The sequence below is a fragment of the Lepidochelys olivacea genome (assembly GCF_965140295.1).
Source record: "Lepidochelys olivacea isolate rLepOli2 genome assembly, chromosome: 1".
NCBI classification, from domain to species: Eukaryota; Metazoa; Chordata; order Testudines; family Cheloniidae; genus Lepidochelys; species Lepidochelys olivacea.
The window spans coordinates 53,691,658-53,980,015 of NC_140411.1; the positions used below are offsets into that span (position 1 = coordinate 53,691,658).

The window sequence follows — 288,358 nt, forward strand, 5'->3', positions numbered from 1 at the left end:
AGACGTCTTTTGTAGGTGACAAATTTGGGGAATTGTCACAGATTGAAGTATCACTAGAGGAGGTTTTGGAATTAATTGATAAACTTAACAGTAACAAGTCACCGGGACCAGATGGCATTCACCCAAGAATTCTGAAAGAACTCAAATGTGAAATTGCGGAACTATTAACTCTGGTTTGTAACCTGTTCTTTAAATCAGCTACTGCACCCAATGACTGACAGATAGCTAATGTAAAGCCAGTATTCAAGAAGGGCTCTAGAGGTGATCCTGGCAATTACAGACCGGTAAGACTAATGTCAGTACCGGGCAAATTAGTTGAAACAATAGTAAAGAATAAAATTGTCAGACACACAGAAGAACATAAATTGTTGCGCAAAAGTCAACATGGTTTCTGTAAAGGGAGATCGTGACTTACTAATCTATTAGAGTTCTTTTGAGGGGGTCAACAAACATGTGGACAAGGGGGATCCAGTGGACATAGTGTACTTAGATTTCCAGAAAGCCTTTGACAAGGTCCCTCACCAAAGGCTCTTACGTAAATTAAGTTGTCATGGGATAAGAGGGAAGATCCTTTCATGGATTGAGAACTGGTTAAAAGACAGGGAACGAAGGGTAGGAATAAATGGTAAATTTTCAGAATGGAGAGGGGTAACTAGTGGTGTTCCCCAAGGGTCAGTCCGAGGACCAAGCCTATTCAACTTATTCATAAATGATCTGGAGAAAGGGGTAAACAGTGAGGTGGCAAAGTGCAGATGATACTAAACTGCTCAAGATGGTTAAGACTAAAGCAGACTGTGAAGAACTTCAAAAAGATCTCACAAAACTAAGTGATTGGGCAACAAAATGGCAAATAAAATTTATTGTGGATAAATGCAAAGTAATGCACATTGGAAAAAATAATCCCAATTATACCTACAATATGATGAAGGCTAATTTAGCTACAACTAATCAGGAGAAAGATTTTGGAGTCATCGTGGATAGTTCTCTGAAGATGTCCACGCAGTGTGCAGCCACAGTCAAAAAAGCAAACGGGATGTTAGGAATCATTAAAAAAGGGATAGAGAATAAGACGGAGAATATCTTATTGCCCTTATATAAATCCATGGTACGCCCACATCTTGAATACTGCATACAGATGTGGTCCCCTCATCTGAAAAAAGATATACTGGCATTAGAAAAGGTTCAGCAAAGGGCAACTAAAATGATTAGGGGTTGGGAACGGGTCCCATATGAGGAGAGATTAAAGAGGCTAGGACTTTTCAGCTTGGAAAAGAGGAGTGTAAGGGGGGATATGATAGAGGGTATATAAAATCATGAGTGGTGTGGAGAAAGTGAGTAAGGAAAAGTTATTTACTTGTTCTCATAATATAAGAACTAGGGGCCACCAAATGAAATTAATGGGTAGCAGGTTTAAAACAAATAAAAGGAAGTTCTTCGTCACTCAGTGCACAGTCAACCTGTGGAACTCCTTGCCTGAGGAGGTTGTGAAGGCAAGGACTATAACAGGGTTTAAAAGAGAACTGGATAAATTCATGGAGGTTAACTTCATTAATGGCTATTAGCCAGGATGGGTAATGAATGGTTTCCCTAGCCTCTGTCTGTCAGAAGGTGGAGATGGATGGCAGGAGAGAGATCACTAGATCATTACCTGTTAGGTTCACTCCCTCTGGGGCACCTGGCATTGGCCACTGTCGGTAGACAGGATACTGGGCTGGATGGACCTTTGGTCTGACCCAGTATGGCCATTCTTATGTTCTTATATGTGCACATATTTACAGCTTAAAAAATTATTTCCTTTCGAGAAGTATTGTAATTGTTTGAGGAGGGTGAGATTATGGAAAAAAATAAAAGCATTCTCTCACACATTAATTAATGTCTTATGACGTTATAAACAGCCACTAAATGTAAAGATTGTATTCCCCAAAAAGTAATCGACATGCATAACAGCTCCATGGAGCTGGGGATTTGTTCAGCACTCTCTCTAACTGAAGGAGACGTGATTGAGAAGCTTGAGGAACCTACCAAACTGTTGGGTGTGTGAAGACTGTGTGACCCTCTATGGGAGGTCAATGAGCAGAAGTTTCTGCTGAATGGACTCTTATGGAACTCATGGCGAGTCCTGAATGCTTTAGGGCTTAACAAGTAAACTAGAATAGGGGTTACTTGCGGGGTTTTGAAGTGGGGTCTTTATAGTGCTCAAATACAGAACCTCTTCCACTTTGCTTGGTAAGTACAAGCCAAAATGTTCTGGACTTCAGTAGAGTAGTTTCTGTCTGTGGCTAGCCAGTATCCGGCTGTAAGATGCAGCGATGCTCGGTGTGGGTGTAGACTCTAGCCTTCACTCTGCATAATCATATTGGGCTGAATTGGAAGTATGAGGTGAAAGTGTGGCAGAAGAGCAAAAGGCAGAGAGACTCTGGAACATTTGTCTCTTTCTGGAAGGCTCTGAAGACCTCTGTTGGCCACAGTAGTGGAAGGAAGTCTGCCTCTGTCATAGGCCTCAGAGCTACCCTAAATGCTTTCTTCTTAGGGCTAGTGAGTCCACTTGCAGGGACTGCAGGGTGGCTTTTGAGTCCTTTAAAGTGTACAAGGCTTCATTGGTGTGCATGTTGAAAAGGTCATACCATTCAAAAGGTAGGTACTTGATGGTTGATTGTACCTCTTTTGATATCCCCACAGACTCAACCATGGAACCCTGCACACGGTGATGAGGTTCCCATAGGCTGCACTGCTGTGTCGGAGGTATTGAGAGTAGCCTGAAGAGAGGTGGGGGCTACTGGTTGCTTTAGCTCCTCCCTGTGCTCCTGTGGGATCCTTTCCACAAACTGTGACAATCGGTCTGAGGTTAGGAAGTCCTATTTAGCCAGCAGCACCTGGAGTTTGATATGCACATCTATAAGCTGGCTGAGGAATAAGCCTTCCAGACAGAGAAGTCAAACTTATTTGGAACCTTATCCTATGGTATCATTTTGCTTGGTCCCTGCTGCATAGACCTTTTGTGGTCTGCTGCAGTCACCAAAGATCCTGGGGTTGAAGCTGGGATTTGCCAAAGGTCCTTAACTGGTTCCAGCAAGCCATCATTTGTTGGCATTGCCAGTCTATGAGGGACTGAGGAATGTAGGACGTCTAACAGTTTGTGTGATTTTTTCCTGCACCCTCTCCATTGGAATTTTCAGGGTATTGGCCACTTGCCATAAAAGGTCTTGAAAAATATGGTAGTCATTTGGCTGGGTTGGGATGGCTGCAGTGAAAAGCTTTATTGGGCAAAAAGGAGGCTATCTTCATTGGGATGTGATGGTCATCTATGTCCTGCTCCTGATGTGTGATGTACCATGTATCACTGACTCTCATGAGACGGTATATGTGGAGAGGGAGACCTGACTCTAGAGGCAGGAGCAATGGAAGAACTGTAGAGGCACAGATAGGCTCCTTAAGGTGTTGATGGGGTCATTTGGTGATCCATCAGTGCTGAGGTGTCAGGAAGACCTTGAACTGCCTCCTGAGTTGGATGTACCTGGTCCCAGGGAGGGAGACCTGTCTCGGCGATCATCCTAAGTGGTGTTTTTCCTGATCCCTTTCTTCTGAAGAGGAGGGCTTAGTAACTGACTGACTCCATAGTTGACAAATGAGACTTTCTCGAGGATGAGTGAGCTCTCAAGCTTGGGGTAGACCCGCAGCTTACCAGAGCATTTGCAGAGATGGTCTGCTCGGGTTTGGTGGTATTCTTCCCATGAGGCTCAGAGGAGACCCTCAAGGAATACTCCAAGAGGAAAAAATTAAGGAGGGATTTCCTTACTGTTTGTGACCTCATAGAAAAAGAGGAACATACGGAGCATTTATTGGGGATATGTAGGAATAGCTGCCTCACAAAAGAGACAGGGTTTAAGTCCTTAAAATTTGGATTCCGCTACCTCGGGAGAGCTCTGGTACTCAGACCAACTTCTCTAAAGTTGAAGTTTCTTTCTGCCTTTGTCTTTTTTGACAATGAGCAGTAAAGCTACACTATTCTAAAGTGCACAACTTTCATAACTACAGCTAATTAACAGTAACAATGAGAACTAGAAAGAATAAGAGATGAAACAGTGTGCAGAGAAGGGAATGCTGCAGGGTTCCATTTTGCTCTCAGGGGCAACTGAAGGGCTTTTGGGGCTGTTCAGCCCTTTATGCCCTCAGGTGGGGATGTGCAAGGCTATGCAGGGCACAGGGGCAACCCCAAGAGATGCTCCAATCTAGTCTCACATGGGGTATGCATGTCAGAAGTGGAATCCACGTGGACAATTACTTGAAGCACAACCCAGATTTCTTAACTCAGTCCACTATACCACACCTGTTTCCCCTGAAATAACCTTATAGAATATAAAATCCTCAACCCAGACAAGTTTATATGTAGGCTTGGCCGACTTTGATTTTTATTTTATTTTTTTATAAATTTGACAGATAATGTCAATGCTTGTTTTTAGGCATTTTTTTTTCAATTTAAATTTTCATAGTTGTGGGAAATTATGGGGGGGAGGTGTCAGACAATAATTATTTAATGACAGCAGACACTGAGATGTAAAAATTGAAAGCTTTATAACACATTGTCAACATCACATATCAAAATACACAAAATAGCCTTAAATCAAACTCTAATAAAGTTCTCAAGCAGCATTTTTCTTCCCGTGCCTAGCTGTAAATTTCAATTATTATTGATGAAAATATTTTTTCGTCAGTCTGTGTACAGTGAAATCAATGTTTATTGACTTTTATTGATAAAAATCTAATCCTTCTAAGCATATTTATATGTAATAGGGCTTAGAATTTAGAATGAAACTCTTTGCCATTTATAAAAGCTCTAATCGCTAAAGGGGCTGTTTTTTAAGCTATCCCCTAAACACCCAAATTTTACTTACACACATCCAGTAACTGTACCACTAGAACTGCAGCTAGCCAGTGCTGCCTAAGCCCAGGTAGATGCTCTTCTGTCCCATTACTAGCATCTTTGGGCTCAAGAATAAGCCAGGACCAACTGGCATCACGGGTGGACGCTTTCCCTCCTGCTGGGCCGCTGGAATGATATGTAATACTGCTGGGACTACCAGTGGGATACATACAAGGTGTTGGAAGTGAGACCATCGGTGCCAGTGGAGATAGGACTTTTAGGAAGCTGATACTCTCTTGAAGTGAGACTGAAAGGTTTCTTAATGGCTCATGTGTTAGACCTTTGGGACTCAGATAAGTGGTTTTTTTTAGGCAGGAAAACTTGCTCTCTTTTCAGCTGTTTCTTTGTGTGGTGTGAGGGAAGGCAAAGCTGATAAAGACAGCATAGTTTCTCTGCTAATTACTCTTTAGTATAAGCTTATGCCCAAATAAATGTGTTCGTATCTAAGGTGCCACAAGTACTCCTTGTTCATTTTGCTGATACAGACTAACACGGCTGCCACTCAAACTCTTTAGTAGTATCTTTCATTCCAGGATCACCAAACACCGCATGAATGAGGTAGGTAAACGTTTTCCAGACGAGGAAACTCAGGAAGAGCACCCTCTACATGGGAATTTTTCAAAAATTTCGCACCATTGTTCACATCAGTTCAGCCTCACTATTGCTAGCAAGGTTAATAATAAAGAACTGCCAGTTACCCCTAATGCTTTAAGGAATGTGTCATCTCATCTTGCTCAGGTAAAATTTTGGAAAATAATTTTTGTTGTTACTTTAAATACCAAAAAGGCAATACATTCAGTTCACTGTGATTTTTTGTTTTAGACTCAACTACATGTAAAAACCACATGAGTTGAAGCACTAGTAACTGGATCAAGTTATATTCAAACCTCTTGGTAGAGCTAGTACTAACTGGACTGTCTGAACAATTTGCTTCAGACAGACTAGAGAACTGATGAAAAGGGGTATACTACTACTTGCTCTGCAAAGCCCCTCACAGTAATGGTCTAGCAAGGTTCCTCTGCAACTAACTTTACTGTAAGTGAGAAAAGGTGGGTGAGGTAATATCTTTTATTGGACCAACTTCTGTTAATGAGAGAAGCTTTGGAGCTTAATCAGAGCTCTTCTTCAGGTCATCTTTTGTATAGTTACTGTAAATGGTGCATCAAATATTTTTATGCACGGATACGTGCCAAAGACAAAAGTGAAACTTCCCGAATTATTAAACAACATAGGTGACTACGCCCGTTTATCTGTTTTGCATGTTGTTTCATCAGTTCAAATTTTGTCTGACGTGTTCGCTATATGGACACTGAAAGCTGAGAAAGTCATTTGGGAACCCAATGCCCAAGATTTTCAAAGTGGCTCTTAAATTCACATCAGTCCTAAACAAGTAACCTGATTTTCAAAGGTGCTGAGCATGAAGCTGCTCTCATGGTCTTCAGTGTCTGCTGCAGGGTGCTCAGCATGTTTGAAAAATAGGGTCACTCGTTAAGGTGCCTAAATAAGGAGGCTAATTTTAGACACCCATCTTTGAAAATCTGCAGATAATAATGTTAGAAAATAATAGTTATTGAACAGATTTCCCCAGAAAATTATTGGCAAAACCACCCTAAGAACAATGAAAATGTTACCAGGACTGCAATATCAAACATCTTTCAAAATATCTCTTTTGCACTGCAGCATCGTGCATTTAAAAGATGAAACGTTATTCTGATCAAGTTAATGTCTTTGGTGAGATGGGTGAGACCCCAAGTGAAGCTGAACCCACTAATGCTCCTTTAAACTGAATGGGCTACCCTATGGCAAGTATGCAGGCTTATTACTGGAACATTCACTACAGTTCATCTCTGTTTCAGGGAAATGAAACACTTGCACACTTTGGAAAAGGCAGGTATGCACTCAGCATTTATCTCATTTACAGCATGTAAATAAATGCTTATGTATGAAGTTGCTGAAAGGATTGGGAGCCTGCTAAAAATCTGGCACACTATATTGACAAGTTAAAAACGGATTTGTTCTTAGCCCCAGAAATATTACTATGGATTTGCAGAGTGCTTGAATGCAAGCACTAGGGTTTGCAGAATGCTTGAACGCAAGGGGGCTTAAAAAAATATCAGAAAAGGATAATTGTCTAAACATATCTAAATGAGCAGCTTGACAATCACATAACTCTACTTACAAATAGAAGGCAGAAATGGTTCATGGTAATAAAAATGGTGAAATGTAGAATAATGTACAGTAGAGCTATACATGTTCTATTTCCCCTTCCAGCGATCAATCTTTTAAATAGATTCACAGGTGAGGGTGGCTGCCAGGATATGATCTCAAATGTATGTTTTATTTTATATAATATTGAAAAAAAATAGCAACAGTAAGAAAGAGAGGCTGGGGCTTAATATGACAAGGTTAAACAAAGGCTAAGGGACAAATGTTAATTTTTCTTTATCCCAATGGTTATTTACTACATATATTTTATGTTCTCCCATTCTCTTGCCTGTATTTGATCTATTTGTAGATTGTAAGTTTTCTGTCTGTGAACATCTAGCACACTCTTGGGTACATGGTAAATTGATAATTATGGGTAGAAGCAATACTAGTATAGGGATTCAAGAATAGATATTGAAGGTGTGTATGCCACAGCTAAGGATGTTCTGTACTTTTCAAACATTAATTCAGTTTAAATTTGCATCGCACCTGTGTAAAAACTAGTTGTAAAACTAATCTGGGCATTTGTTTCCAGTTGGTATGGGAATGTCCTCAGATATTTGTTTTGAATTCTGCAACTGGTATATTGAATACAGTTCTGCAGAATGAACTGGAGCCATCTCCTGCCTTTCGTTGCTGACACTTCATCATTTTGTTCATTCTGCGCATTCCAAATGGATTGAAATTGCTTTATTACTTGTGCCCATGTGCACTGCCCTGAAATAATGCTGCAGTGTCATTGAGCCTATGGACTGAGAATATAGAGCTAAATTCAGGAGTTATACCAGTGATGGATTTGGCCTGTGATGTACTGTGTATCTGCAGAAAAGGTTATCTATCAAAAAAGATCAAAGTGAATCACTGTTCTTTACTGGAATAAACAAACTCCCAGGAAGTATCAGAATTATGTCATTTTATTGTCAAACACAATAAAAAGGCAGTTACTCACTTGTAATAGGCGTTCTTGGAGTCTCTTGCCTCTGCTGAGCCACATTTGGAACGGTTTAGCAATTAAATCCCTATCTCCTCTCTGCAGGAGAGCATGTAGACTTCAGACTCCACCAGGAGCTTTGTGGACTTCAGAAAATGTGTGGCACCCTCAAGACAGACCAACTGTAGTGAACAGTTTCAAAATTAACTCTCCAACTGTTCCAAAAATGCTGCATATTAACTTTTTTCAGACCAAATTTGTAATTTCCAGGTCAAGCTACTAAAAAAATTGAGAATATTTTATTAACAGAACAGAATTACTACTCAGGCTTTTTTCCTGCAGCAGTCATGTTCCAAATGTCTTGTCAGATTATATTTAAGGGGAGTGTGCTAAAAGACAACATATGGAAAATGTCAGGGAAAAGAGTTTATTGTGAAGTTGCATTACAATGTATATCTATACACATTCTTAATGATGGAGTCTCTGCTCCACCATTGCTTCATATTATCCAATAACACTGGAAGAATCCTGAGTAAAAGAATTAGATGAATTTTAGGGCTTGTCAAAATTTAACAAAGAATTTATTGTTTTCTTTTTGAAAGGCCATTTTTCTACAGAAAATGGCCAGTGAAAAAAACTTTTGATAAAGTTGACAGCTTTTTATTAAAAATTCTCTTTTGCAAAACTTTCTGCCACATTTATCAATTTTTGTCCAACGTTTTCAAAATCACTGATGTTTTTTGTTTACTGAAATCTTCATTACTGAAAACTAATTTTCAGTAAAAGAAACATTTGGATAATGATTCAAAACCTGAAGATATTGATTAAAGTTCTGCAGAAAATTTTGGAGAAATGAAAGTAGGTCAATTCTGAAAGCTGTGAAACAAATAATTTTGAAGTTTGTTTTTTGCCAGCTTCATGATGAGATCTGATTATTTAAGCCTTTCATTTTAATTTTGTTATACACAGATTTATGATCAGTGTTGCTCAAATGCATAGTAATTTCCATAATCTAATATAATGGTTTTTACCGACAAATCCTGTGATATTTAATCTGGAAGGATTCTTTTAATGCAGGTATTTTGTGTGTAGTTTCCTTGGTTTAAAGAAAAACCCAACACCTGAATTCCCCTAGCCTCTTTCTAAGAAGCTGCCAAAAATATTCAGTTGAAGTTTTCAAAATCAGACTGAGGCAGACACCTTGCATGGAAAACTGCAGCCCAAATGGTTAGTTTGAGAAAGTTATAAGCTTCTGAAAACATGATCTTATAATGGGAAACATCAAACAACCTTAACAGGTGATATTACCAGCCCTGCCTATCACATCAGTAGTGCACAGAACACTTACCACAAGTGAGCAGTTATCACTTTATTCTGGTTAATGCAGCAACCAGTCACATAACTCATTCAGCAGAAGTGACAGATCTATATGGACCAGAACACCAAAGGAAGTGAAGACTATAAAACAAAAACTGAACATGTTCATTGAGATTTTATTTCAGTACTACTTCATCCTCCAGAAAACTGAGGTAACCAAACCCTAGAAGTGTATAACAACTTGTAAAAGGAGAAAAGACAGATTCCAACTTAACATATCTGAAAGTACAACTGGTTGTACACTCCATTTTCTTTGCTTTAAACAAGCTCATGGGAACAACTTCTTAACAAAGTGTGAAACATATTACCCTTTATGGTAGGTTCAAGAAACTGGTTTACTTGTTTGGCAATCACAAATGAGTCTTTTTGACATTTGCCATTTTAAAGTTATGCTCCATGATAGGTTGAGATACTTTATTAGTAAAAAGCCCAGCCCTTAAAGCTGAAAGCTCATGACCTTCACAGCTAAAAACCAAACATCCTTAACGCACACGACCCCCAGCAACTCCAAGGTGTCAGTCTGTTAGTATCAAACTACTTTCTCTCTGGCCTCTGTACAACAGTTCTTGAGGCTCCCAGTCTAGTACATATAATATTCACCTGAATGGCCAGATTGTATCTAATTGTAAAAGAAAGCATTTTAAAATTAAATGTGCTTTCTTTTGGAAATGTTATAGTCCATGGGGAGTGAATATGAAGTAAGATCTCAGACTTAAGTGTTTTAAATTGCAGGTCAAGACAGATTACAATTGGAATTTTATGAGATTACTGAACAAGTTCTCAGGAAAATAGCGCATTCGTTGTATAACACAGTAAAATCCATTAATATCAGCCATACCATTTAAAGATTTAAAATAATAGCCTAAATCCATAGAAGTAATTTAATACCACTATTACCAATTCCAAATCACAACATATATGTGTGTTCAAATACACAGAATCAAAAAGGGCTTTGGTCATCCACAATATTGCACTTCATGGGATATGGGCTCCTTTTAATGTGCATTAACGGGAATTTCAACTGCACAGTGAGACAAAAGCAGATTTGTTTATTTAATCTGAGTGAATTTATGCAAGAACCTTTAAAGCTGCTACAGAAGAAAAGAAAAAACAGATGCTGGGATCAAAACATACGTTGTTTAAAGATGCTTTTTCTTTCAGATTATAGGAACATTTGACTATCGGCAATTTTATAAAATATACGTACATTGCAAAAATGCAGTACATAACAGCAGCAATGAAGAGTGACCTCAGATTTCTTCAACATTTTAGTTCACTTGAAATAGTTCTCATGCTCCATTATGTGTAATAATGCATTTGGAGAATGTAAATAACCTAATTAGATTTGCTTGTTTCGAGACGCCAGGCACCAGTCAAATATCTCAGTCGTATAAAAAGAAGATCCCTGCCCATCTGCAGCCAGCTCCAAAAGGGAACCAGTTTTGAACCTATGGTTAATAAAAGATACAAAAAAATCAGAGGGACAATGTTTAAACAAGTGTTCACCTTCAATAAAGTTAACATCAGTAAGATAGATTTAACCAGAGAACATCTGCATTGTTAGCTTATTCAGCACCATGATTTAGCCCTTGACTTTAATAAACATTTCCATTTGAAAAGTTAATGCTTTATAATTTAAATTATATTTGAAATTATACTGAGAGTGGGACATTCTAGGTCAGAAATAGATGGTGGCTCAACATATGCAACAGTGGCATATGTACACAAATTTACTGCTACACAATAAATCACACTTTGTTCAGGCAACTAGACTTAGAACCTGAGCAAAGGTAATTGGAAGAAAGCATGTGTTTGTTTTTCTTTCGTAAAATCACTCAAGACACAATCTTAAAAGCACTAGCACAAACCCTACAACCTATCCTGAAGGATGACCCAACACTCTCACAAATCTTGGGAGACAGGCCAGTCCTTGCCTACAGACAGCCCCCCAACCTGAAGCGAATACTCACCAGCAACCACATACCACACAACAGAACCACTAACCCAGGAACCTATCCTTGCAACAAAGCCCGTTGCCAACTGTGCCCACATATCTATTCAGGGGACACCATCACAGGGCCTAATAACATCAGCCACACTATCAGAGGCTCGTTCACCTGCACATCTACCAATGTGATCTATGCCATCATGTGCCAGCAATGCCCCTCTGCCATGTACATTGGTCAGACTGGACAGTCTCTACGTAAAAGAATAAATGGACACAAATCAGATGTCAAGAATTATAACATTCATAAACCAGTCAGAGAACACTTCAATCTCTCTGGTCACACGATTACAGACATGAAAGTTGCGATATTACAACAGAAAAACTTCAAAACCAGACTCCAGCGAGAGACTGTTGAATTGGAATTCATTTGCAAATTGGATACAATTAACTTAGGCTTGAATAGAGATTGGGAGTGGCTAAGTCATTATGCAAGGTAACCTATTTCCCCTTGTTTTTTCCTAGCCCGCCCCCTGCTCCCCTCCTTTCCTCAGACATTCTTGTTAAACCCTGGATTTGTGCTGGAAATGGCCCACCTTGATTATCATACACATTGTAAGGAGAGTGATCACTTTAGATAAGCTATTACCAGCAGGAGAGTGGGGTGGGGGGAGAGAAAACATTTTGTAGTGGTAAACACCCATTTTTTCATGGTTTGTATTTATAAGAACATCTTCTGTATTTTCCACAGTATGCATCCGATGAAGTGAGCTGTAGCTCACGAAAGCTTATGCTCAAATAAATTGGTTAGTCTCTAAGGTGCCACAAGTACTCCTTTTCTTTTTGCAAACAATTTAACTAACCCTTCTTCAATAGGGCTAGACATCATGCTAGGTAGAATATGCTCTCTCTGTATCTTATAGCAGAGTTCCCTACAAGCTAGAAAGCAAAAGGCACTGTGAGAAACCTGAAGCAAAGAGGGTGACCTAGGGGAGCCTGTACATGGGAGAGGTGAAAGTTTTGGAGCCATCACAAGAAAGGGCCGGAGAAAGGAAGTATTGGAAGTGGAGCCATCAGGGGAAGCTGGCCAGCCTTACTGCCTTCAGGTCTTTTACAACTGGATGGCTGTATGAGGAGAAGGGTCAATGCAACAGGTCCTCAAGCTTGGAAAAAAGTGTGTCACTAGAGGATGATACAAAGGTATTGCTTTCTGGACTGACACTCACGGGGATGGGAGGTGGGTAAGCAATTTACTCACCATCAATTTCAGTCCAGTTGACAGCAACCTCTGCTATTGGTATTTTCAAGAGCTGAGCTATGTAAAGAAGTTCCACATCAAATGCCCTGAAATAGAACAGGAAATAGTAAATTCATTTGTATTTATTTTCAGAAAAAAGACCACCGCAGTGTTAATTAAATCTCTGTTCTGGTGTAATTTAAGGCACTTAGTGTGGAGTTATCAAGTTTATACTGATACTCTGAAGGTCAGATTCACATGAAAGATCAATCCGTTATATAGCTGAATGACAGAAACTAGCCAGGGTACAAATTACAATACCTCATTGCACAACACATACATTAAAAGAAAGGATGAAGTGCTCGTATCAGCACTCACACTTTTCATTTGGTCACAGTCAAGATTTAGATCTTTGTAGAGCTTCCTTGCAGCACCAACCTACTACTCTAGTGTTTTCTCGGGTTTCAACTGCACCTGAAGCTCCTCCTCCCTTTCTTGATGCTGCTGTATGCTGATGTGAAACTCTCTCCTTGTTTTCTTTGAGTCAAAAACCAATGCAGAAGGGAAGTGAGGAAGCAGAGAAATGATGGGAGCTGAGGAACAGCTGGGAGTGCATATAAGAAACCATTATAGAGCCTTTTCACTCCTCAAGTCTATCATTTTTACTGGCAGGCTCTGCTCAGAAGAGATCCACTACTAGAACAGTTGGGGTAGCAGAGGTCAGGAGTAGGTGCACTGGCCAAGTTCACACAGTTTCTCATTGCACTATGTCTGGCACTAACGAACACCATAAGACCTACACTTAAGCATGAAGATTCACTCATTTCTTCACCCCACTTGTACAGCTAAAATTCCTCATATGCTCAGCATTCTTCAGGCCTGGTTTTCATAACAGCTGAGCATCCACAGCTCTCACTGAGGTCAATGGGATACATGGATGATTGCTATTAGACATAAAGGACATGATTTTCAGTAAATAGCTATCTACATATAACTTGTGCATTGCAAGGGTGACTAGAGATAAATTTAAATCTCTAGTAAGTCAGTATTTCTCTATATTTAGTTTCATATACTAAGTACTGAACCCCAAATATTCTGACTTCTTGTTCACCTGTCATTAGGTTTCTCTTTACACTTAAACATTTGTTCTTAGACAGCCATGAGTAACAGAGGTCTTTTTTGAAACAGTTCAGGAATATTAAGTGTCTTATCTGAATTAAGATAATTTTATTTCAGACTTTCATATAGGTCACTCACAAATTCCCTGTTTCTTAACTATTTCTAGGCAACGACTAATTTTAAATGCCAAACGTTTGTTAAAGAATGCGAACACTTATGCTCTAAGTCAATTGTTATTGATTTTTAGAGTGACATAAAACATTAGCACTTCCTTTTCAGCAACTGCATTGTCTAACTAATAAAAAGATATAGTTACATAAGACAATTTGTGCCTTCAACTGTCCAACCAGGATATCCATTATAGTCCTATTTGAAGTACCCTCTTGCTTTGATTTAAAAGACAACATATACATTACTATATTTCTATAAGAAGGCATTGAACCATTTCTGTTGTTAAAGGTTGGGGGAGGTTAAAAGTTTAAGTAAAGACAATTTTCAAGTTTAAAAGGTTTTCTTGGGGGCGGGGGAGGAAGAGGGTACCTGTTGAAAACTTCAGGAACTTAGTGGCCATAAGGCAGCTTTAGCTAAAGGGTGCATACCTCTTTTAACTCTCATATAACATCCAATATATTAAACTAATGAGAGGTGTTAGCTGCTAGTGACCAGGATAGATTTAAAAAAAATAATCACGATTTCAAAAACTTGTTTTCATGTTGTTAATTCTTTACTTTCTTCCTATTTTATAGCCTTAAATTGCTGAAGTGGGTGTTCTGTACCTGGTTCCTTAATTGGTTTCCTAATTATTAGTAGAATTCCAGATTTTACATAGTGTTTTTTTTTTCCACACTTAAAATGCTCATCTGTGCTGAAGAAGAAAAGTCCAGAGTCTCTAACATACCTACTGGAAGAATATCACATACACAAATACAAGATTGATAAGCAAACAGTGCCAGCTATAATTGCAACCAACACCACTTTCCTGTATATATTGAACTTCCACAAGTCAAGAAAGCTGAAATACTTTACATAATCAGGCTGTACTCCTCCATCAGGGTTTTTAGTTTGAAGTCAATGGGATTTGTGCTCCCAAGTCACATAGGTACTTTTGAAAATACTACCATTAGGTCCTCAAAATACGGCTTGACAATTTTGGCCTCTGTGCCTGAAGAGTTCACAATAACTAGATGTGACAGAATTCAATTTTTATTTTTTGATAATTTCAATGGAGAATATCAATGTTTATTTTTAAGCATTTTTTTCGATTTTCATTTATCTAAATTTTCAGTCATGGGAAATTATGGGAGAGGGGTCAGACAATTATTTAATTACAGTAGATGCAGCAATTCAAAAAGTTAAAGCTCTAACTGTTAAAACACAAATTGTCAACATCATGTCAAAATATACAAAGTAAATATTCTCAAATCAAACTCTAATTTCTCAAGCAGCATTTTTCTTACTTGGCCTATTTGTAAATTTAGATCATTATTGATGGAAATTTTTTTTTTGCAGTTTGTGTGTGTACTGTGGAAATGACATTTATCAACATTTACCAATAAAAATCTAATCTCACCAACCCTGTCACTCATTGTTAAAGTCTAAATAACTTTCATTGCTAACACTGAAGCAATTTTATTTTGATGAGACAAAGATTTTGTCCCCCTAGGAAGTGTGTAATAAAAATAAATTTTATCTGCGATGCTGCAAACACTTATGCACATGCTTAACTTTAAGCACCAGCAGTCCCACTGAAGTCAATTTGATCATTCAGGTAGACAGTTACATACCAGCTTAAGTGTTAGAAGGAGCAGAGCTTTAACTTTGTATTTTATATTTTGCCAATAGCATTTGTAAAATGTAAATAATTTTTAAACCCTTACAGCACTGACATTCAAAGAAAATAAACAATCATTTAGAATGTAGTTTGTTATACATTTTAATTTGAATTTGCCATAGCAAATTTTGAAATTAGTTTTACAAAGCCTCAGCTAGATTTTAAAAAGTTAAGCAATGCAAATCAGTCATTTAAATCACTCCCCACTGCTGCTGACTGCCTTTTTACTCCAGCCCCTTTGAAAACAACAGTTTGACTGGGGGAAATTAAAGAGTTTAAGATTTAAAAGAAACTCTTGCTTTTAAATAAAATTGTTAAATACCTATCTTGCTTCTGCCCCCTCCCCCCATCTAGGGCAAGATCCTTCCCTCTGCTCTAGACACTTTATGTTACATAAAAGTGCTGGCCAGAGAAGTGTAAAGGGGCCCATAAGTCTCATATTTGTCATGGGAAGGATTCCCCAGTGCAAGAATTGATGAATGCAGCCATAAAGCTGTCCTCCCATGATCCCTTATGTGTCCCTGTGCAGGTGGTTTTCTGAAGGTGGGAGAAGCTGCATCAGACAACACTGAAAATTCCAGGAAGCATTGCAAGTTAACCCATAGGACAGCCTAGGGAGGCTGCTGTAATTTAGAGGAATTGTCTAAATTATGCTGAGGGACTCTCCAGACCCCTTAACAGACCAGGATCAAGAGGGTGCAAAGATGTCTTAAAGCAGCTGCAGTTTCCACTCCCCTGGACTGCAAACTCTGAATCTTTCCTGTAATCTTCATGGTATTTTGACAGAGGCTATTGTAGAAAGGTGGTCAGTAGCATGCAAAAGAGACACAAGCCTCTGCAGATTGTCAGATGAGTTAGAAATGCTGCTTCCCCCATTCCACTCCAAACCACCCTCCTTTCAGACAAAACCGTACAGGACTTTAACATAATTAAAAATAATACATTACAATTAGTGAAGCAGCAAGAATATATCTCAAAATAGGTGCTAGTGCAGGAATCCAGAGAGACACCCCCATACAGTCAGATACCGCCACAGTCAAACACAAGTGATTACACATTGGCCTCCTCACTACATCACTAAAATAGGAAATTCAAACTAATGGTTTCCATGGCAACTGTAACTCAGCCATATTGCACATATATATTCAAAAAGCAGAACTATTAACATTACCCTGTACAACAATAGAAAAACGCAATAGGTGCAGAAGGCAGCCAAGTTAAGTTAGCTAGGGAACCAGAGGTTTGCAATAATCTCAAATCAAGATGACTTCAGAGTGGGAATAGGGCCCATTAGCTGCCACAAAAGCAGTTATCGAAGTAAATGAATTTGTCTGAATGTGCTGAATCTGTTCCAAGCGATGTTGCTGTTTAAAAATTGTTTAAAAAAAACCCAACAACCTACGAACAATTGAGAACTGAACACTGTTTATTAACCCTGCCTAATTACTCCAGTTTGTTCTATTGAAATTCTAGGTTTGTATTACTTGTCATTTCTGGCTGACATTTTAGATTTGTAAGCAAAGATATATTCATTTGTTATATTCACCTCTGAATAGCTGCAAACAAGCTTTTAGCTTTAATACAGTGGTCTCCAACCTTTTTACGCCCAAGATCACTTTTTGAATTTAAGGGCAGGATCTGCCCCTGCCCCGCTCACTCCATCCCCCCTCCCTCCCATGTCGCTTGCTCTCCTGCACCCTCACTCACTTTCACTGGGCTGAGGCAGGGGTTGGGGTGCAGGAGGGGGTAATGGGGTGCTGGCTCCGGGAGGGGGACACTTACCTCAGGCGGCTCCCAGTCGGCGGCGCAGCGGGGCTAAGGCAGGCTCCCTGCCTGTCCCAGCCCCACTCAGGCACATCAGCACATCCTCCCCATCATGAGCCGGGCCACCCTGCCAGCCTGTAGTGCACCATGTGGCCACACCGCTCCCGGAAGGGGACAACGGGCTTCTGCGGCCCCTGGGGGAGGCACATGGTTCCATGTGCTGCCCCCCTCTGCAGGCACTGCCCCCACAGCTCCCATTGGCCACAGCTCTCCATTCCCAGCCAATGGGAGCTGCGGGGGTGTGCTTGCAGGCAGGGGCAGCGCACGCAGACCCTTGCCTCCCCCCCCACCCCACGGGGCCTCAGGGGTTTGCTGGCCATTTCCGGGAGGGGCATGCTGGCCACGGCAGGCAGCCCTGCTGTGCCACCGTGGCTGGAGATCCCGATCGACTGGGAGAGTCTCCAGGATTGACCAGGCGTTCGACGGGTTGGTGACCACTGCTCTAATATGTTATAATTCCATAATACCCATTACATGTAGTAATTGACTAGAAATCTTAACAGGGACAGATCATTTAATTGTCCTATGTATTACACTGCACTAACTGGTCTAAAAATGCTGCTCAGCCTAGGGAACTAATGAACAGAGTTCAATCATCAGCTAAGCACTATTGTAAGTTTTACCACCTTATAGAAATTGATTAATGCAATGCCAGGACATCACTATCCTGCTGAAGTGACATTAAAAAAGAATTGTGAGCAAATTTTAGTGACCAGGAAAGTAAAGGACGAACATCCCTGGCAAGAAGGTGCTCCCTCCCCCCGACGGCATGTGATGATGAACATGTCCTAACCTTGAACCACTTCCTCCTCCCACGTTGAATGCCTAAAGGAAAAGGACTCATGGGTGGGATACTACTGGGGTACATTTCAAGGTGTATGCACATCCACTATCAGAGTTAGTGAGGAAACAGATTGCAACGTATTCAGTAACATGATGATAACTAGTTCTACATCTCGTCAGACCAGATGGTGCACTGGAATCTACTGTCTTTATGATCACAATATGAACAAGGGTGAACTAGCTGAGGCTTAATCTGGACAAGAGCAAAGTGACACTAGTGGATTTGGAGGTTGTAACCTTATTAGTTGGCAAGTGCGATATCTGCACCCAGATTAAGGGAGTGCACCTGCCATTTGCGATTCAGGTTCATAATCTTGGAGTTTTATGAGAGCCAGGACTGCTTTAGGAAGATCCAGTAGTGCACTTATTTTTAATTGTGTTCTAACACAGGTTAATGAGCACGATCTTAAATTGTAGCATAGACAAAGGAGTAAACATTTGTTCCTGGTCGTATTTAACCCTAGGAATTTGTTCCTTTACCTATGCTGCAATTTAAGATTGTTTTAGTTAACACATGTTAGAACACAATTCGAAACCGCTTGTGTGATATTCTGTACCTTGGGGCAGCGCCCTGTAACCCCCATATTCCTCATTTGTATATGACTGTGATCTTACATATGAAGCATGCCTTGTAAGGTATCAGGGAAAAGGTTATGACCTGCTGAAAGTCTTTTCTCTATCCATATATGTATATCATTAATGCATATGAAGTTATGAGAATTGTGTTCTATAGCTGTCACGAAAATAATGCTGTAAATTGGGGAATCAGCCAGATATTAGCTCACCAAAGGCAAGAGAAAGGAATGTAACCAACACCCGGGGCAGGGTATCAATCAAACCATCAACAGCCATTGTCCAGCAAAGGAGCTACAATTCAATGATTCACCTACATGAGGCCACAGCAGGGGAATTGCTCAACCTTGCCTGGAGACTCAGCAATGCCCCCAGACACGCCTGGACTTGTGGTCCCCAAGCACATGGGACTGAGGTTATAAAACAGACACAGTGACTACACGGGGGGCCTTTTCTCCTGCCCCCACCTATGCTGCAAACAACAAAGACACTGAGAAGAAGACTGAAGATTCAAACAGAGGAGACTGACCCAGATTTAAGGGACAAATCTGTATATTAAGGACTGCAATATCCAGTGGGGTGAGAAAAACTGCTTAATATACTTGCTGCCAAGTCTAATAGGGTTGAGAGTTTACATTGCAAACTTATTTTTTTTCTTTTGGCAACTGACTTTTTGCCTATCACTTAAAATCTATCTTTTATAGTCAACACATTTGCTTAAGTGTTTATCTTTACCAGTGAGTTTGTATGAGGTGTGTGGCAAATTTGCTCTGGTTTACAAAGGCTGGTGAATATCCACTTTCCACTGATGAAGTGGTGAACCAATTAATAAATTTGCACTACTCATCTTGAGCAGTACAAGACGGTATATTCCTGGGGTACAGTACTGGGAGCTGGGGGGAATTTGCTCTGATGCCTGTCTCTGTGTGATTCATGAGTGGCTCTGGGAGCATTCATGCAATATAGCTGGGTGTGGGGCTCCACATGCTGTTGTGCCGAGTGATCACAGCTCCTGGAGGGGTTTGCTGCTGATCACTAGCAAGGCTGGAGAGAGTTCAGGGGGCACAGCGGTCCCACAGTCCTAGGCTGTACCCCGGGGATCCTGTCATAGCATGCACAAGCAATCTGTATCAATTTCCAAATCAATTGTGCTCAACTTCCAGTATGTTTATCCTGCCGGCCCTGCAAACTCACCCTGGGCTCTGAAACTCCAGCCCAGCTTTTTCCTGCTCGTGCATCATCACCAGCAACAAGTGTTTTCCAGGACAAAGTTAGGCCCTTTGTTATACATGTGAGACTATCTGGAACGTAGGCCTTATCTAGATTGGCAAGGGCGTGCCGGTATAGTTATAGTGGCAAACCCATTTAGTGGAGATATAGATTATACTAGCAAGAGTTCCCCAAATGAAAAGATACACTGGCAAATTTTTGTTGGTATGCCTGCAACTACACAAGGTTGCTTCATAGAATCATAGAATATCAGGGTTGGAAGGGACCTCAGGAGGTCATCTAGTCCAACCCCCTGCTCAGTGCAGGACCAATCCCCAACTAAATCATCCCAGCCAGGGCTTTGTCAAGCCTGACCTTAAAAATATCTAAGGAAGGAGATTCCACCACCTCCCTAGGTAACGTATTCCAGTGCTTCACCATCTTCCTAGTGAAAAAAGTTTTCCCTAATATCCAACGTAAACCTCCCCCACTGCAACTTGAGACCATTACTCCTTGTTCTGTCATCAGCTACCACTGAGAACAGTCTAGATCCATCCTCTTTGGAACCTCCCTTCAGGTAGTTGAAAGCAGCTATCAAATCCCCCTTCATTCTTCTTTTCCACAGACTAAACAATCCCAGTTCCCTCAGCCTCTCCTCATAAGTCATGTGTTCCAGTCCCCTAATAATTTTTGTTGCCCTCCACTGGATGTTTTCCAATTTTTCCACATCCTTCTTGTAGTGTGGGGCCCAAAACTGGACACAGTACTCCAGATGAGGCCTCAACAATGTTGAATAGAGGGGAACGATCACGTCCCTCGATCTGCTGGCAATGCCCCTACTTATACATCCCAAAATCCCATTGGCCTTCTTGGCAACAAGGGCACACCGATGACTCATATCCAGCTTCTCGTTCACTGCCACCCCTACGTCCTTTTCTGCAGAACTGCTGCCGAGCCATTCGGTCCCTAGTCTGTAACGGTGCATGGGGTTCTTCCGTCCTAAGTGCAGGACTCTGCACTTGTCCTTGTTGAACCTCATCAGATTTCTTTTGGCCCAATCCTCTAATTTGTCTAGGGCCCTCTGTATCCTATCCCTACCCTCCAGCGTATCTACCTCTCCTCCCAGTTTAGTGTCATCTGCAAACTTGCTGAGGGTGCAATCCACACCATCCTCCAGATCATTTATGAAGATATTGAACAAAACCGGCCCGAGGACCGACCTTTGGGGCACTCCACTCGATACCGGCTGCCAACTAGACTAGTCATTGATCACTACCCGTTGAGCCCGACAATCTAGCCAACTTTCTATCCACCTTATAGTCCATTCATCCAGCCCATACTTCTTTAACTTGCTGGCAAGAATACCGTGGGAGACCGTGTCAAAAGCTTTGCTAAAGTCAAGGAACAACACGTCCACCGCTTTCCCCTCATCCACAGAGCCAGTTATCTAGTCATAGAAGGCAATTAGATTAGTCAGGCATGACTTGCCCCTGGTGAATCCATACTGACTGTTCCTGATCACTTTCCTCTCCTCTAAGTGCTTCAGAATTGATTCCTTGAGGATCTGCTCCATGATTTTTCCAGGGACTGAGGTGAGGCTGACTGGCCTGTAGTTCCCAGGATCCTCCTTCTTCCCTTTTTAAAAGATGGGCACTACATTAGCCTTTTTCCAGTCATCCGGGACTTCCCCAGATTGCCATGAGTTTTCAAAGATAATGGCCAATGGCTCTGCAATCACATCCGTCAACTCCTTTAGCACTCTCGGATGCAGCGCATCCAGCCCCATGGACTTGTGCTCATCCAGTTTTTCTAAATAGTCCCGAACCACTTCTTTCTTCACAGAGGGCTGATCGCCTCCTCCCCATGCTGTGCTGTCCAGTGCAGTAGTCTGAGAGCTGACCTTGTTCGTGAAGACAGAGGCACAAAAAGCATTGAGTACATTAGCTTTTCCTACATCCTCTGTCACTAGGTTGCCTCCCTCATTCAGTAAGGGGCCCACACTTTCCTTGGCTTTCTTCTTGTTGCTAATAAACATGAAGAAACCCTTCTTGTTACTCTTAACATCTCTTGCTAGCTGCAACTCGAGGTGTGATTTGGCCTTCCTGATTTCACTCCTGCATCCTGAGCAATATTTTTATACTATTCCCTGGTCATTTGTCCAATCTTCCACTTCTTGTAAGCTTCGTTTTTGTTTCCCCCAACCCCTTCCCCTGGTATAGCTATGTCGGTTAGGGAAGTGGTTTGTTTAGGTGTTTTTTTTTTTTTAAACCTCTCCTAGCCGACAGTTAAGTTTAGGCCAGGCCTTAGTTAACAAATAACTCTGCAGCAAATCCAACTCATTCCCTTATTTGTATTGGCTCTGCAGGACTAAGAGGAGGGACAAAACTTGTGTCACTTAAGCGAGCGGATAGCGAGCGGATACAGCAAGACTTGGATCTGTGGAATAAGGTGGTGCCATTTTACCAGTAATATTTGAGGTAAAAGTGCACACTTAGTGCTTATATTGGAGAAACAAATGAAAGTTAATTATTTTTACAATGTTCACTAGCTCAGCGTAATTTTAAGAAGAAACAGTTGGTACCACAACACGAGGCACCCTCTTCAGGCAAAATTATACAAACAAAATGTTTCTTCCCATCAATCAGCTGTGAGTTGCCTAACAAAACATAAATTTAACCTGTCACAGAGGTACAGAAAGCATCTAATTGTCAATCATTGAGAGGAATAAAAAATACACTTGGAATTTCCCTAATGTGACTAGAATCCAGTATGAGGCAGGATCCATCAAACAACACCTGGAATATTTGATTCCTTCCTGCAGGGAAAGGAATCCAAGATGCAAGGAACTTTTAAGAGATCCCTTTGGGTCAGAAAAGGACAGTATTTCTGACTTAAAATTTACTATCTGCCAGTGTAGCCATCTGATTGGCTAAACTTCCTTCAGTAGTTTATGGTTTTAAAAAAGAAAATCAAAAGAAAAAACAGATCATCTTTCAGGTTAAGATTGTAGTTGTAGAAATAGAAATATCTTCTCTTTAAATCTGGAAACAAGTAATTCCCAACTGTCTCTGTTATGCTTTTAATATAAGCCTTTTAACTTTTTTTTTTAAGTTTAAATTTAAAAAATGTGCATAATCTATTTCTGAGAAATAGATTAGTGGTTTAATCAGATTCAAAGCCTAAAACAAAGCATATGCTCTTTGTTTGGAGATTGCTCTCATTTCAGATCAATGTCAAAACTTAGCTGTATCGGAAATAAATTTCAAAAACATTTGGTTTGTACTGGTAGGTATGCAAAAGACTATCCAAAAGGCAGCTTTAAAAATAATCCCAAAAAAATCTCCCCCCTTTAATTCTAAATAGAATGCATGCATAGTAACTTATAATGCTATGAGACAAATACAATACTCCTTTATATGGCTTTGCATGTCTAGAATACCTTTTGTCTATGGATTTCAAAACACTTTACAAACAATGAAAGGAGTTTAAAAACACCCCACGCTAGTTTACCTAGGCACTTCTATGGCCCTCATCATGATAGTATCTGAGCACCTAAAGTATTTCAACTCTACCCATGTTTTCCTGTTTGTGAGCACCTATACATCAAATTCAGATATAGCAAATAAGAGTTTGTGCTCTCAGACTGCTGAAAGATTTAATATTAAGGAGAAGGAGATGCTCTGGTCAATAACTGTGAAACTGAAATAGAAAGGTGGAAGTGGTAAGACACAAAGAGATCCAATTCAAGTTAACATTTGGATCTGATTTTCAGGAGGGTTTTTTTGACATCCCATCTCTCCCCCCCCCCCCCCCCCGTCCCCATGGCATGGGATGAGAAAACAGAAACAAAAGGCTCCATTTAAAAGATGTTGGTGAAGAAACGCTGAAAATACTGTAACCATTCCTTTTTGGTGGCTTGCTAGCTACTTAAAAACAAAAGTTTTTTTTCACTCCGTCCAGTCTAGCAGCAGGACATCTACACTGTTTACATTAAGAAAAGGAGGACTTGTAGCACCTTAGAGACTAACCAATTTATTTGAGCATGAGCTTTCGTGAGCTACAGCTCACCTCATGAAAGCTTATGCTCAAATAAATTGGGTTAGTCTCTAAGGCACCACAAGTACTCCTTTCCTTTTTGCGAATACAGACTAACACGGCTGTTACTCTGAAAACTGTTTACATTGCCACATATATTGTTAGTGAAAGATATCTGGCTCACAACTGAGAGAGAATGTGCTCTCAACACTCGTTCCTTCAGTGAGGTATGTTAACAGGCTGCTGAGAGAGACAAAAATAAATCTAGCTATCTCTTGGATAACTGCTTCTCTCTTTTCAGGAGCAGCTCTGACAGGGTCCAGTGCTCCAAAAGAAGAAGCGGCACTCTCTCCTGCTGCCCTGCTAATTCAGCACTTGCTCTCTCTAGCATGCACAAAAGGCTGCTTCTCCCTTTATCTGAGGGGAGGAATTCCTGGGGCCTTGCCTGCAGGAGCAGCTGGCCTCCTCCATATATGCAAGAAGCTCAGCATGGAGTCACTTTGAACTACAAAACTGGATGTTGGTTCAGTAGTTTCTCCCCAGCCTTCACTCCTCTCAGGACTTTCTCAGCAGTTCATCTTTTTGTGTTTGATGTGACAGAAATTCAAGTTACAGTTAGAGGGGCACTTTGCAGAGTTACAGTTGGTTTGGTACTAATTGCATTAGAAATCTCAAATGTCAAAGGATTTATAAAGTATTCCGCTGTGATAGCTCACTACAGACACCAACTCAGAATACAGGTCAATAATAATGAAGTGAAGACTTCCATTTTTTTTTTTAAAAAAAGCTATTAATTTTGAATAGTGTTAAATGTTGAACGCTAACTTTTTGGAGTGAAGATTGTTCTGCTTTAAGAAGTTAGCTTTGGGCATGACATATCTCTTGATTTACTGAAGCTAAAATGTGCAACAAAGCTCCAAAAATATGGGACAAAAAATTATTCAGGCAAGAAACCTAAGATTATGTTGGTTACATTCCTTTAGTCCAAGTTACTTTCTAGAACTTTAGTTGTGATTATTTTTGATGTAAAATAATTTTCAACTCTAAATGAGAAGTCATGTTTGTGTGATGTGTAGGTAAACTGAGGAGTGAAATGAAGGGCATTTGAGAGGCACAAGAGTGATTGTGCAATGTCAGGACGCAGTCCTGCCAGATGCTGTACATCCTCCTCCTGATGTCACTGGGAGTTGGGTTAGTGCACAGGTGCTGGCCTGTGATATATAGGAAGTTGGACTAGATGATTTGGTGGTTTTAGCCTTAATTTCTCTGACTTTGACTATGACCTTGCAGGATTAGCCACTTAATGCTTTTAGAATATTGGGGGGTGGGGTGGAGGAAGGGGAGGGGAGAGTTAAAAACGGAGGAAAAACTTGAAAGTGTAAAAGATTTATTGTGTACCTGTCGTGTACGTTTTTCCAGACAAATCACTACAACACTGTTAGTTCAGGTCTTTGATAACAAAATATCTATAAAATATTATTTACCAAAAAGACATGGGATAAATACACCGTTTCCTAATTTTTAGCCTACTTAACTATTCATCTGATAGGCTAGAGCATTCTGTGAAAGAAGGGCAGAGTAGGTATTTTTTTTAAATCAATATGCAAAGCTGCAGTGAATGTTCAGGCTGGGACAACCTGACAAGAGAAAGGAAGTTCTAAGGGGAGACTGAGCCAACTTTAGTTTTATTCTCTCAAAGTGAGAGCTAAGGGCCAAATCCTGGATCCGAGTTATACAGGAGAAAAGGACGTATTTGTCCCGTCCTTCCTATGTAACTCAGCTCTACACTGTGCCAAATGATCCTGAATCCAGTCAGCCCAGCAGAGAGGGCAGGGGAGGATTCTGCAGAAGTAAAGTGCTTAAAGCTGAGTTGAGCTGATGAAGGGTGGGTAGGGAGGCCAGTGTCAGTGTCTTCAGACAGGTATGCCCCTGAAATAGGATCTTATTTGTTAGCTTTTCTAAGCACCCTGCTGCCCCTCCTCCCCCCGATCGCTATAGTATTGGAGCACTTTCCTAATTCAAAAGGGTATCATGAGGATAAATTCATTAATACTAGGGAGGTACTTTCCTCATTTTACTGATGGGGAAATAGGACACACAGAAATTAAGTAACTTGGACACATCTTGCAGGAAACCCATAGCAGAGACGGTAATACAGTGCAGATCCCAGAGTCCCTGTGCAGCATAAAGACTATCCTTCCTCTCCGACAGCAGCTTCTCTCCAGTCCCCAGTGGACAATCTCAGAATGAGATCATCAGCCAGAAGTGGTATATGAATCCATTAAGGATTCCCTGCTGCTCTGAGCCAGAGTGAACATACCCCTCCCGCACTTGCAGGGACCTTGTGGAGGCACCATGAAGACAAACTGTCTAACTAATATTGATGAGAGGCCTGCTGGGATGGAATCACTGTCTTTGTTGGGCAGCAGCAGGAAGAAGCTGGGTTTCTCCCTGTCCCCCATGTTATTTCCACTCACTCTCAGGAGATGTGTACAGCCTCCTTGGTACACAGCCAGATTGGCTGCTCAGCTCCCGCCAAGTTACACATGGCAAATGCATCAGGGCCCAGATTTATCCAAAGGGAGTCTGAGTTATTGGATTGTCAGAGTCTCACAGTTTTGTGCAGAAATTGTTTTATTTAATAATTAATGCTGTTTCTAAAGGGTGAATTATGCTTCCAAACAGCTAAATAGGGCAAATCTATTAATAAAACATGCAATGACTGGATGCAAATATACACAGTGAAACTAGAAGAGAAATTTGTTGAAAGCTACATTAGATATCAAAGGAAAAAAACTAATTATTCTTGTTTTAGACAAATTTGCCATTTTGGAATATTTGCAGAGAATCATGGAAAAATATAAGTCACTCTTTCTCCATGAGCACAGCAAGCATTCTTGATAAGGGGTTCCAAGTTTTATAAACATCAGAAAGCCTTAAGGGTATTGCTTTATGGTAATTTACAGAGTAAGCTACAGCATAAGGCTAACTTCACAGCAGTACCTCTGACTAAAGCAGGTTAGGACACCATATTGAAAAGGTCACCTGTTCCTGAAAATTTGGTATCTATTACAGTTACACACATCACCCAAAATTCCTATTTAAGTGAAGTCATATTTCTCTAGTCCCCCCCGAGTTTATTCTGCATATTTGACTGTATGGAGTATATAGTCATTTTCACTTTCTCACTCTCATTTCTCTCTTGCTGAAGAGTCACTTAAACAGTCAGAGGAGCTGCAAAATCCTCATATGTTTTTAAAAGGAATTTATATTATTTACTACATACTATTTAGAGGGTATCAGCAACTGGAGTTACTTGAAACTGATGAATTTCAAACAAAGAAGATTGATCATTTTCCCTTTAAGGACCCCTTTATTTTCTTTGAAAAAGCCAGAGAGCAACTATACTCATTGGTTTCCTCCTGCTTGCAGCACAGCTGTTGTGTCAGCCTCCTGAAGTAATAGATACTCCTTGTAGTTAAAGAGACTGTCAGAAAATAATATATTTTGAAGGAGTACACTTTAGGGCTGTGCTTATCATGGAAATTTCCTTAACATTAATGCAAGCAAATTAATAGAAATACGTCTATAAAATTTAATTACTTTTTTTCCTTAGGAACAGATGAGTAGTCTTATGCTCTAAGATTATGGGTTCTATTCTTGGCTCTGCTACAGTATTCCTTTGTGACCTTGGACAAATCACTCGCTTAGAAACTGATTTTCAGAGGTACTGAGCACCACAATTCCAATTTAATAGCAGTTGTGGGAGCTCTGTACCTCTGCAAACTGGGTCCTTAAGTTCTGCACTTTCATATCCTCATCTTTAAGAAATGAGGAGACCTCATAGCTTGCTTTCGAAGTTCTTGCAGTGTGTATTTCCCCTCTAACTCAATGTCAGATTTTTCACGTCCCCGATCTCTGAAGCACCCCACCTACCCCAGCCATTTTTGTATCTCCATCCTAGAAGCAACATGGCTTGGCAACAACTGCTGAAGATCAACCTAAAACTAAACTTACAGGCTTTTGATTAGCTCTATTAGACAAAAGTTCTCAGCACGCGCATGGATGTTGTACTCTATTCTTGTGAGCAGGCAGGTTAATGAGACACAAAAAATTTCTTTCTACGAGAGGTTTTCCTAGATGAAGACAGTTTGAAAAGACTAGATTATACTGAAACCTGGGCCTGTCAACCATGACCGTGTCCATTTAGCAAGAGAGGTGGTGCAAAAAGTCTGCAGAAACTATGACACTTACTGCGGAAACAGCATTTCAGTCTCATGAGCATGTCTACACTGCAATAAAATACTTGCAGCTGGCCCATGTCAGCTGACTCAGGCTTGCAGGGCTTGGGCTGCGAGGCTATAAAATTGCAGCGTAGATGTTCGGACTTGGGCAGGAGCCTTGGCTCTGGGACCCTCCCGCATCACATGACCTCAGGGCCTGGGCTCCAGCCTGAGCCCGAATGTCTACACTGCAATTTTCGAGCCTCAGCCTGCTAACACATGCCAGTCGTGGGTGTTTTATCAGAGTGTAGACATACCCATCATAGCTGTCCTCACAAAGCTACTCTAATAATGGACATTCCATCACCCTCTCCAATGCTAAGTTACAACGAAAGACAGCTCTAAAACAATTCAAATTGTATTAATGGTTTTTACTGCCCTTCTTCAGACTAATGAGAGCCATTTTACTGCCCACTTTTATGAAACAGAACAGCATGGACAGAGTACATCAGAAACTTCCTTTACATATTAGGCTTCTTCTAATGACACTTGGTGGTGTACTTTTCAGGTACTCATTAGGTAATGATTTGAGGGAGGGTTGGTTGATGAGTAAGGAGTTGTAAAATTGTACTAGAGAGCAACACAGGCTGATGAAGTTTCTAACTATCAGATATCTCTCATCATATCACATGCCAGAGTAAGGATAGACTGCAGGGTTCCAGACATCACCATCCATCGAGAGTCTCATCAGTGTAGCCCAAGAGCCTTCTTGTATCTTTATCGCAGACACTCCGTATAAATATTAAAATTTAGCTAACACATCTCTCCCCTCTTGCATACTGTATGCCTCAAGTATTGAGGAAGAGAAATTCTGCATCACTGCATTATTCAACCGATTTTGGGGTACGGTTTACGTGAAAGATGCTAAATTAAATAAAACTGTGTTTTCTACATGCATTTTGGACACAAGACGAACAATTTGTAAGCGCCACAGGATAATAAAGTTATAAGGAATTGACTGCATGGATCTGTCAACAACAAATCATGCCAAAACAATCTAATTTCCTTCTTTGTCAGGGTTACTGCCCTAGTAGGGGGAGGGGGGGTGAATATGATGTATCTTGATTTTAGTAAGGGGTTTGACACAGTCCTCTGTGACATTCTCATAAGCAAACCAGGGAAATGTGGTCTAAATGAAAATATAAGGTGGGCGCACAATTGGGTGAAAGACTGTGCTCAGAGTAGTTATCAATGGTTTGCTTTTAGACTGGAAAGGGGTCTCTACTGGGGACCCACAGTGGTCAGTCCTGGGTCAAATATTATTCAATACTTTTATTAATGACTTTGCTAATGGAATGGAGAGTGTGCTTTTAAAATATGCAGATGACACCATGCTGGGAGGGGTTGTAAGTACTTACAAAGTATAGGATTAGAAGTCAAAATGACCGTGACAAATAGGAGAATTGGTTTGAAATCCACAGGATAAAATTCAATAAAAATGAGTGCAAAGTACTAGATTTAGGAAGGAAAAATTAAACTCATAATCACAAAATGGGAAACACGAGTAGGGCATAGTACCACTGAAAAGGATATGGGGGTTATTGTGGATCACAGATTGAGTATGAGTCAATGTGATGCAGCTGGGAAAAAGGCTAATATCATTCTGGAGAGTATTAATAGGAGTAACATATGTAAGACAGGGGAGGAAATTGTCCCACTCTACTCTGTGCTGGTGAAGCCTCAGCTGGAGTAGCGTGTCCAATTCTGGGTGCCACACTTTAGGAAAGATGTGGACAAATTGGTGAGAGTTCAGAGAACAACAAAACTGATAAAAGGTTTAGAAAACCTGATCTATGAGAAAAAACTGGGCATGTTTAGTTTTGAGAAAAGGAGACTCAGGTGGGACCTGATAACAGTCCTCAAATATGTTGAGGGGCTGTTATAAAGAGGACTGTGGTCAGCTGTTCTCCATGTCCCCTGAAGGTAGGACAAGAAGTAATGGGCTTAATTTCAAGCAAGGGAGAGTAAGGTTAGATATTTGGATTTTTTTTTCTAGCTATAGGGGTAATTAAGCTCTGGAATAGGCTTCCAAGGAAGGCTGTGGAATCCCCAATCATTGGAGGTTTTTAAGAACTGGTTAGAGGAACACCTGCCAGGGAGGGTCCAGATTTACTTGGTCCTACCTCAGCACGTGGGCTGGACTTGACAATTTCTTGAGATCCCTTCCAGTCCTACATTTCTTTGAAGGGTAATGGAGTTAACAGAAATACATCCAAATATCCAACTATATCCTATAATGTAGTTCTTAATATAAAATTCATTGCTTTGCAAACATGTAATAGTTTAAAACAATAAGAAATGTGAAGTGCAATACAAAAAACAAGTACTAAAACTGATTAAAATGGATTGAACAGCTGTTTTTATACATGCACAAATTGTTTATTGCAGTTTCCATGTGGGAATTACATTTTCACAACCTCAACCAACTGCTATAAAAATTAAAAATAGAAAAATTAATTGAAGCTAAACGAAAGAACTTACCAGCGTTCTATATGAAGAGCTGAGAAAGTCCGGGAGGCCGCTTCTCTGGTTAACAGTTTAAACCCACATTGTGTGTCCCTAATTTCCTTGACACAGAGGAACCATACTAGGAAGTGGAATCCATACATGAGAAGAGTTCGGAAGTAAGAGCGCTGTGAACAAAAGCCAAGAAATTAGAATTTTTTTTATATGACAAAAGAAACATCTGAACTGATCTGAACAGAGGATGAAAATTCCACTTCATGACAATTTTGAGGTTAGAAATGAGTGTTTGTTCCACCTAGGAACAAAAACAAAATTGTGGTGGAGGAGAGGTGTGTCAGACAGTCACACCTAGGATCTCCCCTGGGATGTGGGAGACCCAGCTCTAAGTCCATGCTCTGCCTGATTCAGAACAGTTTTTCATCCCAGATCACGCCAAATCAGGCAGAGCAAGGACTTGAATCTGGGTGTCCCAAATCCCAGGCCAATACCCTAAACACCCATCTGTAGGGTCTCCCTCCTCCGCCACCCCAAAACAAAAGTTTTGTGGAAACGGATGTTTCATAAAAGCTGAAACATTTTGCAGAGACATCATATTTTGCTGAAATTTCATTTAGGCAAAAGTATTTCAGCCAGGTCTACATCTGAATCATTTTAGGCTCCAAATGTAACTTTACAATAATGGTGTATGTTACAGTACAGAATGGGATTCTTATTGCAACTATGTATTTTAAAGTTTTGTTTCCATGACTCAAATTTAAACAAATACACATACAGAACTTGGTATAGATCATATAAGTAGAACTACATAGACATACTAGGACATAATGTTGTACTCACATTATGATTTTTGTTTTGAACATCCAAAACCAATTTAAAAGTGTTTGTAAGCCTAGATTTTAAAAATGTAAACAAGTTTACTTAAGGTGTAAAAAAGATCCCAACCACTATTTTAATATGCAAATTAAAAGTAGCTTTATGTCAGGCCTTAAAAGAACAATAATCCCTCCCCCCACCTAAACAGTATCCTTTTATTTGCTCACTGCTGGATTTCTTTCATTCAAGATCAGTTCAGCATAAGCTAGTACTGCTTTAAGGATATATAAAGCAATGCAAGTTATAGGAAGATGTATGCCTATGTACACTGCATATATGGTGGACTGAGCAACAGTTCTCCTATGTAGCCAGTCATGAATGATATATAACAAACATCTAATATAGAAGAAGCCAACAATTGTCAGTATTGACTGATCTTGTAATTTAGTTTATGCAAATACTCTGTTTCCAGTAGATTTTTCTCCCGTTTTGCTTTAGCGGAACTTTTGTTTATTAGCAATTCTTAACCACAAAGACCAAATCGTGGTCCTAACCACAGACCCTCCCAGCTGCATGGTGAAGCCTGGTTCCACAGCTCTTGTTGTCTCTGAATCCAGAGAGGATTCCCCAGAGGCTGCTCATCCCATTCCTCCTGTGATTCTATCTCTGACTGCCATATATGGAAGCAGGGACACTTGGCAGCAGTGTCTTCCCAATGCTACTGCGGAAAAGGCAGCATCATTGCTAGCTAAGTGACACCGAGGGAGAGCGAATGGGCTGCATGATTCAAAGAGCTGAAAGATGAGGGGAGGAGGAGAGCCTGATCAGCTGAAGATTTCCTCACCACACTAACAGAGATGTAGGGGAAGGAAAGGTACACCCACCTGCAAATTTTCCCTTAGAAAGGCCCATTCCAGTTCTTCTCCCCTATCTCCTGGCAGAAATCTTGTGAGGGAAAGAGGGAGCTGGATGCACTTGAAGGGAGTTCATTTGTATATGATCCCTCAGCAGCTTATCACATGACCACAGAATCAGAGAGCCCCTCCACTCTCTATATCAGCGGTCCTTCAATTTTTCACATCACCCCTCTCCCCTTGCTCTGTCTGCATCCCCAACCTCCCGAGAGCCGGGGCTGGGAGTGGGGCTGTGGCTCTGGGGTGCAGATACGAATAAGGGGGGAGGGGGGTCGATGCGGGGCCGCAGCTGCAGGCAGGTCTGGGGCCGGGAGCGGAGCTGTGGCCAGGGACTGAGGCTGGGGGCAGGGCTAGGGCCAGGCTGGGAGTGGAGCTGTGGCAGAAGCCAGCGGCTAGGGCCATGGCCAGGTGCGGCAACGCACCCGGGAACTAGGGCCACAGCTGGGGGCCGGGCAGGGCAGGGCAGGGCAGGGCAGAGCTGGGGGTGGAGTGGGTCTGGGTGGTATTCTCTCCCTCCCCCTACCCCCTACCCCGCCCCCATGCTCCACAGTTTGGGAACCACTGCTTTAGATGCATCAGGCACAACCATCCCCAGGATTAGTTGGTCTGGTGCACAGCCAGCATATCTAGACAGTAACTGTCTTCTGTACCCATTCATGTTGTGAACACAGGGTCCAGGATTTAGTCCCATTACTGAGAGAGCTTTGGGGTTTCTTCTTAACTATGATACAAACTTTCTACTCCCTAACGCTTACAGGAACTTTACCCGTGCATTGATAGGAGAATAGATCCCTAACACTATTAGATAATCCAGAGGGAAAAGCAGTGCTTAATTTGTGCCAGGGCGGAGTCCCCAGCACCTCTAGGTTTGGCAGTTCAAAGCCCTGACACCTTTGGGCTTGGTGCACGAGTTATGAATGTAAAAAAATTGCTTGAGCCCTGGCAGCTCTTTCATTACAAATTAAGCACTGGGGAAAAGTAGAATACATACCAGGATTTGAACTCCCTGCTATCTCCTCCTGGACTTTTGCAGCTATTTCAGTATTTTGTATACATTTTAGAATGATTTTAACTATCACACGCTAGGGTAGGGGTCTCAAACTCAAATAACCACGAGGGCCACATGGGGACTAGTACATTGGCCAGAGGGCTGCACCACTGACAACCCCCTCCACCCGCTGCCCCATCCCCGTCCCCACTCTACCCCTTCTATGAGGCCCCGCCCCTGCCCCGCCTCTTCCCACCCCTTCCCTGCCCCCATTCGGGGTGCAAGAGGGGTGCGGGGTGCAGCAGGGGGCTCAGGGCAGGGGGTCAGGGTGCAGCAGGGGGCTCAGGGCAGGGGGTTCAGCTGCAGGAAGGGTTTGGGGGGCAGGTCCGGCCCATTGCACACTGAATATGAGGCTCCCTGCCTGCCCTACCCCCGCGCCACTCCAGGAAGTGGCTGGAACCTTGGGGGCGGGGGACGCTGAGGGAGGGGCGTGGCTGCTCCTCTAGGTACCTCCCCTGAAGCTCCCATTGGCTGTGGTTTCCCGTTCCCGGCTAATGGGAGCTTCGGGGGAGGTACCTGGAGGAGCAGCCAGGGCAACACACAGATCCTTGTGCCCCTGCCCCCCACCCCAGGTTCCAGCCACTTCCCGGAGCAGCGCGAGGGCAGGGTGGGCAGGCAGGGAGCCTGCCCTGCCCCTAGTGCGCACAGGGCCAGAACTGCTCTAAGTAAACGCTGGGGGCAGGGCGGGGAGCTGGCGGGCCGCAGAAAATAACCCCGCGGGCCGCGTGTTTGAGACCCCTGTGCTAGTGTAAACATAACTTGTTCTAGAGAAAATCCAGCACTAGGAGTTCATCTAATGATGTTACAGAAATTAGTCCAGCAATGTGTTTGTTGCAATATAAGTGCAATGTCTGTGCTATGTCAACTGTCTGCCAAAACATCAGTAAAACAGATGTAAGATGAGATTGTGTGCTGATGCAAGTTTGTTGCATAACAATCACATACTAAGTTGTTCTGTCCAGTGTGTATACAATACTTTATTTTCCTGCCATTTTCCTGTTCATACTGAAATTCTGCTTTCATACGGGTTACCGATATTTCCACAAAACAAACCTAGTAGTCTTCTCTCAAGGATCTTTTCAGAGGCTCTTTGCCTGGAACTCATTCAAGACTAAACACAATGCTCATTTCCTCAGTATGCATACTCCACCAGAAGAAGCAACATTCACTTGTTGTCATTTGTAGCAATTTTGGAAACGTGCAAGCTTGAGACCCATGAGGCAGTCTTGGCCTCTCCAATTTTAATCTGAGAGTCTTCCAGGGCATAACTATCGCAAGGAGCTTTAGGAAGGAACGTGCATTGCAAGTGATTCTCAATTAAAGGAGGGAAAAGAAATGCAAGTTTTCGAAATTAGCTGAGTTTGCTGGAAGTTCTGAATTCCAAATCTACACTTGCTGGGGCAAGTCTGGGTGGCGGTGAGATCTTCCCCTTCAATCATTAACATGAAATGAATTTTCATAATGTTGATTGCAAGAGAACTGTGATACCCTTTCAAACATTTTATTAGTACGAACAACAAAACATTACAACAAAACTTTTACCACTCTCAGGTTTTAAGAGTTGAAGAGTGACAAATTGTTGGACTGAAAGTAAAGTCAAGCTGTCAGTTGCTTCTCCCTGCCATCCCAGTACTAGAAGAGCCTGTGCATGTGTGTGAAGAGACTGTTCCAGCCCATGAGCTGCAAAGCCACTGTAGAACCCCAGAGCTTCCAAAGCATCTGCCTAAAGCTCTCTACACAATGATTACAGTAGATGCCCTTTTTGGTTTCATGTTGGACAAACTTGCGCACACATGCTGTCGGTTGCGTTTGGGACCAAAAGTCCCATCCTCTGCTGGAGCAACTGATTTAAATCCTTGTTATCTGAAATCTAGCTCACGCTTCCTGCTGGTGGTGTCTGAACTCTGGGAACAGAGAGCTTTTAGTAATGTTGGACTATTGCTAGGCTTATGGCAACAGCCTTCCCCACTATCAGCCTCCATTCATTTTGTGTGTCTTGATTTAATTTAAAAACTGGAATGTTAATGAAAAAAACAGCAGTTCAAAGAGACTAGTTTATACAAGGAAAGAGACACTTACCTGTGTTATTGAGTCCTGCTCCAAATGGGCTCGAGAACCACAGGCAATAGCCATCTGGTCCTGCAGAGGAACACACACACAAGAATTGGAAGCTAACTACAACACCACTAGTGTTTTCTGATTCACTGGCTTCTTCTATTCATGTTTTTATGTGAAACCTTAAAGCATTATGATGGCCTAATCTTGTCCACTGAATTTGTCAAAGAAATAGAAATTTCTGCTTTTGGCAAGTTATACAAATCTTATTGTTTGAATGTGTAGATATAATAAAGCCTTTCTACATTTTATGGATTGTAGAAAGCTTATTACATTTTGTATATGACAGGTTCAGATTGCTGCATTTTATTCAGGTCTCATTCGGGAGTAAGAATGTCTCTGAGCTTTTCAGACAGAGAATTTATTTCACAGTGCAGATAACAAAGTATCTAGGTACACTTAATATGTATGGGCATGTTTAGCCTAAGATTTGCAATAGGGAACAGAAGACTTGATTTTGCTGATATTGTAATATTTTACTTGTTTAGGAATGTCATCTCTCTCCCCCCATTAAACTGTAAGAGGCACTTCCTATGGACTGCATTAAAATTACACTCACATTACTACTTTTGACATGAAAGAATCATTTCTGGACTTTAGGAAAATTCTGAAGAACTAAGGCCTGCTGCCTTTTCAATAGCACACAGATTTAAAAGGTATGTTAATCAATTAGCGCCATCTAGTGGGGTCGGAACTTTATCTCTGACCAAATGGTTATTTTAAACATAATTCAGTGACTGCTTCGTAAGAATACCAACGGGGTAGAAATGGGGGGGGGGGGGGGGGGGAAAGCTAAGTATAGAAGTTACATATTGCTCCCTCCATTTTAGTTACAGGTTCCACATCAACTTGTCTTTAAGCACCATGTTAACTGAAAATAGGTTTCTTAAAGTCAAGCAGATCTAAGTGCCACTGTTACCCTATTCAGGAATACATTGTGATCTGACATGACCTCCAAAATAGTTTTTTTTTCCAGATAAAAACCATTATTTGGTCTTCATAGAGGACACAATCTGAATGAACTGATACTTGCAAATTAAAAGTTAGCCATCCGCTAACAGGAAACAGACCAATTAGAATAAAATAGTCATTCTCAAAATAACGTATGAGGAAATTAGGTTAAACAACATATCAAATTAATAAGGGTAGAGAAAGCAAATTTTTAAATAAGTAGGCAGCACAGTGAGCTGTGATACTGGAAAGAAAAAAGGGCTAGCAACGCAAAACACATAGATCCCACAAAAGTTTAAACCAGGGGTCAGCAACCTTTCAGAAGTGGAGTGCCAAGTCTTCATTTATTCACTTTAATTTAAGGTTTCGCGTGCCATTAATACATTTTAACATTTTTTAGAAGGTCTCTCTATAAGTCTATTATATTATATAACTAAACTATTGTCGTATGTAAAGTAAACAAGGTTTTCAAAATGTTTAAGAAGCTTCATTTAAAATTAAATTAAAATGCTGACATTATGCCACCAGCCCGCTCAGCCTGCTGCCAGCCTGGGGTTCCGTTCACCTAGGCCAGCAGCAGACTGAGCGGGGCCTGCGGCCGGGACCCCGGCTGGCAAGCGGCCGGCAGCCAGAACCCCAGACCAGCAGTGGGCTGAGTGGGACTGGTGGCCGAGACCCCAGACCGGCATTGGGCTGAGCAGCTCAGCCCGCTGCCACTTAGGGGTTCCATCCGCCAGCTCCTGCCAGCCAGGATCCTGGCTGCCGGCCCCGCTCAGCCAGCTGCCAGTCTGGGATCCTGGTCCTGCCCACATGGAGTGAGTATCTACCATCTCTCTGGTTCTTGCCCATTCTATTCCTCTCTCTCTGCACTGAGCTGAGGGTGGGAGTGCACTGAGCACAGGGCTGGGGATGAAGGATCAGGCTGGGGGTTGGGGTGCAGGGTCTGGCCAGGAGCTAGAATGAGGCAGGGGGCTCAGGGTTGGGACAGGAGGTTTGGGTGTGGAGTGCTTACCAGGGCAGCTCCCATTTGGTGCGAGTGGTGCAGGTGGGAATGTGTGTGCGTGCGCAGGAGCTCCTGTTTGGTGCTCAGGATGAGGGTGGGAATGTGGGGGGTGCAAGAGTAAGGGCATGGGGCTGTGGATGTGTGAGAAGGGTGCAGGAGTCAGGGCATGGGGTGGGAGGGGCACTGGAGTCAGGGCTGGGGTTGTGTGGGGGGCTGCAGGGGTCAGGGCAGGAGGCTGGGGTGTGTGAGGAGTGCAGGGGTCAGGGCAGAGGTCTGGGGTCGTGGAGGTGCTCCCAGCCCCCTGCCCAGAGCGGCTCACAGCAGGGGGCTGGAGGGGATATGCCCTGATTCCACCCCCCTTCCCCAAGACCCCATCCCCACCTCTTCTCCTCCTCCTCCCCGGAGCAGTGAGCATGCTGCAGCTCTGCTTCTCCCCCTCCCTCACAAGGGCCATCAGCTGACTGGCGGCAGGGAGGGAGAGGAGGAGGGGCAGGAACCCAGCATGCTGGCAGAAGAGAGGGGGGGTCTTGCCTGCCCTGTAGCAGCAGCCGGCAGGACCAAGCTTCTTCACCCTGCCCCCACGCAGGGGGTGGGGTGGGAGAAGAGTGGGCCGGGGCGGGCAGGATTTTTAATGGCACGCTGCTGCCTGCTGGAGTCCTGGCCCGCAGACCCGCTCAGCCTGCTGCCGGCCTGGGTTCAGCAGCAGGCTGAGCGGGGCTGGCGGCTGGGACTCGGCAGGCAGCAGTGTGGCATTAAAAATTGGCACGCGTACCAGAGGTTGCTGACCCCTGTTTAAAGACTCAATGCAAGAGATAGCACAAGTGTCAAAATGTGCAAATTAAGGCACCTGATCCTGCAAAAAAATATGCACATGCTTAACTTGATGCACTATAAGTAGCCCCACTTATGTCAAGTTAAAGGTAAGCATATCTTAAAGATTTATAAGATTGGGACCTAGAATTCATACTCTCAATATGTATGCAAGAAACTTGTTAATAAAGAGAAATATAACTATGAGTCCATAGACAAACTGATCAGCTAAAATGACAGAAGCTCATACTTACTGGCCATGGCTGGAGATTTCTAAGACCCTCTTCAACTTTTTCAATATCTGCAAACTTCGTGGCTCCATCTGCATCAGCCATAAGGATTTTTTCCCCTCGAGAGCTAAAGACACCCTGCAGAGGAGACACCAAATTAAAACTTGCACAAATACAAATAATTTTCATCATGATAAACTAGCTTCCAGGCCCCAGGAGTCTAAATTAAGAAAGCAAATCCCTAAAACGTTAACCTGAATAGAAATCTAGAAAGGAATTAAACTAAACAAACAGGTGAATCTGCAATTTCCTATGTTGACATTTTGTTGATAAAAAACAAGTGTTCAAGGTTATTAATTTGTATTACAGCAATGCCCAGGTGCCTCAATCACTGATCAGGGCCCCATTGTGTTATATACTGTACAAGTAACAAAATGACGGTTCCTGACTCTCAGAGCTTACAATCAAGGTATGTAAGACAAGAGACAAGTGGATACAACAAACAGATGAGGGGAGCAGAAGGAAACAAGGAGGCAATACTGGCCAGCATGATACATAGCTGTCAAAGCACATCAGCTGCCTAATCACTGTACAGTTTTTCCTTGTCACTTGATCCATGTTCCTTGGACAAGGCTTGCAGCATTGGGATAGGGTGTGGGATGCTACCTCTTAATACATCTTCAAGAGCTAAATCTCTAAAATGTATCTGAGAAAGATAAAGAACAACATAACTGCAGTTAGCTTGGGGCAACAACTGCAGCAGACCTGGAGCTTGGCTACATCATATTCTAGGTGCTACATGACACACGTGCAGATGCACAAGGGCATTTGTGCTTGTTGCCACCATACATGCTTAACTCTGTGCAAAGTGTGTTGCAGGCTCTTGAAGATACATCCAGAATATCCCCTCACTGTCCTACCCAAGAGGTTATTCACTCGAACTCAGAAAGAAAAATGGAATCTTCCATTTCAAGTAAAATTAAACAGAGGGTTTAAGTTCTTTTTTTTTAAAATATAAGAGCAGAGATTTCCTGGATTTACTGACCTTTTAATTAATTTCTAAGAGTTTCAAACCAACAGCTACATACTAAAACCAATTAAAAGCACGGCTGCAGTTCTTTCATCTATGCAAAGTGTAAAGCATAATCATCTTTCTTCCTCAATGCTGATGGAAAGTACAATGTTGATGAGAGTATATTCTCTGGTGGTCATGCAGCGTTCACGCTCTTCCTGCCTGCTACATACAGCAGTACAAACACACCTCACATATGTGCTACACAAAGAATAAACTCTCTTTCTCTCAAGCAAGTGGGCAGAGGCACTAGTGAATGAGAACATTCCATGCACTTCAGCATTAAAATATCCCACACAAAGTCATGCTCCTTCACCTGGAAGAATTGAGAAGGGAAAAAAAAAAAAAACCATTTGTGTTTTTTCAGTCCATATACTGCCTAAATACTATAATCATAGGCACCATGGATTTATATATCATAATGCCTCTATATAAATCCATGGTATGCCCACATCTTGAATATTGCATGCAGATCTGGTCACCACATCTCAAAAAAGATATATTAGAATTGGAAAAAGGTACAGAGAAAGGCAACAAAAATGATTAGGGGTATGGAAACAGCTTCTATATGAGGAGAGATGAAAGAGACTGACTTTTCAGCTTGGAAAATAGATGAGTAAGAGGGGATATGACAGAGGTCTATAAAATCTTGACTGGTATGGAGCAGTGATGCTCAACCTTTCCAGACTTCTGTAACCCTTTCAGGAGCCCCGCCCACCACTTACCCAGGGCTGAAGCATATAACTTGGCTTTGTGGGGCACCCTGTGGTGTGGGACCCCAGGCAATTGCCCTGCTTGCCCCTCCATAATGCCTGCCCTCTACTTGTGACCCCCCCCCGCCAACCCGAGAAACAGATCTAGATGAGTTGACATACCCCCGGAAGACCTCTGCATACCCCTGGTTGAAAACCACTGGTGTGGAGATAGTGAATAAGGAAATGTTATTTACTCCTTCACGTAACACAAGAACTAGGGTTAACCCAATGAAATTAATAGGCAGCAAGTATAAAACAAACAAAAGGAAGTACTTCTGCACACAACACACAGTCAACCTGTAGAATTCGTTGCCAGAGAATGTTGTGAAGGCTAAAACTATACCAGGGTTAAAACAAAACAAAACTAGATAAGTTGACAGAGGATAAGTCCATCAATGGCTATTAGCCAGAATGGTCAGGGATGCAACCCCATGCTCTTTGTGTCCCTAGCCTCTAACTGCCAGAAGCTGGGAGTAAATGACAGGGGATGGATCTCTCGATGATTGCTGTTCTGTTCATTCCTCTGAAGCACCTGGCATTGGCCACTGTTGGAAGACAGGATACTGGGCTAGATGGACCATTGGTCTGACCCACTATGGCCATTCTTACGTTCACCATATAAAAACCTTAAGACAGACAGACAAGTTATAGATGTAGCTTTAGCATAATCTTTGAAAAAAATAAATGCATGAAGAAAGACTCCAGAAATAATAAATGAAGCGTACTGACAACATGAGAGAAAAGTTTTATTTTTACTCTTTATAGTCACCTATTATCAGAATTCATGGTTCACAACCCAAGACTGACGCAGTCCTTTTAAGTCAAAAAAATAAAGTGCAATGAAGTATCATTCACTCACTCTAAACAATTACATAATCACACACGCTAATATATTTTCTCTTGTGAAGTGAAATATCTATTTGTAAGTTAATATACGAATTACACACATTATGCCTCATCAAAATCAAGCCTAGCTAACTTTAGTGGGTCTACACACATTTAAGCAAAACTTTGCAGGACCTGGGCCTTAGTTCCTCATTCAATTCAAATATCAAAGCTATCTGGAGAGGAATGTTTGTATTTACTTATCTTATTACCAGAGCTTGCTTTTCATCTTGTAACACGTTTTTTGTTTTGTTTTTTTTGCATTGAAGAGCTATTTCTAAATTAGCTAATGGATGTAGTTTGGCTTTAATTTAAATTCTCATACAAAAAAATTCTTCAGTGTTATTACTCAATGTGTTATCAAATCCTTGCAATGAGTTTATATTTTGTACATTTTTGCCTTGAAGATTTATGGAAGTATTCAATATTTTTCAAAACAGTTTTATTAATCTAAAGTCTTTAAATTAAATTAAATCCACACAAGGTCTGCTTATTTTGGCAAGACTAGAATTAGTTCAAAACAGAGAAAGAACTGAAAGTGTTCATTACCATTTTGACAGCTCCACCTTTCCCCCGATTTTTTACCAATGTTAGGACTCGTACTTTGTCACTTCCATATTTCTTGCAGTACTTCATTGCAACCTGTAAGACATATGAAAGTCAGAATAAAACAAAACTGGAACCTCAAATGAAAGATAGAGATCTTATTCTTCCATCCCTTTTTCTTCAATAGCATTGTTACCACTTCAATCTGCATAAAATGGAAATATATTGTCCAGTGCAGAATTGAAGTCTGTTTAGGAAAATAAAAAGAGTAAGAACATGAATAGCCACAAAACTGAAGAAGCAAGACGAATAAAACCAGGTAGTGGTCAGAGAGATTAGCTATGGCTGTCCTAAGCCCCTTCACCCCACCCGCCAAAGTTAAAGCTAAAAAACCATACAACACGTATTTATACCAGTGCACAAAACTAGTCTATGAAAAACATGCTTTCATTACTATTACCTGGTTCCCATTTGTTTCACTGCTATGTCTGCTTTTAAATTAAAACTACAAGTGCTTTGAGACATGAATTGCTCTTATATAGTGCTTTTCATCATATTTTTCTTCTAGCAACACTCTACAAGGCAGCACGAATGGAGGGAGAGGAGACAGCATGGCAGACAGAGAGACACACCCTGTGTGTGTGTGAGAGAGAGAGAGAGAGATGAGCATTGCTTCTTTAAGTACGCTGACCCCATTCCAAGTACATTGCCTTTTAAAGTTAATCAGCAAGCTGAGATAGCAGCTGCTGCCAGGAAGCTCCCTCCATCTTGAGCCCAGTCGTGTGTCCCCCCTGCTCTATGGAAGATAGGGTAAGCGGGCTGCAGGAGTAGGGGGGAGGGAGACACCCTGACATTAGCCCCTCTTCTTCCCCCACAGCAAGCAGGAGGCTCCAGGGAGCAGCTCGAAGGCAGAGGGCAGGAGCAGCACAGGGCAGTGAGGGGAGGGACAGCTGAACTGCCAGCAATTGATAGCCTGTTGGGTGGCTGTCGCACAGGGAATTTAGGGGAACGGGGAGCTGCTGGGGGGCCGCTTGTCCACCCTGGTTCCAAGCCCCCACCAGCTCGCTCCAACGGGCTGCTCTTCCTGCAAGCAGCGGACAAAGCAGGCGGCTGCCAAACAACGTTATAAGGGAGCATTGCACAACTTTAAACGAGCATGTTCTCTAATTGATCAGCAATGTAACAACGAAACAATGTTAACCGGGACGACTTTAAGCAAGGAGTTACTGTACTGCATAAGAGATATGATTCATCCATCATTGACACTGGCAGTAGTAAACAGGTTAGTAAGCTACTGAACAAACATGCACGAAAGGACACATAACCTTACCAGACAAGCTTGAAGGAAAAACTGAAACAGAAGCAGGCATGCTAGTGACTAACCTAAACATAAATCTAGTGTGGTATTTTCAGAAGTTGCTTAGAGCTGGCCTGACTCTGCTACCACTGAAGTCAACGGTAAAACTCCCATTAACTTCAACAGAAGCAGAAGTAGAGGAAAGCAGAACATTTTTGAAAATCCTACCCTTAATACTTCAGTATTAATGTTTCTAAACGAATACACAACTTTATGCTGTATAACAAATTCTATACAAACTATGTCAAAATACTTTACAGAATAATAAAGTGACATTTAAAATTGTGGGAGATTCAGAGGCTTAGATGGGAAAGAATTATGGTCTCAGATGAGATCTGGAAAGAGAAGGGGAGATCTGAAGAAACAGACACACACTGATGCTGTTTCAGATAACAGAAATCACACCGGAGAATGCTCTTGAGGTGAGACTGTGAAAGGAGACACACTGGATGAACAGAGGGAACTGGGGAAAGAAATTCAGGAAGTTACTATATCTGTTCAAAAGATAACTGTGCTATAAGAATATCATCCTATGAATGGCAGGGAGAAGAATGGCAGAAGGAATCTGAGAAATAAATAATTAAAAACAATGAGCAGCAGATGTGTAGAACAAAAGGTAAAGGTTTGGTACATTTTGTAAAAGCTAAAACAGTGTGATACACATCTGCTCCCTTAGACTGCCAGGTGAGAAACTTTAATATTCTCTTCTTACCTTTGTGGTCTGATCTTTACTGCCATCATCAACAACTATTACTTCATAAGTGAACGTAGGATCTCGTTTCTTAAAAATAAAAATGGAAATTGTGCATTTGGTCCAATCTCTGTCTCTTTCACACATACACACCTCTCACTCCCTTACTCAAATGGGCAAAATTTCAGCCACCGGAATGCTTTGTTGCCCCTGGAGTTTTCCTCTTCATTCATGCCATAATATACATTTATACAGACGCACCAATATCATTTTGTAAATTTGCTATGATGATAAACATCCTTAAAGCAGTATCAGTCTGCTACCAATATGTTATTCTAATGCTGCCAGATTACATGCTAACGGCACTATTTTAGGTAGCCTTATTTATTTTTAAGCTACTATAAAATGTTGAAAATCAATATTGCTATGAAATTAACTTGGAGGCTCTGAGTAGCCCTTACGTTAAAGATCAGAAAGAGTTCAAACTATGCCATATTTTCTGAAACTTGTTGCCTCATGAGCAGGTGACCAACTATAACAGTGATAGAAAATCAGGATTTTAAAAACCTTGTGGGAATAGATAAATTATATCATCAGCTAACTTTTACTCCCCTATATGTTTATCCCGGATAGGTATCATGTGGGTACAAGTCTTTTCCAAGTGCAACAGTTAATTTTTATATTTCAGTAAAAATTGCCTTCCATCATACAGTCTGAAAAGAACTCATGAAGAGATGTTGCCAGGATAGAGAGCTTATCTTTTAATTGGATAATTTTATATTGCTTCTAGGCAGATCACAAAAATCCAAACAGGCAGTTTGTTTTCATATACTTACAAGGATACTATATTTTAAATTATTTTAAATGCAAAAATGAAAGTTTCACACCTGTCTTTTTTCAAGATAGTCTAAAGCTTCATCCATCATAAGAGGCACTGGAAGGAAAAAAATATCACAAAAGCTTGTTTAAACAAAGCATCAATAAAAGCATATTTAAAATATTTTCACATCCCAAAGTAGTCAGGTCTTGAGATAAAAAAATACCACTGACTTGAAAATAGGGGAACAAAAAAACAAAATTACAGTTATAAATTTAATCCCAGCTGGACTAAAAATTAAGTTAACTATATTTTACTCCCAGCTCTACCACCAAAATCACTATGCAGTCTCTAGCGCTATGTAATTCTGTATGCCTGTTTCCCTCTTCCTGGACAGTAAATTGTTTTTACAGGTTCTGATTCTGCAAAGACTTGTGCACTTCGGAGTTACTGTGGCTACTCACAGTGTGTAATGTTAAACTCATGTTAAGTCTTTACAATATAAGGCTCCAGTTCTGTAAAGTCTTTTGGGAGGAAAGACCATTTCTTCATGAGTTTTTACGGAGCCTACCACTATGGGGCCTGTCAGGAGCCTCTGGGTGCTACTGTTAATATAAAGACTTGCTTTCTAAAGATGAAAACCACTAGTATTATAGGATTTAAATTCTGGTTTGTACTTAACACTGGGGATCATTTTTAATTATTAATAAAATGGTTACATTAAATTACAGGCACAAGGTATCTATGCAAAGAAATATGACTGGAAAAAAACAAATTAGCCGAGGCATTAGGCGGAGCACTAATTATCAGCTGGAGCCAGCCAACAGCAACTGGGTAGATAGGTAGAGCAAATTGCCTCAGCAAAAAAAGTGTTGATTTCTGCAAACAGGGTGACCATCTGCGACTCCAACCCCTGCCCTTCCCGGACAGAGAAAGAGTACAGAACATCTGGGACACTCTCCTCCCTCCCCCAGTATCAGGGGGTAGTGAAACTTCCTTTGAGGAGGGAAATCTATTACCTACCCTGAAAAAAGCAACAATCCAACCCATACTAATGAAACCACCACGCTACACTAGCGGCCTTGCAAACCATCACAGGCTGTCCAACCTTTTTTCTAAGCGAGCTAACCGAAGACAGCAAAACACAGCACGAGCACTACCTGTCTGCGGCTAGTACCCTAGAGCACTCTTAGTACGGTTTCAGGCCAGGATAGGAGACTGAGGGTATGTCTACACTGCAACTAGACACTGAGGACTGGCTCATACCAGCCAACTCAGGCTCACAGGTCTCTGGCTGCCGGGCTGTTTCATCGAAGCACAAACTTCTGGGCTTGGGCCGAAGCCTGGGTTCTAGGACCCTGAGTGGTGGAAGGGTCCCAGAGCTCAGGCTCCAGACCGAGCCAGGAAGTCTACACTGCAATGAAACAGCCCCGCAGCCCCAGCCCAAGTCGCCTGGCATGGGCCAGCCCCTGGTTTTTCACTGCAGTTTAGGCATACCCTGAGACAGCACTTACTGCTCTTGTGGCTGATCTGTTCAATGACAAGGGCATACATACATGGCATCCAGGTGGCTCTCTCTGCAGAGAGAGAGAGAGAGAGAGAGAGAGAGACAGAAAAGTCAATATGGTCTGAAGTGCCAACAGTAAGTAGACAGCATCCAGCTCCTTCACATCAAAAGCACCTTTCCATTTTAAGGTTAAATGACTTGCCCAAGATCACAAAGGAAGTGCATGGCAAAGCCAGGAATAGAACCCATATCTCCTAAATAACAAGACCATTCTTCCTTCTGCCTGATTAAAGCCACTGGTATGGGTTCCAGAGTGCAAAATTCTAAAACAATTAAACCATAAAGATACATTTTTACTCCTAACCTCCACAGTGACTTTAAGAGCCACTAAAGACCAGCTAAAAGTGGCTTTTATAATCTTTAAGCAACCTAGTTTACTTCTGGAGGGATTCTAGGCCAACAAATTAAAAATTCTGCAAAATTCTGCATATTTTATTTGTCAAAAGAATGCAATAAGATCAATATGATTGTTTTGGTAATTTGTTTAAACTATAATACAGAAAAATTTCACAATAACTACTCAGCATTTCCTAAACACATGAAAGTTAAGTTACAAACACTTGATAACTAATACCCTGCATTCCAGTTATAATCCTGGATTTTCATTTAAATTACATTACAGAACACCAAACAGAAAAAAAAAAAAAAAAAGTAGAATGTCATTTTAAATTGCTCAGACTTTCACACACGAAAGTCATACAGTTTTGCTAATCATTGTCCTGGACCTGGCTGGGTACCTTGGGAAGTGCTTGCTTCTGATTGTCCTGAATTTTATTGACTGCTTGGTAAATGTTTTATTTTCCCTTAAAGTCTTTTTTTTTTTTTAAATTGGTAAGTAAAATAAATCCTGAGCTGTAGTCTAACCCCACTGTGTCACTTTGGCACAGGAAAAGAGTGAGAAAGCACATTAAATCTTCCTAGCTGATTCTCTTACTGTCATTTATAAGGCTTTACATCACTCTGGCAATGTAGGCGCCTTAAAACTATTACAGGTTTTATGCTCCTGGGGGAATTGACTGAGAATGGGAACAGTTAATTAACAAACAATGTTAGTTAGGCAGGCTGCTACATTTCTGCCTCAGAGAATGAGATCAATTAACTAGCAGGCAGGCTGTTACATTTCTGTCTAGGGGACAGAGCCTTCCTTGTACATAAATAAAAGCCCTATCCCTCCATGCCCGGCGAGCTGCAGTAGCAAGCAAGAGGGACAGAGTCTCTCTTGCTTGTTGGCAGGCATGCACGCCCCAGCCCTGACCCACCCCCTGACAGTGATCAACACCTCCCCCACAGGCACGCACACCCAGCCCTCTTCCCCCACAGTGATTTGTGTCTCTGAGGCTCTCCAGGCACGCTGGAACAGACACACTGCTTGGGCCGCTGGGGAAGAGGTACATGTCCCTCCGCAGGTTTTTTTTTGCATTCTTCTGTGCAGGGTGGGGCACAGAAACATGCAGGCCATATAAATTCTGTGCCCCCACAGGGGAGAAGAATTATTAACTAGTATCCCTACAGAAACATCTACCTTTATTTCACAAGATTTTACTGACACAGGGTTCTTACAGAAAGTAGCTTTATTTCTGTTGCAAAAAAAAAAAAAAAATCACATGGCTAGATTCTATAGTAGCTCTATGTGCAGAACTCCCATTTACTTGACTGTGACCTGGGAACTGGGTATGCAAAACGGCTACAGAATTTGGCCTGCAATTTTATGTTGCTGACATTCACCGATAATGCAGAACTAAGTTTCACTCTTTAAAAAGAAAACAAGAAAGTATTCTTACACCTGTCTTCCTCATTGTATGAAGGCACGACAACAGAGAGCTCCTTTGTAGGATGGTCATGTATGCTTGGTATAGATTCCTTCTTCCCTTCAGCATTTATAAAGAACTTCTCTTCTTCATGTCGATGAAGATTTGGCATTTTGGTGGCAGTTATATGGGCAACAATAGTAATCTGTGATAAAAAAAACAAATAGTATTTGTGACAATGTTTCAGTAGCAAAGTCTATATTCATTGTTTGCGTAACAGGATTCTGTTTAAGACTTAAACAAACTATTCTAATTGGCTGAACAAGGGAGGATCAAATGTAGCCCACTGATACAGCCATTCCTATTACAAACATGGTGGAGTGGTCTACTGAGGAGTGCTCTTTTATCCACTGCCCAGATCAAAAAGGAACTTTACCTATCAGGACCTTTTCTCTTCATATGGCATTAAGCTGTACTATTTTATGTAGACAAGGCAAGGCCTAAGTTTCCTGGCAAGTTGCCAATGAAATTTTCAACTGGAAAAGGTTTGAGTGGCTCTGCGATAAGGCACTGGCCCACACCACCATAAACTTGCCTCAATTAACATTCTCTAGACCATGGTGCCTGCCAGGTCTAAACCTTGTAGCTATGTCCACTGTATTTATTGATAACTATTCACTAACATTCATAGAGCATAGCAAGCATTAGCAGCAACACCTATAATATTAAGCAATTCCATACAAGAAGCAAACCTTATCATATGTAAAACTAACATTAAACTATGTAATTAAGTGTAAAAACTTTCTTTTACCATTAAAAATGCCACATACTCATAAACAGAGTGGCACACACACACACACACACACGCATATCACTGCCTCTATGAACAGACTAGTAAAGAAGAGATGGGCCACCATAATCTTCAGTAACCACAAACTTCAGTAACTATAGAATGAGGTCTTAGGGCTTACAGAAGTATGACCATAACTGAATAAGGAAAGAGGAGGAAAAAAATGAATTAAATATATAGATAATAAGTTTGCATGTCTTATAAATCCTACTTCTGGGTCTCCAGTGTGTCTAAAGTCTTATTTTCACCTTCTTATTTGTAATGAATTTGGGACAGGGACTGTTGACGTCTGTGTCTTGTGCAGCACTAGACACACTGCTGGCACTAATAAGTTCTGCTGGCTTCTCCAACAGAGCTTCCAAGTTCTTTGAACAAAATAAAATACTTAAATGATTTGTGGTTTAGATTTCCTTAACATTGGAAAAGTGTGCTTTTATCCTCAAACTAAATACTGTAATGGCTCCAGGGAACGTGATCTAGATTTAAATTTAAGTTTCATTTATAGCTTAAATTCTAAATAACACCGTTTCCTTTTACAACGGGTCACAGCAAAAATGGTTCAAGTCTGAAAGTTAGCAAGGGCAGTCTTCAGTACATTGTTTGAAAGAAACTGGTTTTAATTTAACAAAATAATGATGTTTTGAAAATTGCATAGGACCTGATCCTACAGAGCATTGTGACCTCTTTCTCACTGGCTTCAGTGGGAGCTGAAGACACTTAACACCTGCATACACTACAGAAAGTTTCCTTTGATCTATAGATATGTACTTAGGCCATGTCTACTCTATGGCAACCTAGTGAAAGTGCTGTAGCTATGTCACTGTAGTGCAGATGCTTCCTACAGTCTAGTTACTTCTGCACTGGGGTTTAAGTCGCCATAGCTACAGCACTCAGCAGTGTGAATTCTTCACACACTAAGCACTGTTAGCTCTGTCAACTTAACTTTTAGGGTTTGATACCACACACTAAGGAAAGCATGCAAAACTTTGAATGGAGCACCATTGACTTAAGTTTTCAAAAATCCACTCTTGGAGGTTAGCTTGTCAGATCAGGGCCTTAAACAGAGAAACACTATTCACATGTTCGGCAGGCATTTGTCAGTTGAGAGAATATGCATAGATTCCAAGGCCAGAAGGGACCTTTGTGATCATCTGATATGACTTCCTATATAACACACAGGCCATGGAACTTCCCCAAAATTAGAGGGGAAGCTCCTAGAGTGTATCTTTTAAAAAATCCATCCATTCTTGATTTAAAAAATATCAGTGATGGAGAATCCATCACAACCCTTGGTAAATTGTTCCAGTGATTAATTATTCTATTTAAAATTTACACCTTATTTCCAGGCTAGCTTCAACTTTCAGTCACTGGATCTTGTTATACCTTTCTCTGCTAAAGAGCCCATTTTAAATATTTGTTCCCCATATAGGTACTTACAGATTATAATCAAGCCACCCCTTAACCTACTCTTTGTTAAGCTAAATTGATTGAGCGCCTTGAGTGTACCTAAGGCATGTTTCCTAATCCTTTAATCATTCTTGTGGCTCTTTTTTCAGAATGCTCTCCCATTTTTCAATATTGTTCTTCTATTGTGGACACCAGAAATGGACACAGTATTTCACCAGTGGTTGCATCAGTGCCAAATATAGAGGTAAAATAACCTCTCTGCTCCTACCCAAGATTTCTGTTTCTGCATTCAAGGATCACATTAGCTCTTTGACCACAGTGTTGCACAAGGAACTCATGTTCAGCCAATTATCCACCATGACGATCACATATTTTTCAAAAAGAAAAGGAGTACTTGTGGCACCTTAGAGACTAACCAATTTATTTGAGCATAAGCTTTTATGAGCTACAGCTCACTTCATCGGATGCATACTGTGGAAAGTGTAGAAGATCTTTTTATACACATAAAGCATGAAAAAATACCTCCTCCCACCCCACTCTCCTGCTGGTAATAGCTTATCTAAAGTGATAACTTTTAAGGAGAGTGATGAGTGGGGTGGGAGGAGGTATTTTTTCATGCTTTATGTGTATAAAAAGATCTTCTACACTTTCCACAGTATGCATCCGATGAAGTGAGCTGTAGCTCACAAAAGCTTATGCTCAAATAAATTGGTTAGTCTCTAAGGTGCCACAAGTACCCCTTTTCTTTTTGCGAATACAGACTAACATGGCTGTTACTCTGAAACATATTTTTCAGAGTCCCTGCTTCCCAGGATAGGGTCCCCTATGCTGTAAGTGTGGCCTACATTCTTTGTTTATAGATGTACACATTTACATTTATCCATATTAAAATGCATATTGTTTGCTTGCACCCAGTTTACCAAGTAATCCAGATTGCTCTGTTTTAGTGACCTGTCCTCTCCATTATTTATCAATCCTCCAATTTTTGTGTCATCTGCAAATGTTATCAGTGATGACTGTGTGTGTTGTTCCTGGTCATTACTAAAATTATTAAATATCTTAGGGCCAAAAACTGCTGCCTGCCCGATCCCTTTAGAAAAACACCTCTGCTTGATGATGATTGCCCATTTACAATTACATTCTGAGACCTAATAGCTAGCCAGCTTTTAATCAACTTTATGTGCGCCATGTTAATTTTAGATCATTCTAATTTTTTATTAAAAAATATTGTGTGGTACCAAATCAAATATCTTACAGAAGTCTAAGTATATTACATCAATACTATTACCGTTATCAGCCAAACTCGTAATTTTATAAAAAAATTTAAAGTTAGTTTGACAGGATCTATTTTCCATGAACTCATGTTGGCTGGCATTAATTACATCACCCTCCTTTAATACTTTATTGATTGAGTTCCATATCAGCCACTCCATTAACGTGCTGAAACCAATGTCAGACATTCAGGCCTATAATTACCAGGTCATCCTGTTTACCTTTTAAAATATTGGCACAATATTAGCGGTCTTCCAGTCTTCTGGAAACTCCACTGTGTTCCAAGACTTATTGAAAATCAGTGTTTAAGAGTCCAGCGAGCGCTTCAACTAGCTCTTTTAAAACTCTTGGATGCACGTTATCTAGACCTGATGATTTAAAAATGTCTAACTTATGTAGCTGCTGTCTAACATCCTCCAGAGATACTCAGGGAATGGAAAGAGAGTTACCATATGATATAACATTTTGTTTTTTCTCCAAAATACAGAACAGAATTTTTTGTTGAACACTTCTGCCTTTTCTGATGATTGATAATTCTACCATTTCTATCCATCCATAGACCAATGTCATTGGCAGGATTCTTTTTGTTCCCAATATAATTAAAAACCTCCTTATTGTCTTTAACTCTGTTGGTCATAGATTTCTCTGTGTGTCCTTTGCTTCTCTTATCAATTTTCTATGGTTTCTAGCTTCTGATTTATGTTAAGAACTATCAACTTCTATTTTCTTCCATTTGTTATACATATTTTTTTATAGATGCTTTCACTTCCCCAGGTTGGTTTTTTAACCATGTTTCTCAACTGTGGCTTTTTGGGCATCTAGTAAAGCGTTCTTAAACAACTCTCACTCACATTTTTCTGATTAAATTCTTCCATCCAGCTGATTCAGCTCATGGTCTGCTTGTGATGCCAGCAGAATTTTAAAGTGTATAAATCTATTTCCTTCATATTTTATTTAATTTCCTTTTTGTTCAACCCTCTGCCCCAGATGAACCACTAAAAAATTAAGGGGGGGAAGGAGAGGGAGAATGGATGAATGCACACAGCTAATTCAAATACTATGTTGAGGTTGCAAGTTCAAGCACTCAACATCATGAAATTTCCAAAGATAAAGTTGATCTGACAACTCTAATTTAGCCATAGTTAACCCCACAGCTCTGAGCGCCCATGGGTGGTGGTGACCCCTGGAACTCCAAGCTGGATCCCCGGCAGCTGGACCGGGGTGGAGGAGGGGGGAAGATATGCAGCTGCCAGGCCCGGAGCCATCAGTCGCCTCAGCAGGGCTCTTCGCGGAAGCTGGACGCAGCTCCCCATTTTGTCACGAATATTTTTAGTAAAAGTCACAGACAGGTCATGGGCTTCTGTGATTTTTTTTTTAATTGCCTGTGACCTGTCCGTGACTTTTACTAAAAATATCAGTGACAAAATCTTAGCCTTAGCCATAGTGCAAACCTGTAGTATTTTTTGCTCCTCTCACTTGTTAAATTTCAATTCACCACATTAATAAGAGTAATTAAGGTTTATATTTATCAACATAAATTAGTATTGCCAAATTAACTTCTGGAATTTCTCAACTTTTGTGATTGATCTTACAATCTTAATGTTATATTAGTGTTAAGGTTTAAAAAATGTTCAAAATGATTGTATGTACAGCAATATATTCAAGCAATGTATGTGATACTGTTAACTATCAGTGGTATCTGGGTTTCCACATGCTACAGACTTCCCAGTATTCTAGAAGAGAACATTATGTTTCTAAATTATTAAAAAATAAAAAAAGACAAAAACAAAATATTTTTTGTGTTATAAAAGAAAGAAATAGAACACTGTTTGCAGTTCATTTACAAAGCCAGCTGGGTTTGTTTAGTTAAATGAGGTTTTACAATTTAAAAATATTTTGGATATAAATTAGTAGTTATTCACTGTTAGAAAAGCAGAAAAATTTGAAACTTGAACCCTGATACATTTCAGCTTTGTGGTAAGGTATCTGCAGAGATCTGTGGGTATTTTATAACAGACCATAACCCATAACATATGGAGTACCTACTACAGTCCAAAAATACCTGGCACAGTTGCAGTCACAATTCTGTCCAGTTTCGTATTTTAACAAAACTGTAGTGTTTAGATTGATAAGCCTCATGTGAGAAAGCACTTCACTGAGATTAGATAATATTGTATGAGATGAAGGATGAACACCTTTGCACACCAATTTGCCAACCCAGTGGGAAAGTCTTTATACTAGGTTCAAAGGGGGCAGGTGACAAAAGATGTAGAAATAAAGAAAATGTGCCCTTACCAGAGGGCTAGATGTTTGGGATGGAATGAACAATTACAATAGGGTCATAGGAGCAGCAAGAGGTAAAAAAGTGGGAGAATCTGTTCAACATCTTAGAAGTCTATACATAAATGCAAGGAGTATGGGGAATGAACAGAAAGAATTGGAAGTATTAGTACAATAGCTAACTTATGATTTAATAGGTATCACGAAAATTGGTGGGATGAATCTCAATTGCAATATTGGTATAGAGGGGTATAGCTTGTTCAGGAAGCTAAGGCAGACAAAAAAAAAAGGGAGTAGATGTTAGATTACACACCAAGAATATATACACTTGTTCTGAGGTCCAGAAGGTGGTGAGAGGCACTCAAGTTTAAAGTCCCTGGGTGAAGATAAAAACAGAAAAACAAACAAAGAGGGGCAAAGTCATATTAGGGATCTACAATAAACCACAACATCAGAGGCAGTGGATGAGTCACTTCTAGAACAAAGAACAGAAATATCCAAAACACAAGACCTACCTGAACATCTGTTGGAAAAGTAAAGTGTCATAACACAAAGTGTCCTGTAAATTCTTGGACTGTATTGGGGACAACTTCTTGTTTCAGAAGGTAGAGGAAGTAACCAGGGAGACATTCACTTTAAACTTGATTCTCGCTAACAGGGAAGAATGAATTGCAAATCTGAAAGCTGAAGGCAATTTCAGTGAAAGTGACAATGAAATGATAAATTTCCTAATTCTAAGGAAAGGAAGGAGTGAAAGCTGCTGAATAAGGACAATGGACTTCAAAGAAGCAGACTTTATCAACCTCAGGGAATAGTAGGTAAGGTCCCATCAGAAGAAAATCTAAGGGAAAAAGGAGTTCAGGAGAGAGTTTCTCAAAGAGACAATATTAAAGGTTCAACAGCAAACTATTCCAATGCAAAGGAAAGATAGGAATAATACTAAGAGGTTAATATGGTTGCATTAGGAGCTCTTTAATGACCATTGTGAAAATTAAAAAGGAATCCTGCAAAAAGTGAAAATAAAAACAAATTGCTAAGGAGGAGTACAGAATAGCACGAGCATGTAAGGACAAAATCAGAATGGCTCAGGCACAAAATGAGTTACGCGTAGCAAAGGCAACAAGAGGCTCTATAAATACATTAGGAAAAACAGAAAGATGAAGGAAACACACTACATAGCAAAGAAGTAGAGCTAATAATAGATAACATCAAGAAGTCTGAAGTGTTTAATGACTATTTTGCTTCAGTCTTTACTAAAAAGTTTTTATGGTGACCAGATACATAACACAATATTAAGAGTAAGGAAGAAGGAACACAATCCAGAATAGGGAATGAACTGGTTAAAGAATATTGAGGTAAATTAGATATATTCAAGATGGTACAGCCTGATGAAATTAATCCTAGGGTACTTAAAGAACTAGTTGGAGCAATCCTGGAAGTGATTATCAGCCCAGAAGACCGAAGAAGGGCAAACATAGTACTTATCTTCAAAAGAGAGGGAGGGGAGAGAAAAAAGAGCCCATGAAATTATAGACCAGTCAGTCTAACTTCGATACCTGAAAAGATTTGTAAGCACCTAGAGGTTATTAAGGCAATAAGTAATAGCCAACATGGATTTGTCAAAAACAAATCATCCCAAATCCCTACTTTTCTTCTTTAACAGGGCTACCAGCCTAGTGGCTGGCGAGGGAAGTGGCAGATGTGATATATCTTGATTTTAGTAAGGCTTTTGACAGTCTCATAAGCAAACTATGGACATGTGGTCTACAGTAAATCGTTATAAAGTGAGTACATAACTGGCTGAAAGATCGTACTCAAAGAGTAGTTATCAAAGGCTCGCTGTGAGGAAATACCTAGTGAGGTCCCTCAAAGATCTGTCGTGGGTCCAGACCTATTCAAAGTTTCATTAAGAACCTGGATAATAGAATGAAGAGTATACTTATAACATTTGCAGAGGGCACCAAACTGTGAAGTGTTGTGAGCACTTTGGAGGACAAAGATAGGATTCAAAATGATCTTGACAAATTGGTCTAAAAATCAACAAAATGAAAATCAATAAAGACAAACGCAAAGTACTACACTTAGGAAGAACAAAAAAAATCAATTGCACAACTACAAAATGGGGAATAACTGGCTAGCTGATAGTACTACTGAAAGGGATCCGGGGTTTATGCGGATGACAGACTGAACATGAGCCAACAATCAGGATGCAGCTGCAAAAAAGGCTCCTGTTAACAGGAGTGTCAGATGCAAGCTGGGGGAAGTAACTGTCCTGGTCTGCTCAGCACCGGTGAGGCCTCAGCTGGAGCACCCTGCCGCGTTTTGGACACTGCACTTTAGGAAAGCTGTGGACAAACCGGATTAAGTCCAGAAAAGAGCAGCAAAAATGATAAAAAGTTTAGAAAACCTGAGCTAGGAGAACAGATTAAAAACACCGGGCTCTAGTCTTGAGAAAAGAAGACTAAGGAGGGACCAGACGAGAGTCTGCGAATACCTTTAGGGGTGTGACAAAGAGGTGCGTGGCCCTTCCCTAGGCATCAGCTCCTCCTCAGTGCCCCCCGGGGGCTCTGGGCTGCTCCCCACTAGGAAGGGATAAGCGGGCCTCGCCCAGCCAGGGGCTCCGGCTCTCAGCTCTCTCGGGGGCGGCCCTGTTTGCGGCGCGATGGCCCCGCCCGGGCCCCCTCAGGGCTAGTGGGTGCGGGGCCCCCTGGGGCTGGGGGGCTCCCTCTCCCCACGGGGGGGTCTCTCCCCACTGGCGGGGAGGGGGGGCGCGCTCGGTTCCGCACTCACCAGGCTCAGGGCTGCGGCCGCCAAGGCGGCGAGCGCCGCGGCCGCGTCACCCAGGAGCAGCTCCATGGTCCATGCCAGGCGGGGCCCTATGGGGCAGCTCCACCGATGCGGAAGCGGCTCCCGGCCGCGGCGCTGACAGCAAACTGCCTCGGCGAGAGGAGCCACTTCTCGGAGCGGCCGGGCTCCACAGCGCCCCCTGTCGGCCACTCCCGGCTAGCCTAATCCCCCCCCAGGCTGTCGCGCGGGAGAGGCTGGGGGAGCGGAAGTGCGCTCCCGACCCCGGAAGTAGATCGCGCACGGGCGGAAGTGAGACTATGGCGGCCGGATTCAAGTAAGTGACTGGGCGACGCAGCTTCTGGTCCCGGCCTGGCATTCGCCCCTCCCCCTCCCGGGGGCCGGGCTGGCTCTGAGCCGGGCTCGCCTCTGGCCCCGGGGGGGGTCGATACAGCTGCCGGGCCCGGCGCCATCAGTCTCCTCAGCGGGCTCTTCGCGGGAGCTGCGGCCCGGGGCGCTCTCAGCCCCCGACCTGGGCCGCGTGGGGAGCCGGGAACGCGGCCCGCGTCTGCCTGGAAGCTGCCCTGGGCCCAGGCCGCTGCCGAGCCCTCCGGCCCGGCGATGGCCGCAGGTGCCAGGCTGTGGGTGGGTTTAGCCTTCAGCTGGACCGACCCGCTGCCTGCTCGTAACGTGCCGTGCCCAGAGCTCTGCCAGGCCAGAGTCTGGGAACTGGCTGCTGTCAGGAGCGGCTCCCCCGCTTGGAAGTGGGGGCGGGGGAGAAACACACCGCCTAGGAAACTCCCCTCTCGCCCCTACCTTCCCCCGGCAGAGCTGATCCACTTGTTATTGGTGATCGTGGAAATCGAGCGGCTAAGGGCATGTGTCCTGCATGCACTTGGCACATGTGTAATTTTATGCATGTGAGAAATCCCAGTGAGTTCACTGGGGCTCCCCATATACAGAGTATGATGCTTGTGCAGAATTGTAATTTGTGGCCCTTACTCTCTATTAGACAATCAACATTTAATTTGTCCCTCTCAAGTTTTTTGTTGTATTTGTTTGTTGTGTATTTTTTATTCCATCCAAATTTATCTGTATTCTAAAACTAAAAGCTTAGTTCAGAGGCAGTTAAAGCTATTAAGGTTTTGGGTCAGTAATAGGAACGTGCCCTTTAACAGACAGGCAGTGTCCAGTTAAGGGGAGAGACCAGCCCCTACCTCGCTACACCCCTCTCAGATTATCCACTTTCAATGCAACGTTGCAGTCTACCAGAGAAAAGTTCCTTCTGCTTCAAGGAGTTACAGAAATACACTATTCTTCCCATGTTCATCAGCCTTGTAGCATAACTCACACCCATAACTGCTGTCTCATACTTTTGCCAAAAAGCATTTAATTCCCAGTAATATTGACCCTGGATATGAAATATTTTGGGGCGGAAGTGAGATGGCAGGTTAAGGTTTATGTTTGGCTTTATTTTTAAAGTGAGAGCTAATCTTAACCAGCTAAGGTGTTTTGAAACATGTGGATCTCTGTCTATGCCAGAGCAAAAGTCTTGGTGGAAGTCATAATAACTATAATCTCTTCCTAATCAAAACAAGGCCGAGGTATTAAAGTTGCTGGAGTGGAGGGATCCATCAGGAGACAGAGGAAAAAGAAAAGGAGTACTTGTGGAACCTTAGTGACTAGCCAATTTATTTGAGCATAAGCTTTCGTGAGCTACATCCGATGAAGTGAGCTGTAGCTCACGAAAGCTTATGCTCAGATAAATTGGTTAGTCTCTAAGGTGCCACAAGTACTCCTTTTCTTTTTGTGAATACAGACTAACACGGCTGTTACTCTGAAACCAGTTAGAGGAAAGTGGGTGTTAAGTGTAAGGACTGGTTGGACAAGGAGTCTGTTCCTAGGCATTTGGGGGAAGGTTCTTTCTGCATTGACCAAACTATCTTTTGCTTCTCCCGTGTCTCACAATCAATTAAATGGGGCATAGTAGCATTTCCTGAGACAGTGAGGAATTGCCCTTATGTCCATGCTAGTTGGGAATATCTCAAGGAACACCAACAGGGATTAACATTACCCTTGTGCTTGTAAATTGTCAGAATTATGTCAAGTTTATGTTGTCTTGGAAAACGTAATGAAAGTTCTCACTCTTAGTTATCATTTCAATGACTTTTCTCCAAAAATCTTTGTTTGAACAAAACCTGGGAAGGCCTTGTGCCAAAGATTAACTTCTCTCCTGGAAATGTCATTTTAATGTCTCTGATGTTAGTGTCATAACAGTTTGTGGCTGTGGAACATTCTGTCTTAGTTTCTGTGTTCGCTGTCTTAGCAACTCTCTGATTTGAAAAATTGTGTCATCAGAAGGGCTATGCAGAAAACAGCCTGCAGCATTAAATTCTATTTTAAAAATGCTGTTGTCGTACTACATACATTGGTGTATTTGTAATGTCTATGAAGAGAACGATTATTTATTTATGCTCCGAATAAACATAGGTAGATGTAGGATAACTTGAATTCTTTAATTTTACATTTATCTTAAATTTGGTTAAGGAAATATATTTGTGTTGTAAAGAAAGGCCCTGAGAAGCAAAGTAGAGGGAAGGCCTTGAAAATAAGAAGTGATAAGGCCAGAAGGAATAAAGTAGGGAGGATGTCTGGTTGAAAGAATAACCAATGGGATAAGGAGAAGTTTCTAAAAAGAAGATCCTCTGACCAATAGGGGTGACTGCAGATGGTTTTAAATCAAATAAAGAGAATCTATCTTAAAACGAGCCAACACAGCCCTTCACCAACCCACACACCAGCGTTAAAGCCTATGTGAACCCAGGTGCAATGGGAAAACTGTTGGACAGCAAGAAGGCGGGGAGGAAAGCCCTTGGGAAGACAGGAGGTTGTAAATTTAATCTGACTGGAAATAAGGGTGAACTGTCTCAGATTTTACTTCAGCTGAAAACCAGTAATTGGCAATGACATTTCTTTGTTAAAGGGCATAAAAATAAGCTTTTAAAGGGTTCATTGCTAATACCTACCTGACCATGTTACAGCCAACCAATATGGGTTTAAGCACTGGGGTTAGCTCATTTGTAAGTATATTGATCAAATGCTTATAAATGATTTGTTACTATTTGGATGTAGTAAATTGCTTAGTATTTAGGCTTTTTAGGCATGGTTAGACCAACTACATATTGGTCTTTGGATTTAATAAGGAATTCATGGTAAAATTGGTTTTTAATTTCCAATATTAATAATTTCAAGTATTATTAATACCAGCAGTAGAGTAATGTGTGAATCAAAAATCAGATTTCAATATGTTATACACATTTTACAATAGGGCTCTGAGAATTTAGATTGTAAGCTCTTCAGGTATCAAATAATAATACAAAGGTGACACCACACTGAAAATTTTAAAAAGTGGTAATTTTTGAAGCAGTCACGTTCTGTATGCATAAGCCAATTAATCATCAAACTAACCTGAAAAATTCAAATACTATGTACATTTTAATTTGCAACATTTCTTAAAAAATATTTAACACACCTATCTCAATCAGCTCTCTTATGCAGCCATAACTATGGTATTGCTACCAACTCCATCATAATATTAGCTTTTACAGATTCTCAGTTTTCAAGCTAAGATTTTTTATGTATGCAGTTACATTAGCTGCAGTAAAGGGTGGGTTTTGTTGTGGGATGAAAGAGTAAAGTATCTCTCTTTCTCCCATTTTCCAAACTTCACTCTTTCTAACCTTTTTTCAAAGCCCTTGCCACGAGGCAACCATCCCTCCGGAACCTATGAGTTCTGGTGTCAAAATGATCAGAAAGAACACTGTAGAGGGCTCTAGTCTTTCTGAAGTTGGCACTCACTTGGCTAATGTGCTGTCTCCACAGCATTGTCAGCCAAGGAACAAAAACAGAGCTTGACTCTGAAACACAGATGCCCACTGAGTAACGTTTGCTTTTCTTTTCTGCTAGAGTTTAGGTAGCCATTTACTTTGTAAAACAGATTATGCATATGAATTTTAAATTTTGTGTCTGTTTTAGAACTGTGGAACCTTTGGAATATTACAGGCGATTTTTGGTGAGTAAAGCATCATGTATACATCAGTTAAATAGATTTAGAATATATTTTTCTCGTACAGCTACTGTACCTCTGTTGCTATTCTCTTTAAATTACACATAAACTCCAATGGGGTTTTGTTTTTCCTTAAAGCCTTTCGTAGAAGAAAATCTTTCAGACTCTTCAGGACAGGGACTTTTTATTCTATGGCTGTGATCCTGTGAGTGCTTTTGTACATGTGACTAGTTTCACCGGCCTCAAAGGGACTGCTAAGTGCATAAAGTTAGATGTGCTTAAGTGCATACAGGATTGAGGCCTTGGTTTGTACAGTGCCTTGCACAATGGGAGACCAACCAGGGTGGTGGCTTTTAGGCGCTACCAAAATACAAATAATATCACTGACTGTGTCCTTGGAAAAGACAAATTCTGAGTCTACATTAATAATGCATATTAAACAAAAGATAATAGAAGATAATAAGATGATAAGTAACAGAAAGGATTTGTCAAGAACAAATCATGTCAAACCAACCTAATAGCTTTCTTAACAAAAAGAACAGGAGTACTTGTGGCACCTTAGAGACTAACAAATTTATTAGAACATAAGCTTTCATCGGATGCATAGAGTGGAACATATAGTAAGAAGATATATATCTATCTATATATATATACACACACACATACAGAGAAGGTGGAAGTTGCCATACAAACTGTAAGAGGCTAATTAATTAAGATGAGCTATTATCAGCAGGAGAAAAAAACTTTTGTAGTGTACTTCCTCACACCTTGTCAACTGTCTAAATGAGCCATCTTGATTATCACTACAAAAGTTTTTTTCTTCTGCTGATAATAGCTCATCTTAATTAATTAGCCTTTTACAGTTTGTATGGCAACTTCCACCTTCTCTGTATGTATATATATATCTTCTTACTATATGTTCCATTCTATGCATCTGATGAAGTGAGCTGTAGCCCACGAAAGCTTATGCTTTATTAAATTTGTTAGTCTCTAAGGTGCCACAAGTACTTCTGTTCTTTTTGCGGATACAGACTAACACGGCTGCTACTTTGAAACCTTTCTTTAACAGGGTAACAAGCCTTCTGGGAAGAGGTAGATGTGGTATATCTTGACTTTAGTAAGGCTTTTGATACTATCTCGTATGACAGGCTCATAAACAAACTAGGGAAATGCAACTAAATGGAGCTACTATAAGGTGGGTGCATAACTGCCTGGAAAACTGTTTCCAGAGAGTAGTTATCAGTGGTTCACAGTCAAGCTGCCAGGGCATATTGAGTGGGGTCCCGCAGGGATCAGTTCTGGGTCCAGTTCTGTTCAGTATCTTCATCAGTGATTTAGATAATGGCATAGAGAGTAGTCCTATAAAGTTTGCGGACAGTACCAAGCTGGGAGAAGTTGAAAGTGCTTTGGAGGAAAGGATTAAAATCCCAAATAATGTGGACAAAGTGGAGAAATGATTTGAAGTAAATAGAATGAAATTCCATAAGGACAAATGCAAAGTACTCCACTTAGGAAGGAACAATCAGTTGAGCACATGCAAAATGGGAAATGACTGCCTAGGAAGGAGTACTGCAGAAAGGGATCTGGGGGTCGTAGTAGATCATAAGCTAAACTGAGTCAACAGTGAAACACTCTTGCAAAAAAAACCAGCAAACATCATTCTGGGATGTATTAGCAGGAGTGTTGTAAGCAAGACACGAGAAGTAAGTCTTTTGCTATACTCTGTGCTGATTAGGCCTCATCTGATGTATTGTGTCCAGTTCTGGGTGCCACATTTAAGGAAAGAGGTGGACAAATTGGAGAAAGTTCAGAGAAGAGCAACAAAAATTATTAAAGATCTAGAAAACCTGACCTATGAGGGCAAATTGAAAAAAATGTATTTGTTTAGTCTGGAGAAGACTGAGAGGGGTTTACATAAAAGGTTGTTACAAGAAGGAGGGAGAAAAATTGTTCTCCTTTAAACTCTGGGGATAGGACAAGAAGCAATGGGCTTAAACTATAGAAAGGGTGGCTTAGTTGGAAAAAATTCCTAACTGTCAGGGTGGTTAATTGCCGGAATAAATTGCCTGGGGAGTTTGTGGAATCTGCATCACTGGAAATTTTTAAGAGCAGGTTAGATAAACACCTGTCAGGGATGGTCTAGATAATACTTAGTCCGGCCATGAGTGCAGGGGACTGGACTAGATGACCTCTTGAGGTTTCTTCCAGTCCTACGATTCTATGACTATATGCACCTCTGCAGCAACATCAAATAACAGGTAAGTCCAGAATGTCTGTGGTCAGTTTCAACCCCAGTAGATGTGGCTACAGAAGCAGAGTTTGGAGGCAGCATTTGTACGATAACTTGGGAATGATACTATAAACAAATACTATTAAAGTGATATATGTATTAATCAAGCCAATAATTCTTTAATTGTGAGAGGTTGTGATGAATGTGAGAATTTTGGTGGTAATCCATATGTATGCCTCAGTTTTCTTGTGTTCTTTGTGCTGCTGTACACTGAGTATAAAAGAAAAGGCATGCAGTGTTCGAAGCACATAGTTGTCTGATTGGAGACCAGATATATGAACATCATAAACTGAATAGAACTTACATATGTGACTTGTATTATTTGGAAGCAGAAGTTAGCAATTTCCCAGGAAAAACTAGTTTAGCACAGGGTGCTGATAAATACCAGGTTAAACCAGGAAACTGGGAAATATAAAATTATTATAGTATACAAATAAAAATGACTGAAAAATATTTACCATTATTGTTTGCAGCATTGTTGCACCACACAAAACAAAAGCCCAGTAGAGATTTCATGAGGCAATTATTCCTGTACACATGTTGACCACCCTCTTTCATCTAAAATACGCAGGAAAGAAATTGTCAACTGAACAAGAAGAAATTGCCAGGCTTTCTGGCATGTTTACTTGCATTTAAAGTAGAAGAAGCTCCGTATCCAAAATCAATGTTTTCATCCCATATCAAGGAAACAGCTTCCACTGTAACATGGTGGAAAAATCTGAAGAATGCTGATATTCCATCTGACCTCACAGACCTGGTGGTACAATTGCATCAGCATCCAGCAAGTCTCGCAAGCACAGAACAAACCTTTTCAACTTTGGTTACATCCATTCAAAATTGAGGAATAGATTTGGTCTATTCCCTAAGTCAAATTTGGTCTTCTGCTACAGAATGCTGTGTAGCCAAATGGACCTGGCCTGGTAGTTTGCTACTCTCTATGCTTCTGATTGCTTAATGCTTCAAACCTATAGCCTGCATGATTCATTTTCATATAATCTAATGTTTTTTACTTTTGTTTATATAATAGAGAAAACTGAAATATAAGTCATGACATGTATAACTTCCTTGAGGAAATGCTGAGCCAAAATGCATGCAGACATTCCAATGTTCAGTATTATAATTACATATGTTAGTATTATGCCCACTGCAGTTTACTTTTTATTTGTACAGCCCTAGTTAATTTTAGAATCTGCTGCCTTATGTGACCACAATTTGAATATGTAACTCAAGCTGAGTGTAATGTAGTGTGCATTAATGAAACCATTTTTAAAATAGAAAATGCCTTTAACTGGGACTAACTTGTTTTTCATGGGTAGTAAAAATCCTGACTTAATGTGGTAAAACCCACTCCTGCTAAATGCCATCCCGTAGCTGCCTGGGAGAGACAATGGGAGCCTCAATGACCGTGACATTAACACTTAATGCCTGGGAAGCCGTACAGTTGGGGCTGTGAAACAAAGGCTAGACAGGTCTGAACAAAAACAGGTCTTAAGGTTGCTACTGTGAACAGAGGACACATGGATAGAGAGAACGGAGAGGGACATCAGTATCAAGGCATAGCAAAGCTATTGCTTCAACCAGTATATACTCTGTCTTAAGCTTACTTTTCCCATGCTAACCTAAAGACTCCAGATCCTGTATTCCAGGTTACCAATAAATGTTATCTTGGTTTTGGAAATTGCGCCTTGCTTCACTGCAGTTACTCACTGTTTTGCATTGCTCCCTAAGAAGAAAAAAGCCTTTCTGGAGTCTGATCTTGGTTGGATTTGCTTTGGAGAACTTGGTGAGGAACTGGGTGCTAGAGCCTGAAGGCTCAGCGTAGGAAGTGTTCAGGCCATGTAGCCTCCCCTTGTGGAAAATTATGGGCCCCACAATAAAGGGAGCTATTTGAAGGCCTGTTCATAGCATGGACACTGTAAATCTGTAACAGATCTTCAGTATGTTCCACAGCAAGGGACAGTTTAGATGGTGAACCAGCACCCTTTCTGATCCAATTTGTGTGTTCAGTTTATGTTGAGAAACATCTGAATAACTATGGTCACCTATGCAAATTGGTGAGGATTTTTACCAAACCTTCCTCAGGAAGTGGGGTGCAAGGGTCGGGAGGATTTTGGGGGGAAAGACGTGTCCAAACTACATTTCCCAGTAAACCCAGATAAAGTTTGGTGGTGGCAGTGGAAATCCAAGGGTAAAATAATTTTGTACCTTGGGGAAGTTTTAACCTAAGCTGGTAAAAGTAAGCTTAGGAGGTTTTCATGCAGGTCCTCACATCTGTACCCTAGAGTTCAGAGTGAGCTGTAGCTCACGAAAGCTTATGCTCAAATAAATTGGTTAGTCTCTAATGTGCCACAAGTACTCCTTTTCTTTTTGCTGAATAACTATGTGATTGGCTTTTCTGAACTTGGGCCCTGTTTAGATTTCTAAAGTATTTTCATCTTAAAAGATCAGCAATGGAAAAAAAAGTTTAGTTACAAAAATTAAACAATGCAAACATTTGGAAAATTTCATTCAAGATTATCAATGAATATTTCTTCTCAAGTTGGCTCTGGGTCCTGAAAAATTAGTTGGCCTTTTTGATGATATCAGACCTCTGACTCAGTTTCTTATAGTGTCACAAAATTCACAGATTGCCACTATATTCATAGCAATTTACTGATTGCTTTGTCACTGCACCACTGATAGGAGGTATTACTTTTGTTGCCGAATGTCCTAAATAGCTGTAGGAAGGCACATAGTACTTGGCCTTGAGATGCTTTTTCCTGCTGGACTATAAAGTTTTTAAAGTACCATATATACTCGTTCATTACCCCGTTCGTTTATAAGACGACCCCCCCCAAGATGGATAGGTAAAAATAGTAAAAGCTGATTGACCCTTTCATAAGCCGACCCTATATTTTAGGGGTTGGCAAACTTTGGCTCCTGGCCCATCAGGGTAAGCCGTTGGTGGGTCAGGACATTTTGTTTACCTGGAGCGTTCACAGGCACGGAGCCCCTCAGCTCCCGGTGGCTGTGGTTCGCCATTCCCAGCCGCCACTTCCCGCAGCTCCCTTTGGCTGGGAACGGCGAACCGTGGCCACAGGGAACTGAGGGGCTCCATGCCTGCAGATACTCCAGGAAAACAAAACGACAGAGTGTTAGATATTCAATTCAATGATTTCATAGAGTTTAAAATCATCAAATTTTGGTGCAGACCCGTTTATAAGCCCACCCCCGCTCTTTGATGCATCAACTTTTTACCAAAAATATTTGGTTTATGAACGAGTATATACGGTAACTAAGTTTTGGGCCTGTAACCCAGATCACACTAAATTAGACCAGAAAGCTCACCAGCACACAAATCTTTGAGTTTATCCTAGTGGTCTTGTCATTGCAAATTCCCATTTGAAGATAAACACAACTTTATCATTATATACTCTTGATTGTGTAACATCATGAAAATGTCATTTAACTTGAATTGTGTAATGTTTATGTTTAGAAAGAAAACTGCCGACCTGATGGAAGGGAGCTAGGTGAATTCAGAACAACCACTGTCAACATAGGTAAGTGTTTAACGTTGGGAAGTGCTGGTGACTGAATCGAATGGAGTCAGTTTTTATACCTGGAGTCTTTAATGAATGGCTGATCTATTTCCACAGAGCTTGATTTCAGAACAACCAGGGCTGACATTCTGTGTTGCACCTCAAAGAGTCCAGGGATAGTTTTAAACCATTGTTGCACCCTCTCACTCCGGAGCTACTCAGTGACACCCCAGTTGATCCCCCAAAGCATAGTTTGAACAGCCATGGGTGGCTGTCTAAATTAAGGTAGCTTCCCTATCTGCTTCTGGGCCACAGCATTTCCCTGAATCACTGTGGTCCCATTTCCAATTTGCTGCTCCTGCCTCCAGCACTGATTCTAAGACACCCCTATATCAGGACTTGCACAGGTGTGTCAGAAGGTGCTTTATGGCTTTCACAGTTCATACATTGGGGGAATTCTTCCTGATCATGGCATTTAGAACCCTTCTGTGCTGCTTTGGCCATTTTACCTGGCATAAAGGTAAATTTTCATCTACTAAAGTTTTGACTATTCCTAATTTAGAAAAAATGAATACTTTAGAACTTGATAATTAAAATAGAAATATAAAAAATGCATTAGAGAATTAAAAACATGATTAAATATAATTTCTGTATATATCAACTCAAATTTAAGTTTAGCCAAAAAAAAAAGAAAAAGCCCTTACCTTTTGCAAGGTGAACTGAAGCTTTTTATGGGTAAGTGCCAAAAACCAAATAGGACATTCCATCATTATGTACTTTTAAACCAATTTTTTTGTCTCATTTATTAAATAATTAACAAATGACAAGTCTAAAATATATTTATTTAGTGGTGCATTTCCCATTCTTTCCATGTAGTGAGAAGTTTGCCACTTTGCTTTGGCAAAAAGCAAATTAAGCCCCACAATGTGCCCCTCCTGCCAAATCGTAGTGCTTAAAGCAAATTTTGTTTCCCCGATGGTGGAAATCAAATTGCATTCTTTAGCAAAATTGCCAGTTTCTCCTGCCTGGCCATCTGGCTTCACCCCTATGGTCTCTTTCACTTACTTTCTCTTTATTGTTCTCTCCATGTTATGTGTGCATGCACTCTGTCCACTTCTCTGCCTGCTCTATTTCCATCATGGCTTACACATTTCTACCCACTTTCTCCTTTATTCATTACCCCTCCTTTGGGGGGATGCTCCCTTTTCTTCTGTCCTTCCTTTCATGAATTTGCTCTCACACCCAGTTCTTCTTTGTGGTTCTCCTTCCATTCTTCCTCTAACCTCCTGCTATATATGCAACTCCTATACTACTGAGTCTGCTCTGTTCATCACTTTCCCCAATGTCCTAACATCGGCTGGAATGGAAAGTGCTTTTTTTTTAATAAGTACTCTGCTGGATATTCTTAGCACATTCAGGCTACAGCAGTTTCCCAATAAGAATATGATAAGGCAGGGAATGGAAAACAAATAAGCAGTGCTAAACTAACAGATCTTGCAACCCCTTACTTGGACAAATGTCCTTCCTCATAAGAGTAGCCCCAATAACTTCACTAGCAGACTGCTGAAAGATCTTTGTTTTGCCTCACAAAACTGGAAGGGAATTTAGGTGATAGGGAACTGGACCAGAGGGGAAATACAAGGTAACCTTGTCAGTAAAACAGGTAAGATAGGAGAAAATACTGGTATGTGTATTTTAATTTATAATATAAATTCAGCAGTCTGTGAAGATATCATGGTTTCTCACAGAATCAAGTAGAAAAGCAGCATAAAAAAGTCTTCATATTATATTTGAAAAGTTCTGGGTAATCCAGTACTTTGAATCTCTTGTAGGGACATATTCCACTTACCCTTGGAATTCCCAAACATTTAAAACACACCATGTATCATGTCATTTAGTCTAAGCGAGTGGTATGGAAGCTAAAACTGGTAACTGACAGTGTGAAGATGGATATTAAGTTAAAGAGCTTTCTGTGGTAGCAGACTGAGATTTTATCAAACGTGTTCTCTTTTCAGGTTCAATTACTACTGCAGATGGCTCTGCCCTGGTGAAGTTAGGAAATACTACTGTAATTTGTGGCATTAAAGCGGTATGTTTACTTTTTTTGAGATGGAGAAATAATAGTTAAGACTATGTTTTAGTCACGGGTATTTTTAGTAAAAGTCATGGACAGGTCACAGGCAGTAAACAGCGTGGCCTGGGACCCCTGCTGGTGCTGGGGCAGCGGGGAGGAGGTTGTCGGGGCTGGCAGGCTCCCTACCCCGCTCTGCGGCTCCCTGAAGTGGCGACATCTCTCAGCTGCTGGGTGGAGGTGTAGCCAGACAGCTCTGTGTGCTGCCTCTGCCCCGAGTGCCGGCTCCGCAGCTCCCATTGGCCGGGAACCACGGCCAATGGGAGCTGTGGGGGGCAGTGCCTGCAGGCAGAATTCAGAGTGCAGAGCTCTTTGGCTGCACCTCCCCCTTGGAACTAAGGGATGTCACAGCTTCTGGGGAGCACCCCGAGGTAAGTGCTGCCCAGAGTCCTCACCCCCTCCCGTGCCCTAGCCCTGAGCCTGCCCTCCTCCGCCCCCAAACTCCTGCTGCCCCTGGGGGCCGGGGTGGGAAGGGGACAGGCTGGTGGCTGCTGCCGAAGTCACAGAAAGTCATGGAATTTGTGACTTCCATGACCTCCGTGACAAACGTCGCAGCCTTAATAATAGTTAATGTAAAGATAAAGCCCCTACTTATTAAATTGAAATCGATATGCCTGTCAAATACACGTACATTTTTTTCACAGGAGTTATTTTGAGGATTGAAGATTACAGGTAGATTTGGACAAAGGAATTAGGGTACAATCAAGAGAGAGAGGTGTGTGTGTGCGTGCGTGCATTGTTGTTTGTGTAAAGAGTTGTTTGGCTCTTCTTAAAGAAAACAAAGACCTTATTTTTGTGTATTAATTATTTAGTTTTTGTGGTGATTAATGAGCATTGATAATGAAACAAATCCTCTTCTTTCAAGGGAGATGTTAATAAATATAGCTGTGGAAAACCCAGTTATAATAGTCTTTAACATAAAACAACAAGCAATTCATTGAAGAAGTGATCATAAGTAGAGTAGCTGGAAAATCTAGCTTGGTTTATGAAAGCATTTTGGGCAGACAAACCTTTGAGCCCTTGTGGAAATAGGATTTGTAAATTGTATTTAACATCTTTTAAAAAGTCTTTTCAAACCAGTTTGTAGATACAAAGCTTTTGTTCCCCCTGAGTTTTGTTGTTGTTTTTGGTTTTATAGGAGTTTGCAGAACCCCCAGCACAGTCCACTAATAAGGGATATATTGGTAAGTTTTAGAGCTTTGTCAGTTTTCTGCCTTTTTAGAAAAAAAACAGCGTTAGTTATTTCAGTTAAATGCTTTTAGTGATTGGGAAGAATCTGGTGTAGTAGATGTTTAAAACAAATAAATCACATTAAATAATTGCATTACAACACACAGAACCAGTTTAGTAAGATGACACATGGGAACTGGCCTTTTTAGAGGTAGGTGACAGGTTAGCTAAGGAGTACTAGTTATGGGATTGAGGGTTTCTAGCAGCAGCACAAGGCAGAGGCACAAGGTGAGATTTGCTCTGCCTTCCGCATGTGAGAAACCTCTCCTCATGGAAACTGCCTTTTCACTGCCAATTCCAGCCCCAACTACCATGAAACAATGGGAGGTCAAAGCAAGATATCTGAGGAGACAGGTAGGTGAGCCAGAGAACTCACCTACCTGTCTCCTCAGATACCTTGTTGTGGGTGAGATTGTTGTGGCTGTGGAAGGTGAGGTCTGATGATTCAGGAAGGGCTGCAATAAATTGTATGTTCCCTTGTGTCTTGATAATGCCCAAGAAAAAAATTGGCTTGACTTCAAAAATGGTGAGAGGGAAGTATAAAAATGAGACTTCTGCTGAAATTGAGTCTAACTAACTAGGGATGGTCCTGATGTAGGCCCTGATCCTGGAAGGGATCTTTGCAGGCGGACCCTTATTTCCATATGGAGTTCCAGTGAAATAAATGGGGTCCACTTTTGAGCATCGCTTTGTGAGAATGAGGATTTACATTATAAAAAGGTGGTTTAGATGTGATGTCTTTGGGGAATTTACTAGATTGTGTTCTCAGTTTTCTGTGATTGTTCTGAAATATTTTTTTGCTTCTTTTATGTCCAAAATGGCAAATTTGGGCAGGTAATAAAAGGAAATATGTCATACCAGGAAAATCAGACTCCTGGAATGAAAAGATTAGAGTTGTTGTTTATCTAATTATGGATATTAAGAAATAATTTGTGGTTCATGATCTACATAGCAGGACCTCAGGTAAAATGCTTTAATTTACTGTAGCTAGGAGTATATCTTTATTTCATTCTGTAAATGTAAATGCTATTTTATGAAACACTGACTAATAAATGATCTGTATCCTGCATCATATATCACTTTGTGTAATTTTGGAAGAAAAATCATGCAGACCAGTGTTCCCTCTATTTTTTTACATCCATGTGTGGAATGAATTTTGTTATGTGCACCAATATGGAGGTGATGTGTGACACATCACCTCCATATTGGTGCACACAACAAAATTCTTGTGGTGGGGGTGGGACCGAGAGGTTCGGTGTGCGGGAGAGGGCTCAGGGTTGGGTGCAAGGGGTTGGGTGCAGGGGATGAGGGCTCTGGCTAGGGGTGTAGACTCTGGGGTGGGGCTGGGGATGAGGGGTGCAGGCTGTTGCAGGCTTGGGATGCAGGCTGTCCCGGGCCCGTGATGGGAGAGAGGACTCCCCCCAGCCCTCTCGCTGCAGCAGCTCGGGGCCGGAGGAGAGGCGCCTCTCCCTGGCTGCAGCAGCTTCATCTGGGCCACGGGAGGGGCTCCTCTCCCCTGGCTGCAGCAAGTCCAGGGCAGGTCTGTGTTGGGGCCGTGGGAGGGGCACTTCTCTCCCAGCCGTGGCAGGTCCGTTCTGGGGGAGAGGCATCTCTCCCTGTCTCAGCCCTGAGCGGGGCTTAATAGGCAGCTGCGTGGCCACGCAGCTTAGAGGGAACTTAGATGCAGACTTGATTAATGTTAACAATTCATGGTCTTGGCTTTCATTTGAAATGCATGGCACTAATTAAGACCATAAAACGCTTGTATGCATTTTTATTATTATGACAGACTGTATTTTTTCTTTGTTTAGTTCATAACTAAATATTTTTGATTTCTAGTTCCGAATGTGGATCTACCACCACTCTGTTCATCAAGATTTCGCCCCGGACCTCCTGGGGAAGAGGCTCAAGCAGCTAGCCAGTTCATTGCAGATGTGATTGAAAAGTGAGACCCATTATAACACAGTTCAATTATGAACACAGTTATGGGGAAGAATTTTATTTCTTAATTTTCTGTGTCATTTTGTTTTAGTTCAGAAATAATAATGAAAGAAGATCTGTGCATTGCAAATGGCAAGGTAAGAAAAGGTTTGGTGTTAATGGCAATGTCTCAGAGTAAAGGGGGATAATCATTTGTTAACAGGTTTCAAGAAAACCCTTCAGCTTTTGGGCTACTATTCTTATTTTTTGTTAATTTTGGTACCTGCACACTCTTTGGGTTACATCCAAGTATAAGGTCTGCGTGATCTGATTACGGAAATCAATATCGATGGGTGTATCAACTATATTTTTGAAAACATTATGCTGTTTATGCAACTCCTAGAATGCTAAGTACTTTCTTGGTTTGTAGTGTTTGATTCAAGAACTCATTGCAACAGCATGTCTTTAAACCCAAGAGCTTAGTAAGATACAAAGAAGGAACGGGTGATGATATGGATAACTCGAGTGTCCAGAGATAAAATAGCTAATGCAGAAGAAAAATTTTGAAAGGGTTTAAACCAGAATTAGGATGAGATCGTCACAAGGGGAAGATTATCCTACATCTGTGCACTGTGAGATTTGTGTTCCTTCTTTGAAGCATCTGGTGCTGAGAGACAGGATACTGAAGCTGGTGGACTGCTGGTCCGATCCAGTATGGCATCCTGTTTGTCATCAGAGTCCATATAAAACTACTTTGTCTTCCCTGCTTTTGTAGTAGGAATTTACTGTCTTTTTGAAGCTCTGGATCTTGCATTTAGTAAAAACTATTAGGCCTGTCATGGGGGCACGGAGTGGCGAGTTGACTCAGTGCAAGGTTGGTACACTCCATCACACGGTCGACGGGATTCCCTGTTAAGTCAAACAATTGCGGTCGGAGGACTCAGGACCCCTGGCGGGACCGAGCAACCAAGCAGTTCGTAGACCTTGACCTGGGGCAAAACAAACAGACAATACAGTGGAAGGCTTGGACCCTCTGGGAGGGCAGAGCAAATGATCAGTCTGTCGCCGCTGAGCCTCCTGGCTGGGCTCTGACTCTGGGCAGGGTCGAGCAAATAATCAGTTTATATTGGGAGTCCCCAGTAGCCACGCCTTAATGACAAGTGCAAGGGGGGGTGTAGGGGAACCCTACTCCATGGGTTCCAACCTATGAAGCTGTAAATTCCCTATTAAGGGTTCAAGCATTGGCTTCTAATTCATTCCCTCAGTCACTTCTTACCATAAGGCCCATCTCGGGCATTTCCTCTCGGCGTTCCTGTCAGTCTCCAGAGTCAGCTGATCAGGGTCCATGGTCCTGACAGCCTGGAAAGCAAACATCCTTCCTCTTCCTCAGTCAGCCCCGACTGAACTGGGCTGCCTCCTTTTATCTGTCCCTTTCACCTGGAGTATTCGCAGCAGGGGCGAGGAAGCCTGGTCTCCTGGGCCCACAGTGATTAATCAGCCCCATTGGCCCAGTGTAGTGTTGATACACCCCGTCACTTGGCCAAATTTAGCAAAGCTGCAGGGAGGCATAAAGAATACACCTGTGGTGGGCCTGCCATGCTTGCTGCAAGCAAGGGTATATTCACCCTTTGGAGTTTGTTTTGACTAGGATTTAAAGGTGTGTTATCGGAAGTTATTAGCTAATGTTAACTAAAACTCCAGTGTGGACAAGACAGTGTAGATGTTTAAAACATGCTAAGCTGGTCAAGTTGAACCCTGGCTTTCTGTTTTTCATTGAAAACCTGAAAAATTTCCATGAAAATTTTTGGGAAAAAAACAAAATTTTTCATGTTTCAAAAATATTTTTTGTTAAAAATACTTACAATTCTCCAGCCAGTTTTAAACCTGGGCATCACTTACTTTTCCTAGAGGGATGACAAGACCTTGAATTCCAACATGTGTGTTTTTGTTTTTCCTTTGAAAATAAGGAGGCATTTTGGGTAGGGAACAGAAGAGGTCCATGTTGCAGCTTTGATCCACCTATCTTCAGTTCAGATTTTTGTACTGAAGTAATCTCTCTGTTGTCCTACTTTTTAAACTTAATTATAAATGCCTTTTTCCATGTTTAACTGCCACTCACACTAGTGGTCAGCAAACTTTATTTCAAACTGCAGATCCAATGTTCACGGAGGACTGACAGGCTAGATTTGGCTTGTGGACTGTTAAATTTAGGGCCTTACCATTTTTGTGGCTGTGAAGAACACGTCATGGACCATGAAATAAGCACTTCCCCATGAAATCCAATGTCCCCTTGTTCCTAGGAGTGCCCCAGCAAAGGGGGCTCCTAGCTCCGGCTGGGCTGGGGAGGGACAGGACTTGTCCATTCCCTGCACTGCCAGGGTGGGGGACTAGACCCATCTCTGGTTGCCTCCCCTTGCTGCAGGATGCTCTGGAACTGGACAGCAGCCCCAGAGATTCCTGCAGCTGGAGGAGGCTTGTAGAGTTAGATCCAATCTTCCCTGTGCTGCTCAAAGCGCCCCAGCAAAGGGGGCTCCTAGCTGCTAGTCTGGGTAGGGCTCTGGCAGGACAGGACTTGCTCTTTCCCTGCAGGGTGCTCTTGGGTCTCTCTCCCAGCTGCAGATAGCTCCGCACCCTCTCATCCCCACTCTGTCCAGCTCTGAAGGCAGCACAGAAGTGAGGGTGGTACTCCCATGACCAATGTTCCCTCTAATTTTTGACAGGCTGTGTGTGCAAAAAATTTCTTCTTTGCAAATTTTTGAAGCAGAGTTCAAATTTGTGCGCCATGAAGCAAATGCGCCCAAGCAAGTAAAATGCTTATACATTTAAAAAGTTTTAATTTGCAATTTGTGATAATAGTTTTACACCATGTTATTTTATAAATGTCATTTTTAAATAGTTAGAAAAAGGAAATTTAACCTCCTTTCCCTTTCCCGCCATTGCCAGTTAATAGAATCTGCCAGTTAGTAGATGGCGGGTGAACAATGTCAAAAGTCACCCGTAAATGATATTTCGGCCTGACGCCGATGTAGTATTTCATTTTTTGTGCGCGCGGTTTCTCGCCGTGTACGTGGGGTTTAGGATCTGTGTGCGTGTGCACACGCATACAGCTTAGAGGGAACAGTGCCCATGACCCCCACCCACAATCCTCCACGGTTACACCACCTTGAAATTTCAGATTTAAACATCTGAAAACGTGATTTTTACCAATTTTCAAATCCTATGGCTGTGAAATTAACCACAATAGACCATGAATTTGGTAGGGCCCTAGTTATGTTTAATAGCTCAAGTGTAAAAAGTCCATATATATTTTTTTTGGTGACATAAAAAATATGAATTGAATTTCTCACCCATGGTTTTCTAGTGGAGGCAGAAGTCATTCTCTTTGTTGATAAAATACAATACAGTGGCTGACTACAGATGGCTATCTGCACATAAATAACTCCTTTTAAAAAATTGGAATTTTTCTGTGGTGACCATAATGCAGAAATGTGTGTGATGTTCTTTGCTGCCCACTCGGTAAAATTGCTTCCTCAGCCACTTCTTAGCAATATCAATCCTAATAATCTGGAAATGTGAAAATATATTGACTGTTTCTCACCAGCAAAATTAATATTTTGTTAAAATCCATCTTCTTGGAGTAGAGCATATGGGAACAGGTGAGGCTTTTGATCAGAAGAGCCATCTAAATTGCTATGCTTAGTGAATTGGGTGGGGGGAGCTAAGAGGCCATGTATTCATATTTGTTGTTAAAGGATCAGAGGATGTGTATTACCATTGGCTTGTAACCTGAATTAGTGTGATACTGGCAGTTCGAAGGATATATCAGATCTCACATGTACAAACTTTGTTTCTTAGCTTGCTTGGGTTCTATACTGTGATTTCATATGCTTGGACTATGATGGAAACATTTTGGATGCCTGCACATTTGCTTTGTTAGCAGCTTTAAAAAATGGTAAGTGTCCTATAACACACAATTGTTAAGCAAATTACATTCATGGGATAAATGTGTTAGTAGGAATCTGAATCATGGTGAACAGTCTGTTGCTGATTTTAATTTCCCCAAAACCAGAATATGTCAGCAGTTAAACCCCCCATCTTTTTATTGAACTACTGAAGCTATAATACAAAGAAGAAATATGTCACTAAATTGATGTCAAAGTTTTGTATACATGTTGTTGATCAGGCTGTAGGCTACCTTGCTTACATATGCTTCTTGCACATTGTATTAATCTATTATAGGACTGAGAGCCATTCCACCAGATAGGTTAGTTTTTCAGAGCAATGGTATTTGTCTTCAGCGTACCAGAAGTTTGGACACTCCACTACTGATCATAAGCAAAATTGTAATTTCAGTACACCAACATCTAAATGAAGTGATACCTGTTCGCGTTATTTAGTGTAGGGAAACTAAGTATTTAATCACTTATATTTTGTGTGATGCAAACAGGAGATATTTAGAAGTTATTAACATGTTCACATTTATAATTGAAGAGATCACAAAAGCAGGATCATAGAGGAGTAGAGAGATGTGATGTAGTGATAGGAAAAAGACATGCTATTGTGTGGGTTTTTTTTTTTGTTCAGTGTGGTTCAGCTAATGTACTTATCATGTAGAAAGTGCCATTATGGTGTGTGTGTTTTAATTTCCAATTTATTTTTTTTACAACTGATTGTTTATACTTGACTGACTCTGAACAAAATAATGGGCTCAAAAAGGATGAGTGGCATCTGTTATTTTTGCAGAAAACAGGTACCCCATATTGTCTGATTTGGGACCTGCACTCAATAGGAATTGCAGTTGCTCAGCCCCATAGAGATTGGTGGATGTTAACATAGAACAGTTCATAAAGAATTCCTTTGGGGATAAAGCCCAAATTATCTTCAGCTAGTTTAATATCATACAATTAATTGGCCTCTTCTCTTTCAGTACAGTTGCCAACAGTTACTATAAATGAAGAAACTGGTTTGGCAGAAGTTGATTTAAAACAGACAAATCCTTTGAATATCAGAAAGCATCCAGTTGCTACATCGTTTGCTGTATTTGACGAGTAAGTTGGTAACTGTATCAAATGTATATATATTTTGTAAATTGTTTAGTGACACACACACTGGTGAAAAACTGACACTGTTGCCAAGAAGCTGTGGTGGCAAAATCCTCATGCAGTTATGTCAGTGCACCTCATGGACCAACCAGACTTTTCAGCTACTCTAATTCAGGGCTGATTATGTTGAACTGTTACATAGTTTTATAATATGAACAAATGACCACCAGAACAAAATTAATACTACCAAATTTCCCCTGCAACTGAAGCCAGATTTGATCTCCAGATTTCACAGCTTAGTCATATTGGAAAGTATTTTAATATTGAAATGTACTTGAGAGGTGTAGCTTCATGATGTTGTTGTATTTATATACTTTTCATCCCAAAGGGCTTTACTTACATGAATCACTACATCCACTACTGAAACGCAAATACCTCTGGCTACATCGTGACAATTTTTCAATAGCTCATAACAGTTCACAACAGTTTCAGGACAGAAAGTAAAGAACTTATCCAGGGATTGACATAGATGGAATGTAATTACTCAAATTAAAATTTGGCCAACTCTCCAAGTTAACGTCCTTAGATCTAAAAGGGTTGCATGTTGTCAGGCTCTTTATTTTTAAATCTGTCTGAAAGACTTCTTCCTTGAAATCTTTCTTGTTTTTTCACTAAAATAGCAGGATTGGGGTACAAGTGGTTCCCCAGGCCAGACTTTGCCTCTTGGGTTGTGGCCTCTTTGAGTTTTGTTGTCACCAGCACTTGCTAATTGTTATAGCCCACATATCTCTGGCAAGCCCAGAATTAGAGAGGCCCTTAATTCCCAAAGGGTAAATGTAAAGTCTGTTTCACTCTTCAGGGATTCATCTGCTATGAATTACTTGTAGACTGTTTTCTGTTACTTCAGGCCCTCGCATCTTTTTGGCAGTAGTAAAATGGAAATGTGTTAGCTTCTAAGTATAACAACTACCAGAGAAGAAAGGTTCTAAAACTAGCTGGCGAGCAGTGCTGATAGTTTGCTGCATCTCTTTCACTAGCCACAGTCAACAGAAATGTATCTTTCTGTTTGTCCTCTCGAAAATATTTACAGGCAGCTCCTTAATATTGTTAAGGTGGGGAGCAAGGTGGGAGTGACGAGGGTTGGTAACCTGGTATACAACTATCTCCAGCAAGAACTCTTCGGATGAAAGGCAGTGTGCGCAAAGCAGTAATAACTCTCAGGCGTGTGTGCCATTGCACAAAAACAGCAACTGGAAAAGCGACACTGGAAAAAATGAACAATGACAGAACCTCCTACCTTCCCTTCATTGAAATCCTCTCATGTAGAACAAGCAAATGTTTTTGCAGGTTTCCCTCCTCAGTTACCTGGGGGGAGGGAGGGAGCAGGTACCCTTGGTTAGGGGGTTTATGTACTGAGATTGAGTTGTTCTGTTCATTACTTTATGAAAGTTCAGGCAACTGCTTGTCCTCTTTTGATGATGCCGATAATATGAAAAACATTACCAAATTATAGAACTCACCACTTCTTAAAAATTAGTTGTAAGTAACGTAGAATAAATGCATTCCCTTGGCAGTTTCACTGTATTTAGTATATCAAATTTAAATTACATTGACTTTAAAATACACTTTTTTTGAACAGTGTGGAATTGGGAATTCGCACCAGACATTCCCAATAATATTTGCACTGTTGTTTATAAACATTTTGCACGTTCAAAAAGGTTGTACTAAGGAATGTTTAAGGGTTTTCGTAAAAAGCTGACGTATGTCATCTTGTCCCATTGACTCCTCTGTGAACTTTTATTATTTGTCTCTGTATCTGTCCATTGTAGTATAGATTTCTAAAGGACTAAATGGTTCCAACAATTTTTATTGTAGAATAAAGGATATTTAGCATAATTTAGTCAATTTTCCCTTTAAAATATTATGAATTTTACACTATTTGCTGTGGAAAAAACTAATTTGGGGTCGTGAGAAATCAATAGCTTTCATCGCAGGGGTAATATTTTTGATCGCTTCCTTGATTGAACAGTGTAGTAGATCAAAATACAGTCCTTGATTCTCTTTCAAAGAGTTCACTAAAAATAAATATACATACAAATAAGACAAATGGGTTTTGTAAGTACATCTATAGCAAACGGAAATAATGGTGTTTTCACTTAGTTTTCTGTTAACGGTAAACAATCTTATAGCATGTAGTCACCATTTTAAAAGATTTGTTTTACAACAATTCTAAACTTTTACTGTCTGTTACTGTAGTAGCTGTTTTAGTGCTGCAAATTGTAGTTTCCTGATTAGGGCATAAATTTTTAAAACCTCTAAATTTAAATTTTATTTCTATTTACAAACCCTCAAACACCCAATTGAGTTCAACATTGAAGTTCAGTAAGGGTTTGCCTTCTCCCCATGTTCTTTAAATTAGGGCATCCTGACGACAGAACAGTGGACGTTTATAGAATACTTCCAGAGGTACTATATTCAGCTAAAAAACAACTCCATATAAATAAAACCTTTTAAAAAGTTAGCCTAAATGACCCTGGCCAAATTCATCTTAGATGAATCAGATGAACCTTTTCCTATCTGATTGTTTTGTATGTGAAGATCCAGTAACTTGTACACAAACATCCCACCCACCTCTGGATTCTCTTCTTTTAAAAGCACAATACTCATTGTTGATCCGACGGCAGAAGAGGAGGACCTGGCAACTGGAACGGTAACCATTGTAATGGATGAAGAAGGCAGACTATGTTCTGTTCATAAGCCAGGTACTTTGCAAAATTACTGCAAGTTCATTTGACAGGCAGCAAATTTAAAATTAAACAGTTGGAATCAAATTCTATCTACAGTTGGCTGTTATTTCAGTAGAACATGCTACATAGTAATATTATTGGCCTTTAGCATGTAGCGCCATCTTAATACCATACCTGTGTCGGACAGTGCTCTCAAAACAAGTAACATTTTCCTTCACTTAGTTGAACTATTTCTTAAATGAACGTTACTACTGCAGTCTTCTTAAAAATAATCTACAGGATTGCATTTTGCAAGAGTTGGTGTGGTTGCTGCAATAAATAACCTTTTCCTTGAACAAATCGTCTTCATGACTTGTTTAGACATACTTGTTGCAGAGGTTGGATCTTGAACCGAGGTCTTCTATTGTGCTAGTAAGATTTGATATTTAAAGTAAAACAATTTTCTTAAGGAGAATCGCAAACTAGACCACCCTGATTCTTAAACAGTAAAGTAACCCCCATGACTGAAAGGTTTTAGTGTTTCCATTTGATAAAAATTTTAAAGAAAACAAAATGGAAAACAAAGCTACTATTTTCAATTTTGGGGGATCCCCCCCTCTTTTTTTAGGTGGAAGTGGCCTAACAGCAGCAAAACTTCAAGACTGTATCACTCGGGCTGTTACAAGACACAAAGAAGTGAAGAAGCTGATAAATAAAGTGATAAAAAGCATAAAACCAAAATAAACATACAGCAAGGTCTCTTCAAAATGGATTTGTAAAAATTGTATTTGTTAGAGTGTTCACCAACCTTTTATACTAAATAAACAGATATTAATACTACATTTACAAAGTTCATATTTTCTAAAATGTATCACCCTTATACTATGTACAGTGCTGCTGAATGGTAAAAAATACAAGGTTAAAACATTTTGTTAAAAATATGAAGTGACTTGCAAAAAAACAAACCCTAGCTTTTTGTTAGATGAAATTCCTATTTTCCATAGAGTTGGCTTCCCGATACAGTTTATACTTATCGGCGTTACTTCAAAAATTCATTTTCCCATGAGCCATTTCAAACACTGATTTGATTTTCATTTTTTTTTGAGCTTTCTTTAAAAAAAAAATTTTAAAATCACTTCTGCGTCTATTTTATTTAAATATAAACCCCCCAAGACTCAGGACTTTGGAGGGGTCGGTGTGCCTCTTTTCCTTTTACTTTTGGACTGGCTGCCTGAATGTTGCTGGTGTCGTAGCTGAGCTGCTTGTGCTGTTGCTGCTGCCATAGCCATTTGATGCTGCAAGAATCGCAACTGCTGCCGTGGGGGAGAAGGGAAAGGAAAAAAAAGCTTGTTACATTAAATTTAACGCTACCTTTTACCTCAGGAAGAATGACAGGGAAGAACAAAATGGGGTAATTAAACTGAGGAAGCACTGAAATGGCATCAAAAAGGAATACCACATACTGGGACAATGAGTACAGTCAAGCAGCACCAGTGGCACAGAAGCCTGCTGAGGGCGTTTTCTAACATTTCACAGTCAAACTTTGCCCTTTGTGTCTGTCGCAGTAACTGCAGTAACTCAGCAACTTCAGTAAACACTTTAGTTCAGATGATATATTCAGCATAATACTTAATATAATTTCTCTATTTAAGTCTCTCTTCCTCATTCATGCAATATATTTTTGTCCTGAGATGGCAATTATGTACTCCCTATATAAATATCAGGATAGCTAACATTACTATGTGAAAAGAACACTTTGCCAAAGCTTCCTTTTTAATGTAATAACTGTAGCTGTGCAACGTGTTTGAATTTAACTACGCACTCGACTATGCTGTTGCTTCAAAATCCTAATGGCACCTGGCCAAGCTTATTTAGTAACGTGCCACAAGCACTCCTTGAATGTTGTCAAATCAGGAAAGTGGATGGCTTTAAAGTATAAAAATAAATTCAGTGCTCCAAGTTGATAGAACAAGAGGAATCGGATCTCTCAGTTTAGTTTGCCACACTGCAGCATTTTTAAAATTCCATATGGTATTAGTAAAAGTCTAAAGGGCAGCATTTTTGTTTTTGGAGCTGAGAATTGTATTTTTTTTATGCAATCAGAGCGAAGTTGCTGGATTACTTGTATCTGTTGCTGCTGCTGCTGCAAGGCTTGTTGTTGTTGCTGCTGTAAGGCAGAGGAGAGCTGGAGTCTCTGCTGAGGAAGGCTTTGCCCACGTCTGTTCACGGCAGAGCCAAGCTGAGACAACACTACGAAAAGGAGAAGGGGAAAGCAGGCAGGTCAAAGAGGTTGGGTGGAGGTTGTCAGGGTTAGGAAAGGAAGACATAGGAATAGAGTGTAACAGAAAGGGGATCAGTAGAATTAGTCAGAGTAAAATCAGAAACAGTGCAGAATAAAGTATACACTGTATAGACACTGTTAGTTGGAACATGCAATTAGCTTATGAAGAGCTTGTGGACATGAAACAAATTTCTTATACTGGACTTTAAAGCAGACAGTTTAAAGAAATACTCCTTAATGAAGTTTGGTATGGAAGCTTTGTATAGTTTTGGCAGGAATTGTTCCATGTGATTTAAAGACTATTCAGTTTATGAAACTACCATACACAAGACAAAGAAGCAGAAAAGTGCATGCTTTTAATTTGCAAGTCAAATTAAGTGCAACATCTTCTATGTGATCCACACTCTGTTGTGATAACTTGATATGTGATTTGCTTTAATTAGAGTAAGAGGAAGGCTTATATTAAACACCAAACTTCATTCCAGTATGAAATTTATCAATGTCACTAAAAAAACCAGAAGGAAACTCTGCCAACACATACCTGCTGCTTGAGGTTGCATAAAGCTCCCCACTCCAGTAAGGTTAATAACAGCGGCTTGCTGGGCAGATAAGGCTTGGTCTTGATTGGCTGGACATTGCTCAGCACTCTGGCAAAAATGAGAAGCTTGATACTTATTGTGGAACTTTTGTGCCATTGAATAAATAAATTCAAAAAATCAGCATGAAAAGATATGAGTACCGCTTTTATTTCCCTTTTAAAAAACTCTCTGCTTTTTATAGTGTTAAATACTGGTAATGGAGTGACTATTCAGATATGTACAGCAGCCATTATGTGCTCTATACTAGCTCTTCAATAATTTTGGATTCTATAACCTGTTTTACATAGATGGGAAATGTTTTCCAGGACATTAGGATTATGTGTGTTCTTTAACAGAAGTCCCATGGCATCTCCGGCTGCACCACGGGCAACCTGCTAGTAATAACTCTAGTTTGGATCCAGTCAGGTGGTACTTCATCTCCTAATCCTGCAAGAATCTGTATTGCACCTGAAATGGTGGTCCACATGCAATCCAGAGGCAAGAATACTAATCACTGAGCCATCTATAGACCCGAAACATCAGGAAAAAAAGTGAAGATTGTGTCATCCACTTTTATCTCAAAAAAAGCACCCCAGTAATATTCTGAAAGCAACAGCTTCCCTCAGGAACAAAATGACTCCCCACACCTCCATTCATTTCTTACACAGATTGGATCGTGAGAGGATTGATCAAATGTCAGTTGAAGTCAATGGGTACTGGATCATGCGCTACACTAGGGTACCCACAAGCATGATTCTTTAAGTACACACATGGAATGAAAATGTTGTCTGAGTACATCTTACATGATTCAAACAGACCTGTAACACACACCAAGCCGCCCCCCTCCCCAAACAAAACACCAAGCATTCGCTTCAGTTGTAAGAAGGCAGAACTTGTGACTGGGCTAGTAAATTGTCATGTGTTATGCAAGGTTTCTTTAAGAGAACCATACTAAATAATCACTGTACTAAAGAAATAGTAAAAAGAAAAGGAGTACTTGTGGCACCTTAGAGACTAACCAATTTATTTGAGCATAAGCTTTCCTGAGCTACAGCTCACTTCATCGGATGCATGCAGTAGAAAATACAGTGGGGAGATTTATATACACAGAGAACATGAAACAATAGGTTTTACCATACACACTGTAACCAGAGTAACACACTATTACCAGCAGGAGAGCGGGTGGGGGGGGAGCTGTTTTTGAAGTTTTTTTGTTGAAGAATTGCCACTTTTAGGTCTGTAATTGAGTGACCAGAGAAACTGAAGTGTTCTCCGACTGGTTTTTGAATGTTATAATTCTTGACGTCTGATTTGTGTCCATTTATTCTTTTACGTAGAGACTGAATTTTTCCACTGAATGCATCCGATGAAGTGAGCTGTAGCTCACAAAAGCTTATGCTCAAATAAATTGGTTAGTCTCTAAGGTGCCACAAGTCCTCCTTTTCTTTTTGCAAATACAGACTAACATGGCTGCTACTCTGAAACCTGTCATTATGCAAGGCACTGAATTTAGCCCTATGGAGTGGAAATCTATCAATTTCATGAAAAAACTCAGATATAGACAGACATCATCTTCCTTTCCAAATGCAAACAGATGGACATCATACCAAAAGGACTGAAGGTAAAAAATCCATTACAATCTACATACCACACAGACTATGCCGACAGCTTGTGCCACACAATCTCAAAGAAACTACGGAACCACCTGATCAACATCCTCTACAGCAAACAGAGAAAGATTAAGAATGAGCTCTCAAAACTGGATACTCTAATAAAAAAACAACCTTCAACACAAACTTCCTCATGGCTGGAATTTACTAAAACTAGACAAGCCATTTACAATACACACTTTGCTTCTCTACAAAAGAAAAAGGACATTAAACTATGTAAACTACTACATGCCACAAGGGGCCACAACAGTGGTTCCCTTAACCCACCCAGCAATATTGTTAATCTATCCAACTATACTCTTAGGACAGATTCTTCAGCTGTGCTATCTTGGGGCCTCTCGTTCTGTCCCTCCACCCCCACGAACATGATACAGTTCTGTGGTGACCTAGAATCCTATTTTCGACACCTCCGACTCAAGGAATATTTCCAACACACCTCTGAACAACATACTAACCCACAGAGACTTTCCTACCAAGACTACAAAAAGGAGGATTCTGGGTGGACTCCTCCTGAAGGTCGAAACAACAGACTGGACTTCTACATAGAGTGCTTCCGCCGATGTGCACGGGCTGAAATTGTGGAAAAGCAGCATCACTTGCCCCATAACCTCAGCCATGCAGAACACAATGCCATCCACAACCTCAGAAACAACTCTGACATCATAATCAAAAAGGCTAACAAAGGAGGTGCTGTCATCGTTATGAATAGGTTGGAATATGAACAAGAGGCTGCTCGGCAGCTCTCCAACACCACTTTCTACAAGCCATTCCCCTCTGATCCCACTGAGGGTTACCAAAAGAAACTACAGCATTTGCTCAAGGTGAAAAAGCACAAGAACAAATCTGCGCAGACACACCCCTGGAACCCCGACCAGGGGTATTCTATCTGCTACCCAAGATTCATAAACCTGGAAATCCTGGACGCCCCATCATCTCAGGCATTGGCACCATGACAGCAGGATTGTCTGGCTATGTAGACTCCCTCCTCAGGCCCTACGCTACCAGCACTCCCAGCTATCTTCGAGACACCACTGACTTCCAGAGGAAACTACAATCCATCGGTGATCTTCCTGAAAACACCATCCTGGCCACTATGAATGTAGAAGCCCTCTACACCAACATTCCACACAAAGATGGACTACAAGCCGTCAGGAACAGTATCCCCAATAATGTCACGGCAAACCTGGTGGCTGAACTTTGTCCTCACCCATAATTGTTTCACATTTGGGGATAATGTATACCTTCAAATCAGTGGCACTGCTATGGGTACCCGCATGGCCCCACAGTATGCCAACACTTTTATGGCTGACTTAGAACAACGCTTCCTCATCTCTCGTCCCCTAATGTCCCTACTCTACTTGCGCTACATTGATGACATCTTCTTCATCTGGACCCATGGAAAAGAAGCCCTTGAGGAATTCCACCATGATTTCAACAATTTCCATCCCACCATCAACCTCAGCCTGGACCAGTCCACACAAGAGATCCACTTCCTGGACACTACGGTGCTAATAAGCAATGGTCCCATAAACACCACCCTATACCGGAAACCTACTGACTGCTGTTCCTACCTACCTGCCTCCAGCTTTCATCCAGACCACACCACACGATCCATTGTCTACAGCCAAGCTCTATGATACAACCGCATTTGCTCCAACCCCTTGGACAGAGACAAACACCTACAAGATCCCTACAAGATCTCTATCAAGCATTCTTACAACTACAATACACACCTGCTGAAGTGAAGAAACAGATTGACAGAGCCAGAAGGGTACTCAGAAGTCACCTACTACAGGACAGGCCCAACAAAGAAAACAACAGAACGCCACTAGCCATCACCTTCAGCCCCCAACTAAAACCTCTCCAACGTATCATCAAGGATCTACAACCTATCCTGAAGGACGACCTATCACTCTCACAGATCTTGGGAGACAGGCCAGTCCTTGCTTATAGACAGCCCCCCAACCTGAAGCAAATACTCACCAGCAACCACACACCACACAACAGAACCACTAACCCAGAAACCTATCCTTGCAACAAAGCCCGTTGCCAACTGTGTCCACATATCTCTTCAGGGGACACCATCATAGGGCCTAATCACATCAGCCACAATATCAGAGCTTGTTCACCTGCACATCTACCAATCTGATATATGCCATCATGTGGCAGCAATGCCCCTCTGCCATGTACACTGGTCAAACTGGACAGTCTCTACATAAAGAATAAATGGACACAAATCAGACGTCAAGAATTATAACATTCAACAACCAGTCGGAGAACACTTCAATCTCTCTGGTCACTCGATTACAGACCTAAAAGTGGCAATTCTTGAACTAAAAAACTTCGAAAAGAGACTCCAATGAGAGACTGCTGAATTGGAATTAATTTGCAAACTGGATACAATTAACCTAGCCTTGAATAGAGACTGGGAGTGGATGGGTCATTACACAAAGTAAAACTATTTCCCCATGTTTATATCCCGCCCTCCCCTCGCCTCCCCCGTTCCTCAGACATTCTTGTCAACTGCTAGAAATGGCCCACCTTGATTATCACTACAAAAAGCTCCCCCCCACCTGCTCTCCTGCTGGTCATAGCTCACCTTAAGTGATCACTCTGGTTACAGTGTGTATGGTAACACCCATTGTTTCATGTTCTCTATGTATATAAATCTCCCCACTGTATTTTCCACTGAATGCATCCGATGAAGTGAGCTGTAGCTCACAAAAGCTTATGCTCAAATAAATTTGTTAGTCTCTAAGGTGCCACAAGTATTCCTTTTCTTTTTGCGAATACAGACTAACACGGCTGCTACTCTGAAACCTAAAGAAATAGTGTTATAAGGTTAGGACATACTGAGAATACCATTAAAAAAAAAGACTGACAAAGCTGTAAAATGATGGTACCAACCTCTCAACAAAAACCTACAGAAATTTGTGATAAATGTACCGGTATGTATATTTTGCACTAATGCAATAAAAAGTGTTGTTTTGATTATTTCTTTACTTAGCATTTAGATTTCAGCTCAATTTAATTTACATGCTGGAAGAAACTAAGTTAGGATTTCCTTGTACAGATGTTGAACTATGAAGAGTATTGGCTTACTGATCAAAGAACAAAGTAATTACAAACTAACAGATTCCACAGTTGGATTCCAAATGCCTTAAGAATACATCTACAGCAGTCTGCTGTCACACCACCACACATAACAGCTTAAACACCTGTGTGAACAGAGATGATACTGTAGGAGAACTTTTCGGCCATGTGGGATTCCAGGAAACGGACGTTACCTCGTAAGAGAGACCAGTTGGGTGAGGTAATATCTTTTATTGGACCAATTTCTGTTGGTGAGAGAGACAAGCCTTTGAGCCACACCGAGCTCTTCTTCAGGTCTGGGAAAGGTACTCCCAGCATCACAGCTACATGCATGGTGGAACAGATTGTTTAGCACAAGTAGTTAGCACATATTGTAAGGGACCATTCAAGGTAGAGCCTGTTACCTCGTAAGTGAGCTTAGTGTCAGTCTAATACTTTATGTAGTATTCAGAACCACCTTACTGATGATTCTTCCATACTATTCGAAAAAAAATTATTTTAAGATAAACTGATCTAGGTATCTGGGCTGAAGGCAGAGACTAACTAGCACACACAAAAGGCCTCTGCAGGAAGACTAGAAAGGAGCTGGTAACTACACTGGTAGATGGGATACAAAAGTAGAGCAGACTGTACTTTTCCTTTCCTAAATTGGCCACATGTGGGCACGGTGAGAACTAAATACCCTATCAGATAGGGGAAGGTCTTGATGCTCCAAGGGAAGGGGATTTGGCATATGAGAATGGATTGAGGTTAGTCTACAACAGAGTTTAAAAGTTTTTACAAATAAATCATCTATAAAGATTAACTCTTTTCACAGTGATTGTACGTGCTGCCTCAGCTTCCCACCTGTCTACAATCATCCAAGATGACAATCTACAATTTTAGGGCCAAATGCAGCCCTACCCTTCGCTAGCACAGAAATGCCAACTCAATTGAAATGGCTAAGAGGTAAGCCAACTGCGAACTGACAGGGCTAGGAAGAAATGCTGGTTTATTCTACAGTAGCGGGTTTCACGTGTATTCCTCTAAAGCAGCTGTTACTGGTCATTGTAAGAATCGGGACAATGGAGTCCTGTGCTGTAGTTCTGTGTATGGGGGGGCAAGAACACACTTCCCTCACATACTTGTTGTTCTGGGGAAAAGGAGAGACACCATTTAATCCATGCATTGTAACTGCCACAGAAATCTTCTACAATCTTCCAACTAATCCTGTAACCTTTGAAAGACTCACTGACATATCTAGATTTCTACAACATTCAGAGATCCCATTCCTCACAAGTAACTGATAACCAGTCAGTTGTCAATGAAATGTTTAGTAGATGTAGTTTTAAATAAGATTTTATTAGCCCTGTCTTCATGCAGGACTAAATGCATGAGCAATCTGATACCTTAAAATCAGCTCTTTAAGTCATAGATAGACAAAAAGTTATATTAATTTAAAATCCAAAGTATGCTAAGTTTCCAATACTCTGTAACTAAAAGCCTCCTTACCCAACATGCATGTGAATGTTAAAAAACAAAATTCTCTTCTGATCTGAAATTAACAACTTTTAAGGCCAAAGAGATGTTTCTGACAAAATAAACAGGGGGGTCAAAGTGGAGTTTAGAATGCAATGGGTCTTTCAACTTAAATTATACTATATGAAGGCTTATTTAATTTTAAGACTAGCAAATTCATACAAACCTATGCAGCTGACATCCTATAGTAAGTGTAAACAGAAAAGGAGTACTTGTGGCACCTTAGAGACTAACCAATTTATCTGAGCATAAGCTTTCGTGAGCTACAGCTCACTTCATCGGAAAGCTTATGCTCAAATAAATTGGTTAGTCTCTAAGGTGCCACAAGTACTCCTTTTCTTTTTGCGAATACAGACTAACACGGCTGTTACTCTGAAACCTATAGTAAGTGTGCAAGGCATAATATGAACCACCAGAGGGCTACGCTATCTTTGTCAGTTCTTTGTTAACTAAAACACAGTTAAGCAATACAGGAACTGTTAGAAGCAAACCATAATGGTCTTTTCAGTATTGTCTCAGTATTGCTGAGAGGACAGTGGACTAACTGGGCAACACAACTTATTTTTATATTCCTATATCTTGTAAAAGGAGAAATTATGAATGACTTTTACCATCCAAAAATAGATCCTTGCTATTTAGTAAACTAGTATTGTTCATCTCCTCTTCCTTTAAACAACTACTCCAATCAACCACTCACCACCTGAAAGGTATAATCATTTTGGGAGTAAACTATGCAGTTCAACAATTTTCCAATGTATTTATGCACTCTTACTGAGGGTAACTGGCACACCTGGTCTCCCTGCTGTTGAGGACTAGAGGTTGCAGGCTGCGGGGACTGCTGCTGTGGAGAGAACTGTGAGAGCTGTTGCTGCTGAAGTGGGTTGAAAATAAGTGAACCACCTGGAAGCTGTTACAGATTAAAAACAAAAGACATAATGCAATCAAATTCATGAGCCTGCCATTCTCCAGGGATAAGCACAAATAAAGATCTAGATATTAAATTACTTCTTGCAGCTATTTTAAAAATGCTGCTGTTTTTGAAAAGGCCCCATTTTTCAGAAATAGAGTCTGCATAAGTTGTACCCCTAGATTCCTCGGGAGAAAAGTATATTATTGTCATTGTTCGATTTAAATACAATTGTGCAGATTTTATACATCGCTAATAAAAATGTAGGTTAATGGATATCTGTAACATCAGAATACTTCATTAATTCCATGTTTAAACCATTTTATTCTGTTTGGATGAAGGCTTCCTAGTAATAAATTGTGGAGAATCGGATGTAACGGATATAATTAAATATGGGGCCTATTTCCTCTTGCTTACACCAGTTTTACCAACTGCACAGATTTCAACTGAATTATTCTTGATTTATATCAGTGTAAGAGAGAGGAGATTCAAGAGCATAGCCTGAAATTACAGCCTGAAGAGCACAGCCAGAAAATACAAGCATTTCACGAATATCTTCATAATCTCTCACACACATACAATGCAAAGAACTGTTACTGCAATATGAAGGTTACACAATTAAACTCTCAAGGAAGACAAGAAATGTAAAAGTTCCAAGATCAAAGTTAAATTATCATACTAAGTCCTCCATAGTTTGTAATATATATTTTAAAACAAACAGTGTGATAGCAAGCTGCACATTTAACCAGGACTGGAAGAGTCCCTATACATATATAACTGTGACTTGTGCATTTGTGAACTGCACTGAGTTTAACTGTGCAACCTCTTTATTTACATTTCATTTCCTAGGGCCACATCCCCTGGTCTACTAAGTCCACTATATTCTGTGTAAGTGGCACTAAGTGGACTTAAAACAGCTGACTACAGTCAGTGGAGAATTCCCTCCTTGGCAGAGGAACTCTCCTGACACTGTCTCCTGTGCCAGCCACACCCCATACTCCTGGCAGGGGAGAGTACAGGAAAGCAGCATGGGGTGTGGCTGGCACAGGAGACTGTGTCAGAGGAGAGTTCCTCTGCCAAGGAGGGAATTCTCCACTGACTGTAGCATGGGGGAATCAATCCTATTCTGATGTAAGGTTCCTGAAGGATCTTGCACCACTGGTGTAATTTAGAGCTGCTCCTTTGCAGCTATAAATTGTGCTGGACCTGATAGCTGCTCCCACTCAGCCCTGCATTTGATCAGATCTCAGAGGCAATCAAGAATTTTCCCCCTTGGATTTTATTTTTTGTTTAAATTAAATAAGTTTATTCAGAGTTTGTAAACTCCTTGTCTGGAACTATTTGTGTTGCGTAGCTTTCTATTTCTGGTAATAGAGACTACAAGTGCACATGCATAGTTCATCTTTCTTAAGACCTATGCTGGTTAATTTACAGGGGATTTCCACTGCACTGTTAATTTTGCAGTTTTCAAATAATCATAACTAAAAATGAAAACAACTACTTTTCAGTGAAAGCAAAGGCTGAAAAATGGAAGCCTTTAGTATGCAATTAGCCACTTGAATTCAATTTTTCAAATTTCACTATTTCTACAGCTTATTTTATGTTATTCAAGACTTGTTGATTTGTTAGTGGTGGAAGGATGGCCTCAGGTTTGCTGTTTTATAGGCTGATTTTAGTTATTTTAAGGCACCTATTCTCTTAGCATAGACCTTTTCTTGTCTTATGCATTCAAATTAAAATAATAAAATGAAACATTTACAATAAATGGCATGTCTCGGAACACCTGGCTCTAAGGAGCTGGAGGTCTATGTGACCAAAAGCACTTATCAACACATCTATATAGAATAATGCAAAGAATTATTGTGTCCAAATACATTAATTACCTGTAGTAGATTTAAGGGCCGAAGACCTGAAGCATTTTTTAAACCAAAAGGGCTGCCTGTTAATTAAAAGTAGGCAACCATTACTTAGTTAGATGCACATCATCAAATCAAATACATCACACCATACCATGCTAATGGGATTATTTCTAAATACTCCAAGGTTGCAACATGGCAAGGTTAAGTTTTAAACTTAAACAGCGTATTGTATTTTCTCTATAAAAGTGTAAATTGCATGATTATCCAGACACAGCTCAGGGGAACAGACTGATTAGAAAGAAAGTTCTACCAATATTAAACAAGGTATATTGCAAATACTACTACTGTGTTTGGACTAGATAAAGTATGCAGAGAGCATCCTAGCAGATGTTCTGTAGTTCTTCCTCTATTTTTAAAACACATTACAATTTGCATCCCACGCATGGACATGTCTGGAATCTCAATGAAACAGCAGTTACTGATAGCTGCATTAGCGAGAGGAAAATATTGAAATACAGCAAATTATAATGGCTTGTTTTGGAAGAGCTTCAAGTCCAAAAGCATAATTGGGAGGATAAACATCTAACAAACATTAGGTGTTTTTCTGTCCTGTTTTCTAAAAGGTTGGAGCCTAAGAACTTAAACACTTCTCATTAAGGAATGTTGAAGCATATTGATTTCTACAGTAATATTTTATGGCAGTTAAGAAGCTAAAAACATACTTAGAATAAAACACAGTCTAGTAAAAGAATAAGGGCCTGAAGCACTGAAGTGTGGGTCCTCTTCCTAAATTCTGGGATGTTTTCATATTTTACTTTTCTTCTAGTAGTGATGATTGCCATATTCACTTCTGAACTTGCAACGTAACCTACCTCAGAAACTCCCTTGATGGGTGATCCAAATGTATAACCAGATGTAGAATACATCTCCCTAACATAGCCTAGGGTTGCCAGGTGTCCAGTTTTTGACCAGAACGCCTGGTCGAAAAGGGACCCTGGCGAGACTGTTCAGCACCGCGGGGCTAAGGCAGGCTCCCTGCCTACCACAGTTCCGCACAGCTCCCAGAAGCAGCAGCATGTCTCCGCTCCAGCTTCTAGGTGCAGAGGCAGCCAGAGGCTCCGCACACTGCCCCCACCTGAAGCGCCAGCTCTGCAGCGCCCACTAGCCAGGAACTGCGGCCAATGGGAGCTGCGAGGGCGGTGCCTGCGGACAGGGCAGCACACAGAGCTGCCTGGCCACGTCTCCGCGTAGGAGGGACATTCTACTGCTTTTGGGAGCCGCCTGAGGTAAGCACCGCCTGAAGCCTGAACCCCTCCCGTGCCCCAACCCCCTGCCCCAGCCCTCATCCCCCTCCCACTGTCCATACCCCTCAATCCCAGCCCAGACCACCCTCCTGCACCCCTAACCCCTCATCCCCAACCCCGCACCCCAGCCACAGCCCTCATTCCCCGACACCCCAAACCCCTGCCCCAGCCCTGATCTCCCTCCCACCATCCGAACTCCTCATCCGAGCCCCCTCCTACACCCCAAATCCTTAACTCCAGCCCCACCTCAGAGCCTGCACCCCCAGTCAGAGCTCTCACATCCTCCTGTACTAGCCGGGAGCCCCCTCCCACACTCTGAACCCCTCAGCCCCAGCGGCCCCTCCCACACCCTGAACTCCTGATTTCTGGCCTCACCCGCAGCCAGAGCCCTCACCCCTCCCGCAACCCAACCCCTTGAGCCAGCCTGGTGAAAATGAGCGAGTGAGTGAGGGTGGGGAGAGCGAGAGATGGGGGGGGGGGGGGGAATGGAGTGAGTGAGAGCATGGCCATGGAGAAGGGGTGCGGCCTCAGAGGAGGGACAGAGCTCAGAGGAGGGGCGGGGCCTCAGCGGATGGACAGGGCAAGGGTGTTCATTTTTGTGTGAGTAGAAAGTTGGCAACCCTAACCTAGTCCCTTAAAATAACTATTTCAGACACACTCAACCTCAGCTGACCTGGGGACTAAGAAGGCAGAGATACTCCCCAAATTCAGTGTGGCCTACATCCTAAAAGGGATGCCAGCAGCTCAGATTTAGGTGCCACTGCAATCTACAACACCTGCCCCCCTCAGCTGCCGTCTAAATGTAAAAGTTGCCTAGGCATCTAAGTTTCTGCCTCTGGTCATGCGCACCTCACTCTAGGTGTCCAGACACATATGCTGCACACCTCTGCCCCAGTGTGATCTACAAACCAGGAAAAGAGAGGCAGGCAAATGCCTATCTTGCCTTTTGACCTGATCCAAACATACTCAGAACACACCTGTCAGATCAGGCTCCGTTAAAAATCCAGCCGTGGCAGGGCCACCTTACTTATAACTTCTAGCACAGTGGTTAGAGCACTCACCTGGGATGTGGGAAACCTAGGTTCATTCTCCCCTCTGCCTGAGGGCTAGAAAACATTTGAACAGCGGGTTCCCACCTCTCAGGAGAGCGCTCTAATTGCTGAGGTATGTGTTATTCTGATGTGGGTTCACCCTCAGTCTCTCCAGTTGAAGCTGTTCCACTTTGGATAAATAGTCATTGGGCCAAAGAGAGAATGACCCTACAGCCTGGCAGGTAGCACACTTAGCCAGGTGGTGGCTAACACTGGGTCCAGTCCCCATGCACCAATGACTCTATAATTATTTATCCACAGTGAAACAGCTTTGACACAAGAGACTAAGGCAGGCCCACAGCAGAAGGTCCCAAAGCCTAGCGGTTAGGGACATGGAAGACCCCTCTTCAAATCCTTTCTTCCCATCAGTTGGGGTGGGAATTGAACCTGGGTCTCCCACATTCTGGATGAGTGCTGTCTCCACTGGGCTACCATCTCTTCCTCCCTCTAGAGAGGGGTTTAAGACAAACTCCTCTCATCAGCATCTCCCATTGGCTAGTTAGGCAGCTCCCCATCTAGCATGCTGGCTTTTGTGGATCCCATTCTTAGGCACTTATCTCCCCCCCCTTCATTGCATAGGGAGTCTAGGTGCCTAACTTAGGCCTTGTGGATGCCAATGTTGTTCTTGTGATTTTCTAGGCACCTGAGTGTTGAAATCCCTAAGTCCCTTTGTGGATTCAAGCCTGAATGTACACACTATCCATTCACTGGCACACTTAAACTCTTCTGCCCACTGTTTTCATATTCTACTTTCACTGTAGTTAAAGGACTCTTGCTATTTAACCTGATCTGAACGTTTCCTCATGACAGCTTTTTACCTGATTCCTACTAACCTGCTTGAGAGGCAGACTGCATTGCAGCTGGCAGCGCATTTGGCACCAGACCTCCTGATGGTAAAATGCCACTCAGATTTATACCTGCAGGGGTTATGGCTCCAGTATTACACCCCAGCATAGGGTTTGAGCCACTCATCAATGTCTGTGCTCCACTGTAGAAGAGGAAAGAAAACACATTAAATCCAAGTGGCAGAAATGTGTGTGAACAACTAGATTTTTGCCTTCCAGTCTTTGACAACACAATCAACAGTTCGCGTTAAATGAGGTTAAATTTAAGGTGACTGATCAGAACAACATTAATCAATCAATAGGGTGACTATAAATCACAAACTAACATTAAATGAATGTTACAGCTGAGTGTGAAACATGCTATGTGTTCTCTACAACCCAGACATCAAGGCATCTTAGAAAAACACATAAAGGAATAGCATAAAATACCTAGGATTTGGAATATATAGGTCCATATCCTACCCTCATTCTGTGCACACAACTCACTCTGATATCAGTGATCATGGGGAGAATAAAGTGTATAGGTTTTTTTATTCTAAGCCTGTAGTGTTTCTAAATACAAAGACTAACACAACCTTAAATACAGCAGCACTGACAGGACATAAAAGCTGGAGACCAGGCTCATGTTTTCCTTCAGCAACTTGAAAAAATCTGTTTAATGGATTTGGAGTGATGAGTTGCTGCTGGACAGTTCAGATGAGTAATTCACACATCTGACATTGTTAGGTTGCACTCTGTGTTTTACACAAAAGAACGCTACTTTAATTTAATAGATATCTACCTTGGTAATAACAGAATAAATTCCACTGTTGGCAGAAGTGCTTTTAAAAAATACAGAATAATATTTAAGTCTCAGAATAAGTGTAAAAATGCTTAATAAAGTTAAGTAATCATAAATCAAATTCACTGATGTTCCATTTAATAGGCAACAAACAAAAGGAAGTATTTTTTTTATACAACGCACGGTCAATCTGTTGAACTCTTTGCCAGAGGATGTTGCGAAGGCCAAGACTATAATAGTGTTCAAAAAAGAACTAGATAAATTTATGGAGGATAGGTCCATCAATGGCTATGAGCCAGGATGGGCAGGGATGGTGTCCCTATCTTCTGTTTGCCATAAGTTGGGAATGGGTGACAGGGGATGGATCACTTGATGATTACCTGTTCTGTTCATTCCCTCTGGGGCACCTGGCATTGGTCACTATCAGAAGACAGGATACTGAACTAGATGGACCTTTGGTCTGACCCAGTATGGCGGTTCTTAAGTTCTTCTTATAAACATTTTCTACAGAGTGTTTCACTCACAAGGGCTTTTACACAGAAATTTGTATAATTATTTTTAATTTGGAATGGTTTGCATATTCCATTTCCTCTCTCATAATGATTAATAAAAAGATAACATTCAAGTGGAAAAATTGTAAGAACAAAATCTCAAGAGCTATCATAGTTTTTGTAGCTAGCTAAGCACTAGTGCAGGGATCGGCAACCTTTGGCACGTGGCTCGTCAGGGAAATCCGCTGGCGGGCTGGGACGGTTTGTTTACCTGCAGTGTCCACAGGTTTGGCCGATCGCAGCTCCCACTGGCCGCGTTTCACTGTTCCAGGCCAATGGGGCTGCAGGAAGCGGCGGCCAGCACACCAGCCTACAACGTTTCCCGCAGCCCCCGTTGGCCTGGAACAGCAAACCGCAGCCAGTGGGAGCTGCCATGGGCCGAACCTGCAGATGCTGCAGGTAAACAAACCATCCCAGCCCGCCAGCGGATTTCCCTGACAGGCCACGTGCCAAAGGTTGCTGATCCCTGCACTAGTGCAATTAAACCCTATACATCTTAAAAACTCAAAGTACACAGTTCAGTGGTTCTCATTCAACTTCATCAGCATTCAAATACTGGGTTTCTTCTGTTTGAGCACCTCACAAAACTGCATTAACTCTGAATTACACCATTACAGAGTGAAACGATACATTTCCGTTGGACATCTTGAATAAAAACTGGCTTAATGAATATTGAACATTTCTGTAACTCAACATAAAGCAGGTTGTTAAGAAGCCACGAAAATAAAGTGAACTTACCACACAGAGCCCACTACATTGATGAAGTTAAGTCCTGCAGGGTTTGCCATGACCTGGGTGGAGGTGGTTCCTGTAGTAATGGATGTTACCATGGTGGAAAGAGGAATGGTCATTACAGGCAATGCCTGGCTCAGAGACATTTGCTGCTGAGCAAACGGGGTTAACAAAGTGGGCTGAGGGGTGAAGCCTGAATCTTGGGGAGTAGGGGTGGCAGAAGGGGTAATAGGAGTTGAGCTCTGAGCGTCAGGAGGGTGTGGGGTCGATGAAGGGGTGTTGTTTGGAGTAGGAGTAGATGGTTTAGGAGTTCCAGACCCTGCTCATTGAGAAAAATAAAAAGTGCTAGTTTGTTATAAAAGGCCAGTCCTTTTGTAAAATAAGGTTAATGGAATCTTATTTAGCACTGACAATTTGTTCCAGCTTTTATAGCAGCAAACTGCAAGTGTTAATTTCTACACATGACACACGAGTGTTGCTGCACTCGCTTATTATTAAAGATGCAGTATATCACACAGAAACCCCATCACCATGCTTAACTCTTTAACCAAAACATAAATTTGTATCGTCCATTAAGCCCTTTTAAAATGTATAGTGCACTAAGTCATGACTCTGTTGGAAATATTTTTAAGTCAATGTAGAACAATTTTTCTGAGTGACCATTTTAACCCAGTTAATGGTTTTGCTTCTAAAATGTCAAACATATAGTCTGTATGTACTGTCTGTATAACAGCATCATGCTAAAACATATGGAAAACAACAGATCCAACAAAGAACGGATAATAATTTCAGTGATCAAATGGGGTCAATGGTAACCATCTAAATTCTATCATATAGATATCAATAACTGTATTTGCCAGATTTCTGTCAAATCACAAAAGAGAAAATAAAGTAAATGCTTTTGCAGGAGATAATACTGCATCTTTAAAAGTTACTGTGTAATTCCTTCTGCTTAAATGTAGAATGTATAGATAAATTTGTTGTGAATGCAGTATGCACAGTTTATCAATAGAAGAAACAAAAAACAGAAAAAGTAAAAAAACCCAAAAGCTCTTGAGGTGTTCTCTTTTTTAGCTTTCATGTCCTGCAGAAAGAAAGGAAAGAAATGTGAATGTCCAAAAGCTGTGACGAGAGCTTTACTTACAGTAACAACTGTGTGCAGTAGATTTACATAATCCATACCAGCAACATAAAAAGGTGCGAATAGAACTGTTCGAAAATTTACAAAATCTTTCTTATGTTTTTCTTTGTGCAAAACAAGAAGGCAGAAAAATTACACCTTTTGAGCTATCCAGAAGATTTTAAACTATTTAATGCAAAAAACATATATCACTGTGCAGCATACTGAAATGCTCAGTGTGCAATTAGTCATAAAAAAAAAATGGAAAACTATAGCTGTGGTTTCTTTCGCTGTACAAATATGTTCATGAAAGGCCTCAAGACGCATATTTTAAAAACTGTTTATGATCTATCTTTACAATAATCCTGTCATTGTTAATTAAAAAAAATCAAACTTAGATGTCACTCATTTTAGAAAATTACATTTTAACACCTGACATTATGGTGCTATAATAATCATTATTACACTTTAGTAATCAGGAATGATTTGTAAAACAGTGTTGGAGTGTTTTAAAAGATCATCTCATAGTTTATTGTATCACCACCTTGGGACTGATCAGGTTATATACATACACAGAGATACAACTGTACCAGCTCCTATGACATTTAAAAAGAATCAGTTGCTTAAATTATGTAAAAGCAAATTGGTCTCATATACTATTATTTTTACACTGGAGGAAAGAACCACACTTTGGAATCTTATATTGTCACATTAGCTATCAGGCTTTTTTAAAAAAAGAGAATCATACTGGTTGCATAAAATGTATTAAAACGTATACACAAAGGGTGCATACATATTTATATATATATATATATATACAGAAAAACAAACACAATTACAGTAAACATAAAATACATACAGTCAACAAGAGACCTGCCTGAAGCTTTGCACAATTTATACAATTTAGAGTACACTGTACATTTAAGTTTCACCATTCCACTGGTTAAGTTTATCTCAAGAAGCATTATGCAAAAGCCTAAGATTTAATGGAGAATTTAGTTCGTGACTCACTTTGTGAAGAGCTCGCAGGAGACATGGCAGCTGGAGAAAGCATGCTAACTTGACTAAGATCCATAGACTGTTTCCGAGAAAGACTGGGAGGCTTAGAAGGAGGAGGAGGAGTTGGGGATTTTAGGTGGCCACTTGACTGCTGTGGACTAAAAATATTACCTGAAAAAGCACAATTAACACATGTTATGGTTCTGCAGAGGGATGCTAGTCAGAATATTTTCCATTATATACATCCTTGAACAGTACTGTTTAATCAGAAAGCAGTAAGATCAGCTTTGAAAAACGCTCTCCATGACCTATAGAGGTAAAGTTTTCACATTATATTTAAAGTTATTACATTAAGTAGTGAAACCTCACACTTAAAAATAAGGGATACAGACAGGAGGAGGGAGAGGAAAAAAAGCTAAAAAGTATTTACCTGAAGAACTACTTCCTGAACTTGAAGGTAGTTTGATAGGAGGAGGTCGATGTTTTACACCTTTCCCCAATACTGAAGACTGCACGGATCCAGATAGACTCTCTGGCTGCTAAGAAGAAACAGAAATTAAAGATATATTAGCTCAATCTGAGATCACATTATACATGTTAGAAATAAGTAACTATTAAATTAAAGCATTTCTAGTAGAATTCTAAAGTAAAGCAATTTTCAGGAAGTGGTCTCCCTTTGTGGGAGACATTAGAAACACAATCTGTGATCCTTTTCAGATGCAGCTTTTGCCAAGAGAGGCCTCCAAACTAGTGGCAAAGTTAAAATAAAACAAACAATGGGAATTATATTGCTTCATTCCCTGTCCTGAATTCATTGCTAATGACATCCCAGGAGTAGAAGAATGACAGACACACTCTTGAAAGAAAGGAAAACTTAGTCTTACAGATAAATTTGTCTGTCAATCCTGATCCACTTGGGATTCACGGTACAGAACCAGAGTATGGGAACATGAATATAAATACTTGGGTGAAATCCTGGCTCCCCTGAAATTGATGGGTGTTTTGCCATAATTGCACCATTATATTTAGAATGAAGGTGTTCTGCTTTTTGTTTCACCAGTTATGAACAGAATTTTTTAAGATGAATTAATAAAGTTCAAGTATTGCCTTACAGCTATTCAAATGTGTAGGCCTGAATTACAAATGGCAGGCTACACAGAAGTTGGCTGTAATTGCCTCTAAATCCATGCAACTACTAGTTCAGATTGTCAGACAATCTGTTTCAGGGAAAATAAATTTACAGGTAAATGCCAAATATTTAATTTACATGCATGGAGCATAAATTCAGAATAGAAGAAGTATTATAAACATAGTGTCTGTTCTTTCAGGTTCAGGGAGATGACAGAACACACAGAAGACAATATCAGGTATACAACTTCAAAAACTCAATTTATTATTTGCATATTTATTTTTATTATTCTTAATAAAATTAGTGCTTGATATTTTCCCTCCTTGTCAAAGGAGTCAAAAGACTGACAGAGGAAATTAAGTCAGCCTTCTTCAGTGCCCTAGAAAAAACACCTAGTTAACTTTAACAATAAAATTAACCACATCACTAAAAAAATTTAGAAGAGTAATTTCAAAAGATTTTTAGCTGAATTATGGTTCCTTTGAAGTTCTTTTCAAGTTGGGCACACATGCTAAGAGCTGATGCTTAGCTCTTCCTTTTTACAGAGTATACAATTCTGTGGTCTTTAATGGCTCTGAAAAGCAAACAGACACCATTCTCCTTTTATGTGCTTCTATTTTTTTCTTTAAAAATTCTTTAAGTTCCCGTTGATGATAAAAATAAAAACTAAGTCTTTAGGGTTACTTTTTCAAACTCCTTTTTTCACTATTCAAGATAACTGCTTAACCACCCATAGAGGATTATATAGTCAAAAAAGAAGGTGATCCACTGCTTCCTTGCTATGACTCTGCTGACTCCAGCAGAACTTAGTTCATGGCTAACAAACTGGACAGCTTTATTTATCTATTTAAAAAGAAGGGATGCTATAGGGCAGAACACAGATAGCCAGGAGGAAAGGAGCAGCAAAGCAGAAATGCTAGCTGAGGTCAAAAAAGAACTAGAGTAGTGGGATCAATCTAAAATACTCAGCAGAGAAAACAAAACACATAGCCTGATGGGTCCATCAGCACCAAACTTTCAGCCATGGGAATTCCTGCCAGACATGTACAGAGGAATACACCCCTAAGAGCATGTATCCCTTAGAAGGATGTTGTCATTTTGAAATCTAATAAAAAAAAACAACTCCAAACCATTTTTATGAAGAGTTAACAGTTCAGGTACTACGCCTGCCTCCAAGTTCCCTTGCCAATTTTTAGATTGGCTTTAGAACTGTATTTTCCTGTCTTTAAAAATGCTTTTCTCTGCTCTGCTGCTGTATAAAAGACCTACATAAACTGAGAAAATAGAAAATAGCAATAGGACTATAGCAAAACACAGACACTGACTTTACACAGCATTATCAAAGACACAAAACTAAAAAAAAAAAAAGAAAATCAGAGAAAAACATTTTTCTCTAATTTCTTCCATTACAGACTTGTAACAATAGTAGATTTAAAAACTTCAGACAGATGTTTGCCCTTTGAGTCCCGTTAGGGAACTGTAAGTACTCAATAAGCAATTGTAAATGTAAGAAAGAAACATTTAGCAAACTCACTTCCATTTCCTTCCCTGGAGAAAGATGACTTAGGTTGACTGATCCACCTGAATTATGAACCATTTTCACTGGACATTTAGCTTCACTTTGAACCAGTTCCTGGTATTGGTTCACTACCCTGAAATACACCACTAAAGACTTCAGCACAAGATTTGAAAAAGCATTAACAATTTTGCACTATTTTTAACATTATACTGTTTGTTCGAGATGTAGATTAACTTGATTATATTCTAAATTTTCTTTGCCTACTTACTACTGTTTCACTTTTCTGAAATGCAAACTGCAAGCACATAGATAAAATGGTTTGAATTGTGATTCAGATTTACTTTCAACATCAGTAAATTGATCTGCAACATAACAACATTGTATAGAAATATAGACTCCCTTACAGAGACAGCTGATGCCACAATATTTACATTTTTTCTATCAATTTGAAGAATAAAATATCCACTTGTGTAAAGCAGTGCTTCTCAACACATGGGCTGCAATCCCCAGTAAGGTCATCAAAGGCAATCAGGGCTGTTGCAAGGCCCTGAAAATCCCATTACACTCTAAAGCAAAGAAAATTTCTCCACAGAACTGCCATGACACCTTTATCCCTCAAAGTCAAGTATTCGGTCAGCCTCTTGAAACACAAATAAATTATATAGGCTTAGCATTGTTACATTTTTCACTCCTACTTTTACCATAAATGTAAGGGAGTTGTGAAATTTTTTGACTTTGAATTAGGGGTTGCCAACCAGAAAAGGTTGAGAAACATTAGTCTGGAGAAATCCACTGAGTATGGGAGAAGTCTACTTTATGTTTTATAATAAACCACAGCAGATAACCGTAAATCTCTTATAGCTAAAATATACTAGGGGGACTATTTTTCCTCTTGCTGTAGGAGTGATGGAATACTTCTCACAATGCTATATCAATATTGCCTCAATAAAAAATATTCAACTGATTTCTAGAAGAAGTTTTACACTACAGTTAAAGTTCAAAAGAACAACTCTCTTTAAAGATATACTTGATAGCAAATTTATTTGTACAAAGTCTCAGGGCCAAATTCTTCTCTTGAATGCTCTCACCAGGCTACCACGGGAGGGTGCATCCAAAGGCATAGTATGGCCTTCAGAATTTAACAGAAAATGGGACAAGGTATGTGTAGTTATTCTCTTTCCCCAACCCTCCCCACAAATGTAAAGTGCAAGAGATGCTACGTTTTTAGTCTGGTTGCAGATCTTGACTGTTTCTATTTAATATCCATGTCACATGCCATTACTTCCATGCCACATGCCATTACTTCCATGCTAATGAAAGTAAGGTACATTATGGCTGAAAGGGACAAACCCGGGCTGTAACAAGAGAAAGATATGAACTACTTACCTTTCAGCATCAGTCTTGGAGCCAATAAGGAACCTAAAATGTAAAACATAAAACAATGTAGTTACTATTTTTGGAATTCAAAAGCTTTCCTCAAAGATCACAACTCTGAAAAACAGCAAAGAAACCACTCTCTTTTGGAATGGGATGCACTGCTGCCAGCTAATTGATGAGAACAGTTAACACTTAAATCTTACTTGGTGGGCTGGAGACTACTAAAAGTATAAAACACTAACCCTGATTCATAATCACTAATACAATATATTTAGAGGGACACAATTAAGGTTGACAAGGATTTGAGGGTTTTATTGTAATACCATCCCTTTAAGAGTGAATCTACACCGATGTAAAAGACAAAATAATACCAGTTGTATATACCTAAAAACAGGAAGTGGCAGTTTGCTGTATATTCTATACTGTTAAAAGTAGCATTGCATATTGTTTGTATTAAGCACCATGGCATTATATATTTGGTTTACATTTGTAAAGAAATGTAACATATATATGTTCTCATATAAGGAAAAAATGTAAGAGCTCTAGCAATTAGCTATTCATATTACTAAAAAAGAAGGATTCAGTTTGAAGTAAATATATTTTAAAAATAGAATATATGAAATCTGTTTCACTAATATCATTTTAATGTAATGCCCATATCCCTTAAAGGAAGTTTTTTGGTCCAATTCAGACCAATTTAGGAAATTATCATGGAAATTATAACCAATATAAGTCAAGGATTACAGATCTCCCAGGCTTTTCCCAGTAATCTACTATTTTTTTCTCTCTTTGTACAGTTCTCCTGGGACATATGACCAATCTATTGCTTTTTCTGGTTAATGCAGATTCATGGTATGGAAGAGATTTCAGATGCAATGAGAGTGTGATTTGGGTGTATGTCAAGAAACACCAAAGCACTAAAATGTTAAAAGAAATGTTTAGTTTTCCTGATTTCTCTCATTATTTATCTTTCCCAATCATGCTTTCTCACAAGATGTAGCTCTAAATAAATATTTCTTGTTTGTTATTCACATTCACATTTTACTGAAAATTTTATTTCATTCCATTCAGATTTGAAATTTGCAATGAGAATTGTTAGGGTTACTTCAGAATTATTCATGTTGTTTCCATGGATTCAAAAAGCAAACTACTTTCCAGGAAAATAAGGGGAATACATTTTTTGGATCCCTGACTTTTGAGGCTGGAATTTTCAAATGGAGCCAAAGAGATTTAGGGAACCAAATCCCAATAAGTTCTTAACATTGTGCATCAGGACTGGTATTTTCAAGGAGCCAATTTCAATCAAAAACTCCCTTAGGTGCCTTTGAAAATCCCAGTTCCAGTGCACAACTTTAGTGACTTTCTAAGATTAGTATAGAGCTCTAGAAAATAAACAGGCAAAGATGGAGACAAGGGTTAAAAATAACTAAAACTTGGCAGTATGAAATGGTTAAAATTAAAAAGTAATGGAGAAGGATTAAACACTAGGTAACAATACAAAATAGTAGCAGTTAACAAAACCTGATCATGCTAGCTGCTTTGTGCAAGTGGACAGACCCTTACATCCCATTGAAATCAATGGAAGTCTGTGCAGGTGCAAGGGCCAAGTATCCAGAGCACCTTGCAAGAATGGGGCATAAAATAAGAACTAACAACGGGCAGGTAAAGGGATAGCTGTAGCCAGCTATATATAGTCAATATATTTTAAAACAGAATTAAGAACATATGTACCAGTCATCATCCTTGTTTGTGCTGCATTCCCCCCCCCCCCCCCTTTGTTTTTTTGTCTTTTTAGATTGTAAACTCTTTGGATAAAGGACTGTGTCCCTTCCTATATGTTTGTACAGTGCCAGACACATTTTCAGCACTATCATAATATAAGTACTGAAAATGGGAACATCACTGGAAATGTGTCATGGAAATTCTACAATTGTTCCTCCAAATTGAAATTTTGTTCCAATATAACTTTAATGTGGAAAGATACGAGATTCTTGTGATTGTATCTGAATTTATGCATTATACAATTTACTACTTTTCTTTTTAAGATGACATTCGCACATGTGGGTAAGATATTTTTAAATTTCTGAAATGAAATCCTTTAACCACATTTTTAGTTTTCTAGTGTAATTAGGTACACATTTGTCATTATGATCTAAGCAGGTAAATACGTCTGTTTTTTCCTCAATTTTCATAGAATAGACCTTTTTAAATATACGTGCTACTTACTGTGATGGAGTTACTGGGCTGTCATTCTCCTCACTGCCTTTGAACGTCTGTATTTTACCATAGTACAGCGGATTACCAAGGGACTGAAAAATGGTCAGTTTTGTTTTCTGAAGTTGATTACCAACTTCACATTCAAACACATAATCATCTCTTATCTCCTAAAAGACAGAACGACATTATACATAGAATCTTTTCAAAAACAAGTTCACAGAAAAGGCTGATCAATATATGTCAGAAATCTACAAAATACAAATTGCAAGTAACACAATCTAGTAGTCCCTAAATATCACTTTGCTCAGCAGGAATGAAAAATGATTTCCACAAAAAATTCTCTAATAGGATGGGAGAGATAAATAAGTTACTTAAAAAACAAGAAATACAGAGAACCCGTAACTATTTATGATAGATACTGGAAGTGCAGACAGAAGAAACACATCTAAAAGTAGACACACAAGATGGGTGAGGGAATATCTTTTATTGGACCAACTGTAAATGGTATTATCTCAGCCACCTTGTCTCTCTGATATCCAGGGGCCAATACAGCTACAACACTGCAAATATCTAAAAGTAGTTATATATACAACACAGAACTATGGTTGAATAGGATGCCATAGGGATGAAAATTAGGTACTACAAGAAAAGCATACAACCAAGATGGTAGATTTTGGTAACATGAAGTAACCTGCAAGGACAAAGAGATGGATGCTGAAGATAAAGTGGACACAGTATGTTGGTGGTTCCATTATGAAGAGTCCATAAACTGATTTCTAATTAACTTAAGCATTTTCTTATGTATTGGATCATGCAATTTACAGCTGATCTATAGGTTTCACTGGGACAGTGGAGAAAAAAACCTGTAGAGCTTTCTGCCTAAAACAGACCTATGTACTAACGTGCTACAGGGGTTAGACTAGATGACCCTTGTGGTCCCTTCTAACCCTATGATTCTATGACCTCCCTTCCAGAATCTACTGCAAGAGTTATTACTGTAAAGGCAGCTCTTCTGATTCACCCATTACATGAGGATTAGAAACAAAACAAAGGTGTGTTGAAAGCAAGAAACATTGCTTCCTGTAAATTATTACATTTTTGTTACTACAGTAATGGCAGCAGCTTCCCACAGTGTCCTGCTATTATACAGGGAAATTAAGAGTACTTTGGCTAGCTGATTATTGCAATGTGGGTAGGCAGTGTTGGCAAAGCAAAAATTCCATTGCATCATGCTCACACTACAAAACTGAGGTTAAGGACCAGAATTTAAGAGTAAATTATTTTTTACTATTTTGTGTGCCAATGAGTAATAAATTATAGTTATTCTTTTAGCTTTGATAATCAACCCAATGCACCAGTGTGTGAAATTACACTTCCCCGTGACAATCTCCCTTCCAAATTTTTATAGAAGACTAGATTATAGAAAAAAATATAATATGCTCTCATTTCCATTTTGTTGAAAGAAGCAGCATCTTAACTAGAGGGAGAAAAGGTGGGCCAAAAGTCTAAATTACTCACATGTGCTGGCCAGACAGTAGGTTGAGAGTCATCAGGTTTGACAGATTTTTCCACTTTGGCATATTTTTCCACCTTAAAAGAAAAAGCAGAAATCAGAATATAATGCATTTGAAACAAGTGTAGAGAAGAGCCTTAATGATTTCATACTTCTGTTACTTTGCTCTAATGTTTTCATTGAGGAATTCTCATAATCTTTAAATAGATTTAGCAGAGCTTTATTTAGCTGTAAAAAATCTATTGGCTAAGAGTGTGGCTCACATTGTGGGATGAGTGTGGAATCCCGTCACACTGAGAGTGAATCAATTGCATTCTAGCAGCTGTTCCTAAAGGCATTGTGCCCAAGCCCAGCACAATGTCCCAAAGAAGGCCATCATTGCTCACTGCTTTATCATTTATCTTCCTGCTTGATACACAAAATGTTGAATAAGTGAAATTTTTACTGACCCAAATGTGATTAGAAACAATTGAACTTACATCAACTTCAGAAGGTGCAGACAAGTAGCAAGGGTTCTGTTTCCACATATCTACACACTGAGAGGTGGGGAAAAAGTACAAAATAATGTGAGCATCTGTATACTAATGATTAACAATAAATAAATAAAAATGTTCGCCCATCTAACTTGCAATGTACTTACATTTCCAGCTTTAGAAATTTTGAGGTCGTACTGCTGGGCCCCTTTCCTTTCCTTTCTTTTCTGTAAGTAGTCAAGTAGTCTGAGTTGAGGTGGAGTTGGATAATGTGCCACATCCTGCTGCCGATTCAGAGATGACCTGGAGTATCTCTTGAAACACCTATGGAATATTGAGAAGTGTGCTTGTAAAACAACAGACTGAAACATGCTACACAGGAAAAAGCTAGTCACGTAACGAAAAGATGTCCTGTGCAATATGCTGTTTAAATTGTCATCTTTTATGCTGTTGCATAACACATAACTGTGATCCATCTACTTTTAAACATGTTATTGTTCTTATGAGCCTCAAGGTCAAAACATTTGTAGCAAATATTCTTGGAATAAAAATTATGATGGAAGAATTTTGTGAATTTTGACAGCAGTTAAAATATTACAGAAAACTGAATATTGTTCAGATTTATTTCATCTTGCCAAACCTTTGTGCAAAACCTACAAAAAGTTAAATTACATTAAAATATAAGACAGCGCTGCCACTCTCTCCAGCCCAGACAGGATCCTTAGCTATGTTAGTATTATACCGTACACTTGTAGTCATGAAGGCTTCTAATACAATCACACTGAAGCTAGCATATTAATTGATTTAGCTAATCATGTTAGTATTATACCGTACACTTGTAGTCATGAAGGCTTCTAATACAATCACACTGAAGCTAGCATATTAATTGATTTAGCTAATCTCTGCACACCTGAGCACCTAATATCCATTTTGACACCTACTTTGTTAATTCTAGCAGATCATTTATATATTTTACATGTTACTGAGCATACATTATATCTATCTATCTATCTATCTTAGTAAAATAACTGTGAACCATTTCAGGCTACTGTAAAATAGTTGTGAACACACAACCATACACAAAAATGAAGCTATTCTAACAGATTGTATAGTCGTTTGGAGCCACACTGCTCTTAAAATCATTCAGACACTAATCCTCGAAACAATGATATACATGCTTAACTTTAAGCACATGAACAGTTCCACTGGCTATTTAAAATTCAGCTTGTGCATAAATGTTTACAGGATCGAAACCTTCTGCATGACACTGATGCTCTAAATTTGTTGCCCATTTAAGCAATAGAAAATCAAATTAATTGTGCTGGATTTTATCCTGTTATGTAGTTGAATATTTTTTCTAGTTTATAAATTAAAGTCAGGTCATGAAAATAAGATCCCATGTTCATAAAATAAAACCTGTGAAATATTATCCTGGTGAACCATAGACTTTAATTCATTTTTTGCAAAGAAGTACAAGGAAGGTTTAAGATGAAACATTTTTAACACCATATACTCATATTTAACATTGTTCACAGCCGCCATCTGCCTCAGCTCACATTTTGATTATAAGCCATGGCAAAAATATGGACATGACCATAAGAGAGCAATACAATTTGGTATTCATTCAGTATGGCATTGTAAGAAAATAATCCATGTGCATATATTACATATATACACACATTACATATACACTTAATATATTACCAGCTGCAATTTAGTATAATCCATGGCTTAATAGGCCTTAGAGTATTTCCTATTTGGAAGAGATTGCAAAAGCATTACACAGAACAAGTACTTAATAAGATTCAGATTACAAGTAATAACTGATACTGTTATAAGACAAACTTTTGACTTTCCTTAAAAATATTTTTTCCAAGAGTCCTTCTTAAAACTTTAATGTATTAAAAATAAAATAAAAATTTCCAAAGAGTTTCAAAGCTTGTCTAATTTAAATGAATTTAGTCACTGGTCATGAACATACATGTTAGTGCATGATTTTTCTTATTTTTTTCTTTAAAGTGATCTGTAAAATTCTAAACAGGTTTATATATGTCCTGACATATCACAGACTAATTATTACCGTTTCATTGGGCGAGTGTTCATCTTCTGCTTGTTATAGAGGAGTCTGTTTGCTGTGCAGGTTACTGCTATTGAAGGATCAAGACACAAAGGCTCTGCTGTAGCCAAGATAAGTTGGCTCTCAAGTAGAAGTTTGTCTTCCTATAATATATGCAAATGTTAATTATGTAAAAAACGTGGAAGTTTTGTATATCTATACAGGCTTTTATTTCATGCTAATCATCATGGTATCTGACTGTGTGTATACATATGCACGCACATGCACGCACAATTTCATAACTTTGTTTTGGATTGTTAACTCAGGAAAATATAATATTTATTGTTTAGGAATCATGAAATCATTATGCTCTATTGTAGGTTGAGGAACTTCTAGATTTTTTTTACAGAAAAAAAGGACAAATACTGAGAAGTAAATGTTTTTACACATACACACACACACACATTACAAGCAACAAGCAAATCAGCAGTCTGTTTGTCAATGATGTATCTTGATGAGGAGGCAGAGTTTCTATTTTACCACAACTGATATATATGAGACAACAGATACTGGTTGTGGCAAAGAACTTGAATATGCCTGTGCTTCTCTGCGGATGTATTTTGCCACTAGTAACTTCTGTTGTATTAAACCAACTAGAATTGCATAATCCTAGTTTCACTCTGCTATCAGTACCAGTGGGAAGGTGCTTCTACACAGGAGAATAGTATAGTGTTATAGAGTCCTTCTTCATATGCCAACCTGGGCCTACATGATGAAGATGATGGAGGGTGAGGAGGGTAGACTAGTTAGACTATCTCTAATTTTGTCATCCTATATAATCAAAGATGAAGTGCTAAGCATCTTCAACACATATTGTCTTCTGTGTGAGTTGAGGGTGCTCAGCATCTCGCAAGATCGGACTGCTAGTGAGCTAATTTGGCACGTCTCTAGATCATTAAACAGACTCTCAATCACCCTAAAATAACCCAAAGGTCTGTATAATGTCAGTTTAATATAATTAGCAAAACTGCTTTGTTCCATCCTTTATATCATTGTAAGGTTTAAATTTACATGGAAACTCACCTGTGTCCATTTGTGGTTGTCACTTGTTAGAGAATGCACATCACAAACTAAAGTCTGGAAAAATAGGCAAATTTTTGGTTACTTTTCAAATAAATATGATTGTAATATATTTGTATATAAATTATATAAAATATTTAAAAGTGATGGCTAATTTCTATTATGACATTTATCTTAAAGAGTGAGAAAAGGGGGATCCCACTCAGGGTAGTTTAAACCATTTAATTTGATGTACCTCTTACCTGCATTGTTGGACGCAGAAGAACATGCTTGCTTTGGTATGTTGGAGATTTCATGTTACCAGACTGCCTGTAGTCACGTATTTCTGCTATGACACACCCACAATGAAAAATATTAACCTGTTTGAAACAAACAAAAATATTTCTCTAAATATATATATTATATAATTATCTCAGGACCCACCATTGTAATTTATTCTTTTGGCCACTCATGCAATGCTCTTATAGCTCATTGTGAACTCCTGTTATGTTTTCACTCTGTAAATATATATACCCCATCCAGACATAAAACCAAATTCATCCCCAGCACAGGATGGTGTCATTTCCGCCGAGGTCAGTGGGAGTTGTACAGTTGTTTCTGCTTGCATAATGTGGTCCTTGGTGCTGTGCTTATTATTACGATGGCTAAACCAGTAAAGAGTTCTAAACCACTAGGCATTGTCAAGTGTAGTGATCCTTAGTACACACCCAGACAGGTCCAACACCCAAGCTCCAAAAGAGCATATTAACATTAAGACAGAAAACATGACTACCTACATTTATGAAATTCCAATCTCAAACATTTCACTACAGTGCACTTTTCTGGTGCATAACAGCCACAGGGGTTTGTCATGTTAGACTAAACCATGGCAAAAAATGTGCATGAATTCATTTGTTTTGGATGCTAACAAGGTATTTTATTTTGGACACTAAAAGAATTATGACCCTGATGCTTCAAAATGCTCATTGCTGGTGCACCGAGCCCTTCACCTGATCAGAGACTGATTAAAAGAATAACCCTTCATTGTAAAGACTTTCTTACCTGAGATTTTTCTAAAAGATCCACCAAAATAGGTGGCAGCTCCTCTGCATCCAAATATTCAAGGAGTTCACCTTCCTCATAAGGCAGTCGAATGGTCTCAGAATCTGAATTCAAACAAATAATGCAATGCCTTATCTATTTCTTCCCACTACAGCTTCAGAAGTAAAATGCTAAATATAAACATGTTAAAAAGAAAAAGTGGGGCTGTTGAAAACTATCCCAAATCCCAATGTTCTTTGCATAATATCCATTTTCATGCTTTTGACTATATTTCCAAGCCATTTAATATTGGCTTTATCCAGCTCTCATGGCAGTAAATGGCAAAACTCTTATTTATCTCTATAAGAGCAGAATTTGGCCACCAAATTAGTTCTCTGTAAACCTAAACTACAGGGAGACAGGAAATCTGTCTCTTTCAGTACCAGCAAGTAGAACTAATTCAGCAATAAATGATAGAAACGATTAAAAAACAAACAAAGTAGTGCAAACAACCCTAAAGTATTCATCCCTGATCCTGCAAACACTTATGCACTTGCTTAACTTCAAGTACATAAGTAATCCCATTGGCTTCAATGAGACTACTCACTACTGAAAGTTAAGTATGTACATAAGTGTTTGCAGGATCGAGGGCTACATGTTTCAACAATAACATAGTCCCTATATGGACAAAACTAAATTTCCTGTTTGTTGTAGGAAGTGCAGAATGCTGCTTTCCAAATCTGTCTCACCTGATATTTGCCTTGAACTGGGTGACAGAAGTAACACAATGTATTAAAGAAATTGCTAATTTATTTTTTAAGAAATCACCTAAAAATTGTCTATTCTTTCATCTCAGAAAGGTGATTAAGAAAAAGCAGAAAGCCTACAAGGAGTGGAAGATGGGAGGGATCAGCAAGGAAAGCAACCTTATTGAGGTCAGAACATGTAGGGATAAAGTGAGAAAGGCCAAAAGCCATGTAGAGTTGGACCTTGCAAAGGGAATTACAACCAACAGTAAAAAGTTCTATAGCCATATAAGTAAGAAGAAAACAAAGAAAGAAGTGGGACCGCTAAACACTGAGGATGGAGTGGAGGTGAAAGATAACCTAGGCATGGCCCAATATCTAAACAAATACTTTGTCTCAGTCTTTAATGAGGTTAATGAGGAGGTTAGGGATAATGGTAGGATGACAAATGGGAATGAGGATATGGAGGTAGATATTACCACATACGAGGTAACAGCGTAATGGGACTAAATCGGGGGGCCCAGATAATCTTCATCCAAGAATATTAAAGGAACTGGCACATGAAATTGCGAGCCCATTAGCAAGAATTTTTAATGAATCTGTAAACTCATATGTTTACAGATTGTACCATATGACTGGAGAATTGCTAACATAGTTCCTAGTTTTAAGAAAGGGAAAAAAAGTGATCCGGGTAACTACAGGCCTGTTAGTTTGACATCTGTAGTATGCAAGGTCTTGGAAAAATTTTGAAGGAGAAAGTAGTTAAGGACATTGAGGTCAACGATAATTGGGACAAAATACAACATGGTTTTACAAAAGGTAGATCGTGCCAAACCAACCTGATTTCCTTCTTTGAGAAGGTAACACATTTTTTAGACAAAGGAAATGCAGTAGATCTAATTTACCTCAGTTTCAGTAAGGCATTTGATATGGTTCCACATGGGGAATTATTAGCGAAATTGGAAAAGATGGGGATCAATATGAAAACTGAAAGGTGGACAATTAACTGGTTAAAGGGGAGACTACAGTGGGTCATACTGAAAGGTGAACTGTCAGGCTGGAAGGAGGTTACTAGAGGAGTTCCTCAGGGATCGGTTTTGGGACCAATCTTATTTAATCGTTTTATTACTGACCTTGGCACAAAAAGTGGGAATGTGCTAATAAAGTCTGCAGATGACACAAAGCTGGGAGGTATTGCCAATACAGAGAAAGACTGGGATATCATACAGGAAGATCTGGATGACCTTGTAAACTGGAGTAATACTAATAGGATGAAATTTAAGAGTGAAAAGTGCAAGGTCATGCATTTAGGGATTAATAACAAGAATTTTTGTTATAAGCTGGGGACGCATCACTTGGAAGTAACAGAGGAGGAGAAAGACCTCAGAGTATTGTTGGCTCACAGGATGACTATGAGCCGCCAATGTGATATGGCCGTGAAAAAAACTAATGCAGTCTTGAGATGCATCAGGCAAGGTATTTCCAGTAGAGATAAGGAGGTGTTAGTACCGTTATACAAGGCACTGGGGAGACCTCATCTGGAATACTGTGTGCAGTTCTGGTCTCCCATGTTTAAGAAAGATGAATTTAAACTGGAACAGGTACAGAGAAGGACTACTAGGATGATCCGAGGAATGGAAAATCTGTCTTATGAAAGGAGACTCAAAGAGCTTGGCTTGTTTAGCCTAACCAAAAGAAGGCTGAGGGGAGATAGGATTGCTCTCTATAAATATATCAGAGGGATAAATACCAGGGAGGGAGAGAAATTATTTAAGCTCAGTAGCAATGTGGACACAAGAACGAATGGATATAAACTGGCCATCAGGAAGTATAGACTTGAAATTAGACGAAGGTTTCTAACCATCAGAGGAGTGAAGTTCTGGAACAGCCTTCCATGGGGAGCAGTGGGGGAAAAAGACATATCTGGCTTCAGGACTAAGCTTGATAAGTTTATGGAGGGGATGGTATGATGGGATAGCCTAATTTTGGCAATTAACTGATCTTTGACTATTAGCTGTAAATATGCCCAATGGCCTGTGATGGGATGTTAGATGGAGTGGGATCTGAGTTACTACAGAGAATTCTTTCCTGGGTGTCTGGCTGGTGAGTCTTGCCGACATGCTCAGGGTTTAGCTGATCGCCATATTTGGGGTGGGGAAGGAATTTTCCTCCAGGGCTCATTGGCAGAGGCCCTGGGGGTTTTTCGCCTTCCTCTGCAGATTGGGGCACGGGTCACTTGCTGGAGGATTCTCTTCACCTTGAAGTCTTTAAACCATGATTTGAGGACTTCAGTAGCTCAGACATAGGTTAGGGGTTTGTTACAGGAGTGGGTGGGTGAGATTCTGTGGCCTGCATTGTGTAGGAGGTCAGACTAGACAATCATAATGGTCCCTTCTGACCTTAAAGTCTATGATTCTATGATTATATTTTACTGTAGAAATTTTTATTTAAATATCTTGTTTTCCCAAAGGATGCTCTACAATATGATTAATATTCTGAAGTTCCTGTTCCTGGCTAAAAGGTACAAAACAGTTTTTATTAGGCTTATATTTTCAGAAGTGACTAGTGATTTTGGGTACCTGAGTTTTACCTGATAAAACCTAAAAGGGCTTGATTGTCATGAAATGTTGAGAGCCACCCCTTTGAAAATCAGGACATTTTAGGTGTCTCAAATTGGGCACATAAAATCACTAGTCACTTTTGAAAACGTTCCTCCTTAATTATAAACACAGTTGATAGTACCACCTACAATTAAGGTTACCTGACATTTCCCATTTTAAGACCCTCTTTTTAGCTGCGTATAATTTTACCAAATTGAACCACATGGGCTGAAATTTCCTATGTTTTGTGTCTGCTTAAGGCTGAATTTTCCTCGAAAGTTTTTTTTTTTTTTTAAAATGGCTCAGTGAGATTAGGGAAAAAATGAGATTAAGGGAAAATCTGTTGTTTTGCCCAGGTTAAAAAAAAATTCTTATAACTGTTTCGCTGAGAATCTCTAGTGTCTCTGTGCTTTGGAGCAGGGACTTGAAGTTTGGCAGGAGCATTGCTTTTTGCTGTTCCCCTGGAAAAGTTCCCAAATTTGGCTAAGTTATAAAACTTTGAAAAAAAATTAAGTTCACACATACTTAGCAGAGACTTAGTAAAAGTTGGCAGCTAAATGCTCTGAAGAGTCCATCTTGACTGGGCCTGTTCCAGCCCAGGGCTACATGAGCTGAGAAGATCTTCCCCTGCCATTGCTGCACCCAGCTGCAGTGGGCCATCACAGCACCCAGCACAGAACAGAGAGCAGGACAACTGTCTTTCCAGTTCCCCCAATGCTCGCCCAGCTGGGATTCAGGCAGCATGTAGGAAGCAACTTAACTTGAGTGCAGAGGGGATGAATTGGACCTGAGTATGTAGGAGTAGTGGAGGGAATAGATGGGACAAGCAACCCAGAGGAGGAAGGAAGATTAGGATGAGGAACACAGAGAGGAAAGTGCCCGAGACGGGATGAGGAGCTGGGGGCAGCAGAGACTGGAACTGCCTGGGCAATGGACCTTGGAGAAGACTAGAACTTGAACAGGGAGAGTGGGCCTGGCTAGGCAAAGAGACTTGGAAAGACTGGGACAAGAAGACTGGCAGGGGATGAAGGACTGGGACAGGCTGGATTTAAGTAGTAGAGGCCAAACACACCTGAAAAGGGATGAATTTGTCTCTGGATAAATAAATGTTATATACCAAATTAAGGACTATTCAGAGGGCTAAAGCTTGCTAATTTAGAGTTTATTCCTATGCTCATATGAGCATCATCCATGATCAGGTGTTTGGACATTTTTAGTTCAAGAATAGAATTGTACAGAAGATTGCTTTAGAACAGAATGCTTTGTGGATACAGACTAACACGGCTACCCCTCTGATACTTAGAACAGAAACAAGTACCAAATGCAAGCAGCCAGCATGGCTCATATTGACTAACTAGCATTTGTAAAGCACTTTGAAGATGAAAAGAATTAAACAGCAAGAATATTACCTGATCCATTTTTTCCCCTAAGCATCAGCGAATAACCCTCATTCCCTGGATAGAGGTTCACTACCAGACATGACAAAGTCTCCTGCATAACCAGCTTCTCAAGTAAGTTCACATTTCGCCTCAGCTTCTGCTTTAAAAGTAAAGGGTGCTCATGAAAATAATCAATAAAATCAAGTAATTAATAATATGACATTGTTAACAAAAATAAATAAATCAGAAGGTGAAATTATTAGAGAATGCTGAACATAGTTTACCTTAGTGTCAAGGTATAGATTTAAAGAAGCCAAGTATTTAAACAAACACACAATACGGTACATTCATGAAGTAAAGTAATGCAAACTGCATACCTTTAAAAAAAAAAAAAAGATTTGAGAAAAATCACTCAGTTGGCTCTTTTTAATCCTTTTCACTCCTAGGTTCACAGTTAATATGGTTATAATCTAAGAATACCCCCTATGCTATAACCCCATAAACCTACTCTGTATATTTATTTAATAAATTGTAAATTTAACCAAATGGCACTTTTTGACCAAAGAACAAACAGGCCTTCAGAAATTCTTAACAGCAAAAGTTTCCCTCCAGATTTACAGTATGACTATAGAATCTGGAAGCTTTCCTAGTTGCATTGCCTTGCCTAAATTTGCTGAAATCTGGTTCAAGTGCTACAATAACTTTTCACTATTATTCGTAAGGAGGTTCCTGTTCACTAACAACAGTCAAAGATGTGAATGACCTATTTGCCCCTCTTCCCCGCCCTGTGCCCACTACACTTTCAGCTACTCAAAGTCCTTGGCAACAAAAGGGTATTAATTTTTTAAGCCCGAGATTTCTCTTTTTCTCCTTCTATCTTTATTTTATGGTTGAAGGCTAAGGTTGGGTAGAGGTGCTGCTTAAATGAAATGCATCATGAGTCACATCCAGGGAATAAACAAAAGTTTCACCACCATTGTCTTCTCCTACAAGGACCCAACACATCAGATGTGGGAAGACTGGGGGAAAAAACATCAATGTGCTACCACTTTTTCTAGGGGAAATATTTCTGAGGGGAAAGGGAAAATAGATGGAGGAAGGAGTGTTGCTGCTAAGCCAAGAGGCTATTTTATCAGGGCTGCAGGAAGAATGGGGGAAAAACTGTGGATCACATCTTGCCTAGCTCTGGGCTGACTGCCAGGAGCCTTTCCTGTGCCTCTCAAACTCATAAATGGTGGTAACAACTGCATGTTCCCCTATCTAACACACTTGAGAGAGACATGCAGGCAACAACAGAGGAATGGATGAAACAGCATAGTTTCTGCTGCATGGAAAAGAGACAGGGAAGAAACCAGTTAGGGTGACCAGATGTCCTGATTTTATAGGGACTGTCCCCATATTTGGGGCTTTTTCTTACATAGGCTCCTATTATCCCCCACCCCGTGTCCCGATTTTTCACACTTGCTGTCTGGTCACCCTAAAACCAGCTCCTGCCAGCAGTGCAAGGCTAGGCTGCTCAAAAGATAAGACTCTTCCCCTGTGGCACTGGGGACATAACCTGCCAGCAATGCAAACCTTTCCATCTACCAGACTCACATGACACCACAGCTCCAAGTAGGAACAACAGATTGCACATATATTGCTTCCACAGAAGCTCAGTGCTTACAGAATTGGGGATGAGGCTGCTATACCTTCAGCTGAGTTGAGATTCGAATAATAATGTAAGAGCACAACTGTCCTAGTGAAGCAACAAAAAGGTACACTTGGTTTGTGTGCTTGGGAGGAAGAGCCCCAATCTCAGCCCAACCCATTCACCTAGCTCAAGCAATGTTTTCCTTACGTGTAGTGCTTTGTTTAAAAAACAAACAAAACTTCCCACAATCACAAGAACAGCCATATCGGGTCAGGCCCATGGTCCATCTAACCCAGTATCCTGTCTCTGACAGAGGATCAGCCTAGGATTGCTTCCCTTTGGGAGGAATTCTTATCAAATGTTGCTCTTGTTTTCAAGAAAAGGTCTGTTTTCAGTATTTGACAATTATGTTCCTTTCATTCTTGGTAATAGTGTAGCTCAAGATTTCCAGTCACATGACAAGGCATGTTAACTTGAGAGTACTCAAATTCTGCAGGACTAAACTCAGGAACAAAGTCTTTGCTGTTATTTAACAAAGATCAACAGGAAATGAATTTCAGATAATTGGATTTTATAATACTCAGTACCACATAGTGTTTTGTATCTTGTCACAATGATCTAAAGCACTCAAAGAATAAACAAGATCTCCATCTCTGTGTTCAGGGAACAGAATTATGACATTTTCTAATTCTGTTCTGGTGTGTAAATACCATGCAGCAGCGACTCAGTTCATCAAGTGAAAAGCACTATTTTATGCTAAGCATGGGCAAGTGAGTAACTTCATCAACTGATCACTTCTGACAGAATTACTACCTGTAGGCAGAATTAGATACATAATTCACTTCAGAAGTGTATCCAAAGTGTCCCATTAATAATGGAAAACAGGGATCTATATTTTTAAGGGGGGGAGTTGTCCCTGAATTAATGATGAGTACAATTATAATGGTAATTCCATTGTAAATCTAATTTAATTCAGCTAACCACATGCAATTGTATGTGAATGACAAATTAATTTTATTTTTTCCCGATATATTCTTGCGAGTAAGTAGTTGTTCAGTTGCATTTTCTTATCTTTTTCGGCCTGCTGAGGCTAAAATAAGAAGATATTTTTGACATCAGGTTCACATTGTCCATTCTGGATTGAACTCTTTAAATCAACTTTTGAAGCATAAAGTGAGAGTGAGTTTGCAATATGAACTGGTGCTTGTAAGTACAAGATTTCAGAATCAGTTCCAGTAAAAACATCAATTTCTCCATTGAGCTGGCTGCTAGGAATGCTGGCTCAGGACTGGCCGTAGTGGGCCCGCTGGCTGCTGCTAGGATGTATGTGCCAGATTTGGGGGTGATAAGTCCTTTTCTGTTTTCCCCTGCCTATCTCCACTTGGCACTCAGCAAGAGTAGAGAGTAAGAGCTTCATGTTTGGCCCAAGTGTGAGGAGCCAGTTACAAAGCAGCAAGCAAGAGGTAGAGATTGGTTTCTTTTCCCTCCCCTGTCTTTTGCTAGGGCCCAATAACTACTACATACTATAAAGGACAGCTAGCCTTTTTCTGTCTCAAATCAGATCTAGGACAGGGGTTCTCAAACTGGGGGTCTGGACCCCTCAGGGGGTCACAAAGTTATTACATAGGGGATCGCGAGCTGTCAGCCTCTATGCCAAACCGCACTTTGCATCAAGCATTTATAATGGGGTTAAATATATAAAAAAATGTTTTTAATTTATATGGGGGGGGGGTCACACTCAGAGACTTTCTATGTTAAAGAGTTCAGAGTAGCAGCCGTGTTAGTTTGTATTCGCAAAAAGAAAAGGCGTATGGTAACACCCATTGTTTCATGTTCTCTATGTATATAAATCTCCCCACTGTATTTTCCACTGAATGCATCCGATGAAGTGAGCTGTAGCTCACGAAAGCTTATGCTCAAATAAATTTGTTAGTCTCTAAGGTGCCACAAGTACTCTTGTTCTTTGTATGTTAAAGAGGTCACCAGTACAAAAGTTTGAGAACTACTGATCTAGGAGAAATGGTGTTTATTTTTCCTATCCCTGTATTTTTGTACGTCTGTATTTCTCCTATCCCTGCCTAACAGTAAAGCATTCACTCAAGTATTTTATTAGCCCACCGGAACATCACTTGGAGAGAAATAAGATTAATTCCAAGATTATGTGTTACTCTTCTTCTCCTGGACCCAAACTTATATTGTTTAAATTTACACTGTCAAAGTTTATTTTTATGACTGATCATCTCTCTTAACATGGCTAAAGTGAATGTTTCTGAAAAGCTGCTCTTGCTGCTTATCAGTTGTCACGTTATTTGGTAGTACACAAATATGGAAAAATGCCGCTGCCATCCCTCTGAGGTCATGTTTCATTTTTTTCTTGGGCTGATAGTCACAGCTTTACAGAGATCAGTTGGTACAATTACCATAACTAGAAGCTATTTCTGAAACACAAGCCTACCACTTCACACCAAACACAGGCAAACGCCATCATCAACATTTTAGTTTCAGTAACGGGCCTAAAAATTCCTCTCTCTCTTTCAGTTTATCATGTTTAGAAAAATCTTTATATAAAGCCCAGCAAATTCACACCTGATTCTACTGGCAACAGAAATTAATAGCATAGGATGATCTGCTCTGAATAGATGTATAGTTATGTCATCCTCTGGACATACCACAATTGTAGTCCTGTCACTTTCTCAGCCTTGAAGACTAAACTTTTTTAGTGTCAAAAACCAAATGGCCTAGTCTGTTCCAGAGCTGATTAGTATGATAAACGAGAGAGAGAGGGCTGCATTATTTTCAGCAATCTGTTTTGTAGTTATACAAGTCAAAGAGACTGGCTCATCATCACTTTCTAATTTCATAGAGCAAAGGGCCTCCTAACCCCATGTTATCTTCTATACAAAAGTACAATCTCACTGATCCATCCGCAAACATTTTTTGGATGGCTTATTATATACAAGATTTTAAAAACTTTATTAATACATGTTATTCCAGCAATCATAATACTCAGCACTTATACAGCATTCTGAAACAAATTATGCCTCATACAATGCCTGTGAATTTTTATATCCCTTCTACAGAAAGATAAAGATAAGGGAGAGCAGGCAATTTGCCTACTAACTTGTGTGACTGTAACAGAAAGATGAGAATCCAACAGTTCTGACACATTTTTTTTGTGACATTGCAGAAGACATTATGCAAAAGATGAATTCATACCAACACAACTAATGAAGTGCTCCAATTAAAATAATATGTAAATATTAACATACTTAAAGAGGTAAGGGGGACAGAACACTGAAAGGTTTCAGAGTAACAGCTGCGTTAGTCTGTATTCGCAAAAAGAAAAAGGAGGACTTGTGGCACCTTAGAGACTAACAAATTTATTTGAGCATAAGCTTTTGTGAGCTACAGCTCAGAAAACCATAAGAGCATTTTTGTTTAAAAACCGATTCCTCACAAGGGCTGTGCTTTGACCTATATCCCATAATAACTGAGAACAGCATAATTAGGACAGAAAGCAATTTATAGGCCAGGACCTTTTCCAGGATTATAAAAACACTTATGGAATTCTTTTATACACTATGTATTTAAAAGTACTTCATTCAGGACAAGCAGTTAATAAGTTGTTTCCATTTTAATTATTTGGCACGACTGTTTTATTTCTTCACATGGTGACAGAGATTTTCTTCTGTTCATGCAATGGAAGCCTGAAGTCTTCACACAGCATCTTCCTTCCCAAAAATAAGTCACTTGTGTTGCTCTATATGAAGTCTACAGTTCCAGGGGGGAAAATGGCTCAAAGTAGCTAAACCAAGAAGTTTGGAATTCTCCCTTGAGTACATTTTAACTGGTTTTCCAATCTTGAAGAGTCCAGAGACATTGTAACAATATAGCATATATGCTCTAATTCATCTACAAATTATTGGGCTGAATATAGGAATTAGTGAGTAACAGTCAGTGTTATGCAGGAGATTAGACTAAAATTTCCCTTCTAGTCTTAAAACTCTTCTGCCATTTTGATCAGTAGTTTTCATCTAGAGTTTTTATTTTCCTAACATAATCAAGATCTGATTAATTATCCACAGACTATGAAGCATCCAGCGGCTATTTAGCATGGTAAATATGTATCTATAACACTTCACTATAATATGCAGATTAGCAGAAGTTTAAATAAAAGGATAAAAGTCTGTTTTCAAAGTTTAACTTATTTCTTGTTTTTATAAGGAATTGCCTGTGCAGTAGGGATCCACCACTTCTAAAAAAAACATTAACATTTCTGTTTGGACAATAAGAGTGATCTCATCCCCTTCTCCGCAATTTCCTGCCAATAGTTATAAGAATAGGCTTAGTCCCATTCTTCCTGAGGGAGACTACCTCTGAACCAAACAGTCACTCTTTAAAGATTAACCACAAAGTTAGTGCCATGTCCTATGCTTTTAAGAATGTATAAAGACTGCTCCAAATTTCTGCATTTATTTGCCTTGGATTCTTTTTGGATTGGACTTTTTTTTTGTTTTAGTCATTAGAAATAGCAGGTCATGGTTTATCTTCTGGAGGGACTTCAAATTATTTTTTCAGTGACCCTTGTGGCCCTTCTAACCTGATGATTCTATGACTTGGGAACGATAGTTAGAGATCATAGAAGCTAACAGAACCAAGAAGTTGAAGCCTCAGACCCAGCCCCATAGACAACAGGGGAGGAAAAAATTGAACCAAATTAAGCCATACTAAAAGAGAGCACTGCTCACACAGACTGCAGTTACAGTTGTGCTTGCTTCCCCCAGAGCTTAATTTGGTGTGTGGAATGTCAAATGCTAAGGAAAAAAAAGAGACAGGCTTTAATATTCTTAATTTAAAACAACAGACTTCTTAAATGTTGAGGCTGCCTACATGTATAATAAAGGAACAGTATTTGACAAACTGTTTTAGTTTTATAGCTAATCTTGAAGCTAAATTTTCTAAGAATAAACTCAAAATAAATGCTATGGACTGAACAAAATTTGCCAGATTACTAGAGTTAAATTAGGGGGAATATATTTTCACACATACAGTCTTGTAACCAACTGTATTCTCATCCAACTTCTTCCTCATGCTAACAGTAGTTCATAATTCTATAGCCAGATAAGCAGGCATTGAGAGTGAACTTCTATCTAATCACAGAACACTGTCTAGCCCTGTATGATGTTCATTGCAGCAACAGATCTGCCTACACCAAGCAAGCATATCATTTCTTAGATTCCTAGGCCAGAAGGGACCACTGTGATCATGGAGTCTGACCTTCTGTACAACACAGGTCATAAAACATCCCCTGAATAATTCCTAGAGCATAGCTTTTAGAAAACATCAGTCTATTTGACATTGGTGAGGCCTCATCTGGAGTACTGTGTCCAGTTTTGGGCCCCACACTTCAAGAAGGATGTGGATAAATTGGAGAGAGTCCAGCGAAGGGCAACAAAAATGATTAGGGGACTGGAACACATGAGTTATGAGGAGAGGCTGAGGGAGCTGGGATTGTTTAGCCTGCAGAAGAGAAGAATGAGGGGGGATTTGAAAGCTGCTTTCAACTACCTGAAAGGGGGTTCCAAAGAGGATGGCTCTAGACTGTTCTCAATGGTAGCAGATGACAGAACGAGGAGTAATGGTCTCAAGTTGCAGTGGGGGAGGTTTAGATTGGATATTTGGAAAAACTTTTTCACTAAGAGGGTGGTGAAACACTGGAATGCATTACCTAGGGAGGTGGTAGAATCTCCTTCCTTAGAGGTTTTTAAGGTCAGGCTTGACAAAGCCCTGGCTGGGATGATTTAACTGGGAATTGGTCCTGCTTTGAGCAGGGGGTTGGACTAGATGACCTTCTGGGGTCCCTTCCAACCCTGATATTCTATGATTCTATGATTTAGACATTATCAGTAATGGAGAATCACCACAACCCTTGGTAAATTGTTCCAATGGTAATTTATTTTCACAGTCAAATTCACACTTTATTTCCAGTGTGATTTGTCTAGCTGCAACTTCCAGCCACTGGATCATATTATACTTTTCTCTGATTGACTGATGTTAGGCTGAGAGACTTAAATTACCTTAGTCATGCTGTTTAACCTTTGTAAATATTGGCATGAGATTAACTTTTTCCAGTCTTCTGGAACTTCCATAGTACTCCCAACACTTATTGAAAAATCAACATTAACAGTCCAGCAAATGTTTTTGAGTCCAGGCAGCTCTTTTAAAACATTTGCATTCACTTATCTGGACCCACTGATCTAAAAAAAGTCAAAGTTTAATGCTTTCAAGGACAAGCATTGCAGATAATTGTGGCTCAGTGTTATTTATTCCTGCAGCAGTTCAGTTTGTCTCCATTTACCAGCCTGTTTTTTAGTAGGATAGGGAAGTGAATCCAGCGAAAGAGGTCCTTCCAACCTCTGCTACTGTTATGACACCTCCCTCATAGCTCCTGCATTAGCTCCTAAAAGCAGCTCAATAGCCTGGAAGCTGTTTTTTTGGTTTACCATGTTTGTACCTAGTATTACATTGAACTTCATGTTAGAAGCTAAGACTTATTCAAATGATTTTCAATAACTAACCCTGTGCCCCACCTAAGGCGTGAAATGCTTTCACAATTGCATACGGGCAAGTTGCCAGGAGGCTCCCTTCTATAGATAGGTTCTGGGCCTACAAAATCGGCCTGCATTACAAACAAACAATGTCATCTCAGGGCTGTGGTGATCTTGGGATTTTTACTTATAGGCCTGATCTTCCAGCCGACATACAATTCAGCATGAGAGGGGACTGTGGTCTTAGGCCCAGTTTTGAAGATGAAATAAATAAATAAATATTCTATCTTATGATTCTTCTAGGGTTCAGACACAGGCGTGCTGAAGGCCAAAGTCTATAGCAGACATGGACAAACTACGGACCGCGGGACCGTCCTGCCCGGCCCTCGAGCCCCTGGCCCATCCCCTGCTGTCCCCACTTCTCCACAGCCTCAGCTCACTGTGCCACCCGTGCTCTGGCCCGCCGCTCCTGCCAGGCGGCGTGGTTGGCTCCGGGTGGAGGGGCTGTGAGCTCCTGCCACTGTGAGTGGCACAGTAAGGGGGCGAGGAGAGGTGGCGCGGTTGGATAGGTGTGGGAGTCCCAGATGGCCTGTTGGAGGGCAGGGGTGTGGATAGGGCTCGGGGCAGTGGACCCCGGGAGGGGGCGGTCAGGGGACAAGGAGCACAGGGGGTTGGATGGGTTGGGGGTTCTGAGGAGGGCAGTCAGTGGGTGGGAAGTGGGAGGGGGCCAGGCTGTCTGGGGAGGCACAGCCTTCTCTACCCAGTCCTCCATACAGTTTCGCAACCCCAATGTGGCCCTCAGGGCCAAAAGTTTGCCCACCCCTGGTCTAGAGGGCTCAAACTGCTCAGACTGTTCTCTCCCTGCCACATCTGAAGCAGCAGCTCACCAGAAGACAATACTAGTCCTTGAGAGGAGGCAGAGAAAAGAGGACAGTGGTGGTGGGAGTACCACAAAAGATTAAGAAAGCATTCGCTTGGAGATAGGGTGGTCCCTCAACTAATGTAATAGTTCTAGGGTCCCCTTGTTCCTGATTGGGGTAGGGTTGCCAACTGTCTAATCACACACACCCAAACACCCTTGTCCCCGCCCCCTGCTCTGCCCTGCCCTGAGGCCCCGCCCACTCAATCTCCCTTACTCTGTTGCTCGCTCTCCCCCACCCTCTGTTACTTTCACCGGGTTGGGGCTGAGGGGTTTGGAGTGTGGGAGGGGGCTCCTGGTTGAACCTGGGGTGCAGGAGTGTGTGTGGGGTGCAAGCTCTGGAAGAGAGTTTGGGTGCAGGAGGGGGCTCAGAGCTGCAGCAGGGGATTGGGGTGCGGGAGGGGGTGTGGGCGCCAACCAGGAGGTACTTACCTCAGGCAGCGGCGCAGGGAGCTAAGGAGGCTCCCTGCCTACCCTAGCTCTGCGCAGCTCCCAGAAGCGACCATCATGTCCAGACCCCAGGGGATGGGGGGGAGGGGGGGAAGAGGTAGGGGGCTCCACACTCCCGCGCCTCCAAGCGCTGCCCTGCAGTTCCCATTGGATGCAGTTCCTGGCCAATGGGAGCTGTGGAGTCGGTGCTGGAGGTGGGGGGCAGTGCACTGAGACAACCCCCCCAGTCCCACCCCACAAGGGCCGCAGGGATGTGCTGGCTGTTTCTGGGAGCGGCACAGGGCCAGGGAACCTGACTTAGTCCCCTGTGCCACCCGAGTTTTAGTGCTTAAAATCTCCTGGGTTGGCTTCAGTAGCCTCCAGAAGATAGGGCCTGATTCCAGGAGACTCCTGGCAAAACTGGGAGGGTTAGCAACCCTAGATTGGGGCCACTTCTGCACGATTATTGTACAGACACATAGTAGGGGACCACCATGAATCAAAAAAAGTGTGTAAATTGAGGGAGACAAGATAAAGGAAAACAAAATAGGTGCTGAATGACATTACCAATACAACACCATCATACATTCTTAGTGATACCACATAGCATTATGGGATGCTTTTACCCCTGGTCTATGAAATTAACTCCAATCATTACCCCTTCCTCAATATCTTCATTAACCTGGAAAAGGGAGTAAAAATATTATAAATGAAGTTTGCAGATACTAAACCAGGAGAGTTGCAAACACTGCTGAGGACCAAGAAACACACAGGACCAAGAGAGGTTGGGAAACTGGGTAGAAAATAATGTAGAAAGATACAAGCAGTACTTCTGGAGAGAATATCAAATATTCATCAAAAAAAAAGAGAAAAGTCAATCCTGACAGGAAAACCTAGATGTGATAACAAACAGCATGTTAGACCTGAACTGGCCATGCAATACGTCCGGGGACGTACTAATACAAACTGGTTTCCCAACATCTCTTGCCCTTTCCCCTTCAATCATTTGGCCCCTGCTGCACCACCTGCCCTTTGAGCCAAATGTGAGGAGTGGCATGAGTGCCTTCCAACTACTGGAACACACTAGATCATGCAACACCTTGGCCATTCATAGTAGTCCAATGAATGAAGGCTGGCAGGTTGTGCATGGAACTGTGGAAGCTCCTGAAGCCAGCATCATGACTGTAGTGAGATAAAGATGTCCAGCCAGTCAGTTATGTTGCAACTGGGTTTCAATATAGCCTGTTGCAGGTGCTGTAGTCTCCAATTAGGCTTTCCTAGTAAACAGGCATTAGTAATTGCGCAGGAAACTGGCCTATTTATATGACTCCCCTGAAGCCCTCCTCTTCTCTCCCCAAAAAGAGAAAGAAAATTCAATTTTTGCATAATTTATGCTTGCAAACTTATTTCCTGGATAGTACATCCAAGATCTCTGGATAAGCACACAGGATTAGCAGAAACATCCAGCTAAGCCTATCAGAAGCATAATAATAAACACTGCTATTTAAAAATTGTTGTAATTAGCAACATGAACACACCACTGAGCATTACTCTTGGTGCTTCTAGTTCAGGGGTTCTCGACCGCTCAGAGGTTGCAAGGTTATTACATGGCGGGGGGGGGGGTGTCACGAGCTGTCAGCCTCCACCCCCAAACCCCACTTTGCATCCAGCATTTATAATGGCGTTAAATATATTCTTAAAAAAGTGTTTTTAATTTATAAGGGGGGAGGTTGCACTCAGAGGCTTGCTATGTGAAAGGGGTCACCAATACAAAAGTTTGAGAACCACTGTTCTAGTTACTTTCCAAGTCTTTAGCACATCTGCTTCCAAACACTCTTGCATTGTTCATATTTTGAAGGTTATATTTCAGTCAAAGGCCAGAAATAAACATTTTTAAATGAAAATGTAAGTTTTGTAGAAAACATGAGACCAATGATCTATAGATACAGTGCGCAGAAATTCCATATATGTCCATAGCGTGGGAACTAGAAGCGTGGGGGCCCTCCTCCCGGAGTCACGGCCCTGAACCAGGCTCCAGCTCTACTGGGTGGCGCGAACAGGTGTAAAGGGGGGTGGGCGCAACTCCCCCACTCTAAAAAGTGTTCCAGCACCACTCTATACATCTCTAATTAGAAATATATACTACCAGAGATTTTGAGTGAACACTCCAGTAATAGGCAGACAGAAAGTCTTTGTTGCACAGTGTTCGGAGCTGCCCCATGTTCATATATATTTTTGGTATGAGATACGCATAGGGACAAAGCCTTGAAAGTTCATATCCTTCACATATGGTGCCATTTCCTGCTAGAGGAAACATGGGGAAAAAAGTGAGAGGACCTAAAGCCTAAGCATGAGCAGCGTGAATTTTTTTTGGTAGAATCTCCTAGAAAACCGAGTTAGAAGATTTCCCCTCAGCCAAAGGGTTAAGACAAGTATAGTCGAAGAAACAACATATGCACTAAACTCCTGAGTTCCACCAAATACAGCCATTTTATAGTTCAGATTTCCTAGCATAAACCAAAAAGAAAAGGGAGTACTTGTGGCACCTTAGAGACTAACAAATTTATTTGAGCATAAGCTTTCGTGAGCTACAGCTCACTGTTGCATCCGATGAAGTGAGCTGTAGCTCACGAAAGCTTATGCTCAAATAAATTTGTTAGTCTCCAAGGTGCCACAAGTACTCCTTTTCTTTTTGTGAATCCAGATTAACACAGCTGCTACTCTGAAACCTAGTATAAACCAGGCACAGTGTACACAGGTAGATCCAGGAAAAATAAATAAAATGACTGTTTCAAGGACAACTTGATTGTCTAATAAGAAAGAACAGTTGAGTTTTTGAACCCATATGTAAAATAACTAGGGCTGTCATTTAATCGCAGTTAACTCACGCAATTAACACAGAAAAATTAATCGTAATTAAAAAATTAATTGTGATTAATCAGTTTTAATAGCACTGCTAAATAGAATACCAACTGAAATTTATTTTTTTTTTGTTTTTTTACATATTCAAATATATTGATTTCAATTACACAGAATACAAAGTATACAGTGCCCGCTTTATATTTTTTATTCCAAATATTTGCACTGTAAAAGTGATAAAATAAGTTGAATTTTTCAATTCACCTCATATAAGTACTGTAGTGCCATCTCTATCGTGAAAGAGCAATTTACGAATGTAGATTTTTTTTTTTTTGGTTTTGAGTGCAATTATGTAACAAAACAATGTAAAACTTCAGAGCCTATTAGTCCAGTCAGTCCTACTTCTTGTTCAGCCAATTGCTAAGACAAATAAGTTTGTTTACAGTTACGGGAAATAATGCTGCCCACTTATTTACGTCACCTGAAAGTGAGAACAAGCATTTGCATGCCATTTTTGTAGCAGGCATTGCAAGGTATTTATTTGCCAGATATACTAAACATTCATATGCCCCTTCATGCTTCAACTACCTTTCCAGAGGACATGCTTCCATGCTGATGACGCTCATTAAAAAAATGCATTAATGAAATTTGTGAATGAACTCCTTGGGGGAGAACTGCATGTCTCCTGCTCGGTTACCCACATTCTACCATATATTTCATTTTACAGCAGTCTCAGATGATGACCCAGCACATGTTGTTCATTTCAAGAACACTTTCGCTGCAGATTTGACAAAACGCAAAGAAGATACCAATGTGAGATTTCTAAAGATAGCTACAGCACTCAATCCAAGGTTTAAGAATCTGAAGTGTCTTCGAAAATCCGAGAAGGACGAGGAGTGGAGCATGCTTTCAGAAGTCTTAAAAGAGCAACACTCCGATGCAGAAACTACAGAACCCGAACCACCAAATAAATAAATAATCAACCTTCTGCGGTGGCATCTGACTCAGATAATGAAAATGAACATACGTTGGTCCACACCACTTTGGATCATTATCGAGCAGAACCAGTCATCAGCATGGATGCATGTTTCCTGGAATGTTGGTTGAAGATGAAGGGATATATGACTCTTTAGCGCATCTGGCATTTACATATCTTGCAACACCAGCTACAACAGTGCCATGCCTATATCTGTTCTCATTTTCAGGTGACACTGTAAACAAGAAGCAGGCAGCACAGGACATGGTGGTGATGGGGGATTTCAGCTACCGAGACATCTGTTGGGAAAACAACACATCAGGGCACAGATTATCCAATAACTTCTTGGAATGTATTGGAGACAATTTTTTATTTCAGAAGGTGGAGAAAGCTACTGGGGGAGGCTGTTCTAGATTTGATTTTGATAAACAGGAAGAAACTGGTTGAGAATTTGAAAGTCGTAGGCAGCTTGGGTAAAAGTGATCATGTAATACTAAGAGTTCATGATTCTAAGGAATGGTAGGAGGGAGAACAGCAAAATAAAGACAATAAATTTCAAGAGGGAAGACTTTAGCAAATTAAGGGAGTTGGTAGGTAACATCCCATGGTAAGCAAGTCTAAGGGGAAAAACAGTTGGCAGTTTTTTCAAAGAGACATTATTAAGGGCACAAGAGGAAACTATCCCACTGCATAGGAAAGATAGGAAGTATGGCTTAACCAGATCTTCAATGACCTATGAATCAAAAGAAGAGTCCTACAAAAAGTGGAAACTAGGTCAAATTACAAAGGATAAATATAAAGAAATAAACACAAGTATGTACGGACAAAATTAGAAAGGCCAAGGCACAAAAGAGATCAAAATAGCCAGAGATATAAAGGGTAACAAGAAAACATTCTACAAATATATTAGAAGCAAGAGGAAGACCAAGGACAGGGTAGGCCTGTTACTCAATTTGGTGGGGAGAATAACAATAGAAAATGTCAGAGATGCTTAATGACTTCTTTGTTTCAGTTTTCACCAAGAAGGTTGGTGATGATTTGGACATCTAACGTAGTGAATGCCAGTGAAAATGAGGTAAGAACAGAAGAGGCTAAAATAGGGAAAGAACAAGTTAAAAATTATTTGGAAAAATTAGATGTCTTCAAAAGCCACCAGGGCCTGATGAAACGCATCCTAGAATACTCAAGGAGCTGACTGAGGAGATATCTGAGCCGTTAGCAATTATCTTTGAAAAGTCATGGAAGATGGGAGAGATTCCAGAAGACTGCAAAAGGGCAATATAGTGCCCATCTATAAAAAGGGAAATAAGAACAACCCAGGAAATTACAGACCAGTCAGCTTAACTTCTGTACCCAGAAAGATAATGGAGCAAATAATTAAGCAATCAATTTGCAAACATCTAGAAGATAATAAAGTGATAAGTAACTGTCAGCATGGATTTGACAAAAACAAATAGTGTCAAACCAACCTGATACCTGTCAAAGAAAGCTAACAAGCCTTGTGGATAGAGGGTAAGCGGTAGATGTGGTATATCTTGACTTTAATAAAGCTTTTGATACTGTCTCACATGACCATCTCATAAACAAACTAGCAAAATACAACCTAGATAGAGCTACTATAAGGTGGGTGCAAAACTGGTTGGAAAATCATTCCCAGAGAGTAGTTATCAGTGGTTCACAGTCATGCTGAAAGGAAATAATGAGTGGGGTCTTGCAGGGATGAGTTCTGGGTCCGGTTCTGTTCAATATCTTCATCAATGATTTAGATAATGGCAGATGATACCAAGCTGGGAGGGGCTGCAAGTGCTTTGGAGGATAGGATTAAAATTCAAAATGATCTGGACAAACTGGAGAAACGGTCTGAAGTAAATAGGATGAAATTCAATAAGGACAAATGCAAAGTACTCTATTTAGGGAGGAACTATCAGTTGCACATGTACAAAATGGGAAATGACTGCCAAGGAAGGAGTACTGCGGAAAGGGATCTGGGGGTCATAATGGATCACAAGCTAAATATGAGTCAACAGTGTAATGCGGTTGCAAAAAAGCAAACGTCATTCTGGGATGTATTAGCAGGAGCGTTATAAGCAAGACATGAGAAGTATTTCTTCTGCTCTTACTCCGCTTTGATTAGGCTTCAACTGGAGTATCGTGTCCAGTTCTGGGCACCACATTTCAGGAAGGATGTAGACAAATTGGAGAGTGTCTAGAGAAGAGCCACGAAAATGATTAAAGGTCTAGAAAACAAGACCTATGAGGGAAGATTGAAAAAAATTGGGTTTGATTAGTTTGGGAAAAGAGAAGACTGAGAGGGGACACAACAGTTTTCAAGTCTGTAAAAGGTTGCTACAAGGAGAAGGAAGAAAAATTGTTTTTCTTAACCTCTGAGGATAGGACAAGAAGCAATGGGCTTAAATTGCAGCAAGAGATGTTTAGGCTGGACACTGGGAAAAGCTTCCTGTCAGGGTGGTTAAGCACTGGAAAAAATTGCCTAGAGAGGTTGTGGAATCTCCATCATTGGAGATTTTTAAGAGCAGTTTAGACAAACACCTCTCAGGAATGGTCTAGATAATTAGTCCTGCCATGAGTGCAGGGGACTGAACTAGATGACCTCTTGAGTTTCCTTCCAGTTCTATGATTATCTCCTGCAAATGTAAACACACCTGTTTGTCTGAGCGATTGGCTGAACAAGAAGTAGGACTGAGTAGACTTGTGAGGCTCTAAAGTTTTACATTATTTTACTTTTGAATGCATTTATTTTTTGTACATAATTATACATTTGTAAGTTCAACTTTCATGACAAAGAGATTGCACTACAGTACTTGTATTAGGTGAATTGAAAATATTTATGTTTTTACAGTGCAAATATTTGTAATAAAAAATATAAAGTGAGCACTGTACACTTTGTATTCTGTGTTGTAATTGAAATCAATATATTTGAAAATGTAGAAAACATCCAAAAATATTTAAGTAGATGGTATTCTATTATTGTTAAACAGTGTAATTAATCACACGATTAAGTTTTTTAATCGCTTGACAGCCCTAATAATAGCCAAGTGCAGTGTGACATCAATAGGTGCTACCAATTCAGGTTGCTCAACACTTCCCACTGCAAAACTATATTTAGTTCCTTATAACTTTACCAAACTTTTACCGTTCAGTCTGAAGTTTTCAATGCCAGGTGTCTCTAAAATATTCAATTTGACAGAGAATTTCAGATAAAATAGTTCAGCCATTACCAATAACAACAAGGCTAGGATAAAATATGTTGTGTCAGTGTTAAGTTCTGGTGACCGTTTTTCCCTAATGCTCTAGTGCACCTAGAAAAGTGATCTAGGACTTGCTATGTGGCACAAGGACACGCCTTTTGTTGTCCCCATGAAATTCTCCCAAATTTGGCCAAGTTATAAGATTTTGGGGGAAAAATCCAAAGTTTGCACACGGAGACTTCGAGTTTAGTAGTTAAAAATCTCAGAAGATTCCATTCTCATTGAGCATGCTGAACCACACAGTTTCCACTGCAAATACACAGAGCATGCACCAGCCCATGGCCACACAAACAAAGCCAGACTGGTCCTTTAATTGCTGCTCTGGGCAGGACTAGGCACTGGAACAGAGTCAGTTTCCCATGCTCCCAGTGACACTGCTACACACACACACACACCCCTCCCGCCCCTGCTAGTACCTGGGCGGGCATCTGATTGAAATGCAGAGGGGAGGGAAAGAGTAGGTTAGGACGAGTCTTGTGAGACTGGGACTGGAGGAAGGGGGAAGAAACTGAAACTGGGACTAGCTTGGGTGGGTGGTGGAAAGAGAAAGAGAGAGGAAGCAGAGATAACAGACTCAGAGCCAGTGGGCATGGAGGGACTGGGACCAGGAACTGGTGACGGAAGAACACAGAAATCACACAAGAAGCCGGGGGAGGGGACAATGGGACTGGCTGGGCAAGGAAACTAGAACTGAGAGTCAATGTGAAGGAATGGGGACAGGAGAAAGAGAGACAGATCTGACAAGAAGCTGGGGCACAGGGGGAGAACAGGGACCAGTAGGGCAAAGACACTGGGAGAAGGAGCTGGGGGTAGAGAAAACAGACAGATTAGATAAGAAGCTGGAAGGGGGAAAACAGGACTGGCTTGGCAAGGAAACAGACTGGGATGAGAAGCTTGTGCATATGCATTATGATATAGTCTTTAATTACATGATCACATTTTATTTTTCCCTCACAAGACTCCTGCCTCATTCAGGGCACAAGATGGATGATGCTCATTAATAAACTACTTGAACAACAATGAAAAATGAAAATGTTCATGTGTGGCCCTAGGCACTTTTACTTCATGGTGCTCAAACCCTGCCCCGAAGACAGAATTATTAGTTTCTTCATAGACTTTTCTATGGTACTCACCACTATAGTATCCAAACATTCATAACTTTACGAACATTCATACAACACTCCTGTGAGTTGAAGGATATAATCCCCATAATACAGATCAGGAGTTGAGGCACAGAGATTAAAGTTTCCAATGATTTTGGACCTGATTTTTAGAGTATTTGGCATTATATAGCACTTATGATCAAAATGCAGCTCCCATTAGCTCAGAATATTGTTTTCTTCCCCAGCTATTCAGTTTTGCCAACTGCACTAACTTACTTTTATTTCTGGAAATTAAAGAGATACATTATCAATATATAGGCTTGGCAGATATCCCAACAGATATCAATATTTATTTTAAAACATTTTTTCTCTTTTTATCTATTTAAATTTTCACATTTATGGGAAGTTATGGCAGGCTCAGACAATTATTTAATGAAAACAGATGCTGAGATTCAAATAGTTAAAGCTTTATAGCCATTTAAACTCAAATTGTCAACATCACATGTCAAGATATACATAGTTAATAACCTTATACCAAACTCTAAGTTCAAGAAGCACTTTTCTTACTTTGCCTATCTATGAATAATCATCATCAATGAAAATATTTTTCCATCAGTTTGTGTGTGTATGGTGAAAGATTTACCAATAAAAATCTAACCCTTCCAAGCCTACCAATGTAGTATTTGGCACATCCATATTTGATGGCAACACTTTATTGAAGCTGATAAGTGTAGAGGTAGAGATGGTTTCCAACATTATCTTCCCATTAAGTGAAAATATCTTCCAAAGGTCCTGACCAACATCCTGTACTGTGGAGATCCATTACTGAAAATAAGGTCAGAATGTCTACTCCAATACCCAGCATTTTAATTTAGTGAATTAGGGCACTAAACAGAGCTTCATGGTCTAAGTTATCTTCTAAATAAAAAATAATCCCCTTTGTATTCTTAAGGACCTGGAGTTTACAACCGTATTCCTAGTTGTAATCCTTCACTTCATTTCACCACTCGTGATGCATCTTAATAGCTGGATAAACACAGGTTTGCTGAATGCCTTCCTCTTTTGCCACACTTGGATTATACAGTTGATTTCTACTTGAATCCTCCATGATGGTTCAGTCTACTGATCAACCGTCTCAAAAGCTCCTCCCTACCTAGCTTCCAGCTATCACAACCTACCTGATTTCCCCCTCCCACAAACACTAGAATTCATCTCCATGCTGCCGGACCACCCCATCCTTCCCATCAAGGTTAAGCCTCATACCTTCTTCTACATATTCAGCCCTACTCTCTCGCAAGTGGGCAAGAGCACCAGTGCCTTCCTAGCTCTCTAGGAAATCAGCATACTTACAGCAAAAAACACACCAACACAAACCTACTGCTGCCTGCCTTATTGCCATAATCCTCCTAATTTCCTCTAGATCCCCTAACCAGTTGCAGCAACTAACCTAATCCTCCTCCTCCTCTCCCTGCTGCTAAAACCCAATTCACCCAGCCCACTGCCCTGATGAAATTAAAGTTGTGACTAATGTGCAGGTGAGGAGAATAAAATGGCATCTGTATTCACTAGAATTTGTGATGCCAAATAATCTCTACTACAATCAGCACTCAAAACCACAAAACCAATGCCTGATAGTGGCTAATCAAAACGACAGCAATTCAGTGGCTGGCATATATACACCATTCCTACAGTTTCTCCCTCTCCTCAACCCCCAACAATAGGTTTGTTTTGATTTTTTGTTTTGTTTTTTAAATGAATGGTGTTGAAGTAGGTTCCCTTTGCTATTTTTAGCAGACATGCCAAGGGAAGTACATTTTAGTGTACTGACATTTCATCCATGGCCTTTAAGCCTTAAATTGGTCAGATGAGGCTCTTCTCTTAGGTCTGAAAAAGACTTCACAATATTTGACAACAATGCAGCAGTTATCCCAGGAACAAGATGGCAATTTAAAATAGAAGACAGTCAAGTCTACTTCTTCACTAGTAGCCAAGGTAAGCAGAAATGACATTGCAGGTCCTTTGAAGGCAGTGACATTAATAGGACTGGACTCTGGGTACAAACACTGGCCCTGAACATGCTCTCACTAATTTTGATGGTATAGGTTCTAGCACTAATTCTCAGATCTCTCAGTAAGTCCCAGACACTGAGGCTCCTACTGTATTGATACTATTATTGTTTTGATACTATTATTACAGTGAACTTGTTAGACACTTTTGTGCTTCTCTGGTACTCTGTTGGATAGCAAAGTAGCTCATTTACAATAAAGGGGGCACACCACAGCACCAGGGTAGTAGCTATCTATTTTCTCTGGCTGAAATTCTATTTTGGCTTCTTTTAAATTACACTAGAGTAACTGATTAATAGAACTGGTCCAATAACTATTCTATTTCATACTGAACTGAAAAGACATCTTGTAAACCTAATCTGTACAAATAACGTGTGATTTCTAGGCTATTCATTAGCTCAGATGTACGTGCTGCAGTCAAAAGATTTCTGCAAATCTCTTGTGCCATTTGCTGCTGTCTCCTCATTGTTAAAGAGCCTGCTAAACTTGCTTATTTACCTATTTAGAGATTGCACTGAATGGCTGCTTAACAAATAAATTCCACTTACCTTTATCTCAGGCTCTTTTTCACATTCTTCTATATACAAGTCATATAGCTTTTGAAATACAGATTTTCTGAAATTAAGGAAAATGTTAACATAAAAATTGTGTTAAATCAATACAATAAAAAGTTAAATATTGAAATATTTGCTACCTTCCACTGGATAAATATTTTCGTTTGGGAGGTCTCTGACGGGCACTTTCAATGACATACTGCAAGAGAAAGGTGCATGAAACTCAACAGTTCTATCAATGTACAAGTTACTTTAAGAGCCTTAACATCATTAAAGCAAATTTAGGTTACAGTAGTTATTCTGTGTTACACAGACAACAACATGTCAAACTGTAGTTCTTTAAACAGAGTAAATACTCTCACTTCTAAAGTGGTCTATAGGAATGGTAGTTACAAAGGAGTGCTTAATTCCAACCACGAGCTAACAAAGGAGTTATTTCACAGCTAAAATTAAAACAAAGTGGTATGCTTCATGATTCTCACTATCACAGTTAAGAAGTAGTTTCTGAAGTCTATGACACTTCATGCCAACATTTTATGTTTACAGTAACAAAACCTTAAAGAAACCTGAAATTTCACTGTATTTCAACCAAGACAATTGCAACATTCAGATATAATGCTGTTGCCCTGGTACAGCTCACTACCTTTGAACACAGCCAACTGTGTTTTAGAAGGCCTACTTTGTTCCTGTGTTTCTCTAACATTTTTTAGAAAAAAGAAAAGGAGTACTTGTGGCTCCTTAGAGACTAACAAAATTATTTGAGCATAAGCTTTCGTGAGCTTATGAAGTGAGTCCCATGAAGTGAGCTGTAGCTCACAAAAGCTTATGCTCAAATAAATTTGTTAGTCTCTAAGGTGCCACAAGTACTCCTTTTCTTTTTGCGAATACAGACTAACACGGCTGTTACTCTGAAACCATTTTTTAGAAAGCAGGTTAATTCTAAACAAATGCAAGATGCATACAATATTTTAATAAATGTTAGTTAAGACACTCTCAGGTCAAATTTAGCCCTTGATTTAGCTTTTACATAGATAAGTTTCACAAAATCCAAAGTCTGGAGGAAACATTTCCATTCTTGACAAAGTGCTGATTGATCATTTGGTTTATTTTAAATAGAGACAGGTTCTCCCTCTTCCCCCCCTCCCCCCAATAGTTTGAATTTAGTATTATATAGTGTAGGAGAACCTGCATATGAAAAAATGACTGATATATTCTTTGTTGGCTGTGGGATGACTGAAGTTGCTCACACTAGGTTTATGTAGACTATATGAATAGCAGCCTTGTAGGATTCTACTTGACCAGGCTACATAATTGTTTTAAAAACAGGAAAATAAAGTCTTAAATATTTTCATCGTGGGAAAGACCAAGCAAGTAGATTGTGTGCATGGGCTGGTAGTTTTAGTGACAATTTTGCAAAGCTAGTGTTCTATACATAGTTTATACAAAAACACCTTCATGTAATATAAATGCACAAAATGTAAACAGACATTTAAATTTAAGCCCGATATATTATTTACATATCAATAGGCAACTTAGCTACTCCTTACCTCTGCACGATCCAATGCCAGTTCTAAAGCTTGTTGCTGCAAAAATTATAAACAGCTTTCTTAGAAAATGTGTTAACTGATGAAAACCTTGTACTGTAACAATCACCCCAAACTCTATGACTAGGACTCAAAGTAGTATTAGTTTGTTATTTTTACAGGACCAGCTGATCAAATGTAGGATTCTTTGGCACGTACAGAATTCTACCAATAAATTCAGCACTCTGTTGAACTGCGTTAACAGTAATTAACTCCACTACAGGATTTGTGTAGATATGACTAGATTATTAAGTGTTAGAAGGACAGTGATGCCGAACTGTAAGGTGGGCAATACCAAGTTTTAATTAAAACTATTTTTTTTAAAAATTGAGAAAAAATGGGTAGGCAAGACTATTCTTTGCCCTCACCCTGGCTGCCAATGCAACGTCTTTCAGCACAACTGCCCGCTTGCATCTATTGCGTCAGGAAGAGTAGCACTAGTGGGATAAAGGATGTGTGCGTGTGAGAAAGACTTCGTAACAACTAACTGTAAAGTAGAGTTGTCTTGAAGAAACGGATCAAAGCCCACAGCCACTGATACCAAAGAGTATGCATTAAAGTAGGTCATCTTCCTATGAGATGGGAAATGAAGACCCAAACCTCCAACACTCAAACTCATTACATTACACTTCTCCCATCAACATGGAGACACTACGCAGAAGTGGTCTAGGCCCCTTCCCCAGACATACAAGCAGCTATTTGGTCAAAAACTTAGTTTTGGCAGAGTTTCTCCTCAAAGATTCCCTTTGAGGTGGGCTGAAGAGTATGTCAGAGCCCATGACTGCATACTGAACTCAAAGTCCTGCAAATTGTTCATAACATCTGATAGCAGAATTCACTGGATAATACTTACTGTAGCTGATTTACAGAATCATAAAAATGTAGGGCTGGAAGGGACCTCGAGAAGACATAGCAACACTAGACCATCCCTAACAGATGTTTGTCCAACTTGTTTTTTAAAAGCTTTCAATGATGCGGACTCCATGACCACCCTTGGAAGCCTATTCCAGAGCTTAACTACTCTTATAGTTAGGAAAATTTTTCTAATATCTAACCTAAGTCACCCTTGCTGCAGATTAAGCTCCTTACTTCTTGTTCTACACTCAGAGGACATGAAGAGCAATTGATCTCTGTCCTCTTTATAACAGCCCTTAACATATGGGAAGACTTATCAGTTCGTCCCTCGGTCTTCTTTTCTCAAGACTAAACATTCCCAGTTTTTTCAACCTGTTCTTGTAGGTCAGGTTTTCTAAACCTTTTATATTTCTGTTGCTCTCCTGTGGACTCTTTCCAATTTGTTCACATACTTCCTAAATTGTGGTACACAGAATTGGACACAGTTCTCCAGCTGGAGCCTCACCAGTCCCGAGTAGAGTGGGACAATTATCTCCTGTGTTGTACATACAACATTCCTGTGAATATATCTCAAAATCACATTAGTCTTTTTTGCAGCTGCAGCACACTGATGACTCGTATTCAGTTAGTGGTTCACTAGAACCCTCAGATCCTTTTCAGCAATGCTATAACCTAGACAGTTATTCCCCATTTTGTAGTTGTGCATTAGGAAGGAAAAATCAAAGAGAAGTACTTTGCACTTGTCTTTACGGAATTTAATCTTTTTCGATTCGGACCAATTCTCCAATTGGTCAAGGTCATTTTGATTTTTAAGCCTGTCCTCCGAAGTGCTTGCAACCCCTCCCAGCTTGGTATAATCTGCAAATTTTGTAAGCATACTCTCTACTCCATTATCCACATCATTAATGGAAAATATTGACTAGTACCAGACTCAGGACTGGTCCTTGAGACCCCCATTAGATACACATTCCCAATTTGACAGCAAACCATTGATAACTATTCTGAGTACGGTTTTTCAGCCAGATGTGCACCCACATTATAGTAATTTCATCTAGACTACATTTCCCTAGTTTGCTTATGAGAATTTCATGTGGAATGGTGTCAAAAACCTTACTAAAAATCAAGGTACATCATCTCTACTGCTTCCCCCCTACCCAATAAGTCAGTAATCCAATCAAGGAAGGAAATTAAGATGGTTTTGCATGATTTGTTCTTGACGAATCCATGCCAACGCCTCTATTCCCCTATTATCCTCCAGGTGTTTACAAATTGATTTTTAATAATTTGCTCCAGTATCTTTCTAGGTGTTGAAGTCAGGCTGACTGGTCTATAATTCCCCGGGTCTTCCTTGTTCCCCTTTTTCAAGATAGGTACTATGTTCGCCCTTCTCCAGTCTTCTGGGACTTCTCCGATCCTCCAAGAGGTCTCGGAGATAACTGCTCATGACTCCAAGATTGCTTCAGCTAGTGCCATAAGTGAGCTAGGATGAATTTTATCAAGCCCTGCTGAGTTGAATACATCTAAATATTCTTTACCCTGCTCCTTCCCTGTTTTGGCTTGCATTCATTCCCCTCACTGCGAATATTAATTATGTTGAATACCTGCTCATCATTAATCCTTTTAGTGAAGTCTGAAGCAAAACATGCATTAAGCACTTCAGCTTTCTTGATGCCATCAGTTATTAGCTCTTCTTCCTAGGGCCGAATTAACATTTTGTGGGCCCCCCCACAGTGGCCCCACTCTGCCCAGCCCAAAGCAAGGGCACTCTTTACAAAGTGGCAGCTGCCAGACACACACTGGTCCACCTGGCGCAGTGAGCGTGCCCCTTCCCCTTGGGGGTGGTCCTGCACTACACTGCCCCCGCCTTGTCCCCCAATCCTCTATGCCCAGTGTCCATCCCTGCCACCTACCTGCTCCCACAGATCCCTATGGACAGAATCCCCCGCTGAGATCCCTGCACTCAGCGCCATTCTGACCCACTATGCCCAGCGCTCCCCTACCGAGATACCCCACCACCACAATTGCACAGTGCCCTGCACATCATCACCCCCTGCCCACAGAGCTTACCACTACTCAGTGCCCCAACACACAGACCACCCCACCTTCCAGTGCCCCCCATCCCATCTACGCTCAACACCCAAAACACATAATCCCTTTCACCCCCCACTACTCAGCGCCCCCTCCCAAAGAGACCCACTCCCCCGTACCCTGTCCCTTGTTTGCACTTACTGGCCCCGCCTGGAGGTGACCGTGTCCGCCGGGCTCAGCCGGCAGCACGGGGATCACTATGGCCCCTCTGGAGTGGCACCATCAGCCAGGCTGGAGCAGAAGTGGGGCCTGCCCGGGCCGGGCTCACTCAGGACACCACTTGCCTGGCAGGGCCTAGCTGAGCCCCCCGCACTACCCTCTCCACCCCTATTAGCTGAGACCAGCCTGGCCTTTGCACTGGTCCAAGGCGGCTCAGCTCCAGTGAGGTGGGCAGGGTCCCACAGGTGGTGGGCAGCAGAGACCGCTTGGAGCTGAAGCTGCAATGGAGATCAGGGTAGATCCCCCAAGATGAAACCCCCCAAGAGCCTGCCCAGTCTGGCTGGGGCCAGCAGCCATGCCCAGTCTGCATGGCAGAGCCCGGCTGCTGGGCGGCAAGCTCCCTACAGGTGAGCGGGACCTGCTGGCTGGTAGCTGCTCACACAGCAAGGCCTGGGTGCTGGACTGCCCCAGGTGAGAGGCCAGACCTGGCTGCGTGGATGGGTTAGAAAGATCCATCATGGGCCCCCTCCCAGTGTGGGCCTGGTGGCATTTTGTATCTGCGCAGGGCTCTAAAAATACTCTCTCTCTCTCAAGTCCCAGGGAAGAATGTCCATACAAGTTCCCTCCAGAGCTGAGCAAACATATGATTTCATCATGTTAGTGCAGTGCACAGGAAGAGAAACTGACTAGAGACAGAGTGCTGTAAAAGATAAAATACTTCCCCCCACCTAATCTTTCAGTGACAGTAACCTTAGAAATTACTTGTAACAATAGTAGGTATGAAGTTTTCAGATAGAAGCCTGACTTTCAAACTGATGCTGTGCCTTTCAACTGTGGAAACCACTGCTACAAATCATTGAGACAGAAAGTAACAGGATTCAAGATATTTATACATTAAGTATTTATATGAATAATACAGAGTGTTATACTTTTTAGGATAGACGTGCATAAGGGAGATCAATCCACAGGCTTTTAGGTATAACTCATCCACTGACTGCTTGACATTAAGAAAATACCCGATAGGCATGTTACTGCCTAACTGCCCACTATAGATATGTGAGTAGGGCTTACACATTCCTCTGAATCATCTAGTACTGACCACTGTTGGAGACAAGACACAAGAACAGATTTATATGACAATTCCTATATTCTATCAGCAGTGACTAAATGATTTAGGCGCAGCATTCACAAGCTCCACAGAGAGCCCCACCATCAACTAGAGACTGTTGGAGTGTTAAGTCACATTTCTGAGGATGTCAGAGACACAAAGGACTTTTCTTTCTCCACCTTCATCTGCCAAATACCCACCACCCTAAAGGCAAAGGAGTTATGAAAAACATGACGTGAATTGTATCTTACCATTGTAGTTGAAGCCAGGTGTTCAAATGGCAGACGAAATATTTAGGAGTTTTGGTGCAGTAGGCAAATAGTCATATTTTTAGGGTCACACGAGGTACTGTAAAGTTGGGGGGAGGAAAGAAATACAATCACCAACTGGGTTAAACAAGCACTATAATTATTTAAACTGGATGTTTTAATGGCAGATTATATTGATTTATATAGCATCTTTCATCCACTAATACAGAAGTCACCACTGAATACTGTTATATCCTGCAAGTGAAGCACAGCCATTCTACATCAACACCACTAGCCAGGAAAAGGAAAATAAACTTAATCAAAAGAAATTACAGGGCCAAATGCCATTACCCATACCTGTGAGGTCTTGGCAGAATATCAATATCACCAATGTCTCTGATAGGTACAGTAAAATTGAATATTTAATGACATTAAGTGGTCAGAACATTTATTTTATGTATCAAAGAGCCAGTACTGATGGCTTTGATTTTATATATTATTTGAAGGACAGCAGCTCCACCAACTACACCTCCTTGCACCATTTTGAGTTGTTAGTTCAGTAATGACTTAGGGTAAAGACTGCCAACTACTGAGGTGTTAACAATTTTACTCAGCACCTGGGTGGTCCTCAGACATTCTTCATTCAGCTATTAACCAAGTAAGTCCTGCACTGTTTCACTTTTAAATTCAACTAGATAAAGACATTTCAGTTTCTTTAATACAATTACTTAAATATCAAGATTTAAATCCTAATCATGCTCCATTCCCTTTCAGTCTCTCTCTCAATGGAAGGAGACTTGAAAGTCAAAGAGATCAGTTTTACTTTTGGTTCTTAATGTTACATTTCAAACACTGCAGGGGACCAGTTTAACCATTTCCAGTGGGTTTTACTTTGAAATGTGGAAACGTTCCTACGGGTTTTAGGATCTATAAAGCTTTTTAATACACATTTTAAATGACAGATTATGATTAAATTGACAAGTAGGTCTCTCTCTGTTATTAGCTATATGCTAGCCAACCTCTTTCCTTAGAAACCTGTTCAGCCTTTTTGTTTGGTTGGTTGGTTTTGGTCCCAATTCCAGGGACACACTGTGGTACTGGTAAGTGACGCTGCGTCTCCAACAAGGAGGCTACAGCTCTGGCCTTTCGTTACTGGCCAGGATGTGCTAAGCGCTTTCCAAGCCAGCGAAAGCACCATCCCCGGCCTAGAGACCCTGCAACCCACAGCCAGGCAGAGGTGAGGAGGGCCGAGATCACGGCAGAGCGGCTTGGCCACACGCGGCGCTGGATCCGCCGGATTGCCGGCGGGCTGACAGGGGCGCTGGGAGGGGCAGGACGACGGGATCGCGGGCGGGGAGAGGGATCCAGGCAGGTTTAACCCAGGCCTTGCCAGGGTCCCGGGGGGAGGGGAAAGGGGGCGGCCACCACTGACAGCGCCGCCGTTGGCAGGAACCGGAGGGAGCCGCAGATCCCAGCCGGGAGAGCGATGAGAGCCGCCCCGACAGCACGGGGAGGGCCGGGGCGGGCCCAGGCGACACACCAGCCGCGGAGAGGCCGGGGCGGGAGGCCCCAGCGGCCCGGCCCAGGGGGAAGTCGCCGGCCGGAAGGGCACCGCGGAGGGTTATAATCGACCTCGCCCCCAGTGCTGGACACAAGCGCCCCAGCCCCCTTTACCTGCCAGCCTCATGTCGGGTCCTGCCCCGCACACAGCGGCTGCCGCCGCGTCCCTTTCATCCGCCCCCCCCCTGCTCCTCCTCCAGTCCCGCGGCACCGCGGCTGCTCCCGCCCCAGAACTTCCGAGCGCGGCCCGGAAGGGGCGGGAAGAGTTACCCTAGGGACGGGACGAGGGTGGGGGCCGATTCTGCCGGGTTGCCATGGTGAGCAAGGCGGGTGTGGAGCCCCCGCAGCGGCCGGGGACGGGGGTGGTTCAGGGCTGAGGCAGTTCTGGGCCCGTCCCCGGTATCCCTACACGTGCATCCAGCCTGACCCCTGCAGCCTCCCAGCATCTCCCACCGTGGTTCCCCCACGCCCCTGCCTTTCGCCATACCCAGCGCTCAGGCCCTGCCCTGCCACAGGCTTCCTGTGTGACCTTGGGCAAGTCGCCTATGTCCAGATCTTAAGAGCCTAAATACCTTGGACAATGACAGGTTTCAGAGTAGCAGCCGTGTTAGTCTGTATTCGCAAAAAGAAAAGGAGGACTTGTGGCACCTTAGAGACTAACCAATTTATTTGAGCATGAGCTTTCGTGAGCTACAGCTCACTTTGTCGGATGCATCCCACGAAGTGAGCTGTAGCTCAGGAAAGCTCATGCTCAAATAAATTGGTTAGTCTCCAAGGTGCCACAAGTCCTCCTTTTCTTTTTGTAAATACCTTGGAAGATCTGGCCCTTAGTAACTCTCTGTATCTCACTTTGCCATCCTGGAGAACACTTAAAATGGGGAGAATAGTAACTTCCCTACCACACCAGGACGTTGTGAGGACAACTATGTGAAAGGTTGTGATTATCACAGTAATGAGGACTGTCATAAATATAAAGGGAAGGGTAAACCCCTTTGAAATCCCTCCTGGCCAGGGGAAAGCTCCTCTCACCTGTAAAGGGTTGAGAAGCTAAAGGTAACCTCGCTGGCACCTGACCAAAATGACCAATGAGGAGACAAGATACTTTCAAAAGCTGGGAGGAGGGAGAGAAACAAAGGGTCTGGGTCTGTCTGTAGTCGTCTTTGCCAGGGACAGAACAGGAATAGAGTCTTAGAACCTTTAGTAAGTAATCTAGCTAGGTATGTGTTAGATTATGATTTCTTTAAATGGCTGAGAAAAGAATTGTGCTGAATAGAATAACTATCTCTGTCTGTGTATCTTTTTTGTAACTTAAGGTTTTGCCTAGAGGGGTTCTCTATGTTTTTTAATCTAATTACCCTGTAAGATATCTACCATCCTGATTTTACAGGGGGGACTTCTTTATTTCTATTTACTTCTATTTTTTTATTAAAAGTCTTCTTGTAAAACACTGAATGCTTTTTCATTGTTCTCAGATCCAAGGGTTTGGGTCTGTGGTCACCTATGCAAATTGGTGAGGCTTTTTATCCAACATTTCCCAGGAAAGGGGGGGTGCAAGTGTTGGGAGGATTGTTCATTGTTCTTAAGATCCAAGGGTTTGGGTCTGTGGTCACCTATGCAAATGGGTGAGGCTTTTTATCCAACATTTCCCAGGAAAGGGGGGGTGCAAGTGTTGAGAGGATTGTTCATTGTTCTTAAGATCCAAGGGTCTGGGTCTGTAGTCACCTAGGCAAATTGGTGAGGCTTTTTACCAAACCTTGTCCAGGAAGTGGGGTGCAAGGTTTTGGGAAGTATTTTGGGGGGAAGGACACGTCCAAACAGCTCTTCCCCAGTAACCAGTATTAGTTTGGTGGTGGTAGCGGCCAGTCCAAGGATAACAGGTGTAATATTTTGTACCTTGGGGAAGTTTTTGACCTAAGCTGGTAAAGATAAGCTTAGGAGGTTTTTCATGCAGGTCCCCACATCTATACCCTAGAGTTCAGAGTGGGGGAGGAACCTTGACAAGGACCATTTCAGTACTTGAAATAGATACGGCTTGATGCCCAGGCTAGTGGAAATCCCTGGGGGGCACAGGTATTTCAGTGGTAGTAGGCAATTCCGTGACTGGTTGGTGTAGCAGCAAATCATTTGGAATAAATTACCACGTCACTGACAATTTTTAAATGGAGACTAGATATTTTTCTGAAAGATGCACGCTAGGAGTTATTTTGGGAGTTAGTTCTCTGGCCTGTGTCATGCAGGAGGTCAGATGAGATGATCACAATGGTCTTCTGGCCTTCGAATCTATGAATTGTGAAGGGCACAGAGGTGACTCTGGTGGGGGGTGGCAATGGTTCTATGCATGGGGTGGGATGAATCTTGTTTCATTGTTAGAATTACAAATTTGGTGTGAGGGCTGGTTTTCTATAAAAGTTTGATGGCTTTCTGCAGAGTTCTAGAAATTCTCCAGTACAAAACTTGCAAATATCTAGAGCCCTGCGTGGATACTAAATTTGTATCCGCATTTGATCTGCAATCCGCAAAAACGATCCATGGATATAAAGCAGATATCTGCAGATTTGCAGGGCTTTAGATACAAAATTTGGATCTGTATCCATCTGCATCTGCAAAATGCGGAGGCAGATATTTGCAGATATAAAGTGGATATCCATGGATTTGCAGGGGTCTGCAAATAGCCATCTCTAAACCAACAGGTGCAGCCAGTGGAGGTGGCAGTTCAAGGGCAGGCCTCATCAGGATGCAATGTTCAGGCTAATACTCATTCCGAGTCACTCCTTAGATGCAGTGTGTGTGTTGGTAAGGGTGGCAGATATTCATTAGCAGCAGGTGCTCCAAACAATGAGGATCTTTGTGGTGCTTGACATTATCCCTGCAGGAGTCAGAGGCAATGCGCTGATCTCAGATTGCATTACAAATCTACTGATGACATAGGTGGAAAGTGGTTTGTCTGTTTGCTTTACTTGAACATTTTGTTATGAATAAGAGTACAACAAAGAAGACAACAAACACAGGTACAGAGTAGTGTATGTCTATTCCTGTGCACATTTAAATATTCTATGAATTATAGAACACGTAAGATAGGAGCATCAAGATTAAGCTACAAACGTAAAACGGTATATTTAGACATAAGTATCTACCAGGATTAGATGATAAAATAATGAAGTAAGGAAAGAGTGAAAACAACTCCTTACTGCCTAAATATCAACGTATTAATCAAGCAATACAGATTTTGGAGTAGGAATTGGACCCCTTAAAGCACAAGAATTGTAAAACATGTTTAAACTGTGTTAGGAACATTGCAACATTGATTAATGGTAGCAATTCTGTAAGCATCTGGCCAAGGAGACCATATGTTATAATACTATGAACAGAGTTATTCACTGAATATGTTAATCTTTCCATCTCATTCATTGTCCATATGAGTTTTTTCCATTGTCTAATAATGAAGGTTCTGTCAAGCAGCCAATATCTTGTGATAATGTATTTTTCCAAATGTAATAGCTGGGGTCCATATCTTGTGAGGTCCTGAGTTCCTCCTGCAAAGTGCTGGTGTTCCCCAATGCCTGCTGAGTAAAAAGGGGTTGAAGACTCTATATTTAGTAGATCTTACAAATTAATAGTAAATTCATCAGGAATATATAAAAGTTGAAAATATCTAAAATGTTGCTTTATAACTGCTGAGTGGGAATAGGTCTTTCCCAACTTAATTATGCTACGCAGAATCAAAACTTACTCCATTCCTAAGACTTTGTCTTATAAACAAATAAAAAATAGAAGTGTAGGTTGGGGCACGTAGCTCCAGCCTCAACTATGGAGTGACATTCCTTCATAATATACAGCCAATAAAATAATGTGGTTGTACTTAGCACATAAATAGAACTTTACAAATGATAAATAATTACCATGACATGCTTATGAGATAGGTAAGTTTTATTATCCCCATTTTATACATGGGGGAACAGAGAGGGTGATTCTTTATTGCACTAAGGATTCTTTATGTCACCAGAGGAAGTGGTTTCTTAGAATACCCCCCGCATAAGGAGGCTTCCTACACCAGCATAGAGCCATTAAGGGCAGCCCTACCTTAGCCCTCATCCCAGCCTCAGTACAAGGGAGTGTGTCAGTGTAGGGAAATGGGAGGGGAGAGGTGATGAAGGGGTGCAGCTAGAGCATCCTCTGCTACAGCTATTGTATGCTTCCCAGAGTTCATAGGGGCCTCTGAGATTGTTCTGAGGCTGAGAACCATGGAAGTCCTCTGAATAGCCCCAGAGAAAGTCCACAGCTTAAATCACTAGAGTTACACTGGCATAAAGGTGGAGTAACACAGTGGTGAATCTGGCCTGATATGTTCTTAATAGTTAAATAAAAGTTTTGTGTTAAAAGTACTTCTTGATGCTGGGCTTGGGAATCTGTTAGGCTTCCTAAAGCAGGCCACGGGAATTTTGGAATCACAGATTACATATTCTTCAGATATACTCTCTGAATATTTTACCCTTTTGCCCCACAGGAAAGACATTGTAACAATATGTAATATTTTTGTCATGCACAGCTGGGACAAATGATGTACATAGTTTCATAGGTTATAAGGAGAGAAGGGACCGCTATGATCATCTAGTCTGACCTCCTGTATAACATAGACAATAGAACTTTCTTGAATTAATTCCTGTTTGAAACTAGAGCTGATCTTTTAGAAAAACATCCTATCTTGATTTTAAAATTGCCAGTCATGGAGACAGCACCACAATTCTTGATAAGTTGTTCCAATGATTAATTACCCTAGCTTCTAAAAATTAGCACCTGTTCCAATCATGGGTGGCAGATGGAGCCCTCCTTCGGGGAGGCTAGCCCCCAGCTCTGCCCCTTCTGCTCATGGCTTCCCCCCCCGCCATGGCCAGAGCACCGAGACCCCCTGACCTCCCCCGACCATGGCCAGAGCCCTGAGCTCCCATGTGCCTGGAGGAGCCCCGAGCACCCGCCCCCACATCAGCTGGAGGAGCCCCGGGCTGGCCAGAGGCCCGAGCACTCCCCACGTCAGCCAGTGGCATCCCATGCCAGTCAAAGACCGGAGTCCACCCCACCAGCCCAGAGGAACCCCGGGCCAGCTGCAGCCATGCCTCCCCTCCCCAGATCCCAAAAGCGTCTCATCTGGAAGAAGCTTTTGCTATGCCCCATGCAGGTTCTGGGGCGGCTGAGGAAGCAGTGTTTGTTACTCAACTTCCTGGATTCATTAGCAATCTCTCTGGAGTACAGTGAGATTTCTGATAAACACCGGGAAGCTAAATAGCATATACCACCTCCTCAGCTGCCCCAGAACTTGCACGGGGCATAGAATCATAGAATGATAGAACTGGAAGGGACCTCGAGAGGCCATCTAGTCCCGTCCCCTGCATTCAAGGCAGGACTAAGTATTATCTTGACCATTCCTGACAAGTGTTTGTCTAACCTGCTCTTAAAAATCTCTAATGATGTAGATTCCACAACCTCTCTAGGCAATTTATTCCAGTGCTTAACCACTGTGACAGTTAGGAAGTTTTTCCTAATGTCCAGCCTAAACCACGCTTGCTGCAATTTAAGCCCATTGCTTCTTGTCCTATCCTCGGAGGTTAAGAAGAACAATTTTTCTCCCTCTTCCTTGTAACAACCTTTTATGTACTTGAAAACTGTTATCATGTCCCCTCTCAGTCTTCTCTTCTCCAGACTAAACAAACCCAATTTTTTCAATCTTCCCTCATAGGTCATGTTTTCTGGACCTTTAATAATTTTTGTTGCTCTTCTCTAGACTTTCTCCAATTTGTCCACATCTTTCTTGAAATGTGGCACCCAGAACTGGACACAATACTCCAGTTGAGGCCTAATCAGTGTGGAGTAGAGTGGAAGAATTGCTTCTTGTGTCTTGCTTACAATACTCCTGCTAATACATCCCAGAACGATGTTTGTTTTGTCGACTCAAATTTAGCTTGTGATCCACTCTGACCCCCAGATCCCTGTCCGCAGTACCCCTTCCTATGCAGTCATTTCCCATTTTGTATGTGTGCAACTGACTGTTCCTTCCTAAGTGGAGTACTTTGCATTTGTCCTTATTGAATTTCATCCTATTTACTTCAGACCATTTTTCCAGTTTGTCCAGATCATTTTGAATTTTAATCCTAGCCTCCAAAGCACTAGCAACTCCTCCCAGCTTGGTATCATCCGCAAACTTTATAGGTGTGCTCTCTATGCCATTATCTAAATAATTGATGAAGATATTGAACAGAACCAGACCCAGAACCGATCCCTGTGGGACCCCTCTCATTATGCCCTTTCAACTATGGCCAATGGGAGCTGCAGGGGCAGTGCTTGCAGGTGAAAGCAGCATGCAGAGCCACCTGCCGTGCCTCTGCCCAGGAGCCAGACCTGCTGGCTGCTTCCGGGGCGCAGCGCGGTCCACGGTGACAGGATAGGTAGGAAGCCTGCCTTAGCCCCCCCGCTGCACCGCTGACCAGGAGCCACTGGAGGTAAGCCAGCGCTTCAACCCTGAGCTCCAACCCCTTGCTCCAGCCCTGAGCTGCCCCCAAACCCAGAGCCCCCTCCTGCACCCCAAACCCCTCATCCCTGGCCCCACCCCAGAGCCCGCACCCCCAGACAGAGCCCTCACTCCCATGCACTCCAACCCGCAACCCCCTCCCACACCATGAAACCCTCATTTCTGGCCCCACCCTGGAGCTCCCCAACCCCAGTTAGAGCCCTCTCCCACACCCACACCCCAACCCCCTACCCCAGCCCAGTGAAAGTGAATGAGGGAAGGGGAACGTAGTGAGTGGGGAGCAGGGCCTCAGGGAAGGGGTGGGGCTAGAGTGTTCGGTTTTGTGGGATTATAAAGTTGGCAACCCTAGCCAAACTCGCAAGTGGGGGTCTAGCGGCAGCGCCAAGGGAGGCCCTGGCCTATTATGCCCGCTGCCGATGGTTCCAATGGTTAATTACCCTATTAAAAATTAGCAATACATATGGCAATCTTTTTCATACAGTGACTATAACTATAAAGAATATTCTTTTTATGGTGTTTTGAAGACTTGCCATTGTCTATATGGAAAATGAATCTATTATAGTCGTTCTGCATTTTTTGGTTTGGCTTGGTGTACGTTAATTGAGTGTGCAGTGTTGGAAGTTAGTCTTTTCATTGGGGATAATTTATCACTGGAGCGAACCTAATGATCAGGTGTATGACACTCAATAAAATAGTCTGAGTTCACTGAAGCCAGAGCTGTTGTAAAGTATCACAGTAAGTGGTTTCAAATAAAAAAATTGCATATATTTTGGAACATTCACACATTCAGAGGTACTGGGTTTTGCTGCAAAAAGATCTCAGATCCTGGACACGTGACAAATATTTCTTTTTTACTTTGAATGTGCAAACTGACTAGCTTTATACTCTCATTCTGAAATGTAACATAGGAGGTGTCAGAGAATTTACCTCTGGGCAACTGGGCACTGCCTCAGTTACCCCCTCTGCTGTAAGAATTTCTGTTTAATGTAATGACAGGTTTAGAGTAGCAGCTGTGTTAGTCTGTATTCCCAAAAAGAAAAGGAGTACTTGTGGCACCTTGGAGACTAAAGTACTCCTTTTATTTAATGTAATAGACACCATTCTGTCTGGACAGATATCACTGCTCAGCCTGGGTTGCAGATCTCTTCTGACGATGGATCCAGGAGCTATTCCAGTGGATATGAGCCTGCTTTTCTCTTTTCATGCCGCTTAATATCTCCATGAACTATCTCTTCAGGGATAAATATGTCTGTGTAATGGCATTGAAAGGAAGTGGCAAATGTGAGATATTCTTCATTCTGCTGTAACTATGCTAGAGTCCTTTTCCTGCCTCGAGCCAGCCCTTCATTCTTTAAGCAAACTACTGTGCTGCAGAATCAATGACTACTGTTATGTGCTAAAAAGCCACACTCCTGGAATGAGAGAAGTTGTCCCTCATCCTTCTCTGTTTTGCTTCGCTTGAAGAGCTAGGTGAGGTACATGCAGTCAGCAAATGAGTCCACTTATGAATTCGTAGGTTTCTTTATGCATTAGTTGTTGAAAAGTAACAGATTCCCAGCAATTGGCATCTTTCATATTAAGAGGTATATAACTATCCTAGGCCAAACTGATCTTTGCTTCTTCAGCTATGATTTTTGTCCTAATTTTGTTACTTCAGCTTTTCATCCAGATAGAGTCCCATTTAGGGATAGCCACCCTTTAGAGATTCTACCAGCATTCTGATCCTGGTGGGCAAGCTGCAGGGTTTATAGCCAGGCTTTTTGGCAGGAAAGAGAGACTGGAGACTGAGAGAAGCAAAACTTGATGTATGTTTCACACACTTCTGACACTCATGATTCTTGTTAAATACAAGATACTTTAAATGAAGGGAATATTATTTTAAAAATATATAAATGCTCAGTTATGGTTAACTTTGAGCACCTGGAGCAATTCCTGAGTGCTCCTGAGCATGTTGCTAACGAATCCATTCTGTGGAGTCTTTGGATTCAGACTGTGCCCCTAAATCTAACCTCCTGGAGCACTCAAACCACTGGGCTGAAATAATTTGGGCATGAACAACCTCCAGTTTGAAAATCCCCTGGATGGATACCCAACTCCCACTTGAGTCCAGAAATAGGTGTCATGATACAGCATCAGATGGCTATTTGCACCTATCCAAGCTTTTTAAAATCCTGAATTAAGTGATTAACTAGAAGTCACATAGCAAATAATTGGAGGAGTTGGGAAGGTAATCTCAGGTTTCCTGACCCTGTTTATAGCCTCTAACTAGATGTGCTATCTCCTTAGTCCTGTGTTTCGTATTTCCCTTCAGTCTTCCATTTAAACTTCAAGCCTGTGTTCTGATTACCTCAGTCTTATGAACAATTTCAGTAGAACAGATGACTAATGGGCAGTAACACTTTCAACATTTCCGAAAGAATAGGAAGTTTTCCAAAATGACCTTCCAAGCACATACTGTTCTTGCTAGTATAATCCTAGACTGGACTTCATTTTTAGGGAAATTTATTTATAATACAAAGTATAACTGGATGAAACACTTTATTTGACTGGTGCATCAAGGCATGTCAGATGTGAGTCATGGGTAGTGTTTCCTGATACTTGTTTTAAATTTCACTTCTAAAGACTGAACATATTTCTCTAATTTTTACCTTTGGATCTTCACTTTCCAAACCTGCTGGTGGGCTCATGGCAAGCTGTATACCTTCTCATGTGCCTGAGATAACCTTCCATTGAATGTAGGCCAAGATCCTTCCCTTCTCATCTTCTAAAACACTTACCTCTTCCGCAAAGCACTTCAGCTATGACACTCCCTTCCCATGCTCTTTATTTTACACTGTGCTCTACTGTACTTACATAGAGCTAGCTTGACCGTTTGCTCAAAACCCTGTGTAAGGGGCAGAGAGTAGCTGCATTGCTCCAGGAAGAGTCCTTGGAATGAACAGGTTTCAGATTTTTTCCCCATGTTTATTTCCTCCCCCCACTGTTCCTCACATGTTCTTGTCAACTGCTGGTAATGGCCCACCTTGATTATCAATACAAAAGGTCCGTCCCGTCCCGTCCCCCCAGCCCCGCTCTCCTGCTGGTAATAGCTCACATTACCTGATCACTCTTGTTACAGTGTGTATGGTAACACCCATTGGTTCATGTTCTCTGTGTATATAAAATCTCCCCACTGTATTTTCTACGGCATGCATCCGATGAAGTGAGCTGTAGCTCACGAAAGCTTATGCTCAAATAAATTGTTTAGTCTCTAAGGTGCCACAAGTCCTCCTTTTCTTTTTTTTTTTTTTTTTTTTTTTTTTTTTTTTTGGAATGAACAGTGGCTCATGGAGTCAGTCCTTTCCCTCGTTGTCCCGCTCCCCCTCACTCCTGAGGGGGACTAAGTTAATTTAACTGAAAGGGTGCAGTTTACTTCCTCCCATGTGCCAGCTTAGGTACTTTGGTTGGCTTATTAGAGGACAGAGCCAAGGCTCTCTCTACTGCCTGCCCCTCTTGCTCAGAAGGGGGAGTAGCAACTACTGAAGCCTGCTTTCTCATCCTCTCCCAACAGGCCACATAGAAGTGGGCCCCTTTACTTCCCTTTATGACTGCACTAAGGCCACTGAGAGTCTGGTCCTAAGTCTTTAGATGATTAGCTCCTCGAAGTAGGGATCAGTTAGATATTTGCCCCACCTACTGTATAGCACCGTTCTAATGAATGGTGCTATAGAAATAACAATAATAATAATAATAGTGCAAGAACCTGTAGATTTTGGTGGGGGGAAGAGGCTTCAGTAGATTTTTTTAATGTTCTCTACTTTCTATTAATCATAATAACACCTTGCTCTTATATCATGCTTTCGGTCCATAGATCTCAAAGTGAGTTGCAAAAGAGGTCACTATCATTATTCCCACTTTACAGCTGAGGTAACCAGACCAACAATACCCCTCAACTGTTCAGCCTTATGTTAAGCAATTTGCTTAACATTTTCCTATTGTTTTTCGCTTTTATTTCAACAAATGCCATTTTCCCATCAAATCAGTTGTGGTCCTAATTCATTTATTCTTCCCAAAGTCCAAATTACAGACAGCTCTGTTTTCAGGGAGTAATTTGAAATCTGTAATTGAACTTAAGTCAGCACTAGTCAGCCATCCAAGCGATGGGAGAATCCATCCAGCCATCCAATTGTTACAGCTGGAGTAGAGAAGGAATGAGCCAGCAAAGCACCCTGTCCCTGAATTCCTCTCCAAAGATGGGGGAGTGGATTTGCAAGAAGCAGGTTTTTAGATGTTAATGGTGAAGGAGATAAGAACTATTTTTTAAAGGGTTCAATTACTCAGAGAATAAGTAAATATTCTGTCTGGTTGTTGTTTTATCTGAATTGTATTGCTTATCCTTAAGGCCCTTTTCATTTTCAGTTTTTACTGATTTTTACTGAAAAATTCTTAGGTTTTACTGATTTTCACCCAAATTTTGGACCAGTCAGGTACACAAAAATACTGATTATGTTAAGAAAATCAAATACATCACACTTTACGTTAATAAGTAAGTCTAAGCGTAAATGTGAGGCTGTCTGTTATAGTAAGGCAATGTAGTGTAAGATAAACATGCACACACACGTGTGCATAGGTGTATGTACTTTTAGTGTACAGTTCATTAAATAAACCACAGCATTAAACTGCTTTTACTTTCAATATCCTTACTTTTCTCTATTTTTTGCTTTTTTTTTCTGCCCTCCCATGTCCCAATATTCACCCAGAAAACTGTGAAAATAATTGTTTGCATTGTTTTCCACCCATTTTTAAATTGTTGTTGTGATAAATAAAGTGTGTGTGTGTGTGTGGTGGTGGTGGGGGAGGGGATAGCTCCCTTTGATGGACACCCAGCAAGCCAGTTAGCTGTAACATCCCACTTGGTAGCTGTTCTTTACTTGCTTTACCTGCAAAGGGTTAAAAAGTCCCTCAGGTAATGGAAAAAAAAAAGTGGGCTTCTGATCAAAAGAGCCAATTGGAAGGCTAGAACTTTTTAAAATGGGGAAAGAAACTTTCCCTTTGTCTGTTGTTTTCTGGGCTGGACGGACAGAGCAGCAATGCTATAAGCAGCTTTAAGCCAGGTATGATCATAAATCATCAGATCATACCAAGAACTACTTATCTGAACTCCAAATGTTTAAGCAGATTAGCTAGACGTGATCAGGTTTATTTCTGCTTATTTTTTAAGGCTTGTGGATCTCCTCTGTGCTAACCCCTGATGCTTTTGTTTGCTTGTAAGCTTTAAGCTGAACCCCCAAGAAAACTGTTTTGGGTGCTTAATTTTTGTAATTGTTTCTTTTAAGATCTAGCAAAAAGCCTGAGTTCCAGATGTATTTTTCCCTTTTTTGTTTTTAATAAAATTTACCTTTCTTAAGAACAGGATTGGATTTTTGGTGTCCTAAGAGGTTTGTGCATGTTGTTTGATTAGCTGGTAGCCCCAACTAATTTCCTTTGTTTTCTTTCTCAGCTCTTCCCTGGAGGGTGGGTGAAAGGGCTTGAGGGTACCCTACATAGAGAAATTCCCAAGTGCTCCTTCCTGGGTTCAAAGGATTTTTTTTGCATTTAGGTGGTGGCAGCGTTTACCAAGCCAAGGTCAGAGAAAAGCTGTAACCTTGGGAGTGTCATACAAGCCTGCAGTGACAAGTATTAATTTTTAAAATCCTTGCGGGCCCCCATTTCTGCACTTGGAGTGACAGAGTGAGGATTCAGCCTTGACAGTTGTAATAAACACTGATACATTCCCAGGGAATTTTAAACAAAATAAAAACTGAGAATGAGGGGCTTTGCCCATCCTTTAACAATAACCAGCCTTAATTCATCCTAGTTAGCAGTCTGAAAACAGACTTATTTTTTATTAAATACATGTGTTGTGTGCAATGGGGACAAAATATCATAGTTCTGCTGCAGCCGTTATAATACACTTCCCCCATTACAAAATCCCCAAACTGTTTTTTGTTTCTCATATTTTGATCTGGGGCAGTCTTACATTTCCAAAGTGTTGCTCAGGCTGGTCAAATGGTCCCCTCATTTAAGCATAAGTAAGAAAGGAAATGGCAGCATGTCCCTGAGGAGAAAATTGTATATTAAATAGAGATAGAACATGGACTTGAGAATTAAGAGCAGGGCTAGGAGCCAGCCTGAGTTCCAATCCCTACTTCACTATTGATTTGCTGTATGGTCTCTGACAAATCACAAAATTTTCAAACTTTGCTGCCTGCCTACATCTATATTTTGCACCTAAATATAAATGGTCTGATTTTCAGAGCTGCTGACCACCTACAGCACCCACTGACTTTCAACTTGAGGTACACATTAGATATGTCTACACTGCAATATAAGCCAGGGCTCAGACTCGGTCTCAAGCCTAACTCCCCCTTAGCATTCAAACACAAATCACACTAACCCAGGGCTTAGACCACAGCTGGAGCACCCACAAGGAAAAAATGGTAGGTTCTTAGCACCCACCGGCAGCCCCCCTATCAATGCCGCTCCCTCCTCCCCAGTATCTCCTGCCCGCTGGTGGGCCCCACCGATCAGCACCTCTCCCTCCCTGATCCCTGGATCAGCTGTTTCATGGGGTCTGGAGGCGCTGGAGGGGAGGGAGGAGCAAGGGTGCAGTGCACTTGGCGGAGGGGAAAGAGGTGGGGCGGGAAGAGGTGGGGTGGGGGCCAAGCAGGGGTGGGAAAAGGTGGGGTGGGGGGAAAAGGGGCAGGGCCTGGGCAGAGCTGGGGGTGAGCACCTCTCGACAGATTAGAAACTCGGCACCTATGGCTCAGACCCAAGGTCCCAGGTCCCAGCCGGGCTGCAGGGTCTGAGCCCAGGTCAAGTCTTAACCCAGGGTTCAAGTCCTATTGTTTTCCAATGTAGGCAAAGCCTTGCTTGACTCAGGTCCTGTGAGTCCTCCAAAAAGTATTTCACAATCCCATGGGCCAAATTCCTTTGTCCTTTCTATCACAAGAACTTCCTTTGTCCTTTCTATCATGCATTTCTAAGGTGTCTCCAGTTAGGTACTCTGAACTTAAGGCACTCAAAATCACAAATCACTTCTGACAATTTAGGCCACATATTTCCCTTCTTCCTGCCTAACACAGCAACATGCCCACAGGCACATACCCACAGGTCTTACAGACAAATTCTGACAATTACTGATTTTCTCAGTAATAGTAAAAACAATGTTGAAATATGAACAGATACATATAATTATGAAATTCATTACTTTTGTGTTGAAGAAGGTGATTTAATTTTACATGTTCTTTATGTTTATCTATCAGCAACGTGTAAAGATAGATTTTAGTATGGATCTGTGATGCTATGCTTGTGAAGTGCTATGCAGTGTGCTAGCAGAGTTGATGAGGCTGCACATTTGTAAAAGACTTTCTGGAATCAATTTAAAAGGTTATAGTCCAATAGGCAGCCCAGGTATAGAATCTCCTTAAGTTATTCCATGAGAATTCCAGGGTAAACCTGGAGACCTCAGTTTTATGGCTTAGATCTTCCCTGTTCAACTTTAAGCCAACCTGAGATGGCAGGATAAGGCCTGGGGCTTTCCTTTATAGCTCTTAAGAAAACTGATACGCCAGTTGTCGCAACAGGACCTTCACCCCCCCCAAGAATAGGCAGTTTATATTGTCTAAAAAAGAAAAGGAGGACTTGTGGCACCTTAGAGACTAACCAATTTATTTGAGCATAAGCTTTCGTGAGCTACAGCTCACTTCATCAGATGCATACTGTGGAAAGTGTAGAAGATCTTTTATACACACAAAGCATGAAAAAATACCTCCCCCCACCCCACTCTCCTGCTGGCAATAGCTTATCTAAAGTAATCACTCTCCTTACAATGTGTATGATAATCAAGTTGGGCCATTTCCAGCAGAAATCCAGGTTTTCTCAACCCCCCCCCCCACAAACCCACTCTCCTGTTGGTAATAGCTTATCTAAAGTGATCGCTCTCTGTGCACACATATCTATTCAGGGGACACCATCACAGGGCCTGATAACATCAGCCACACTATCAGAGGCTCGTTCACCTGCACATCCACCAATGTGATCTATGCCATCATGTGCCAGCAATGCCCCTCTGCCATGTACATTGGTCAAACTGGACAGTCTCTACGTAAAAGAATAAATGGACACAAATCAGATGTCAAGAATTATAACATTCAACAACCAGTCGGAGAACACTTCAATCTCTCTGGTCACGCAATTACAGACATGAAAGTTGCAATTCTTCAACAAAAAAACTTCAAATCCAGACTCCAGCGAGAGACTGTTGAATTGGAATTCATTTGCAAATTGGATACAATTAACTTAGGCTTGAATAGAGACTGGGAGTGGCTAAGTCATTATGCAAGGTAACCTATTTCCCCTTGTTTTTTCCTAACACCCCCCCCCCCCCCCGACGTTCTTGTTAAACCCTGGATTTGTGCTGGAAATGGCCCACCTTGATTATCATACACATTGTAAGGAGAGTGGTCACTTTAGATAAGCTATTACCAGCAGGAGAGTGGGTTTGTGTGTGTGTGGGGGGGGGGGGGACGACCTGGATTTGTGCTGGAAATGGCCCAACTTGATTATCATACACATTGTAAGGAGAGTGATCACTTTAGATAAGTTATTGCCAGCAGGAGAGTGGGGTGGGGGGAGGTATTTTTTCATGCTTTGTGTGTATAAAAGATCTTCTACACTTTCCACAGTATGCATCCGATGAAGTGAGCTGTAGCTCACGAAAGCTTATGCTCAAATAAATTGGTTAGTCTCTAAGGTGCCACAAGTACTCCTTTTCTTTTTGCGAATACAGACTAACATGGCTGTTACTCTGAAACCTGTATATTGTCTGTGGACTGTTGCTTTGAAACTAATCTTTTGTTTCCTATGCATACACAAATAAACTAGTTGCATTCATTCGCATCAGGCAATTAGCTGTTATTTCATTAGAGCATAGATTGTCTTAATCTTAACTATGTAAATAATACTATTAGTTTCCTGCAGTATCTTACATCTTTGATCCTCAGCTTAACTGAACCATCTGCATGCGTAATATAAGGCAATTAAGACATGAAAGGGAATTAGCATCTACAAACTAATCTGGTTACATTGTTTTTCTAATAAGATATATGTAAACTTCTAATAAGATGTAGGTAAACACAGACAAATACATTTAGCATCTACCCTTTGATTCTCTAACAATACAAGCAAATGTTAAATATTCTAGTCTACTTCACATAGTTTTGATAACTATCTGCAAGGAATGGCCGTGGTTACTATTGCAATTCCCTTTTGATATGTCTTTAAGTGTTGCTTATAGGTCACCTGGCTTGCTGATTGTTTAACCTTCGCTGGCTCAGCGTTACGCCTCATGCTGTCAGAGAAATCGAGACTGAGTTGGATAGGTTGGAAAAGGAGGGCATCATTTCACCAGCAAAAAGAAAAGGAGTACTTGTGGCACCTTAGAGACTAACCAATGTATTTGAGCATAAGCTTTCGTGAGCTACAGCTCACTTCATCGGATGCATACTGTGGAAAGTGTAGAAGATCCTTTTATACACACAAAGCATGAAAAAATACCTCCCCCCACCCCACTCTCCTGCTGGTAATAGCTTATCTAAAGTGATCATTCTCCTTACAATGTGTATGATAATCAAGTTGGGCCATTTCCAGCACAAATCCAGGTTTTCTCCCCCCCTCCTCCCACACACAAACCTACTCTCCTGTTGGTAATAGCTTATCTAAAGTGATCACTCTCCTTAAAATGTGTATGATAATCAAGGTGGGCCATTTCCAGCACAAATCCAGGGTTTAACAAGAATATCTGGGGGGGGGGGGGGGGGGTTAGGAAAAAACAAGGGGAAATAGGTTACCTTGCATAATGACTTAGCCACTCCCAGTCTCTATTCAAGCCTAAGTTAATTGTGTCCAATTTGCAAATGAATTCCAATTCAACAGTCTCTCGCTGGAGTCTGGTTTTGAAGTTTTTTTTTTGTAATATCGCAACTTTCATGTCTGTAATCGCGTGACCAGAGAGATTGAAGTGTTCTCTGACTGGTTTATGAATGTTATAATTCTTGACATCTGATTTGTGTCCATTTATTCTTTTACATAGAGACTGTCCAGTTTGACCAATGTACATGGCAGAGGGGCATTGCTCGCACATGATGGCATATATCACATTGGTGGATGTGCAGGTGAACGAGCCTCTGACAGTGTGGCTGATGTTATCAGGCCCTGTGATGGTGTCCCCTGAATAGATATGTGTGCACAGAGAGCGATCACTTTAGATAAGCTATTACCAACAGGAGAGTGGGTTTGTGTGTGTGTGTGGGGGGGGGGGGGGGGGGGATGAGACAACCTGGATTTCTGCTGGAAATGGCCCAACTTGATTATCATACACATTGTAAGGAGAGTGATCACTTTAGATAAGCTATTACCAGCAGGATAGTGGGGTGGGGGGGGAGGTATTTTTTCATGCTTTGTGTGTATAAAAGATCTTCTACACTTTCCACAGTATGCATCCGATGAAGTGAGCTGTAGCTCACGAAAGCTTATGCTCAAATAATTTGGTTAGTCTCTAAGGTGCCACAAGTACTCCTTTTCTTTTTGTGAATACAGACTAACACGGCTGTTACTCTGAAACATTTCACCAGTGCAGTTTTTGGTATGGGCTACCCTATAGCACTAGTGGTTAAACCCTACAAGACCGTCCACCTCTGTGGGGATTATAACGTAACAGTGAATCAAGTCCTTAAGCTAGACAGTTACCTCATTCTGTGAAAGAAGACTTGCAGTGCTAGGTGGAGGTCAAAAATTCAATAAACTGGACATGTCACAGGCATGTGAGATAGGAGGAGGACTGGGTTATAGGATAGACAAGGAGCGAGTTCACTCTGGTCAACAAGGTCATGACTACTGAATAAGCACCAGCCCCCAGGAAACCACTGACCTAAAAGCCTATTTAGATATGTTAAATTACTATCACAGGTTTCTTCCAAATGTATCAGACCTTTTAGAATATTTACACCACCATTTTAGGAAGGTGATCCCTTGGCATTGGGAAAAGAAACAAGAGAAAGCCTTCCAGGTGTCTAAAAAGTACTCAAATCCTCAGAGCTCCTTGTTCATTTTGACCCGAGCAGAGAATTAATCCATCCTGCAATGCTTTGTCATATGGGATGAGGACAGTTATGTCTCATAAAATGGGAGATGTTGGAGAAAGACCAGTTGGATATGTCTCCAGGACCCTGAAAAAAGCTACATGGGGTTACTCCAGTTGGAAAAAAAAAGTCTCACTATTGTTTTGAGCATATAAACAAATTCTACCTATACGTATATGGGAAGTCTTTTACTATTCTGGCAGATCACAAACCACTGGTGGGACTCTTCAATGAAAGTAAGGGGGTGCCAATCATGGCAGCAGCTCAGTTGCAGCATTGGGCTTTGACATTAGTTGCCTATAAGTATAAAATAGTTTATAAGGCCAGACATCAGCATCCGAATGCTGATGCCCTCAGTTGATTACCATTAGCAGAACCACTTGGTTCTATGGAATCACCAGGAGAAATTGTGCTACTCATGGAAGACCTAGACCAGACCCCAGTAAAGGCTTCCCAGATAAGAAAATGTTCTAGATGGGATCCTATTCTGTCCCAGCTAATTCAGTTCATATCACACAGGTGTACAAATCAGAGTAAGAGGAAAAAAATTCACCTACTTAGGACCAGGGGTACAGAAATAAATATACAGAATGGATGTATCCTGTGTGGGATCAAGCCTTGACTGAATTACATGAAGCACACCTTGGCATTTCACACATGAAATCTTTGGCTCAGAGTTATGTATGGTGGCCAAACATGGATAAGGACGCCAAAAAAGTAATAAAGGATCTCCCCAAAATGTCAGATATATCAGCAGACTCGGGCATTGGCACCCTTTCATCTCTGGGAATGGCCAGAACATCTGTGGTTCCATAGACACAGGATTTGCAGGTCCAAACATGGGGAAGATGTTTTTAATTACAGTGGATGCTCATACAAAATGGTTATAAGTGCACGTAGCAACCTCAAGAATATCAGTGTGTACCTGTGAAAAGCTCCAACAGACCTTTGCCACATGTGGATTACTGGTAGCACTTGTCACTGACACTGGACCAAATTTTACCAGTCTGGAGTTTAAAGATTTTTCTAAGCAGGAATGGGATTAAATATATTCAGATTTCTCCATATCATCCAGTTTTGAATGTTCCAGCAGAAAGAGCTGTTCGAATTTTCCACAAGGGAATGAAGAAGATGATGAATTGGGAGCTTGGAAACAAAGCTGGCTTGATTTCTTTTGACATATCGAACCATGCCTCAGACTACAACAGGGAAGCACCCAGCCCAGTTGTTGATGGGAAGAAGGATAAGAACTCACTTGGACTTAATTCATCCCAGCACTGAGGAGGAAGTTTTACAGAAACAGGCTTATCAAAAAAACCTATGATTATTGTGCCAAAGTTAGAGCGCTGGGTTTGAGTCTATACTAAAAGTTTTAATACATGCTAGCCAACATGGATTCAGTGTACTATCCTAGAATACACGGTACCTTTGTCTTTTAAAACCTGTTTAAGTGATGCCTGAGTCTGAGTGTTTGGATGAGGACTACCATGAAAAGCAAAGATCAGGAAAGGATGAACAGTTGACTGTCATACCAAGTTGGGGAGTATCTACTGAATTGTCAAACCTAGAGACTGGAGGAAGAGTTTCCCCAAAACCTGAGGTTTCACTGACAGTTGAGGAGGTCTGCTATCTGGAGAAAGAAAGAAGAGCAGGTTATTTAATGGATTTGTGCTGTATCCATTAAATATCCATGCTGTAAATGAAGACAGGAGGGATGAAGTAAAATGGCTATTAAGGGGTTAACTGAGTCACTCAGAATATTATGGGCTGGAGCTTGGCTTTACTTTTTGACCTTACTTCTAGTTTGTTGGTTGGGGTTGTACCGCCATTTTGACTACGTAGTTCCAACAATAAAGCAGCATATTCTTTAGCCTGTGTATGGGACCAGGGCATAGGCAGTCTTGCCTAGAGGTCATAAGTAGGCTGAGTATGCCCATGAGGGATGGGAGATCAGAGGTAGTACTGGGTTAGAATTGAGAAGCAGGAAACAAGGTCAGAGTCAGGCTGGAGTCAGGGACTAAAGATCAGGAGACTAAGTGAAGTCTGACATTGCAGGAGACCAAGGTCCATGTGGTTGCCCAGACAACTTCCTTGGGCATCCCCTGGGGATAAGTAGGGGCACTTGGCCAATCAGAGGGCTGCAAGGTACTGTCACTCTGGATCTTGTAGGTGGTACTTCCTGCAGCGCCTACTCTCCACAGTGCTCCCTGAGTGTGCCTCTGCATTACCTCCTGATTGCAATGTGGAAATATCAGCCACTCTAGGCCCTGCCGACCTGGGTTCTAGTCCACAGGTCTTTATGTCCTGCAGTAACTGTAAATAGACCGGGTGGTGTACCCTGTGGGGGTCACTATATAAAATGGGGTGTGCCCTGGGAGATGCAAAGTGTTATCAGTTCTCACTGAAGTTAATGAAAATTGATTATTTCTCATCTCCTGTGGGATTAGGTTATAAGAACCTGCAATGTATCCTACTCCCTACCCTGCCTTAATTCCCCTGAATCCAAGAATGGCTTTCTCTAGGTCAAAGATCAGCAAATCAAGCTAGAGGTAGTGCTTCCACCGAAGAAAGCAAATAAAATGATGAAATAGCTAATTTATCTAGTGGACAGACTTCAGAATGGGAATTAGCATTCATGTGTTGACTCTCATAAAGATCTCATCAACCAGTTGGATGTTGCCATAAGGCATGGGCAGTAATGCTGTTGGCCTGTTGTTAATTTCATTTCATGTAATTCAACTTGCAGATTTTTGACTTCTGGTTTGCCTGCATTGTGACTTCCGTATTTTCCAACCTGAAAGGAAAATATTCAAGAATCCTACCTAACATTTACTGTTGCTGTTACAGCTAACTCATTCAACCCACTAGAGGTCAGGGCGGTACTACGAAGGTACAGTTGACCAGTGATTTGTATTAATCTTAAATTTAGTTTTAAAAAAAGCTGTCACAGCAGGTGATAATTTTATCAGCAGTTTATACATTTTAGAGACAAGTAAAAGTCTTCTTTTTCATTCAGTTAGTGTTAAATAGCCCCAACAGTTTCACAACTGGCAAAACAGACTCTTTAGGTTGAAGAATTAGTATTACATTCATGTCTAAGAAATAACTTTGCCTTATGAAAATGTCCTATAGAATTTAATAGAAAAATATAACTTATCACATAATACTTAATAGAGAATTATATCCCTGCCATGGAATTGTGCAGAACAGTTTAAAAAGTAGAGAAAGGTTGAGTCTCTAATACATTTTTAAGTTTCTAGTGTCTCTATAGGTCCCTCTTTCAGTCTTATTGGAACTTATTGGTTTCATCCCTATGATTAAATGTCTAATAGTGTTTTAAATGCTGGGTACAATAAGATTTCTCTGCTTCCTTAAAAACCCTAACTCATACCCACCAGGACAAATCAGTGAACTTTCATAATATTTGCTATAACTATTCTTGTAGAAGTGCTATGAGGGGTAGAGATTAATTAATTTAATTGTGTAAACTGTAGTTATGCTGCTAAACGTTTAATAATAACGTTTGGGGGTTGAAATGATATTTAAGGGTCTGCACATTTAGTAGCATACCCTAGCATAAGAAGTCTTATGTCCATCCTCAGAGCTTTATCATCATCAGTGTATCATACTGTTCCCAGGAGACAAAATTTAAGAGAAGTTATGTGGAGACAATTAAATTACCCACAAGTGGTGGAGGGCAAAATGGTACAGATTATCATAACAGAGACTATATGGACAACTACTACTAATCCTGCAGAATAGCCATTGTAATATAAGTGTATTTGTGTGGGGCAGAAGTTGTGGTCTCCACTGGAAAATGACCCATCAGTTTCTGGATGACCTTGTATTCAGTCAGATTAGATGGATGATTGGAGGACAGACTGCATGTATAACTAAGATAATTGTAATCTAAGAGCAGATCACTCTCCATTGATTTGATTGCATAAAACTAAAGGATCTCATTCGAAACTACTCTGATTAAGTGTGACGTGCCAAGAATATGACATGGAGATGGTACTTATGAAGGGGTAGGAAAATATGGTGGGAGATGCTCTATCCAGTAGAGATGGTTCAGACCTACTTTCTCTAGCTCAGCCAGTGGCTAACCCTCCTGCAGCTTTGTAAGGGGAGAGGTGTACCCTCAGAACATCCCAATGCCAGAAGGCAAGGGTTCTCTGATATCTGGTAGAGAGTTTCAGCTGGCCTGACCAGTTCAGTGTACCCCATTTCATTAATGTAATACATTATATCTGATATATATTATGTTAGTCTCTAAGGTGCCACAAGTACTCCTTTTCTTTTTGCATATTATGTAAGGTATCCTTTGAACACTAATAACACACTGATCATTAATATATTTGTGTGGTATATGTATGATAAATGACCAAGGGACAATACAAATGCGAAGGAAATGTGGCACTAAAATATGTTTCCCAGAAAAGTCTGGGGAGTGGGTAAGCAAGTTGGACAAGCTGACACTCCAGCCAGGTGTCATCAGAATTGATTGACAATCACATGTTGTCACCTTGGCTTAGTGGATCACAGCTGAGGATGCCAAATTCAGGATGAACTGCTGAGAAATAGGGCGAACTCACTCCAAACTGGTGGTTATTCTATTATTAGACATACCAAGCCAGAAACAAAAGTAAACTTCTGTCTCACCACATTGGTTAACAAGAAATGCAAACTGAAGTCTCCATAGGCATCCCAGCTCCTGTTTCATCATCCTGACTCTAGACTTAATGATGAGTGGTTATTGAAAACCAATTTAATCAAACAAAGGGTCCTTCTAATCCCAAAAGATCAGCTACACAGCCATGTCATAAGAACGTAAGACTGGCCATACTGGGTCAGATCAAAGGTCCATCCAGCCCAGTATCCTGTCTACCGACAGTGGCCAATGCCAGGTGCCCCAGAGGGAGTGAACCTAACAGGTAATGATCAAGTGATCTCTCTCCTGCCATCCATCTCCACCCTCTGACAAAAAGAGGCTAGGGACACCATTCATTACCCATCCTGGCTAATAGCCATTAATGAACTTAACCTCCATGAATTTATCCAGTTCTCTTTTAAACCCTGTTATAGTCCTAGCCTTCACAACCTCCTCAGGCAAGGAGTTCCACAAGTTGACTGTGTGCTGTGTGAAGAAGAACTTCCTTTTATTTGTTTTAAACCTGCTACCCATAATTTCATTTGGTGGCCCCTAGTTCTTATATTATGGGAACAAGTAAATAACTTTTCCTTATTCACTTTCTCCACACCACTCAGGATTTTATAGACCTCTATCATATCCCCCCTTAGTCTCCTCTTTTCCAAGCTGAAAAGTTCTAGCCTCTTTAATCTCTCCTCGTATGGGACCCATTCCAAACCCCTAATCATTTTAGTTGCCCTTTTCTGAACCTTTTCTAATGCCAGTATATCTTTTTTGAGATGAGGGGACCACATCTGTATGCAGTATTCAAGATGTGGGCGTACCATGGATTTATATAAGGGCAATAAGATATTCTCCGTCTTATTCTCTATCCCTTTTTTAATGATTCCTAACATCCCATTTGCTTTTTTGACTGTGGCTGCACACTGCGTGGACGTCTTCAGAGAACTATCCACGATGACTCCAAAATCTTTCTCCTGATTAGTTGTAGCTAAATTAGCCCCCATCATATTGTATGTATAATTGGGGTTATTTTTTCCAATGTGCATTACTTTACATTTATCCACATTAAATTTCATTTGCCATTTTGTTGCCCAGTCACTTAGTTTTGTGAGATCTTTTTGAAGTTCTTCACAGTCTGCTTTGGTCTTAACTATCTTGAGCAGTTTAGTATCATCTGCAAACTTTGCCACCTCACTGTTTACTCCTTTCTCCAGATCATTTATGAATAAGTTGAATAGGATTGGGATCATTCTATAGGAAAGATTCAAGCCAAATATGTCATTGTTATTTTAATACAAATAAAGATTTAGCAAAGACTTGATTCTTTTAGTGCTGTAGAACTCATAAATTCTTGATGGCCAGTCTCTGAATAGATGACCTCACCTTCTCAACCTCTCCAGCAAAACTTCAGCTGTTTCCAGTAACCAACCAGTTCTGCAAATTTTGTGACAAGACTTCATTATAAAACATCTCTCCACTCCCCAGCAAACATTGCTCTGAATCACTAGACATAAAATTTAAATTCTTGAAATTAGTCCAGCTGTATGCTGGAGGAGTCAGGCAAGTCCCTTAACATTCCTCTCTGAAATGTATGCCCCCTACAATAACTTACTATAGTGTCAAGCAGCACAGAATGGCGGTTGCCTCTGTGTTGAAATGCAGCATTTATTTAACAGCACATGGCAAAAGTATGTGACAACAGTTTAAGACAGTAAGTGCTGGAGAATATAGCAACCATTTGAAATAGAGGGGAATTAACATATGCAGAATGTTGTTACTTCAGTTGGAATTTGGTTAATACCCCTAGACTTCTATAAAGTGCAATGAAAGGGCCAAATGGTCAGGACCTAGGTTTTTATATATCTTATCTGAGTAAAACGGTGACACCTCCAGAACCAGAAATCTCAGAGCATTGGTTCAATACTGAATCACCAGCTCCACTTTCTGTATTGCATTTGGCTTTTTTTTTTTTTTGGAGATTGGCCAACCAAATACTGTCTGGGCCCAATCCTGCTTAGGTTAGGAGAGCAGATAAGATCACAGTCCAAGCCTCCATGGCTGCAAGAAAGAATTAAAAGTGCAGAGATAGGATGGTTTTATGCTAAAGATGCTAGACTGGGAGTCAGTAAATGTGGTTCAATTTCTAGCTATGGCACAAACATCCCAGACAAATCATTATAATCTTTCAGTGCTTCAGTTCCCTATGTGTAAAATGGGAATAATAATGCTCCATTTCTCCCACCCTTTTTCAGTCTTGTCTGTTTAGATTGTAAGCTCCTTGGGCACAAGCTGTCTCTTAGGTGTGCACAATGCTTAGCACAGCTGGGGCCCAATCTTGGTTAGGGCCACTAAGTACTACCACAATGCATGTAATAATAACAACATCCACACACGAGGTCGCTTTCACTCCCTCAGTGACTGCGTCCTCTATCCAAAAAGTATTGTTTCTGGAATGGAGGAGTAGTGGCTCAGGAGGGTTCCCCTTGTAAACCTACTGGTATGTCTACACTGCAATCGGGAGGTGTGACTGCAGCACAGGTAGGCGTACCTGAGCTAGCTTGCTAAAAATAGCAGTATAGCTGCGGCAGTATGAGCTAGCCACCTGAGTGCAATTCTGCCCAAGGCCCTGAGTACATACCCGAATGGCTAACCCATGACGCCACCTATGCTGTTGCAGCTACACTGCTATTTTTAGTGAGCTAGCTTGATTATAGCTAACTTGGCTATGCCTACCCATATTGTCCAGATCGCAGCGTAGAATGCCCTCAGAGGCCCAGCATATTCTCTTACAGGTACCAGGCTGCTTCATATAAATATTCCTAAAATGAAGTGTTCCATAGAGGTCTAGGCTCAAATGTCTAAATATCCTACAATTTGATGGACACCAATCATTTTATTTCCAAATTTCCCCGTGTCCTATACCAATAGGACATTTACTTTTAACAGTAAACATTATTTACATCAGTAAAAATTATTCATGAAACTGAACAACAGAAAATTATTTATACTAAAGGACCAAATCCCACTCTATTTGAAGTTTCTTGCAAGAATATTCTCTTTTCTGTCCCTTATTTTGGGTCTATGTCCCACATTGTGTCTCATGTTTGGGCCTTGTTAGTTTGAGAGGTATGACTAGGCTGTCTTTGAGCAACAAAGAACTGGCATGTCATAAAAAGATATGTTTTATTAAAGAGAATTATTATATAGCTCTACAGAATTGAAAGCACTAGCTTCAAAAGACAGTAAATACATGTCTTTACAGAAGGGATATAGTTACTGCTACTGAGAAATGGTCACTAGATGAAAAGCAGCAATGTTTCTGCTAGTACACTTTACTGCTGAATAGACTTTCCCCTTCCTGGCCCACATCAAGAAAAGCAAATGGCTTGTATTGTAGATGCACTGCAGATAGATAAGTGGTAGATGGCTATTTGCTTGGGAGATTGACTGGACAGATTTTCCAAATGGAATAACCCTGCAATCCTAGCATTAGGTGGACTAAATAGTTTTTATTTTGTTTTCTTTCCCCCGCTGTTCCCTCCCTTTGTCCTTTATTCCTCTTTGTCAATGAGCACAATAGAATGGGTAGATTTATTCTCTTAGCCTTGGTCTACACTAGGAGTTTAGGTTGAATTTAGCAGCGTTAAATCGATGTAAACCTGCACCCGTCCACACGATGAAGTCCTTTTTTTCGACTTAAAGGGCTCTTAAAATCGATTTCCTTAATCCACCTCTGACAAGTGGATTAGCTCTTAAATCGGCCTTGCCGGGTCGAATTTGGGGTACTGTGGACGCAATTAGATGGTATTGGCCTCCGGGAGCTATCCCAGAGTGCTCTATTGTGACCGCTCTGGACAGCACTCTCAACTCAGATGCACTGGCCAGGTAGACAGGAAAAGGCCCACAAACTTTTGAATTTCAATTTCCTGTTTGCATGGTCACCTGCAGCTTGCCGTGCTGGCCAGAGCTCATCAGCAGAGGTGACCATGTAGTCCCAGAATCGCAAAAGAGCTCCAGCATGGACCGAACGGGAGGTACGGGATCTGATCGCTGTATGGGGAGAGGAATCCGTGCTATCAGAACTCCGTTCCAGTTTTCGAAATGCCAAAACATTTGTCAAAATCTCCCAGGGCATGAAGGACAGAGGCCATAACAGGGACCTGAAGCAGTGCCGTGTGAAACTTAAGGAGCTGAGGCAAGCCTACCAGAAAACCAGAGAGACGAATGGCCGCTCTGGGTCAGAGCCCCAAACATGCCGCTTCTATGATGAGCTGCATGCCATTTTAGGGGGTTAGGCCACCACTACCCCAGCCGTGTTGTTTGACTCCTTCAATGGAGATGGAAGCAACACAGAAGCAGGTTTTGGGGACGAGGAAGATGATGAAGTTGTAGATAGCTCACAGCAAGCAAGCGGAGAAACCGGGTTTCCCGACAGCCAGGAATTGTTTCTCACCCTGGACCTGGAGGCAGTCCCCCCTGGACACACCCAAGGCTGCCTCCCGGACCCGCCAGGCGGAGAAGGGACCTCCGGTGAGTGTACCTTTTAAAATACTATACATGGTTTAAAAGCAAACATGTTTAATGATTAATTTGCCCTGGCATTTGCGGCTCGCCTGGATTACTCCCAAAGCCTTTGCAAAAGGTTTCTGGGGAGGGCAGCCTTATTGCGTCCTTCATGGTAGGACACTTTACCACACCAGGCCAGTAGCACGTACGCGGGAATCATTGTAGAACAAAGCATTGCAGTGTATGTTTGCTGGCATTCAAACAACATCCGTTCTTTATCTCTCTGTGTTATCCTCAGGAGAGTGATATCATTCATGGTCACCTGGTTGAAATAGGGTGCTTTTCTTAAGAGGACATGCAGAGGTGCCCGTTCCTGCTGGGCTGTTTGCCTGTGGCTGAACAGAAATGTTCCCCACTGTTAGCCACGGGGTGGGGGCGGTTAGGGGCTAGCCACGTGGTGGGGGAGGCAAAATGCGACCTTGGAACGAAAGCACATGTGCTGTGTATGTAATGTTAACAGCAAGGTTTACCGTGAAAGAGTGTAGCCATTGTTCTAGAAAATGTGTCTTTTTAAATACCACTGCCTCTTTTTTTTTCTCCACCAGCTGCACGTGTTTCAAGGATCACAGGATCTTCTCCTTCCCAGAGGCTAGTGAAGATTAGAAGGCGAAAAAAACGCACTCGTGATGAAATGTTCTCTGAGCTCATGGTGTCCTCCCACACTGACAGAGCACAGATGAATGCGTGGAGGCAGACAATGTCAGAGTGCAGGAAAGCACAATATGACCGGGAGGGGAGGTGGTGGGCTGAAGAGAGTAAGTGGCGGGCTGAAGAGAGGGCTGAAGCTCAAATGTGGCAGCAACGTGATGAGAGGAGGCAGGATTCAATGCTGAGGCTGCTGGAGGATCAAACCAATATGCTCCAGCGTATGGTTGAGCTGCAGGAAAGGCAGCAGGAGCACAGACTGCCGCTACAGCCCCTGTGTAACCAACCGCCCTCCTCCCCAAGTTCCATAGCCTTCTCACCCAGACGCCCAAGAATGTGGTGGGGGGAGGCCTCCGGCCACCCAGCCACTCCACCCCAGAGGATTGCTCAAGCAACAGAAGGCTGGCATTCAATAAGTTTTAAAGTTTTAAACTTTTAAAGTGCTGTGTGGCCTTGTCCTTCCCTCCTCCACCACCCCTCCTGGTGCTTCTCTCCTCTACCACCCCTCCTTGGCTACCTTGGTAGCTATCCCCCTATTTGTGTGATGAATGAATAAAGAATGCATGAATGTGAAGCAACAATGACTTTATTGCCTCTGACAGCGGTGATCGAAGGGAGGAGGGGAGGGTGGTTAGCTTACAGGGAAGTAGAGTGAACCAAGGGGCGGTGAGTTTCATCATGGAGAAACAAACAGAACGTTCACACCGTAGCCTGTCCAGTCATGAAACTGGTTTTCAAAGCTTCTCTGATGCGCACCGCGCCCTCCTGTGCTCTTCTAACCACCCTGGTGTCTGGCTGTGCGAAACCAGCAGCCAGGCGGTTTGCCTCAACCTCGCACCCCGCCATAAACGTCTTCCCCCCTACTCTCACAGATATTATGGAGCGCACAGCAAGCAGTAGTAACAGTGGGAATATTGGTTTCGCTGAGGTCTAACCGAGTCAGTAAACTGCGCCAGCGCGCTTTTAAATGCCCAAATGCACATTCTACCACCATTCTGCACTTGCTCAGCCTGTAGTTGAACAACTCCTGACTACTGTCCAGGCTGCCTGTGTATGGCTTCATGAGCCATGGCATTAAGGGGGAAGGCTGGGTCCCCAAGGATACATATAGGCATTTCAACGTCCCCAGTGGTTATTTTCTGATCTGGGAATAAAGTCCCTTCTTGCAGCTTTTGAAACAGACCAGAGTTCCTGAAGATGCGAGCGTCATGTACCTTTCCCGGCCATCCCACATTGATGTTGGTGAAACATCCCTTGTGATCCACCAGTGCTTGCAGCACTATTGAAAAGTACCCCTTGCGGTTTATGTACTCGCCGGCTTGGTGCTCCGGTGCCAAGATAGGGATATGGGTTCCGTCTATGGCCCCACCACAGTTAGGGAATCCCATTGCAGCAAAGCCATCCACTATGACCTGCACATTTCCCAGGGTCACTACGCTTGATATCAGCAGATCTTTGATTGCGTTGGCTACTTGCATCACAGCAGCCCACACAGTAGATTTGCCCACTCCAAATTGATTCCCGACTGACCGGTAGCTGTCTGGCGTTGCAAGCTTCCACAGGGCTATTGCCACTCGCTTCTCAACTATGAGGGCTGCTCTCATCTTGGTATTCTTGCGCCTCAGGGCAGGGGAAAGCAAGTCACAAAGTTCCATGAAAGTGCCCTTATGCATGCGAAAGTTTCGCAACCACTGGGAATCATCCCAGACCTGCAACACTATGCGGTCCCACCAGTCTGTGCTTGTTTCCCGAGCCCAGAATCGGCGTTCCACAGCATGAACCTGCCCCATTAGCACCATGATGCCCACATTGCCAGGGCCCCTGCTTTGAGAGAAGTCTGTGTCCATGTCCTCATCACTCACATTACCGTGCTCATGTCGCCTACTCGCCCGGTTTCACTTTGCCAGGTTCCGGTGTTGCATATACTGCTGGATAATGCGCGTGGTGTTTAATGTGCTCCTAATTGCCAAAGTGATCTGAGCGGGCTCCATGCTTGCCGTGGTATGGTGTCTGCACAGAAAAAAGGCGCGGAACGATTGTCTGCTGTTGCTCTGACGGAGGGAGGGGCGACTGACGACATGGCTTACAGGGTTGGCTTACAGGGAATTAAAGTCAACAAAGGGGGTGGCTTTGCGAGAAACTGAATGACCCCCTCAAGGATAGAACTCAAAACCTCAAGGATAGAACTCAAAACTGGGTTTATCAGGCCGTTGATTTCACAGAGGAAAGGAGGGAGGGAGGAGAAAATGAATACAAAACAAATCTGGTCTATTTCTTGTTTTGAGCCTGTCAAGGTTCCTCCCCCACTCTGAACTCTAGGTACAGATGTGGGGACCTGCATGAAAAACCTCCTAAGCTTATCTTTACCAGCTTAGGTCAAAACTTCCCCAAGGTACAAAATATTCCACCCTTTGTCCTTGGATTGGCCGCTACCACCACCAAACTAATACTGGTTACTGGGGAAGAGCTGTTTGGACACGTCTTTCCCCCCAAAATACTTCCCAAAACCTTGCACCCCACTTCCTGGACAAGGTTTGGTAAAAAGCCTCACCAATTTGCCTAGGTGACTACAAACCCAGACCCTTGGATCTTAAGAACAGTGAACAATCCTCCCAACACTTGCACCCCCCTTTTCTGGGAAATGTTGGATAAAAAGCCTCACCAATTTGCATAGGTGACCACAGACCCAAACCCTTGGATCTGAGAACAATGAAAAAGCATTCAGTTTTCTTACAAGAAGACATTTAATAAAAATAGTAGTAAATAGAAATAAAGAAATCCCCCCTGTAAAATCAGGATGGTAGATACCTTACAGGGTAATTAGATTCAAAAACATAGAGAACCCCTCTAGGCAAAACCTTAAGTTACAAAAAAGATACACAGACAGAAATAGTTATTCTATTCAGCACAGTTCTTTTCTCAGCCATTTAAAGAAATCATAATCTAACACGTACTTAGTTAGATTACTTACTAAAAGTTCTAAGACTCCATTCCTGGTCTATCCCCGTCAAAGACAGACTATAGACAGGTTTCAGAGTAACAGCCGTGTTAGTCTGTATTCGCAAAAAGAAAAGGAGTACTTGTGGCACCTTAGAGACTAACCAATTTATTAGAGCATAAGCTTTCGTGAGCTACAGCTCACGAAAGCTTATGCTCTAATAAATTGGTTAGTCTCTAAGGTGCCACAAGTACTCCTTTTCTTTAGACTGTAGACAGACACACAGACCCTTTGTTTCTCTCCCTCCTCCCAGCTTTTGAAAGTATCTTGTCTCCTCATTGGTCATTTTGGTCAGGTGCCAGCGAGGTTACCTTTAGCTTCTTAACCCTTTACAGGTGAGAGGAGCTTTCCCCTGGCCAGGAGGGATTTCAAAGGGGTTTACCCTTCCCTTTATATTTATGACAGAGCCACTTCATCTATCTTTATACATCTTGCTGGCAGCAGACTGTGCAGGACGACCACTAGCAGTCATCATCTCCTGAGTGCTCGGCAGAAGACGGTGCAGTATGACGACTAGCCATCATCTTCTGCTGGCTGGAGGTTAAAAGACAGCGCACTGCCGGTAGGACTGAATCGCCACAAGACGAAACTTAAAAGGGAAATGACCTGGCTGAGTCACTCCCGTGTTTGCCCAGGCGCCCGATTAAAAGAGCACCCAGGACTACGTCGATGACAGCTACCAGTCATATTGCACTGTCTGCTGCCAAAAGGCAATTAACTGCTGCTGTGTAGCAATGCAGTACCACGTTTGCCAGCACCCAGGAGACATATGGTGATGGTTAGCTGAGCGGGCTCCATGCTTGCCGTGGTATGGCGTCTGCACAGGTAACTCAAGAAAAAAGGCGCAAAACGATTGTCTGCCCTTGCTTTCACGGAGGGAGGGAGGGAAGGGGGGCCTGACGATATGTACCCAGAACCACCCGCGACAATGTTTTAGCCCCATCAGGCACTGGGATTTCTACCCAGAATCCAAATGGGTGGTGGAGACTGCGGGAACTGTGGGATAGCCACCCACAGTGCAACGCTCAGGAAGTCGACGGTTGCCTCGGTACTGTGGACACACTCCACCGACTACATGCACTTAGAGCACTTGTGTGCGGACACACACAATTAGCTGTATAAAACCGCTTTCTACAAAACCAACTTCTATAAATTCGACCTAATTTCATAGTGTAGACATACCCTTAGGTTATACTTTTTCTTTTTTTTTTCCTCTCCATTTTTTGTTCTACCCCTCTGTAACTTTTCAAAACTCCCTCAACCTTGGAAAAGTTACAAAGTGGTAAAAGGGAAAATGAAAAAAATAAAAATTAAGACGTTGGGGATTAAAAGCATGGACGTCATCCATTTTATTGCTCTCGGGAGCAAAAGGGAAAAGTGGAGGTGGGGGGAAAACAAAAAATTAAAAAAATTGGAAATTCAAAATTTTTCAAAAAATACATTATAGAAATACGTTTAAAATGAAAATAATATTCTGTTTTGAACTCAGTTAAATGGAACCAATTTTGACATTTCCCACAAAATTGTTTTTCAATTTTTTTTTGAAAAGCTCTATTTCTTAATACTATGCCTCAAAAAGGTTTGTGACATCCCTCAACCTTAATTTCTATGCTTGTATCTGAATGCTTTTTTATCTGGGGCACTCCCACTTTTATATATAGAAAGTTATATATTAGTATTTGCTTTAAGTAAGTTCACAGTTCCCTGCACTAACTTTACATATCCCTCTTCAGATCCTGATTGAAGATAGCCTCATGGTTGAAATATGTTCACTCATTTTTTATTTGCTGCATGAAGTGAAGATTGTTTTGCAACCCACACTTTGACACAACATCCCTTTTCTTTTGTTACCAGAGAGAAAAGTTTGCCGTTAATAATCTGTCTGTATACCAGACTCCGCTTCTGACTCACATCTCACTGTGTTTCTCTCCTCTCCCTCCTTTCACTGAGTCACTATCCAGTTTTCTAACTGCCTCCATCTCTGAGTGGGAGGTTGTTTTGGCTGGAACTAAATTGGACTAATTGGGGGAAGAGGTAGGTATGCTGGAGGATAGGGATAGGGTCCAGAGTGACCTAGACAAATTGGAAGATTGCACCAGAAGAATTCTGATGAGGTTCAACAAGGACAAATGCAGAGTCCTGCACTGAGGATGGAAGACTCCAACGCTCTGCTACAGGCTGGGGACTGACTGGCTTAGCAGCAGTTCTTCAGAAAAGGACCTGGGGATTACAGTGGACAAGAAGCTGGATATGAGTCAACAATGTACTCTTGTTGCCAAGAAGGCTAATGGCATATTGGGCTGCATTATTAGGAGAATTGCCAGCAGATCAAGGGAAGTGATTATTTCTCTCTATTTGGCACTGGTGAGGCCACATCTGGAGCACTGCATCCAGTTTTAGGGCCCCCCCCTATAGAAAGGATGTGGCCAAATTGGAGAGAGTCCAGCAGAGGGCAAAAAAAGATGATTAGGGGGCTGGGGCACATGATTTATGAGGAGAGGCTGAGAGAACTATGCTTATTTAGCCTGCAGAAAAGAAGAGTGAGGGGGGATTTGATAGAAGCCCTCAACTACCTGAAGGGGAGTTCCAAAGAGGATGGAGCTAGGCTGTTCTCAGTGGTGGCAGATGACAGAACAAGATGCAATGGTCTCAAGTTGCAGTGGGGGAGGTCTAGGTTGGATATTAGGAAAAACTATTTCACTAGGAGGGTGGTAAAGCACTGGAATGGGTTACCTAGGGAGGTGGTGGAATCTCCATCCTTAGAGGTTTTTAAGGCCCAGCTTGACAAAGCCCTGGCTGGGATGATTTAGTTGGGATTGGTTCTACTTTGAGCAGGGGGTTGGACTAGATGGCCTCCTGAGGTCTTGTTACCTAGCAGCTCTGTGTTCTTGGGAAACCAGGGTGCAGTACCCAGCCTGTCTGACTCATGAAAGACCTCCCCCTGCCAGCCTCTGCTTGAACCAAATCTGCATCAAAAGAAAGACTTACAAAAAGCAATGAAGAGGCAGTGGGAGGCACACCTAAACCTCTAGGATATAGATGACAGAATTAAGAAACTCCCCTAGCCTCATATGCATTGAAGATGGGGCAAGAAGGCATCTCCATTAGCATACAGAATGGAGAACAGAGATTCCAAGGCAAGAACTACATGAAACTCTGGGATCAGAAAAGCAGGGAAGCACTGCATGATGGGGGATCTCTGCTCCACATGTTAATGAACCCACGCCTGTACACACCCAGCTCAGTAGTTATCAGACCAATTCTAGTATTAAATCCTTTATTGGTATCCAAAATAGTGAAGCTCCCAAATTGCATTGTGAGCGCTTTCCAAGAAACACCGCCCATAGCCTGGAATTATCAGGTTCCATGGTCTAACCTGAACAAAACAACTTTGGTATTCTACTTTCTTTACACATAAACAAATCTAATGTTCTCCCTTGAACCACTGTTGTTTCTCTACAAAAATTCCTACCCATGCTCAAGTGTTCTGATCCCTGGATCAAAAATCTGCATTAGTTCCATTGGGACTTCATCTTCTCCTAACTGATCATTCTGGGGACTCTGCACTCCAGCACTCCTGACCCTTAGCTAGCACCACCACCTGGGATCCCCGATAGTTTAAAGCTTCATGGAGTGGTGAGGACCCAGCTTAGGGTTCTCTCTCTCTCTCACTCTCTCTCTCTCTCCCCCTCATGGGTGTTTTTTGGTTTCCACATTCGCTCTGCAGCAACACTCCTCAGACCTAAGCTAAAAGATCCCTGCAGCACCCAAAAATCCTGTGGGGTTTGATCATCAAGTGGATTACTACCAGAACAATTGTAATGTGAAAGTAGGGATAGAGACGTGCTAAACCTGGGACATATGAGGGTGGCAGACTGAAAGTGTTGCTTGACCCAGCCGGCTCAGGCGTGCTCTATTCCGGTGTGGTGCCCAAGGCACATGAGGGTGACAGCTTGGAGGTGCTGTTCAATCCAGCCTGCTGAGTCCAGGGACATATAAGGGGTCAGCTTGGGAGTGCTGATTAACCCGGTCCTCTCAGACGCACTCTGTTAATGTGCGTGTGTTAGTCTGATTCTGGGGCTGGAAAAACCCAGCCCCGGGAAACGTAGGTCCTGCAGGATAGCTCCATTGGGAGGCAACTTGCAGCAGAGAGAAGTAGAGCTCCGTATGAGAACATAAGTGACACAAGCAGTACATTGATAGCAGTACAGAATCCTCCCCACCAGAAGAGTAACCCTAATAAATGAGCATACCCCAAAGTAACGGGCAAAGCTGGTAACAGTCTCTTCCAACCCTAATCTTCTATGATTCTATGATAGTAGCGTAGTATTCGTCTCATGCTTCCAGCCATAATCTGAGGGGGGGAAACAGAGGAGATGGGATGCATTGGTAAGAGCAGCAGTAGGTGTAACTTAAACTCCTTTTCATGAATGAAACAAACCACACATTAAAATGAAAAAAAAATGTAAATTAATTCCTTCCTCTAGGTTTCCCAGCATGCCTTGTCTTCTCTGATCTTATCTTTTAGATTATAAACTGTTTTCAGGTCATGTCTTGTACAGTGCCAAGCACATTGCTGATATTCAAGAGATAATGCCTAATAATAAGACACCTATTGTAGCGTTTATGGCCTCAGTCCTACAACTGACAATGTGTAGGCACAGCAGTCCATATGTCAGTTACAGGGTTAGGCCTCCCATGGGCCAGATCCTCAAAGGTATTCAGGCTCATAACTTCCATTGACATCAGAGTTAGGCATGTAATTACTTTTGCGGATCTGGGCCCAAAAGCTGACCCCATCAATTTAGATAGTTTGCACTGAACCATAAACCCACTATCCTCTTTTCCTTCACATCTCTCCCCAAGACCTACCTCTCCTGTGGTGTCTACAGGAAACTAGCTGAAGAATAGATTGTGGGGCAGCCAGGTATAGCTGATGTGAAACAAAACAATTGTATATAAAAATGTGTATGATGCGTAGAAAAATGTGTATATTTGGTGGAATCCCTGTGCCACACACATTTGTATGTGGCTTGTCTTTTCATGGCCAAAATGCTCTGCTGGCAGAACTCCCCTAAAGTCAGTGTATGAATACAAATGTAAACCAGTAGGTGTAAGTGCTTCAGGACTGGTACAATTTCCTGTTTGTGTGGACAGCTCCTAGCGCATTTTGGCACTGCTGGAATAATAATTGCAACAATAATTAACAAAAGCTAAGAGGGAAATTAGCTCTTTTATCGAAATTCCAGATCCCCTAACTTCAATGGAGTTTTGCTGATTTACACTAGCAAAGAATTGTCCCTTTGCCTTCCCACAGTTCCAAGCTTTTCATTTTTTATTTTATTTAATACACCTGTTTTCTCCTTCTCCTCCTCCTCCTCTCTTCCCTCTTATACTCTAATTTTCTTACTTGGGAAAGCTTTAGCAAAAAATGTAGATCTTGCATTTTGATCTAAATATGGTAAGATTTAGACTGTTTCACATAGTGGGGGTCATCCTGCTGAGAACCGTTTGACCATAGTGCCTTAATTGCTGGTATTTCTCTCAACACTGCATTTCTGTGGAGTGGCATCTGTTTTAGTGGGTTATGACTTTGAGATTATGTCCTAACCACCAAAGTCCCTTAAATTAGCACTAATACCACATATTTGATGCAGAAGGAGCTATGGAGTGTGTATGCACAGATGTGATGTGTTCATGTCAGCCTTTGTCATTTAACAAGTGGACTGCTGTGTATGGAATGAGTTGTCTGTGTGGCAGGTTGAGTGAGCTGCAATAGTGTAATCCAGATACAATGACTGTAAGGATCAAGCTGTAGGAAAGACCTCATCAGGAATGATGGATTCTTCTAACCATCAGACGACAGAAGAATACATTCCTTGTCGCTACTGCAGTGTGTATGTCTACCAGCAGTGACGCATCCATGTAATCCCTGGGCTTTCAACTACCTTGATGATGGGAAGTCAAAGGCCCTTGATTGATGGTGAAATTAGTTTATCAACCAGCTCTCTTTTCCTACCACCATCACATCTGTTTTTCTTGGATTAAATATGAGCCAACTGTTTTTCATCCAGCTGTTTTTCTTCCAGGCACTGAGACTTTTTGGTAATAGCTGAGGCTATTCAGCTGAGGAGACATATAGTTGAGTGTGATCCTCATATTGAGGATAATGAAGTCCATGGTGTCTGTTAAGCTCTCTCAGCAGCTTCATATACATATATATATGTTGAAGAGGAAGGGTGAAAGCATTGAACCTTTTGGGACTGGCCATGTGAGGGACCTTGGTGCGATAGAGTAGCCCCTCATTATGTGTTTTTGGGATCTGATTGAGATGAAAGAGTGGGTCCAGCGGAGTGCTGCTCCGTTGACTCCTCTTAGGTCTTGTCCACATGTCATTGGCGCTGCATCTGTTTACACCACGTCTGAATTTGGCCCTTCATGTACAGTAAGTTTACATTGTAATCACCACTAAGATTTTCTCTACTGTATTGTGCGCGAACTTGTGTCCAATATAATAAAACAAAATAAATCCTAAAGAATAAAATATACGAGCCATTAATGTCCTCTCTCTGTTATGAAGAAAACGTTTATTTCTCTTCCTTTATTGTTCATATAAATGGATCTGGATTTGGTGTGCTTCTTTCCTCCCGTTCTCAGTTTTTCTGACCCTCAGAAGAAAAGCCCTTAAGCCTCTCTGGGAAAATGCAGGCTGAGTGACTAGTTACTTGATCTAGCGTTGAATACAACCACTCTAAGTAGTTACTACTCCTGATAGTAGTGCATTTGGGAGGGACAGCAGTGATGTGGCTGATCACTGATGTGGTGATTTCATTCCAGGACATGTTGCTTCCTGTGGTGGCACTTTTGGATGTGATATCATTGAGCACATGTGTATTTGATATACTCGGCTTCAGACAATCGGTTGGGTATTGGTAAAAACCTACAAACAAAAAGATGTGCCGGATAATTCACTACCTATCCAGATCTCTAATATGGGGGTTTTTTTGTGGGGGGGAGTCATTTTCATACTTGTGTATTTCTCTTTCATCCCATCTTTTAGTCTAAAGCTCACATGCAAAACAAACCACCCAAACTCCAATTCCTTTGGGGCACAGTCCTCTCTAGGTTTCTCTGAAGCTCCATCCCTTTGGGGTTTGATCATTCCTCTCTCTCTCTCTGATGTTCATATTTACCTCAAAATACAATACATAATAAAGCCAAATTCTCAGCTGGTGTAAATTGACATATCCCCCATGAAGTCAATGGAACAACACTGGTTTACATTGTCTGCGAATGTGGCCCAATGAGTTTATGAATCAGTGATCTCGTTATTCTGCATGTTACCATATAACTCTAGCAGCTTTGTTGGCTCCCAGACCTGGAGAATTTTATATTTCCTGGCACAGTAATGGTGAGAATTCTAGCAGGGTTGATTTAAGCTCACTTTTTACATACTTTTTAAACAGCAGTGAACTCAGGATAGAAAGTTTGAGAAACCTGAGGATCCCGTTTACCAGTTTTGAATCATTTGTGAGCAGGTTGCTGTTCCTTAGTTTTACTTAAGCTAGTACAGGTGCAAAAATTTGCTGCACATAGATCTGAACTGTAGAACCATACAGCTGTTTCTTTTTTGATCTCTATTAATTCTTTTGCAGTGTTTAATTATTTGCTCTGCATAAATATGGTTATGGAAGAAACTTAACAATCTACATTGGCATCCCTTGCCTTTTTCTGAGTTTACTAGAATGAGGTCACTCACATATGGAAACATTTAGATTATTGTATTAAACAAGGTAGTTGGAAATCTGTTATTTATAAACAAGCTGAATATGCAAATGAATAACAAATAGATGTTCTTTACAGTCTCACGAAACAGTTTGAGGATAACTGATGATGTTGTCAGTTACAGCTTTGTTTTTTCAGTTGCACTGTATTAAAGAAAGATTTGGATCTGCCCTTTTTGGGAACACAGTATTTCTGGGAATTACATTGTCATCCTGTGAGTCAATGAGCATTTTTTGACACTGTAATATAATTCCTGACAATTAGCATGTTATTAATAATTATTTTATTATTGTATTTTTTTAGTGCCTGAAAGGGCCTTTTTGTTACGTACTTTCTGAAGATGCAGTATTCATATTATCTGGAGATAGTATTGGGGGTGGGGTGACCTGTATACTCAGGAGTTTTGATCCACAGTCTCACTAGTTCAAAAATGTCTACAATTTTCCTAACTTGGCCAGATTAAATCTATTTTATGTTCTATGATCTAACTTAAATTACTCCTAATCGTGGAAATGCAAAGTTAAGGATGAAACTCCACCCTTACATCCTCACACAATGCACAGTCAACCTGTGGAACTCTTTGTAAGAGGATGTTGTGAAGGCCAAGACTATAACAGGGTTCAAAAAAGAACTAGGTAAGTTCATAGAGGATAGGTCCATCAATTGCTATTAGCCAGGATAGGCAGGGATGGTGTCCCTAGCCTCTGTTTGCCAGAAGCTGGTAATGGGTGATAGGGAATGGATCACTTGATGATTACCTGTTCTGTTCATTCCCTCTGGGGCACCTGGCATTGGCCACTGTCAGAAGACAGGATACTGGGCTGGATGGACCTTTGGTCTGACCCATCATGGCTGTTTGTATGTTCTTAAAGTTAAGGATGAAACTCCATCCTTAATGGACCTTGAAAATAGCAACATATGTATGGCCATATACTATCCCTCTTGTGTGCTCAGAATTCCATCATTGGGAGGTGCCTATAGACTTAGAGGGCTTGAGCCTCAACTGTTGATGTCAATCAGAGTTTTACCATGGACTTTAGTAGAAGCAAAATCAGGCCTTATATTGCTTGTAATGTTTTTGATCACAATCTCCTGAAGCTTCAGCAATATCAAGGTCTATTTGTTTAAGCACATAACTTAGAAAGAGAGCCTTTACATTTTCTTTTGTTACAATAGTGAAACAAATAGAAACATGACATAATCCAGTCTCAGTGGTGTCTATATGAAAGCCTGATATGGTAGGTTCCTTCTGTTTTTTTAAACTAATTTGTAAGGTATGGACACAAAAAGAAATAAAGTGAAGGATACCTAATGTACACATGTATATTTACTTGTTACACAGGAGCATACATTCATAAATATTGTGTAATCAATTTTTAAGTATTGCCTTTTCACTCAACCTAGTCAAGCTGATATTCTTCCCTACACATGGTGGTATTTTTTTTTTTTGCCTTGTCTTCATTCCCTCTGGCTTTTGTAAGGTTGGGGAAGATAGACTGTAATCCAGAGCTGAATGATGTATAGGCTTGGAAGGATTCGATTTTTATTGGTAAATGTCGGTAAACCTCAATTTCACCATACACACACAAACTGATGAAAAAATATTGTTTACAACGAGGCAAAATAAGAAAAATGCTGCTTGAGAACGTATTAGAATTTGATTTAAGGAAATTTACTTTGTAAGTTTTGACCTACGATGATAACAATTTGTGTTTTAACAGTTATAAAACTAACTTTTTGAATGTCAACATCTACTATTAAATAATTATTGTCTGACTTCCCAAAGGGGCTCTATTTGTAGCTGCTAACAGCCATCTGTCATAGCCTGATAATAACGATAAATAGAATCCCTTTTGGGAGCCAGCACCCTGGTCACTTAGAACAACAGGCAATGGTGAGTTAGAGTAGAAGGTAGGTAGGTAGTGTTACTGGGTTTTGAAGGTTAGTGGGGGATCACTTGCACCTGTTGGGAGTCTGATGAGCTAAGGAGATAATTAGCTCACTGGCTGGATAGCTCAGAGAAGAAATTAAGCAGTTATAAAAGGCTGAACCAGGGAATGGGAAGGAGGCCCCTTCTGTCTACTGCTACATTGTATTGTACCTGGAGCATAAGGCAAGAAATAATAATAAAAACACTTGGTGAAGATACCCTGGTGGAGTGTGTGTGCTGTTCAATCACCAGAAGGGCTCCCCAGACAGGGTTTCCAGGGCTTGAAGGGGAACCTGCTTACACTTACAATAATTTCCTGTAACTGTGAAAATTTAAATAAATAAAAACAACAAAATTGCTTAAAACCCATAATTTTCCACCGCTGTGAAAATTTAAATGGATAAAATTGCAAAAAATGGTTTAAAAATATGTCAAAATTATAAAAAGAATTAAAATAAAATTCTGTCAAGCCTAACAATGTAGTTCCAATATGTATTGTATTTTGATACAATATGCATCACTTACCCACATTAATTATAGTCCTTACTAAGTTAAATTAAACTCAGTTGATTGAAGAGGATGGAGCATGATCTGGGGAGACATTGTGGTTTGGGGAGCTGGTCTGGGAGTCAGGAGCCTGAGTTCTAGTTCCTGGCTCTGCCATTAACCTGGTGTACGACTGCAGGAAAATCACTCTACTTCCTGTGCTTCTGTTCCTCTTTCATCCATTGTTAGTTATCTCTCTTTAGACTGCCAGCTCTTTTTCTTACTTTGTGTTTGTACAGTACCTAGCATGATGGGGCCCTGATCTTGGTTGGGATTTCTGAGTACTACCATCTTACAAGTAACAATAAATTAACCAGTTACCTTTTGCACAGTGTTATGTAAGGTAATCACTACTAACAGAGTCCATTAGTTTGATATTTTCTGAGAAGCAGGGTTTGGGAGTGGCCCTTCCTCTGTGGAGCTGACTCAAGTGTGAGTGTTTTCATCACCTAAATGCAAACTAGGACAGGGTGTCTTCCAAACACTGCTCTCCCACTTCTTTGCAAATAACTGAGGGAATGGATCCTTTCAAAAATTCAAACACAAATTCTGTGAGTACATCTGTTTTTGTAGCAATTCATGCTAACAGTTGCCCAACACCACACTTTCAGTGCCAATTGCGTTGTGTGGGGGAAGCAAGCTAGTTATTACGTAGTCTTGCCTTGAGTGCAGAGGACTGGACTTGATGGCCAATTGAGGTCCCTTCTATTCCTACACTTCTATGATTCCATGGGATGCTGAGTAAGAAAATAAATTCTTGGCGTCCCAAGTGAGGTAGAGGGGAAGAGGGAGACGCAACTTTAAAGACACAAATAGAATAGTCACAGAGGAATCTGGGAAAAACATAATTCCTGAGATATTAGATATTCTTGAGGGCTTGGAATCGAAAACCACCCTAGTTTGCTCATCTCTGCAGGATTCTAACCCTTTATTGGTGCTGTAATAGGATCCACAGTAAATCTAGCCTATATTCATATAAAATACTTGGATCAACACTAAAGATAAAAGTAATATAGCTGTAGATGTCTGCATCATGGGGCAGGACTTACTTTTAGGGGCTGAGGAGTGATATGAGCAGTAGCTTTAATTTATGTGCCTCTTTTTCCAATTTGCTTCCATAAAGTAAGTGGCTCACTTTCCTTAGAGTTCCACCTAGTTATATGTGGTTGAAGGATGTGCACTTTCTCTTCACGTAAAAGAGAACAGAATACCAAGTTCATTGAGACTTACCATTGATAACAATTGCAGCTAGTGGCTGTTCTAAAATTCTGACAAATTCCAAGATGTGGGCTGTGAGTAAAGGCTGAACATGGTCCATAGATGTGATAGTTTGACTTTATTATGACACGTGAAAGTGGAGTGAACAATAAAATATTTACCAGTGGGGAATGCTTTGGTTTGATGACTGTCCAAATCTTCTCAAAGTAGTGTGAATCATCGTTGTTTTGTGTTATGGCTATCTCATATGATTTCTTTTGCATCTCCTGACCTTTAAAATAATTCCAGTTAGTGAAAACATAGGTCTGCATTCTTATGACATTTATCTGCTTATGTAACAAACCTTCTTAAGGAAGGGAAAAGAAACAACCATCCCAGGCATTTCCAAGTTGCTTTATTTTACAGCTACAGAATCTCAGTCAGTGGGGACACTGAGCAACAGGTCAGGCAGTAGGACTTTCTCAGGAAATGGAGAAGACAGTCAAGAGGAGGAGGAAGGTGGGAGTGAGCTGCTATTTACATAAGAATGGGTCATTGTTAGTTAAGTGCCAAGATTAATCCAGATTCCAATTCTTAAGAACATGAAACCACATTTTCAGGTAAATATGATTATCTAGCTGACTAAGTAGGTTGATTCCTAATTATAAAACCATCATCTGTCTGCTTCTAAGGGCTTGTCTACACCAGGCATTTTCACACTGGATTAATTTAAGTTAATTACAGTGCACTAACTTCACATTTTCTGTGAATGCTGGAATCCTATTTCAAAATGTACTCGGTTCAAGGGAAATGGAATTAGTTCAGTTTATTGTTCATATGCATGCAATGCGGCCACGCACAGCTTTTGCAGTCCTCCACTGCTTTGCGGATGTCTGTTGTGGACCTGTTACCCTGAAAAATGGAAGTTGTGATGGTGCTATTGTAACCTGCCTGTGGCTCCCCTACTCTCTTCTTCCTGAGGTAAAAGTTTCCGGGGTTGTTAAGGAAACACTAAAAGACATGGATAGAGCCTTCCGGTAAAGTAATTGACATAGGCACTATTATTTCCAAAACAAAGTCTTTTATTAAAGTAACAAATAATCCCTAATACAATATAATCTAAAAATCCCAAACAATGCACAAAATCCCTTACACAATCCCTTATTGCAAGTTAAAGAGAATTCAAACTGCAAAAGCATATAGTTTAAATGATTCTAAGTGAAGTGCTTTGTTACAAGTGGCCAATTTGTAACAAATCACTGATAAAGTAGAATTTAAGAACTGCTAAATTTTACATAAGTAAAATATAATTAAAACACACACACTTCAAGCATATTAAATACTATACTAAACTATGCTATACTAAAAATTATATTAAAAACTGGCAAGCTCACTTTATAACTTATTGGTATCCTTTTAGAACAATGGTCCCCAAACTTTTTTGTCCATGCCCTCCCCTCACCCCTTATATGGTCCTGTGGGAGCCAGGGTCAGGAGCCAGGGCTGGTGCTGCAGCTGGGGCCTCGGCTGGGAGTGGGGCTGCAGTCAGGTCTGGGAGCCGGAGGCCGTGGCTGGGAGCAGAGTCGCGGCTGGGATTGGGGCCAGGAGCCAGTGGCAGAGGCTGGGGCCGGATCAGTGGCGGGGCCGGAGTGGAGCTGGGGGCAGAGCAGGGTTAGGTGGTGCTCTCTCCCCACCCCCCATTAGGGCTGGCCCAGGCCCCACCATGACCGCTGAATGTTCCAAATGCAAGCCCCACAGTTTGGAGACAACTGCTTTAAAATCACTGTTGCTGGTTTGTAAATCTTTAATCACTGTTGTTGTTCAACTCCTGGTCAGTCAGTTTTGCTGTGCTCCAATTTTCTTCTCTCTCTCCACAGTAGCTTTTCTAACTTCTTTCCAGCAGCTTTTCTTTGGCTCCTCTTGCTGACTTTCGTCTTCTTCCGATTGAATTTCTCTCTCTCTCCAGTCCAGAGCGTCTTCTCTCTCCCTCTATACTGACTGCCCTGCTCTAAGTGTTTGGCTTTATATACTGTGCAACTGGCTGTCAGGTCTTTGTCTGGGCATGTTTTGCACATGCTGAGTATCAACTATTATCTCAGAGCTATAATTGACAGCTTTGACCTTTAAAACAAGTTGTGACTGGTATGAGTGGGGTATGACCAGCTCCCTGCTCAGTTAACTGACCTGTCACCCCTTACTGCATATGCTCGGTAGCCAATCTTGCACATGCTCACTGTTGTTGTCTGTCTCAGAGCTATGATTCTGCTGACGCACACACACACACATATACTTGCTCTTCATCAGGGCATCATTTTAGAAATCCTAGGTTTTCACTGATGATGCTGAGGATCTGCAGCATCCATTTCACGATGGAATGATTTTTGCTTATTCAGAATAAAGATTAGAAAAACAAAGTAGAGACCGGAGAATTTCTCTAGTAATATTGTCTCTTTACCTGTGTGACCTCCACTGCTTTTGGAGCAAGTTGACTGGATGTCTGCTCCCCTACTTTAAAAACTGGTATGGGGCTTCACTCCTGTATTCCTCCAACTGATGTTGATTTTCTGAGCCCAGAAACAGTGCTGCATGGTGTGAAGCTGCTCTGGGGGAAGCTCCTGTAGTAGCAGTTGCTTGGTGTTGTCCTCTTCTTCCTTGTCCTCCTTCCATTTCTGTTGCTGAAACTGCTGCTGTTGGAGAAGGACCTGCTGCTGCAGCTACATCATCTGCTTATTTAGGTGGGTGAAGTCCGAAACTGAAGCCAGATAGTTTCAAGACCTCAAGTACAACTCAAGCAGCCTCTGCCTATTCACAGTTTCCAGCATAGCAGTGCGAAGCATTGTTGGGTCTATGCTGGCTGACAGCAATTCAAAAATGGCACTAGCCCACCGAGAAAGAGAGGCCACATGGGCTAGAGAGAGCAGAATCATGGCATTTGTTAAAAAATTTGCTCCCCAAGTACCAGAATCCCCCTGGCTTTTGCTATGCATCCCACAACGCACAGTGAAAAAAATCCCAGAATGAGAGCTCAGCAGTGAAGCAAAAGACCATGGAATACCCTCTGAGAATGCCACATGGTTAATAGGCAGCGAGCCCCCATCCTGTATACACAATGATGCAAACTGAAAGAGAGGACAGCTGTCCCGTGCACCCACTGTTAATGTGAGTTGTGTATTGTGCACTAATGCTTGTCAACCCATTGTGAACTAACTCCCCTCCCCTGTGTAGACAACGCCTTAGTGTGATTTAGCAGTTTTGGTTTTGGCAAGACAATAGGGATGCACTGCATTTTAAACGCTTGATGTAAACAACTACATTGCTAAGATTTTAAAACTGTACTGCATAAAGCACTTGAAAAATATAAGAGGAACAATATGCAATAATAAACCTTTGATCTTTAGCATTTTTTATCCTAGAATCTCAAACATGAATGAATTAAGCCTCAACTCCCCCTTTCTCCCCCCATGAGGTATTGTAGGTGACTATTAATACAATTTTATGGGTAGGGAAACTGAGTTATAGAGAAGTTAAGGACAAACATGAATGTCTAAATCTAGCTAGGCACTTAAAATATGTGGTCTGATTTTCAAAGGTGCTTTCAGTTGAAGTCAGGTGGAGCTCTGAGTGCTCAGATCCTTTGAAAATGAAGCTGCATATTTAAATATAACTTTTCTTGCCGGTTTTAATGCTCCCAAGTTTGAAAATGTTGGCCCAGATGGCTTGCCCCCGGTTATACAGGAAGTCTGTGGGAAGGCCAGGAATGGAGCCCAGATCTCACTGCCCTAGGCTTCAGTCACAAGAATTAGGTCTTTCCCATCTCTGGTACCTTCTGTGATTCTATACTCTGTTCCATTGATACATAATGGGCCAAATTCTTCCCTGGTGTATCTCCTCTGGACCTAATGAAGTTACACTAGGGATGAATCCTGCCCAATGGCCTGTTTTCAGTCAGGAAAACTCTAAAGCTAGAGTTGGGCGACAAGGAAAGTTTCTTACAATTTCTGAGTTCAAAGGGGTCTATATTCTGTAGTGAAGGGGGTCTATATTCTCTAGCCTTACTCTATAGCTTCTTCAGTTGGATCTGGTCTGAATTAAATGGAAGAGTTCATGTAGCAAGCTGTCAGTGTACACAGGTTTCACAGACAAAGAATTATGAAAAGCAGACAAGGGGAAAAAAACAGATGATTGGTTAAACAAAGAGTGTAGGCTACTTGCAAACCTGATGTCTGTCTACAGTTACTGGCTTATAATGATAGTGAACATGCCAGGTGCAAATATAAAAAAATCATTGCTCACATCTGACTACATAAGCTCCATATGTTAAGTTGATGGGCTGCCAATAACTTATCATATTTTCTGTCTAGACGCTGCAGCTCATGTGAATCAGAACATTTTTATGTGATTTTTCTCTTCCGTTTTTTTGCTAACATTCTTTTTCTCCTCTTTCTTCCTCTGTGCTCCCTCTACTTTCAAAAAATAAAAATGGATAAATGGTACATGGATAATAATCATCATCAGCATTATCATCTCTTCATGACTCACCAAGGACTGTGGACTTTCAGGAATTAGTGAGGTGACACCTGCATATGTTTTAAATTGAACACACTGCAGTACCATGAACCCATTTTTCTTTCCATGCATATAAAATAAGTCACATATCTACAAACAGATCCAAGATAGACGCCTTAGAACTTAAAATATTCAGGGCTTATTTTCCATCTGTTCTGTTTCATTTGGATTGCACATGGGTTATCAGATAGGTACAACAATTCTTTTAGTATGATAGTGGATGTTTAAACTATTTTGGGGTGATCACTATCCATTTAGTTAAGAATGTGTTTTCATATCAAGAAGAATTTTCCTCAGCTCAGGATTATTTGACTACTCTTACGGTTTTAAAGGGTCAGCATAACTCTTCCCATAAGTGAAATCCTTTAAAAACTGTTTACAACTTACTTAAAAACCCTAGGATTCTCCCTCCAAAGAAATGAGAATTGTCAGGTCCATGTACTTCCATGGAGATGTTGCCAGCACCCAGTGCCGAGAGGCTGAACAACAGCTTGAGTTGGTTCGTTACCCGGTGTGCTACACCCAATAATCACAACGGGGTGGAGAAGCAGAAAAGTTTATTTGCAGCTGCAAAAAGGTACAGGGAGAATAAAATCTCAAATCCTGCACACAGAGCAGGAAGTTACACAGGCTTTTATACATCCTTTTCCCCAGCATACTTATCCAATAGCAAGCTGCCCCAAGTATCCATATAGCCAGCCAATCCAGTTCCCAGCTAGTTCCCTGATTCTCTGTATCATTTGTTAAACTATACATAAAGCTGCTTTATTCAGCATTGTTCTTCCATATCTGCCCTGTGTGGCCTTGCTTAATTTCAGGCAGTCTAATCTTATTGCAGATTCTCAGCATAACTGCTGTGTGTGCCTCCAGGCGGGGGGGGGGGGGGGGGCCAAGGACACTTGGGCCTAGTACGCAGAGCTGCTGCGACTGCCTCCAGGCAGGAGTGGGGTGCCAAGGACACCGGGGCCTAGTGCGAGGGGGCTTCATTGACACTCGTGGTCTTCCATCCCCTTGAGTTACCTAGTGGCCATGCCCCAGTGTTCCCAACAGAGATATGCCAGTTTATAACAGCTGAGGCTCTAGTACACTGTGCTCAAATGATAAAACAGTGATGCTCTGCTGCAACTTCGTAGCTCTTTTCCTCTTCAACTCACAACAAGAGAAGTAGAGAGATGACACATTTACCTATCAAGTACTGCAGTTTTGCATGACTTTTAAAGTGCATATGAAGTAACGTGAACTTTATTACTGCAATTTGAAACAGCAGTAGGTCAAAGCATACTAGGACTATGGCTACACTACAGCTTTAGTCGACATAAATTATATCACTCAGGGGTGTGAATTAGCCGCTCCTCTGAGAGCATAATTAATGCTGATTTAAGCGCTGGTGTGGACAGCGCTATGTTGGCGGGAGAGCTTCTCTACTCGTCGGAGCTGGAATAGTTAAACCAGTGGGAGAGTTCTGTCCTATTGGCTTAGAGCAGCTATACAGAGAGGTTACAGCAGCTCAGGGAGGATGGCAAATTCACACCCCTGAGTGATATAACTCATATTGACTTAAGCTGTAGTGTCGTCATAGCCTAGTGCTTAGCAGCAGGGTCCACATGGATAGTTAGTGCATGGCAGATTTAGACCACAGCTTGCTGCTCAGCAAGTGTTCATGGAGACAATTCTTCATCACCAAGGTAGCTGAAGGCTTTCCATGAAAAGTAAACAAAAAGCTCTCTTCTAGCCCTGTTCCTTTAAGGAACAATCTTATTTGGCCAGGTAGTCAGCTGATGTAAACTGGCATAAAATCAATGGAACTACACTGATCTCCACCAACTGAGGATCTGACCCACTGTTGGGCTCTGAAGAAGAAAGAAAAGAATTTGACTCATATTTGCTTTCTTTGAGGATAAAAAACCCCCACCACATTGATTACTTTTCACTGAAGAGCCACTATACCTCTGGGGAGAGAACTGGAATCCAGGGTCACTTCTGGGACTGCCCGTGTGCACTGGCCAATCACACCAGCCCGCGGGGCCCCCCAAATCCCACTCTTTTAAATCACCTGGGCCCTTGGGCAATTGCCCCCTTTACACACACACACACACACACACACACACACACACACACACACACATCGGTCAGCGGGCCTGCTGGAATCTATTCAGGCTCATGCATCAATAAAATTCTCAACTGTATAATTTTTATTTCTAATGACATGTAAACCAGAAAGAACAGTGGGACAGATTCTGATCTCACTTACAAAAGTGTGCAGCAGGAGTTGAAGTCAGTGAAACGACACAGATGTGAGATCAGTGTAAATGAGATCAGAATCAGTCCCACTCTCTTCTGTTTTAGTGGTAGCATTGGCTCTTAAGCTTGAAAACATTTGAATGACTGTATGGTTTAGTGGCATGAATTTCAAGATTTTTTTTAAAGGTTTGTTCTTATTCCTATTGGCCACCTGAGTAATAGAAATGTCACTCATTGGTTTGAACCAAGATTGGAAGGGACTCTGAAAGAGTAGAGCCAACTACAGTTTGTGTTTTGTGCATGACACTTGGCTTCTTTTGCACAGTGAGAGTAATCTAATAGTGTTCTTTAATAGTCAATATATCAGACAATGCAACTGCATTTTATCAGTTCATAGAAGCATTTCTTAAATTCATAACGAATAACAATTGCATTATGGAATCAATCTAGGTTCTAGGTAGTTTTGCTATATACTTTAAATTTTCTCTTTCTCCATCCCCCACTCCAATATTCTATACAGTTATATCACTGCTAAGTTGTTATTTCCTTCTGTTTTATTCCTAGTTTGCACTTTTGATTTATATGCCTTTTCTACTTTAATGAAGTCAGAATATCTTTCCTGTCCTCTAAGCTGAGGCACAGAATATTTAGTTATGAGCCTCTTGAGTCTAACTGACCAGTACTGAATTTGGTCCAGTGCTGGGAGTTCTTGACAGGAGTTAAAAACGTGGATATTCTGTTGGTACTTGACTTATGCTCACTGTCAACTGTCAGTCTGTAGCTGTCAGAACTTTTAACAGCCAGTAGAGATTTCAAGGTTGCATGCCAATAAAATACAAGATTTGCAAATTCAATTAAATAACTACTTACATTGGGAACAGATATTTGATAATGGGGGCTCTTCAACCTAGCAGACAAAGGTATAATAAGATCCAAAGGCTGGAAGTTGAAACTAAACAAATTCATAGGAGAAATGAGGCACACATTTTTAGCAGTGGAGGTGATGAACCAATGAAACAACTTCCCAAAGGATGGGGTGGATTCTGTATTACTGGAAATGTTTAAATAAAGATTGAATGTTTTTCTAAAAGATAAGCTGTATTTCAAACAGCAATTAATTCAGAGAAGTCTTACAGGCTGTGTTATACAGAAGGTCACACTAGATCATTATAGTGGTCCCTTCTGACTTTATAACTTTGAATCTATTAATTCTCTTTTGAACATTTCTGGTCCATTTCTATCTACTTCGGGCCTCTGCTTTCAGAAGGGGAACCTTTTGTATAGACTATTTGTCATGAACAACATAAAACAAAGTGTGTATATATCAAAACAGTCCTATCGGCAGTGTCTTATTGTATGAAACTGAGATAGCTATGGCAGTGATGCCATTAAAATTATGTATGATAAACAATGATGATAATTTAAAAAAATGCAAAAACATCTGTATCAGTTTTGGCACCATGACTTAGATGGCTAAAGCACCAGTCAAGTTGGCACTTCGGTGTGAAGCTCAATGGTGTGTAAGAAAAGCTTCGTTTGGCACGGTGTGTGTAAACTTCCATGGGGGAGTCACTGAGCACAAGACCTCCGGTTCTATAAACATGAGCCTATACTGCCTGAGCTAAACAAGATGGAGCTGGGAAGCCAATGCTGTGTGAAGCCAATCACCTGTGTGTGTAGCCCCGCCACTAGAGGAGAAAAGAGTGGCACACTGAGTAAGCATTGGTTGTGTGTATGTACACCTATTACATACTCTGGGCAAGCTTCATTGGTATAATCTGGCTGTTGTGAGAAACTTTGCCTCAAACTGGCCAGTTAAGCCATCAAAGGGTATGTCTACACTTGCAGATAGGGGTATCATTCCCAGTTCAAGTAGACATTCACACTAACGGTCACTGAATTAGCATTCTACAAGTACTAGTGTTGCCAGAGTAGCGTGGGCAGCGGTGAGTGGGAAACAGTATAGCCACTTCGAGTACAAACCTGTGGTATGTACTCATGGTAGCTAGCCCGTGCTATCTCAGCTACTGTTATATTTCGCATGTTAGCTTGAGCAGAGCTAGTGTGGGTATGTCTTTGTGAGCAGGAAATTGCACCGTCCCAGCTCCTATGATAGACATAGCCAGCATGATAGCTTTATTTCATCACTGGATTGGTGGAAAGCAGCTGGAATGCACCAGTGAATTTGGCCCTTTGTGTAAACATGTTTATTGGTTAAGAATATATTAGTGCAGTGTTGCTGTGTGTGTGATATAATGTATGTAGGCAATATATGATGGTGTAGTATGGTACAAAGATTTTATTAGTATGAGTAATGCAGCTGCCCCATACTCATATTTGCAGGAAGCACAAATGAGTTATGTAGGTCATCTGAAATGAGCGCTGATAAAATCTTTAAGGCTCTCCACACCATCAGATGTCCTGTATATGCCATATATTCTGAAAATTACTTTCAGAGGGGACATAACAGTTTTCAAGTACGTAAAAGGTTGTTACAAGGAGGAGGGAGAAAAATATATTCCCTAACCTCTGAGGATAGGACAAGAAATAATGGGCTTAAACTTGCAGCAAGGGCAGTTTAGGTTGGACATTAAGAAAAACTTCCTAACTGTGAGGGTGGTTAAGCACTGGAATAAATTGCCTAAGGAGGCTATAGAATCTCCATCATTGGAGATTTTTAAGAGCGGGTTAGACAAACACCTGTCAGGGATGGTCTAGATAATACTTAGTCCTGCAAGTGAGTACAGGGGACTGGACCAGATGACCTATTGAGGTCCCTTCCAGTCCTATGAGTCTATGATTTATCCTTAACCATGAAGCATCTACCCGTTCTATAGTATTCCTTTAGGGTTACTCTGAATTTTGCTGGATTTTTTAAAAAATTGTGTGCCCCAAATGAGTAAATTCTAATTTCAGAAACATTTAGGGCCAGATTCATCACTGTAGCTGTTGGGGTAGGAGGATGATTCAACTCCATGAGAGGATGAAAGTAGTACTACAGGTCTGGCTAGGGGAGGGCAGTTTTCAAATCAAGCAGGTACCCTCCAGGAGTGTACTCCCACCAGTGGAGGCTACCCAGTGAATCAGTTCCTCTTTGACTGCCTTAACACCAAGCCCATCCTGGCCAACCCTACCCGCTTTGGGGGCTGCGTGACTCCAGGTTCCATCATAGTGAAGGAGTTTCAAGCAGCTTGCATGGCAGCTCCTGTGATTGGGGCAGATTTAGCTTGGAGGGCCAGCAGCCTGGAATATGCTTAGTGGAACAGAAATGAGCCCTTATATTTTTTCACTTAATCCCTGACTGCTGAAATCAGTTGGGAAGTATGTGAACATTATGGTTCAGATGACAAACTATTCTTTTCTTCATCTGCAATAAAACACTATGTTAGTCTAGGACAGAAAACCCCCTAGAGTAATAGATTGACAAATAGCTCCAGAGCAGACTAAAGAGAGCTGTAGCTGCATTTTTCAATGCTTAATGAGGGTTCAAATGTAGTTTAAAAATAGTGTTCAGTGAATCATAAATTCTCAGAATTATTCTATTCCTGCGACTCCCTCCTCAGTGCCCAATATTCTCAGATTTCTGTTTCTGGATTAGTTCTTTGTATAATCTAATTTCTCATATAAAGAGATATTATAGAGGGAAAGTAATCCTTAAAAGCAGTTCTGGGGAAAGCAAACATTTGTTGTTGTACCAAGTGTAATTTCTTGGGTCTCAGTCATGAAATGATCTCCAGAGGTGAAGGGCTTCTCCTGCACATAGCTCATTGCAGGATTAGGGTCTTGGGAGCTATGTACATAAGAACAGCCGTACTGAATCAGACCAAAGGTTCATCTAGCCAAGTACCCTGTCTTCTGACAGTGGCCAATACCAGGTGCTTTAGAGGGAATGAAAAGAACAAGTGATCCATCATCCCCAGTCATCCATTCCCAGCTTCTGGCAAAACCAAGGCTAGGGACACCATCCCTGCCCATCCCGGCTAATAGCCATTGATGGACCTATCCTCCATGAATTTATCTAGTTCTTTTTTGAACCCTATTATAGTCTTGGCCTTCACGACATCCCCTGGCAAGGAGTTCCACAGGTTGATTGTGCTTTGTGTGAAGAAATACTTCCTTTTGTTTGTTTTAGACCTGCTGCCTATTAATTTCATTTAGTGACCTCTAGTTCTTGTGGTACAAGGAGTAAATAACACTTTATTTACTTTCTCCACACCAGTCATGATTTTGTAGACCTCTATCATATCCCCCCTTAGTTATTTCTTTTTCAAGCTGAAAAGTCCTGGTCTTATTAATCTCTCCTCATTTAGAAGTGGTTCCATACCCCTAATCACTTTTGTTGCCCTTTTCTGAATGTTTTCCAATTCCAATATATCTTTTTTGAGATCGGGCGACTATATCTTCACGAAGTATTCAAGATGTGGGCATACCATGGATTTATATAGAGGCAATATGATATTCTCAGCCTTTTTATCTATCCCTTTCTTGAGGATTCCCAACATTCTGCTAGCTTTTTTGGCTGCCGTTGCACACTGAGTGGATGTTTTCAGAGAACTATCTACAATGGTGCCAAGATCTCTTTCTTGAGCGGTAACATCATTTTATATGTATAGTTATGTTTATTATGTTTTCCAAGGTGCATTACTTGGTATTTATCAACATTGAATTTCATCTTCCATTTTGTTGCCCAGTCACCCACTTTTGTGAGATCCCTTTGTAGCTATTTGCAGTCTGTTTTGGACTTAACTATCTTGAGTAGTTTTGTATCTGCAAATTTTGCCACCTCACTGTTTGCCCCTTTTTCCAGATCATTTATGAATATATTGAATAGCCCTGGTCCCAGTACGGACCCCTGGGGGACACCACTAGTTACCTCTCTCCATTCTGAAAACTGACCATGTATTCCTATCCTTTTTTCCCTATCTTTAACCAGTTACTGATCCATGAGGGGACCTTCCCTCTTATCCCATGACATCTAACTTTGCTTAAGAGCCTTTTATGAGGGACTTTGTCAAAGGTTTTCTGCAAATCTAAGTACACTATATCCATATGCTTGTGGACTGCCTCAAAGAATTCTAGTAGATTGGTGAGGCATGATTTCCCTTTACAGAAACCATGCTGACCATTCCCTAACAAATTATGTTAATCTGTGTGTCTGACAATTCTATTCTTTACTGTAGTTTCAGCCAGTTTGCCCGGTACTGAAGTTAGGCTTACCAGCCTATAATTGCCAGGATCACCTCTGGAGCCCTTTTTAAAAATTGGCTTCACATTAGCTAGCCCCCAGTCATCTGATACAGAAGCTGATTTAAATGATAGGTTACATACCACAATTAATAGTTCTGCAGTTTCACATTTGATTTCATTCAGAGCTCTTGGGTGAATACCATCTGGGCTTGATGACTTATTACTGTTTAATTTATCAATTTGTTCCTAAACCTCCCCTAATGAAACCTCAGTCTGGGACAGTTCCTCAGATTTGTCACCTAAAAAACTGGCTCAGGTTTGGGAATCTCTCTCACATCCACAGCCATGAAGACCGATGCAAAGAATTTATTTAGTTTCTCTACAATGGCCTTATTGTGCTGGAGTGCTCCTTTAACATCTTGATTGTTCAATGGCCCCATTGGTTATTTAGCAGGCTTCCTGCTTCTGTACTTAATTTTTTTTTGCTATTACTTTGAGTCTTTGGCTAGCTGTTCTTCAAATTCTTTTTTGACCTTCCTAATTATATTTTTACACTTCACTTGCCAGAGTTTTTGCTCCTTTCTCTTTTCCTCACTCAGATTTAACTTCCACATTTTAAAGGATGCCTTTTTGTCTCTCACTGCTTCTTTTACTTTGTTGTTTAGCTACGGTGACACTTTTTTGGTTCTCTATGTTTTTTAATTTAGGGTATACATTTAAGTTGAGCCTCCATTATGGTGTCTTAAAAAGTTTTCATGCAGCTTGCAGGGATTTCACTTTTGGCACTGTACCTTTTAATTTCTGTTTAACTTTCTCATTTTTGTTTAGTTCCTCTTTCTGAAATTAAATGCTACCATGCTGGGCTGCTGTGGCATTTTCCCCACCACAGAGATGTTAAATTTTATTATATTATGGTCACTATTACCAAGCAGTCCAGCTACATTCACCTTTTGGGATAGATCCTGTGCTCCACTTATGACTAAATCAAGAATTGCCTCTCCTCTTGTGTGTTCCAGGGCTAGCTGCTCCAAGAAGCAGTCATTTAAGGTGTCAACATGTTTTGGATTATAATCTGATGCAAGAAATTGAAAAGGTAATGAAATAGTTAACTTCTCACATGTCAAAACTAGCAGGATGCACTTTAAAATTGAGTTGCCTTTTGGGAAACTTGAGAAGCATGTGAGCTCCCTGTGATAAAAGTTGTCAGAAGAAAGTGAAATAAGACATTATGCACATTAAAGGCTGCTGGTTATAATTTTTTGCTGTCAATTGGTATCACAGTAGCACTTACGGACCGAGTAAGGGATCAGGTTCCCATTGTGTTAGGTGCTGTACAAACACAGAACGAAGAGAAGGTCCCTGGCCTGAAGAATTTATAATTTAATTAAATAACAGTTAACATTCTGGGAACAGGAATTCTCTGACTAAATGAAATGCAGGCAAAAGCTCAAATCTCGTGAACAATCTGGCACAGGTTTATGGCAGCAAATTAAAATTAAGGAATTATACAGACAAGAACAAAACAAAACTTTCAGTGTCTTGAGGAACCAAGGGGCCTGGTTCTCCACCCATTCACACTGATCTGACTCAGGAGGAGCTCCACTGAAGTCAAAGAAGTTACACCACTGTATATGTAAGACTAGGGTAACAGAGTCAGGCCCAATAGATCAGCAGGTCCCAGAGCACTGAGAAGACACCTATATCTTTACGGCAGTGCTAAGATGCGACTCCTATCCTATAATAATAGCATCATAGAATATTAGGGTTGGAAGAGACCGCAGGAGGTTATCTAGTCCAATCCCCTGTTCAAAGCAGGACCAACACCAACTAAATCATCCCAGCCAGGGTTTTGTCAAGCCATGCCTTAAAAACCTCTGAGAATGGAGATTCCAGTACCTCCCTAGGTAACCCATTACAGTGCTTCACCACCCTCCTAGTGAAATAGTGTTTAGTAATATCCAACCTAGACCTCCCACACTGCAACTTGAGACCATTGCTTCTTGTTCTGTCATCTGCCACTACTGAGAACAGCCTAGCTCCATCCTCTTTGGAACCCCCTTAAGGTAGTTGAAGGCTGCTATTAAATCCCCCCTCACTCTTCTCTTCTGCAGACTAAATAACCCCAGTTCCCTCAGCCTCTCCTCATAAATCATGTGCCCCAGCCCCCTAACCATTTTTGTTGTCCTCCACTGGACTCTGTCCAATTTGTCTACATCCCTTCTGTAATCAGGGGACCAAAACTGGACGCAATACTCCAGGTATGGCCTCACCAGTGCCGAATAGAGGGGAATAATCACTTCCCTCAATCTGCTGGCAATGCTCCTACTAATGCAGCCCAATATGCCGTTGGCCTTCTGCTGACTCATATCCAGCTTCTCATCCACTGTAATCCCCAGATCCTTTTCTGCAGAACTGCTGCTTAATCCTTTAAAAATACAACTCTTTCCATTTAAAAATCTAAACAGAAAATCACATTGGTATCCCACTGAGGATTATAAAAATCTCAGTACTGTGAGGTGTTCTCTCCCTTCCAAAAGTGGGCAGTTTGTGGTCTAAATTAAATGGAGGAAAAAAAACCCCCAAACATTGCAAGAAAGCTGCCTTGCATGTCCATGAAAAAGCGTAACCCTCATAACCACAAAACTATTCTGAACTAATCTCCTTGAAACCTGACTTCTTTTCCTAGATCTCAGTGAGATCTACAAACAAAGCTTAGTATAAACCATCTTGGATCTCCATCATGCATGTTCCTGATTGGAACATGTGGGACAAGTATACAGATGCTGAACTCAAAAACAGTTGAATAGATTTTGCCAAACTTCCATGCCCTGCCCTCCTCCCGAAAACAAACACAAACAAAAATCCCCCCCCTTTCTTGGGCTGAGACAAAGCAGGAAAAAATTTCTGACTGAAAAAAGAATGTGCTTAAGAAAGTTATGAGCAGCTGAAAAATGTGATACCGTATAATTCTGGTTTTTGGTATTAACCAGTTTTCTCCAAAAAAATCCTGGGTTTTGAAACAGCCAGTATTTGGGTTTTACGGATTTTTTTTCACCTGAATTTTGGCTTTTCCAGGACCCATCTCCCACCTGGCAGAGTATGTCTACATCACATTTAGGAGTGAGCCCCCCAGTCCGGGTCGATTGCGCTAGTGCTCTAAAATAGCTGCGTAGGCAGCACTCCGAAGTTGCAGCTCAGGCTGACTTCAGAGCCAAGTCACAAACTTCAAAGCACTACGTAGACAGCTATTTTTAGAGTGTTAGTGCAAATCCTGCGAGCCCAAGTCTGCCAGCTGCGACGGGGCTCGTTCCTGCTTGTCCCAAAATGCTGTGTTCCCATCAGAGTTCAGCGCAGCTCCGTGCACTTCCTCTCTGCAGTGGGGGATCAAGACCGGTGGGGAGCTGGGTCCCAGCAGCTGAGACCATGGCCGCTGCAGCGACCGTACCCTCCCCTGACCTGCTGTACCCTGTGAGTGCTGGGCACACCTCCCCCACTGCCCCCATGATTACTGAGCACCTGTCCCCGCCACCAACTGACCTTTGGTTTTGGTTTTTATCCATTTTTAAAAATTTTATCATGGTTTGTTCAAATTCCCAGAAAACTTTAAACAATAAAAATGGAAAACAAAGGCTCTTACATATGATGCGTCTCAAATATCCTCCATTCGACTTTGCTGATGGCCTCCTCTGGGTCCAGGGATGCCACTACACACGTATCATTTGGAGTATATGGAGAGGCCAGGAAATGCAAGGATCTCCGACAGTGATGCATGAGTGATAGCCAGAAACAAAAACTGCTTCATCAAGATGAGGAGAAATGGGTTGAGTCAATCAGCCATTATCTTAGCAAGAGTCTTGATGCCTAGCTTCAGGAAGAGAGGAAAGGGTGGTGAAAGTCACACATTTGAGGATCCTTCTTGGCTTTAGGAAGAAGGGTTAGTAAAGACTGGATTAGAGGGCCTGGGAAGGAATCTGTTTTCAGAAAACTAGTTGTGTACTTTTAAGAAGACTGGCTCTAAAGAGCTATACATTTTCACCCAAACCCATCTGGATCCAGGAAGCTGTCTTGTTTGAGCTGCAATGGATTTCCTCAAGATGATGTGGCTTATTCAGCCTATTCTGTAGCTCAGAATTCAAGATAGGGAAATCTATTTGATCTATTCTATCTTTCCTATATATCCATCCAGTTTATTCTGCTTAGGTAGAGGGGTATATTGAGTCCACTGTAGCCCTAAAAGGGCAGGATTTACATGGTTGAAATCCCCTGAGAAATGTTTTATTTAAATCACTTAGTCATAAAACCGTTTTTCTTTTCTTTGCAGTAATGTCTGAAACCCTGTGTAAGCTCAAAAGAGTGTCTTTCACAAACAGAAGTTGGACCAATAAAAGATACTGCCTCACCCACCTTGTCTTCCTAGAAGACATTGCTACATTCTTCTTGAAATTTATTGGTCCAGATCCTCAGCTTGTGTAAACTGAAGTGAGAGCTAGTTACACTATTTACACTAGTTGAGGATCTGTGCCATTATCTTTCAGTGATTCGTCATTGTAGCTCAATGGGGGAAATGAATTAGCAACGATTCAATTGATCAATTCCATCTAAACTTCAAGGGAATGCCCATTAAACATAAAATGAAGCCCAAATACTCTTTTTATGGGAAAACAGCATCCTCTACATAATAGAACAACAATGTCCCTGGGTTCTTACTGTATCTCAGGATGTTCTTACTGTATCTCAGATGTCTATTTTATTTACAGGCAAGCAATCACTGCAGTGCAGTAGGTGAGTTGCCATTTTCCCCGTCACTTCATGTCATCTCTCTCCTTCCGGGCTGTCAATTATCAGAGCCAGAAGGTATTTCACTGTCATGCAAGCTCTCTGGGTAGCAGTGAGCGTTAGAATGTACCAAAGGCAATTCAGATTCACTAAGGCAAAAGTGGATTGATTTTTTATTGCCTGAGAGAGATGCTTGGTTTTCTTTGAAGATGCTTTCTCTGCACTCTTCCCTGAGGGAGAAGATCTACAGCATGTGACAATCTTTTTATGATACACAATATTTCTTCTCTCCGAGACAGGCACTTATCAAAAGTCACACACTGTCTTTAGCTGCCCTCATCCCAGCATACATTATACATTTCTAGGAAAAAATACAAGTGCTTTTAGAGGGAATATTTAATTATGACCCCTCTCCCCAAATCTCTATTAGTCTCAAAGGATGACAGTTCCTCTGAGACATATTGTGGTTTGGACTTTGTCAAGAAAATAAATAGAATTGAATGACAAGGAAAAGCCACACCATTTCTATTGCCTGCACTGAGTCATAATTTGGTTAACCTACAGATAGCAAAGACATTTGTTTATGGATTGAACTGTAGGTTGTTTTGATGGAAAAAAATCCCTTAAATCATCCCAGCTGGGGTGTGTTACAAAGGTAATGCTTGAGCTAGTTAAAAAAGACACCTGCAGAGGGCTTCCTTGGAATACACTAGATTTTCTGCCACAAAATAGGGAAAGCTTGTTTCACAGCTCTGCATATTCTTGTTTGAAAAGACTACTCATTAACATTAAAAGTATTAAATCAAAATCTAGGATGCCAGTTTAGTCATGGAACCCATTGAAATATTTCTTCTTTGATTTTGGCAGGCTGTTAATGCATGCCAAAATAGAGAAAGAACAGGTCAAAGAATATTTAGATATATTGGATATATTCAAGTCAGAAGGGCCTGATGAAATTCATCTTAGGGTACTTAAGGAACTTTCTAAAGCACTCTCTGAACTGTTAGCAACTTTGAGAATGCCTGGAGGATGAGGTCCCAGAAGACTGGTGAAGAGAAAACATAGTACATATCCCTAAAAAGGGGAATTATAGATCAGTCAGCCTAACTTTGATACTTGGAAAGACTCTGGAACAAATTATCAAACAATCAATTTGTATGCATCTGGAGGATAATAGGATTATAAGAAATAGCCAGAATGGATTTGTCAAGAATAAATCATGCCAAACCAACCTAATTTCCTTCTTTGATAGGATTACTGATCCAGTGTGTGGGGGAAAGCAGTAGATGTATATCTTGATTTTAGTAAGGCTTTTGGCACATGACAGTCTCATAAGCAAACTAGGGAAATGTGATCTAGAAATTATTATAAGATGGGTGCACAACTGGTTGAAAACCATACTCAAAGTAGTTATCAGTGGTTCGCTGTCAAACTTGGAGGGCATAGAGTGGGTCCCACAGGAGTCAGTTCTGGGTCCAGTACTACTCAATATTTTTATTAATCATTTGGATAAAGGAATGGAGAGTATGCTTAAAAATGTGTAGATAACACCAAGATGGGAGGGGATGCAAGCACTTAGAATACAGGATTAGAATTCAAAACAACTTTGACAAACTGGAGAAATGGTCGAATTTTGTGTACGAGTGTACGAGATGAAATTCAGTAAAGACAAGTGCAAAGTACTTCACTTAGGAAGGCAAAATCTGATGCACAGCTGCAAAATGGAGAATAACTGGCTAGGTGATAATACTGCTGAAAAGGATCTGGAGGCTATCCTGGATCACAGATAGAATGAGTCGGTGTGATTCAGATGTGGAAAAGCTCCATATCCATATCAGGAATATTGTATGTAAGACACAGAAGGTAATTGTCCCACTCTACTTGGCAATGGTGAAAGGCCTCAGCTGGATTACGGTGTCCCATACTCAGGGCACCCCACTTTAGGAAAGATGTGGATACGTTGGAGAAAGTCCAGAGGAGAACAACAAATATGATAAAACAGCAAGTTAGAAGTATGGGCTGGATGAATGGAATCTAGGGTGGATAAAAAGCTGGCTAGATCGTTGGGCTCAAAGGGTAGGTATCAATGGCTCCGTGTCTAGTTGGCAGCCAGTATCAAGCGGAGTGCCCCAAGGGTTGGTCCTGGGGCCGGTGTCGTTCAATATCTTCATTAATGATCCGGAGAATGGCGTGGATTGCACCCTCAACAAGTTTGCAGATGATGCTAAACTTGGAGAAGAGGTAGATACACTGGAGGATAGGGATAGGATACAGAGGGACCTAGACAAATTAGAAGATTGGGCCAAAAGAAATCCGATGAGGTTCAACAAGGACAAATGCAGAGTCCTGCACTTTAGGAAGGAAAATCCCATGCACTGCTACAGACTAGGGACCAAGTGAATAGGCAGCAGTTCTGCAGAAAAGGACCTAGGGGTTAAGGTGGACAAGAAGCTGGATATGAGTCAAGAGTGTGCCCTTGTTGCCAAGAAGGCTAACGGCATTTTGGGCTGTATAAGTAGGAACATTGCCAGCAGATCGAGGGACGTGATTATTCTCCTTTATTCGGCATTGGTGAGGCCTCATCTGGAGTACTGTGTCCAGTTTGGGGTCCCACACTACAAGAAGGATGTGGAAAAATTGGAGAGTCCAGTGGAGGGCAACAAAAATGATTAGGGGGCTGGAGCACATGATTTATGAGGAGAGGCTGAGGGAACTGGGATTATTTAGTCTGCAGAAGAGAAGAATGAGGGGGGATTTGATCGCTGCTTTCAACTACCTGAAAGGGGGTTCCAGAGAGGATGGATCTAGACTGTTCTCAGTGGTACTAGATGATAGAACAAGGAGTAATGATCTCAAGTTGCAGTGGGGGAGGTTTAGGTTGGATATTAGGAAAAACTTTTTCACTAGGAGGGTTGTGAAGCACTGGAATGGGTTACCTAGGGAGGTGGTGGAATCTCCTTCCTTAGAAGTTTTTAAGGCCAGGCTTGACAAAGCCCTGGCTGGGATGATTTAGTTGGGGATTTGTCCTGCTTTGAGCAGGGGGTTGGACTAGATGACCTCCTGAGGTCCCTTCCAACGCTGATATTCTACGATACTCCCCCTATAGGTGGAAGCAGCAGTTGCAGCCCCTCTGCACCACTTACATACTTTGGTGAGGCACTGGAACTATTTCAATATAGATCACCTGGCCCGACCCCTGATCTTCCTGCATTAGCACACTCCACAAGGGAGTGCATGAGCCTGGCTTGGCGACCCCTTCTGTGTTGTGCGAGGAGCGTGGAGGCTGAGCTCAGCTCACAGAAAGAGATGGTCCAGTGGTTAGGGCAGACACACATTACCCTTTGGGCAAGTCTCACAGTCTCTCTGTGATTCAATTTCCCATTTGTTATATGGGCACAATATCACTCAGGTGTTGTAAGGATAAATACATTAAAGATTGTGTGCAAGGCCACACAAGTACCTTAGATAGACAGCCCCAACACAGGGCTTAAAAGCCTTCACTGACCCACCACCCCAAGGTGAACTTCATCCCAGTTGCATTAACTCTTTTGCTTAGAGATTCTGCAATAGTGCCCTTTTTCTTATATTTTTGGCATTCAGTTTAAATTGTGTGCTACGCCTCTACATAACATTTCTAACTTCACAGGCTGTTTCCTGGGAGGAGCCCTCACAAATTATCTGCCTGCTTTTCTTCACGGGACCATATTCAATCGAATGGAAAAAACTGATCCAGATGTTTTGTGGTCAGATAGCAGAAGCACAAAGCCAAAGCCTTTTCTTGCCTTCTCAAGAGAAATGCATATAAATAATACTGTGCGTAATGCTTTTAAAGACTTCCCTTTTTGTGTTCTATTGTGGTAATGAATGGTAAATTCTGCCAATGGGAGGATTCTTGATTGTCTAGAAATTACCAGAAATACTGACCTAGTCTACTGCATTCATTTTTTTAAGACATAAAGTACTTTTCTCCCTAGACTGCATTCCTTTTCGAGTAGACAGGGCTGCAAGAGAATGGGCTAAATAATACACCATTAATTATTTTTGCTATGTACAGTCATTGCTGAGAGGAACACTTTGAAAAAGGAGATTAGCCAGTGTCATGGGGCACTCTACTCACTGCCGGGTGACACCTCACCTCCTTTGGTGACTGGGGATTAGCTCCGCCCAGTTCAGTACCCTCTTTTTGGTCTCTTCCAACACACAGTTTTCCTTCCACTCATAGAACCACAGTACAGTTACTTCATGACTCAGCCCTAAGGTTGCCAGGTGTCCCGTTTTCGACCGGAATGCCCGGTCAAAAACGGGACCCTTGCAGCTCTGGTCAGCACTACCGACCGGGCTGTTACCAATCCAATTGGTGGCGCAGCGGGGCCTGCCTGCCATGGCTCCATGTGGCACCTGGAAGCAGCAGCTAATGTGTGTGTGTCACATTGGCTACTAAATAGTCATCAGATCGTAACAACTTTCACTCACTACTGATGTGGACTGGACATGGACTAGCAGTCAAGAGGTGAAAGGCTGTGCATTATATCCCATTACCAATCTCCCTGGGCTGTGCAGTCTTTAGTTAGAGTACAGATTTAATATATATGTATATATTTTTTGCCAAAATACTGCAGATAAGCATTTGAAATCCAAGCCGAGTTTCTTTACCAATTCCTATTATCTAATTTTCCATCAGTGACATCAGATCCCTGAAGCACATCAGTTATTATAGTAACTCATTTTCCATTATAAAAAAGAGCAGATCAAGGCTCTTTCTTTCTGCACTACAGTTAATTTCAAATTATGTAAACCAACAGTGAAATGCTTCATTGAGACTTAATCTTGATAAGAAACCCCCTTATCTTTGCAAGTTAACCCTTTTGCTACTGACCCTTTGCCATGCTTACTACGCTGTTAACTAAAGACCAAGCCATAAAGATGCTTATCTACCCATTTTCTGTGTTGTGAGTTCTGCTGCATTTAGGAATAGCAATGCTTTCTGTGAGCACGTAACATTAATTGCACTTTCTCCACCCCTCCTTTGTATCCTTGTGTCTTTGGGAATTTCTTACCCAGCAGGGAATGTGGCATTCTGGATAGGGGACAGACAGAAAAGTGGCTGTAGTATGATGGCACCAGACGGTTACGCCTTTCCAGTTCATGTTCTGTGAATTGTGAGGCCCCATCCCAAACCTGAAAACATCTCATGTTCATCATATTTAGGAAGGAGGGTCCGTGCACAAGTCAAGGAAACTATAACATTGATTCAACATACCATACGGAACATGCAAGTACAATTAAAAAAAAAAAAGAAATGTAGACCAACATAACATAACAGGACTGAGTCTGTGAACCACAGCCAAATGTTAATGTCTCTGCAAACATCTCCTTGCTCTTCACCTGACCACAGGGAATGATGGGGGTGAAACTGTTCTTGTAGAAGAGCACAATATGAATACTTTTCAGCAGTCCAGGAATCTGACTGTTAATGTGTCCTTGGTTCTCAGACAACTTTTGCAGTTCCTGTGGAAGAAGCAGAGGCTACTAATGGTAAGATACATGTGTGACACTAATAAACCAAGTGCCAGCTCTGGCCACAGCCGTAGGCATTAGCTAAGAACTGACAAACTCATAGCTGGAAGCCAAACCAGCTCACCTATATGTTAGTTTTGTTGAAAATAGGTGTTAGTCTTATCAGAATGTATTTACTGTTTAGATTCTATGAAATGCTTGTAAATTGCTGTGTGCATTAATCTCACTTGTAATATTTATGTTCCATGCCATAAGGAAATATGTAAGTTTTGCTTTATAACTTTGAAAATGTTTGCTCTGAACTTGTAAACCCAGGCAGGGGAGTCATCCCTCCTGCCCATCAAAAATTAAGTGGGCCATCGCAGGACAAAAGCTGAGAGACAAATCAATATGGGGGAAATGACTGATCCCTTGGGACTGGAAGCAACCTGAATATTTTGTGATTTTTGGTGTAAGTGACTGTTTATCACTAAGTCCAGCTTGCCTGGATGGCAAGAGAGACTGGAGAGTCTAAGGCAACTGTCTGTGACTCCAAGGTAAGAATAACATGGTGATCCAGGAGTTCACATTTGTTACTGTGTTAGTAAAATCTAATTATAGAACATACCACCAGTTTGGGGTATCTTCCCTGTTTTTGACAGCCTGTCTTGAGGTAGGCACTTAGTCGTGTGCTGCTCCAGACAGTGTGACAACGTGTACTAATGCTTTTAAAAATTTAAAATTTTCATAACGGGTGGGCAGGTGGAAGAGATGACAATTCTTTCCAAGGACTATGTTACCAGTTTGCAATTTCTTCTTTAAAGTGGTCTTACGTTTGGAGACGTAATAATTGTTAAGGTACCAGCATGGAAAAGAGAGGTGGCTTTCCAGTCTTGTGGAGGAGATCTGGCAATCTATGCCCGAGGGGTATGTCTGCTAATGGTCATTCTTCTTCCTATTGCTGAATGGATGGGTTTGGTCAGCTATGAAGATGGACCAAGCATATTTGTACTGTAACCTCAACAACCAACTGGAATTTCTTCTGTACCAGAAATTTACTGAAATATGCTAGAACCTTGACCCACAACTGTTCAGCAGTCCTGTCCCTGGAGAGGGGCATCCACAGGGTACTGTACACAGTACAAGGTCCGTACTATGTCTTCCTTTTCTTTCAAGCAGCAGTCTGAATGGTGACACGTACAGCACATGCATGATCACTATCAGTGGGCAGTGATTACAAAACAGTGGATGCCTTTAAAAAAGGGTATTTGTAACAGGGTCCATGACCCACCCCTCTTCCTGGGGCCCGCTTGCTGCCCCCAATAAGGCTCAGAGAGGCTTCAGGGTTGTGCAACACCAGTGTCTTTATTTATTTAAGGTTATCCCACCACCAGTGTCTCTATATATACAAGCTTTATAGGATTAGTCACTTCCTTTACAGGCAGAGTCAGCCTTCAGCTAGGAGACCTCCAGTTCCCTCCCTGGCTGCCCCCCAGCCTTCTGGCTCCCTCCCAGCCTTTATAGGCCTTGGCTTGTCAGCCCAGGAGGTGTTGCCAATCCTCAGGCTGGCATCAGGCCTTTTGCATCAGCCCCAGTCTGTTTCCCCTCATTGGAGCTGACTGGGCAGGGGCTAATTAGGTGCTTTTGTACCAGCACCCTGCTACAGTATTATTCAATACAATTGCCCCCTTTCTTACAGTCTGTGTCAAATTCTGCAGTAAACTTGGAGGCGGCTGTGGGACTTCTGGTGTTGTTATTTTACAGCTTCTGCATTGCCTCTAAATTTAGACTGGTAATCTTGTCCTCCATTTTCTCATGTTGAACTTAGTTTTTCTGTTACGCCTTTTGCCCACTCTACACCAACTTCCTTGTCTGCTTATCCAAGTTGCCAAAGAGCAAGAAGGACCTTCTTCTAGTGCTTTCAGTCATAAATAATTTCCTTTGGCTGGGCAATAGGTCTGCTTCTAGTCGATAAAGACAGAGGGCTTGAGGAAGTTCTACAAACTTCTTATTTATGGGGCTTATTTTTTACTGCAGAGAAATAGCAGCTTTCCTGTAATGCAACAAAGCAGAGTTACTGAATTAATACCCCAAGCAAGTTAAAAATATATTCTAAAACCACACAGCATCGAAAACTTGCAAAGATAATGACCTTCCAGCCCAGAGGAGGGGCTCAATAAAGAGAACCTACAAGCTGTGACCTGTTGATCTTGCTGCTCATGTCAGCACAGCCGCTTGTTGGTGCCAATGGCTAAGAATTAGCTAGGGAACAGAGACAGTGCAGCAAGCTCATTCCAAGCTGGATGGAACATTTAGGAAGTCGTTCATTGTGTATTCAGAATTGGTTTAATTTGATTTTCTGACCAGATTTTCTTTTGGAAACTTTTTATTAAGGCAAAATTACAATAATACATCATATTACATTGTATGGTACTTATTCAGGACCAGATTAATAGTCAAAGAACCTGGCTACAGATTGTGGCTTGTTGCCTGGGAAGTCCTCTTCCCCTGAGTGTGCTAGAAAGGATGACCAAATTTCTATATACCTATCATCTTTTTGGTACTTCTTTTGCATATGTAGTTGGTGTGAGAGCTTTTCCATTACAAAAACAGTCCATATTTTATTATACCACAATTCCATAGGAGGAGGGGGGGTGTCGCATTTTTGCATCCATATGCAGAACAAAGTCAAACCAAAGTCCTGACCATCTTCTTGTGGATGACTACTGATAGCTTTTGCTCAATATGGCATCTGGATTTTTTTCCTTACAATCCTGTCATGGATTCCTTTCTGGCTTTTCCAGCATTTAAAATTTCAGATTTCCATGCAGGGTGTGAGGTATTAGTGTGTGTATATTCAGTAAGTGCTTGGAGTGCATTCGGTTACCATTTTCCATGTTTATTTTCTTGTAATAACACTGCCCTCCTGACAGACACTATAAATCATGGGACTTTGTACTCATTTCCTTTGGCCTCCTGATTTCATCCCCCCTCTAGTGTGAGCACTATTCCTAAGAACAGCTTGTTTCTGGGAAAGTCTTGTTGGCACTCTCTGCCTGAGTTCCTCTAGAGGATATATGCTGTGCAGAAATAGAGACCTATTTGAAAAATTGTTTGTTTTATGTGTAGTGGTAGTTGCTTAAGTTACTACAGTAGTAGTGACTACATCCTTTAGAGAGCCAGGCACTGGTTTCTCAGGGACATATAAACTTGGCATTTTGATTGTTTTCTTAATGAAGACATTGCTTTACCTATTGCTGGACCATTCTGACTTTTTAAAAGACATTTTGGAAGGCAGAGACCCCAGTTTCATTAAAACACTGGTTTCCAAAACGACATTGCGTTACTGAACAATTTAAAAAGGAGCTCCCTAAGGAAACCCTGACCTTTGAGCTGCTACACAGTCAGTGCAATGTGCCTAAATATTAGAGATAGGGATCCAAATTCAAGTTGTGTAGCTTGGGCCTTTTCTGAACATCCTCCACTTTAGGAAGTTTTCAGATCAAGGACATTTGGTTAGCCCACTATAAAGATAAATCCACATTTTGCAAATGACCCCTGAGCTGGATTTCTAGTCATCCCTTGTTTGGAGATGTTTGAATCTGGGGTTTTGGTTTGGATGCATCTCCACTACACAGGATGCTCTTATGCTCTCTACCACTTTCTTGACCTGAGAGAATTCTGCATTTGTAGATGTTGGCAGAAAGCCACCTCTGTAGCCATACATCCACACAACGTTGTGGAAGCCCTTCTGAATTGATCCTGAGTTCCTTACATACAGAATGGGAACTCAGGATCAATTCAGAAGGGCTTCCACAACGTTGTGTGGATGTATGGCTACAGAGGTGGCTTTCTGCCAACATCTACAAATGCAGAATTCTCTCAGGTCAAGAAAGTGGTAGAGAGCATAAGAGCATCCTGTGTAGTGGAGATGCATCCAAACCAAAACCCCAGATTCAAACATCTCCAAACAAGGGATGGGGCAGGACAAGAGTGGGGCAGGACTACAAACAAATCTGTCTGATTCTTCCCTCACAAAGCCAGGGTGGAAATGAGTGTCCGTTTCTGCAGACTGAACCTACAGTAGCTTCTTCTTCTGTGGGCAGCTGGGGGAGCTCCTGGAAGTATGACTTCTTTAGGAGCCATGCTGTCAAGGCAAGGAGTGGTGCTGAGAGCTTGAGGGTCAGACAGCAATGTTTAGGCAAGAGGTTTTGTTCTCCTGGCAGATATCCAAGATCTTCAAGGATAGAGGTAGAACTCCAATGTCATCCACGGGGGAGCTCAGACCACTGACTTATCCAATCCACTATCTGATCCCAGATAGTGGCCAGTACCAGATGCTTCAGAGGAAGATGCAAGAAATGCCATAGTGAACAATTATGGAAAAACCTGCCCACAGGAGAAGTTTCTTCCTAACCCTGGCTGGTAGCAGTTGGTTTATGCTCTGAGGTATGAACAATTTTAGACATTTTTATCTTGTCTAACATAGCTGTGGATGCGCTCACTGAAAATACAAATGCCTAATCCTATTTACAATCCTACTAAACACTTGAATTAAGTGAAGTCTTGTGGCAATGGGTTCCACAGGCTAATGCATGTCACAAAAAGAGGATTGGTTTTAAATTTGTAGCCTTTCAGCTTCAGTATGTCCCCTTGTTCTAGGGTTATGTGACAAGTAAAGTGCTGTTCTTTTACTGAGATGTCATTTGAATTTGGCCTCTGTGGAGGGATCCATTTTCATGTGTATAGTCTGAACCAAACTCTGTAATTAATCTTATAGAATTACATTACACAACAAGTGGCAGGTAGTCCACAAAGCTTCCCTTTGCATTTTTGGAGGTAATTAATTCTTTATAAATTTCCATTGCAAACAGGGGAAAACAAAGAAAATACATACAATTCCAATTCCTCTCAATCAATTAAATGTAATTGATTTGCTTACAGGGAGCTTTGGTTGATCACTAATTTGTTTCCATTGTTTTCTTTTTTTCTGGTTTGTTGGTTGTCTTAATCCAGGATAGTTTTGTATGAAGAGCTACCAAAAGGTACCTAATTGCATACCTCCCAACATTTCAAGTGGATAAGGTGGGATGGGTTCTGCCTCTGGGTGCTTCCCCTGGAATGTGGAAGGCCCCAAGGGTGTTGGGTTCTGCCCCTTGAGAGTCAGAGGCACAGGGGAGAGGGGGGAGTCACAGAGTGACCATGCCTTGTACTTACATTGTAGTGGTGCCTCCTGTCTCATGGGGCTGGGTGGGGGGGCTCAGCTCCTTGATCTGGGCATTGCGACCTAGCTCCTGGAATGCAGGGTCACTCAAATTTGGCTGGCCATGTCCCCCTCAAGGGAGCCAGGCCAAACCTAAGCAGCACTGTGAACCCTTCTTTGGATTCTGTGGACCAGGGGCCAGGTCACCATGCCTGAGCAGGGAGCCAAGTCCAGCCAGCCCCATAGGACAGGAGCAGCTTTAAACAGGATGGAGTTTTGTGGATTAAAGTCCTGCGAGACGTGGGATTGATGGGAGGTCTGTAGCTGACCTTTATAGCTTTGAACTTTTCCACACCAATAACTATTATGCAGTGCTTAGGCACTCGTACAGACGCTGTTACATGACCCTTAGTAGGGGGTTAGCACAGCCTTTCAGAACCCCTGGAATGAAAGTTATGCCAACTCTCATGATTTTATTATGACTCTAGTGATTTGGGGTTTTTTTTAAGCTGTTCCTTGAAAATATTATGAAAAGCTGCCAACTCACACATTTTCCATCATTCAAAATGGCCAGCATCTCCTATTACTGTCAATGGAACTGAAGTCAGCAATATGGCTTGCATTTCCTCATAGTCTATCTGCACTGGAAGTGAGGCTGCCCCTAATAAAGTTGGCTGCCACTTCCCACTGTTTTCTGTTAGATTGATTAAAAAATTAGAATGATATGAAATTAACATGGCCACATTAAATGGGTTAAAAGCTGCCTAGCTGTTAGGTCTCAAAATGTAATTGTAAATGGAGAATCATCATCAAATGGGTGTGTTTCTAGTGGGGTCATGCAGGGGATCTGTTCTTGGCCCTATGCTGTTTAACATTTTTATCAACAACCTGGAAGAAAACATAAAATCATCACTGATAAAGTACACAGATGACACAAAAATTGGAGAAGTGATACATAATGAAGAGGTCAGGTCACTAATATAGAGAGATCTAGATTGTTTGGTAAACTGGGTGCAAGCAAACAACATGCATTTCAATATGGCTAAATGTAAACGTATACATCTAGGAACAAAGAATGTAGGACATACTTACAAGATGGGGACTCTACCCTGGGAAGTAGTGACTCTGAAAAGGAATTGGGTGTCATGGTCAATAATCAGCTGAACACGCACTCCCAGTGTGATGCTGGGACCAAAAGAGCTACAGTTACTCTTGGAGGCAGTGTTGGGGCAGCTGCCCCACACAGGCAGAAGAAGGGTTAAAGTGTTGGGGAGGCTGTGCAGAACCCAGCCAATTAGAAGAGGGCTTATTGAGCCAGCCAATAGAGAGAAGGCTTAGTGAAGCAGCCAATCAGAGTCAGGCTGGCCCATATAAAAAGGGCTGCTGAGCAGAACAGACACAATCTCTCTTGGGAGGCCAGGGGATGAGGACTGGCTGCCCTGTAGGAGGTTTGAGAGAGACAGCACCACAGACAGAGCAGTATGGGTCAAGTGTCAGGGGAGCAAGCGGGAGCTCCAGCCTGACAGCTGCCAGACTGAGGCCCTGATACAAGGGCAGAGAAGGTGCTAGGGCTGCTGGGAAGTAGCCCAGAGAAACAGATGGTGGAGTAGAAGGATGGGCAGTACATGGCTGCCAGCTATAGGGTCCTTGGGCCAGGACCCAGAGTAGTGGGTGGGCCTGGCTTTCCCCCCCTTTGCCTTTCCCACTTGCCACTGAGGGGAGTGGCTAGACCAAAGACTGCAGTTTGCTACCAAGGCAAGTTGCTGGACTCAGGATTTTTGGGTCCCCCAGAAGTGGGGAGAGAACCGAGTGGGGCACAGATGGAGGGCTGTGTCCAGAAGAGGATGCTGCGGTCTGGGGAGTGATGTGGGTCCTAGAGGTGGAGGTGAGAGTGATGACAGGCGAGACACCACTGGATGAGGGTGCTCTGGTGAAACGAGAGCAAATTCCCAGGATGGCCAGCAAGCGGTGCTGCTGTGGTGCGTCCTGCCCCATTACAGAGGCATAAAAAGGGGAATCTGAAGTAGGCTTAGAGAAGTGATATTAGCTTTGTATTTGGCACTGGTGCAGTCACTGCTGAACTATTGTGCCCAGTTCTGGTGCCAACAATTCAAGAAAGATGTTGATAAATTCAAGGCTCAGAGAAGAGCTACAAGAATGATTAAAGGATTAGAACATATGCCTGACAGTAATAGACTCAAGGAGCTCAATCTATTTAGCTTAACAAAGAGAAAGTTAAGGGATGACTTGATTACCATCTCTAAGTATCTACAGGGGGAACAAATATTTAAGAATGGACTCTTCAATCTAGCAGGTATAGCACAATCCAATGTCTGGAAGTTGAAGCTAGACAAATTCAAACTGGAAATAGGGCATAAATTTTAAATAGAATAATTAACCATTGGAACAACTTACCAAGGGTTGTGGTGGATTCAGGGCTGGCTCTACTGTTTTTGCTGCCCCAAGGACTGAAAAAACCTGTCGCCGCTGAATTGCCCCCGCAGACAGCAGGAGAGAGACGCTACCGCTGAATTGCCACCGCTGTGGAAACTCTGCCGCCCCTTTCTCACTGCCGCCCCAAGGGTGGATTCTCCATCACTGATAATTTTTAGTGGATGCTTTTCTAAAAGATATGCTCTAGGAATTTGTAACAGTCCTCACTCAGGGTTTGGTTGGGAAGTGTGGCCTAGTGGTCAAGGCTGCAACCCTTGGCAGGGGGATTGCTGATAGGGGAGCCAGGGCCCTCACACTCCACTGGGCTCTGGCCCGGGGTCCTTTGGGCTACCAGTGGTCAGCAACTGAGGCTGCTTAAGACTATCATCCCTGGACCACTTCCTATTTCTCTCCCCACACTGGGTCAGCTTAATCCAAGGCTTTCCCACACAGGGGGTGTCCAAATCAAGAAAATAAGAGGGGATTACCAATATACATGAGGGGAATACTCTCTTGTTTCTGGAAGGACCCCTTTGGGGCAGTTGTCTCAGACTTCAGCCTTCCCTCTGCTCTGCACTGCTGGAGATGGAGAGCAGGTCTGTTCTCTTCTAGCTCTGCCACCAAATGAGCTGTTTCCCTGTCTTTCAATTACTCCACCAGATCCCTTAACCCCTTGCAGCACAGTGTGGGGTTTGCACACCCATCACAGAATTATTTAGGGTGGCCTGTCTTATGCAGAAGGTCAGACTCCATGATCACAATGGTCCCTTCTGGCCTCAGAATCTAAGAAATGCGATGCTTGCTTGGTGTAGGCATATCTGTAGTTGTGATGAACATCATACAGCACGAGACAGCTTTTTGTGATTAGTAGTGTAGCCACAGTAACATGGGCAGTGATGTATGGGAAACAGACCCGGCTGAAGGGATCTTGGGGGGAGGGATAGATCAGTGGTTTGAGCATTGGCCTGCTGAACCCAAGGTTGTGAGTTCAATCCTTGAGGGGGCCATTTAGGGGGTTCTGAGGCAAAATTGGGTATTGGTCCTGCTTTGAGCAGGGGGTTGGACTAGATGACCTCCTGAGGTCCCTTCCAACTCTGATATTCTATGAATTCTATGAATCTTGTGGTATGTACACAGTGTGGCTAGCCCATGCCTATGCTTGCTGATGCCCATGCTACCTCAGCTACACTACTATTTTTGGCATGTTAGCTTGAGTGGAGCTAGTGTGGGTATGTCTGTGTGATCTGGGAATTGCACCCCCAGCTCCTAGTGTAGACGTAGCCAGCATGGTAGCTTCATTTCATCACTGGATTTGTGGAAGGAAGCTGGAGTGTACCAATGAATTTGGACCTTTGTGTAAACACGTTTATTGGTTAAGAATATAGCAGTGCAATGTTGCTGTGTGTGTTATGTAATATATAGAGGCATTATCTGATGGTGTAGTGTAGTACAAAGATTTTCACGGTATGAGTATGGGACAGCTGCATTACTCATATTTGTGGGAAGCACAAATGAGTTTTATGTAGGTCATCAAATGAGTGCTGATAAAATCTTTACCATCACATGTCCTGTATATGCCATATATTCTGCAAACTACTTTAAAAATGCTTTAGCTAGTTTTTAAAAATGTTACTAGTATTTAGTATCTCTCCACCCACAAAGCCAGGTGCCTTCCTTACTATGAGTTTGATTCTCTACTGCCCTGCCCCTGTGATGTAATATACATCAATGCAAACTGAATGTGAAGTGGGTGTGCAATGCCACCATTCTGATTTAGTAGCTTTACATGCCTGCTTTGCATAGGTGTATACAAGGTACAAGGCAGGGGAGAATCAAGTGCCATAGCTTGAACTATTTATTTTTCCTAAATGTCTCAAAATATTACCCTGGGATGAGGGAGTGAGTGAAAGTCAGAGGTATTATCATTGTCATGCTGTCTGGAGTGGCTCATGACTGTGAGTGCCCACCTCAAGGCAGACTGACAGAAAACAGAGCAAACACCCCAAACTGGCGATGTGTTCTATAATTAGAGTTCGCCACGCCAGTACCAAATGTGAACTCCTGGATCATTATACCAGTCTTACCATGGAGTCACAGACAGTTCCCTTAGATGCTCCAGTCTATCTTGCAACCCAGACAAATTTGACTTAGTGATAAATGGTCACTTGAACCAAAATTCACACCACATCAGGTTGCTCCCAGTCCCGAGAGACCAGCCACTTACCCAGTTCAATTAGTACTCTAGATCAGTGATTCTCAAAGCTGGTCCACCGCTTGTTCAGGGAAAGCCCCTGGCGGGCCAGGCTGGTTTGTTTACCTGCTGTGTCTGCAGCTTCGGCCGATCACGGCTCTCACTGGCCGTGGTTTGCTGCTCCAGGCCAATGGGGGCTGCGGGAAGGGCGGCCAGCACATCCCTCGGCCCATGCTGCTTTCCACAGCCCCCATTGGCCTGGAGCAGCGAACCGTGGTCAGTGGGAGCTCCAATTGGCCAAACCTGCAGAGGCGGCAGGTAAACAAATCAGCCCGGCCCACCAGGAGCTTTCCCAGAACAAGCGACGGACCGGCTTTGAGAACCACTGCTCTAGATATTACACCAAAGATAATGCTGGTAGCCAATTCTATAGTAAACTAACTAAAGATTTATTAGCTAAGAAAAGGAAATGAGAATTATTGAGAAGTTAAAGCAAGTAAAATATATGCACAGGTGAGTCACAGTTTGTAAATCCAAATGGTAGCAGTTTCCCAAATGTGTCTCAGGGCTCCCCAGAATAACTCTGGGGATCTCAGTCTTCTCATTTAGTTATTCTGCTGTTAGAATCTAAACAATCCAGAGATGCAGAATCTATCCTTGAATCCATATTTAGCTTCTTTTCTGTGAGAAGAAGATATGACAGGGTCATGAGCCATGTGGGCTTTCACTTTGACTAAGAGTGAGGATTTAGAGTCTTTGACATCCGATCTTCACACAAAATGACCACTTCTTTTGAAATTAGCACTTTTCCATTAAAGTTCTTCATTTCCATTCCACAAGGCTTCTTTCTTGTTTGACGGCTCATTTGAGGGTTTTTTAGTTTTAGGGGTATAACAATGTAAATATTTGTTGTTACATTATAGCAGGATACAGATAGGTGAAAACAATGCAAGTAACATCTCATTGATTTTCATGAAGTTAAAACACCAATCACTCTTATACACTTAACAATTACATTGATCTATACCAATACACAAGTAAATTGGCCTGGGGCTTTGGCATGAGCTGGCACCTGGTCTGCCAATGTCACAATCTTCTTTTTGGGAGCTGTGTGTGGGGTATTGAAAAATCAGGTTTGGAAGCTAGCTTCATCCTTAACTGGTGTTACATACATATATATCAGGCATCTACCTGCTCTATAGTATTCTTTTAGGGTTACTCTTAATTTTGCTGGATTTTTTTTTAAAGTAGTGTTTGTGACCCCAGATGAATAAATTCTAGTTTCAAAAATATTTAGGGCCAGATTCATCCCTGTAAATATAGGGGTAGAAGGAAGATTCAATTCTGAGAGGCTGACAGCAGCACTAGGGGTCTGGAGGATGAGGGCAGTTTTTAATCAAGCAGGTATTCCCTGAGAGCCCTGCCAGTGGAGGCGGCCCAGAGAACATGCTGAATCAGTGCCTCTCTGGCTGCCCTGACACAAAGCCCTCCCAGGCCAGCCCTACTCACTTTCGGGGTTGGGTGGCTCCCAGATTCTGTCACAGCCGGGGCGTTTCATGGAGCTTGCACTGCAGCATCTGTGATTGGGGCAGACTTAGCTCTCCTGAGAGCCAGCAGCCTGTAATATGCTTAGTGGAAGGGAAATGAGCCCTTACATTTTGTCATCTAATGCAAAATTGCTGAAATCAATCAGGAAATGTGAACATTATGGTTTAGATTACAAATTATTCTCTTATTCATCTGTAATAAAACACTACATTAGTCTAGCACAGAAAAAAAAACCAGGATAATAGTTTGACAGATATCTCCAAAGCAGACTAAAGAGAGAGCTGCACCGCCTCCAGTAGATAATTACCCAGGAACTGCCATTTGATAGAAGCAGCCAACCCTTTTTATTTGGCCTCCTGGACTCTGATTGGCTGCTGCCTGAGTCCAGCCCTTCTAGCTGCTGGAGCGCGGAATCTGACTGGTTCCATCAGCACCTGATCCAAGGAGGCCTTTCTAGGCAACCCCAGAGGTTCACAACTCACTGCTCTTCTCTTCTTAAATAGCCACTTTCTGGAGTGGGGTGCAGCAAATGCCTGGTACCAGAGGCAGATTAAGATTTATTGGGGCCCTGAGCACAAAGAACATTTGGGACCCCCACACCCTGGGGGTCCAGGGCACCAGAACTGTGTGGGGGGGAGAATCAAGGGGCCGTGCCTCCCACTTTAAAAAATGGGAGGACCATGCCTGCCCATTTTTAAACACTGGGGGTAGTAGCCTTGGGTAGGCGCTGAGAATCGGCAGCATGGGCATAGTTCCCCCCCCTCCAAACTGCAAGTCTCCGGTCAGAGGTGACAGGAGGAGCGGTGCTGAATGTGAGTGGGGCAGCCTGTCACCGGGAGTGGGAGGGATCTGGCAGTGGGAGCTGGGCTCAGGCACTGAGTGAATTCAGGCAGAGTGTGACAGCTGCTGAGGTCAGGCCAGTAGCAACGGGAGCTTTGCCAGAGTAGCCCTCCCTGCCCGGCTTCTCACTGCCTGTGACCTTCCCGGGGCCCCCTGCCACCTCCCAGGCCAGGGCAGGGCCTCCTCTGCCTGTAGAGCATGTCTGCAGGTCCCGGGGAGTGGGCAGGAGGACGGACTTGAGCCCCTGCCCCTGGGTCCCACCGGCAGCAGCGTGCCCAGGGTGGGAGGGGGACATGGTTGAGGGCTGCTCTTGGGCACCCTGGCCCCCACCTAAGGCACACAGAGGCTCTGGGGCTCCCCACAGTGGCCTGGGTTCCTTTGGAAGCTCTTACCATAGCCTGGCTCCAGCTTCTGGCCTGTGCAGGGGATTGGGCTATGGGGAAAGAGGAGGAGCAGGGGACAGGGCCACAGTTCCAGCGCCAGTCACCCTCCTTCTACCCAGGTTCTGGCGCTCCTGTGCGGGCCCCCAATTAGTTTAATACCACCCATTGATTAGTGGACAAAGGGACAAAAGTAGCCTTCCTCCCCTCACTGTTGGTAGAAACCGCTTCCATTTCTCCCTGAGGAAGCACACACATACAGTTACTTCCTAAGACTGGGGTCCTTCCCATCTGGGAGAGGCCAGACCCTTTCGGGGCTGTCTGAGTATGTGGAACAAACACAGACCCAGCCGGAACAGTAACTATCACCGTACTAGGGGCCTGTGGACTTCCCCATTGACTCCCATAGACTTCAACATTTTGAATCTGGCCTTATAAATGGGCAGTAAATACGCAAATAACATCTTGGGTGGGCCCTCTGAAGGCTATTAATGTTGTAGATTAAAAATATTTTACCCAGAGGTAGCCTCACCAAATGATCTCTAGCACAAATTATAAAGGCTGTAACTGATATGCAAGGAAGTGAAAATTCTGCCAGGTGTAAAGTTTTACTAGAGCATCTTGTTCCTTTACAAGAGCACTTGTTTGCAGGATCTCATTGTACAAGAACACACTGAAACCAAGACATGGTGGAAAAATAAAGACAAACCAAAACTTTCAGGAGCATCATAACAAATGTGAAATTAGTTCAGTGAACTTAAGACAAAACCCTGCTAAGGTTTTCTCCTGACACATTTAGAGTTGCAAAGTCAAAATAAAATATATTTTCCCACATCATAACATCTTCAGTGGAACACCTTTACAAGTGACATTCATCTAGCTGGCACTGGTCATGATTCTAATGAAAGATTCACTTTTTGAACATTTGGGTTTGTTGACCTGAATTTGATGGGTTAGTTGTTATGGCTCACCACTGATCGCATCCGACCAGAAGATTTATAGGTTCTTATCCAATTCAGACTACAGAGGTTAAGAACTCACAGAGTTCTAAGTTGGGAGAGGATTTTCGGAGTGCTTGGCAAGAACAAGTACACTGAGGACAATACCAAGTTGATAAAACCTTTATTGAAATTAACATAAAAATAAGAAATGCAATGAAATTTATAACTGCAAAACAGTAAAAGAATTCCAAAACTCCTGGTAGTACCATCTCCATTATAAGTACCTTAACCTAACACACATACACCCTTCCTTGAGGACCTGGTAATAGGAGGTGAAGGACAAGCCTCATTCCTGGCATGCCCGATTACGTGGTGGTGCTAGCTTCCCCAATGGTTAGGAATGTTGAGTAGTTATACTGTACTACACAAGCTGAGCTGATAGCATGATAGAAGATAGACAGAATAGATAGATAGAACTTAGAAGAGCCAAACTTAGCAGAACTAAACTACAGTACATTAAACTAACAAACATCCGATGAAGTGAGCTGTAGCTCACGAAAGCTTATGCTCAAATAAATTGGTTAGTCTCTAAGGTGCCACTAGTACTCCTTTCTTTCTGTGAACTACTCAGAGCTCTCTTACAAGGTATTTTATAGGATTCTGACATATGTAATTCAGGCCCAACCTACTATACCCAAATCTTATTTCCATACCCTAAGAAATTTATGGGTACCCTTCTCCTATAGGTTAGTGGATTATGACACTTACTTTTTAAATATATTAATAAGGATTATCTCATTCCAAAACTGCCAGCCTAGCTCTCTTGATGACCTCCAAGTTGTGGTGTGCCCTGCGGTTACCAACTGGTTGTAGAAGCCAGATAAACCTGTGAAGTGATGTGGATAGTTCCTCCCTTTGGTTACCCAATGTTCAGGGACCATCCTTATATGTGCCAAAGGTTCCCAACTTTTATGCTGACATATTTATAACTGATTATACTTTTTGCTATATAGCAGATCTTACAGGCTGGTAGGCTTCTTGCATTTCAGCGTTTCAGCAAAACTTATTATTAGGAAATATATGCCTCAACATATCCTAAATTCCAAGGAATTAATACTGATAAAATATAAGAATAAAATGGATTAATTTCAGAAAAAGAAACATATTAATTGATACTGCTGACTGGATTAGTAGGATATAATAATTGGCAAAATAATCCTATGGGCTACAGTTTGTCTTTATTAACAATAATTTGAACTAACATAATGCCTTCCAGCTGAGGATCTTAAAGTACTTGAACACTCACTTCACCCTGGAAGGTATAGTATTGTTAAATATTATAACTATTTTATAATAGTTTTATAATAGATGGCTAAACTGAAGCAGGGATGGGTTGTGACTTGCCCAAGGACATATGTCAGTGACAAAGCTAATAAAAGAATCCAAATGTCCTCATGCACAGATCCATGTCACATTGCACTCCCAATGCCAATACAAGGAGTATATAAGTTACTCATAAGGTGTAATAAAGCAAGGTGCTGAGTGCTTTCTGCAAGGTGCCCTCAATTCCCAGTGGAATCCATGGTAGTGGAGGCTGCTCAAAATTTTGCAGTGGCTCAGCATCTCACAACTTATGCCTATGTCAGTTCAAAATAACGTCACTGTATTCTTTTACCAGCACTTTCAAGAATGTCCTCCATTCCCCATGTTAAGTATCCTCACACCTTCTTGTCAACTGTCTAAATGGGCCATCTTGATTATCACTACAAACTTTTTTTTTCTCCTGCTGATAATAGCTCATCTTAATTAATTAGCCTCTTACTCCACCTTTTCATGCTTTCTGTACGTATATAGATATATCTTCTTAATATATGTTCCATTCTGTGCAGCCGACGAAGTGGGCTGTAGCCCGCAAAAGCTCATGCTCAAATAAATTTGTTAGTCTCTAAGGTGCCACAAGTACTCCTGTTCTTTTTGCGGATACAGACTAACACGGCTGCTACTCTGAAACCTGTCATTACATTTAGGTCTTCCATAGTGTTAGACTTCTTTAAAGTTTAGAAAGCCACTTCTGGTCTCCCTCTCCTCTGTTCCTCCCGTACTCTTCTGCTGCCCCCATTGCAGTGGTGACTGCCAGTCTGCAATCTTTAACCTCTGGATGTAGTTTAAAAAAACTGGCCTTCTTTGGAAGCATCTGGCTTCCATCGTAGCATGCTGCAAGTCGTGCCTGCATGCTGCCAGACAAATACAGCATAACAAGTACAATGGGTACAAAATTAAACAAATAAAGAGCAAAAATAAATAAATGAATTGCAAAATATTTCAGTGTGATCTGTTTGCATATGAGTGCCCCTGTCCTCAGCTAATCTTTGCTGTGGGGGGAAAGAGGACAAGTGAAAAGGGGGAAAAATAGCATGGGCTTGATTCTGATCTCACTTATTCTAGTTTGAACACCAGGTAGCTCAACTGACTTAAGCTGAGTTACTGTTGATTTATACTGTGCAGCTGAGAGCAGACTTGGACTGTAGGTGGTTGCAAAACCTGGATGTTCTTATTGTTTTACCAGTTTTCCAAGAATTTTAGGTGACAGATGCAGCTGCTAAACTAACAGTAAAAGAGAAAATGGCTTTAAACTCTATTTGTCTGTGAGTCGTGGAATGATAGAACAAATGAAGATTCTCAAAAGGACCTTGGGATCTAATTCTCCCCACATTCATACCAGTTTTTTGCCTGATGCCAGAGTAGGTAAGAGGAGAATGAAACTCCTGGGATCTGATCTTATGTAAGTAATTGATTTCAGTAGGAGACAGATCAGGCTCCTGATTTGCTTTTTTATACCTTAATGCAAGCTTATTTTCAAAAAATGGTCCCATTGTGTGACCCTGCCTATGACTCTGATGGTTCTATTCACATTACAGATATTGCTATAACAGGAGCCTTGGCCTGCATCCTTTTGGGAACTGGTGTTAACAATATGGGCCACTAGGGACGGTTGGCTCTACACTTACTTGGAGCAGACCAGTTATTTGATATACTCTACTTGGAAAAATTACTTTGCTCTTTAGTTTGGAGAGATGTTTCCAATTTTTGCAACATGTCCTTCCTGTGGAACAAATTGTTTTCAGTGAACAGTTTTTTTGGACCAGTTTTGTACATCATGTCTCTGGATTACTGAGGTCTAACCATATGGTGAGTGATATGCCTACTAGGTAAACTTTCTGTTCTTTTCCTTATCCATCCTCCCATTGTATCAGCAGAACAGTGTTATGGTGTGGAGATAAATTCATAGCTATATCTGGATCTTGGCCCGTTATCATTGCTAGACTATTTCCCTTTGACATCCCCTTTTCATGGTGGATTTTATTATCTGGAGGAATGTTGAAAAGAGAATGAAGAATATCCACTAGATGAAGACACTTTGGATGTTAACTTTGATCCTTAACTTTTTTCATCAATTATAATAAAGACCATCATAAATCATAAAGCAATAAACATAGAACAAATTCTTAGGCTAGTGAAACTTGTTTTGAGAAAAAATTGTCTAGTCAGACTATTTACATTATTTTTAGAAAGGTTCCTCTTGTCCAGAAAAATATTCCAGGTTGCCAGACTTGTGTTCATTAATAAGTGCTCTCAGAAACTACTTGGCATGCTGGTCACACTTAGAGATCTTCCCTATCTGGAAGCATCAAATAGTGTAAGACTCAGTAATTTCCTAGATCCTCCCCAAGGCACTTCTGCTGCTTCTGTATTAATTTTTGGGACATTTTAAATGTGAAATAAATAGCACTACGCAAGAACTATATATTCAGTCATGCAGGGTGAAATCTACTGCAGTCAGAATATTCAGACTCCACGCACGCCAAGTGCATTGGACTAGCTAATGAAAGCCAACACCTGGGACCAGAGTGTTCCAGGGCAGTTACAGGTTGGAGTAGCATCGGTAGATGCCTCTGACACGTGCACAATGTGTTGGAGCCATAGAATAAACATAAATGCAGATCCAATGATACCATCCCTTGCCTCCCTACTGCCACCCTCTGCACTAGCCTAAGAAGCCTACCATCCGCTGTACCAAGATGTCATTAAGGAGCCCCCACCCCCAACCCTAAGCAGCTCCTGTGTGGGTCTTAAGTAAAACAGACAGCCTTGCACTGACCCTCTGTACCACAGGTGCATTTTACCTAAGTAAATGAGCTTTGCACTTGGGAATTGTATGGGAGTTGGCAGGGAGATGGAATTTTCAATTAACGTGAGGCCAAAACATGGAGCATTTACACAGCCATGCCGTGGACACTACCCTAAAGCCTGGATAGATAAAGCAGGCATAACGCATTGCTTTTACACATGGATTTTGAATAATTCATGAACTTACTGGACATGCGACTTATGCCCAATTCCCGTTCTACAGTTGGGAGAGAAGTTCCATGGATCAGCGTGCTCCATGACAGATAGGGGATGTGGGATCATTTGCACAGATTCTCCATATTCTGTGGTCTTGCCCTCACACGATAGCATTTTTACTGGGTTTAGGGCCTCTTGCAGCTGCACAGAGGAGAAATAGAGGAGATAGAGTTTTCCCTAAAATGAGAGAGTTAAATTTCACCTGGGGACCTTAACGCCAGTTGTCCTGACTTTTGTGCAATCAATACACTTTTCCCCTTTCATGGCATCTACTTACTGCTCAAATGAAGAGCAAATAGATAGCTGTGGCTTGTCAACTTCCTTCAGATAACCCCTCCAGTTCTGTTGCCTCCTTGAATGCCAGAAGATTCAAGAGACATCATGGGTAAGGTAACGTCTTTTATTGGACCAAATTCTGTTGGTGAGAGAGACATAGGAATGGCCATACTGGGTCAGACCAAAGATCCATCTAGCCCAGTATCTGGTCTTCCAACAGTGGCCAATGCCAGATGCTGCAGAGGGAATGAACAAACAGGTAATCATGACATGAGCCATCCACCCAGCTTTCAAGCTACACAGAGCTCATCCTCAGGTCTGGGAAAGGTTCTCAAAGTGTCACAGCTAAATATTTTGTCACAGCTAAATATTTGTATTTGTTCCTTGTTTCTTTAATATCCTGGGACTGACATAGCTACAACAACATAGCATACAGAAGATTCAAGGAAAGAATGCAGAGAAATAGCCACCTTAATTATATAAGTTGCAAGCAACAGGAATGTAACTATTGAGCATTAAAACCATCCAACCAAAACAACCAACCAGCCAAGACTAGTACCTGAATCCTCTCATGAAGAATCTAAATATCAATACATAGTACTTATCGTTTCATTTTCAAAACTACTTTATGAACATTAACTAAGAGCTATGCACATTAGCTGTGTGAATTAACTAATAGCTGTTAAGCTAGCTGCATGCATTGCCTGCTATGGGAATATGCAAACCATATTCAAACCCTTTCATAATACAAAACCTTTTTGTATCCCTTAATTGTAGGAAGAAAACAGCCTAATTTTTATCTTACTGCTTCTTTGTTAAGATTACAGCAGCACCTAGAGACCCCAACAGAGAGGGGCCCCACTGTGCACATGTGCTGGCTTCTTCATTTTCCTGGGGGTGCTCATCCCCCCGCTCTACCCCAGACCCCACCCCCTCTCCCCCTGAAGTCCTACCTCAACCCTGCCTCTTCCCACCCTACCCCACCCCCTCCCCTGAGCATGCCCCAAGTCCCTCCCAGCACTCCCGCCATCACCTCCTGCAAGCCGCTGAACAGCTGATCGCAGTGGATGGGAGGTGCTGGGAGGGAGGGGGAGGAGCTGATTGGCAGGGCTGCGGGCGGGCAGGTGGGAGGGAGGTGCTGGGGCGGGGAGGGAGAGGAGCTGATCAGCAGGGCTGCCAATGGGTGCTAAGCACCTACTATTTTTCCCCATGGGTGTCCAGCCCAGGAGCACCCAAGCAGTGGCACCTATGCCACTGTGCCAGGTACTATACAACCACAGAGTAATAACGTGTTCCCGCTGTGGAGCATTTACAGTCTAAACAGATAATGCAGACAGAGTGACAAGAAACAGAAGCCCAGAATGGTCTTGCCTAAGGTCACAGCAGGTCAGTGCTAGAACCTGGAATAGAACTGAGCTCTTCTGAGGCCAGTGCCCTACCCACTAGATAACACTGCTTCTCATGTGGTTGTTTCTTCCAGATTCTGATTCTTTTATGCCAGGGGTTCCCAAACTTGTTCCATCGCTTGTGCAGGGAAAGCCCCTGGTGGGCTGGGCCGGTTTGTTTACCTGCCATGTCCGCAGGTTCGGCCGATCGCAGCTCCCAGTGGCCGCCGTTCGCTGCTCCAGGCCAATGGGAGCTGCTGGAGGCAGTGATCAGCACGTCCCTCAGCCTGCGCCACTTCCAGCAGCTCCCATTGGCCTGGAGCAGCGAACCGCGGCCACTGGGAGCTGCGATCGGCCGAACCTGAGGACGCAGCAGGTAAGCAAACCAGCCTGGCCCGCCAGGGCCTTTCCCTGCACAAGCGGCGGAACAAGTTTGGGAACCACTGTTTTATGCTAAACTGTCTAGTACAGAATCATACAATGTAATAAAGGTTGTTCTAATTCAGTCACTCTTGATTTTTAAATGAATTAGTACTGGCTTAAATTTACTTATTATTAGTACAGTGAAAACAAAGTCAAGTAATTACTGGTAATAGGTTTTGTGGCATCCATTACCCACTAGATTTATAGGACCTGGGCCTACAGACACTTACTCACCAAGTACCCCCAGTGACTTCATTGGGAATAGTTGCATCTGCAAGTACAACTCCTACAAGCGTCAGCGTGAAAATGCTTAAAACATGCTAGTAATAGGTCAGTTTTAATATGTAGAAAGAGCTGCTGGTGGCATCCCCTATAAACAGTGATGTAGCTCACAATCTTTAAATCCCCATTTGTGTTGTAATACAGAACAAATGGGAACTAGAGATAGCCCCTGTTTCCATTCCCCCACTGTCAGACCCCCAGGCAGCATGTGCTATACCCAGGGACTATAGCTTGGCTCCAAGGTGGGCACAGAGCCAGTCAGTGGCAAAACTCAGACTTTTTAAAGGCACATCCTTGTAAATGAGTTCTTCCACCACAAGAGTTTATTTTCCTTGTAAAATGAATGAATATAAGAATCTGAATCAGCTAAGCTGGCAAGATTGCCAAGAGCAGCTTATCTGAGCTGTTTGCTGGAGCGCAGGAGTCCATGGTGAGTCATCAGCATCACTTACTCTCAGTTCAGAACATCAGATTCTGCCTTTAGGATACACGCTGTGGATTTTAGGAATCTGGAATAAATTACACGTAGTGGGACTAATAGCAGCCTCACTACTTACAGGTCTGTTAACTACTGCATACAGGCACATTGCTCCAATTAATGTCAATGACAGTTTTTGTATGTGGAGTTATCAAAGGGAGAACATGCTTATTTAGCAGCCCCCAAATCTATACATCTTCAATGCTTGTGACTGCAGAGCACCAAAGGGGAATAGTTTAACCAAAAGCAGGTGGAGTCAGCAAACCAGCTAGTCATGTAGCTCTACTGTCTGGCACAGGGGGATCTTGAGTCAGTGCAGTGAGCGCAACTTAATGCTGACCTCTGGCTGGAGTTGCTTCTGCAGTCAAGCTTCTCCATTTGCATAGACAACAGGGAACTCTCCAGTGATAGGATTTTTTAAAACACATTTCAGCTAAGACAGAGATCCAAATGCAAAACTGAGAACTATGAACATCACGTGTTTTTATAATGATTGCTGCAGAAGGGGGTGTCCTCTGAGCAATTCATGGACTGCCGCACTGTACAGATGTGGTGGGTAGATCTGCAGGCAGTGTAAATCAGCATGGGTCCAGTGAAATCAAGCATTGCTGATTTATGCAAACTGAGGATGTGGCCCCAGTGTTTTCATGACACAGGACTGATCTAGATCACCACTTCTGAGAGAATGTAACAGATGGATTTACTTTTGTCTTTCTTAGGTTTTTTTTCCTAATGCCCACCACTGAACACAGAACTCATAGAATACTAAGTAAATTATTCCAAGCAGTATTAATGCAGGATTTAGCTCTGCTCCTTTCTTCTTGAGCAGGGGAGGCTCTACTAATTTTGCTGCCCCAAGCAGTCGCCGCCAAATTGCTGCCATGAGACACGGGCTGCGGTCCCATTCTAAATGCTGCCCCAAGCACCTGCTTGGAAAGCTGGTGCCTGGAGCTAGCCCTGTCCTTGAGGGCTTATGTGCACATACAACCAGTCTGCCTGCCCAAATGAGAGAAGGATGCAGAGTGGTCAGCCTTCCATGGGACATGAGTTCGTTTCTCCTGTGGCTCCTGGAGGCTGCCCCACCTTCCTCACTTTGGTTATCCAAATGTTTCCAAGCAAAGGGAAAATTTTCTGAAGAACCCTAAGAGGTTCATCTCCCAGTGGCTCCTATAAGAACGGCCACATTGGGTCAGACCAAAGGTCCATCTAGCCCAATATCCTGTCTTCCAACAGTGGCCAATGCCAGGTGCCCCAGAAGGAACGAACAGAACAGATTACCATCAAGTTCTCCATCCCCTGTCTCCCATTCCCAGCTTCTGGCAAACAGAGCCTGGGGAGACCATCCCTGCCCATCCTGGCTAATAGCTGCTGGAGCACCCACAGAAAATAAATAGCAGATTCTTAGCACTCACCAGTCACTCACCAATCAGCTGTTCTCACTGTGCCCTGCAGATCAGCTGTTCAGTTACAGGCAGGAGGCACTGATAGGAGGGGTGGAGTGGGGGTGAGAAGAGGCGGAGCGAGGATGGAGCCTTGGCGGAAGGGGTGGAGTGGGAGCGGGGCCTTCGGATAGAGCAGGTGTGGAGCACCCACCTGGAAAGAAGAACGACGGAGCCTGTGGATACGAGGTTCCTTCTTACAGAATTGGACCAAACCAGTCCCACGTTGTCAGTTACAAGCCTTCTTTATATTGGGTTCAGGAGATCAGTGCACTGATCTATATATGAGAAAATTCTATGACAGATGACATCAGAAATAAAAGTAATCCAGTTTGTTTGATGGCATTAAATACAAGTGATTTAAAAAAACCCAGAACCTTAAGGTATTCAAATGCTATTGCAGCCTTGAAAGTGCGTCACCTTGTGCTCCAGCCCAAACATAACTCTGTTTTTCCCTCCTGTAACATGACCAGCTCTTCAAAAAAGCCCTTCCAGCAGAAGACAGGCACTCCCCACACTGACCCCAAACCTCTACCAAACAAAAAAAAAAAGAGAGGAAAGGAGTTAAGTCTTATAAACCAAAACCACAAACCCTCTCCCCAAGCAGAATTTTGATCCTAAAGAGGGAGAAGTGTCAGAGACACCATGAAGTACACTAGGAACTTCACTGCTGCTGTTGATTTTACATAGAAGGTGCTCAGATACTACAGTGCTGGGCAGCAGGATAAAACCTACTACCTAAGGGAGATGCTAATAAAAAGATACTGATATTTTACTCACCCATCCAAAGGAATTTCTTTCCCAAGTAGACAAGTTCAGTTTTGGCAGGCTATGGGCTCAGCTTTGCTTGGTCCTGCATGGAGCTACAAGGTGGTGAGAAGTCTCAAGGACCCTACTTCTTCCCTTTGATACCCGTACATAGTCTAGTCACAGTGGCAGTCATTTCCCTCCCCTGGGAATAAGGTCTGTTGCTGGTACGGACCATCCCAGGCATGGGAAGGCTGGGTCATGGCATCACCTCCTCTGCCTCCTTCACACTGATCTGTGGAGCCTGAGGTGGGGAGAAGTATTTGTTGCATCACAGAGAGTATGCATCACATACTTCCCTCAACTTCTGGGGCCGTTGCACCTGCCTGAAGCAGAATTCTCCTGGCTTGAGGTCCTGGTTGGGGGAAAGCACAGAGGGAAATGTACCTCTGCACTGCTTCCTACCATGGGCTTTGTTTTACTGCCACAAGACCCTGATATGTGTAGTATTACTATTACTATTAATATTAGTACTAATAATACAAACTATGGAACAGGAATGCTCTGTAGCAGGGATTCTTACTCCCCTTGAACTGCAGATTGGACCATGCACGTGCCAAGTGACTAAAAATACTGAGTTTGACTAGGTGGACAGGAGGTACTATTTGCCACAGGGAAATGAGCACACTCAGGAATCATCATAACCTTTAGTCGGGAAGCAGTGAGCTGGAGGATTGATGGAGGCTCTGGGAAGGCACAAACACTTAGGAGAAGTAGTTAATTAGGCCAAATTTTTCAGGTGTCCACTAATTTGGTTTGCGGTGCCTCAGTTTTTGGGTGCTTAGCTTGGGACAACTAGGGTTGGATTGCAGAGGTGCTGAGCTCCCTCAGATTACATTGAATTCAGAAGAGTCGAGCACTTCTGAAAAAAATCCAGCCCTAGGTGTTTCAAGTTTGCTACACATAATTATTGGACACTTGAGAATCTTAGTTTGAGAGTATGTCATTAGTTTGCTCTGTTAGCAACAGCATTGTCTCATTAATCAGCTTGTGTCAGACTCAGAGCTTTCGTTTTTCTGAACACATCAAGGCACGGATCTGAGAATGTTTCTGCGTTTCCTAAGAACAGTGATTTCCTTGGAAACCAAGTGTGAAACAACGTACGCCCCTCAAAGCAGGGCATTGTTTTATTTTGGCTATTGTGTAACAGGGGACTCTAACAGCAGTTTGCACATTTAGGAGGGAAATATTTCTTTCACACTTCTTCACAGCTACCATTAGTTATCCCAGGCACCCTGCATGGGCAGTAATTACAGCAAATGCATGGGAAATAAACTATGCAACCTAGTGTGAAAGGAGCAAGTGGAAGGCACAGCAAGCTGCACAGGCCCAAATTTGAGTATTTGAGACTAAAAGGATTTGAAGAGCTAGACAGAGAAAAATAAAAAACAAATAGCATATATTTTTCAAGTCAATGAGTTTAGTGACAGAAATAAATATTAGCAATAAGAGGGGGGGTGGGCATAGGGTTGTGATAAAGCATCAGACTGGGTCTCAGGAGGCCTCTGCCACAGACTTCCTGTGTGAGCTTGGGCAAGTATCGTCATTTCTCTGTGTCTGAGAATGAAGATGCCTAAGCACATGAATAACCTCATTGAAGTCAATGCAAATACTCAACATGCTTAAAGTTAAGCATTTGTAAAAGAGGGCATATCTTGTGGTATATCTTGACTTTAGTAAGTCTTTTGATACTGTCTCGCATGACCTTCTCATAAACAAACTAAGGAAATACAACCGAGATGGAGTTTCTGTAAGGTGGGTACATAACTTCTTGTAAAACTGTTCCCAGAGAGTAGTTATCAGTGGTTCACAGTCAAGCTGGAAGGGCATATTGAGCGGGGTCCCACAGGGATCTGTTCTGTGTCCAGTTCTGTTCAATATCTTCATCAATGATTTAGAGACTGGCACGGAGAATACACTTGCGGACGATACCAAGCTGGGAGAGGTTGCAAGTACTTTAGAGGATTCAAAATTCAAAATGATCTGGAGAAATGGTCTGAAATAAAAGGGATGAAGTTCAATAAGGACAAATGCAAAGTCCTCCACTTAGGAAGGAACAATCAGTTGCACACATACAAAATGGGAAATGACTGCCTAGGAAAGAGTACTGTGGAAAGGGATCTGGGACTCATAGTGGATTACAAGCTAAATGAGTCATCAGTGTAACTCTGTTGCAAAAATAGCAAACATCATTCTGTGATGTATTAGCAGGAGTGTTGTAAGCAAGACACAAGAAGTAATTCTTCTGCTGTACTCTGTGCTGATTAGGCCTCAACTGGAGTATTGTGTCCCATTTTGGGTGCCACATTTCAGGAAAGATGTGGAAAAATTGGAGAAAGTCCAGAGAACAGCAACAAAAATGATTAAATGTCTAGAAAACATGACCTATGAGGGAAGATTGAAAAAACTGGGTTTGTTTAGTCAGGAGAAGAGAAGACTGAGAGGGGACATGATAACAGTTTTCAAGTACATAAAAGGTTCTTACAAGGAGGAGGAAGACAATTTTTTCTCCTTAACCTCTGAGGATAGGAGAAGAAGCAATGGCCTTAAATTGCAGCAAGGGGGGTTTAGATTGGTTATTAGGGAAAATTTCCTGTCAGGGTGGTTAATCACTGGAATAAATTTGCCAGGGAGGTTGTGGTATCTCCATCATTGAAGATTTTTTGGAGTAGGTTTGACAAATACTTGTCAGGGATTGTCTAGATAATGCTTTGTCCTGCCATGAGTGCAGGGGACCTGACTAGATGATCTCTCAAGGTCCCTTCCAGTCCTATGATTCTATAAATACTACTTACCTGCATCATAAGGATGTTGGAGGATTAATCCTGTATTAAGATATGCTGTAGTTCAAACAGGAATTATTCTGAGGAAATTGTATGTCCTGCTTTACGCAGGATGTCAGACTAGAATGATCACAACAGTCCCTTCTGGCATCATACTCTATGAATCTGTTAATATTTGTAAGGTGCTCCAATATGGTAGTGTTACAGGAATGCTTATTATGGCCCCCATCCTGCAATGGACTCCATGGAGGCACAACGACTTGTAGTCCATTGCAGGGTCAGGGCTTGTGTTAGGATGAGTGTTTCTTAACAAGACAAATACTTCCACATTCACCATTATAGTGAGCAGGACAATGGCTTTGCAGTGAAACCGTTGCAATAATAACATAAGGGGTGATGTTAACCCCTTGACTTTCATTGCTTTCCATCACTACATTTGTTTTATGATGTGCTACATGTTTTGTTTTGTTTCTTCTTGCACTAAATGAATATTCTATTCTAAGTCTGGGGTCCAAGGAGACCAGCCTGGGGGATGTTTATTACCATACCAAGAACACACTGCACTATTTCATTTTTTTCCAGATTGACACCCATTAAGCAATAAGTACAATTTCATTTTAATAGAAAACATTGTTCTGATTTAGACAGAACTATACACATAGATGCCTTGATCTATCACCATCATTAATAATTTCAATGGCAGTCTCAGAAGTGTTTAGCAATGGACTGTCTTTGGCTGTAATTAAAGTCCTTTCCAGCTATGGGTGAGTTGGTCATTATTTAGGAAATGGTGTAAGGGACTTTTGCCCTGGTATTGTTTCCTCACCGCCATAGGTGCTTGGCCATTTGGCTTCAATTCATGATGCCTCTCCCACTGGTATCTGCCTCTTTTCCTGAGGGCATTCAACAATGTGGTGAGGGTGTATATAAAAGTTACTGACTCCTTTAGCATTAATCTTTGAGTTACAAAGTAGATGTGGGGACTGGGACAGATATTATGGACCAATGGAATATATTTGAGACTATTGAATCAAACTTTTAATGTGTTCTATGGATCTGCATGGGTGAAGGTTACTATTTTTGCTCCATGGGGGAGTAACAGGAGTTTCCTGCAGGAATTAAAATCTCTGGGGTAATTAATCGAAATCCTTAGGCAGGTAACAAGTGTGGAGAAGCCTCCCTCCCTAGGGGAAGTTGCATGTACTGGTTTGAACTGGTTGAAGAAGGCTACCAATCAAAGTGAGAACTGTATGAAGTGACCACCCTAAGGTAGGGAGGGAGTCACTCTCACTCAATCCAAGAACTGACATGACACTATGACCCAGAGGGACAGACCCTGCATGGAGGGTTTGAAGTACTTTGTTCCTATCAGTGGAAGATGGATGACAGCCTGGTAAGGCTATGACCTGACTGTAAACTGATTTATGAAGGCTGGCTGGTTACTGAAAAATCCTGTCATTGCCCCCGACAGAACAGGATAGCAGGTACTGAACTAAAACTCAGACTTACTAAGGTGAGCAGTCAATTGCATGAGGAATCACAGCCTACATCCCTGGTCTAAAGAGAGAGAGTGTCATGGGACCCTGCCCAGCGAAAGGTGATGGCTAAAGGCCTGATAGCTATGTGGTATTGTTTCTAGGAGGCCACAAAGGGGTCAAATATGCAGTTAACTCAGGAACGGTGACAGGGACTGTATGGGGAAATTCACCAGCATGTCCCCACAGCTGCTGATCTGAACCCTGCAGAGGAGGGAAAGATACTACAAATGACTGACTTTCCCTTTTCATGTTTCCCTCACAGAAATCTGCTGGGTTTCTGTCCCATCAGAGCACAGAAGTGGAGGGATTGATTATGAATCCCTGCACCATTGCCTGCTGGGAATATAAATAACCACATATAGATAACCACAAACTTTACTGGGTTTTGCTGGCCATAGCTTTAGAGGACTTCTTGCTACGAATTCCAAACAATTCCATTTTATTCCCTCAGTGGATCACTTTGCTTTATTTCCTCCATATTATTTCTGATTCTGCATAATCCTTATTCTTCTAAGGGCAAAATTTGAATTTTAATGATAAATTACATGACTTGGCATAATTATTACTTTTATTTACAGGTGAACAGAAATTGCCATATTGATATTCTCTACTGCAATTATGTGTACTGTACTGTGTTTAAATAGAAGTTAGAAATGGATATGGACCTATGACCTCCTGTTTTCTATCTCCTGACAATGCAGGATTGTTCCCTTATTGAATGCTTTCACTTACAAAGCTAGTAAAAAAAATTTCAAACTAGTTTTCTTGTTGTTGAAAAATGGCTGTTAAAAAGTCTCAAAAACCTGACATTTTCATGAGATTTTATCAACATTTTTATTAAAAATGTTAATCAGATGGTTATTGAAATCTTTTGTTCACCAGAAAAATAGGTTTATAAGTTAAACCAGAACTTCCCTTGAGAAATATAGGCTTGATGTCATGGATGAAAGACTCCCATTGACTTCTGTGGGGTTTGGATCATCACCAAACAGTAGCTCATGGTCAGATTTTAGGGCTTGATTCCTCAAAGCACTTCAGGATATGTTTAAATTTAAGTACATGAGTAATCCCACTGACATCAATGCAATTACTTACATGCTTAGAGATAAGCATGTGCATAAGTGCTTTTCTGGACCAGGACTCATGCTACAGTGATGCAGTTCCTCTGCTATCTGGGCAAAAATAGATAAATAAATAAATAAATATCTCTGTGCTGCATTCTTAATGAAGTCCACCGGTTGTTAGGGGACGAGAACTAGATCTCTTTATCCACCAAAATACTGATTCTATACCCTGTGGATATGAGGGGAATTCTTACCAAGGAAGGAGTAGGTCAAATCTGGGAAATTGGATATCAGGAATGAAATATTGCAGGGGTGTGGGAGTGATATTTTTAAACAAGTTTGGTTCTTCCAAATTGTGTAATACTTTGAGTAATCTTCACTTCCATGGAGCAGGGGAGGTTCTCTTAGAATTAACTACAGCTGTTCAGAATTATTTTACATACTATAAATGGCCCTCTGGGAATTTCATTCCTTAAATGTTTGATATGTTTTAAGAAAACGGACATAAAGGAGGAGATCTAGGTGTTGACTGTTGTTTAGTAGAGTAGAAATTCAGAGTTACAAATACCTCAGGAATGGAGGTTATTCGTAACTCTGAAATGTTTGTAACTGAACAAAACGTTATGGTTGTTTCAAAAGTTTACAACTGAACATTGTCTTAATACAGCTTTGATACTTTACTATGCAGAAGAAAAATGCTGTTTTCCCTTTTATTTTTTTAATAGTTTACGTTTAACATAGTACTGTACTGTATTTGCTTTTTAAAATTTTTGGTCTCTGCTGCTGCCTGATTGCCTACTTCTGGTTCCAAATTAGGTTTGTGGTTAACTGGACAGTTCATAACTCTGGTGTTTGTAACTCTGAGGTTCTACTGTACTAGTGCATATAATACACAAATAAGTGGATTGGAAGTGTGCTGGGGGAGCTGAACCAAAGGTAGTGATGGGTAGATTTGATTTAACAGCTAGTGATGGCATAAGAACATAAGAACATCCATACTGGGTCAGATCAAAGGTCCATCTAGCCTACTATCCTGTCTTCCAACAGTGGCTAATGCCAGGTGCCCCAGAGGGAATAAACGGAACAGGATCATCAAGTGATCCATCCCCTGTCGGTCATTCCCATCCCTGCCCATCCTCGCTAATAGCCATTGATGGACCTGTCTTCCATGAACTTATCTAGTTTTTTTTTTATGGCAAAGTCCTCCCCACCTCCTCTTTCATCTCAAGAGGTTGAACTGTGGTTCTTCTCTGCAATAAGGAGAAAAAGATGCACAAAAAACCCTTAAGTCATGGCCACCTTGGTTTCCAAGTGAATAAGACATGTGGGCTACTTTACCAACTACAGGTTCAGATTAGTTTCTCTGGTTGCTGATAGAACCTTCCCTATGCCCATGTCATAATGCCCCTATGCCCCTCACAAGGGGCATATTTCCCAGGTATTTACATGTCAAAGGAATGGCCTTTTATTGTCTCCCTTTATGCTGAGTATATTATTCAAAATTGAAGTGTTGTGCTCATAGGGGCCCCATACGAGAGCATCCTTGCCGTAAAAGGATGACAGTCTAATTCCCCCTGAACCATCATTGCTCTTTCATAATGCAACTATCACTCAGTAATAGCTGATTAAATACTTTGAAGCATGAGCTAAATTACTTTTCCCTGTAGAGTCTCAAAACCATCTGTTTGTGCTTAAAAATGTTGGGGCCCAAGTTAAAGGAAATTTTTTCCCAGAGAGTTTTTGATTTACACCTTGGCAGTAAGTGCTAAGGTGCCCCTATATTACTGAGGTGCACAGATATCATGGTAATGGGAACAGGATAAATACCTAGCTAGACAGAAGTATAGAAGCCTATCCCATACTAGAAAGTTACTGAGCTTTCCTTAAACCATTCAGTTCAACTCCTTTATTTTATGCCCTTTCTGCCATAATGGTTTATATTCTGGAGTTTGTCTATCTAAAAATAGATCAATATCCAAATTCTGGGCATGATCCAGTTCAATGCATCTAGTGGGGTGGGGGAAACAGATGGCTTTTTCATATCTCCCAGTCCTGGGCCAATCAGGGACTAAATCAGCCAGTGGGTGCAAGTTAGAGCAACCACCGGGCTGCTCTGACTTACTCTGTCTTGTAAAAGGAGCCATATTGCCAGACAAAATCAGCTGGATCACAGTGTTCTCTGGTCCTACACCCTGAGGTGGGATAGGGGAAAAGCTGCTGATGTAGCACTACGTATGTCATCTTTATGCCACCTGGAAAATTTCCCTATGCTAGAGGAACCTCCAGATTGCACCACAATGCAGCCAGAAGCAGGGCCAAGGGTCTGAGTTCATTGCAGTAATATGTCAAGTTGTTAAGTGTCAGCATAAGATATCTTTCAGGAATATACTTCATAAACAACAGTAATTTGAGTATGAGCATGTTGAATCACATCTGGATGAGTAAATACAGAGATCTTGGGAAAATATTGTTGGACGATATTAGTTTTCAGTTGAGATATGCTCTACACCAGTTTCAGCTAACAGTCATTTTATATTACTGTTTACCTATGAACACTGGAAGTTTTTATAAATAACTATTTAAAAGTGTTTATAGTAACTTTTTAGTATGTCAAATTATCAAGGACTAACTTTTTTTATGGGAAAAGTATAGCGAGAGAATGTAAAAAGAGTGGATAAAAAAGCTAAGGAAGGAGTAAATTCAGGACTTATTCTTCAGGCTTTGACTAGTATTATAAGCAGATTTAAAATATTTTCAAACTTTTCTTCCTTACTTTGCAATCTGTATATTACAGGGTGCTGTCTCAGTCAATATTGCAATGCATTCCTTCTGAAAAGGTTGTATGTCTGCTTTCCACTATCTAAACTATTATTATTTTTTTGCAAAACTAGTACTTATAATAATCCACCTGCGCTCTATTCTGACACCTCAGTAGCTGAAGTAAAATGCATGTTTCTGGAGGTTTGATCTGTTATTTTTCCCTCCAGTGTTGTACTATGTTTGAGCAGCCCCAGCAGAGCTGGCCTTTGGGCCCTGGAAGCCTGTGGTAACAGGGTGCTGCTGTAACTGCGGGAAATAGATATTTAAAGGAGATTGCTAGTCCTTTCCCTTATAAGAAGAGGGAAGAGTATTACTTGTGCAATGCAACAGCGTAAAGGAGAAAAGGGGCTTAAGGCCCCCAAAGAGGGGTCACTCACTGACCAGTGCACCCACTTATGGCCAGGCATGGCATAGCAGCCTATCCAACTCGGCATCACCTATCACCAGCCAGTAGAAGCCTGCAGTGGTTTGCCCATCTTACAACTCATCCCTCCAGCCAGGTTGCTTAGTTCCACCTCTTTCAGGGGATAAAGTGGTCTACAAACAACCAGTCTGATAACCTTATGCCAGGTCTTCAGCTCCACCCTCTTTGCATCATGAAATCTTTACATCCCCTTCCTTGGAGGCATGTAGGGGAGCCCAGGCCCTCCCTCTCCTTTGGGTTCCAGCCCAGGGATCCTGTATTCACCAGCTCTGGTCTGCTCCCTCAGATTCATTGCTGCTTCCCTGGGCCACTTCCCACCTCGTTTGCCTCAGGCTACTTTCAAAAAGCAGCTCATGTGAGTGCTTTACCCTGGGACTGTTTTCTCCCCATTTGTGGCCAGTGCAGAGTCTCTGCCAGCTGCCCCTCTCTGCCTAAGACAGAGACTTTTATCCCAACTATTTCTGGTCAAATAATTAGCTGAAGATGGGGAAGAAGCTGCTCTGTCCATTAACCCACTGGTGCCTGTTGCAGTGTGGGAGCTATACACCCCATCACAACCCCCGACTCTCCTGTGTGGGCTACTCACATTGGCAGTCCCAACTCACTCTAGGACTGATACATGCAAGCAGGCACGGCACAGGTAGGCTTGGGTAGGGGACAGGCAGAGCCTTTACCCTGTTCCTACAACTTGTTGCCAAGCAGAATAGAACTGGTGTGCAGAGGGAGGTATTCTGTTGCTGGCTAAGGGCAGTGGCAGGTTACTTCCCTCCTAGAGCAAGGACAAAAGAAGGGAATGAAATGTGACTCTTGGGACAGTTCAGCTACAAACTGACCCTTATTCAGGGAAGAGGGTATGGCTGCCAACTTTCTAATTGCTGACAACCGGAACTGGCCTGCTCTGCCTCTTCCCCCAAGAGCCCACCCCTGCCCCACCTCTTCCCTCGAGGCCTTGCCCCTGCCCCACCTCTTGTCCCCAAGGCCCTTCCTCCAGCCCCACTCCTGCCCCATTCGCTGCTCTCCCCCTCCCTCGATTGCTCACTGCTCTCCCCCTCCTCTTTCCTCAAAGCTGGATCCTCTCTACCTTCCTCCTCCCCCCGCCTTACTAGACTCCCTCTGCTCTGGAGCTGCAGCCTGCCTGCTCACGAGATGCACGTAGGAGGTGGCCTCGGCTGAGCAAGGACTGGCATGGGTTGATGGCCCAGCACCTCCTCCTTCACCCATGGTAACTGGACTTTTGGTGTCTGGTCACGTACATCTGACTGCCAGGTACCCTTTTCGACCAGACTTTCCAGGCACCTGGCAACCCTAGCAGAGGGTGAGGGTACAGTCTAACTTTTAGCTTTGAAACTGTAAACTGGTTGCTAAGATACAATCAGCTGGACTCCATTTAGGCAGCTGGAGCCTGTGGGGGAAGTGACCTACAGATGACTTCCTCACATACTTTTTATATGTAATTAATTAGTCTGTTAAATTTGGGGTGTATCCCAAAGAAGCATCTCATTAACCTTTCCCCAGATCCTCCCACTGGCCCTGTGCTGTGACATGAATAATGGTGGACTAGTCTTACAAATGGAAGAGATGTAACAGCATCTCTCAGCCTCCTCTTTGGTCTGCTCAAATAAGCAGGATAGTTTTGATATTTGGGTTGAGCAAACCAGTTGAATAAAGTGACCAACATTGCTAATTCTGTATAGTGGGCACACACGCTAGGGATGTTGTTCCACTGAGAACATTGTTCTAAAACCTACCCCTTACTTCTGTTTTTTATTAATGGGTATCACTACTTCATATCTTATTGGGTTAGGCCAGGGATCGGCAACCTTTGGCATGTGGCCCATCAGGGAAATCTGCTGGTGGGCCGGGCTGGTTTGTTTAACTGCAGGTTTGGCCGATCGCAGCTCCCACTGGCCGTGGTTCAACATTCCAGGCCAATGGGGTTTACAGGAAGCGGTGCGGGCCGAGGGATGTGCTGGCCGCTGTTTCCCACAGCCCCCATTGGTGTGGAATGGCGAACCGTGGCCAGTGGGAGCTGCGATCGGCCAAAGCTGCAGACTCTGCATGTAAACAAACTGTCCTGGCCCACCAGCAGATTTCCCTGACGGGCTGCGTGTCAAAAGTTGCTGATCCCTGAGTTAGGCAAATGGGATTAATTTACAGTGTGTGATTGGGCACACTAACCCTTTGGGGTACATTAACCCTTGGGGCATTCCCTTGTGTCCTCCGGGTATAACGTTACCAGTATCTTCAACTCCAATGATTCTCTTTCTGCTTGAAAACCCTAACTCAGGGCTTCCCCTGTAGGAACCTAACCTCCCCCTGTAGCACGTCCCCCCCACTCGCCACACCTTATCCTCCTATTAAACCCTAGCTCTGGGCTCCTTTCTGACAGAGAGATCTGTCTCTTGTAAAATATCTCCCTCAACTAAATTCCTTCAGTCTACTTATTATGGCTTGGCTGTGGCTCCTCTAGCCAGGAGCCAGTTAGCCACTAACCTTCCCAGGTGCAGAGCATGACTACTTGGCTACACTCTCTAGTCTTGCAGGTGATGGGGGTTAAGCCCCATCACATTGTGTCTTGTCTACAGAGATGATTTCTTGGAACTAGTGCTACTCCAGTGGGGTTAGCAATGGTGGAAGTGCTAGCAAAGACCCGCCCCTGGTATTTTTGCCACCATGTTGTCTGCACCTGCTCAGAATGGGATTAAACAACTTGCTGGTAAAAATGCCCATCTGGCTAATACACACTATTACTTCCACTGTCATAAACCCTGCAATAGGGAGGGATTTTTATAAAACTCTCTATGTAGATGCAGCCTGTATGCCTTTAGATTCTAGGGCCCAAATTCTGCTCTTGGATATGAACAGGGGCTTCTGTCTACCTGAATGGCAGCTACACCTATAAAGACTGACAATTCACCCTTTGTTGTAGCTGGTGTGGATTTTTTTGTAGGAGACTGTTTTGTTATACCATATCCTCATTTTCATTTTCCTCATTTCAGCCAGCTCCCCCTGTCCTTTTATAAAGAAGTGTTTTGCATCTCAGACCCATTATGGCCCTAGTTACATTTAGGCACAATAGGCCAAATCCTGGCCTTTGTTGTGGCTTCCGCTCAATAGGCAAAAATCCATAATGAAGCTGCCTTGGCTAGGCACACAACAGTTCCCCTTGTGTAGAGGTATCACTGGGTAGCTCTTCCCAGCTGCCCCAGCACAGGTGTGATCAGGGAAAGGAGCCAGGGACAGAGCACTACTGCACTTTCGTGATTCTTGGCTTGCATGTGGTCCTAGGGCTACTCTAAATTGTACTGTAGGCCAAACTGGCTCCCTGCCAACCTACAGGCTGAGAGGGATGTTATGTGGTGTCCGGCCACCCTTGCCGCTCCTGCTGAAGCCTTTGCCCAACTCAGTTAAGTTGGACCTGAGATCTCCCTTGGGGCTCAATCCTACTTCCTTCTATCCCCCTTCAACCAGCTTTCTGGCAATAGCTCTTCTGGCCAGGAGTTCTCTCTAATGAAACATCCCAAGTTAATTAAACATTTCCATTCTTAAATCAGATAATGGGGTCCATATGGTGAGGGACATAAGTGGTTGTATTGGTAATGAGGTTCTAAAATCCAAAATAAAACAGTTCAGAAACTCAAGGACCAGGGAGGTCTCAGCCCTGTGGTGTGTGCTTGGCTGTAATACAAATGACTACAAATGTGCCTCATCCTTGTAATGCTAATATTACTCACTGAAGCAACTGACAGAGGCTATGCCAATAGTCATTGTGTATAAAGATGCTAATGAGTACACTTTGTGAAGGACACCACATTCTGTATTTCTGGAGTTATTCATCAACTTCTGTTCATACATTCATGGAAATATTCCATTTCTTGGTAGTGCTGACTCTTCCTCCTTACATGTTTGTCAATAACAGATTTCAGCTGTGGATGAGTTGAATTTTTAGCCATCATGTGTAGGAGGAAACGATCCATAAGTATTGAGCTAGATTGCACTAAGTGCATTGTCACAGGACACACTCACTACTAGAGCATCCCCTTGAACCAGCATGCAGTATTGCAGGGATTCTTCCATTCTAGCACCTCCTCCTCCATCCTCCTGCTTGCTCAACAATCTGCAGCTTCCATGGCCTGGCCTTCTGTCCAGGTCATCTCTCAGTTAACAGGGGTAACAGGAAAGTCCAAATCAGAAATCCCAGAGTCTTGTGGTCTTTATGCTAGGCCCTCAGCCCCCATATGGAACTCATTTATCATTGCCTTTTTAAGTCCCAGGGCCTGTACTTCTCCTCTTGCTGGGGGAGGAATAGGAGAACCAAGTCACAGGGCTGGTCTACACTATAGGGGGCGGGTATTGATCTAAGTTACGCACCTTCCGCTACATGAATAACGTAGCTGAAGTCAACGTACTTAGATCTACTTATCACAGTGTCTTCACTGCGGTGTGTCGATGGGAGATGAGAGAGCATCTCCCGTCGATTCTCCTTGTGCTTCTCGTTGAGGTGGAGTACCGGAGTCAACTCTAGAGCGATTAGCTGTCGATTTATCACGTCTATACTAGACACGATAAATCGACCCCTGCTGGATTGATCGCTGCCCGTCGATCTAGCCGGTAGTATAGACAAGCCCTCAGCCTCATTGCTGGGTTTCAGCCAGGGACCCTGCATTTGGCAGATAAGGACTACTCCCGACAACCCCTTTCTGCTTCCCTGGGCTGTGCCTGCCTTTGTCAGCATGTTTCAGAGAGCTACAGCTTCCACTGTTCCCACTTTGGACTTGTCTCCTCATGCAGTTTCTCCCCAACCCGTTTACGAGGGGCTTCTTCACTGCCACTGTCAGCCTCTTCAGGCAGACAGTCTGTCTCCCTCCTTAAGACAGGGTTCCCCCAGCCTTCCTCCTGTAGCTGGGATTGTAATTCAGGCCAGCTGTAGGGCCTTAGCCAGCTTCTTTTTCACCTGGCCTCTTCTCCCATTAGTCCTCAGTCTTGGAGAACTCAGCAAGCAGACATTCTCCCATTGGTGGCTCCTGCTAGGAGGGAGGAGACAGTATATATGCTGATTCCATTCCCAAAGCTCATCCCAATTGGCTGTGAGAGATGGGATTATTTCCCTACCCACTCTGCAAGGCTCCTGGACGTAGGCCCTTAAAGAAACAGTAAAAGGAACGCCTCCCAAACACTACCTATGTCTGGGACCACTTCTTCTTTATCAGTGCTTCCTAGTTCCTAGTGTCTTGCATACATCGGACCTCCAAAATCTTAAAAAGGCATGTTAAATACCCAGGGTATGCTGATCCCTAGGCCCCACTTCCCTTAAGGGGACAGACCACTCTGTCATATGCATACTACCGATAGTAAGGATCAGTGTGCAGGTGCATTGCCTAGGGGGGTGCTGGAGGCATTGTGACTCACCAATGCCAGTCTCTCCCAGGGCTTCCCTACTGCATTGTGAGGAGTGGAGGGAGGGATTTATGAGACCCCTTTATGGGGTGCAGTATATTTCCTCCATGCATCTAGACAACTCTGCTGGCTGGCATGTACTGTTGGTGGAGTCACGATTTTGTTTGCCTTCCTCCTTTTCACCCAGTTGCTCCCACTGGGGGCTTCATGTGCATGTCCCTGTCATCTCCCAAGCACCCAGGGCTGCCATGTGGGTCACACAAGAGACAGGGAATCTGCACAGTTCCTAATGCATGGTCACATTCTGCTAAACACAATCTGGCCCTCACAAAATTGTCACTGCTGATCATATTCACGTTTAACTGAAATATGCCACTGAACACTTAAAGGGTAGATTGTGTCTGCCCCTATTGTGGCCTTGCAGGCATGGGGAGGGCACAAGAAGCCTTTCCCACCTTGTCAAGTTTCCTTCCCCACTCTGAACTCTGGGGTACAGATGTGGGGACCTGCATGAAAAACCCCCAAAGCTTATTTTTACCAGCTTAGGTTAAAAACTTTCCCAAGGCACAAATTTCGCCTTGTTTTACCAGCTTAGGTTAAAACCTGGTACGCTGCCACCACCAAGCTATTTAACAAAGAATCAGGGAAGAGCCCACTTGGAGACGTCTTCCCCCAAAATATCCCCCCAAGCCCTACACCCCTTTTCCTGGGGAGGCTTGAGAATAAACAAGATGAGCACAAACCAGCCTTGGATTTTTAAGACTCAAAAAACCCAATCAGATTCTTAAAAAAACCCAGAACTTTATTAGAAGAACAAAAAAAGATAAGAGAACAACTCTGTGAGATCAGAATGGAAGATAATCTCACAGGCAGTCAGATTCAAAACATAGAGAATCCCTCTAGGCAAACCCTTGAGTTACAAAAAGACACAAAACCAGGAATAAGAAAAGGAGTACTTGTGGCACCTTAGAGACTAACCAATTTATTTGAGCATGAGCTTTCGTGAGCTACAGCTCACTTCATCGGATGCATACCGTGGAAACTGCAGTAGACATTATATACACACAGAGACCATGAAACAATACCCCCTCCCACCCCACTGTCCTGCTGGTAATAGCTTATCTAAAGTGATCATCAAGTTGGTCCATTTCCAGCACAAATCCAGGTTTTCTCACCCTCCACCCCCCCCCCCACACACACAAACTCACTCTCCTGCTGGTAATAGCCCATCCAAAGTGACCACTCTCTTCACAATGTGTATGATAATCAAGGTGGGTCATTTCCTGCACAAATCCAGGAAATTGGCTCACGAAAGCTCATGCTCAAATAAATTGGTTAGTCTCTAAGGTGCCACAAGTACTCCTTTTCTTTTTGCAAAGACAGACTAACATGGCTGTTACTCTAAAACCAGGAATACACATTCCCTCCAGCACAGCAAATTTACAAGCCAAAACAAAGAAAACCTAATGCATTTTCTAGCTAGATTACTTACTAACTTTACAGGAGTTGGAGGGCTTGCATCCTTGATCTGTTCCCGGCAAAGGTATCACACAGAGAGACAAAAGCCTTTCCCCCCCTCCAGATTTGAAAGTATCTTGTCCCCTCATTGGTCATTTTGGGTCAGGTGCCAGCGAGGTTATCTGAGCTTCTTAACCCTTTACAGGTGAAAGAATTTTGCCTCTGGCCAGGAGGTATTTTATAGCACTATATACAGAAAGTTGGTTACCCTTCCCTTTATATTTATGACACACTTGAAACCCTACCTGACACCAGATACCATCACAGTCTCTAGGCTCCAGAGTGAGCTACCTCCTTGTGCCCTGAGGGGCACAAATCAACCTAAGGGGTGGGGAGTCATGGGGTGGAGAGGGCCAAGGCCTCACTTGTTCTCCACCCAGGCCTGTGTAAGTGACTGATGGAGAGGGGATGGTAGTGACCTTTACTCCTGTACCCCCTAGTGCTGGCAGTCTTGGCACTATATTTGCCCTCTTCCACTCCTCTGGAATGTCTCTGTCTTCCATGAGTTTTTGAATATAATCGCTAATGGCTTAGACATTTCCTCAGTCAGCTCCTTGAGTATTCTAGGATGTATTTCATCAGGCCCTGCTGAAATGAAGACATCTAACTTGTCTAAATAATTTTTAACTCATTCTTTCTCTATTTTAGCCTCAGATCCTGAGAGAACAAGGATTTCTTATTCTTAACACAAATGCAAGCTTGTTCCTCTGAGAAGCAAGTCTATGGGAAAAAACAGTTCAAGAGAGTTGGCAGTTTTTCAAAGAGACATTATTAAGGGCACAAGAGCAAACTATCCTACTGCATAGGGAAGATAGGAAGTATAGCAAGAGACCACTCTGGCTTAACCACGAGATCTTCAGTGATCTGAAACTCAAAAAAGAGTCCTACAAAAAGTGGAAACTAGGCCAACTTATGAAGGATGAATATAAAGAAAATAACACAAGCATGCAGGGACAAAATTAGAAGGGTCAAAGTACAAAATGAGATAAAACTAGCTAGAGACATAAAGGGTAACAAGAAAACATTCTAAAAATAAATTAGAAGTAAGAGGAAGACCAAGGACATGGTAAGTTCTTTACTCAATGAGGGGGGAAAGACAATAACAGAAAATGTGGAAATGGCAGAAGTGCTAACTGATTTTTTTGTTACAGTTTTCACCAAAAAGGTTAGTAGCAATCGGACATCTAACATAGTGAATGCCAGTGAAAATGAGGTAGGATCTGAAGCTAAAATAGGGAAAGAATGAGTTAAAATTATTTAGACAAGTTAGATGTCTTCAAGTCAGCAGGGCCCAATTAAATACATCCTAGAATATTCAAGGAGCTGACTGAGGAAATATCTGAGTCATTAGTAATTATCTTTGAAAACTTATGGAAGACAGGAGAGATTTCAGAGGACTGGAAAAGGGCAACTATAGTGGCAATCTATAGAAAAGAGAATAAGGACAATCCAGGGAATTACAGATCAATCAATTTAATGTCAGTACTTGGAAAGATAATAGAGCAAATAATCAAGCAATCAAGTTGCAAACACCTAGAAGATAATAAGGGGGATAAGTAACAGTCAACATGGATTTCTCAAGAACAAACCATGTCAAACTAACCTAATAGCTTTCTTTGAAAGGGTCACAAACCTTGTGGATAGGAGGGAAGCAGGATATGTGGTATGTCTTGATTTTAGTAAGGCATTTGATACTGTCTCGCATGACCTTCTCATAAACAAATAAGGAAAATACAACCTAGATGGAGCTACTATAAGGTGGGTGCATAACTGGTTGGAAAAAACATTCCCAGAAAGTAGTTATCAGTACTTCAGAGTCAATCTGGAAGGGCATATCAAGTGGAGTCCTGCAGGGGACAGTCCTGGGATAGTTCTGCTCAATATCTTCATTAATGATTTCGATAATGGCATAGAGAGTGCACTTATAAAGTTTGCAGACAATACCAACCTGGGAGGAGTTGCGAGTTCTTTGGAGGATAGGATTAAAATTTAAAATGATCTGGACAAGCTGGAGAAATGGTCTGAAATAAATAGGATAAAATGCAATAAAGACAAATGCAAAGTACTTCACGTAGGAGGGAACAATTAGTTGCACACATACAAAATGGGAAATGACTACCTAGGAAGGAGTACTGCAGAAAGGGATCTGGAGGTTAGTGGCTCACAAGCTAAATATGAGTCAACAATGCAACAGTGTTGCAAAAAAAGTGAGCATCATTCTGGGATGTATTAGCAGCTGGAGTGTTGTAAACAAGACATGAGAAGTAATTCTTCCGCTCTACTTTGCACTGATAAGGCCTCATCTGGAGAATAAATGGGGGAAGTTTTAGAGCTATTGGGCCTAATTCTGCTTTCACATTGGTATAAATCAAGAATTACTCCTGTGAAGTTAATGGAATTACGCAAGTGTCAGTGTGGTGTGAGCTCAGAGGCAGTTTGGTTGTTTCTGTCTGTGTGAAGACTCAAAGCAGCACGATATTGGTTCCTGTTAGAAAGTTTATCTCTGAAACACTAGGGGTAACTTAATATCTTAAAATAAAATCTTCAGTTCAGAAGAAATGAATTGGGCCACCAGAAACATTGCTCTACCCTGCACATCAGCATATTGTCTCAATCCAAACCCCATCACGACTATAATGCATTTGAGAGCAACAGATGACACTGTCTGCCTTCTTTTGGGGTGAATCCTTCCATAAGACCCAGGGAACAAGATTAGCAGTGGTGAATCTAGACCTCTGATTATTCCAAGGCTTCCCCGTCTCCTATTAACAAGGCCCTTAAGGCATTTTTAGGTCCTAGAATGAAAGGTGTTACTGTATGTTTCAGTGCAAAGTATTATTATAACATCTCATGTTAATTTGGTTTTCTTTCATGTTAGTTGTTTTTGAATCCCAGGTTGTGGCTTCAGTATTTCTCTTAATTCTGTTAGCCCTTTGCAACATCATGAATATATATATAATCCTGATAAGCTATGGTAACTGAATAATAATTTCCTCTGACAGTCTCCTTTTATTTCCAGCCTACTAGAAATCTCAAATGTGTCCCACATCAGAACAGGGAAGTTAAAATCCTCCTGGTGATAGATTTGTTACCCAGGCATTCCTTTTATCTTTCATCAGAGAATAACATTCTCATATCTGTTCTGCCCTGGGGACCTTTAACAAGCTTCTACTTTCATCCCTCTAGTCCTTTAATTTATAGGTATGTTATCTAATGTGTCTGACCATACTTCTTAGGAGCTGATGATCTGATTAATGTTCCTTAGTGTGTTCATTACCTTTGTTATAAGGGAGTATTTCCTGTGAGCCTTATTTCTAGAAAAAGCAGTTGGGGTTAGGAATTTCCCCTTTGGTAAAGTTTTATATGGTCAGAGGCATGTTTTATACCCGCTCTGATTCAGCCTGTATTGGTTACTGCTGGAGAAAGGCTACTGGACAAGATGATCCATTGTTCTATTCTGGAGTGGCAAACCCTATTTTCCTAAAGTAAACAAGGAAAGAACCAAGGAAAGGGAAAGATATAATTTTGAAATACATTTGCAGTTCAATCACTGTTTAAGTGGCCATTAACTTTACAGGGGGATGTGTGCTAACTGTGTGTTCATCCTCAGTACTGAAACAAAACATTCCTCCAGGCTGTTTTGACTAATTTCTTGAAATCTACTGGTTCTGGATTGAGTGCCCTAGAAATACCCTGGGTTAGGAAACATGGATAAATAAATGAAACAGTGTTGCAAAACATTCCATATAGCAGGGAAGGGGAAAGCAGCTCAGTGTAAGCTAACAGTCACCCTTTGTCCATTCAAACAATACAGGTTGTGAATTTGTTTTTTAGTAACTGCACTTAGTGGTTGGATTTTTCTATGACATTTATGTACTATATAAAAGGTCGTCTGTGCCCTAAGCACAAGGCATGGTTGACCCATATGAGTAAGAGAAAGATTGGACTGGCCAACATAATATTCTTTAAAAACTCCCAGCTGAAGTCAGGAATGAAATTGACAGGGCTTGACTGCAGGGAATGATATTTCCATCTCGTCAAGTTTCACTGTGAGTAACAGTGCATTGAAGCCAAACTGACTGATGAGTAACAGGGGATGAAAAGGAAAACTGAGGTTACAGAACACAGAAATCATTTCAAAAGAACTTCAGAATGATTAATCCAGGTTCCCCAGAACTCCATTCTCAACAGATTATTCAAGTGCATCTCAGAATTTATTAGCCTTCTATTTAAATTATTCTGCTTTCTATCCAGTTACAATATAAGAAAGGAAAGCCTAAGGTTTTCCAGAGGCAATTTCCCCTGTGTCTAGAGTAATGTATCAGTCATTTAATTGTAACCCTTCTGCCAGTTGGAGTGGGCAGCAAGAAGGGCCAGGGTTCCTTTTCAACAATATAAGCAGAATCGGCTTGAGCCCCTACCCCACTCTACTCTCTGGGTGACTCTGAAAGGCAGTTCTTCCCCTCTCACAAGAGACTGAGGTAGAAAAAGTTTCTTCAATAAAACTAACCTAGCATTAATCTGAGAAAACAGCACAAGCAGAATTCAAAAACATAAAAGTATGAGCAAGACCCCTGACCCAGAGTATGCTGGGCAGTGTCTTTTGCTTCAGGTTCTTGCGTCCAACATCAACGTTCCTGAAGCATGCCCCCCCTTAACACCCCACTCACAGTTGTTTTGTCCTTGGTCAGTGCAAGACCCAGAGTTCAGAGGTGCATCTGCATGAATTCTCCTTCTGCCATGAGTTGGGGGGTGGGTAAAAGCCACCAGGTTCACTCCACTGTCTGGGCTCCCACTACCCCCTTCTTGCCAGCTGCCTGCTCACCTGCCTCTCCACTGTGACCTCTTCCAGTCAGTCTCTTAGTGATTTTTAGCGTTGGGCAAGCACATGGTCCTACCACAAGTGATTTCAGCTCTCAGTGATTTTTAGCTCTAAGCAGAAATGCAGTCCCACCACATCTGATTTTTAGCTCTGAGTGAGGATTTAAAATAACAAAGAGGCTCCTAATAAAGCCTGTTTAGCTCTTTCTTTGAACAATGGGGAGGAACAAATTAAACCAGACTGAGGGAGCTCTTGGGAAGGGTTTACAACCTCCTGACTATGACACCTGTTCCCCACCCCTCTTACTTTCACAGGGCTCTAGCATTCAAGTCCCTGGCTTAACAAGGTCCTTGCAGCTGAGGGTGACTGCCTTCATTTGGGACAAGTAAGCACAGTCCTGCTTCCCTGTATTCCTACAATAATTACAACATTGGTAACAGAATTTCACTATCCCTGCATTCCATACTAAAGTGATTTGTAACCCAACACCAACCAAAGCTGATGGATATCTGCTGGATATCTAAGCAGAGCGGGAGCAAAATATATTTACATGAAACACACCCAAAGTCTCTCCCCCTCCCAGCTGTCTGTCAGGGAAGCATTCATTCAGACCCTGCTTACATCATCATACTTGACACTTTATGCAAATATAGCTCTTATATTCTAGGTGTCCTGTAAGTAAATGAACAAGTATTAAGTTAAGCCTTGCTTTATTTACTTTCTGATGCATTTTAGTGATGCCAAATAAAATTTTCTTAGACATATTTTTTAAAAAAAGAAGAATCATAACTAGTATGGGGGCATATGCTAAGGAATACATAGCCCCTTGCTCCTGTGTAGGGAGGAGGTTCCACGGGCCTGAGGACATTTGTTTAATTTGAGGTAACTCTCTCTTGCCAATTAAACTTTTTTCAGGTGTACACATATGAAGCTTCCATGTACCCATCCCCTTCAGATTATCTTAGGCTGTGATCTCCTTATTTTAGTGTTGGGTCTGGCTAATATTTGGATGGGGAAACCTTCAAGGAATATGCTCCAGGAAGTGATGTGTCATGCTTCCTTCTAAGTAGGAAATTAACCAGTCCCCACCAGAAGAAAAGAGGCAAATATGCAAAAATATGCAAAACAGATCCTGATCACAAGTGCTCATTAAATATCTCATGGCACTTTTTGTATGATTGGGAGCATTGATTTGCACTTAGGTTTTAGTCAAATTCCAATATGGATCAATTACATTCTGCCGACTGAAGCTAAATTCCACCATTGCTTCATCCAGATAAAGATTCTTCTTCATCACCTGTCCCTAAACTGTTGTGGAGTTTTGCTGGTTTTATTATAAATGGTTGCTGCATCCAACCTCAGAAGTGGTTGTATTGATACATGTAGAATATAGCCCCATAGATAAGTTTGTGGATGAAGTGCATTGACCAATGCCCATGTAATTATATAAAGCACTTCTGGCTTGCTGATGATGCTACATAAATGAATTTAAACACCTTTTCACCATTATTGAAAATGTGTCTTGTTATATATTAAAGAAAGAAACCAGACTTCTTCCCTCCAAAATACTTTGTCAGGTGCTGATATTGCTATTGATTCAAATGACCAGTTCCTTTTAAAAATTTGAAGTTTTGTCTCAAACTCCTAATGTGATCATGACAGACATTGATCTATATACCAGACACTGCCAGAGAGGCAAAAAGTGGATGCTCACACATCTTGATATATTGCTGCAAAGTAAGAGGGAGAAAGTTGCCAAAAGAGATGTGGCTTGAGATGAAAAGTATGTTCACTAATGTGGCAAAAGATGCCATCATCACTAAAAAAAAAAGGAAGCTTATTATAAAATCATGGAGCTCAGATGAAGAATCGCAGCAGATGGAAAAGTGGAGAGAGCTCAAGGTGAAGAAATTCTGCAAACAGCCAGCCAGGAGGGAATATGTATGATTGAACAGACATCTGCAAAGGCTGGTGAGATGTGAGAAAGTGGCTTACATCAGTCAGAGTGGAAGGAGGTACCTCAGACAGATAGCCAAGAGGCCTGTATTTAAAAATATTTTGGCAACATTTACATAACAAGTTGGGCCAATAAAGTATTATTTAATGGAAACCATAATGGAGGTAGGACAGGGTGTTTGCCAAGCCAAGAATGGATATCATCAAGTTGAGTAAAGTAAAAGTCCTGAAAAAGAGAAGAGGACACTGAAGGAAAACAGAAGGAACACATTTAGAATCTCTCCTATATGGTGCATGGCATCTCTGATGTAGATCCCTCAGAAAGACTTTCTAACTGTGGCTAAATACAGCAAACAAGTTAAAATGGGAAATCTGGATAGGATGACCTAGCACTGTCTGCTGGAGATTTGTCCATGTACTAGCTGTTAGAGTGAGGAGCAGAATGCTAAAGTTCTGCTGTTAAAAAAGTATTAGCTAGGGTTCTTTTGGGTGCAAAACCAGGCCTACACACACACACAGCACCACAGCTGATGGTGAGCTGAACTCATTCTGAGGAAAGGAAAGACAAAACAGAAGGAAAGAGAAAAAGATCCAGAATAAATCCAGTACTTAGCGGCAACGCAGCTCTGCATTCCTATAGCACCATTCCCATACTCACTATTGGTTTGGAGAAATGAAGTGGCAGCGTCCATCTGTGCTGAGAGCAAAAGAAGATTGTGAGCAACAGTTTGTAGAAGAGATAGGAAGAATGGTGCAGTGCTTAAGGTCTAGCTGGAGACTTGGGTTCAATTTTCTGGTCTGCTACAGACTTCCTGTGTGACCTTAGGTAAGACATATTTAGTTTCCCTGTACCTCAGTTCCCCACCCATCAAAAGGGGATAATAGCACTGCCCTACCTCACAGAGGCGTTGTGAGGATAAATACACTAAAGGCTGTGTGGAGCTCAGACACAACAATGATGGAGGCCATGGAAGTACCTCAGACTAAGGGAATTGGATGCCAACTTCCCATCTAGGAGGCTTTGAAAATCACAGTTTAATGCTATTAGAAACAGTGGGCTTGGAATAAAATCTGCAATAACAAAGGTACAGAGGCATACAGAGAAAAAACACCAGTAACTGACATATATGTTTGAAAGAAAACAATAGAAAGACACAACTAGGAAAAGAATGATAAAAAGGGTTTTAAAAAGACCACATGGCATTTGTATCACCACTATTTCCAGCGTTTAATATCCATCAGCTCAGCAATGGCAGAAATGAACAAGCAGATTCAGAAATGTGCTGGCTGCATTTGAAATGGGAAGTCCAAAAAAATAACATTTCCACTGCAGTACAGACTAGCTTTTCCAAAGACCTCAGGGCCTGATTTTCAAGTGCTTGGCTCTAGAGTGGTGCAGCGCAAGGTATTTCTGTTTCATAAGGATTTTGATATTTTGATATTTCAAAAATTGGTTTCATTCTGATTCAGAATGAAAAAAAAAGTGTCTAATTTCTCTCTGAAAGGTAGAGCCCTGGCTCTGGGGCAGTCTGTCTGGGGGGCTACCCCAGAAATATAGACTGTGGAAGCTCTGGGTACCCGACTCCGAGGGAGTCCGCCTGGCAGGCCAGCCTGAGGCCGTGGAAGCTGGAAGCCCTGGAGTCCCTGATTCTGAGGCAGTTCAGCAGGTGGGCTGCCAAGCAGCAGGGCAGGTGAGCTGGCAGGAAACCTGGTAGGTTTCAAAAACTGCCTAGGTTCTATTGGACCTGTGTTGAAATTGCCCAGCCCCCGTGGAATGGTTCAATTTTGATAAATCAGCAAATTCCAACAAAAGAATGTTTCGCTGGCATTTTCCTGACTAGCTCTACTCAGTACCCATAATTGGGGCAAGATGAAAACAGCTCAGCTCCCACATAGGCACGTAAATAAGGGACAGATTTTCAAAAGTATTCATCATCCAGCAGTGAGCTGAGTGCCTTATAAAATCTGTCCCTTTGTGGTTAAGGAAGTAAAAACACAATGAAACACCCAACAGAGAAAAAATGCCTGGAAGAAGCTCTGAGTTCTGACTAACCACTGATCCTCCCCAAAAGAATGTCATATATAAAGCATTTATCTTCAGCCAAACAAGACAAGATAATCATTTTTTTATGTCAAATTATGCCAATCAGCACTCATGTGAATTTGTTGACTTGGTTTGTGAGATCAGAATGCAAATTGTTCAACATTATCAGTCAAGCTGCAGAGAACTTCATTAATAATCTAGAATTTAAGTTGGACCGATTTTGGGCCATTGGATGAGCTATGGAAGTGGCAGGGTCACAGATGCTGAGAATGGAAAACACTGTATGTACATCTTGTGTGTATGCTAAAGGGACATCAGTCAGTAGTCCCCACAGATCAAGTCTCAAGAAGGTGGTAAATACAGACAGTCTCAGATGGAAAATATAGACAAAGGAAAAATGGAGAACCCTCAATATGCACTGGAAGCATGACGAAGAAAGGGCAGAACTGAAAGACATGTATCATAGAATCATAGAAATATAGGGCTGCAGGGGACCTCGAGAAGTCATCAAGTTCACCCCTCTGTGCGGTGGCAGGGCCAATTAACTACCCTTATAGTTAGAATGTTTTTCCTAATATCTAACCTAAGTCTCCCTTGCTGCAGACTAAGCCCATTGCTTTCAGTGGACATGGAGAACAACTGATCACTGCCCTTTTTAGAACAGCCCTCAACCTATACACGCTGTCTTCCATTCCGGGTCATAAAAGACACTAAAGAAGTAGAGAAGGAAGTTCTTTAAAGAGGAAATAGTTTCACAAAGCCAAAAAGAATCTGGAAAGACTGTCAGTGATGAAATGGCTCCAAATCATCCATCTGAGCCTTTTGCAAATATACTGTTGCAAATACAATTAGAAATGCCATCTTTTGTATGTGATAATAGTAAAGAGAAGGTGACCAGAAATGATAGACTGCAGGATTGCAATAATGATAGTGTTGTTTTTAGGAACATAAGAAAAAAACTATAGAGGTGCATATTTAGATTTGCAAAGCATTGGGGGAGGGATATAATTATATTAGGCCACTGTAGTGTAATCTGAGAACACAAGCACTTTAGGTGATTCTGCTGATGTAGGAGCTGTTAGAAAGCAAAAGAGCCTGATGGAGCTCTGTTAATAAAAGAGCACTTATCTTACTATTACCTTAATGCCCCAAAGCTCTACTCTTGGACCAGGACTACACTGTGCTAGGTGTTATACAAACCCAGAATAAAAAGAGGGACTCTGCCCCAAAGAGCTTACAATCTAAAATCTGGATTTACCTTCACAGAACAACAGATATATTTTTACATTACATCCCCGGTGAGCATCCCTTGCCTGGCAAGCTTCAAGGGTTGCTTGTTTGTTTTCTTGGTGAAAATTAGCATGGTGATAATTTTTTGCAATGAGAAAAATATTTATTTTGTTCTCAAACTAATTCTCCTTTCAGGTGAGACGGAGAATGGAAAAAGTCAGCTTTTTTTTTTTTAAGCAAGAGAAGACATATGATACAAATGACACTGTTTTGCAAGCATAAGCTGTAATATGAATTGTCTTTCTTAATGTAATGGCAGAGGGTTTCAAAGAGTCAGGCAAAAAACCTTTAAATACTTGTCACTTTCTTAATAGGGGGCTAAAGAGGTGGCTACTAGGAGCATAAGGGAGTCCTTTCTTGTTCTGTGGTTAGCGCTCAATGGTTTACATTAGTGAACTCCAGTCTCTCGGATCCAGTCTGTCCTGTTATCTTTTCACGTTATTTTGCTTGCTTGTTTAACCTGTGTCAACAATCAACAACCTGCCATGGAGGTTTTTGTGGGAAAAAGTCTCTATCGCTTCCAAGAGAAAGTGCAGCATTCTCTTTAACTTATTATTAATTAATATTCATCTGGAAGATTAATATGGGTTCAAATTGGGCCAGATCATAGAATAATAGCACTGGAAGGGACCTCGAGAGGTTATCTAGTCCAGTCCAACCTGCTCTTAAAAATCTCCAATGATGGAGATTCCACAATCTCCCTAGGCAATTTATTCCAGTGCTTAACCATCCTGACAGTTAGGAAGTTTTTCCTAATAACCAAACTAAAACTCCCTTGCTGCAATTTAAGCCCATTGCTTCTTGTTTTATCATCAGAGGTTAAGAAAAACAATTTTTCTTCCTCCTCCTTGTAACAACCTTTTACATATTGAAAACTGTTATTATCTCCCCCTCAGTCGTTTCTTTTCCAGACTAAACAAACCCAATTTTTTCAATCTTCTCTCATAGGTCATGTTTTCTAGACCTTTAATCATTTTTGTCGGTCTTCTCTAGACTCTCTCCAATTTGTCCTCATCGTTCCTGAAATGTGGTGCCCAGAAATGTGGCGCCCAGATCCTGAGGCCCTTAGTCCCACTGAGTTCAGGATTTGCCTTATGGTTTATTTGATCTTCATAGCACACTGTAAGCTAACCAAAGTCCTCTCTGGAATGTTAATTGTATCCTACTTAAATTGTTTTACTGTATCCATTACTGTGCTATCAAAGCACCTAAGGGAGGGATGGTTTGCAGAGGTGTAGGTAGTCTGAGACATTCTGCTTATGGAGGAAGATGGAATAAGAGTACCTTAGCAAGATAGGGTGGAGGAAAGAATGCGGGGGAGGACAGGAATGAGAGTACAATATGTAGCATTCTTTATCTCCTCTGGAGAAGGCACAGTATGCATTATCATCCACCCCAGGCCTGCTCCCCAATGTTAGAAAGAATGGGGGAGGTGAGTGAAGGACATTGATTATGCCCCCTTGGGCCATGGGCAGAGTATGGCTTCAGTGCAGTTAGCCCAGGTGATTGGCATTGTGGTTTGAGCACCGGAGTTGCCCTAATCTGAGTGTGAGAAGCGACACTGCAAAACCATGCCCAAGTACAGCATCAGTGAGGATGCAGTAATTCTTGTGTGTGTGTAGCTAGAACTTCCAGGGGCATATCCCATAGTTTTTGGTGCTTCAGTCAGCTGAGCCATTCTATGATTCTTTCCCAGTGAATTGTGGGAGAACTTGTTTGTATTTCTGGGCACATGGGGGGAATTGTGGGTAAGTGATTTAGCTTGTGCCCTCACTGCGAAGTGGGTGGCTTACTAGCATGAGTGAAGTGGAAGCCAGTTCTAACCTGCATCCCCAACCCTCGTATGGATTGAAAGCATCACTTAACTTGGGTGAGAAGTTTTTGTGTGTGCACAGGATGGAGGATGGGGCAACAACCAAATACATGACCTGGCTGACTCTGCAGTGAAGACCTACTCAGAGTTTGCTGGATAAATCAGCCAGCTTCCCCTAACACTGAGGAACCACTAGTGTCACAATTTCAACAGGGTCCTGTTTCAGAGTAGCAGCCATGTTAGTCTGTATCCGCAAAAAGAAAAGGAGGACTTGTGGTACCATAGAGACTAACGAAATCTTTCACGAAAGCTTATGCTCAAATAAATTTGTTAGTCTCTAAGGTGCCACAAGTCCTCCTTTTCTTTTAACAGGGTCCTGTGTTAGTGCTCTGTTGGTGGTAGAAGCTCCCTTTCAGTTTCCTAGTCCCCTTGTGTAAACTGTGAGGACAGGCCAGACTTTACCACTGAAAGGTGACTTACAAAGGGATTATTTTTTTAAAAATTGGGTTTGGGTTTAGCTAAGACCTGAATTTCTAATTGGGGGTTGGGGAAGAGCAAAATGTAGGAAAAATATATTTTGGACAAATCTTTCAGGCCTTCTACATACATCTTAAATAAGGAACAAAATGCACACGCCCATTTTTAACTTTTATAGGCCATTACAGCTAATTATTTAAAATCTTTTAAAATTGAAAATTTTAAATTGGAAACCTTAAAGTTTTTTGCAAAGGGTAGAGCATGTCAAACCAAAACCATGCTAACAACATTTTCTAAATGGGAGAAAATGAAGTGTGTGTTATTAAATTATTTGACTTTCCATATTTGCTACCTTTACATATATTATGACAAATATAGATCTCAATTCAACAATGTGCTTAAGCACATGCATTTTCTCATTGACTTCAAAGTTAGATGCACGCTTAAATACCTTGCTAAGTCAGGCTACAGGATCCAGTACCTCTTTGAGTGCCATGTGGGTCCACCTCCCTGGGGCTCATTGGAAGAAAAGGGTCATATGTTCTTTAAAATTTGATGATACCTGTAATTTGAGTGGTAGCCTAGTATAAAAACAGCAGCCAGATGTTTTTGAAAGTTGCTTATTTAATTCAATTTCCTTTTAAACCTAAGTACAAATTTCTTCCCTTGAACTGATACTTCTTTTTAAGATGCAGGTCTTCTTTCTTCCTAAAATAACATAAACAAAACTTACCTAACCCTGAGTTTTCACTAGCTGTTTATTGTGCATTTTATGGGTCTATTCTAACAGCACATTAGCAAACTAAGAAGTAGTTTGGCAGCAGGTCAGTACATTGAGGAGTGTCCTGATCTTTGTCAATTTCATAACTTTTCCTTTTTTTCTTCTTCTTTTTCAGAACATCTGCTGTTCTGGGTGACAGCAGAAATGCTGGTTCTACTCCAGGCTGAAGAAATAGAGAATACCACACTCTTCTTTTTAACCCTTTGTGGTCTATTTCCCCTTCCATGTATGCATACATATAACTCTAATAATGTGCATTCATGAATAGGAACAGGGAACTTTTAAATACTGGAATCCCCTTAAACCTTGAGACAAATTAAAGCATATTGTTTGTTGTGTCCTTTGTCATTTTAGTGGCAGGCACCTGAATTCCAAGGAGAAAGAACCATATTAGTTTTCCTCTGGGACAAGTGAAGCTGGAAATGTTGGCATTCATGTACGGTGTTAGTGTTCACCCAAAATATCCTATATTATTAAAAAGAAAAGTACTTGTGTCACCTTAGAGACTAACAACTTTATTTGAGCATAAGCTGTATGCTGTAGCTCACGAAAGCTTATGCTCTAATAAATTTGTTAGTCTCTAAGGTGCCACAAGTCCTCCTTTTCTTTTTGCGGATACAGACTAACACGGCTGCTACTCTGAAACCTATATTATTAAGTGATGCTGGTCACTTCCTTGGACAAAATGGTTATTGCAATCTACATCATTTTTTTTATGACAAGTAATTGAAATAAGTTTTGTGGAGAAAACATGGAACTGTTTTGTATAGAGGTTTGCAACCCCTATTCAGATGTGTTGCAAATTTGTATTTAGAGCCCTCAGCGTGAAGTCCAAGTAGCCCGACACTTGCACTGTAGAGGTGGGAAGATGGGCCATGGAGCAGCTGCCAAGCTGCTTCATGGTGACTACTTCAGCCCACTGGTTGCGGGGCCTTTTCACACACTCCCTTCCCTTGTGGTTAGAAGATAGGAGCTTCCATGCAGTGGTATATCTCCCAGACATGGTCCAGCCTACGTCCTCCACTCTCATCCACTAGACAGGTGAGAGCCCCACCTTCCATCATAGTGCACTCATTCTGCATCTTCACACAAAGTCCTTCCACAGGTGTGGAATTAGGGCTGGATTTACCTGTAATAATGCACAGGTGTAAAGAGTAAACCGCTCTGCAGTCAAAACCTCTGAACAAGTTTTCCTTTGTCTGGTAATCAGAGACATGTATGCTGGCACCAGCCTTCAGCTATTAGCAGAAGCCAGGGAGTGGGCCAGGCACTTCCTCCCTCTTGATTAGCTCCCTTGAGTCCACAAAAGAGCTGCTAATGAGCACCACGCCTAGTATACCCTTCCCCTCCTTTGTGTGACCTCCTACCATTAGGCTCGTCATGGCTCTGAGATGGAGTGGGAGGAAGGGGCTGAAGCCAGCAACAGCTGCCACCAACTTCAGTGGCAGGGGAAAAAGCCTTTAACTCAGCATTGCTGAAATCAGCTCATGGCTCAAAATGGAACTTTTACATCTGCACTTTGGAATCTTCCACTGCCCAGCTTCATTCCCCCCACACAACTCACTGCTCTCAGAGCCACTTCTGCCACCATCGTCCTCATCCCCTCCCTCTGTCTCCACTTCCCCTTTGCTCTGGCTCTGTCTTCCCTCTCTCTCCATGTTCTTCCCTCACACTCTTCCTGTTTTCCCTGTCGTCACTCATCTTTCTAGCCCTCACTTGTGAAAGAACAAATAAGCGCAACTTTAGTTCCTAACTTAATTAAAAAAAACAACAACTCCCTAATCCCTTAGGAAGCCTGCACAACCACTCAAAGTAACCTCCCACTCCTGATCAACCACTCAAAGTAACCTCCCACTCCTGATGTTTAACCCCATACCCCACCTCTAGTATTTTCTGCCTTTTGTCTAAATTAGGGCAGCTGGTCATTAGCGCTCATAGGGCTAAACCTGGTGGTACTGGGTACTGTGCCTTTAAGGTCTGAGTTTCCCAGATCGAAAATCTGACTGGGGTGCTCCAAAGCTCCTGTTATTCACAGCCAGTTCGAGTCCGACATAGAATAAACTTACGTACTGAGTGATCACTGAACACCACAAACCCCACCAATAATATCATAGTTGTGTAGGTACAATTCCAGCTGTTGCCTCTGGGGGACTTCTGTACCTGGACTGCTACAGGCAACAGCAGGAGGCACAGAGCTACGAATACAGGCTTAATTTGATCAGGCTCCCTGCTGCCTCTGCTCCTGCTTTCCAGGGCCAGCTCCAAGTGAGAATAGCACAAAAGATACATTACATAAAGAAAAGAAGGGTGGTTACAGCCCCTGAAACCTGTTCATGACCTTCCAAGGAGTTTGTGACAATTCATGTGGTAAAGTGTTCCAGGTTTTCATTCTGAAGGAGAGGAGGTGAGAGAGGAAAAGAATGTTCCTTTGTTTTTCTACTTGCTTCTCCACCAACCCCTTTTGTCCCTCACCAAAACGCTTTCATGAGACACTCTCAACCACAGTGTCCCAGTTTTTCACGCAGAAAATACTATCCATTTGGGGAGGGACTGTCTCAGTAGTGCCTAGGCCATTTTGGCTGCTCCTATGATGCAGATATTGGCCAAATTCTCTGCTGGTGTAACATGGAGCTCTATTGTCTTCTGTGGAACTCTGCCAATTTAGACCTGCAGTGGATGATGTAACTACATCATTATCCATGCTGCTTGTTCTATGAGATGTTAATGGGTATTTCCCTGATGATTGCATTACATCATTGCTCATGTTAGGCAATATAAAGATGTATACAGACAGTTCATATGCAGTTTCAAAGCAGCTAATGGCCACGTTATTTCCCTAAAAGCTATGCCCAGCTTTTTACAATACCCATAACATCTGCAGATGAGCCTTTGGCACGGGAAACCATTTTGTGGAGGAAGATGCCACGGATACTGCACTGACCATCAATTACTCTGAAACTATAGGTGGGTAGAAGCACAGAAATAGAGTTTAATAGGAATATAGAATATTAGGGCTGAAGTTGTGCTGCTGACATTATAAAGTGTTAAAACTCTTCAATTGAATTATTCCATCCTAGACTTTGAATATATCCTTCATCCAAAACATACACATGGTACTGTACTCATGGTTTCACATAATTTAAATAAATAAGGAAACCAGGATGTGTACATTTAAAAGAGTCATAAAAGAAATCTCAGAGTGTACCTTCGCATGCCAAAGAGTTTGGGCAAATTAATTCAGTGGCATTTGTGAGGAGTTGCACCAGAGATGTATTTGGCCCTTTATGGGGGGAAATGAGGAGACAATATATTCTAAATTAATTGGAAATAGTCATACAAAAGCAAAATATATTTGTTGTTGGAAAAATGATGCCATGCAGAACCTACGTATTAGTTCATTAAAACTTGTGAACAGGGTGATGTGTTGTTTTAATAAGTAGCTTATCATCCCCACAGGTGTTAACCTGATCTCATTGTAGTCCAAGGAAAATCTCCCATTGACTTCAATAAGGCCCAAATTTCACCCCAGGCACTTATATTGAAATTTCAGTCCACACTCTCTGCTTTGTGGCTTTTTCAGAAAGTGCATAGCCCCAGAAGTGGGATTTTCAAGAGCGCTTAAGTGCCCAAATGATTTTGAAACACATCCCTCTCCCCATTACTTGTGAATAGGCCGATTTAAAGTGAGTTAAAACTTGAAATGGCAAAATCATTAGTGACCTGAAAATCTTGGCTTAAAACCTTTTGGCCTATTACACCAAAAGCCCACAGTTTTCCATATGATCAAGTCCACAAGCTAAAGAAGTTTTTGCAGGGAGGTAGAAGAAGAGAGAATGGATAGAAGGAGGGATATAAAATGAACAGATGTGATTAACTTTTTATAAAAAGGACAGAACACATTAAAGCAGGTAGGCAAACAAACATTAATATGATTTGTCACTAAATAAGTAGTGAAATTATGAAACCACAAAAGGAAGTGGAGATGCTCCAAGACAATCTCTGTTGAGGTCTAGTCCACACAGTGAAAAATATTTGCAATGCCTAATCTAGATATTTAGTGGTTCCCTTCCCCGTATCCCCTGTATTATTTGTTTCATTATTACTCTACAGATTTAAATTAAATCAACTTGTTTGCCAGGATCGCTCTTCATCTCTTTAAAAGATCAGCACTAAGTTTTGCTTTTCTCTTCAATCTCCCAGTACTTCCCATGTTTCAATTATTTTTCAAGTCGTCAGATTTCTGGTAAATTCACAAGCCAGTTCCCCTTAACACTCTAGGATGCAGGTCATTCACATTGGCTGATCTGTAGGTCTTCACATTTTCCAAGTGTCCCCCTACCTACTCGCTATAAATAATTGTTTGGACAGTCAATTCATTATTTACTCATTTTCCAGACTTTTCCTTTTTTTCTTGATAAAAACAGATCTTTAAAAAATTAGTTCAGTATTTTAGTAATTTGAGTCATCATTAGATTTCTCCTCCTCCTAATTTCCTGATGAGCCTACCAGACTTCTTTTTAGTGCATCTTGTCCGCTAACATATAAAAGGCCTTCTGGCTAGCATTGACTCCTTCCAACTATTTCCCTCCTCACATTTTTCTCCTCTACAGACCTTTAAATTAATTTAAAGTCTCACAGCTGGACCATCTACGCACTCAAAATCCAATATTAATATACTGTGCTAAGCCATGGCTAAAGGTTCTCGTAATCAAATTGTAATTCAAACAGTGACATGTCAATCTGATTTATATTTTATCTAGAACCAACTTAATCCAAGATCTGATAAAATTAATTCAGTCAGATCTTTGCCTGCCTGTGGTGCTTAAACATGTTTTTACATATTATTGCTGATTGACTGACTCCTATCAAGAAAAAATTCTAATCTGTTTAGAATATAAATAATCTCCTGTTGAATGTCTTTAATAATGTATAAAATTATGTGGCTTAGATCCAGCTGAGTTTTATATATAATATAATCAAATAAATAAAAGAATGTTAAGTTCAAAGGATTTTATATAACTACGTCTTCTAAAGCCATCCTTAATCAACTTTAGGAGGGAAAAAACTCTTGAGACCCAGCCTAGTGAGATAAACACATGTAGCCTTGCAGATAGATCCCTATAAGGCTTGTGAGTACCACAGGAAAGTTTTTCATAAGACTACCAAAGACCTATCCACTTCCAGAGCCATATCAGAGCATACTGTGGTAAATAATTCAGCCAAAATATAACAAAGAATGCTGTAGAAAATAAGACCCTGTTCAACTACTAACAACATCGAGTACCTATTCATCTTCATTGTGGATTTAGCAGGCTCCATAAGATTTTCAAAACCCCCTCTGAAGCTTGGCAGACACTTCAAAGACAGATCAGATTTGATAAAAAATACACCTCCACAAGTTTAAAAAACAGTTTGTTTTCCTATACAGATCTAGTAATATTCACTTATATAATTTTCCAACTCCAAGCAGAAAACCAGGTAGGCTTACTTCTATTAGTCTCCTTTGGAACTGTGCAACAACCACAACAACAGCATAGCACTGCAATACAGAGAGTAACTGTTTAACTCTAAGCTGGGGGATATAGCACCATGTACTTCCTGACGTATTATCTACTCTAATCACCACAACTTGCACTGTCTCTGCCTCTGATGGAGTGTGTTATGGTAATCGCAAGTCACTTTGAACAGCCTATACTCCCGATATGTAAAATAGACTATAACCTAAACCTTCAATAGCACTTCTTATTCAACTTGTGCAAGGCATTTGACATTCTATGAATATGAAACTTTTATATTGGTATATTTTTCATATTTTGTAAAATTTATGTTTGATTTACCAAATCAATTGGAGTCTGTATATATGTATATGCAGGTACATGTGTGCACATGCACACAAATTTTTGAATGTAGAAATATACAGTTCTTAGAATATCCAATGGAATTTACAGAGTAATATTTGACTTAAAATATATTTGCATTTAGAGATGTTTAGAATATGATCATAAAATATAGGGAGGGAAGGAGTGGATGGATCTGAAGACATCAGGGATCTGAATATGCCCACACTGGCTTGTTTTAAGTCTGTTAATTGTTTTTGTTTTCTGTTACAAATACAGTTTGGAAGACAAGATATTTAACTATAGATCTTGTGGTATACCTGACACCCTCAAAGGCTCAATTGAAGGCAAAAATTTATTCAGAACTAACCACTGTCTAATATGTATAAATACAGACCATACGCTAGAGGTGTGATTTTACAATATCAATGGGGAAATATGTATCTTTAAGAATAAGGTTTCTTATCTTTTAAAATTTTGTCATGAATTTTCTTAGTGTGCTCCCAGAATGTGATGGGACTTAATCACCTTTCCAAAAGAATTAAAATCCTGAAACACCTTAGATCAAAAGAGTGTCAAGTGGCTTTACTGCAGGAAACTCATCTACCAGAAATAAATTCCAGTAGAATCAAGAAGATGTGGGTAAGTGTTGACTATCATTCACCATTGAATTCTAATGGAGGAGGCACATCCATATTCATTCATAAAAATACAACTTTTCAGTGTATACAGTCTTGGTCTGATGCTGAAAGATAAGTTCTTCTTGAAGGCTGTTTGAAAAAAAATTAATTGTAGGAAGCAGATACAATCCAAGTGGAGGTAATTCTGAATTTTTCAAAGACACTGCAGACATTCTTTCTATTGAACAAGACATTCCTGTAATACTTGGAGGTGATTGGAATACTATGCTAGATTGACATCTGGACAAATCCAAATTACATGAGACCCATCATTCAAAGCACAATAAACCAACCCTCGTTATTAATGAAGGAATTTGATTTAAAAGATTTATGGAGACTGACACACTCCTTGGGGTGTGACTATACATATATCTCTATATGGCTTAATGTAAAAGCTACTTCAAGTATATTATCCTTGTGATTCTTCCAGAACAAGATATTAAACAGGTTCTACTGGACTTCAGAACATTTGTTTAAGGCTAGATTGCATCTCCACCATTCACTGTGTGTTGCCAAACAGCCACATACCCACCTTTTGCATATCCTCTCTAGTCTATACCTGTTAAAATCCATGTGTTCTGGAACACCATATTCAGTGCTTTCTCAAAAACTTTACGTGTCACTATCTTTCCTGTTTCTCCTGTGTGTGTATTTTAGGGCTGCTGGGCAAGTTGGTATTACCCATTATCATTAAGAAATGGATTGCAGCAGCTATTTTAGCGGCCAAGAGAGTTATTTTGTGAAAATGGAAATCTGCAGTTCCTCCCTCATACACAGTCTGGCTTAGCGAGCCCCCTGCTACAGCATTAATGGAAAAAATGCCTTTGTCTAATAAAAGTTATTGAAAAAATATCAGGATGTCAGGCCACACATGAAACTACTGTATATTTGTGATTTTGTATATATTTAGTTCCTGATACTTATAGGTTATGTTCTCACTTTTTATCTAGTCAGTGACTTTAATAATTGATGTCTCACATGACCTCTATGGGTCCAGGGCTTCTTTGGTCTTCCCCTCCCTCAGGTTTTGCAAATAATGAATATTGAATTTTGATATTTATATGGTATTTCCATCTTGTGCATGTACTTATATGTTTTGTTTCATTATGTGTTTACATTTTACATAAAAAATACAAATAAAGTTAAAGAAATTAATGGCACAGGAGGACATTAAGATTGGACTAATAAATACATTTTTTACACTTGGAAGGGATTCAAGAACTATGCAACATACTCCAAAAATGATTAAACTAGAAATAGATAGAGAAAGGAGGCTGAACTACTATTACTTCTCGTAAAAGGTGAACAAACATCTGCAATTTTGAATGGTGTTTAATTAAATTCTGGAAATGCCTAGATTTGTTTCTGGAGAAGGCAGGAATTAAAGGATAGGGTGGAAAACAAAACGTAATTAGGATAAACATTAAGGGCTAGATTCATTGATACACTTCAGTTGCTCAGCATTGCCAGAGTGGTACCACGGAGTTGGAATGTACCAGTGAATCTGGCCCTAAAGGGTATGGACACTGGGCTGGATTTTGTTTTCGTTTGTCTGAATGTCTTATTTTCAAATTAGAAATTAACCATTGTAGCTTCAACATTCTTTAAGTCCCTACTGCAACACTGACTGCACTAAAACTATTTTCCCTATTCTGTTGAAATCAAGAATTGTAAATACATATAGAAAACCAGAGGCAAATGAAAACTACTGTTGAACTTCTCATAAAAGAGAAAACCCCAAGAGTAGTTGGCATACAATAAATTGGATGAGATAATAGGGGAGGTAATATTTTGGAGTCACATTAGCTTGGTGGTTTTGTGCCAGCATAATGCTAAGAAAAGGCTCTGTAAAACATGCCTGAATGTTCCATGAGCCATTCTTTACAGCTTGCCTGTGTGCATTTCTCCATGTACAAAAAGACCTTTATTAAAGGACACGATTCAATGGAGTCACTTATAATTATAGGAATTACAAAGGTGTCAGGAAAGTGTCAGATTCAATTGACTAACCTTTGGAAAAGCTAATAGGACAAAAGGCAAACCAAAAGCAGATAATGCTTTAATTTTATGGGTGAAATCCTGACCCCATTGACACTCAGTATGAGCCAATGATGGAAAATCTGGCCCTAGGAATGTTCACTGTTCGTTCCCCTTCCTGTATTCCTGCTATTGTTTACTACTCAGTGAAGAGATGAATCTGAATTGGTTGGGTTTGGGTTAGCCCCATAAAAGAACAGGAGTCAGTCATAAAGACCCTGAACAAACTCCCACCAAAGCCAATGGGAGTCTAATACAAGTAGAATCAGACCCAACGTTCAGGGGTATTTTAATTTAGGATTTGGGTGCAGCTGTAATTCAGAATCAATGCTAGCTCACTGGGGATGTTTCATGGGGATTCATAAGGAAAAAGTGAAGGAGTCTTTGTTCAGTGTTGTACATGGATGAAGGAGTTAATATAACTACATGAAGAAAGCTTATGCTCAAATAAATCTGTTAGTCTAAGGTGCCACAAGTCCTCCTTTTCTTTTTGCAGATACAGACTAACACGGCTGCTACTCTGAAAGTAGGGAGAGTTTGGCTTTCTGTTACTCTGTACAACTGCTTAGAAATTATGTAGCCCTTGGAAGCTGTAAGAAAGAAACAACTTATTTAAAGTCCTTCATATGAAATCACGATTACATACACTGAAATTAAAAACAAACAAAAAGCTCTTTTCATTGTTCCCAACTGTTTCTGAATGTGTGACATCTCAAAGGGAAAACAAACATCCTTTGGCTCTGCAAGCCCAAAGCCCAGTCTGTCGCTTTCCTCAAGTATTGTTTCATCAACTGTTTGGCAGTGATTAAATCTTTAACTGAAAAGGCTTTCCTTAAATTACCAAGAGATCGTTAAACCCCCCCCCCCCACTGTTTTAAGTTACTAACTGCTGGGGAATTCTTCTTGGGCTTTCATTTGTCAGGTTATTATATTGACATAGGGTATGTCAACATAGCATTTTCAAGCCTCTGGTAGCAAGCCTCCCAGCCTGGGTCAATACTTGGACTAGTGCGGCTTGCACTAGTGTTCTAAAAATAGCTGTTTAGATAGCACTTTGAAGTTGTCCTCCCTCCGCTGCACAGTTATGGCAGAATAAAACGAAGACTAATTCTATGCTGTGTGTCACATGTCACATCTGTTGCACGTGTTGACTGCAAACAATCTGAGATAAATTGGGTTAGGGGGATGTTTCTTCCCTATTCTCTTGTTTTCCCCCTTCTCTGTGCCATCTTGTCCTCCATTTACTTGATAAGGGGAATTAAACTTTGTAACCTCTTTCGGAAGCAAGGGTATAGTATTTAATATTTTTCTTTTGCAAAAACTGGCAGTTTATAATGATTTGTCTGCTTGTTCCTCCTTATTACCGACATCAGTGGAAGATCAGTTAAAACCAGTTGTTCACATCCTAAGCCATGGTGAATTTTTCCAGATTACTTTTTGATGAGGTTGTGGGCGAGGGAATCTGAACTATAAAGTTCAGCAATTTGTGCACTTAAAACTTGGGCCAAGTTTTACTTCTGTGAGATATTAAAAATCTAAGCCAACCAGCAATCTTTTGAACAATTTTTATTTCCATACTTGGGGAAAAAGGTCTCGCCAGAGAGGTTTTGTTCTTCAAACCAACCATTTTTTCCCAGGAAGAACAAATGACTGATTCTATTGCTAACCACATTTCTGTTCAAGGGAAGGGTATTCAAAAGTTGACTTTTCAGGTTTCTGTGGATGATCACTGTATGTTGGAGCCATGATTACCAACGAGAGGCCCAGGGGAAAGCTGTTAGGTGACTGCAGAGGGTAGCACATTTTATGTCCACCCTAAATTTGGGTCCTAGAGCTCTGCATAAAAATAATAGCCCTAACAGTAATGGTCATGCGTGGAGATTGAATATGGGACCTCGAACTCTAGAGTAGAAGTCTCTACCATTTGAACTAAAAGAACTACTCAGTTAGCAGCAGTAGTAAGTGTCACAGTTTAGGGCAACTGCACCTGTATTTCCCCTCTCATGGTCCAGCAAGGGGACCCACTCTCAGGCTTCCAGCTCCCCAGCTATCACCTCTCTTGCATGGAGACATATATATATAACTGGAGCATATCCAGGATGCACAGTTCCCTGCCTACACTGTGAATACCCCAGCAAGACAGATTGCTAAAACAGTCCTCTTTTGTTTTTTCCGCAGAGACTATAAAGAGTGTAATTGCCACAGTTAAACTGCCACACAGTTCTTTCTAAGCAAGCACATCTATTCTTAAGATAGAAATGTTAGAGGAAAACATATTAAAAAACAACAAACTAACCTATATGGATGCTAGTAAGCTTACCTGAGATCACCTGAACTCTAACAGCAGCCTGGGCACATGACTAGTTCTTTAAACCTCACCAAGAGGTTTTTCTGTGGTCACAAGCAGGAGTGCAAGTAGCGCGGTACCCTCCAGTACCCTATAGCTGCAAGATATTGGAAAAAATTATTGGACTTGTAGGCTCTAGAGTTTAACACCGTTTTATTATTGAATGCAGTTATATTTTGTACATAATTCTACATCTGTAATTTCAACTTTCATGATAAAGAGATTGCACTACAGTATTTGTATTAGGTGAATTGAAAAATACTATATTTTGTTTTTTTACAGTGCAAATATTTATACTGAAAAAATATAAAGTGAGCACTGTACACTTTGTATTCTGTATTGTAATTGAAATCAATATATTTGAAAATGTAGAAAACACCAATATTTAGATAAATGGTATTCTATTATTATTTAACATAGTTATTAATCACAATTAATTTTTTTTAATTGCTTGAAAGCTCTATTTTACCAAAACAGTATGTTTTGGTTGAAATGCTTGGGAAATCTCAGCTCAGTTTACAAAGGCTCATGTATGTCCTCTCCGCATTGAGGGAGGGACAGACTGGTTAATAAATTTACACTGGTCAGTCTTCAGACCAGGGCAAGACGGTACAGCTCTGGGGTGCAAGGCAAAGGAACTGGGGGGAATTGGCTGGCACCTTTCTCTGTGAGACTCATGAGTGGCTCTGGCAGCATTCATGCAATCTAGCTGGGTGTGGGGCTTCACATGCTGTTGTGCTGAGTGATAACAGCACTTGGAGGGGTTTGCTGCTTGTCACTAGCAAAGCATTGGGAGAGACAGCCCAGGCTGGAGAGTTAAGAGGGCACAGCGGTCCCACAGTCCAGGTTGTACCCCGGGGTTCCTGTCACAGTATCTTGTTGCCAAAATTTCACATGAAGACTTTCACTCAGTTTTCATAGATTCTTAAATTTCATGGCCAGAAGAAAACATTGTGATCATCCAGTCTGGTATCCCATATAACACAGGCTATAAAACTTCCCCAAAATAATTCCTAGAGAATAGATTTTAGAAAAACATGCAATCTTGATTTAAAAGTTGCCAGTGATGGAGAATCCACCACAACCCATAGTGTATTGTTCAGTGGTTAATTACCCTCACTGTTAAAAATTTACACCTTATTTCCAGCCTGAATTGTTGTAGCTTCAACTTTTAGCCATTGAATTATGTTGTACTTTTGTCTGCTAGACTGAAGAGCCCATTATCAAATAGTTGTTCCTCATGTAGGTACTTATAGACTAATCAAGTCACCCCTTACATTCTGCTTGTTATGCTAAGTAGATTGAGCTCTTTGAGTCTATCACTATAAGGCAGGTTTTCTAATCTTTTAATCATTCTTATGGCTGTTCTCTATACCCCCGCCCCCGCCAATTTTTCAAGATCCTTCTTTTATTGTGGACACCAGAACTGGACCCAGTATTCTAGCAGTAGTTGTACCAGTCCCAAATACAGAGTTTCCTCTGTGTATGCATCCAAGGCTCAGATTAACCCTTTTGGCCATGGCATCACACACAGGGAGCTCATGTTCAGCTGATTATCTACCATGACGCCCAAATCTTTCAGAGTCACTGCTTTCCAGGATAGAGTCACCCATCCTGTAAAGATGGTTTAGTCTTTATTCTTAGATGAATACATTAACATTTAGCCATATTAAAAATATATATTGTTTGCCTGAGCTCAGATTACTGAGCAAGCCAGATCACTCTGTAGTAGTAACCTGTCCTCTTCATTGTTTATCACTCCTCCAATTTGTGTCATCTGCAAACTTTTCCAGTGATGATTTTATGTTTTCTTCCAGATCATTAGTAAAAAAAATAGCATAGGGCAAGGAACTGCTCTCTGTGGGACTCAACGAGAAACACACCTGCATGCTGATGGTTCCCTGTTTACAATTATATTTTGAGACCTATGAAGTTATCCAGCTTTTAGTTCATTTAATGTGCACCATATTAATTTTATATAGTCTTGTTTCATTAAAAATGGCATGTGATCTGACATCAAATGCCTTACTGAAGTCTAAATATATTATATCAACACTATTACCTTTATCAACCAAACTTGTAATCTTATAAAAAATATAAAGTTAGGTTGACATGATCTATTTTCCACAAACCCATATTAATTGGCATAAATTACCCACTTTTAACTTCTTTAACTGAGTTCTCTATCAGCTGCTCCATTATTCTGCCTAGAACGAAGTCACACTGACAGGCCTATAATTACCCAGATCATCCCATTTACCCTTTTCAAATACTATCACAGTTGCTTCTTTTGGTCTTCTGGAACTTCCCTGGTTTTCTAAGACTTATTCTGAAATCACCAGTAAGGGTTTAGCAAGCTCCTCAACCAGCTCTTTTAAAACTCTTGGATACAAGTTATCTGGACCTGATGATTTAAAAAATCTAACTTTAATAACTGCTGTTTAATATCCTCCTGAGATGCCAGTAGAATGGAAAGTGAGTTACATATGATATGACTACATCATCTGTTTTTTTTCACAAATACAGAACAGAAATATTTATTGAATGCTGCCTTTTCTGCATTATTACTGATAATTCTACCATTTTCATCTAATAATGGATCAATATGATTGTTAGGATTCTTTTTGTTCCTAATATACTTAAGGACAATGAGGAGCTTTGTACCTCTGCTAGCCATAGATTTCTCCTTATGCCCTGTTTCTTCCTGTATGGCTTTACTGCAGTTCCCACCTTCTGATTTATATTGATCATCATCAACTTTCCAGGGCCAACCTTATGGAAAAAGGTGCCAAGGGTGAGGCTGGAGGTGGACCAGGGTTGGGGCTGGAGCTCAGCTGAGGGCGGAGCAGAGATGCAGCTGGAGCAGGGGTGGGGGTGGACTGTGTGTGTGAGCTGAACAGGGCTGGGCAGTGGAGCCTGTAAGGAGCAACGGAGGGTGTTATTGTAACACTCTCTTGACAGCACCCCGCACCCAACCACGAGGCCCTGGACAGTCACTCATGTTGACCACCCCTAGGGCCAGCCTTGCAACTTCCCCTTTTAAAATATATATATAAGTGTTATAGCTACCTTCACTTATTGGCTAAGCCAGGTCAGTTTAGCCAATATGTCCTTTTCCCTCAGTTCCGACTTTTTGGGTTTCTAATGAAATGTTCTTAAACAATTCCCAGTTATCTTTCACATTTTTCTGATTAAACTTTTCCATCCAGCTGATTTGTCTCAGAATTGCTTTCAACTTTTTGAAATTGGCCCCTTTAAAGCACTGTGTGTATGTTTTACTGGTCTGAACTTTAGTCTGTTTGTACATTAGAAATGCGATCCAGTCATGATCACTTGTACCTGAAGTACCATTAATTTTTAGCTCTGTGATCAGTTCCTCTTTATTTGTCAAGACAAGGTTTAATATAGGATTTCCCCTAGATCTAATATAGAATTTATACTGTCCCTCAATGATAGGTGTCTTAATACTTCATGGCACTTTGGAAAAAACAAACAAACAAAATGATACAACCAAAATCCATCATGGCACTTGGATTTTCATCAAAGTGAGGGATGAGGAGAAGATCTAGGAAAAGAGGCTAGTCAACTGGAGGATGAAGTTGGGGAAACAAATTGCTTGCTGTTGGGAGCTATGGAATGTGTTGGGCCAGGTCAGTGGAAACAATTTACCTGTGATATTTCTCAGCTCCTTCTGTTGTTCTCCTAGGACTTTGTCACGGGGCACAGATTCACTGGTGGCGCCTTCTGCTGGTCATCTCAGGGAATCAGCGTTCCAGCCTCCAGAGCACCCAGCCCTCTCCCAGGGCTATCTTAAATCCCTCTGGGCCTGAGCGGGTGTCCACCCTGCTACAGACATATATATGATAGAATCATAACTGTTTATGACTTTTTTTCCAACCACTTTGCTAACATATTTTGTGGTAAAAATCAAATTCTGTAGAAGAGGTCAAGCCAGGACTACTTCAGTGCACCACAAGTTAATAGAGGCCTCAGAGAGCAATAGCATACAGTACACGCTGAGCAGAATCAAGAAAGAAATCACTTATGGAAATTATGGTGGTCAGGCTGGCTCTTTCAGAAAGACTGAAAGGAAGGCTAGGGAGTTGACTGTAGTTATATTTTTTATGTCAATTTAATATAATTTAAAGCAGACAAAGCCATGTTACAAATATATTTGTGAACACTTTCTGTCAGAACATGGATCAAACTGACTATCAAAGGGCTAATTGCCCCATCTCCCTCTGTGGGATGAAGCCAGGTAGATCCCAACCTGGGGTTTAGAAGCTGGAAGTGCATAGATGCTGCAATAGAGGTGCTGTAGCACTCCCCGGCTTGAAGTTATTTCCATTATATACAGGCTTTACAATCTGATTCAATGGCTGTCAGCATCCCCGCTATAAAAGTTGCTCCGGCATCCCAATGGAGGTGCTACCTCTGTGTCATCACTCTCACTTTCCCCCCAGGAATCCTCTACATAGGGTTAGGGACCTTCATGCAGGAAGGAGGCAGAAGGTTAATGCTGAGAGTGATTTTTGAAGTCCCACCATATTGAGAAACCACCCTTGAGAAGGGCTTGTATTAATTTGATGGAATATATAAGATTAAAGATCTAAGTTTCCAGGTCATGTTAACATTAAACAGTGTTAAACAAGGTTTGGTATACAGAGCTCTCAGCTTGCTTAATAACATGGCAAACACACCATTAAATATCCTTTCAGCCTTTTATGTAAGATACAGAAAAAGGAAAAAACTAAAGCTTTTGAAATATAAAGTGTAAGCAGAGTCAGGATGAGCTCCACCCTGACTTCTGGTGGTGAGGTGTGGCAAGTTGTGGAAAAGAACTTCAGGGGCTGATCTCATTTGCATAGGCACACCCACCTCACCTAGAATGAGGCCATAGCTGCCCAAATGGTCACTTTGGTTGCTGTGGGATCCCCAGTGTCTCTGTTATTGGGGCAGGAAGAATAAATTGTTATTACCCTGATTATGGGAACTGTGCTTGGAACTGTACTGGGCCTTTTGTTATGATGAAGGGACTCGCCATCAACTAAGTAGCACTCGCTAGGCAAGGGACATGGGTTCCAAAACTCTGTGAATTGAGAGAGGCTGGGGACAGGTATTTATATTTGCTGGCATGGGCCCCCCGGTGAGGGCCTTATGTGCTAATTGCACTTTCTCCTCTCTCCGCTGTGGTAGAATATCAGAGCTAATGTTGATTCCAATAGGAGTCTAGTTACAGGCTGCTGAGCTGAATTCACTTTGGGCTAATGGTGCACCAGCGCTAAGGCTCCCCTACTACAAGCTGAAATCACAAAAGAGCTAAGAGCTGAAATCACTGAGTGTTGTGTTAAGTAGGGGGGGAGCCTGATGATATATTGTGGAGCCGTTTGTGGGACAGCTGGAACGGCTTGTGGACCGGCTGGTGGAGCAGTTCATGGGATGGCGGAGCTGCTTGTGGGATGCGGAGCGGAGCAGTTTGTGGCCTGGCTGGTGGAGCGGAGCGAAGCCCTATGGAGCTGTGGGGCAGTCAGCTTCAGATCATGTAAGGTGCCCCCTTACCTCTTCTCTGCCTCCCGCCCCATCTCCACCCAGGTTGGGAGGTAAAACTCCGCAGATAAACTTTCGAACTCTGGGGCTGCCCTGACCAGGGACAGAGACTTCTGGGCCATTGGACTTTTGGGACTTTGGGTGATTTCGGGTTGCTGGACTCAAGAACCCAAGGGAAAGGACATGCCCCAATTTGCTTGGGGTGGGTTTTTGCTCATGGGTTGTGTTATGAATCCTGTTCATGGTGTTTTCCCAACATAATGCCACATTGTTTATCTCTGTTATTAAAAGGCTTTTTGATACACTCAGACTCTGTGCTTGAGAGAGGGAAAGTTTTGCCTCTTGGAGGCACCCAGCGGGCGTGGTATATATTTGTCCCAGGTCACTGGGTGGGGGCTCGAGCCAGTTTTGCATTGTGTTATTGGAATGGAACCCCTAGATACTGAACCTGGCCCTTGTTGCTGCCAACTCTGATGGGCAGAAGGGTTACAAAAGTATTAAAGAAGACTTTTATTTTAGCATTCCTTGTTCCCTTTCCCTTTAGCTGGAGAGTCTTTAAAGGACTTCTTTGACAGTCTCAGGTGATATCAAAGGTATAATAACTGTCCTTTTTGGGGAAAAGAAGAAATTAGTTGAAATAGGCTGGAGATATGGCTGCTGCTGTTGTTAAAATGCAACCCCATTTCCTAGAAGGCAAAACAAGACAAACACACAAGAGGGGAGAGGAAAGATTAGCAAAAGATAGAAAATGCAGCTTCTGCCTCTGGTCTTTACTTTCATTTGCAGCCTCACTACTGGAAAAATAGGCAGAGCACACAGTGTTATCAGCCACTCCACTATCTGGCTAGCTTGTACCAGCACTGGGCTGTTTAAGGCATTGCTTTTAGCTACCTCTTTGTGATCAAAGGCTTACAGCGGTGTAGCAGAATATACAGCCTTGGTCAGCTTAGCCAGATTCTTATTAGAGAGAAAGGAAAAGGATATGAAAGAGAAGAAATAAAGTGGAGAAGGAAAAGGACACAGTGCTGTGTGTCAGACAAAGTCACATATCCTAAGTAGTATTTGGGAGTCAGCCAAATCCAGTGGAAGTGGTGATGTCACCTGGCTACCTGTCTTGACCTGGTCTGGTCAGGACATCTCTTGGGCCCGGTCTACGCTGGGGGCCGGGGGGGGGGGGAATCAATCTAAGATATGCAACTACAGCTACGAGAATAGCGTAGCTGAAGTCGACATATCTTAGATCGACTTAGACTCACTTACTTCACGTCCTCGTGGTGCGGGATCGACAGGTGCCACTCCCCCATTGACTCCACTTCTGCCTCTCGCCGTGGTGGAGTTCCGGAGTCGACGGCAGAGCGATCAGGGATCGATTTATCGCGTCTACACTAGACACGATAAATCAATCCCCGATAGATCGATCACTACCTGCCGATCCGGCAGGTAGTGTAGACGTGGCCTTGGTATGAAGATGATGAAGGCCTAATGGTATTACAGTGGATCCCAGGTCCCAAGAGACAGCGGAGGTTGCAGTCATGATGGTGAACCTTGCTCCTTCACCTTCTTTCAGTCAATTGTCCCCTTTCACTTCTGCTTTGCCAATTTTCCTTTCAAAGTCTTATTTTAAGGACCCCAAAATGGAATGATGGGTGGAATAGTACATCCTCATTATTTTGTCCAACAGGGGGATGGATCACTTGATGATTACCTGTTCTGTTCATTACCTCTGGGGCACCTGGCATTGGCCACTGTCAGAAGCCAGGATATTGGGCTAGGCGTACCTTTGACATGACCCAGTATGACCATTCTTATGTTCTCATGTACACCAATAGGCCTACTTTGTGACATACCAATTTTGATTATTGATTTCTGGTCTCATACTGTTCTTTACCAGACATGATCTCAACAGTCCTTGAATTACATCAGTAGGCCTTTTTGTTTGGACAAATTCAGTCTTTTGATCTTTTATTTTTTTGCATCTTTTCCTATCAACATTTGTTATTTCAGGTTATTGCGACACTTTGACAGACACTTTATGAACTTTTACTCACTTTTCACAGTTGAGCTCACAATTAGGGTAAATTTGTAGGCCCGATCACCACAATAGGCTGCAGGGGTGATAATAGACTAGGAAATGAGAGGAGACAGGGAAGGCATGGAACCTCTGTGAGTATGACTTGGCTCCCAGCAGGTCTCAGATTTTGGTGACTGAACTACTTGCGGAATCTGTTAGGGGTGCATGGGAATGCTGCTCCAGAGCTAATGATCCACTGGGAACTAACTGTTAGGAAAACATTATGAAAATATAGTGTACAAAAAGACATACTATGACATAATCCCCAGGGAATTCATGGGTTAATAACCAGCACAGGCATGGATTAAGAATATGCTGGACCTGGATTTGACAAAACTTTTCCTGCGCCTCCCACTCAGATGGTGTGTGCTGTGTCTTCTGGCCACGCTGACTTAACATTACTAAGTGACAGCCACTCCCTACGCTCACTTCCCTTGTGCTGCAACTTGATGGAAGCAGATTCACCTGAGTCTCCTCCTGTGAGCTGCACTCACTTGGGCTATGCTGCCTGCTTCTCACTCAGTCACTGCTGCAGCTGAATTCCCTTTGGCTGCTGGGTCCCGAGCCAAATGATGACTTAATCTGTTTACAGGAAACTTTAAGAGAAAGAAAAAATGTTACAGTACCAAACTTGCTCTGATTAAGGGCACCAGAATGTAAAATATGACACTCCACTGGAAACCAGTGTAGTTGGAAACAGATATGGTTGAATCAGTTCAAATAAAATAAAAGCCATCCTGAATTTTCCCTCAAATTTTTGTGAGAAAGTTAGGTTCACTTTTTCTGTTGATGTTTGGGTCTCTGTGGGCTGGCTGCACAAAAGGAGTTAAGCACCTACGTCTCAGTTTCAGGATCCACTATGATGCACAAACTCCCACTGAACCCTGTAGGTGCCTTAGCTCACTTGGCACCTAACCTGTTCAGTAAAAATTCCCCCAGTATCTGTGTTTCTGCTGCTGCCAAATTCAAACCTATTCCAGATGTATATATATCAGAAGAAAACAGAAGGTAGCTAAAAAGCAAACAAGATCCTGGCAATATTGGACTGTGGTATAAAGTGAGATATGAGGTTATAGATGCAAGACTGCTGGGATTTGGAGGTTTAGAAAATAGCCAAAATCATTGAAATGGTAAAAGACATGCTTAAGAGTATAACTGTTAGAAAACTGATGAAACTGTAACAAAAAATTGCATTTTGACTAAACCCAAGTTTAGTTTCAGTGTTGAGGGAGAGGGGTTGGACAAAAATCCCCCAAATTCTACAAGAAGCATAAACAAAAAATACAGATTTTTCATTATCGTCAACATTTACAGTGGGAAATAAAGATACATTTTTCAAGAAGCTCTACTTAATAGTGTTCAGGAACTTCTCTTTAGTTTTTCATACTAAAGCATGCACTCTCTACTTTAAAGATGACTGGTCTGTGTCTGATGGTTTGGAGAAAACTGAAACTGCTAGATATTTGAAAATACCTAAGCTCCCTGAAACTGGAAGTTCAAATGCTGGAAGGATTTACACAGCCTTTTAACCTTCCAGTGTAGATAAACTGAGAATCATGTTTACAAATGGAAGGCTTTTAGAAGACATCTTAAAAAAAACGTAGGTCCTCACTGGAACATGGAAGGGTAAAATTTTGCTCTAGTGTTCTCGGTCAAGAGACATCCTCTCCCTCTTTCACTATGCTGGATGCTAGTGATCTGCCTGCCTGCCTGTCCCTCTAAAGGTAGTTTTATGTCTGTATATAGTTTGGGAAGCACTTTGGGATGGCAGGTCAGGCTGGTAAAAATTCTCCATCTTAGCTGTTTTTCTATGGAAAATTCTGTTTTCAGTTAAACTTAATTTTTCATACAAGGTATCTGCTTTCTATGTAAAATGTTGATAGTGAAATATTTCATTTGAAAAAACAGAAATATTTTGATTCTTATATTTTGCTTGACTTAAGCTCCCACCATACACCATGGCTATGCAACTACCATGATGCACCACCTCCCATTTCCAACCATGACGCATTAGGAGAGACAGTCTGAATAGGGAGCTCCAGCCTATAGAGAAGAACAGGATTATGAGGCACGCAAACTACAATCCCCATGAGGCACGCACCATTTCAGAATCAAATACTCTGTGTTTGGCTGAGGTTTCAGATTTTGATTTCCTCCCCCTCTCCCAAATCTGGAAATTTTCCATAGAACACTCCAACCCCCTCCAACTTTTCTGACCTGCTCTAATGACAGGATTTGTATACATGTAGGGTTGCCAACTTTCTAATTGCAGAAAACTGAATACCCTTGCCCCTCCCCTTCCCTGATCCTTCTCCAAGGCTCCGCCCCTGCTCACTCCATCCCCCCTCCCTGTGTTGCTCATTCTCCCCCACGCTTGCTCAGGGGATGGGGGTGCGGGAGGGTGTGAGGGCTCTAGCTGGGGGTTTGGGGTCTGGGAATGAGGGGCTTGGGGTGCAAGAGGGGGATCCGGGCTGAGGGGTGTGGCTGACGTATATGGAGTGTCAGAGGGGACTCTGAGCTGGGGTTGTGGGCTCTGGGATGGGGCCGGGAATGAGTGGTTTGGGTTGTAGGAGGGGGTTCCAGGCTGGGGGGTGGGGGCCAAGGGATTTGGAGTGTGGGTGGGGGCTCCGAGGAAGTGGTGACATGTCTCTGCAGCTCCTAGGCACAGGGGTGTCCAGGAGGCTCTGTGTGCTGCCCCCACCTGTAGGCGCTGGCCCCATAGCTCCCATTGGCTGCAGTTCCCAGCCAATGGGAGCTGTGGAGCCGGCACTTGGGGTGGTGCCTGTGGGCGGGGGCAGCGTGTGGAGCCCCCTGGCCATCCCTCCACCTAGGAGCTGAAGGGACATGCCGGCCACTTCTTGTGAGCTGCATGGAGCCAGGCACAGAGTCTGCCTGCCATGCTGGCACTGTGGCCAACCGGAGTCACCAGGGTCCCTTTTTGAACTGCTGTTCCAGTCGAAAACCAGACACCTGGCAACCCAATATACATGTAAATTATTGTCAAAACAAAGTTTACTACAGATATCAGATTGTTAGAGTAAGGCCTTGTGGTATTTTTAAACTGCTTTTAATACATAATAGTCCTGTCCATAGTCAGAACTACCTATAAGAAAGTCATGATCTTTTCGTGGGGTCTTCACAGATATTGCATCTCATTTGCAGCACTGGGGTTTGAAAAGTAGACTTATGAATTGTCAGTTGGGATGAAATCCTGGCCCTGTTGAAGTCAATGAAAATTTTGCCTTTGACTTCAATGGCGCCAAGATTTCACTCTTGAAGCCTCCACCCAGAACGCCTTTCTGGCAAAGCAAAGGATAAATGAGCAGCTCAGTCAAAGTATGTGTTTCAGGATACAATGGTAAGTGTCCTTTCTGATCTATTGCTTTATATACTGGCCTGAAGTAGTATGTGCCAACAAAGCTTTTTGCGGTTTCTACAAGTGACAGAATGGGTTCCTGAAAGCCCTACTTAAAAGTGGTTGAAATGACACCAGTGTTGACAAACTCTCTTCTTAATTCACAGACAAACAATGGGAGGGGAAAATTTTACTCAGGTTCCTCTAATGACCTCTGACATTCATGAGGTTAGTCTAGATGAACTAATGATACTTTCTTGCCTTAAACTCTATGAAACTATGGAGCAAGCAAAGATTATGGAGGAATAATAATAATGACATCTTTTAAAAGAGATTGCTTCCACTGAATACAAAAAAGTCAGTCCTCTTCTGTTTACATCTTTTCTTCCCTTGTTCTAGCCAATCTTCTTATTTCCTCCTTATAGTGGGTTGTGTCTGCCTAGGTGCTCATGTGCTCAGTATGACTATAATGACTGTGAAATGTTCAGATATTTATGGTATTTATCCTAACAACATCCTTGTGAGGAAGGGAAATATTGTCCCTATTTCACCACGGGGGAACTGAGGTAGAGGGTATCATGGAATCATAGAATATCAGAGTTGGAAGGGACCTCTGGAGGTCATCTAGTCCAACCCCCTGCTCAGAGCAGGACCAATCCCAACTAAATCATCCCAGCCAGGGCTTTATCAAGCCTGACCTTAAAAACTTCTAAGGAAGGGGATTCCACCACCTCCCTAGGTAACGCATTCCAGAGTTTCACCACCCTCCTAGTGAAAAAGTTTTTCCTAATATCCAACCTAAATCTCCCCCACTGCAACTTGAGACCATTACTCCTTGTCCTGTCATCTGCTATCACTGAGAATAGTCTAGATCCATCCTCTTTGGATCCACCTTTCAGGTAGTTAAAAGCAGCTATCAAATCCCCCCTCATTCTTCTCTTCCGTAGACTAAACAATCCCAGTTCCCTCAGCCTCTCCTCATAAGTCATGTGCTCCAGACCCCTAATCATTTTTGTTGCCCTTTGCAGAACTCTCTCCAACTTCTCCACATCCTTCTTGTAGTGTGGAGCCCAAAACTGGACACAGTACTCCAGATGAGGCCTCACCAATGTCAAATAGAGGGGAACGATCATGTCCCTCGATCTGCTGGCAATGCCCCTACTTATACACCCCAAAATGCCATTGGCCTTCTTGGCAACAAGGGCACACTGTTGACTCATATCCAGCTTCTCGTCCACTGTCACCCCTAGGTCCTTCTCTGCAGAACTTCTGCCTAGCCATTCGGTCCCTAGTCTGTAGCGGTGCATTGGATTCTTCCGTCCTAAGTGCAGGACCCTGCACTTATCCTGGTTGAACCTCATCAGATTTCTTCTGGCCCAATCCTCCAATTTGTCTAGGTCCCTCTGTATCCTATCCCTACCCTCCAGTGTATCTACCACTTCTCCCAGTTTAGTGTCATCCGCAAACTTGCTGAGGGTTCAATCCACACCATCCTCCAGATCATTAATGAAGATATTGAACAAAACCGGCCCCAGGACCAACCCTTGGGGCACTCCGCTAGATACCGGCTGCCAACTAGACATGGAGCCATTGATCACTACCCGTTGAGCCCGACAATCTAGCCAACTTTCTACCCACCTTGTAGTGCATCCATCCAGCCCATACTTCTTTAACTTACTGGCAAGAATACTGTGGGAGACCGTGTCAAAAGCTTTGATAAAGTCGAGGAATAACACGTCCACTGCTTTCCTTTCATCCACAGAACTATTTATCTCATCATAGAAGGCAATTAGGTTAGTCAGGCATGACTTTCCCTTGGTGAATCCATGCTTACTGTTCCTGATCACTTTCCTCTCCTCTAAGTGCTTCAGAATTGATTCCTTGAGGACATGCTCTATGTTTTTTCCAGAGACTGAGGTGAGGCTGACTGGCCTGTAGTTTCCAGGATCCTCCTTCTTCCCTTTTTTAAAGATTGGCACTACATTAGCCTTTTTCCAGTCTTCTGGGACTTCCCCGGATCGCCATGAGTTTTCAAAGATAATGGATAAGTAGATTAAGTGTCTTAGCTAAGGTCACTGCGGAAGTCTATAGCTGAACTGGGAATGGAACCCAAGGCTCCAAAATCCTATACTAGTGCCCTAGCCAGTCCATTCTCACAGAAAATCTGGCTCCTTTTAGCTGGGAAGTAAATTGTTCTTTGGTTAATCAGCTTCCTGTCACAATCTGCACTGGAGGAAATGAGCTCTTTTCCTGGGGATCATTCTTTTGACAGCAGTTTCTTCCTGCAGTGAAACTACTTCCAGAATCACGTCCCTCAGCCCTGCCATGTGATGCTTTAGGCAGCGGCCTATCCCATCTATGTCTAAAGTTTTCCCTGAGGATGTGACACAATGTGACAAGTTAAAGGAAATTCATGTAAGATCAAACTCAGCTCCCGTATAAACAGGGGCAATTCCACTAAGTTTCATCAGGACTGAAGTTAGCTGCTGCCTTTGGACTGCACTGAAAGAGTAAAATGACATGAGCTATAGGCAGAATGTCATCCTTTATTCTGAATTTGCTCACAAACACTTGTGTCACAATATTGCTGACATATAAACCTAGTTTTATAATGGAAGTGGTGACACAATGTTTGCTGATGTGTCCTAAGTGGTGACTCTATAATAATGCCATTGACATTATCTGGACTCTTTGTTATGTTTAAACTAATGTGACCAAGCTAGATCTGCAGAAAGCTGAATACAAATGGTTAAGGAGCACACCTTACTTTCCCCCCCCCTCTGCAAGTGAAACTTGGCATTGATAGAGGTACAGAGAATGATGTGTCCCTCACTGATACTGTGGCTAAGTGAAAGCATGTGCTGTTGGAAACTCTACACTACCCTGCTATTCTGGCCATAAGAAAAGAAGCTGTCAACTTAGTGTGAGAAAAAAAATTAAAGGTTTAATGTGAATATTTTGGAAAAGGAACTATTTGCACATGGAAAGAAAATCACACCCATGTATTTTCTAAACATTTTCCTGTATGTCACATTTTTTTATTAAATTTCTTACTTGGATTACAAAATATACTGGTATATGCAAACACAAACAGATGCTTCCTCTCAGTAACGTATAAAGTCACTATGGAAAGAGAGGATAGCAAACGAAAATGTGTGTGATACATGTAGGAATAGGCAGGCAAATCTTAACAGATACTTACAACATTATGAAAAATGATTCACCCTCAATGTGTGGAGATGGGAAGAGCAGAGATTCTACTTCTGGACCTTATAGGGTGACCAGATAGCAAGTGTGAACAATCGGGATGTGGGAGGAGGGTGGAGGCTAATAGAGTCCTATATAAGACAAACCCCCAAATATCTGGACAGCCCTGATAAAAATGGGACATCTGGTCACCCAATGACCTTAACTGGTGATGTCAAAGGTATTATCCCATAATCTTTGAAGATGGTACAGTATAGGCTACAAATGCCATCTGGGGTTCAAGTCCTCGACACAAAGATTATAGATCTGCAGTATAATAGAAATTCCCCAAACTTAAATCTTCATTAAGATGGAGTTGATACTGAGAGTATATGTCCTGCACCACCTGTGACATATTGAACTTGCCTCCTGAAGTGGGGAAAATAGTCATTTGACAGATTATGTGTCTTAAAAAGAGTCAAGCAGGGAGTGAGGGTGGGGGAGAAAGATGTGATAAAAGCCTGTGGTGAGCTAGAAAGACGGAGAAGGGAGACTACAAGTAAGAAGGCTGAGGAGTCAGTGCTCCATAGAGAACAGGAAGAAACTCAGGAGCCCAGGAGGAGCTGAGGGGAGAGATAGAGCAAAGCCTGAGACGGCTGAGAGCTGAGCTCAGAGGGTGGGCTGAAGAGTGTCTGAAGTTTGAAAGAGAGAGACTCCCACGAAGGAAGGGTTGTGCCCAGCTTGAGGCTGGGGCAGAAGACATTTTGGGACTTCTGTACCCTGGATGGAATAGACTTCCTTTTCTGACTTAGAGGGGTCAAGTGACTGCAGCCAAATCACTGCAGCACCAAACCAAGCTGGAGATCCAACCTAATAGGCCACACCAGGTAGGAACGCTGCTACAATATGGAAATACACAATGAAGGCATCCAAGCAGTTGTAATTCTTTTCCTGTAGAGATGCCCTGAGGAGAAAAAAAAAAAAATCTCAGACAAACTTATCTATCTGTAAAACTATTTCATCTCTTTAGTGAATTGTCAGGGGAAAGGCCCAAGTTCCACACAAACCTCCACCCGCCCCCCCCCCGCCGCCGCCACCCTCATGAGCTAAACAGCCACAAAGCTTGGAAATTTCCTGTTATTACAGATTGGTTCTGATAAGTTACCAAAAGCAGGAACCAAACCAGTTATACTAGAACTGAGTTATAGTCACTGACAAGCACCAATGCAAGACCATTAGAGACACAAGGTGGGTGAGGTGATATCTTTTATTGGACCAACTTCTGTTCATGAGCAAGATGAGCTTTCGAGAGCTTTTGCTCAAAAGCTCATCTCACTCACAAACAGAAATTGGTCTAATAAAAGACATTGTCTTACCCACCTTGTGCCTCTAATATCCTGAGACCAACACAGCTACAACACTCCATATATTATAAGATCGCATTGTACCTGAACCTTGTCTGGTTGTGTGAAGGGGAGGGGAAAGAAGGCAGGGTACAAGAAACACCTTCCATGCAGAAAGGAGATCTATGCACATAGGGCCCTTTTATGTGAATGGATCTAAAAGGATATGATGTAGGGCCTAGACTCTAAACTCTTTGGGGCAGGGGCCATGTCTTTTATATGATGGCACAGTGCTCAGCACAATGGAGCCCTTGGAAACTACTAGATTAAAAGTAATATTTTTCTAAATAAAATCCATAATATGAGCAATAATTTATTACTTTCATAGGAACCAAATAATCAGAACTGTTTAGTTTTAAGGTGCTGCCATTTATGCTGCATTTCCATTGCTGCGCTTTACTTAGGGTAATACGTTACAGAAAACTGATGTGTTAACTAGCATATCACAGAGCAACGTGGCTTTGCATTTTATGAGAGTAAGTCGAAGGGATCAAATTGTTTTATAAACTCACTCATTGCCAGTGTGCCAAGAGATCTGTCTGACTTACTACTCGCTCAGAAAGAATCTCCCTCAAAATAATATATTCCCATTCAGTGCCATCTCTCATTACCTCCTATCTCAAATCAATTAACAGAACATCAGTTCAGTGTGGGAAGGGCTTAGGCCTTGACTACACTACAGAGTTTTGTCAACAAAAGTTATGCTGACATACAGCAACTGCTTTAATTAACTGCCACATACAGACTTCTAAGTGTTGGTCCTGGAATTATTATTGGTAATTATACATGCATTGTGTGGAGCAGAGCAATTCCACCTTGATGTTCACATTGTAATAGGCTGGGAGAGGAAGTAGTGACAGTTTGGTAAATCTCTTGTGTTTTTCCCCTAACTACTTGAAACTGCCAATAGTTTGCAAACTGCCATAGGCAAGGCTTCACTCTGATGACCTGGGAAGTGCTCTGGAAGTGTATCCCAACTCAATGAAACATGACATTTTTTATGTGGAAAGTCTATGGAACAGAACCACCCCCCCCCCCCACCCAATAGAAAATGTCAATGTCTGATGTGTTTTTAAAGGGACACAGTCAGGTTAAAAACAAATTAAAGTATACTTGTGTTAATACCTTACCATGTTAAAATGGAAATCGTTCTAAATATCTAATGCTACCTCTCATGCAGTTTACCTTCCGTAAACAGCATGGGTAATGTGAACAACAAAACTAGTGCTAGTCTGTTTCCTTTTATTTTCTAGGAAGTTTTCTTTCTGGTTCTCATTATGTAATGTTTCTACATTTGGGTTCTACATGTGCTAATTTGAATGTTCACAGTGAAACAATAACATCCTTTTTGTTAATTTCATGAAAATATTTCAGTTGATCTGTCACAAACTTTTTTTTTTCTTAAACTAAACTTTGGACCTAAACTAGCTTGACTGTCCCTGAAATTTGTTTGTCCATAAAGGATGTTCTTGCCCCTACACATGTTTTATTGTAACAGTCAATTTTGTGGGGAGTGTTCTGTCCCTAAGACTTTTCATTGAGAAAATTCTGATAATTTACATCATTACAACTGGAATAAAAAATGAGACTGAATTTGCACAGAGATATAGTAACAAAAGTTCTTTTATTACAGTAGCACTGTTGTGGGGTGCCTCTGACATTCCCCAGTGTGCCACACTGCCTGGCCTGTTTTTTGATCTCTTAATGACAGACCCACACTAGGTTGTTACCCTTTTAACCACATGCATATTTATTCATCACTTACAAAGTATACTGATGTATTGCAGGATTACAGCTGGAGGAAACATGCATGCAATTTTCTCTCCTCACAGCCCAGGTT

General features: G+C 41.6%; 3 protein-coding genes across 20 annotated transcripts; 1 reads left to right on the forward strand and 2 right to left on the reverse strand.

The window, feature by feature from the left end:
• Positions 1-9,413: 9,413 nt before the first annotated feature.
• ALG5 (ALG5 dolichyl-phosphate beta-glucosyltransferase) lies at positions 9,414-56,852 on the reverse strand. The gene is made up of 10 exons (XM_084644818.1): positions 56,721-56,852; positions 48,155-48,326; positions 44,877-44,923; positions 44,011-44,079; positions 41,945-42,037; positions 38,708-38,821; positions 35,654-35,713; positions 30,815-30,966; positions 12,638-12,723; positions 9,414-10,882 (listed from the first exon to the last, which is right to left on the reverse strand). Exons 1-10 carry the CDS (start codon positions 56,784-56,786, stop codon positions 10,770-10,772), a joined length of 972 nt encoding a protein of 323 aa, XP_084500944.1. The 5' UTR covers positions 56,787-56,852; the 3' UTR covers positions 9,414-10,769.
• EXOSC8 (exosome component 8) lies at positions 56,792-80,477 on the forward strand (the record flags this gene model as incomplete). The annotated part of the gene is made up of 11 exons (XM_084644807.1): positions 56,792-57,051; positions 60,750-60,786; positions 66,546-66,609; positions 68,604-68,677; positions 69,858-69,903; positions 71,789-71,894; positions 71,982-72,027; positions 75,725-75,821; positions 76,797-76,917; positions 79,567-79,673; positions 80,266-80,477. The coding sequence occupies 11 exons, from the start codon at positions 56,792-56,794 to the stop codon at positions 80,379-80,381; spliced, it is 1,074 nt and encodes a 357-aa protein (XP_084500933.1). The 3' UTR covers positions 80,382-80,477.
• Positions 80,478-80,568: 91 nt separating this feature from the next.
• On the reverse strand, positions 80,569-144,272 carry SUPT20H (SPT20 homolog, SAGA complex component). Of its 18 annotated transcripts, none has more exons than XM_084644618.1 (25): positions 144,147-144,272; positions 142,476-142,572; positions 137,979-138,014; positions 136,572-136,630; positions 136,426-136,492; positions 116,106-116,232; positions 111,372-111,475; positions 110,573-110,689; positions 110,334-110,387; positions 109,275-109,414; positions 107,362-107,518; positions 107,201-107,257; positions 106,727-106,798; positions 105,218-105,375; positions 103,001-103,033; positions 101,630-101,747; positions 99,397-99,502; positions 98,979-99,137; positions 96,854-96,923; positions 94,772-94,926; positions 91,568-91,623; positions 89,550-89,684; positions 82,460-82,565; positions 81,760-81,887; positions 80,569-80,950 (listed from the first exon to the last, which is right to left on the reverse strand). In XM_084644618.1, the coding sequence occupies exons 2-25, from the start codon at positions 142,476-142,478 to the stop codon at positions 80,813-80,815; spliced, it is 2,355 nt and encodes a 784-aa protein (XP_084500744.1). In that variant the 5' UTR covers positions 142,479-142,572; positions 144,147-144,272; the 3' UTR covers positions 80,569-80,812. The 18 variants fall into 18 exon arrangements, with proteins under 18 accessions (XP_084500744.1, XP_084500747.1, XP_084500743.1 ...); XM_084644621.1 differs by having other exon boundaries at positions 89,568-89,684; positions 99,397-99,505; XM_084644617.1 differs by having other exon boundaries at positions 99,397-99,505.
• Positions 144,273-288,358: the final 144,086 nt, after the last annotated feature.

Bases quoted from the DNA above. Each gene is read 5' to 3' on its own strand.
- ALG5 (XM_084644818.1), bottom strand. From the start codon at position 56,786: ATGGAGCTGCTCCTGGGTGACGCGGCCGCGGCGCTCGCCGCCTTGGCG. The intron at 35,714-38,707 runs GTAAGTATGAGC...GTTCCTCTGCAG, and splicing joins GAAATCTCCAGCCATGGCCA to GACCAGATGGCTATTGCCTG. The intron at 12,724-30,814 runs GTAAGTTCTTTC...GTTCTATTTCAG, and splicing joins GCTCTTCATATAGAACGCTG to GGCATTTGATGTGGAACTTC.
- SUPT20H (XM_084644614.1), bottom strand. The intron at 101,748-103,000 runs GTAAGTAGTTCA...GGTGTATTTCAG, and splicing joins TCCAAGACTGATGCTGAAAG to GGTAGTGAACCAATACCAGG. The intron at 91,624-94,771 runs GTTAGTAGGAAT...TTTAATTAACAG, and splicing joins GCAGTCTGCCTCTCAAGCAG to GCAGCCCTTTTGGTTTAAAA.